This window comes from Mesoplodon bidens, assembly GCF_964165515.1.
Source record: "Mesoplodon bidens genome assembly, chromosome: 8".
NCBI lineage: Eukaryota > Metazoa > Chordata > Mammalia > Artiodactyla > Ziphiidae > Mesoplodon > Mesoplodon bidens.
Genome location: NC_138165.1, coordinates 78,142,547 through 78,397,597, shown reverse-complemented (window position 1 = coordinate 78,397,597; position 255,051 = coordinate 78,142,547). Strand labels below are relative to the sequence as shown.

The following is a 255,051-nucleotide window of genomic DNA, read 5'->3' as shown; positions in this document are numbered from 1 at the left end:
ACACACACATTTTAGCCACGTAATCTAATTTCACAGAATGCCACAGCAGCACTGATCAAAGGAAAAGCCAGAGGGAGGAAGTAGATGTCAAATTGTGGATTTGTTTAATATTTAAAGTTTTTGAACAGGAAGGTATTATGGTGTTAGGATGACATGTCTGACTTCTACTAGAGAGTGACTGCCACCTCTGTACTTGCAATGCCTGGTACACAGCAGGCCTCCGGTAAATTGCTGACAGGGCAACGCCCCCTCCCCCAATTATTTTATAAACTGTATCTGGTATGGTCTTTGGGGGCGCAGAAACTGATTTCCGACCTTGGAAAATTTATCCTGTCAGAACAAAGGAGATGCTGGCGGAAATCCCTTAATTTGGTGATGGTTGCTAATGACCACAATTACCATTAGTAATGACAGTAACAGTTATATAACTTGTCAAGTTGTTTAAAGTAATTCAGAGACACATGGCTCATGAGACCCCAGAGAGGTCAGACAGATACTGCCTGACTTCTGAGAAAGGAAAAAAGCAGTCTGGCCCCTCTCCTCCTGCTTTACTGCCCCTGCTAGACTTGCTGATGCAATTTCTTTTTCATTCACAGATGGAATCCTATTGCTTCCTTAGCGAGTGCTAACATTGAAAAAGTTGTTGATTCACTTCCCAATCTATGGTTAAATACAGTGTAATTATTATCAACTATACTTTGATTTCTAAAGAAGGAATTAATGTACAAGCGTATTTGGCTTTTCCTGAGAAATTGTTCATAGAAGAATTTTTATTTAAATAGCATTTTGAATGTGCACAAAAACTTGTGGTAGTAAATTGTTCAGTAAAGGGAAAACTGCTAACATATGAGTATGAGGTGCCTTATAAAGGATTGCCTTATTTATACCTGCAATCCCTTTGAACAGCTTTAATCTATGTTTGGTAGGATGTTGGTTAGAAACTAAGTAGAAAATATGCACTTAATAAAATGAAGGGAAAGAGCTTTTACTATAGCAAATGAAAAATATTTTTAAATGATTTACATATGTGTATTCCTAAGTTAACCAGGAACTTTTTAATTATGGAAAATACTGTCATTTTCGCATATGCTGAAACTCTCCCTTGGAAACTGTCAACAAGTTGCTGAATTCCTCAGCCAGTGAGGAGTGGATGAGTGATTCTTTGTCGAGGGCTGCAGTTTTCACTCAGATGAAATCAAATGCAGGATTTCAAGCATGTAGTACAGCCAGAAAAGGAAACATCATGAATAACTAACAGAAAAGAAAGATTGGTTTCCAGCTGTTTTCAGAATTTCATATCCACGGAATTTGGTTGGTGGAGCAGCCAAAGAACCGTTTTCACTTATAGTCCTGTCAGCCTCATGAGCTACACATGGTTTATATTGTTACAGAAAAGCTAATTTTTCTTTGTTCACATATGTTGCCTCAGACAGCCCATACACATTTCATATTTGCTGGCTAGACACTTCCTGATGTAAGCTGTGGCTAAGACAAACATAATTTTACAGTAACTGTCAATCAATATTCTGTCCTACTTGTTTATTTAACAACTTTTCATTTTACAATGTTGTTTCTCATACTTTCCTCTCTTTTACCCTAAAACCTTCATTACCTTAGTAAAATTGTGCTCAGCTACAGGAATGAATCTGAGGGCCTGAAGCTTAGAAGAGAAACTTGTTTTAAACAGCACTTTATGGAAAGCAAGAGATTGGAAAAAGTTGGAAAGGTTTGCTAAAGTTGGAAAAAGACAAATATTGCTTCCTTCTGCCAAGATTTCTTAAAAATTTGGACATTCTGCTTCAATAGCAGCTCTTTCAAGAACTTATGCCCTAATTTCTTGGTTTGGAAGATGTGGAAACCCAGCTTCTATGTAGATGACATGAATAGCCCAAGGACATCAGAAATTGTATATTTAGACTCCAGCTGTGGGCCAGACAGTCTGGATTTCATGACATAGGCTGAACCAACCAGGAACCCAGCGTAACTGGAGGAACAAGGCACAGTGTCGGTGCTCATCCACCGTTTCTGTTTTCTTTCTCCAAAGCCCCTGGACCCTCCAGATCAGGGTTTTTCAACTGTGACACTATTGGCATTTTGGACTGGATAATTCTTTATTGAGGACGACTGTACTGTGCACTGTAGGATATTGAGCAGCATCCCTGCCCCAGTTGTGACAATCAAAATGTCTCCAGACTTTTCCAAATGTCTCCTGGAGTTGGGGGTGGACACAAAATCGGTTACCCCCAGTTGAGAACCATTGCATTAGCTGGGTGACTTAACCTGAGCAAAATACTGGTAACTATTTCTCCTAATTGGGGGGTGTGGATGAGTAAGAGAACATTAGAGCTGTCAATCACAGGCAGGAGTGGAACCCTGGGAATTGAGGGGGAGGATGATACTAAAGGATGTCTCAGGCCTGCCAATTAAAGAATTCGATCCTGTTAGCTCTCACTTACATTTCTGGTTTTGGTATAATATTAGAAATATTTTTGTTTGCTGTTCTAACCAAGCAACTATCTAATAAAAACTAAGATGTACCCTTCTAAGCCCTTTATATGTTAACTTATTTAATACAGCAACCCTATAATGTAGGTATATTATTATTATCCCCATTTTTCAGATGGAGAAACTGAAGCACAGAGGGGTTTGGTAAGCTGCCTTGCATCTAGTATGAGGCAAGGGCAGGATTCACGTGTATGTCATCTTAATCGAGTCCAGGCCTTTAAGCACTATTTTAGGCCCCTTCTTATAGGAACTTGACATTCCTCCCAGAGGTGAGCTAGCCAGGACTTAGAAAATTTGTGTGCCTCATAGCTATTTATCAAATACTGTTTATTTGTTTTAGATTTATTTATCAAATACTGTTCTAGTGCTTTCTAAGGGTATGCCAGGTATCAACCCTTTGCCTCTTGGTTCCAAATCTACTCTTCACTGCCCTGCTGTGATCCTGGAGCTGGACCCCGCTAAGCACTTCCCTTTAGCCAGCTGGCTTTGTCACTGGAGGGACACTGCAGCAGGAGGGGGCTTTTTCCTGGTTCCATGAGTGTCCCTGTGTTCTTGCTCCTGCAACGAGTGCTTGGCTGGGATATGGGAACCCCAACGGGCCCAAGTTTCAGCAGCAGCAGCTTCCTGTCCCATGGGCCTCCTGGCTGGCTCCCCAGATAATTCAACAACACGCCTGCAGGAAGCTTCCTGGCAAGTTTTGCTGGCGCCCCAGCAGGATTCCCAGTGGGTTCCGTGGCACCCCTGCAGGTGGCCCCCTGGTGAGTCGGCCAGCTCCTCCGGGGAAAGCTCCTCGGTTCTCCAGTGCCCTGGGGGGTGGGGCTTCTCCCCTGCCAGTACTTCAGGGGGCTTCTTGGCCTCTACTGGGGCCACAGGGTCACCCTCCCTCACAAGGTCAGAGTCTCAGCCTTGGGGGCAGGGGTGGGTGGGGCAGGGAGTTCTCCCAAACTTGTCCTTTCCTTTGCCTCAAGCTCTAGTAATAGCCATCCCAGTACCTGCTATTCCTGTTTTCTTTAGTAGCTAATCCCCTTACTAATAATTACTTCATATATACATGCACTTCTCTCTCCATAAAGCTTCCCCATATAAATTTATAAAGTGTCTCCACTCACATTGCTCTGTGGTTGCTGTCTCCCTACAAAGTACCAGGCATTACTCCAAGTGCTTTGCAAAGATTAACTTATTCAGTCCTTGTAACAATCCTTCCAAGTAGGTATGGTTATTTGTCCCATTTACCCATGGAGAAACGGAGGTATTGAGATGTTTAGAAACGCATTTACACAGCCAGCAGGTGGTGAGGCCCATTGTGAATCCAGGCAGTCTGCACCAGGGTCGGAACTTTAGCTGCTGCTCTCTTCCCACCTTCTCTAGAATTGACGTACTGGATTATTTTGCACGGGCCACTTAGAGTCCAGAATTTTCTAAGGGTATTAGAGAAATACTAGGGGTCATTCTTTCATAGCTGCTCTCTCTTCCTTGTATTTACTGAGTACCTACTGTGTGTCAGGCATTAGCAGAGGGGTAATGACATTATTGGCCAGCTTGATGACAATAATTTACAAAAAGTGTGTTCTCTCAAAAGGCTAGGAATAGGTAAATCTAACTCAAACTTCAGTTAAAAAATAAAAGTTTTCTGGTTTTGATAGGAAGTGCTTTTTTGTTTTTTGAAGCTGAAAAAGAATTTATTTTTTTTATTGGCAAAACAAAAATTTTTTTATACAGCATGTTCTTATTAGTTACCTATTTTATACATATTAGTGTATATATGTCAATCCCAATCTCCCAATTCATCACACCACCACCACCCTCCCCCACCACTTTCCCCCCTTGGTGTCCATACGTTTCTTCTCTACATCTGTGTCTCAATTGCTGCCCTGCAAACCGGTTCATCTGTACCATTTTTCTAGGTTCCCCACGTATGCGTTAATATACGATATTTGTTTTTCTCTTTCTGACTTACTTCACTCTGTATGACAGTCTCTAGATCCATCCACGTCTCAACAAATGACCCAATTTGGTTCCTTGTTATAGCTGAGTAATATTGCATTGTATATATGTACCACATCTTCTTTATCCATTCATCTGTCAATGGACACTTAGGTTTCTTCCATGACCTGGCTATTGTAAATAGTGCTGCAATGAACACTGGGGTGCATGTGTCTTTTTGAATTATGGTTTTCCCAGGGTATATGCTCAGTAGTGGGATTGCTGGGTAATATGGTAATTCTATTTTTAGTTTTTTAAGGAACCTCCATATTGTTCTCCATAGTGGCTATATCAATTTACATTCCCACCAACAGTGCAAGAGGGTTCCCTTTTCTCCACACCCTCTCCAGTATTTGTTGTCTGTAGATTTTCTGTTGAAGCCCATTCTAACTGGGGTCAGGTGATACCTCATTGTAGTTTTGATTTGCATTTCTCTAATAATTAGTGATTTTGAGCAGCTAGTTTCTTGTGCTTCTTGGCCATCTGTATGTCTTCTCTGGAGAAATGTCTATTTAGGTCTTCTGCCATTTTTGGTTTGGGTTGTTTGCTTTTTTAATATTGAGTTGCATGAGCTGTTTATATATTTTGGAGATTAATTCTTTGTCCGTTGATTCGTTTGCAAATATTTTCTCCCATTCTGAGGGTTGTCTTTTCATCTTGTTTGTAGTTTCCTTTGCTGTGCAAAAGCTTTTAAGTTTCACTAGGTCCCATTTGTTTATTTTTGTTTTTATTTCCATTTCTCTAGGAGGTGGATCAGAAAAGATCTTGCTGTGATTTATGTCAAAGACTGTTCTTCCTATGTTTTCCTCTAAGAGTTTTATAGTGTCCAGTCTTACATTTACATCTCTAATCCATTCTGAGTTTATTTTTGTGTATGGTGTTACAGAGTGTTCTAATTTCATTCTTTTACATGTAGCTGTCCGGTTTTCCCAAAACCACTTATTGAAGAGACTGTCTTTTCTCCATTTTATGTCCTTGCCTCCTTTGTCATAGATGAGTTGACCATAGGTGCATGGGTTTATCTCTGGGCTTTCTATCCTGTTCCATTGATCTATATTTCTGTTTTTGTGCCAATACCATATTGTCTTGATGACTGTAGCTTTGTAGTATAGTCTGAAGTCAGAGAGTCTGATTCCTCCAGCTCCGTTTTTTTCCCTCAAGACCGCTTTGGCTATTCAGGGTCTTTTGTTTCTCCGTACAAATTTTAAGATATTTTGTTCTAGTTCTGTAAAAAATGCCATTGGTAATTTGATAGGGATTGCCTTGAATCTGTAGATTGCTTTGGGTAGTATAGTCATTTTCACAATATTGATTCTTCCAATCCAAGAACATGGTGTATCTCTCCATTTGTTGGTATCATCTTTAATTTCTTTCATCAGTGTCTTATAGTTTTCTGCATACAGGTCTTTTGTCTCCCTAGGTAGGTTTATTCCTAGGTATTTTATTCTTTTTGTTTCATTGGTAAATGGGAGTGTTTCCTTAATTTCTCTTTCAGATTTTTTGTCATTAGTGCATAGGAATGCAAGAGATTTCTGTGCATTAATTTCATATCCTGTAACTTTACCAAATTCATTGATTAGCTCTAGTAGTTTTCTGGTGGCATCTTTAGGCTCCTCTATGTATAGTATCATGTCATCTGCAAACAGTGACAGTTTTACTTCTTCTTTTCCAATTTGTATTCCTTTTATTTCTTTTTCTTCTCTGATTGCCATGGCTAGGATTTCCAAAACTATGTTGAATAATAGTGGTGAGTGTGAACATCCTTGTCTTGTTCCTGATCTTAGAGGAAATGCTTTCAGTTTTTCACCATTGAGAATGATGTTTGCTGTGGGTCTGTCATATATGGCCTTTATTATGTTGACGTAGGTTCCCTCTATGCCCACTTTCTGGATAATTTTTTATCGTAAATGGGTGTTGAATTTTGTCAAAAGCTTTTTCTGCACCTATTGAGATGATCATATGGTTTTTATTCTTCAGTTTGTTAATATGGTGTATCACATTGATTGATTTGCATATATTGAAGAATCCTTGCATCCCTGGGATCAATCCCACTTGGTCATGGTGTATGATCCTTTTAATGTGTTGTTGGATTCTGTTTGCCAGTATTTTTGTTGAGGATTTTTACATCTATATTCATCAGTGATATTGGTCTGTAATTTTCTTTTTTTTGTTGTATCTTTGTCTGGTTTTGGTATCAGGGTGATGGTGGCCTCATAGAAAGAGTTTGGGAGTGTTCCTTCCTCTGCAAATTTTTGGAAGAGTTTGAGAAGGATGGGTGTTAGCTTATCTCTAAATGTTTGATAGAATTCACCTGTGAAGCCATCTGGTCCTCGACTTTTATTTTTTGGAAGATTTTAAATCACAGTTTCAATTTCATTACTTGTGATTGGTCTGTTCATATTTTCTATTTCTTCTTGGTTCAGTCTTCGAAGAATTTCTAAGTCTTTCTAAGAATTTGTCCATTTCTTCCAGGTTGTCCATTTTATTGGCATAGAGTTGCTTGTAGTAGTCTCTTAGGATGCTCTGTATTTCTGCAGTGTCTGTTATAACTTCTCCTTTTTCATTTCTAATTTTATTGATTTGATTCCTCTCCCTCTTTTTCTTGATGAGTCTGGCAAATGGTTTATCAATTTTGTTTATCTTCTCAAAGAACCAGCTTTTAGTTTTATTGATCTTTGCTATTGTTTTCTTTGTTTCTATTTCATTTATTTCTGCTCTGATCTTTATGATTTCTTTCCTTCTACTAACTTTGGGTTTTGTTTGTTCTTCTTTCTCTAGTTCCTTTAGGTATAAGGTTAGATTGTTTATTTGAGACTTTTCTTGTTTCTTGAGTAGGCTTGTATTGCTATAAACTTCCTTCTTAGAACTGCTTTTGCTGCATCCCATAGGTTTTGGACCATCGTGTTTTCATTGTCATTTGTCTCTAGGTAGTTTTTGATTTCCTCTTTGATTTTTTCAGTGATCTCTTGGTTATTTAGTAACGTATTGTTTAGTCTCCATGTGTTTGTGTTTTTTATGTTTTTTTCCCTGTGATTGATTTCTATTCTCATAGAGTTGTGGTCAGAAAAGATGCTTGATGTGATTTCAATTTTCTTAAATTTACTGAGGCTTGATTTGTGACCCAAGATGTGATCTATCCTGGAGAATGTTCCATGAGCACTTGAGAAGAAAGCGTAATCTGCTCTTTTTGGATCGAATTTCCTATAAATGTCAATTAAACCTATCTGGTCTATTTTGTCATTTAAAGCTTGTGTTTCCTTATTAATTGTCTGTCTGGATGATCTGTCCATTGGTGTAAGTGAGGTGTTAAAATCTCCCACTATTATTGTGTTACTGTCGATTTCCTCTTTTATAGCTGTTAGCAGTTTCCTTATGTATTGAGGTGCTCCTATGTTGGGTGCATATATATTTATAATTGTTATGTCTTCTTCTTGGATTGATCCCTTGATCATTATGTAGTGTCCTTCCTTGTCTCTTGTAGCATTCTTTATTTTAAAGTCTATTTTATCTGTTATGAGTATTGCTACTCCAGCTTTCTTTTGATTTCCATTTGCATCAAATATCTTTCTCCATCCCCTCACTTTCAGTCTGTATGTGTCCCTAGGTCTGAAGTGGGTCTCCTGTAGACAGCATATATATGGGTCTTGTTTATGTATCCATTCAGCAAGCCTGTGTCTTTTGGTTGGAGCATTTAATCCATTCACATTTAAGGTAATTATCCATATGTATGTTCCTATTACCATTTTCTTAATTGTTTTGGGTTTGTTTTTGTAGGTCCTTTTCTTCTCTTGTGTTTCCCACTTAGAGAAGTTCCTTTAGCATTTGTTGTAGAGCTGGTTTGGTGGTGCTGAATTCTCTTAGCTTTTGCTTGTCTGTAAAACTTTTGATTTCTCCGTTGAATCTGAATGAGATCCTTGCTGGGTAGAGTAATCTTGGTTGTAGGTTCTTCCCTTTCATCCCTTTAATTATATCATTCCACTCCCTTCTGGCTTGTAGAGTTTCTGCTGAGAAATCAGCTGTTAACCTTATAGGAGTTCCCTTGTATGTTATTTGTCGTTTTCCCTGGCTGCTTTCAGTAATTTTTCTTTGTCTTTAATTTTTGCCAGTTTGATTACTATGTGTCTCAGCATGTTTCTCCTTGGGTTTATCCTGTATGGGACTCTCTGTGCTTCCTGGACTTGGGTGGCTACTTCCTTTCCCATGTTAGGGAAGTTTTCGACTATAGTCTCATCAAATATTTTCTTGGGTCCTTTCTCTCTCTCTTCTCCTTCTGGGACCCCTATAATGAGAATGTTGTGGTGTTTAATGTTGTCCCACAGGTCTCTTAGGCTGTCTTAATTTCTTTTCATTCTTTTTTCTTTATTCTGTTCTGCAGCAGTGAATTCCACCATTCTGTCTTCCAGGTCACTTATCCGTTCTTCTGCCTCAGTTATTCTGCTGTTGATTCCTTCTAGTGTAGTTTTTATTTCAGTTATTGTATTTTTCATCTCTGTTTGTTTGTTCTCTAATTCTTCTAGGTCTTTGTTAAACATTTCTTGCATCTTCTCGGTCTTTGCCTCCATTCTTTTTCCAAGGTCCTGGATCATCTTCACTATCATTATTCTGAATTCTTTTTCTGGAAGGTTGCCTATCTCCACTTCATTTAGTTGTTTTTCTGGGGTTTTATCTTGTTCCTTCATCTGGTACATAGCCCTCTGCCTTTTCATCTTGTCTATCTTTCTGTGAATGTGGTTTTTGTTCCACAGGCTGCAGGATTGTAGTTCTTGCTTCTGCTGTCTGCCTGGCCTGCGGTCCCCAGGGCTGTCACGGCTTCCGCTGCTGAGGCCCCTCCAGAGCCAGTAGCCTAAGTGAGGCTGTCCTCCCCCTGGGCTCCGGGGCAGTTCAGTGACGGTGGAGGGAAGAGACCCCGAGCCAGAAATTCCAGCTCTGCGGAAATGCGGGCTCCATTCTGGGCGCAGGGGGTGGGACTGCTCCAGGAAGTGCTTTTTTACACTTATTTTCTGTTAAGAGTCTTTGGTCCTGGTTGCAGTCATGGTTCTGAAATATATATATATATATATATATTTTTTTTTTTTGGCAGAATCTACATACTCTCTCAGGCAAATAAATTTGCCACTGAATTTATGTATTCTCTAAAAACTGTGTGCTGTAGTTTCTCCTGTGAAACTTGAACTTAGTGGTAACACTGAAAACTCTTCTGAGCTGTAGAGTTCACAAACAAGGGGACTTCTGAAAATCAATCACCAAAAACAATCTGTGAGAAACTTGTGTGTTTCTCAGCATGACTGGGTACAGATGGGAGTTCCTTTGCCTGAGGGGCTGTAATGAGATTAAACTCTGGTTTGGGCTGATCTGCCTCCAAGGCTTGGGGACTTGGTTCTTGGAAACAAGGAACAGACAGAAAACTTCTTTAGGAGTTATAAAGGTTTGTTGGGAAAAGGATGAAAAAAAAATCCTTTTAACAGTTTGCAATGAATAATATTAAAATTGTGCCTCAAATTCTTGAGCTAACAAGGGAAATCCTGGGGCCTAGCAACTCTTCATATTTTTTCTCACAAAATTAGATCAGTTAAGATGGCTCAGTACTTTCAGGAAAATGCGAGAGCAATGTATTAATCAGTTGAATAATTATTATTTATTATTATTATCTTTTGCTATTTTATGGTTTGTTTAGGAAATTTGGGAGTGACTCTTTCTCCTTTGCTTCATTTTTTTGGCACCTGGGAGCAATGTGGAATCCTAGCCCACCTGTGCCTGAATTTTAGGTATAGGCTCTGAAGCAAGTGTGGTTAAAAAAAAAGTGCCATTACATATTTTACGGATGCTGTCACTAGAATGTCTGCTGAGAAATGAAAATGTTACCATCTCCAGACACAAGAGGGCACTCTAAACAGCGTAGGTTACAGCATCAAAAGGGAGGGATGGAGGGAAGGAGGAAGCTTAGTCAAAGGTACTGTTGAATTCAGGCATCTCCCTAGCTGTCTCCGTTGTTCCCCCTTCTCCCCGCCCCTCACCTCACCGCACCCCCGCCTTGCCCTGGGAAAAGAACTGTCCAGGCCTTGGATTCCCTCTTTTCATGGTTAAATCGAGAGTGAGGCTTTCAGAGTCAGAATTCCCAAATCTCTTACTTCAGTAAAAATCTGCATGTCGCTTTCCTCTGCTAACTCACCTCATTAACTTCATTTGATGTTGCTTCCCTAAGAATGTTAAATTAAAATCTCGTTTTCTGATGCCAGCAGAATTGAACTGAGCTCTAAATTGGATATAGTATGGGTTTCTTATTTCTTCCCCACGGTATGCGGGCCTCTCACTGTTGTGGCCTCTCCCGTTGCAGAGCACAGGCTCCGGACGCGCAGGTTCAGCGGCCATGGCTCACGGGCCCAGCTGCTCCGCGGCATGTGGGATCTTCCCGGACCGGGGCACGAACCCATGTCCCCGGCATCGGCAGGCGGACTCTCAACCACTGCGCCACCAGGGAAACCCCCCCACAAACTCTTGTATGGCCTTTATTGAGGGTGAATTTTGCACCAACTTATGTTTAACCTTCTGAGCCTTGCTGTACTCAGCACCCCTAGAATAGGGTCAACGGCACAGAGCTGGAGTATGTAGAGATTCTCAAACGAAATGTAAATTTGGAATGTAATTGGGAACCCAACAGGGAGGTTTTGCCTTTAATGGATGGAGGCTTGGTTGTACAATGTAGGTGAGTTTTGAAGTTATTCAATCTTCACAGGTATCAAAATGGTTTAACCTCTACTAGAGAAGTGTTTAAGAGAAAAGAATCTATTCTTCTAGGTACTGTGCATTAAGTAGAGAGATTAGAGTGCCCATAGCCCATGGATTTTTTTTTGAAGAAGTTTAAAATATCTTAAAAGAATGGCAAAATTCAACCCAGATTTCTAGGATCACACCAATGATTCCACCGGAACAGATGTAGATATGTAATATAGTATTTCAATGGACTGACACTGGCACTAAAATATTGAAACGACTATTTCAAAGATGCACATTGGTGAATGCTTACATGCCCAGGGTCTACAAGAAAGGCAAAAATCTAGGGAAAAAATGTAAACAGGTCTGAATATTTCTTAGCATTCTTTTTTGTTTCTTTTCAGTGACCCGGAGCATTTGCTACGTGCTTAGGAATGTGGCTGAGCTTTCTTAACCCCAAGAACAGCATAATGGGTGCGTCAAGGTTGAGGGTGGAGGGTCCACCCTGACAAAGGCAGATGTGCTCCTGACCTGGCAAACCCATCATTTTCCTGTTGCAATAATCATTTGACTCATCTTTAAAGCTGTTACATTTGAACTGACATTTTTCTGTGGTGAGCCAAATCTTGGTACACAAAATTTGTGCAAAGTCCTCCTGTCTTATAAAATATAAATCCAGGGCCTCAGATGGAATAAACGGAGATTGCAGTCCTGAACATTTACCTTTCTTATTTGAACGAACAAACCTTCCGTCCTTCCTGGAATGTGACTTCACATTTAAAATTCCTCTAGAAAAATGGTACAGATGAACCGGTGTGCAGGGCAGAAATAGAGACACAGAAGTAGAGAACAAATGTATGGACACCAAGGGGGGAAAGCGGCGGTGGGGGGTGGTGTGATGAATTGGGAGATTGGGATTGACAGATATACACTGATGTGTGTAAAATAGATAACTAATAAGAACCTGCTGTATAAAAAAATAAAATAAATTCAAAAATAAAATAAAATAAAATTCCTATTAAATCTCTGGGTACACCCAGAGACCTCAGAAGTTTCTCTCCAGAGAGAGCAAACATCCTCCCTGCACCTGGCGAAAGAAGAAACGGATGCTTGCGTGGTGTGCAGGCTCAGGTGCTCGGGGCTGCTCTGTGGAAGAGAACCACTGAACCTGGGCTGCCAGAAAAAATGTTAACTTTGAGTTGAAAATAAGCATTTGAACTTGAAAGAGGCCAACACATCTGTAGGACACATGGAATTTCGATGGAAGCAGTGGCCAAACTGAGCTGCCTTGCCCTCCAAGACAGGGGACTTGGGGCTCCTTGGGGTGTGGGCCCCCGGTATCCCCTCTCCCTTCCTTAGATAACAGGAGCCCTGCTGCACACAGCCCCTGTGCTCCTGGGCAGCCGGCCACAACCCAGCTTGGGGGTGGGCTCTGATTAGTCTATGCTAATTAGCACATGTCATTTGCTGATTGGTTGAGGGACAAGCCTACCAGCAGTCTGGGCCAATGATATGCAAGACCCTCGCTGGGACTTTTGAGAAAGACACTTGCTCCATGTGGACGCTACCTGGAGAGCTTCTCTTTTCTTCTGGACAGTGTAGGGGTGGACATGACTCTTAGGAGTGAGGCAGCTATTTGCCACCATTCTGAATACAACGTCAGCCTAAGGAGAAAGGGAGAGCTGAGATAACCAGGAGAAAGGAGCTAGAGTCCTGATCCATTTGGACCCAAGCATACTTTGATACTGGGCTTTGCAGCCACTAAACCAATACCTTTTGTTTATTGTTTAAATGAGGCTAAGGTTTATATTACTTGCAACCAAGGTTTCGTCTAAGACGATCGGGGTGCACATCGATCTATATGTGTGTAACGAACTGGCAGGGCCATTGTCAGGCATTGTTTTTTTCCAAAAGGTTACCTGTCCCGAGAGAAACAGTATTGTTCAGAGCTCTGTGCCACAACTTCTAGTCTCTAAAGTTTTCTTGAAAGTGCTACCTAGTACACTGGATGATAAAGTGAGCATAAATTAAAAAGGAAAAAAAAAACAAGCCAGGTGTCAAATGCAGCATATTTTAATTTGTTTCAAATAAAGCAATATATGTATATATATTTTTTTCAGAAAAACACCAGATGTTAAACTCTAGAAAAGCGCACGTGTCTTCAGCAGATCAAGTTTGTCTGATCAATAAGAATTTTGTTTTCAACATTAACTCTCTAAAGACGATCAATGGACTGACATCACTGCTACAACATAGGTTGCTACTGAGCCTCTGATCTTTAGCCACATCTTGATTTTCCTAACAAATGAGTAAATACTGCCTGGCTAAAATGCTGCAAAGTCTTGATGAGAAAAAGCGCCAACAGATCAAGCAAAGCCATGAAAGTTATGAAGCAAGCTAGAGCTGATTATTAGAATTAGAAAAAATGATTAAGAGAGGATGACACAGCCGTACAGGATTTGGATATTCGGATTGACTCTCTTTTGGCAGCGAATTGGGTCAGCACCTCGGGCAGGGAACAGAAACTGAATGAAAACGGCTTTTTTTTTCCTCTCCTAGCTCAGGCCACCAACGTCACAGCTGGGACGGAGAGAACCGCGGCATCTGTGGAAACTTCTATTCTCGTGGGGCAGAGATTGCACTGTGAAACCCTGGAGACGTTTCCCCGGAAAGGCCTGGCCTCCGAGTTGTCTGCAGCGTGCTGCCTTCGTCGGGGCTTTTCCGGATGGGCTGCGGCCTCGGGGGTCTTGGTTCCCAAAGAGGCCTCCTGGTTTTTGGTGCCGCCTTTGTTTTTGGGACGGAAGCCGTTGTGTGGCTGTCTTCTGTGTTCATGGCGGTTGTTGCCTTTCCCCATCGGATCAGCTTCGTTACCACTGCCCTGGGGCTTCGCAGACCCATTTAGCCTGTTGTTGTGATACTGCGGATTAAATCTTCGTCTTTGGCTAGAAGACCCATTCTACCAAAAAAAAAAAAAAAAAAAAAAGAGATAAGTATTAGATGCCAACAAACCTCAGATGACATCAGTAGACATCAGGGAAACCAAATCTCTAAGTCACAGGTAAGCTTTTTTACACCCCAGAAGAATGTGACAACATGCAAATGAGGTCAAGCTGATAGAATCCTCGAGCTTAAAAGAACAGCGGACTGTCTTGTAAATGGAACTCCAAGAAAATAAAATCACTGATGTTGAAAGAGAGGTTACAGAAGTGTAAGAGAGACAATTCCAGAACCAGGCCAAATAAACCCCATAAAGAATGACTGAAATAAAACAGAATGAAATGTAACACAGAGGCAGGGAAACAATGATTCTCTACCATAAACATTTCCAGGACATTCTCTATAGACTATGTATATGAATTCTCATGACATATATGAAGAAAAACATAAAATTCTATTTGTCATTTTTCATCTCTGAAGCAGCTTTTCTATTTTATTTCAAAACAAATACCATAGTTCAGAAATCTTATCTTGGGTAAATACAGGGATGAGGTGTCTCTGGTAGATCTTGGTGAGATGTAGAGGTGATGTGTATTTTCAAAGAGATAATTAGTTCTTTTTCTAAACTTTTTGCAGTTCTCAGCTAATGAATTTTGAAGCATCAGACTGAAAAACTGGCAATGCTCAACAAATCAGCAACCAAGAACATAGATGGATAAGTAAAAAGGAAGCAGTGGATTAGCCAGCCTGTGTGTCTTCATACAAGGGAAAGATGTCTGAACTCCTTGAGGTCAATAACAGCCAACAGGTATGTAGTGCTTAAGTGTGCCAGGCACCAAGCGAGGCACTTGACCTTGCGCCACCTCATTTGTCATTGCCATCACCTTTTAAGAGAGCTTCTGTAGTGCACTTCATTTTATCGATGAAGATAAGGAGTTTAAGGGACTTGCCCAAGGTCTACAGTTAGAAAGTGGTGGAGCCATTCTCACTTCACATATTCCCTCCAGACAAGATTCATAAGCAGGTTGTTACATGAACACAGACCTTTTTTTGAAAATCAAACCTCTATTACTAAAATGTGTAATTTTTTGAGTTACAAATATATCAAGTTCTTAATTTGTGCATTGTGACTGGATGGTATTGGTTTAGGGCAGACGCGCCCCTAGTAACTCAGGGCCCAGGGCAAGAGTACATAGGCAGAGGCCCACATACCACGTGTCTGAATATTTTCTCTTCCTACCTTTGGCTCCATCCCACATTGTGAGGGGCCGTGCCCACAGGAATGTGGACGCTCCAGCCTGCTCACCTAAGCGTCGTCTCCACCTCCACAAATAATCACCCTTTGGACCTACGGGTGTGCAAACTGGTAGTGTGGTCAGCTCGGCCCTCAAGGTGATGCATCCAGGGAAGTAGTCCAAACAGACCCTGAGAGTAGGCTTGGGGCTATCCGGGAATAGAATTCCAGGAACTCGAGTATTTGAAGCACTTTCCAGAAGGGAGAGTGCAGATTCTGGGTAGTCACATCTTGGTCTCGCTCCGTAGGGAGGGCCATGGGCCATGGCTGGGGGAGGGCCATGAGGGTTTACGCTAAAGCACAGGGCCCAGCACAAGGGCCCTTCTGAGGCTCAGATATATGTTTAAGGTTAAACAGGCCATCGCCTGAAATGCTTTGCTGAAAATGATGAAACAGTGAACTGAAAAAGTATCTACATGGACAGCATTTAATCTGGCCCCCTTTACTTTAAAAAAAATTGTGACAGAGAAATTCAGACTAAATTTTGGACTTAATTTTAGCAGGGGGTTTAATGATAAGCAAAGAAAAAAAGCTATGAAGCTGTATTTAGACAAGTGAAACAGATTTGATTATGATCTTGAATCTATGACTGTATGAAATACTCCTTGTCCAAGTGCTATTTTAAAGTTCATGAAGACATCTGGGGCCAGAGAAATGCCTGTCAGAGTCACTAATGAGAATTCTAAAAGACCAAGACCACAAAATCCAACAGGGCACTTGTTAGAAAACCAGCATTTTGGAATGCTTAAAAAAAAAAAGTCTCTTTATTCAAGCTCTCTTTCTGAGAGCTCAGGAAAAATGTCTTTATAGCATTCCCAGCTTCTGAATCATCAAATCCCATTTCTTGGTCATTCTCTAATGATAAGGAGGAAATCACTTCTCAAGGATATAGTGGAGAAGCAGAAGGAGAGAAGCCTGTCCTCTGGATACTTCTATTTTTAAGGGTCATAGTAGATAAGAATTAATAATGTCATTTTGAAATGTATTCTCTTTACTGAAAGCCCAAGAGAAGAAAGAGCAGTTTGAACTAACTTTGGCCTCTTACAGAAAAACTAGACATAAATGGGAGTTAAAGGATCATAAAAAACATGCCAGATTTCTTCTCACTAATGGTGTCAGTGGCCAGGTTCTGAATCTTGTTCCCATGTCTGTGTGAGTCCCTTCCACATGTGGACCAGTTACGAGGACCTGGGTGGCACTCAGGGCATGAGAAGCACCGTCTCATTTAGGTGGACTCTTTGCTGATGCTGTCAAGTGTGTGAAGACCACTTCCTCCACAGGGGACAGCGCCTATGAAATGGGGACCGGATGGACCAGGGGAGCTCTGGGAGGCCGGACAGGCAGATGGAGGCTCTGGAGGTCGGGCTGCTGCTGGGGGTGGGCGGAGCCTGGGTGTGACCAGTGGTGGCTGTTTTCTTCCTCTGCAAACGAGTGGTTTCTCGCCCAGGCAATGCATTAGGGTCTGCGGGACTCCTGGAAGCAGGGCAAGGTGGCCTCCCTGGAGCAGTTTACCTGCTTATTAGCCGGCACAGCCTGGTGAGAGCTGTCAGCGGTGCTGGGAAGGTTGCTCGCCATTTTGGGGTTTGCTGCTTTACCCTCAGAGGGCTTGTTGTGATTGGATGATTTTCTGGTAAAGTTACTCTGTTTCCCAGAGGTGGTCGCGTGAGCGTTGAGCAGTGGCAGCAGGGAGCTGCAGGGAGTTCTTGAGGAATAGTTGTTCTTTGGATGTGTAACTGCAACAAGAAAGCACTTGGTGTTAGGGGCTGTGCCTCAGTAACCCATTAGGAGATGGAGAAATTGGCAGAAGTTTCATAAAAACATTAAGTTTTTTTTTTTTTTTTTTTAGAAAGATATCGTTTGAAAAAGCACCGAGGTGCCTGGAGACCAACAAATGTCTTCTGTGAGAATCACTGAATAGACTGAACAGCATCATCATTCAGGTTGGGAGACATTTGTAGGAAACAAGACAGATCTGAGCACCTTTAATATTATGCTTTAGGTCAAGAACCACCGAGGGAAGAGGGCTAATGAAACCCCGAAGTGCCCTCTCAGCCCTGTCCACAAAGGTACGCTGCCTCTTGGGCTCCCCATTACCAACCTGTTCTTGCCGATCTTGTCATATCCCTAGACCAGTTGGTGTTGCAGAGATGCAGAAAAACCTAGAGGTACACGGACACTTGGATGGTCAGAGCCACAATATTTTGAGAGCTTCAGAATGGGGTGATGCCAGGTGTCAGGAATTTTGTGACCCCGGGGTGGTATATATCCCCTGACCTTACGGCCAGGCCTTCCAGCCCAAAAGATGCCCCAAAGAATCTTCTATATTCCATTAGAGTTACATTATCTGGCCTTTTATCAACTGCATTTTCTACAGCCCCACTGCAAATCTGCAACAATTCCAATGCTAAAGTCCACACAGGCTAATCAGACAGATCCCTCGCAGGGCTCGGACAGGTCTGTTCAATTTTTATTATCACCCTTCCCGCTGGTTTTGAAAGGGGTGGTTTTTGATGGGATGTTTCTGTGTGATTATGCTGAATCAGGGCCAGAGGGAATCAACTTAAGGATATAATCATGACTTTCCTCTCATAGTTCACCAGAATTTGACTGCCGGTCTGGACAGCAAGACCTCTGAATCTTAAAAAATTGTCACCAGTTTTTAAAAGCAATTTTCTCTGCTACCTGTGTTGGATCAGACTTAATCCTAGCATTCTTCCTGAGGATTTGGAGTGTGAGTAGGGATCCCAGAACATTAGAAGTGGAAAGGACAGGGAGGTATCTCTAGTCCCTTCATTTTACAGGTAAGGTGTGATGGCACGTCGGGGACTGTCCAAACATCATGAGGGGATTTTAGTGACTCTTTGCTAACTAGATTCACTTTCATAGGGGTCATTACTATTTCCGGTTCAGTAGCTGTGGGCTTTCCATGTGCTCTCAACAAAGCTGAGAAGAAAAGGGCCTTTCAAGGACTCTTGTCTCCAACAAGGGAGGCTGGCTTCCAATGTGGACACCTGGGATTTGGTAAGGGACGGTTCCTCCCACTAGGTGGCACTGGAGTGCTCTGGAGGACAGCAGGTGACGCTGCACCGCCCTCCCCTCCTCAGATGGTGGCAGAGTCACTTGGCATCAGGGTCTTGCCCATTATCAGGCTGGAGTGGAAACCAGGATGGGCAGTTAAATTTCCAACTGTGAATCAGATCGTCTGGTTTTTTAGAGGTGAGGCAAAATCTGGGGGTGGAGAATGGCAAGTGGGGGTAAATTCATAAGGGAGGGAGTGTATAAAAAATAATAATTTAAAAGAAGTGCAGTCAAAAATTCGGATAATTGCCAAAGATATGTGAGCAAGGATGCTCACAGCAGTGTTATTTTAATGGTGAAAAACTGGAAGCAACCTAAATGTCCACAATCAAGGGACTGATTGTGCCAATTATATTTAAATAAATTATGGGTTAAATATATTGACATGGAGAAGTATTAGCCATATATTGTGAAATGATAAAAGCACAAATTCTCTTACTATATATGTATATTGCATAGTATAGTAAATGATGTAGTATAATTAAGTATACTATATAATTTACACAGTAGATTATATGTGCATAAAAAGTGTGATGGAGCCACAAAAGTAATGTCATGTTCTATTTTATATAGTTTGTAATTTTTAGATCAAGCTTATATTTTTTATACTCAGAAAAAAACGCAATTTCCACATTGAAAAAAAAAAAGTGAAGCCAAATCTCAATTTGTCAGCTCACTACGAGGCTGTAGATATTGCATGTCCTTCACCAGTTGTTCCTTCCTCCTTGTGGCGTCCTTGAAGCCACTTTAGTGCTAATTCCCACCTCCCCTGGTGGGTGGGCTGGAGCAGGGGAAAAAGGATCAGCCAATTTTGTTGCATGTTAACTGCTCTAATTAAGGGAGAGGCTCAGTCAGGCACTGCTGAGCAGCGTGTGTGACACACACACACACACACACACGCACACACACGACAGCTGGGCCCTTCACGACAGTAGCCCATTGTTCTCAGACTCGTTAGGGAGACTCCCTCTCCCTGTAACAGGTCTCTATAGAACCAGGCTGTTTGAAATCAGAGAGGCAGTTGATCTGGCAGTGCTTAAGAAAAGTTTGCGAAAGGTATAAACTAGATGACCTGTTCTGTTCCGCTTAATAAATCCTGGGGATTTACTGATGGGCAGTGGCATTTGAAGACTCGAAGTTCGGATCTTGACATTTTTAGCGACTTGTGTCATGACCTTAGATCATTAAATCTCTTTAGACCTCACTTTAGCCCTGTGGGGGACCGCACACCTGACATTTCTGATACCAACTCCAAATAGCACCAGGCTTATATGCACACAGAATTATTTAGCAAGTATGCAAAACTCACTTTCTCCACAGAGCATGATTTGGGCCTTTAGCTGTTCAATGTCACAGGAGAACCGGGCAGCTTTCCCAAGCTCTTCATCATATTTACGCTCGCTGACAAAGTGCTGTAGGGAAGAGACAGGAGCGCCATGATTACAGAAATGACTGAGGCATGCTGCAGATCCATTCTCTGGTCTCCCGCCACCACTGATGACGTGGAAGCATCCCCAGGTGGGGAAGCATGCCAGCTCTGTCACTGGGAGGCTCTGTTAAAGCAGGCTTGGTTTTGACCTGCCTGGAGCACGATCACCTCCTTCTTCTGGGAAACACGTGTGGGTCCTGTCTATACAGGCAAAATGTGTGTCTGGACTCATCTACTTAAAAACCTTTTAGCACCCCACGCCCTCCTTCTAGCACTTCCTGTCCTATTGTAAGTTACGGGATTGCCTTCTGGCAGTCTTCCTAATCTGGCCAATGGCCTCCTAAGGTATCACCCCTCATGAGAAAGCATGTCATCCTTCCTAGACGTCCGTCTCCATTTTAATAGGGTGCCAGGAAGTCCAAAAAGCCTTCAGTATCGATAACTAGAAACCATTATCTTGAAATGTCGAATTTCAAGTGCTGTTAAAGGAAGTGGGAAAGAGATTACTTTTCAGTTCATTTAAAATTAAGATGTATGTGTAGATGACAGAGTGAGCAATACAGAAATAACTATGAGTCAGTCCCTCTGTGATCTACCAGGGAGTTTACCACATGGCAAGAGAGACAGATACCACAAAATACAATGTAACGTAGAATGTAGTAGGTGCTTTAAGAATATGAAAGAGGAAGAAATTATTTCCTACTGAGGGGAATGGGTAAAGAGTTATGTAAGAGGAAGCACTTGAGCTGGAACATTAAAAAAATATTGAACACTTACCAGACATGGGCCAAATTCTTAACAGTTAATCTCATTTTCAGCTGATCACATTATTATGAAATCAGTACTATCATTTTTTTTTTCTTTTTTTTTTTACAGTACACGGGCCTGTCACCGTTGTGGCCTCTCCCGTTGTGGAGCACAGGCTCTGGATGCGCAGGCTCAGCGGCCATGGCTCACGGGCCCAGCCGCTCCACGGCATGTGGGATCTTCCCGGACCGGGGCACGAATCCGTGTCCCCTGCATCGGCAGGTGGACTCTCAACCACTGCGCCACCAGGGAAGCCCAGTACTATCATTAACTGTAATTTACAAAGGGGGAATCGAGGCTCTAAGAAGCTAAGAGAATATATAATTTATCCAAGGTTGCAAGAGCAGGACTGTTGCACTCCAAAGCCTGTGCTATCAACCATTTTACAATGAGTGGGGTTTTGATAGGTAGAAGTGAAACTTGGAAGATGAGTGGATTTCAGTTGACCAGGAAGCTGGCAACTTCATAGTTATCAAAACAAGTGTCTGTTTGTTTGTTTTGCTTTCCAGGATGTTCTTCTGGGTATCAAGATGGGTTCTGCCAACCAGCCCCATTCTCCATTCTAATCTCCTTTGGGACCAGGGAACATCTGTGACATTAGAAGTGCATCTGTGTCCACAAGACGAAGGGTTTTGTTCTACTGAAACTAATTAGCACTGGCCATAATAAATATATACTGGAGTCCAGTGGTGGATTTTATTTTGAAGGGAAGAGGAGACCATAGTGGGGGAGACCAGACCTGCTCTAATAACTCTGGTCTCAGCGTGAATGACCAGGCTGGAGGGAGACAGTGGATGCAGAAAGACTAGTCAGGAGGCCACTGCAATTGACTGGGTTGGAGGAAACAAAGACCAGGAGAGCAGGTGAGAAGGGAAAGACCTATAGAACTTCTCAGAACCTTCAGGGGAAATCCTCATCCCCGTGGGGCGCTCTTTTACGCCTAACCAGGATGGATGGGACCAAAGTCACTTGCCACTTTCTACCATACCCAACCAGTGGTTATGCTGGGATGAGCAGACAATCCTACTTATAAAGCTGGCAACAAATATGACTTCAAAGTACACTAGTTCCCTAAAAGTCGGTCAGAAGCTGGAGTGCGTGTGCATGTGTGTATGTTTACTGTATTGGGGAAAATGAGGATAAGGGAAAATTTATAAAGTGTAACTTCCTATTTCGTTGTAGATACTTGTTTTTGCCTTTCTGGTAACAATTTCTCCTTCTGGTAACTGTACCCCAATGCAGTTTCCAAGATTCACAGCGTTGGTGGGTCTTTCAATCAAGACCTCTCTTGGCCAAATGGTGGATGTGACCCAAGTGGAGGCCAATCAGAATCTCTCTGTTTGGGATTTGAATCCAGTGGGGCGGCCCAAGGGGTGATGACAGCTGGAGGTCACTCACTCTGATGGTGCCCTGAAGAGTGTCTGGTAATTACTACTGCCAACATTTCTGCCCAGTTATAATCTGGAGTCTTCAGAGCACACTCTGCTTTGGTGAGCTACCCTCATATCCTTTCCAATTCTACTTGTTCTTGAGGTTAGCCAGGATCAGCTTCTGTTGCGTGCAACTGAAGAAGTCCACTAAATACGTATTCGTGGGTGGTATTCTTAATAAAAGGGCAAGTAAGCTAGAAAAGGATATAGGAAAGAAGTCTCCACATATTGTACATTCTTTAGAATCCTTACTGTTATACTAAGTTCATACTTAGTGTGTGTTCACATGTGTGTGTGTTTATATACATATGCATAAATTACATATGGTGAAAATAATGTTCCCCTTCCCAGCTATAAGTTATGGTTGAATACATTTTATTTGGGTCAGTTCCACTGGCTAAAAAAATAGCTTGTACCTCTCCTCTGTAATGATATAGCCCTTCAACACATAGTATACATAAATATAGTGATAAGGTGGTTCTTTAACCCTTCTGTATTCTCGATTTCAACCCTGTGAAAGACAGCTGGGTGTCTGATGTTACATCTTCAGAGAGCAGCACTCTATGGATGCAGAACAGACATAATGGGCTCAGGGTTCAGGCTGTGATATTTTAGAACTGACCTTAATTTCTGCCCTGAGTTCGGCCAGCTGCATCTCTGCCATCTGACTGGCTAGATCAGTAAGTCTCTTTAGTTCTTCTGCTTTCTTTTGACGAGCAGTCAGGATTTCCACTGCCAGATAAGAAGGAATAATACATTAAGGCCAAAGATGTAAACATATTCAACGACCTAATTTCTTGGATCGGTTCTCTCTCCGCAGACTGATCGCTTTGTTGGGCCATGGCTGTTTTCTGAGTTGGTCACTAAGCTGGGTTGGCCCTTGGTGCTCATCACCAACCACTCATTTCCTTATGTCTTTATTCACCAAGCCCCAAACCAAACACGGTCCTTTCTGATTCACTGTACACCCACAATCTTCTTCATTTTCCCCACTGGCATCTGATCTCACTTACTTAGTTTGGACTTTCAGATTTGTGCATTACTCAGAACAACTATCTCCAAGAAGAAAAAAAAAAAACATTAAAATCCTATCTGAATGATAATGCAAAGACAGTGAGTCCACTAAGCAAAAACCATTATTCTGTAGGTGCTGTACTATTAAATTCTAACAACATCAGACCCTCTGAACTTTAACACATATTCATTTAGGGCAACTAGCTGTGTTATTGAAAGTTGACCTAAAAGTTTTCCTTTATTAGCTTTTTGTGAGCTAAAAAATGCCTCTGCTTTTGCTACTCTGCAGATATGTTTCCATTTTGCAACCAGAGAGAAGTTGCAAACCAGAGTTTTTGTTATAAGTGTCCACAATGGAAAAATTTCAAGGGTGAGTCAAAGCTTGCTTAAGCTGAATTCATGTGCACTCTTTAGCATCTGCACATGCAGCGAAGTCACAAGGGAATTCTCGGCATCACATTTCACACACCTGTCAGATGAACTACTAAAGGTTCAAGTAGATGTAGGAGCCCACAGGTTAATTGTCTGTGTGTGTGTGTGTGTGTGTGTTTCCCAAAAGACCATGGAGCTCAAAGGCAATGAATACAAATACATTGGGTGAGATTTAAACAAGAAGTTTGATTTTATAATAGAGAAGATTTGTAGTTCTCTCATTCCAGTCACATATGAATTGTCTTCATTTCTTTTGGACAAAGATTTTGAGTGATAACAAAAGAAAAGTCCACCTAACTAATATGATATGCACATGGAATTCACATTCCATTCTTGGCTGAACAAGGGTCAACTGCTTTATTAGACCAGATTCACAGCACAATGCCCAGATTCACAGCACAATGCCCAAACAAGGTGCTTTCTGATTTTAAGAGTTCTTAATTTATAAATGTCAAAAATAGTTGCTTCAAAAGCCCCAAAAGAAGTTCAGAATCAATCGAAAGTTAAGATTTCCTGCAAACCATAATCCATTCCTCAGACAGGATGAGAAATATCTTTTTATGCTGATACCAATGTTGAGATGTCAATAAAATAACTAATCTATAACTCATAAAGCCTAACCATCTGCCAAACTACTCTAATCATGCTTTGATTATTTACCGGGACGCCCCCTGCCTCCCATTTACAATTCCAGGTAGCTGGGAAGAGACTGAATTGTGCCTGGTAGCATTTCAGAGTACAGAGAAGCTAGTGAAAAACTTGTCCTGATGATGGGAGTGAAAGGAATTTTCATCTGAACATAGAAAATGTATTACTGAGTGATGTCCCAGGTTACCCAGTCAGACCAGAGGTCACAAAAAGGTAGCCAGCTATCACTTTCAGTGACAGGGTACATATATTTTGTTTGGTCCACACATTACTTTTACAAATAAATCACCCACACTTGAAAGTTAAGTGATTCCATTCAAAAGCTGGATTTCTGGTTGCTCTTAAAATATTGTTACTTCTGGCTAGAGCAGGCATCTCTAGTCCTGGCAAAAACTGCACATTTAGTTCTTTGTGTCCAGGATACCTAGGGCCTGGTACACAGTGGGTGCCCAATATGTTTGCTGAATGAAGGATTCCAACGAATGGATCAGTGCATTACTTAAAATGAATATGCAAAGAATGAATCAATGCATTACTTAAAAGGAATATGCAAAGAAAGGCAGAAGTTCCTTTTCTACAGGGGCCACTTGAGAATATCTAGGACTCATACCTTTGACTGATTATTTATTTCCCATTATAATTCAACATGTGGATGGGACTAAAGCCTGGAGAATAAGAAAATGATTCTTGAGTAGGAAGATGAAATGAGGTACTTTCCTCTTGCAAAGTAAGATAAATAAGAATGCTGAGGGCCCAGCTTTGATGAGCAGCTAGTAAAGGGGTCAACAGACCCTGAGTGACTACATGGATAAACAGATCTGACTTTTCTTAACAGATCATTTGTGGGACTGGTGACAATTAGGGATAATTGTTCTTTTTGATTAAGTAGAACTTGGGCATTCATACCAAACAAAAGATTTTGTAGAAATAGATATAAATGGGCCCTAAAATAGAAATGCAGGTGCAAGATCACCAATAAATTCTGAGTTACACTCATGCAAATGTGCATGGGAATGAATACTTTGCATCAGCAAGTGTTGGGATGAGTTTTACATATAGTCTCATTAACATTTCAAAGACTTTCATTATGAAAAAGTCCTAAAACTTGAGATCCAAAGCCAATATTCTCTGGGGGGAAGCCAACATTTTCACCTCAAAAGCATCAATCACAGAAACAGAAAGCAAGACTGAAACAGATCAGTTCCTAAAATTCATTGATCTTATAATTTAAAATAGAATAATAGGTATGTTTTGAAAGCACCATCCTTTTGGAAATTTGTAGAGGGAGACAGTCCCATATGGCTTTAGATTTTCACTGCATTCAACACTCGATTAGTATTATTTATGTAGTTTTATAAACAGTATCTGGTATGCTGAAATCCATTCACTCAGTAGGATTTATAATTTCCTTCAAGTTTCTGGAACACATTAGAAGCTTGCTCTTATTACTTGAACCATGGAAAATTTTAGGGCTTCTCGAATAATGTGTCTTAGCAGAGGGTATACTTGAAATCCTGGGGGGTGGGGGGCCAGGAGCTGGGGCCCAAGTAGCTCTTCAAGCACAAAGGTTCTTTGAAATCCTTTTAATTCCTTAAAAATTCTTGTGAATTTTGCGTTTTACTTCATAATAGATCTATGTTCCTGTTAATATAAAGTAATGTTTTCTTCCCATCTCTAGTAAATTTGACACTCTGAGAACACACCTGCCTAGGCCTCCAATTCCCTGGGCAGGCAGAGTTTGAGATCATAGCACGACAGCATCCTTACTTTCTTCATCTGTAAAATGTAATAATCATATACCCCTCACAGGGTTATTGTGGAACTGAATGAAATAACCTATATGAATTGTTTAGCATAGTACCCTAAAAAGCCCTAACTACAAATACTATTTTTTTTTAATTAAAAAAAATAAATTTATATATTTATCTTATTTTTGGCTGCACTGGGTCTTCGTTGCTTCACGTGGGCCTTCTCTAGTTGCGATGAGCAGGCGCTACTCTTCCTTGCAGTGTGTGGGCTTCTCATCGTGGTGGCTTCTCTCATTGTGGAGCACGGGCTCTAGGTGCATGGGCTTCAGTAGTTGTGGCACGTGGGCTCAGTAGTTGTGGTGCACGGGCTCTAGAGCACAGGCTCAGTAGTTGTGGCGCACAGGCTCAGTAGTTGTGGCTCCCGGGCTCTGTAGCGCAGGCTCAGTAGTTGTGGCTCACAGACTTAGTTGCTCCGCGGCATGTGGGATCTTCCCAGACCAGGGCTCCAACCATGTCCCCCTGCACTGGCAGGTGGATTCTTAACCACTGCACCACCAGGGCAGCCCACAAATACTATTATTAAAGTGAGATATATTTATCTAGAATATACCTCCCTCTTGTTGCAATTATGTTCACGTTCACTAATATTGGATCCCACAGCCTGTAGATACTGAATTAATTACAATAATTTTTTTAAGAAATACAGTGAAGTACCCACAGTCTTCTCAGCTTTGTGTTAGGTGCCATGAGGGATATAGGAGCTTATATTATAATTGGGGAAATATGGTTTATATCATGTGCAGGAAATGGAAAACGTGGAAAATACTCTTGAGACCATAGATAAGGAAGCTCAAAATGGCGGTTGTAAAGACAGTTCAGCACTTTGTGGGGAGAAATTCAATGGTTCTTTCTATCGATGGAGAAGAGTTACAGTTGACATAGGTGTGTCACCTGAGAGAGGCTGCAGAACCCCTCTGACCTCTGTTTTCTCAGGGGTTGGACTAACCTCTCTACTAAGATGAGCCTTTCTCTTTTTATACACACCGTGTCGGGCACTGTGCTAATAACTATTTGATATAGACACTCTTCTTATGCCCTCTTTTCTGATTAGGAACCTGACTTTAGAAATTCACAAAATAGTTCAATGTCACACAGCCAGTAAATGGGTGGAACCTGGATTCGATTTCATTTCTGTTCACCTCCAAGGTAAGCAAATTGGTTTCCCCAGGGTGCTGGGCAGTTCTAAACCAGGACCGATTCCTGAAGTTAGGGGAACCCTGTCAACCAAACTAGCCGTTTCAGATAGCCTGAAAGCTCCATGTGTGCAGGTCCCAGATTTATCTGTTTGCTGTTTGTCCCTCTCTCTGCCAGTGCTTAGCACATAAGGAAGCACACAGTCAATGTTTACTGATTGAATGAGTTTTCAAAATGGGGATACTCTCAAGAGATGCCCAAATTCCACAGGTCTTGGGACTGAATACTACTGTCCCAAGGAAGAATGAGCCCTTGAAATCTGAGGCCCTCTGTTGAACTCTGAGAAGTGACGTGCCAGTAACTTTCTATTTGGTGCTAGAGAAACATTTGTGTTCGTGTTGGCTGTTACATGTTTATCATTAGGATATGAAACTGAAAAGGGAAAATAAGCTGTACCTGAGAAACAGGGAAGATCCCAAGTCATGGGGTAATCTGCTGCTACTGAAGAAATCAACAAATTTCAATAAAATAAAATAATTTCACAGTCAAAGAAATTGTGTAACTATCTAAATATTCCACAGCTTAACCCTGGATCACATTTAGTTTTATTTAATAAAACCTGCTGTATTTTAGATTCTAAAATGTTGTTTAAAATTATTTGGAAAAATCGTCTAACAAAAATAATGATAGCTATTTTCCATAAAATAACTACTGCATTTATGGCCAAGGGCCAGGCAAGAAAAATATTTTTAAAAGAATGAAGAATCTGGTCTGATCCTTCACTGACAAAAAGGAAAGCACTGAAGTCAAAAGTAAAGGAATTTTGCTGAAACCTGACTGGGGGTGCAGACTGCCATTTATCCAATTTATGAGATAAGATTTGGGTAAGGATGAAGAATTTAAAATGCCTAGGAGATATGGATTGTAAAACTAAATCCCAGCCGAAAAATATGGTCTTAGGGGAAAAAAAAAGAAAAAAAAATGTTCTTAGGGCTCCCATTAACATAGCAAATGAATTTAAAAATAAAAGAGGGATCAGCATGTACGCTTGCGTTGAATCTGACTGAGCAATCTTGTCTCAGTTGAAATTTCCAACCCATGAACCTCAGCCTATTTGAGATGGCAAATCCACCCTAATGGCTGTTGGGTAACCTTACAGCAGTGGAAAGGTTTAGAAATAGGTATAAAAATAGTAAAATAAATCAAACCCAGAGTACTAATATTTTGTGTTAAATTCAGAAAAAGTTTTGCAATGATCAAGATTGTCTGTGTGTGTTCATTATTTAAATATAGAGTATTCTGTATATTACGCAATCTCACTTGTGATTTCAAACACGTAACTGATTTTCTTCTGAGGTGTTAAGTTGGCAGGTGTTAGCGAATTTGGCTGAGTTTGTAAACAGAATTGGAGTGTTTTAAGAGAACTTCATTTAATACATCTCTAAGTTTGAATTATTAATCTTATAAGAGTTGCTTAAGAGCTTGGAATACTTTGCTGGTTAGGTTTGTGAGTTTGCCTTGTCAGGTATCCGAAGTGCTTGAAAAAAATAAGATATATTAAATTTACAAACGTAATTCAAAATGTTAAGGGGAATTGAAGTAACCTTCAAATAGAACACATTTTTTAGGGGAACTTAATTTGGTAAACTTGAGTCAGTTGAAAGAACAAGTGAAAAGGATTGTATAAGTAGTATAGCAAGATTTGTAAGTTGCGAAGGCATAAAAACTTATGTTTTAAAATTTAATACTATATTCAATGTCATTTTAAACCCAATTAACTATAAGTAGTCCTCTATAGGCACAAAAGTCTCCCTGGACTTTAAATAAACTCAACTGACACCTATTCTTTGCTGCATGCCTATTCTGCCCTCCGCTCAGTGGGTGCTACTACTCCATCCTGTTGGACCCCACTCAGAATCTGTATCATTGTCAATCTGACCTATGGATTACTTCTGATTGGGAGACTCCTAATCAAACAACCATGTGTCTACTTACTGGCTTCTTCTTTAACTTTATCCATTTCTGCCATTAATGAAACTTCTTTGTCAATGATGCTGGGGGAAAAAAACAAAAACAAAAGCAAAGAATGCTTAATCAAAGATAAACTTTTAATAAGCACTGGAAGTAAAAGAAAAATTATTTTCATTAAACAAAATACAAGATTACCATAAATATTTCTATGTTACATTGCCAGCAGCAGACTCTGCCTTTCCAAAAATGAGGCAACATGGAAGGGATGCTCCCAGAGTTACATAGTGACATCTGCTGATTAAATCATTGTCAGCAAAACTAAAAAAAAAGCCTTTTCAGACTTTCAGAATTGCACTGCTTTGAATTTCAATTTGGGAGTATTTTTGCCCTATGAATTTTTGAAGTTCCAAAACAATATAATAAGTATTTAAAAGGTGGCACTCAGGTTATCAAGGCCTGTAATTCTCAAATGTCTCTGTGCTTCACTCTCCCAGATTTGGGCGGGGAGGGAGAGAGGTGGGCCCAATGCTGACGCAGAGGGTCCTAGGACCCACTTTGAGAAATATGGTTCTGGGTCAATCCATCCACATGCTCTATAATGAGTCTATGCCTTCTCATTCCCCCAAATAAGCCTTGCAAGGTTAAATTAACTTTTTTCCATTATATTTAATATATTTTTGGCTAGTCCTTTGAAAAGGTATTACCTGCAAAAGTAATAATTTTCTGTCCAAAAGTTCATTTCTCTCCCATCCTGACTCTTCGCTCCCCTTGCAGTATCAACACATCATCACAAACCCCTTATGTATCCTTTCACAGATTTTTATGTGTAAATAAGCACAGATACCAGATTTTTAAAATTTTCATTTCAACCATAATATTTCAATATAGGTATCTCAAAGATAAGGACTTTTGGGGAATATAACCATAGTATTACTGTAATACCTAAAAACATGAACAATAATTTAATGTTATCAGATATCTACTCAATATTCAAAATTTCCTAATTGCCCCATACATTTTTTTTAAACAGTTTGTTTGAACCAGGATCTAAATAAGGTCTGTTCGTGACAATTTGTTGACTGTCTCTTAAATCTGTTTTAATCTATACATTCCCTCCCATCTCTCTTTCTTCTTTTTCCTCCCTTGCAATTCCTTTGTTAAAGAAACCAGGTCCTGTAGAGTTGTCCAAGGTCTGAATTTTGCTGACTCCATGGCCATGGTATTATTTAACCCATTCCTTTATATTTTCTATAAATTTGTTATGAGATACAGAAATCTGATTAAATTCATATTTGTTTTTTATTTCAGGAGAAATTATGTTATGTACTTCCATCAGCAGACACATGACAGGACACACTTATAAATACTCCTCCTGAAAAAAAATTAAACCTGAAGGTACTCAACTTTATACATCTCAAAATAAATGTACAGGAAATACAAAGAACCTCTCTATTTTTTATGATATTAGCAGCTATTGGTGATCACTGCCTAGATCAAGAGGGTTTGAGAAATGAGAATATTCAAATTCTCTCACTCCTTGGTTTAGTTACTGAAAACTTCCATAAAGAGAAATTTTCCTTTATCAACTATTTGGTTATCATGAAGTACAGTTTGCATAGGCAGGGTAAATGCTTGGTTCTCTCTTTTTATTTATCAGTTTTCAAAATGATAGTTGGCTCCTCCAAAAGTAACCAATGAGATTTTTTTTTTTGCTTGTTTGTATAGTTTAATTGTGAACTCATATTTAATGTGCTTCAATACACTGCAATTATTATCCTTAAAACATCCTTATTTATTACTACTCAGATTGTTCCAACAGGTGTACATTTTTTTCTCCATCAGATGTATTCTTAAAATTTAAAGTGTGTTGAAAATCTATTTCCCCTTAAGAGGAAATATTTTGTAGCATTTGTCAAGGTACGAAGTGGCTCCTGGGATGTATCTCTAGGAGTTTGGGTCTCCTCATCCAAATGATGTAAACTAAACACTTGGAGAGTAAGGACTGTGTGTTGAAGAGCTTGGCGCTTTCCAACCAGGAAATCCTCATGGAAAGAGCTGACGTGAACAAGGAACGGCAAATTCTCCAGAACTGGGCTCGAAGCCTAATCCATCAAGCATAGACATCACCTCTCCCCATGACGCATGTGGCTTTAGGTCACTGGCTATAACCACTTTGGTGTAACTAGCGTATCAAGAGAATTGTACCTTATTTATTGACATTAAACACATATGATGTCAGTGTGTTTTAAGCACAGGAAATACACGATACAGAAAGGTGCACAGCGAGAAGGAAGTCTTTATCCAAACTCTGTCTCAGTTTACTCAGTCCTCCTCCCTGGAGGTCTCCAACGTCACCAGCTTCTTGTGTTTCTTTCCGGACATCATCTATTCATAAACCAGCACATATTCGTTAATTGTACGAAATGCTGAGTGAAGTCAATAGGCTTGTGCTCCTGTGATTATGAGGTATACTTAGCCTTCCTGTGAAGTTCACAAATGTAGCCACAAGCGATTGGAGAGGGCAGTTCTATGTTAGTTTCGAAAAACAAGGCTAATGGATAAGCTGGTAGGGAGATAAGGTGAGAACCTAGAGATTTGGAGTCAGGAGCCCAAATTATAACAACACGGCTAAGCTATTCTACCTGAGACAATGTTCTGAATGTTTATTCCCTATAGAAAAGGAGGTGAAAAGAGAGAGAGTCAGCCAGAACGCTGGGAGCTGTGTAGGGTGAAGAGGTGGGGAGAAATCACCAGTAGTGGGGTGAGCAAAGGAGCTTCCAGAAGCAGGAGGACCACATATGCTACTGTGAGGTATCCACTGTAAGGTGTGTGATGTGAGCCTTGCTTGGGATGTCCAGACCTTCACCACGCTTGGTGTGAATGGTCTGAACGTGTGTGGGTGCGCGCGCGTGCGCGCGCACACACACACACACACACACACACAGAGGAAGTGGCTGGGTTTCACGTCTGGGTCAGTGCAGGGCTGAGAAATGGGAAGAGCAACAGCCTGAAGGCAGAGTGAGCATTGAGAATGTCGGGCCTCACCCGCATCCCTGAACTGGCACAAATCTTAGAGAGGTCTTTTGACTTCCAGCGGGCATGAAACGGGAGTCCAAGGGGCTGGGACTCCGCTGACTTATGGGCTACAGGTCAGGTGAGACTTGCTCCATTCTCTTAATCAACGAAGTGAAGCCGGCTTGCACAAGTGTGGGGTGACGGTACAGAATATGTCACAAAGAGCACTAGAAGACTCCAGTCTCTGGAGAGACTGACAAAACATTCATCCACTGGACAAACATTTGCTGAGTGCCTGCCACATGCCAGGCGAGGGTGGAGCTGGGAATACAGCTGTGGATAAAAAAAAAAAAAAAAGATTCCTGCCATCCTTGTGGAGCCTCCATTCTTTTGGGTGAGCTGAGAGGAAGAGGGTGAGAGGACCTGCCGAACTTGCTGGGGAAATAGCATAAAACAGATGGAGAGGGAAGAAAATGATGATGGCAGGAGGAAGAAATTAGAATTGCCCACCCTCCATCAACCAGAAGGCTGTAAGTAGAGTCTCCAGGATTTGAGAGCATGCAAGGTGCACAACCAAAGCAAATACCTGCACGCGATACAAGATGGGGTACCTTTAGACTTCAGGGGGCAGGAGGGGGTGGACCGCAGTGACAGTGCCAAGACAGCCTCATGTAGTCCCCACGCCCTCAGTCCCCAAACAAGGCCACGGACCCTGCAGCCTGTGTGTGTGCTGGATGAGAGCATGGTGTAGGAAGGGGCCTTTGCTCATTTCTTTACCAGCTACAAGATTATAGTGCATTTTTGTTGATTAAACTTGTTAATATAATCATGTGCCCAGAGAGTTTACAAGATGGATATTTGGGGTGCAATCCGTATCCCCAGGTCTAACACATTAAACATTGTGGATATTCACACAATGGTTAGTTTAGGCCTCCTGGGCTAGCAACAGGAGGGATGAAGGCTATACACAATAAATTGTTAATCTGCTTAATGCCCACTGGAGGATGTGAAAAGCCTCTGAAGTCGGCATCAAACCATGCTTCCATTCCTCTGGGTATTTCAGCAAAAGACTGTCCTCAAGCATCTTAGTAATTCAAGCACCGCTATGTATGATTGCTTTCAAAACTCATGCATAAAAGCAATCCAAGGGATCTCTGCTGAGTCAGGACCCTGCTCAGAACCCATGAACTGGATGCAAACCAGCATCAAGGTGCTAGCTCGAGGCCGTGCCCCAGGACCTCCCATGAGAATCTCAATAAGGTGCACCTCAGAGTTTCGCTGGATTTTTTTTTTTTTTTCCTTTCAAGGCAGCAGGCTTGTGGAAGGGAATACTAAGGGAAGAGGATGTGGAAGATGAAGAGAATGAAGTAGCGGAAGCCGGCCGGTCCTCTGGCAGGCTGTCAGACAGTGAGGAACCAGCATCACAGCAAGCTGAGAGCCAGACCAAAGGAATGTCCAAGATGAAAGGCCGCGTCTAACACCTTTTTGGGCCGCACCGTGGGGCCTGCGAGATCTTAGTTCCCCGACCAAGGATCGAACCTGTGCCCTCGGCAGTGAGAGTGCAGAGTCCTAACCACTGGACCGCCAGGGAATTAATTCCCTGTGTCTCACACCTTCTAAATGCCCGCAGTGCTGGGGGCCACACCCAGCTTCCTGAGTCACTTCCTCAGTGCCATTTACAAGTCCCACTGAATCTTCTTAGAGACCCCAAGACAGAGATACGCACTGAAGTGCTGCCTGACACAGGACAACTCTGCAGGCTGGATAAAAGAGGAGGGTGCTGGGCAAAACCCAGTAGGGAGTTAGCATATATGGAGGTCAGGAGGGAGGAATGGCACAGAGGGAGGAGATGAGTCACAGGAAAATCACAGGCAGTGTCACTGTCCCCATTCCTACTGGAGAAGCAGGAAGGTCACATGCAGGCTTTCGAGATACCACTGTGTATACAGCCTCAAAATGACAGCTGCTCGTAACTAACCCTCCTGAGTGCTTACTGTGCGAGGCCATCAGGGAGAGCACCAGTGCCTCACTGGAATGATCTCATTGAAGTTTCCCAACACCCCAGGAGGTATGAGCTCTAATTCCCCCTCACCACAGGACCTTGGCACGTGCCCTTCCCACTGCTAGAGGACAGCTCTCCTCCCCAGCTCTGCCTTTCTTCATCTCCTTCACTTTGAGGCTTCCTTCAGGTCTCTGCTTAATCATCCCTTCTTCAGAGAAGCTCTGACACAGTTTTAGAAAACTTCTGTTCAATGTTACGGGCTTCGACCATGGTGGGCTGCTCGACAAAAACTGCCTGACAGTGATGAATGGAAGGGAAGACAGCATATTTATTTTTCTATGGCATAACAATAATGAAACTCCTTAATTGGTACACTGTGGTGCTTGCATATAAATCATCTTTATGCAAAAATTTATACAACTTTTGTCACTGACAGAATCTAATCATTTGAGACATAAGCTTACGAATAAAAGTACAACGATATTCACTAAACCACACAGGGTTTGGCTCAGAATCAAGACACGTAGTTAATGATTCTGTTTGTAAATTGGGATGGTAATAAATTACTGAGATTTGTACTTTCCCCCACTAATCCTCTGCAATTCAGGTTTGGGGCATTTTTGCTTTTCAACGGTGATCCTCCGTACTTGATAGAAACACAGAACTCTTTAACCGGCTTTTCGCTGACCACTGAAAGTTCTCTAAATGGCTGGATAAAGTCCTCAGGAGGGCACCAGACTGAAGACACATCAAACGTGTTCTACATAAACTGAGCTCACATAAAACCCATGCTGACCTCACATGTTTCAGATGTGCCCTTTATCCTTCCAAAAACACATCTTCTCATTTTATCTAAACTGCCTGGATAGTAAAATTTTATTCTCTTGCTATAAAAAAGCTTTTATTATTAAAGCAATAAGGTGTAAGGAGAGGGAGATGACCATGGCAGAGCCTTTACGGTTTTTTGTTAATCACAGAGATAAAGTGTCATTTTATAAAAATGTTTCCACTGTCTTGATTCCTTTCTATAGAGGACTAATAATAACAATAATAAAAAGAAACAGAAAGGCACTTTAGCAGGAATAGATTTATCATTTTCTGCTCTGTGAAAGACTCTTCTTTAAATGTGGAAACAAGATACTGAGAGACAAAACGGCTTCATTTGGCAGCTCGAAGGAGCCACGTCGAGTCTGGTGTGCTTCATAAATAAAGATGCTGTGATGGGGAGCGGCCACAGGACTGTCAGTGGGTGAGAAGCTGGAGGGCAGAAGCTTCTAGCGGATACTGAGGAATGAAAGTAGGATTTCAATAGGAGTTGAACGAGATCAATCTGCAACAGCAGCCAGAGTCAGACGTTAAGAGAGTTAAAACTAGGCTACATTTCATCTTCCTGAGCTGGCCTCAGGGAGGCCATAGTGAGAGAAACGGCCTGCGACTATCTGATCCCAGACCATTTTGCTTCAGGACCTTCTGGTGGACGAAGGGCTTCGGTGCGGAGCTTCCTTAACTCCTCGGTTGCCAAGCAGAACAAAGCAGGTGGAGAGCCTCAGGAAGCAGACAGAGCCCCGCGCTTGCTGGCAGGATGATCACGGGGCAGAGCCTCCAGACCGCCGGCCCGTTAGAGAGAAAGAGAATGTGGAGATTGCTGGGGAGGAAGGATCCTACCGAATGCTAAGGGGATGTTTCAGCCCTCCTGGCCCGTAACACAGTTTAAAGCATGCGAAGGAGGGATAAGCTGTAAAGCCAGACTTCCTGTTTAAAGAATTTCTATTTCTTTCACTAAAGAGAGAGGGTAATGTACAAACATTTCCCCCCACTGTGGGCCCTGCTCCTTACCTGCTGCATCAGGAGTAAGAACTGTGACCACGGGAGGAATGCCTGCTGAGCGCCTGGCAGCCTAGTAGCACCCAGGGGCCGCTATGTGGATCCTGAGCTGGGAGCTGGTACTGATGGAAGAGGCCACCTGTACTGCCCAGGAGTTTAGGCATCTATGTCCCTTGCCCTGGCTGAGAGGACTGTGCCCACCAGGTGGAGGGCAGAAAAACTCCCTTTATATACTTAGGATGTACTCTACTGTTACCATGGGTACCATGTCTAGTCCAATCTCCCAAGTATTACCAGGAATTCTTGGCCCAGGGCAAAACTAGTCAGGGGTTTCGGCCCACCCATTTCTCAACTATTGTTGCTGTCACCAAAGGCGTCCCTGGCATGACAGGCACAAATACATCAAGACTGTGTATGGTTCTCTATTCTCAGGGTCAGAAGGACAGGCAGCCCTAACACGACAGGTGCCCACAAATGGTGCCCACGCTCTTGCATGGCTGTCAATTCCCTGTTCCTCCTTTCTCTGTTCTGCTCCCTGAAGGCTAGCAGAATATGCCACCCCAAATATGGCACTTTGGTATATTGATCATGATGAGCTGTGGGCACGTGAAAAACAGCAAATGCAGGGACAGGCTTTCTCCAAACTCCCCTTTTCTGCTTAAAGACAGATTGTCTAAAAGGAACTCAGTTGTCATAAATTCCTTCTCCAGAAGTTTCACCAACCAGGGAGGATGCCGACTCTCGCCCATCAAAGGAGAGAAGACTAGACCTGACACCACACTCAGCAGACTGTGTCACAAGCTATCATACCTCCACCTGTTCTTCTAAGGACCCATTCATCTTTCCTAAAAGTCATTTACTCTCCCCTCAGAGGCCTACACCCCCTCTCCCCTTTCCCTATGAAGATGGTATTTGATCCTGAATTCCAGGCCACCTTGGGGAGTTCTTCATTTTTCCCTGGGTCTCTCCCATGTGTACATGAGGCGTACATGTTAATAAACTTCTGTTTGTTTCTCTCTTGTTAACCTGTCTTTTATTACAGGGTCTCAGCCAAGAACCCAGAAGGGCAGAGGGAAAATATTCTTCCTCCCCTGCACGTCCATTCTGTCCCCACTCCTGCACCCGTCTGCTGGTTACTGATCTCACTACTCACCAGTTTCCACGACACCCCTTCCTTCACTTCCCACGTGATCAAGTCCTCCCAAGTCTACCCCAGAAATGTCTCTCCTACCCAACTCCACTTGCCAATTTATCTCAGGCTCATTATCAAGTAGCTGGCTATGCTCATGTATTTATGTTTTTTGTTGGGATTCCTGGGTCCCTTACCTTCTACTCTGTACACTTTTGCATTTTGGTTTCACAACAACCTGCGTTCTTCTTGTAATTGGAATTCTTTTTCTGAGTGCAGCAGTGATTGACAAATTGATCTAAAGATTTCTTGAATTCCACAGCGTTATGTGATAAACATATAAAACCCAACATACATGTCTACAGCCTGCCAGCTGGGGTTGGGACACAACTCTTTGAAGCTGCCTAGTAATCATGACTCTCAGGGTAACAGAGTGTCCTCTAAGCATGAATCACTGTTGACATATACAGCAGAGTTACACCCCTCTGGCTGCCAGTGAATGTGGCCAGTGCACTCAATCTGCCAATCAGGTTGAGCCCATTTTCTTTCTATTTCTTTAATCAGAGGTAATATAATTTGTTAATGTTAATATCTCTTAGTCTGCATATTTTATATTGGAATTCGACAATGATTTAAATTACTGTTAATGAATATGTCATCACACTGTCCGAGGTATGCTTCTGGAATGAGACACGAACAAATGTAGCATAAGGACTAACTCCCAATGCTTGTAAAATCCTGGAGTTCCTCACAGATGACACAGTTGATTGAAAAAACAAACAAACACAGACAGGGATTCCTTTTTCTTCTTGGAATTTAAAAAATGACATCAGAGTTATAAAATCCTGCAAATTCTACAACTCCCACAACATCACATGTTCACCTGAAAAATCTGTATTCCTTGTATACCTCTATTTAGAATTTTACATATATTTGGCTTAATAATGTAATTTCTTATCTTTGCTGATTACTTTTTAGTTTTGTTTCTTTCCATGGAGATCACTATTGAGGGAAAGTAACTAACCTGTATGTCAGTTTCTATAGCTATAAAAGTGATATGACTTACCACCATCTCTTTTTAAAAAAATAAAAAACAACCAAACTACATATAAAGAAAAGAAAGCACACTTCTATCTGTGGGTGTTGTTATAGCACAAGGGTACCAATGAAGGAAGTAACATTCTTCTCCATTTACTTCATTTTACATGCTCATTAAAAAAAACTGGGAAATGTAGAAAGCAGGATAAAATAAAACAAATTTCAAAATAAAACAAGGCAAAATCTCTCTTTGTTTCATACCCAAAATAGAGCCAACCACTCTGAACACTGTTGCCTTTCCCTCGAATTTTGGGTGATGGGGGGCATCTATGCGGAAGCCATCATGGTGACTGAACCTGAATAACTCAGGAACAGAAACTAGAGGAGACTGATGTGGCACAAAAATTCATAGAAATGCCGGCCCACTTCCAACCCAAGGCAGCCAGGCTTAGCCTCCACTGCTCTGGCCTCCTGGGGTCTCCTGAATTCCTTACCTCTCCTGTGAAGAGGGGAGGGGAGAGAATGTGGACTTCTTGGTTTGGGCCAAAAGGCTCTCGTCAGCCAGCATCTCCAGGCTCACTTGCTACCCCTCCTCTTTAGGACCTGACCTAGCCAGTGGCTTCCCAAATGGGGGCAACAAAGAAAACAGTAAACTGTATGTACTTTTTTTTTTTTTTTTTTTTTTTTTTTGGCTGCGCCATGCGGCATGGGGGATCTTAGTTCCCCGACCAGGGATTGAACCCATGCCCCTGCATTGGGAGCGTGGAGCCTTAATCACTGGACCACCAGGGAAGTCCCATGTACTTACTTTTTATTCTAAAAAGTAGACTTTCCTAATCTTTAGTATACAGATTAACCACAGTACACATATATGATTTATAAATAAATTTTCTGGTTTGAGAGGGATGTGCTCAAAATTCATTTATTGATGGAGTGAGACCCAGGGAACGCACTCCTCCTAGAGCACACCGTGGTCTCTCTTATTTCTGGTTCCTTGTGTTGTTTCTTCTACATGGAATCCTTTCTCCTGTCTCAGGCTGATAAATTACTAGTCTCCCTTCAAAGACCAGCTCAAATGTAACCTCTGCGGTGGACCCTTCCCTAACCAGCCAGCCAGTGTTGATTTCCCCTCCTCCACTCCCAGCTCCATTGCAGTATTTGCCATCGTGCATTACACACTTGTTTCTGTCTTCACCCACTAGCTCCTGGGCTCTGTTGGGTGGATGAATGAAGAGAGGGGAAGGGAAGGTAGAGAGAAGGCATGGCAAGACGGGAAAGGGGAAAGAGGGCTGATGTGGTGACAACTGTGGCCATTCAGAATCAGGGGTCCCTTTGCCTTACTTCTCTCTTCATCAGGCAGTCAACAGTAAAAAGCTGTGATGAAATACCATATCTTACAGCTGGCATCTACTGCATAACTAAATAAACAGAAAGGTGGAACAGATTAACTTCCTCCCAGTGTCTTGGTAGAGAGGGAAAGACATTTACTAAATGCTTATCTGGAAGAGAAGAGAACCAGCCTAGACTGAACTTTGATCATGGGCCAGGCAAGAGATTTTCTAGAATAATCTGAGAAGTGCATATCTTGTCCATGAATCTTCACAAAACCCCCAGAAAGTGACAGCCGTACACCTGTTTTGTAGCTGAGTAGAAGTTAAGAAACTCAACCATATTCAGAGCTAGAACACGTGGAGATGAGATTTAAACCCTATTCTGTCTAAGTCTACACCCCACACCTCTTAATTATGTTGTTAATAAACCTTGGAAAATGTCACTTTTGTTCGAATCAAAGGTCACTGTCACTAGAAGGATAATGTAACATACATATATGGAATTGGCTATTCTATTATACTGGCTTCAGGTACAGTTTTTGTATGATTTGTTGCTGTCCTAGCTGACAAACTGCCCAAAATTTCTCCTTGGTCTCACTCTAAGAGACTACAGAATCTCACTCTGTACTAGTCTAATAAATAGAAATAAGCTCCAAGATCCATTCTGAAATTGTGATCTAGGATATTCCACTTTTCAAACTATAATGTATTTATATTTCTACTAATGTATAGGAACAAATTTGTCTTATTTTCTCAGTGAAAATGGATTATTCTGTAAATTCAAAACACACACACAAATGATACATACTTTCCTTCTGGGATTGTGTAGTTAGAACAATGTGGTTAATTCCTTTTTATATTTCTGTTCTATGATGAAAGCTAACAATTCCTATTCAGGAGCATGTTACAAAGCTGGTTTGATGGGTAGCCTTCATTTGCTGAAAAGATTCAGAAAATCTTTTCGGATTTCAAGCTGAAATCAGAATCAACTTCTTATCCTCCAGCTCTTCTTGTGGGTTTATTACTCTGCAAGAAGGCTACAGTGAAGGAAAGCTGTCTCCCAAGGCTAAGTGTAGCACTGACATGACGTAGAGAGGTAATCACACATGGAGCTCAGAGAAGCTATTAATACAAGGTGCTATTTATGCTAGTTTCCTGGGGACTACACCCAACTGAAAAGGCTAGTTCTGTACTTTCCATATTTATCAGCCCGCTCTTCCTTCATGTTGACTGATTCACTAGGTCCTTGCAGTGGCCCTGGGGAAACATCTAATGCAGAGAAAAACCTCAGGGAGGAAAGAGAATAGGAAAAGAGAAGCTTTCACCTCCAAAGAGCGAGCTACCCCTATTTAGAATGACACATAGTCACAAACAAGGCAAGATATGAAATGCCCTGTACCATGGGGACTTGCCATAGACCCAAAGTCACAGGGACCTTGAGTTCCTCCCTGGCATAAGGTATTTACCCTTTTCATGATTTCAGAATGGCTCCTGGAGCTGATTTCTGTTTATTGGACTGGTGCAGAGTAAGAAAAAAGAGCCATTTGGGGCAGTTTGTCGGCTAGGACAGCGACAAAAACTCATTATGGCTCTCTTGAGGCATAACTATATTTATTAGCCTCTTCTATCATTGTCTCTTGATCCTTTGCAGGTGGATGTTCATCTCAATAATGTGTGTTCTTTTAATATGCTGGTATAATCTCCAATATTGGGTGTTGGGAGAAGGAATGGGTTTGTTTAATTTCTACTGTACAGTACAAGTCACTAGCAGGTGGGCACTTAGAAAAACCATCTGTTGAGAAGAAAAGAGATTAGTCAGAAAGTTTTGTTTGCGATAGGTTTTGATCAATGGGAAGTATGTATTCCTTTCCAGAGCAGAAGGACGTAGAGACCTTGTATTAAATTTCTTTTAAAAACCATAAAAAAGTGTAATGTTAGACTCTTGATTTTGCCTGTGTCTCGTGTATAGGCTAAGGAGCTGGCAAAATCTAGCAATCACTTAACACGTTGTTGATACAACGTGGGAATAGGGAACCGAAGTCCTGGTGAAGTTATCACATGACAATACTAAGTGGCTGCAAAGGTTCCTAACGTCAGCTCTCCTACTGGTGGTAACATCCCTTGTTGAACGGCACAGAGAAAAGCATCACTTTATTACTGGCCAACACACTGCTCCAGACACTCGATGCTCATGGGCATGCTCAGAATGCTTGCTGTTTCAGCCACGTGGTTTTACAAAGGAGGCCCAACTCATCACTCATGCTTACACCCACACCCTACACGTGACTGAACTCAAAAACCCCATTTGCTTGTTTTCACAGCACCTATTCTGTGACACAGATCTGATTCTAGGACCTGTTTCACCTAATGCGTATTTTCCCGGTACTTACCTATCAGAGTAGACAGACTGTCATAATTTCAATATTCTCCTAATTATGAGAGGGTAATTCAATGGTCAACAAGTATTTGCCCAACTACTACCGCACCATAAGATTGCAAAAAGACCTTCTGTTGGGAATTCCCTGGCGGTCCAGTGGTTAGGACTTCACACTTCCACTGCAGGGGGCCCGGGTTCTACCTCTGGTCGGGGAACTAAGATCTTGCAAGTGGCACAGTACAGCCAAAACAAAATCAAAAACAAAAACAAAAACAAAAACCTTCTGTTGTCATTCAACTTAAATAGCACAAGGGCAGGCGCACCTGAAGATGTCACTGGCATCAGAGTAGATGGATATATACCATGTATAGCCAGGAACACCAAGTAGTATTGCTGCTTGACTAAAGCCCGAGGAAAATAATAATCCCCCAAAGAGACACTTAATGGAACAATTCCCTACTGTATTTATCTTCACATGCCTCAGATCTTCATCCTAATCCCAGTCCCCACTGTGATATTCGGTTTTATTGCAAAATGAGAAAAAAGACTCAGGTTGAGACAGAATGGTGAATGAAAGTGATGGCCTGTCACCAGCTACAGCCTTCAGTTCTTAATTGTTCCATTTTCTCCTACGGACTGACTTGCATTCCATAATGAAAAATAGACAAAGCAGCAAAGCCCTCAATTTTCTACACTTCAGTGTAATTGTTTTTGCTTGTCTTAAGGAAACAAAAATGTAATTTGACCTTTAAAATGTGTAGCTAGAAGGTTTATGTTTCAGGAAGTATGGGGAAAATATCTCGCGACTGCACTGATGTGGAAAGAGAAGACACTATGGCTGTGTTCTGGGGTACGTGCCTGATCTGGGCATGTGAAGGAAATCTCCTCCCTCGGGTCTGCAGTGGTGGGTAGGAGGGCGGCTGGGGGGTGGGGCAGAGAGGCACTCGGGTGCGTTGCAAAGGGAGGTACAGCAGACCTCGCAGAAGGGCTGTGCAACCTTCCTCTCCCTTTCCTCTTACCCAGGCTTTCTCAGCCTTACTGATACCTTGGACCAGATCATTCTTTGCTGGGGGTGGTGGTGGAGCAGGGGATGCTGTCCCGTGCATACGAGGATAAGGAGTGGCATCCTGGCCTCTGCCTACTATATGCTGGTAGCACTACCTCTCCACAGATGTGATAACCCAAAATATGTCCAGACATGCCAACTGTCTCCTGGGGGGCAAATTCATCTGGCTGCAAACACTGCTCTAGCCCCAGACATATCACCTCCTCTGCAGGATTCTCAGTCCATGGTTTTCAACCGCAGATGCACAAGAGAATCACCTGGGGTTCTTTAAAAACAAAAAAACCCTCTTTCTGGGTTCACTTATGCCCAGTGAAATCAGCATCTCTCCGGGTGGTAGCGAGGCAAAGGATGACCACAGAGCTCTGAGAGTGTGTAATTACAGTGCAGACACATACACTTTGGTATGGAGAAAAGTACATATTCATTTACAGACATCATCTTTCAGTCAATGTTCAGTTACTTATAAAGAGAACAAACAAAAAACCCAAAGAGCACAGAAAAACCAGGCTTTTAGCATCGTATGGAAAGCCAGGTATTAAAAAAAAAAAAGCAGCTAAAAGTTTAGGGAATTTTGGGGGGAGGGAGGAAACAACCAACAAAGAAAGAATCCTATGTGATAAATCTGCAAAAGTGAAGAAAAATGGTCTTATTTGGACTCAAACTGAAGTAGTTCCAAGGCTGCATGCTCCAAGAATTTGATATTATTTGGGTACCCAAGGAGCAGTAAAGTGGGAATATGGGACAGATTGCTGCTTGGCTTGTTCTGAAATGCAAGAGCCCCACTGGCAATTTCTTCTTTGGGAGGCCTTCTCGAGTTTATATTCCAGAAAAAGACACAATATTTAAAATGTCACAGCAATGATATCTGGTGGTCTGTGTGTGATTCTGCTTGGATACCAACAGGGCTTTGGTAGCAGATAAAGAGCCCTCCTCTGGAGTGGGATTTGAGGGATGCAGAAGAAGATATCTCAAAATTGCTTTTTCTGGGCTTCCCTGGTGGCGCAGTGGTTGAGAGTCCACCTGTGGACTCAGGGCACACGGGTTCGTGCCCCGGTCCGGGAAAATCCCACATGCCGCCGAGTGGCTGGACCCATGAGCCATGGCCGCTAAGGCTGCGCGTCTGGAGCCTGTGCTCCGCAACGAAAGAGGCCGCAACAGTGAGAGGCCCGCGTACCGAAAAAAAAAAAAAATTGCTTTTTCTTCAGCCTGCAATTCTCACTTTTAGAGTTATTCTTTTGGCTGCTGGAGAGTCTCAACAGACTGTCAACTTTGGTTTACATGCAAATCTGTCACTTTGGGACGGATGACACATGGTCATCAAAAGGATGAGGTTACCAGTTACACGAAAACGAGTTTCAGTCGTTAAAAGGAAGGAAAGGAAAAGGATACAGGGAGTCTGCTACAAGGTCCTATGGCGTAGTGAGTGGGGTCACGGTGGGGAGCCCCTAGCCTGTAGGGGGCAGTAGGAGGCTCACCTGCCTTTGCTGGAAGGGAGGAAACTCCAAGATGGAGGGTAAGTCGGCAGAGAAAGGGGAGGTGGGGGAGGGCTTCGGGTCGGGGGAGCTGGGTGAGGGCTTAGGGTCCGGGAGCTGGGAAACTCCTGACCCACTTCCAATTTCCTGGCACTGCTTCAAGAGAAAATAAACACCGACCGGGTCCAGGAACACTTCTGGCCCCTTTTTTCACAGAAGGCATGCTTTGACTGATGTCCCTTTCCTTTTTGAAAGCAAAGCAGCCTAAAAATATTATCCCCTCCAGCCCCCATTACCCCAGTACACACCCTAACCCTCTGGCTTGTTACCATCTTCTGTTTTCTTTAGGAGTGCTTTTAATTAGATGTTAAATTGACAATAGCACCTAGCAATTTTTACAGCTCTATTTTGGAACCCTTTCTCCCCCAGCATATGGAAAAACTATCAAATATTACTCTCCTTCCTCAATGTTTTTTGAATTTAATGTTTTATTGCTCATTTAAAGCCGTCAACATCAACTTGGCCATGCACACACACAGATTTGTGGTGAGAAGCTAGACTAGTGTGCACACAAAGCAATTAAACCTGGCAGCTATGATTCATAAGGATGAATATTTTCCAGTTGTGGTAGGGGCCAATCATATAGGAAAGAAACCAGCTGTTTCATGTTAGTTCCTGATGTGACTTTTCACATAGACGCTCATGTTGCAAAATTTATTTTCTGTGAAGACATACTGTGAGGGCATTGTGTCATCTTTGTTCCCCTCTTAAATCCCCAGTTCTTTCTGGAAAAACGAGAAGGAGTCATGTCATGGTCATTTGGCCCTGTGTAACTGTGTCCTGGTTAAGTGCCAACTCTGATATTATAATTTAGCTACTTAATGGTTTTCTTCAGTAACATACTGAGCAAAATATTCTTCACAGCCAGATGGGAAGGACAAGCATTTCCTTCATTTCACTCAGATATCCGCTCACTCAGTACTGAGCATATGCAAACAAGGGCTTTCTCCCAACCTCACACAATCACCATTCCCATGAATTCCAGTGAGATCTGGGGGGAATTTAGTCACACAGGATTCACCTCCTGAAGTTGGTGCTTTGGTAGCAAAGTGAATGTGGAGAATTCCTTTACCAAGAGTGTCTATATTTCTAAACTACACGCACCGCCTATTGAGTGCTTAGGTGAGAGAATGGGATGGCCCCGAGGAAAGGGAGCAGAACCTGCAGGGGGATGTATGCCACCTCCCTGTCGCCTGTGCACCAGATGAGTCAACATCTGCCTCAGAACCAGCACTCTTTCTGGAAATCTCCAGAGGACTCCACATCCTCCAAATCTGGATATACTTTACGATGTTACCCTGAGGTTTCCATTCTATTAAATGAATAGGGCTATATTCAAAATTCTCTCTGGTGCCTAGAGTTTGTGATTTCACCACCACTAGGAAAGCTTCATTTTTTAAGCATGTAAGCTGCCTCCTTCGATTCCGTGACCCGCTCTTTCTCAAGAGCCCCACAACCCCTAAAATCCATCCTTTGCTCCTCAGAAAATTAGAGAGAGGCTTAATTCAAGCACATCACGCCGTTGCCTGGGCTGCAGGCTTAATTGGAACAGAGGCAAAGTTTTTCCCTCTGGCATAAATGCATGTAAATGGTTGATAAAAGTGGTTTTATTTTTAAGTTGGCATTTATGTAATTATTTTGGGATCAGTTTAATGAAGGGTTAGGTCAGAAAACAAGTGGTGGTGTTTTCTCATTTTGCAGCAATAGAAAATAGTTGATCTAAAGTTTTTCTTCTTCAGTTTGGAGGAAAAGTTCCATTCTGTCAAATAGGTGACTTTTAAACAGCCGTACTGCTTGGCAGGGCTCATTCAGAAGTGATCCTTCCCATCAGTTTAAAACACAAAATGAATTACAAGCAGAGACAAGATACACAACTTCCCTGGGCGCTGACCTTCCTGGCCTCACACTTCCACCTCTTGAGGAGTGAAGCGCTCAGAGACTCTGTTCTAAATCTCAAGAGTCTCGTGAGCCATGTGATGTTCATTTTACTAAGGAAATAAAATAAAATAAAAAAGAAAAGTATTCAGAGCAGCTGGAGGAGAGAGGTAATTTGGGGTCATTGCTACACTTTGTCAATTAGTGCGTGAGTCACTCAGTTGGAAGGTATCATACAGAGGCCTCAGAGGAAGAGTTTATTTTAAAACGCCACACAAAAGGACAAGACAGAGTGGTCTTCTGTGAGCAGCTCACTAATGCCTCCAGACAGAGGCTGGCAAACTACGACCCCCATGAGCCAGAGATGACTCACTGCCTCTCTGCATGATCTCTGGCTGCTTCCACGCCACCACAGCAGGCCTGAGTAGGCGCACTCAGACCTCACCACCCGTAAAGCTCAAGATTTTTACTAGCTGGCCCTGTACAGGTGAAGTGGGCTGACTCTGGCTCTCGAGAACAGGTCTGGATGTTGAGTGTGCTTTTATATATTAGGGTAGCTTAAGGATAAACTGTAAAAGTCGTATAACTGTAAAATTTAAAAACCAATGATGATGATGATAATAATAACACCTTTTATTTGTATAGCATCTTTACCTTCTCCAAGTACTTTCAAACGTATTCTCGGAGTTTGCTTTGAACAATTAGTGAGGTTATAATCTGATCAAACAGAGAAGGGTTCCACGAAGGTTGAGACGGTGTGACGGGGTGGAGGGTAAATGATTCCTCACTGAATAACTGAAGGAGAGGCTTTCTTTCAAGTCCCTGGTGTCTATGCACTCTTGGAATCTCACATTATATGTAGCAGATGGTTTAAAGTTCAAGAATTTTTAGATTAGGTTAGCGCTCGGCGTAATCCTTAGTTTTACGCAACTCTACAATTAGCAAAAAAGCACATCAGTGTCAAGGAAATGACTTAGAATGGGAAGAATATGCGGAAGATGTGATCAAATTCTAGAATCACAGGACGCCAATATAGGGAACATGTTATGTGAGCCTGGGCATTGCGGACGTGTGTTTTCTTTGTTCTATATTTTCTTCTTTAACACCGTGTTTCCTTCCGGGAACCATGGCTCTTCAAGTCTCACTTCATGGAGTTCAGGTGGGGCTGCCCCCACCACTAACTCTGTGGTAGGCACATGACTCCGGCCTGGCTAGTGGGAAAACTCTGTCCCTCTAGCCACAGGGACAGGTTTATTGACAGATACATGACCCAACCCGGCCAATGGGAATTAGGCCTTTTGGACTTTTTGTTGGAACTACTGGAAATGAAGCCCTCTCTCAGATCACAGGGGCTAAAGATTATGTAAGCTTGGAGCTGCCAGCGTGTCATCTTGGCTGCTACATGGAGACAGTGCCTAAGAATGAAGCCAAGAATAAGCAGAACCAGGAGATTGTGGGAGACATTGAAAGAGGAAAGGAGGCAGAGACAGAAAAATTGAATCCTGATAACATATTGGGCTTAGAACCAAATTTGCCTAAAGGAATCTCCTGGAATTTTCATGTACATCAGTCAATAAATCCTCTTTTCTCATTAACTAGTGTGACTTGAGTTTCTGTCACTTGAAAGTGAAAGCGTCCTGATGGATACACTGGTAACACTTTTCTGCTGATAATAACTTAAACATTTTACTAAGAGGTATTTCATTCCAGTTGTGGACATGAGCAAAAGCATAGGGCTGAAAGAAATGTCTTCCATCAAAATCTGTTGCAGAGCAGAGCAGGGCAGGACCAAAACCACACTGGTGTACCATCTCTTAATTCCAGTCTTAAAGATACCCAAGAATGGGGTTCTATCACTAAGCTTACGTAAGATGTTTCTCAGTTTTGTTAAGGGAGTTTTTCTTATTTTATGATGATATCAGGCTGGAAAGTATTTTCTTCTGAGTAGCATTCATGATGTTAACCTTCCAAAGATCTGTCAAAAATATCATTTTTGATGTTTTGTTCTTTGTTGAGGTTGCGTTCTACATCATTCATATACTTTTGGGCCAACTTCAACCTCCAATGAATTATGTCTATCAGGTTTCTCTTTATTCCAACATTTTCTCTTCTTTTTTATTCTCAAGATATATGCATCTGTCTGCAGGGCTTAAGAAAATCTGCTGAAGTGTTGTTCTGTGATGTTTATGGATTAAATAAACAACATTTTCCATCTGATGTCTTTACCTATAGGAATAGCTGAAGTGCCATAAATTTATAGTTTCTAAGTCAAATTACTCACCAGTTGTGTAATTCAGCAAAGGCAGCTTTGATCTTCTTCACTGAACTATCCACTTCCTCCTTGATCATGACGCGATATCTAGTTAGAGACACAGTGCAGCGTTGCAAATCCTTCACCGATTTCTCAATATTTGGGCCTAAAATTAATGTCAAGAGAAAGCATGTTAAAGCGAGCACTTTATTTTTTTATTTTTGAGCTAAACAACAACAACAAAAGCAACTAACTCACCCCCTTCCAATAAAAAGAGAGAGATTTGTCTCTTGTTTTTCAATGGAAAAAAAAGTTCCTTTAAGAGGATGTTTATAACCCAGACTGGGTGGTTGTGTGGCCCTGGGACCGCTGGGATCTCACCAGTGGGCTCTCTGGATGGGCCATTTGGGGCACATGTGTCTCCTCTGCCCTCTGGAAAAAGGCTCTGATCATTAAGTTCTATTGCAAACTGTAGTTTCTTAGAATCTGTTATGTCTAAAGACCATTTGTGCTGCTGGTTCTCTCGAGAGACACCACTCTGCGTAGTTTAAAGCCAGCAGGGCTTTTGGAAGAGGAGAATGACAGAGAGGTTGGGAGAGGTACAAATGGGCTAGAGAGAGGACAGAGCATCGCTGCCAGGTACCTGGCTCTGGCCCCATCAGTCCTGAGCCAGGCCTGTAATTATAGCAGCAGCACTTAAAGCAGCTCTGTGGGTGCCAATCTTGCCTGATTTCCTGAAACTGTCACTAGGGTTTACAGACAGTGCAGAGCAAACAGGCAAATTGTACTTATCCCAACAAGGGCATGTTTCTTAGAAGAAAGAAATCTCTCTCAAGAAAAGCGAGAAGGTATAATCAAACCCAAGCCAAGGAAATCAGATGCAACCGAGGCTGAATGAGAAGAGTATTATTTAATCTTCTGGCAATCAGAAAGGAAGTGATTTAGCCCCTTTCATTTTTCATACCAGTTATGTGTAAAGTATATCAAAGCTCAAAAAGTGATAAAAATATAATGTGTCAAACATAAAACTCTCTTTCAGTGTATATTGTCTGCAAGTCCTAACACAGAACTGAATTTACGTGAGGAAGGTCATATCAGAAGAAGACACAGCAGCCTCTAAACTCATCTTCATTCAGTGCAAGTTCAGCACTTACAAACTCACATATTGGGGAAACATTCAGCCTTCACATTGCTAAAAGAGCTCCTGCATTAACATTTGCTTTATAGGATGTAAGGGGAGAAAGTATTTGTGGTGCAAATTTATCCATGCCTACAAAGAGAAGAACGGCCACAGAGGGGCAGAAAAAGGGGATATAATTCCACTTAAACATTCAAGACCTTTAATTAACAGTGAGGGAATCACATCTGGCTTTCAATCTATGTGGCTCACAGAAAGAAATGCAGTTTCATGTGTATCTCTCTTCACTAAGCAGCATCTTTTGGAAAGTTCTGTCATTCGGGTACTCCTCTGTGTGTACAAAATATGTTGAATCATTTGTGCAAAAGAAATCACTTTACCTCTTTTCTTTGCCAACTCATCTGGCTTTATTTCAAGATGAGCTGCAGGGGCATTGGACTTATCAGGAGAAGTTTTTGCCTTAGGCTTGCTTGGGTTACAAGGCTGCTCAGCTGACCAGTGTAGGCCATCTGACCCCTCTGGTGTTCCATGTATAGGTTTGGGGTTCCCATCTAAGGATAGTTTCTGTTGCAGTGGTCTGTTGCCTTCTGTAAGAAAACACCAAATAATGACTGTGAAGTGATAAACTAAAAACACTGATGATAAAGTGATGGGGGATGCCGCGATTTTTGTTTTTGTTTACATGTTGGCAATAGTGCCCTTCACTGCAAACAGTCAAGAAACTGTTTTAATAGATGCCCCAGGAGATGAAAGGGTATACTGGAAAGAACCTTGTACTTGGAGTTACAAGACCTGGGTGGGTGTTTTGGCTCCAGTAATTACTTGCAGAGTGACCCCCAGGCGAGCCACTTATCTCTGAGCCTTAGTTTCCTCACCCATAACCACCCAGGAAGGTCATTAGGAGCCTTACATGAGGTGAACAGTTTGTTTTCCCCCATTCAGTAAAGGCTTAGGCGTCTTTAAGTATGATTTCATATTGAGGCAATAAAAACATAGCCCTCCCATCTCCAAGTGCTACATCAGTGTCTTGTGGTATTTTATTCAGAATTAATGAAGGCAGAAGAGTGACTGGAGATAGGGCAAGGATGCAGTGACAACAGGTTCTATGATCATTTCATCTAATTTATGGAAGGATTAAATCAGGAAACATCATCACAGTAACTCAACTATATTTAAAATCTAGGGAGTCAGATTCTCTCTGGAGCTTTAACAGATGTGGCAATAAATTAAGCAGCGCATTGCTTTCAGCGTCTTTTAAAGGTAGGTTCCGATTTAGTTATTGCTGGAGTGAATTAAATGGCACCTTAGTGGCCTGAAAAGGAAATGTATCACCATTAACATCTTACTCACAACCAGAGAGAGCTTTGGGTGTGAGAAAAGGGCAAGCCGGCATGCTTTTGCAGGTCAGGTTCTTAGAGAAAGCTGGGGGTAGTGGAAAGAGGGCAGGTTTGGCACATTCTGATCTTCCCAATGTCTGGGTGACCCTGTAGGAATGACTGCACTTCTCTGGCCAACTGCAGCTTATACCCAAACAGAGCACAACATCATCTCTGCGACACCCAGCCCCCTTTCAGACAGTCACCCTGCCTCACTTCTCTCTACTCCGTGGTGCCTTGTAAAAACTTCGTGCATTATACTCTAACACAGGGTTTCCATGTCTGTCCCTTCCTTGCAGAGGCTATGACGCACTTGAAGGCAGGTGCTAAAATCATATTCGTTTTTGAAGCTCCAGTACTTGTGTCTAGGTCAATAGCTATCTGTAGAATTGTGACTGAATTAAAGTCCTCTTCAAATGATTTCATAGGAAAAAAACAAGAAGCAAAGAATACCTTTCCTGACACTGTCACAAACATTACAGCGACTACACTTGCAAGGTACAAAAGAATACGATCTGGTCCCCGTCAATTTGATTTTAGACATTTGCCCATTTATGACTTTAGTTGAATCCATCATTTACTACCTATATATCAGAAAGGCACAGCATACGTTTTTATGGGCTGAATACTGAGTGCCCTTTAAATTTTACTTAAAGGGAAATTATAGCATCCAATGAAATGTTCAGCCCAGGTGGTGAACAAAGTAAATAAGTACTGAAAACATCATTTCCTCCAGTAATAAAACAGATTTAAATGGTAGTATACAATTTTATCTTTAGTTATAATAAAGTTTGGAACTTCCCTGTAGAGCAGTAGTTGTCAAACTTTAGTGTGCATGAGTTTTTCCCCTAGTACTTACTGCAAATGCAAATTCCCCAACACCACCTCCAGAGATTTCGATTCAGAAGTAGATCCAGGATTCAACTTCCTAGGTATTTCTGTTGAGATGGAGATGGGTGGTACCTAGGTAGTACCACCCACCAGGAGAAACTCTATTGTGAAAGATGAAAAACTAATTTTTTTGTGGGGGGGCCATGCCCCATGGCATGTGGGATCTTAGTTCCCTGACCAGGGATTGAAGCTGCGCCCCCGCTGCAGTGGAAGCATGCAGTCTTAACCACTGGACCATCAGGGAAGTCTCGAAAAACTAATTTTTTGATGAATCTATAAATGTTTTGTTAAAAGTAATTAAGTATAGGCTGGTTCCACCTCACTCCCTCTCTAAATCATAGCTGAGATTCAGGCTTGATGAAATATTATAAATTGAGAATCTAAAATACAGCTCATTGTACATAGTATAGTAAATTACTGTTATTCTTGAAAATAAGGGGATTTCTATTATAGCCTACTGGAAATAAAGACCTTAGAACAGAGGAAAATATTATTCTGTTGAATGCAAAACATTTTAAATGAAGACAAGCATGCAAATGAGCTTGGGCTCATTAACCTAGAGCTGAAAATATTTTGTTTGTGTATCAGAGAACTGATATGTGGGCTACTGGTTCATTTCATCATTCATCCAAAAACTATTTATTGAGAAATTTGAGTAGTAGTATCTTTTCAGGTCCTGAAAAGATGTCTCATTAGTGAGGTCATTGAATGCTGGAAAGATCTGAATTCTCAAAGACTACTTGAATATATTTTCACACCTGCTGTACAGATCTGTCTCCAGATATAGTAAAACTCTAGGACTCTTTCAGATGAAAATTGGTGGAGAGTTATAGAATCATAATAGAAGTAGGTTCATCTTGACCACAAATCCAGATATTTCTAGCAACAGAATAACAAGAGTTCTTTCCTGGATACAGTGATTTTCCTCTAACATTATGGGCTAGAAGCACCATCAGTCTTCTACCTTTCTGGAATCCACTTGTAAACTTCAATAGACTATAGTTGACTTGGAGTTGTTTCATATCACTGTCCATTAAGGTAGCCCCTAGCCACATGTGGCTATTGAACACTCGAAATATGGCTTGTCTGAATCAAGTTGGCTGTAAGTGTAAATTACACACTGAAATTTGAAGACTCAGTACAAAAAAAGAAGAGTTAAAAATATTCCTTTGATAATTAAAAAAATATTGATCACATGTCAAAATGATTTTGGGTATGTTGTTAGGTAAGATATATTACTCAATTTAATTCACCAGCTTCTTTTTTTTAATGTGTCTACTAGAAAATTTTAAATTACATATATAGCTCACATTACATTTCTATTGAAAAGCACTAATATACACCAAAAGAAGCGTGAGATTGCTGGTCTCTCTAGACTAAGAGAGTATTGATTTTAATGCAAACTTAAAATATCCTCTGCAATTTCTACATGAGAAAAGTGGAGACAGTGATGTATTATCTTGTTCATCATTACATGCTTGGTGCCTTGTGAGTACATGATGAATACTGAATGGATGCCTGAATGATTGAATCAGCATTACTTTGGTACTGTGCATGCCTGGGGCCTTTCCAATTATAGGGAGCCTAGTTTGATATGAGTCTCTGGTTGTGTCTTTATCCTATAGTCATCAAATACTTGAACCAAAGTAGCTACATCTTGGAAAGAAAAGTTCTCTCTGGAAACACCCAATCTGCCCAGATTTCAATAAAAATTATATATATTTTAATTTAATCCTTGCCCATGTATCTAAAAAATTGCTCCTAGAAGCTTATGTGTTTTTGAATCTATTACCTAAGCCTTCCTTCTATTAAAAATACTTATCAAATCCCAATATTTATATAACTTCTTGAGTATGGCTCTGGTTTCTGATTCAATTTAACTCAACAGACCTGTATGGAGTGCCCACTCACTATGTGCTTGCTTTGGCTAATTCACAGGAGTTAAATGGGACATAGTCTCTCTGCCATTAACAACTAGTATATAAAATTGAAAAAGTAATATAAGACTCCAGCATGATAAATCTGAGTTGACCTTTCCCCACTGTACTGTCTTGGCACCTTTGTGGAAAATCAATTGACTGTATATATGGTATTCTATTTCTGAACTCTATTCTATTCCACTAATCTAACTGTTTCTCCTCACTCTGATACCACACTACCTTATTTACTAACTACTATATAATGAGTCTTAATATCAGGTAATGAATGTCCTCCAACTTTGCTCTTCTTTTTCAAGACTGTTTCAAGATCTTAGGCCCTTTGCATTTCAATATGTGTATTTCTTACAAAAAAATTCTGATGAGATTTTGACTGGTTTGCATTGAATCTATAAATCAATTTAGAGATAACTGGTACCTTAACAATCTTGCATCTTTTGATCACTGAACATGATATATCTTCCCATTTTTTAAGGTTTTCTTTAATTTGTCTCAGCATTGTTTTATAGTTTTTAGTGTCTTGTGCATCTTTAGTTAAATTTATTCCTAGGTATTTTAGATGACATGCAAAATGTCACTGTATATAATTTTCTTTAAATTTCATTTCCCAACTGCTGGTTGCTAGAATGCAGAAATACAAATTAACTTTTTATATATTTGAGCTTGTACCTAAAACACCTTGCTACTTTCCTTATTAGTGGTTTGTTTTGTTTTGTTTTGTAGCTTTCTTAAAATTTTCTACATGGGCAATAATGACATCTGTAAATGAAGTTTAATTTCTTCCTTTCCAATCTTTCCTTGCCTTATTGGACTGGTTAGGAACCCTAGTACAATGTAGAATAATCATTCCTGCATTGCTCTTGATCTTAGGAAAACTACATTCAATATTTTATTATTAAGTATTATATTAGCTGTATAGTATATTTTTCATATGTTTATCAGTAAATTCTCTTATATTCTGGGAGTTTTTATTTTGTCAAGTGATTTGAGATGATCATGCTGTTGTTCTCTTTGATTTTGTTAATGCAGTAAATTACATTGATTGGTTTTTAAATGCTAAATCAATGTTGCATTCCTGGAAAAAAGTACCCTGGTCATGGTGTATTACCTTGGGTTTAAATATTGCTTACTTCAGTTTGCTAATATTTTGTGGAGGATTTTGCTCTTTTACTCATGAGCAATATGGTTCTTAAATTTTTCTTGTAATGATTTTTGTCAGGTTTTGATAAGGTTATGCTGGCCTCATTAAAAGAGTTGAAAAGTGCTCCCTTCCTTCTATTTCTAAACTATTTCAGAAAATAAAAATATGTTTAAGATTGCTATTATTTCTTTCTAAAATGTTTTTAAGCGTTCACTGGTGAAGCAATCTGGGCCTGGAATTCTAATTACCAATTGCTTTGATAGGCTTTGGGCTATTCAAATTTTCTATTTCTTATGTACATTTTAGTAATTCGTATTTTTTAAGAAATTCAGCCATTTCACTTTTTGGCATAAAGTTGCTTATAATATCCTGTTTGTTGTTAGTCTTTAAATGAATGAGGGGTCAGGGTCAATTTCATTACCGATATTGGTAATTGGGTTATTGTATTTTCATTATGATGTAGTTCAAAATATTTTCTAGTATCTCTTGTGAAATTTTTTCTTTGACCAATGGATTATTTATTTATTTTTATTTATTTATTTTGGCCGCACCATGTAGCTTGCGGGATCTTAGTTCCCTGACCAGGGATTGAACCTGGGCCCTCAGCAATGAAAGCGGGAGTCCTAAGCAATGGACCGCCAGGGAATTCCTGACCAATGAATTATTTAGAAGGCTGATTAACTTCTGAATTTTTGGAAATTTTCTAGATATCTTATTCCTATTAATTGTTAATTTACTTCTATTTTTGGTCAAAGAGCATATTCTAAAGATTTCAAAACTTAAATTTTGTTTTGAAACTTATTTTATGGTCCAGTGATTGGTCTATTTTGGTGAAAATGCCATGTGCTCTTGAAGTCGTTGGGTGTAGTGTACTACAAATGTCAATTAGGTCAAGTTGGTTGATAATATTTTTCAAATTTTTTACACTCTTACTGATTTTTAATATACTCGCTCTATCATTTGCTAAGAAAATGGTGATAAAACCCATAATTATTGTGGATTTGTCTCTTTCTTTAGTTCTATCAATTGCTGCTTCATGGGTCTGGAAGCTTTGTTGTTAGGTGCATGTAAAGTTAGGGTTGTTATGTCTTCTTAAGGAATTGATCAATTTATTATTATGAAAAGATCCTAATTATCTCTGGTAATATTCCTTGTATTGAAATCTTCTTTGGTGTTAATATAGCTTCACCAACTTTATTATGCTTACCTTTTGGATAGTATATCTTTTCCTTTCTCCTTTAACTTTAGGCCCGTCTCTCTTTCTATGTAAAGTGCATCTCTTGTAATCAGCATATAGTTGGGTCTTGCTATTTTATCCAGGCTGTCAATCTCTGCTTTTTAATTCGAGTTTTTAGTCCATCTCCATTTAATGTAATTTTTGGTATTATTGGGTTATGTTTACCATTTTGAGTTGCGTCTATTCTTTATTTCTTTGATCTGTTTCCTTATTTCTTTTAGGTGAATTTGTTTTCAAGTAATAGTTAGTCTTATCTTTTTTTGTGATACCTCTTCATTCTTTGTCTTTAGAGACTGTTCCAGGGATTACAGTATGTATCATTAATTTATTACAGTGTCTTTTGAATTAATATTATACTGCGTCATGTATAACGTAACAACCATACAATAGTATAATTCCACTTACCCACTCCTGTCAATTGTATATTTATAGTCATATATTTTACCTCTACATTTGTTGTAAACCTCACAATACATTGTTATTGTTTTTGCTTTACACAGTCAGTTGTTTTTTTAAAAAATATAAGAGGAAAAAAATCTTTTCTTTTTATCCATATATTTACCTTCAGTATTTTTCATTTCTTCCAGCAGATCCAAATTTCAATCTGGTATCATTTACTTTCAGCCTAAAGAATATCTTTCAGCTTGTTTTGTAGTGCAAGTCTGCTGGTGATGAATTCTTTCAGCTTTTGTTTATCTGAAATTATCTTAGCTTTACCGTCCTTTCTGAAGGATATTTTCACTAGATATACAATTCCATATTGGCAGTTATTCCCATTACATTACAGATTTCATTCTAGAGTTTTCTGGCCCATATTGTTTCTGATGAGAAGTCAACCTTTATTCTTTTTGTTGTTTCCTGTTTGCAATGTGTCTTTTTTTCCCCTGGCTGCTTTTAAGATTTTTGTCTTCACTTTTGACTTTCAGCAGTTTGACTAGGATATGCTTTGATGTGATTTTCTATCATTTACTCTGCTTGGATTTTGCTGAGCTTTTTGGATATGTGGGTTGTTGTTTTATGCTGAGTTTGTAAAAACTGTGGCCATTGTTTCTTCATAAGCGCCCTCCCTCCATTCTCTTCTTTCTTTCTTTTGAGATTCCTATTGCATATCTGTGAGACTGCTTGATACTGTCCCTTAAGTCACCGAGGCTCTGCTTTTTGTTGATGTTTTGTTTTTTCTTTTAATCTTTTTCTCTGTTCTTCAGTTTGTTTATTTTTATTTTTATTTTTAATTAATTAATTAATTAATCTTAGTTCCCTGACCAGGGATCGAACCCATGCCCCATGCAGTGGACGCATGGAGTCTTAACCACTGGAACTCCAGGGAAGTCCCTGTTCTTCAGTTTGGATGATTTCTTCTGACCTGTCTTCAAGTTCACTGATCCTTTAGCCTTTATTGTCCAAACTGCTGCCAAAGGCATCTGATGACTTTCAAAAAAATTCAGTTATTGTACTTTTTAGTTCTAGGATTTCCATTTTATTCTTTTTATCTCTCCTAAAATTCTCCTCTCTTCACCTTTTTTTGGTAAAATTTTAAAACATATTTATAATCCTTATCTGCTGATTCCAACATCTGGGTTGTCTATGGGTCTGCTTCTAATGACTAATGTTTTCCTTCACTGTAGGTCACATTTTCTTCTTCCCATGTCTAGTAATTTTTTAAACGGGATACTGAATATTGTGGATGACACATTGAGAAACATTGGATTTTGTTATTTTCCTCTAAAGAGTTTTGTATTTTGTTCTAATAGGTCATTAAAATACCAGCATATCACTCTCTGCTCCCCCCACCCTGCCTTTTGCCTTGAAGGTAAATGTTAGGCATCTTATAAAACAAGCTGGAATGGAAGTAGGTAAGGGGATAGTAGACTGTTCCTTAAAATACCTTTATTTAATTACCCTGTTTTATATTTCTTTTCTTAAGTTTGCCCCCCATATCTGCTGACTCCAAATCCAGAGTTTCCCCATTTTCTGACAGGCAGTCAGCCTCCTCCCTCCCAAAGCTCTCTCCCTCTGAATTCTATGCTGCAGTTTCCCATACTCTGCTTCATCAGTCAATCCTCTTCCACCTACTTTCCTTCCTCTAGAAATTGAGGCCCTCTTCTCCCTTTTCTTCATTATTGTGGATTTCTATATTTAAAAATCCTTTACTATAATTCAGTGGCGTTTATGATGAAGAAGATATAAATTCATGCCTTTCTTTTTCTTAAAAAATTCTTGATATGCTTTGCCAAATTATTTTCCAGTCACTTGGACCCACTGACATTCAGCTGTAATGCATGCAATTGTTCTCACACTTAACTCTTGCCAATACTGAGAACTATCAATTTTCCAGTTACTAAATCTCAGTATCAACTTACATATTGGACTTGTCCTTGACTTGATTTATTTTACAGAGCAAAACATGAACTGTGGTGGTTATTTTTTGTTAACAGCACCAGAGAAAACAAATCTTCCTTTTGGGAGAAATACAAGAACTTAGATTCAAAGACTTTCATAATATATGTACAGCCATGTATGTGTTCAGATTTGAAAGTTTCTGAAAACTCCTTTTTCTCTTTAGCTTTTACTTTTTAGTGAAAGCCTCATGTACTTAAAAGTAGACTGAAGGAAGTATACGCAGAATTCAAATCTAAATTTAAAGGATGTCTTAAATACAGAGTAGTTCTAAAACAATTATTTTAACCCATTGAGTTAAGATGATTTCATAGTCTCCTACACAAATGTAATTTCAGTAAATCACATCACTTCATGACAATTAACTTAGTATTGTAAAGTATTTCTATCTAGAAAAAACCGATAAACAAAAAATAATTTTGTTGTTATAAAATAATGCCTAAAATTGCTAATATCTGTGTTACTTAAAGCATTACCATCCTCTTAAAAGTATCAATACTTAAGTGAATTCAATAGTGTTTTATAATAACCAATAATAAAGTAATTGGTAGTTCTTTAATCATTGATCTTAGTGTTCTTAAGTACTCACAAAAGAAGAAATGTAAATGGAAATTAAACATTTTAAAAATGTTCCATCTTTCTACTAATCAGTTTGACAAATAAAAACAATGAGATTAGTGCAATGTTTCTGGACAGCAATATATTAAGCACTTAAAAAATATCCATACTCTTTGAGCCCAATAATTCCACTTCTAAGAAAATATGCCAAGGAAATAATCATAATTGTTCATAAAGATTTATATACAAGAAATGTTTGCTACAGCATTGTTTATAATAGCAAACAAATGGAAACAATGCACATGGACAACATTATGGGAATAATTAAAATAAACATGGAAAATTGCAGTCATTAAGGTCATGTTTTTAAAGAACATACAATGATAAGGTAATGTTTATAATGTCATGTTAAGTAAAAAACGGAATACAAAAGTTCACCCGCTAGGGCTTCCCTGGTGGTGCAGTGGTTGAGAGTCTGCCTGCCGATGCAGGGGACACGGGTTAGTGCCCCGGTCTGGGAAGATCCCACATGCCACAGAGTGGCTGGGCCCATGAGCCATGGCCGCTGAGCCTGCGCGTCCGGAGCCTGTGCTCCGCAACGGGAGAGGCCACAGCAGTGAGAGGCCCGCGTACCGCAAAAAAAAAAAAAAAAAGTTCACCTGTTATATAATATTTGTAAAAACAACCCCTATATATATTTGCATTTAAATCATTCTGAAATGAAATTTAACAGTGTTTTTTTCTGAGAGGTAGGGTATTTTTCCCCTTAAACCTTACTGCATTTTTCATATCTCTCCAAGTAATATAAATGCCTTTTAAAACCAGAAATACAAAATCCATAATTATCTTTAAAAAGCAGCACAGCAACTTAAACTTTTTAATTAACCTACACTTATCCACATATTTTATCATTAATAATTCAAATACAACCATGAAAATGGCTTGTTTGAGTTCCTATCATGTCCAGTTATTGTTCTAGACGCCAAAAACACAACAGTGGTAAAAGACATTTGTGGTTCTCATCTTTATAGAACTTGCAGTCTCATAGGAAGACATATAAATCAAACCACCACACAAAAAAATGTCGAATTACAGCTGTGTTAAGTGTTATGAAAGAAAGGTACACAGTATATGAAATCCTCAATTGGAGTATTTGACTTAGGGATATCAAGAATGAATTCTCCATGGAAGTAACAACTAAGCTCACCTGAAATTACATGAAAAACTAATCAGATGAAGAGGGCAGGCAAGTACATTCCAGGCAGAGACAGTATTTGAGGCAGTTATCAAGTTATTGTCTCTCAACTCCAAATCCACTCTTCTTTGCCCTACTTTGTGATACTGGAGCTGGACCCTGTAAACAATTCTGTTTTGCCAACTGGCAGAATGTTAGCTTTGTCAGTAGAGGGCAACAAAGGAGTCCCGCAAGGCGATGAAGACAGAAATACACTTCCCGTCTAGGTTCTGGTCCTTCCTTATTATTATTATTAGTCACCACAGGAGCCAGCAGCCATGCAGAGGAGCTCCAGCTGCACTCTCATGCCATGTTCCCTGGCTCCCCTGCCCTGATAGTGGCTTTGAGCAGTTCCAGTCTATCTACACCCTATGGCAATGGTGGGCTTCTTCTACAGAACAGCTTGGGCCAGGCCCTATGCCAAGATTTCTTGCCACCGCAAGGCGGCATGCATGTTCCTCTGGGTAGCCACACACCTTGTTTGATGAGGTCAGTCTCAGTTTTAGACTGGGGGCCTCTCCCAGTCCTAGTTCCTTTATTGTCCAGTCTTCCTGGAGATAGTGACTGCTCTCTTGACACATCTAGGCCCCTGAGAGTCCTTACTTACCCCTTTTAGTAGTTAGGCACCTCCTACAGTTTTAGTTAGCAGTTCTTCCTATTACATGCCTCCCATCCAAATAACCGGTGTGGCTTCTGTCTCCTGACTTGAACCTGACTGTTATACACGGCCAGTACGTGGGAGTAAGAGGACACCAGTACGGCTGACGCAGAGAGCAAGAATGAACATGCTGTGCATTGAGGCTGGAACGAGACACAGGGGCCAGAATATGCTGGGCTTGCAGGCGAGGGTAAGACTTTTGGTCTTTATCTTAAGAGTTCAAATATGTGTTATCTGAAAAGATTACAGGATAGAGAATGATTTAGAGGGGAACAGAGTGAATGCCAGGAGATGAAAGAGTGGACCCTTAGAGCAGCAGAGGCAAGAAAGGATGGTTTTGATCGGAAGGTAGAGGTAGAGACAGTGAGAAATGGATGGATTCCAGGAATATTTGAAAAGGAGAATCAACAGAACTTGGTGATGAGGAAGATGTCATGACTGATGCCTGGATTTCTGGCTTGCAGAATGGATGGACGGTACACTAAGATCAGGAACAATAAAAGAAAGCTAAGACTGGGAAGGGAGATCAGGAGTTTGTTATGAGCATGTTGTTCAAGTGCTTTGAAATTATCAAAGTGAAAATGTCAGGTAAGAGTCTGAGTTCAGAGAGTAGCCTCAACTGGGATGATGAGTTTGTGAGCCAGGACACATAATTAAGGCTAGGGTATGGCTGAAATGATCTACAAAAAGAGCAGAGCTCTATATGAGAAAGGATTTGGCACTAACCCAGCCTTGGTGAGCCTCAACAACTAACAGCCAGTAAGAGAAGACTTAGAGGTAAACGTGGTGGGAGCAATTTCCTTGGAGTAATGGGGCTGTAAGCCATAGGAATAGGTTGGTAAGTGACAGAGAGGTAAAGGAATGGAGACCGTGAGTAAAGACAACTCTTTTAAGATGTTACAGAATAACGGTCCAGTGATGAAGCCCCAGGAAAACTCTTTTCACATTACAATTATTGTACACCTTAATTTGCAGTTTTCATCATTCTTCTATCGCTACATGACAGGCTAATTAACAGAAATTCAGAGGAACCAATAACTTTGGAACAGAGACCAAAACAGGTTTATTCAGAAGACATAATGTCAGTCATTTCTGCCTTTTCATAAGTTCTTTATCATATACAGGTAGACTTTATTATTTCATTCACGTTCTGTAAGACTTGATCAGCTCAGAGGTCATAAAAGCTGGAAACTTTCTAATTGGAAACCAGTCTTTTAGTTTAATTTACGTTGTCTTTACAAGGTCTCATACGTCATTCATACTTTTACAGGTTTATTTACATTAAAAGATAATAGATAACAAAGTCGATGGATTAATAAGCTGTCAATGACACAAGGTAGGCATATTAACTTGATTTGTTTTGCAGACTTATTTCTCTGAAAAACAGGCTTAATTCTCATAGCATTCTGATAGAACCATTTAGATCTCTGTTCAAAATTAAGAAAAAAAAAGGGAAGGCCTTTTATTCTTTGCAAGGAGTGCCTTCCATTTAATTAAGTCTATTTTTAACTGAAACTGCCGTAACAAGGTTTGAGTGGGAAGTTACGAAGGTATCAGCTATTCAGAGATGAGTAGGTTTGTGGTTTTGCTGTTAAGGATGCAGCAAAAGTAGTTTTCAAATGAGAAAGAGAAGGGAGAGGGCTCTGGATTTCGCTGTACCCAGGTAACAGAGAAGCACCCGAGGGGTTTTAATATCCTGTGTCCTCATGTCAATACATCCTATGTCTGTCTCCATCTCTTTCTGCTTTATCACACACACAGAAAGGAAGCAGAGGCCAAAGCCATTGAAAACACAATGTAAGGCCACCCCTAATACTACCTGAACAGTTCAGACACAGCGCTGCCGGAAGCAGATGTTGAGACTGAACAACACACAACTACAGACAAGAGTTAACACCAAGGATCTGATGCCAAAATAACAGAGTGAGAATAATGATAAATGTGCTCTAAAATATAAGCTTCAAAACGCCTGTTCACATGACAGAACTTAAGGTCAGCTATATATACGAATAAAGTACTATACTTTTAATTAAAAACCAAAGGTTATAACTCCACAAGGGCTTCACCTAAAATAACCCTTAATTAAAGTTTAAATAAAACATTGGCTGTTCAGACCAAGATAGCTTGATGGGACAGAATGTGAACAGGGGCATCCTCAGCCTCAACGTCTCAGCATCCGTATCTCCTCTTCATTCACTCATGTCACGTATGGCCTTATCTGAAGTTGCTACCCACACTTCCCTTCCTGCCCCAGTCTTTCTCCTACTTGCTGGCTTCACAACATTTACTATAATCTATAATCATTCAGCTGTATTCCGCTTTACTGTGCATCTCTCCATGAGGGCAAAAACTTTTTAATTTTGTTTACTTCCTCTAGAAGAATTCCTGGCACATGTTAGATGCTTAAAATATTTCCTGGATAGATAAGAAATGATTTGAGGGTTTACTTTGTGCCAGATGCTGTGCTGATCACTTTATGTATCTCATTTACTGCTCACCACAATCTTGTAAAGTAGGATATTTTTTTTGCAAGTGAAGATAAAAACACAGGGGAAAACTCTGGAGCTGCCGAAGAGGCAAGAGACTTTTTCTTCCCTCTTGGTTTCCTGGTGCGCGAGGAGAGGGGATTAAGAGCGCTGCTTAAAGGAGCTCCACAGACGGGCGCAAGTCGCGGCTGAAAGCGCGGAGCCCAGTGACGGGCGTGGGACGCTGGGGCTGCTGCTGCCGCCGCCAAGAAGCCTGTGTGCGAGTGCAGGTCACTGCCCACACCGCCCTTCCGGGAGCCTCTGCAGCCCGCCACTGCCGGGGTCCCGGGATCCAGGGGCGGCTTCCCTGGGAGAACGCACGGCGCGCCTCGGGCTGGTGCAACGTCACGCCGACCTCTGCCGCTGCAGGCTCGCCCCGCACTCCGTGCCCCTCCCTCCCGCCCGGCCTGAGTGAGCCAGAGTCCCCGAAGAGCCTGCTCCTTTAACCCTGTCCTGTCTGAGCGAAGAACAGACGCCCTCCGGCGACCTACACGCAGAGGCGGGGCCCAATCCAAAGCTGAGACCCAGGAGCTGTGAGAACAAAGAAGAGAAAGGGAAACCTCTCCCAGCAGCCTCAGAAGCAGCGGATTAAAGCTCCACAATCAACTTGATGTACCCTGCATCTGTGGAATACATGAATAGACAACAAATTCCAAATTGAGGAGCCAGGAGTCAGTGCTGTGCCTCTGAGGTGGGAGAGCCAACTTCAGGACACTGGTCCACAAGAGACCTCCCAGCTCCACATAATATCAAACGGCGAAAATCTTCCAGAGATCTCCATCTCAACACCAGCACCCAGCTTCACTCAACGACCAGCAAGCTACAGTGCTGAACACCCCATACCAAACAACTAGCAAGACAGGAACACAACGCCACCCATTAGCAGAGAGGTGGCCTAAAATCATAAAAAGTCCGCAGACACCCCAAAACACACCACCAGACGTGGACCTGCCCACCAGAAAGACAAGATCCGGCCTCACCCACCAGAACACAGGCACTAGTCCCCTCCACCAGGAAGCCTACACAACCCACTAAACCAACCTTAGCCACTGGGGACAGACACCAAAAACAACGGGAACTACGAGCCTGCAGCCTGCAAAAAGGAGACCCCAAACACAGTTAACATAAGCAAAATGAGAAGACAGAAAAACACACAGCAGGAGAAGGAGCAAGATAAAAACCCACCAGACCTAACAAATGAAGAGGTAATAGGCAGTCTACCTGAAAAAGAATTCAGAATAATGATGGTAAAGATGATCCAAGATTCTATTTCCAAGATCCAAAATCTTGGAAATAGAATAGACAAAATGCAAGAAACAGTTAACAAGGACCTAGAAGAACTAAAGATGAATCAAGCATCGATTAAAAACACAATAAATGAAATAAAAAATACTCTAGATGGGATCAATAGCAGAATAACTGAGGCAGAAGAACGGATAAGTGAGGTGGAAGATAAAATAGTGGAAATAACTGCTGCAGAGCAAAATAAAGAAAAAAGAATGAAAAGCACAGAGGACAGTCTCAGGGACCTCTGGGACAACATTAAACGCACCAACATTCGAATTATAGGGGTTCCAGAAGAAGAAGAGAAAAAGAAAGGGACTGAGAAAATATTTGAAGAGATTATAGTTGAAAACTTCCCTAATATGGGAAAGGAAATAGTTAATCAAGTCCAGGAGGCACAGAGAGTCCCATACAGAATAAATCGAAGGAGAAATACGCCAAGACACATATTAATCAAACTGTCAAAAATCAAACACAAAGAAATCATATTAAAAGCAGCAAGGCAAAAACAACAAATAACACACAAGGGAATCCCCATCAGGATAACAGCTGATCTCTCAGCAGAAACTCTACAAGCCAGAAGGGAGTGGCAGGACATAATTAAAGTGATGAAGGAGAAAAACCTGCAACCAAGATTACTCTACCCAGCAAGGATCTCATTCAGATTTGATGGAGAAATGAAAACGTTTACAGACAAGCAAAAGCTGAGAGAGTTCAGCACCACCAAACCAGCTTTACAACAAATGCTAAAGGAACTTCTCTAGGCAAGAAACACAAGAGAAGGAAAACACCTACAATAACGAACCCAAAACAATTAAGAAAATGGGAATAGGAACATACATATTGATAATTACCTTAAATGTAAATGGACTAAATGCTCCCACCAAAAGACACAGATTGGCTGAATGGATACAAAAACAAGACCCATATATATGCTGTCTACAAGAGACCCACTTCAGACCTAGAGACACATACAGACTGAAAGTAAGGGGATGGAAAAAGATATTCCATGCAAATGGAAACCAAAAGAAAGCTGGAGTAGCAATTCTCATATCAGACAAAATAGACTTTAAAATAAAGACTACTAGAAGAGACAAAGAAGGACACTACATAATGATCAAGGGATCGATCCAAGAAGAAGATATAACAATTGTAAATATTTATGCACCAAACATAGGAGCACCTCAATACATAAGGCAAATACTAACAGCCATAAAAGGAGAAATCGACAGTAACACACTCATAGTAGGGGACTTTAACATCCCACTTTCACCAATGGACAGATCATCCAAAATGAAAATAAATAAGGAAACACAAGCTTCAAATGATACATTAAACAAGATGGACTTAATTGATATTTATAGGACATTCCATCCAAAAACAACAGAATACACATTTTTCTCAAGTGCTCATGGAACATTCTCCAGGATAGATCATATCTTGGGTCACAAATCAAGCCTTGGTAAATTTAAGAAAATTGAAATTGTATCAAGTATCTTTTCCGACCACAATGCTATGAGACTAGATATCAATTACAGGAAAAGAGCTGTAAAAAATACAGACACATGGAGGCTAAACAATACACTACTTAATAACGAAGTGATCACTGAAGAAATCAAAGAGGAAATTAAAAAATACCTAGAAACAAATGACAATGGAGACACGACGACCCAAAACCTATGGGATGCAGCAAAAGCAGTTCTAAGAGGGAAGTTTATAGCAATACAATCCCACCTTAAGAAACAGGAAACATCTCGAATAAACAACCTAACCTTGTACCTAAAGCAATTAGAGAAAGAAGAACAAAAACATCCCAAAGTTAGCAGAAGGAAAGAAATCATAAAAATCAGATCAGAAATAAATGAAAAAGAAATGAAGGAAACGATAGCAAAGATCAATAAAACTAAAAGCTGGTTCTTTGAGAAGATAAACAAAACTGACAAACCATTAGCCAGACTCATCAAGAAAAAAAGGGAGAAGACTCAAATCAATAGAATTAGAAATGAAAAAGGAGAAGTAACAACTGACACTGCAGAAATACAAAAGATCATGAGAGATTACTACAAGCAACTCTATGCCAATAAAATGGACAACCTGGAAGAAATGGACAAATTCTTAGAAATGCACAACCTGCCAAGACTGAATCAGGAAGAAATAGAAAATATGAACAGACCAATCACAAGCACTGAAATTGAAACTGTGATAAAAAATCTTCCAACAAACAAAAGCCCAGGACCAGATGGCTTCACAGGCAAATTCTATCAAGCATTTAGAGAAGAGCTAACACCCATCCTTCTCAAACTCTTCCAAAATATAGCAGAGGGAGGAACACTCCCAAACTCATTTTACGAGGCCACCATCACCTTGATACCAAAACCAGGCAAGGATGTCACAAAGAAAGAAAACTACAGGCCAATATCACTGATGAACATAGATGCAAAAATCCTCAACAAAATACTAGCAAACAGAATCCAACAGCACATTAAAAGGATCATACACCATGATCAAGTGGGGTTTATTCCAGGAATGCAACGATTCTTCAATATACGCAAATCAATCAACGTGATACACCATATTAACAGATTGAAGGAGAAAAACCATATGATCATCTCAATAGATGCAGAGAAAGTTTTCGACAAAATTCAACACCCCTTTATGATAAAAAACCCTACAGAAAGTAGGCATAGAGGGAACTTTCCTCAACATAATAAAGGCCATATATGACAAACCCACAGCCAGCATCGTCCTCAATGGTGAAAAACTGAAACCATTTCCACTAAGATCAGGAACAAGACAAGGTTGCCCACTCTCACCACTCTTATTCAACATAGTTTTGGAAGTTTTAGCCACAGCAATCAGAGAAGAAAAGGAAATGAAAGGAATCCAAATGAGAAAAGAAGAAGTAAAGCTGTCACTGTTTGCAGATGACATGATACTATACGTAGAGAATCCTAAAGATGCTACCAGAAAACTACTACAGCTAATCAATGAATTTGGTAAAGTTGCAGGATACAAAATTAATGCACAGAAATCTCTGGCATTCCTATATACTAATGATGAAAAATCTGAAAGTGAAATCAAGGAAACACTCCCATTTACCATTGCAACAAAAAGAATAAAATATCTAGGAATAAACCTACCTAAGGAGACAAAAGACTTGTATGCAGAAAATTATAAGACACTGATGAAGGAAATTAAAGATAATACAAATAGAGGGAGAGATGTACCATGTTCTTGGATTGGAAGAATCAACATTGTGAAAATGACTCTACTACCCAAAGCAATCTACAGATTCAATGCAATCCCTATCAAACTACCACGGCATTTTTCACAGAACTAGAACAAAAAATTTCACAATTTGTATGGAAACACAAAAGACCCCGAATAGCCAAAGCAATCTTGAGAACGAAAAATGGAGCTGGAGGAATCAGGCTCCCTGACTTCAGACTATACTACAAAGCTACAGTAATCAAGACAGTGTGGTACTGGCACAAAAACAGAAAGATAGATCAATGGAACAGGATAGAAAGCCCAGAGTTAAACGCACGGACATATGGTCACCTTATCTTTGATAAAGGAGGCAGGAATGTACAGTGGAGAAAGGACAGTCTCTTCAATAAGTGGTGCTGGGAAAACTGGATAGGGACATGTAAAAGAATGAGATTAGATCACTCCCTAACACCATACACAAAAATAAGCTCAAAATGGATTAAAGACCTAAATGTAAGGCCAGACACTATCAAACTCTTAGAGGAAAACATAGGCAGAACACTCTATGACATAAATCACAGCAAGATCCTTTTGGACCCACCTCCTAGAGAAATGGAAATAAAGACAAAAGTAAACACATGGGACCTAATGAAACTTCAAAGCTTTTGCACAGCAAAGGAAACCATAAACAAGACCAAAAGACAACCCTCAGAATGGGAGAAAATATTTGCAAATGAAGCAACTGACAAAGGATTAATCTCCAAAATTTATAAGCAGCTCATGCAGCTCAATAACAAAAAAACAAACAACCCAATCCAAAAATGGGCAGAAGACCTAAATAGACATTTATCCACAGAAGATATACAGACTGCCAACAAACACATGAAAGGATGCTCAACATCTTTACTCATTAGAGAAATGCAAATCAAAACTACAATGAGATATCATCTCACACCAGTCAGAATGGCCATCATCAAAAAATCTAGAAACAATAAATGCTGGAGAGGGTGTGGAAAAAAGGGAACACTCTTGCACTGCTGGTGGGAATGTGAATTGGTACAGCCACTATGGAGAACAGTATGGAGGTTCCTTAAAAAACTACAAATAGAACTACCATATGACCCAGCAATCCCACTACTGGGCATATACCCTGAGAAAACCATAATTCAAAAAGAGACATGTACCAAAATGTTCATAGCAGCCCTATTTACAATAGCCCAGAGATGGAAACAACCTAAGTGTCCATCATCGGATGAATGGGTAAAGAAGATGTGGCACATATATACAATGGAATATTACTCAGCCATAAAAAGAAACGAAATTGAGCTATTTGTAACGAGGTGGATGGACCTAGAGCCTGTCATACAGAGTGAAGTAAGTCAGAAAGAGAAAGACAAATACTGTATGCTGACACATATATATGGAATTTAAGAAAAAAAAATGTCATGAAGAACATAGGGGTAAGACAGGAATAAAGACACAGACCTACTAGAGAATGGACTTGAGGATATGGGGAGAGGGAAGGGTAAGCTGTGACAAAGTGAAAGAGCGGCATGGACATATATACACTACCAAACGTAAGGTAGATAGCTAGTGGGAAGCAGCCGCATAGCACAGGGAGATCAGCTCGGTGCTTTGTGACCGCCTGGAGGGGTGGGATAGGGAGGGTGGGAGGGAGATGCAAAAGGGAGGGGATATGGGAACATATGTATATGTATAACTGATTAAATTTGTTATAAAGCAAAAATAAAAATAAAAAAATAAAATTAATAGAAAACATTTTCCAACTTAAAAAAAAATAAAAAAAGAAAAAAGAAAAAAGCATTAAATCTAATTAAAAAACACAATTTTAGTCAGCCAGTACTCTGTTTTAAAGAAAGAAAGAAAAGGAATTTGTAAAAAAAAAAAAAAAGATAAAAACACAGAGCGGTTAGCTTGTCCAGGGTCACACACCTAGTAAGTGACAAGGCCAGTATTTGAGTCCAAACATTTTTAATGCTAAAGCCCTGGTTCTTAGCTATGATATTATGCTGCTTCAATCTGAGAGCTGGTACGTCTGAAATCCTGGAATATACACGTTTGGCTTTTCTATTAAAGTTCTCGGCAAGCTGCTTTCTTCTTGTTGATCTTTTCTAATCATCTGGTCCAATATAGGGTTTAGAAAAGCAGGGGGGATAATCTTGTAGCTAGGGCCAACAACAGCATTAAAAAATCTGCTTGGAAATCCTACAGGGAACCTCACACCATACAAATATTGTAAAACAGTCTGTTGTTGTTGTTGCTTTTTAATAAGAAGCACAAATGAAGGACAAGGAGCCAACATTCTAAAATAACAGGACCCTTTCTCTCACATTTGGTTCAGTTCACCTAGAGAATGAGAAAGCAGTTCTGTGCCAGAGGCATGCCAAACACAGAATCTGCACTGCAAAGGTAAAACGATGGAGCTGCTACTGTCCTCCAATACAGGGCAGACTGCGAAGTCTGGTGTGTGGAGGTCAGTGAACACTGCATGGGGCCTTCTGTTTGAGACATGTAACAGGTAACAGAAGAGCTGGCTTCCCAGGATCCTTGACAAGATGAGAGGGTATAAAGGAAGCCTGCTGGGAAGAGAAGCTGAAGACAAGGAAAGCCCCGCCCCCAAGTTTATCTCAATGGAGCCAGTTGGTGGCGCATAATCCTGCTCCTTTCCTATTGGATGGGAATTGTGTCCAGAGGGAGAAAGACAACACAGGAATCTGAATTCCTATTCTGGCCCGAACGGTGATAAGCACCTATACATTTCAGCAATCTGAGCCTTAAGAAAAATAGAGCAGGAGCAACATTTAAGATAATTGCACCCTAAGGGTATAATGTGCTTTAGTCATTTAGATGGAGCCTTAGAAATAAAAATGATCCTTGGCATTACATTTGGTAAAACTAAATCTTGATCTACTCCTTGTCTGAGTTTGTACTTGGACACAGATGATCTTGATTGGATTATGTAAAAGATCTAATTTGAGCTGTTATTAAAAATTCTGAAATACAAAAAAAACTACTCCAAGGCTTAAAAAAGTAATTTTGTACTAAGTTTAAATCAAACTCCCCAACTTCAAAGCTATATGCTGACATGCAGTGTTGTCCCACTCGACAGTACTATATTTACAGCCTGAAATGATGATGCTTTGGGTGGTTATTTTTCATGTGGGAAGTCACACTAACACCCTGGAACCACCTGCATATATCTTAAAGCTAACTTTTCTCCTACCAGAAAATGATCCTTTTAAAACTTTTAAAAAGAGAGATCTTGAATGTCAAGGTGTTAAAAAAAGATAAAACATGCATTCCACATGTTCACAGCCTGCTGCCCAGCTGGGCATTCAGAACAGGCTTTCCTGAGGCAGTTTCATTATTGGAAAGCTTGATAAATGCTCCACCACTAGCAGACTGGAGATTTCTTTTAGGCTCATACTTCAAACTCATTCAAGTAAAGAATACCATTATCTGGTTTTGTTATGATTACTTTTTCCTAATTTTTCAATTATACATCTTTTAGGAGTAAGGGAGCCTGTGGTTTTAGCAATAACTCTCTAACATGTGCATAAAATTGCATTGACTTGAGTCAGGCTTTTGCTAACCAAAGAGAGTTACCCCCGGGTGTGGGTCTTCTCAGTTTCTCGACCCAAGGGCCTTGGTTTCCTCAGCTATAAAGTGAGGGGAGTAAGGAATCGTTCCCATCCTTTTCAGTTCCAAAGGTCTACTCAAAATGGGGTGCAGAATGCCCAAGACCCAGCACTCATCTGTGAAATATCTAGCAGAGGTCTCAGGATTTCTGATAGACTGAATAAGCATTTCAGAGTCATTTGACAGCTTTGGCATCAACTTCCTGATGAACCTTCATTATCTTTGGGAAGGAAAACTTAACTAGTTATAAACTCATTTTAAAATTTATGATCACAATAAGTGAGCTGCTAATGAATGGTCAACCAGGAGGATTCCCTTCCTTTTGCAAAAACATCTAATAACCTTCCATTATCATTTTATTCTTTAACAGAAAAATTTACATGAGTGATAGATTTGTATTATTAATTATTAACAAATAATACTGACATACCTCAATGCCTTCATGCTAAGCTTATAAAACCGAAGGGATATTGGGATGGCTCTTTGTGCAATAAAGTATTCTTCACCAAAAGTTTCATGATAGGGTTCACAAAAGCCCCCTGGTACAGAGAACTCATCTGATGGGTACTTTCAAGGCAGCTATCCACTGTGAAGTGAAGCGATTCAATACTGCATTTGCTCTAATGTCATATACTTGGTAGAGTTACTGAAATTGCTTTAGGAAGAAGGTATAAATTATAAGTAAATGAACAACTATATGTGCTGGGCTTTTAGGGTATGATTGATATCACAACAGCAACTTGAGTAATTAGCTTTTGAAATAATTGGTGTGAAGGCAAATCACAAGCAAAGTTGGGAATGTGCCACTCGATTATTTAATTTCTTTCTCCTGGCCTGACTATAAATCAAAACATTCTCAAAATTGTAGGCAGAGGAAAAGCTGAATTAAAAGATTACTGGAGGGGCCTCCCCGGTGGCGCAGTGGTTGAGAGTCCACCTGCCAATGCAGGGGACACGGGTTTGTGCCCCAGTCCGGGAAGATCCCACATGCCGCTGAGCGGCTGGTCCCGTGAGCCATGGCAGCTGAGCCTGCGCGTCCGGAGCCTGTGCTCTGCAATGGGAGAGGCCACAACAGTGAGAGGCCCGTGTACCGCAAAAAAAAAAAAAAAATTACTGGAAAATCCAGATTCTAAATAGAAGTAGGTTATTTTCGTTGTTTGTTTGTTTTTTTTCATTGTTTGTTTTTAAGAAATCATTGTGTAGTAAGGATTATCTGAATTATAGCACTATTAATAGTGTTGTTAGGTAATGTGTTTATGGAAGACAATTAGAGCTTTGTGAGCAATTAAAAAACTTCCTAGTGTGTCATATGGTGTCAGTTATGTAATGCTTCCTCATTCAATACTGGTTACCATGTGATTTTCTGTTTGCACTTGTCTTTTCTGCTAGACTAAACTCCTCAAGTAGGGCCCCTGTCTTATTCATCCTTGGTTTACCTTAGGAGGCATTTTGAAAAACAGGGCCCTTTTAAAATTTATCTAAATGATTGTATATGGGGGGGGGGGTGTTGGGGGCAGGATGCTAAATGACTCACAATCACAGGAATCCCACACAACGAAGAACTGCCCTGTGACCTGAACTTTCTCACATCCTCCTAGACACATGACATGTAAACCCAAGTATTTTTTGTACAGTTTTCCTATGGATTTCCAAGGTTTACTTGGATTTCTAGGGTTCAACTACTGTGGAAATTAAGAGAAAATTGTACTCTGGTGTTCAGCACTTTACCAAGAGTTTTTCACCATTTGGAAAATCCCATGGCCAATCCCATGGGCAGTCACATTATTTGAGTTGACAGTCAGCACTTGTCAGTCTGTATTTGTAGCAGCTGCATTCACAGTGACCCCATGTCTACATGAAAATATACTTATTCAGTCCTTCCTTCACACATCGCATCTAAAGAAACAGTGTTCACGTTATCCAGTTGACTGCTGTCTCCCTTCTTTTAAGTGCAAAGTGAGTCATTATAATTGGGTGTCAACATCTGGCTATTTTACTAGGCCTTCTATTTTAGTTGTTCTTGAATTTCTTATGTTTTTACATTATTGACATTTTGTTTCTAGGTAGATTATATTATCTATGAATTTTATTTGAGTATTTGATATAAAAATGGAGCATTGGGTCAGACAGTATTGAAGACCACTGATCTAGTAGATTCCTGTACAGCTGCCTTATTTGGCAGAAAAGAAATGGGACACTAGAGATGAAATGATGCCCCCAAGGTCATACAGTTGATTAAGTAGCCTTTTGTCGAGTAATGAATGTATAGCTATAGCACAAGTAATTAACATTCCAGATTCTAACACCCTGGGATATATATTCTACCACATAATACAAAATACCGGGAGTTAAAATAGCTTGGCCTACCCTTTAATAACATTTCCTTTGGTCACCAATTATCCCTCCCTTATCCCAGCAAAAGTGTCTACAAAGAAAATTTCTTTAAACTGGAATTTCCTTTTTCCTGATGATCCCAATACAGACTAGAACTATATTTTTTAGATTAAAAAACCCTCTGACTTAGTGCAGGGCTAGATTGCACACTTCTTCTTTAGCCTTGTCACCTTCCTCCCCGCCTCCACCATCCTGCGAGAAGACCGCTTGAATCTGTGGACACCATAAAAGAACAATCTTTCCCTTCCAACAACATCAACAGTAGCAATGACTGCCCCAGTGGGTCCCTTGGCATCCTTTTCTTCTATGTCTTTCTAAGCAACTTTACTTAAGAATAACTGACCTGTGACCCCACGGAGTGCCTTGGAAGGTTCCTCGAGTATTGAGATCTTTTTCTCACGGGGGGCAAGGGCTGGTTTTTCACTGGCAGAATCAGTGGATGAGCTGTCCTTCTCACAGCCGTTGACGTGGCCATTTTGTATCTCTGGCGGAGGTGGCTGCACAGGCCCTGCTTCGGGCCTCTCTGCCTTGTCTTTAGCATCTTTGTTGCCTTGATGCTGCTTGGACTTGCTTCTTTTTCTCTTATTGTTCTAGAATGAGAAACAAATGAGAAGCTCACACCCTTGAAATAGAAGGTGAACCCGAGAGACCAAAATAAGATATGTTACCCTTTTTTTGTTTTCTGGCTCTTCTAATAGAATGGGTGAAAACGCCTATGTCTTTATTAACCACCCAAGTCAATGTAAATATCTTCTTTCCTACAGTGAGCTGTATAAACTTTTACCTCGTAAGCATAGGAAACAAAAAGTTTTCTTTAAAAGGGAAAACGCAGCAGGAAATGGCTTCAATAGCTGACACATTTGAGCACATTGAGTTGCTACATATTTGAATGGTCATACAGTAGAGTCTTGTGATAACTGCCCTGGAAGAACCTGAATTCAGCTATTGTGCTATTGAAGAGGTCTCATTTCTTAAAGAGACGATGGGTGGGGGGGGAGTCCAGGCTGGGTCTAGGAAAAGGCACCAACCAACCAGGAGATCCCTGGATTGCTGTCACTGTCCGGGAATCATCCCCATGAATATTTAAGCTGGAGTGGACAACTGCTACAAAGGAACGCCGAACCCACGTGGGTCTACCTGGATTCGCATTGTGCACCTGTATCTGGATCTCCTCGCTGCTACCTGAATGGCATTACAAGACTTCAGTTACATTTAGTTCAAAATAACACAACCCTGCATTCTAGATCATTGAAAACTTTTAGACCCTGGTGCAGGCCTCAGCCAATGAGAACAGACATGGGGCCCATCAGGGCAGACACTGTCCTGCCTGTTGCATCAGTGTCCCACCAGCTGAACATCAGCCCGGCTTTGTTCTTCAATACATTTGGAAAAAAAATAAAGAGAAGGGCTTCCCGGGTGGCCAGTGGTTGAGAGTCCACCTGCCGATGCAGGGGACACGGGTTCGTGCCCCGGTCTGGGAAGATCCCACATGCCGCGGGGCGGCTGGGCCCGTGAGCCATGGCCGCTGAGCCTGTGCTCTGCAATGGGAGAGGCCACAACTGTTAGAGGCCCGCGTACCACAAATAAATAAATAAATAAATAAATAAATAAATAAATAAATAAATAAATAAAAATAAAAAGAAACAGTTTTCTCTTGATTCTCCTCCCTGCTCTCCTTCTCTTCCTTTGAAACCACAATCATGCCCCTGAGTAAGGGCTCCTCCAGGGGAGAGAAATGCACTGACTGGGTAAAGGAAGGCCCAGGGGCACTTATTCCCGTGCAAGCCCTGCATCTCCTGGGCTGGGGAGACAGTTTTCCCACTGAACCTCTAAGAGGGAGGCTTAGTAATGAGTTGGGTCTGCAGCTGCCGTCTGCTCTGTTTTTCACATCAGAGAAATTTCATACCCAAACCACACATCTGAAATTCTTCCAGGTAAGTATAAATACTGCCTTTCAATCACCTGCAAATTGTCTTCATCTCACATAGAAGCCTGGGAAGCTATGATTAAAGATAAGCAGAGATTGTCAAAGACGGTGGTGGCATACAGAGGTTAAAAAAATTTTCATAATTCTTCCTATTCTCCATGAAGCTAGGAGGAGAAAAAGGAGGAAAGGATCATTCCAGTAATTTCAGTAATCTCGGGATTTTATGAAAGCAATACTGGTTTTTTGTGTTTGTTTAAAACCTGTGCCACAGGCCTGCGATCTTCCCTCAGTGGGAAGGGTATATCCTGGGATTCCCAAAACACAAGGCTTCTCTGGGAATAGTGGGAATGGGTGAGGAAGTTACTTTGAAAAGAGAAGCAGACGTTTTGTGAAAGTCATGAAACAGGTTACAGGCCAAGAACAGGAAGGAAGCTGCACCTCACTGGAGCTAGTGAGCGCTCCAGTGCTCCATGGTCACTCACAAGACCAGAAAGGCATGTTCTGGAGACAGAGGCCACTGTGTGCGCTGCATACCGCACGTGCGCCCATAAGTCGAGACTGTGTGACTAGACAAGAAAGCAAAATAACTTGAGAGGGGCAGAGTAAAATCTCCCCTCTGTTCTCAAGGAGCAGTCAGTCTGTCAGGGTTCAAAAGAAGGGAAAACAGGTCCCTTACTTACTATGGCTTTAAGGCGCTTTCCTTTTTTCTTCCTTTATTAAAAATCTAGCTTATTAGAACTCAGGAAAAAAGTATCTCGGGGCAGCCCTGGACAGATTCTCTCAGCTGGAAAAACATGTGAAAATATATTTAGGGCTTTTCAAGTATCTTTAAAGCACTCCTTAATTTTTTCCTTTGTGCTACAGGATATGTTCAGGCAAGTTAATGTCTAGAATCCTTTGAATTCTCCGGTTGGGCTCGCCTTAATACTTAAAAAGAAAACTCTGGGATTTCTAAAGCACACCTGGTGGTTAAAAACACTTGAACAGAAAACAAGGGCATTAGTAGGGAGGGTGGCTGGTAATTTAAGAGAGTTGTGAATCTGGAAGCTTCCTGGGTGTACATATTAACATATTTGAAATAAGCACAAAATCGGCAGCCTTGTTAAAATGATAACAACCATGAAGGTTCTGATGGAAGATGCTACTAATTTACAATCAATATCAATCTTACCTTCTTTTTTCCTGTCATATTCCATTCTTTTAGAACTTGAATTGCACTGCCTAGACAAAGACAAAGAATCTTCAACATGCATTCACATAATAAAGCACCACACAAAATTCATCTCTGTCTTTCCATCTTGGTAGCGATTTTTTTTTCGGCTTTTTCATTTGTTTTGATATGTCCTACCTTAATAAAAATGTCAGTTTCATTTTTTATTTCCAGATTTTCATTAAATTCACTGCATGATCTTGGTTTTATCAAAGTATTAAGCCCCACTACATGAAGCTGACTTTGTTTTATCATTATGTTGTCTTAGAGAAAATGAAATATATCTTGAGAATTTTCTGATAGCTTCATTGTCATAGGTAGAATTAAAATTGTTCTGTTTGATATATGAATCAAAATACCTCTAATCTTCCGGGCTAAACATGAGATTTTGAATATTATTAGCCATGTGAATCCTAACTTTTTGTTTGGCTATTCCTGCTCATTTTCTGCCTCTCTACTCATTACGTTCACAACCTGCAGGATGATAAGAAGGCCAGATGATCTGATGTTAGCTTTGTTCTCATCACTGTGAATAGGGATGGGATGCAGTCTTTGCAAGGTTCCACTTTGAAACAAAAGGAGCTCATCAAGTAAGTTGAGTCCTAGGTTCTGTCAATGCCATTCACATGCATACGTGGCATTGCTCAGATGCACAGGAAAAGCCTAACTTGATTAAATTAGAAAACATTTTAAAAGAAATGCTTAACCACTGGTCAGCTACAATAAGTATCTTCATGTAGTCTAAGTAAGTTCTTCACTCATTCCAACTCTGCTGGGGGTAATTTCAACAATAAGTTATTGGTAATGAGTAGACCAGTTGTTCTCATTTAAATAGGTGCTTCTAAAAGAGTAGCCCTTAAATGTATCCTTTTAACAATTTTAAGCATTCTCATACAGTCTCATTATACTAATGGTTCTCTACAATGAGTGTGTTGGCTAAACAAAGATAAACTTCAGGCTGGTCTTTATAACACATTTCAAATTAGTAGGGCCCCAATTATTGAGTCTACTGTTACTGGTTGATAAGCAGAAGGCCATAGTGTTTAGACTAATGTTGAGAAAGGCTAACTATTCCTATCCATTCACAGTTTCCAATTCAATGCCCCTCTTAGGCCTTTTGCGTTACATGTACTTGAAATAATAAGACTGCACTTAAAAGTAAGCTATAATTCAGTCTTTTTGTTAACTGGGCTGGTCTTTTTCTAATTTGCCCAGAGAATGAATGTTTCACAGTATTTTCCTTTTGAAGAACTTTAGGAAGTCACTTTCACTAGGTTACTTCGTAAGTCACACCAGTGGTTAATAATCATTAGGGTAGTTCTTACTTATAGCTCAACTTCAGTTTTCCAGATAAAATTAAATTTTAAAAAATGTTAAATACTGTTCTTTTTAATCAGAGGAGGGAGGTGAGTTGCTTACTGCTTTCAACTGCAATATTCAATTATTCCTCTAATTTGCATATTTTGACATAAATTCTATTTGCAATTTGGACAACAAGCTTTTAGAGGGTAATTCTGAAGAAGAAATAACTATGTTTACAGACAATTTTGAAATTGTTGTTATTAAACTTTAATTATACTGAAACTGCTTGGAGGTCTTTAAGCCACTCAGACAGAGTGATTTTAGTGTGCCTCGTAAATGATTCTTAACAATTATTTCTGATTTTCAGTGATTTTTAAACAAGTTTTCTGACTGCTCCCCATCCAAAATGATATGAGGTTTCTCAGCAATCGAGGAGTCTTTAAAAATGAGACCTCAATACCGACAAGGTGAAAATGTCAAGAAGGACAAGCATGGTGCTCTATTTAAATATGATCGGATTTGATGACAGTCCAGCAGTTACTGAGTATCTGTGCATCTCATCAGGGGTCACTCTGCAATAAAAACTTTCATGATGGAGAATGTCGGGGCCTCAATCCAACTGAGGCTGGGGAGGCATGGGGATAATAACCTTTTTCCTTTCCTAAAGCTTTTTTCCGTGTGAGTGATGTTGGCAAGTGAAACCTGAAAAGAGTTTATCTGAGCCAGGATATGCATGTTTCCCCCAATTTTTTCTTGAGACAAATTGCACTAAATGATGCAAAGGTGGAGGAATAATCACATTCTCTGTATTTGTATCTGGTGAGTAAAGATTCTTGTACATGAAGCAGGAAAAACAGTCAGAAAAGTTATGTACCGTGGGTCTGCTTGCAGGTCTATTTTGAATGATAATCATTTTTAATTCAATTAGGACCCTAAACCCTGACTGCAGATATCAGAATATAAGTGTGTTGCCTGGTTCCAAGACCTATCTGAAATGCAATTGTACTATACGTAGAAACTTAGGAAGATTATTCTACTCCTAGGAAAGTAAGTAAATCAAACTGTCCTTAACAAATAAAGTGTAACTAGGATAAACCCGAGGAATGTGCTGATAGGTCTTCCCTGACCTTTCGGTCAGATTATGTTTAGTTAGTCCACAATGACAAAACAGAAACTAATGCTGGGACAGAAGACATATGATAACTAAGGACAGGTATGAGATCTCTGTTCATAAATGGAACTTTAATTTGAGTAGGAGAGAAGAATTTCCCATAATTTATAGGAAATCTAAAGCAGTAGGTTATCCATTTATAGAATAAATACATTCCTGAGACTTTAGATTCTATACCGTCACTGGCAATGGGCTGTCCAAAAAAACATTTTTTTTTAGACAGCAAAAAGTTCTAGAGGTAGATAAGATGAACTGATATTCTGATTAATTAGGTAATCTCAAAATCATAAACTAAGGATATTAAAGACTAAACCAGTCCTCTCAGGCTACATAAGCATCAAGTTCAAGGATTCCAGTCGTAAGGCCAAGTAGAACCATACCGGTTGAAGAGTTGAGAAGGCTTCCCAGATCAGGAGTAAAGTACATTATCTTCCATTAACAAGGGCGCCATCAAATAAAGGACATGTTTAGTAACAAATTGGACAGACTGGTTGACAATGGAATTAGTAGCATTATAATATCTATCCTTTGCAAACTATCTACAGTCTGTCTTTTTTTTTTTCCCCAATGAGGAAAAAAGAAGTTCCAAATTCTGCTCTTAATATGTAGATGTGTTTTTAAAACCTAGCACATTTTAATGAAAATTAAAGTATTAGTGAATAATTGGTATTCAATGCATTCAAGGAAAAAAATACAGAATATATGGAATATCTAGTTCTAACATCTTCAGGTTCAGGGGACATGTATACTTACCATCCACGAAGGCCTGCACTGCTTTATCTACATTAAAATCAAACTGTTGTAGCACCAGAACTATTTCATTATTGCTTTTGTTGGGAACAACTGATCGAACCGCATAGATCTGCAAAGGAGAGGAAAAGAAAAAGAAGGGTAAACATCTTGAATATTTTTCATCCATATTAGTCTCTCACTGGATAGAATAATAACTGTTAGAAAGGCCTTGAAAAGCCAACTAATCTACCTTCTTGCCATGAAGCATACTCAAGGCACTTCAGACCACTAAAAATTAATCCTGGTGATCACTTTGATAGCCTCTTTACCTGAATACACATTTCTACAGAGACGTCCTTGTTAGGACGGGAGTAGCACGTGGGAAAAGCCAACTCTGGTTTTGCAACCTACTCCCCCCACCAACCCAGCCCCAAGACTCCAAATGCACCCAAGGTGTGCTTTCAGTGAGGACACAGATAGTTTTCTGTCTCAGGCTCTCTTCTCCGTGGGCTCAGGGAAGATCTTTGGAAAATTTACAGAAATAGCTTCATGCCTCAGCTTCTCTGATCTGCACAGTGGAGACAGTCATAGTGAGGTTCACAGAAGCGTGTTGTGAAACTCCATTAATTTTTATAGAGATATAAAATGTGGGCATTGTATTTTTGAAATAACAATCTTAGCCATAATATGGAAAATGTTCCCCAACACACTTCTGAAAATCAAACATTTAAAACAGTAAAAGTAAATACATATATGAGAGCTAAGGACTTCAACAGGTTAAGCTGATATTCAATTTTTAATGACCTATAGGTATTTCTTCATCAAATTTTGCACATGTTCTTTCTTCTTGTCTAATAGAATTAATTGACCTTTATCTCACAGAACTTGCAATTACTACAGGACGCTCTATCCACTTCAGCAAAACCTGGCTCACCCAGCTTTCTATCAAGGGGATTACTTCAGCCACTACGGACAAATATGAGAGTACTGCATGGTGCCAAGGTGAGTAGCATCCATAATGATGACCACAAAAGCACTGCACAATCCTTACATGTTTTCATCAATGGTTAAACTGAGTTTTAGAGTTACAAGCAATTTATTGTAATCAGATTCATGGACTATGGATTGTATGTGTATGATAATGTGTAACGTGATTCTATTGCCCAGAACACTCAATTAAGCAGCATAGCCTATTTCCTAATTATGTTAGAAAACAGACAGTCTACTCCATATCAATGTACATGTAAGAGTATTTAGATTATAATGAGAAAACAGCACAAGATATGAGTTTATAACTTGGAGAGGTTCTGACATTATAGAAAGCTGGCTTTGAATCTTGACATTCAGAAATGCTACATATGTAGGGATTTTCAAGGACTCTAATTATACACACACACACACACACAGAGTTGTATATATGTGACAAGAGTCCTTTGATTTTTTTCTCTACTTTACGGTTCTTAGTTTTCCTAGCCTCTATTTTAAAAAAATATTAACTTCAAATCTAAGTTCTTTCTCACTTTTTCTCTTGCTCTCTTTAAAAATCCTTTCAGTGAATAATTTTTGAATGTCTATTGTGTGACAAGGCACCAAACTTCCTGTAACTTATAGACTAGAGGGGGATGCACAAATTGTTCAAATGATCACACAAATACATACTTATACATTGTGATAAATGCTATAAATCATAGGACAGGGAGACGACTTTATATAGGTATGCTGAAATCTGAAGGACAGGGGAGAAGAGAAGGGTGGGAGGTTAAGAGGAAAGGCATCTTAGGCAGAGGGAACAGCATGAATGTGGAGCAAGGCACAGGTGAGGGAGTATAGAGGGAGGCAGAGGCTGAGGCTTCCAAAGTACAAAGATGAGGCCAGAGGTGGGCAGGGACCAGATCATGCAGCCTACAAGGCTATGCAAAAGACTTAGGTCTTGTGAGCATCCCATAACCATCCTTTTGTGTTGTCCTTTCTTATTCATTCATCCTGTTAGAAAGATAGCTCTCTCTCTTTTCTCTCTCTCTCTCTAATTTATCCTTGTCATATACACATTTTATATGTAGATAAATGTATATTTATATATCATTATATTTAAGTTATGTGTAAGTTAAGGTGTACAGTATGTTGATTTGATACATTTATATACTGCAAAATGATTACCACCATAGCATTAGCTAATACCTCCATCCCATTAGATAATTACCACTTCTTTTTTGTGGTGAGAACATTTAAGATCTACTCTCAAGTATATGAATCAGTATACAATCACCATACTGTGCATGAGATCCCCAGAACTTATTAATCTTGTAACTGAAAGTTTATACCCTTTGACGCAAATCTCCCCATTTATCTCTTTTTTTTTAAGAGAAGCCAAGATGGGGACAAAAACAAGAACAAAAACACCTGCATTGACCCGGGAGAATCATTAACAGTGCATGTCCAAAACTAAATACAATTGGCCTAGCAGGCACCAGTGCGCCGGAGTTATGTATGAGCATTATGTGTTGTCCTTCTAATGTAGTTCTTTTAAATAAAATTCGAGCATTTCAAGCCACTATGATTGGTTAGTATTATATAAAATTTCTTAATAATAATTACCATCATTATTACCACATCAGTCATGCCCTTCTAAATAATAATTTGCAGTAACATGGATGAACTTAGACAATATTATGCTTAGTGAAACAAGTCAGAGAACACATATGATATCACTTATATGTGAAATCTAAAAAATAAAACAAATGAATGTATATAGCAAAACAGAAATGGACTCACAGATATAGAAAACAAAATAGTGCTTACTGGTGGAGAGAGGGAAGCAGGGAGGGGCAAGATTGGGGCATGGAATTAAGAGATACAAACTACTATGAAAAAAATAGATAAGCAACAAGGATGTATTGTACAGCACAGGGAATTATAGCCATTATCTTGTAATAACTTTTAATGGAGTATAATATGTAAAAATACTGAACACTATGCTGTATATCTGAAACTAATCTAATGTTGTAAATCAACTATACTTCAATAAAAAAAAAAGTTTTTGATCCACCTACATAGTTGTGTGACCAGTAAAGACCTAGAAGTATGGAATAAACATAAAATAATTGTTTGCCCTGTTTCCAGTCTCTCCTCTGCAAAACATAATTTATTTTATTATGTTAAGGCAAAATATAATAGAAACCCGAGCTTATAGAGATACTTCTTCTTTAGATGTTTATACTACTCTTGCCTGTCCCTCTTTAAAAGAAAAAAAAAAAAATCAACCACGGTAGGATATAGAAGACATCTATCCTTGTCACTTTATATATCCTAGCACTGAACATATCCTTAAAATATTGTCAGTAACTGAGTTCTGATATCAAATATAACTATGAATATTGCATATAACTCCTGGAGGAAGACACAGTTAAAACAGGAATGTCGAGTTTTAAAGAAAAGAGAAAAAAAAAGGAAAAAAAATAACTTCTGCCTATTCTTAGATATTCCATTGTAATGTTGAATTCTAGTGAATTTCTGGGCCAAGTTTCTGCTTTAATCACAGCACTTGGCTAATGTGAAGAGAGTAGTATTGTTTCTACACCTTCTTATTTATAAATTCACTACATTTATTTTTCTATGAAACTGTGTTTGAGAAAGATGCAGAAATCCAGGCACTCATATGCACACATAAAAATACAGGAACCTGGGCTTCCCTGGTGGCGCAGTGGTTGAGAGTCTGCCTGCCGATGCAGGGGACACTGGTTCGTGCCCTGGTCCCGGAAGATTCCACATGCTGCGGAGCGGCTGGGCCCTTGAGCCATGGCCGCTGAGCCTAAGCGTCTGGAGCCTGTGCTCCGCAACGGGAGAGGCCACAACAGTGAGAGGCCCGCGTACCACAAAAATAATAATAATAATAAAATAAAAAAAATACAGGAACCTCACAGTGTCACTATTCAAGATGCAGCAGTCATAAGGGGTCTAAGCATTTAAATCTAAAAAAAACCTCCTTATGAAGGAGGTTTAAAATATAAGGAGTGGATGACAAAGGCAGTGTTATAGTGAGGTTGTGCTGAAAAGCTGCCTTTGCATTTGGAAATGAAGCTCCTGGAGCAATGGATCAATCAATGCATGACTAATGATAGTTTGCATGCGGAGAACTCATAAAATTCACGCCCGCAGTGGCTGTTTTGCAGAGGCTGTCTTTGGCTGCGATGCTTCAGATACATGGCCTTTACTTCACTGCCACAGCCCAAGCTGGTGAGTCTGTTGCTGCAGCTTCACCCCGAAGCCCACTGTTTGCAGCTGCACGTGAGTGCATCCCTCAAAGGTTCTCATGCCATAAACATGCGTTCCAGGGGGGTCAACCAGGCAGCGGCGCAGGATGTCAGGTGACAGTATGCCCCGTTAGTTAGTGGTTCATTTAGCAACTGCTTTACCTTTCCCAAATCACATTCCCCTGTTTTGCTTTTACTAATTTAAACTTAGTTTGGCAAATTCAATTTGCTATTGAGAAATCTTCCTTTTGCACATCAAAAGTTGTTTTGATTTTAAAAGCTTTTACACAGCAAAGAAAACCATTGATAAAATGAAGACAGCCTACTGAATGGGAGAAAATATTTGCAAATGATATGACCAATAAGGGTTAATATTCAACATATATAAACAGCTTACACAACTCCAGAGAAAAACAAACAACCTGATTAAAAAATGGGCAGAAGAACTGAATAGACATTTTTCCAAAGAGGAAATGGAGATGGTCAACAGGCACATGAAGAGATGCTTAACATCCCTAATCATCAGGGAAATGCAAGTCAAAACCACAATGAGATATCAACTCACACCTGTCAGAATGGCTATCATCAAAAAGAACACAAACAGCAAATGTTGGCAAGGATGTGGAGAAAGGGGAACACTCGAACACTGTTGGTGAGAATGTAAATTAGTGTAGCCACTATGGAAAACAGTATGGAGGTTTCTCAAGAAACTAAAAACAGAACTATAATATGACCCAGTAATTCCACTCATGGGTATATATCTGAAAAAAACAAAAACACTAATTCGAAAAGATAACATGTGCCCCAATGTTCATAGCAGCATTTACAATTGCCAAGATATGGATACAACCTAAGTGTCCATCAGCAGATGAATGGATAAAGAAGATGTGAGATATATATATATATATATACACACATACACATATATATAATGGGATACTAATGAGTCATAAAAAAGAATGTGATTTTGCCATTTGTAGCAACATCCATGGACTTGGAGGGTACAATGCCAAGTGAAATAAGTCAGACAGAGAAAGACAAATACTATATGATGTCACTTATATGTGGAATCTAAAAAATACAACAAATTAGTGAATATAACAAAAAAGAAGTGGACACAGATATAGAGAACAAACTAGTGTTTACCAGTGGTAAGAGGCAAGAGGGGAAGGGCAAGATAAGAGTAGGGGATTAAGAGGTACAAACCATTACGTAAAAAATAAGCTACAAGGATATACTGTACAATGTGGGGAATATAGCCAATATTTTTCAATAACCCTAAATGCAGTATAACCTTTAAAAACCGTGACTCACTGTATTTTACACCTGTAACTTATGCTGTACATCAACTATATGTTGATAAAAAATAAACATTTAAAAAATTGTTTTGATTTAACGTCAGCATTCTAATCTCCCTTTATCTCCTCTCTCTGGGGCTTTCTATCTGGCTTGGCAAGTTTTGCCCCATTCTGCCTCAGGCCCGCCCTGCGTCATTTTGACTGCAGTAAGCAGCAAGGCAGTGTGGCTTTCATGTTTGATTTCAGCTTCCCACATTAACCTACCTCCCCTGGACCTGACTTGTCTGGTTTAAGAGCTGTTAGATTTCCTCATTCACACTGCACATTTCTTGAGCCTGTCTATGATGATACCTTAGAAATTCTTCTTGGCTTACTGATGAGTCACTTAGACTATGTCTGAGTTTCAAAAAATGGTTCTGACAGAAGTTTTCAATCCACCTACACAGCTGTGTGATCAGTAAAGACCCAGTATTATCAAATAAACAGAAAATAACAGCTCCCTCTGCTTCTGGTCTCTCCCCTGCAAATTCACCCCAAGGCTGTTGCCAGACTACTCTTCTTCAAGTATAATCATGACTATTTCCCCACCTTCCTTAAGAGTAAAGTTAAATGTCTACAACCTGGATTCAAGGCCATCAACAACTGGGCACCCACTTGCTTTTCCAAGTGCCCCTCTTGCTCTGCCCTTTATAGATAAGTGCAAGCCCAGTCAGTGTTGGCCCCCTACCTCTGTGCGAGCTTTGCCCTTGACCTGAGATGTGTTCACTTGCCCAAATCTTACACTCCAGCTGAGATGCCATGTGTTCCGTGAAGTCCGTCCCAACCATCCCTGCTGTAAGTCATCTCTGTCTCCTTTCGGTTCTCACAGACCTTATCAGTGGGTGCCTCCTAACCTTAGCATCTTCTACGTCACAGCCTAAGTGTCTGTGTAAGGTGTGTCTTCTAAACGGTAAGCAACATGTGGGCAAAACCTTCCTCTCAGTCTTTGCATTGTTGCCAAGCGCACCCCGAGTGGCTAACAATGTGCACATAGTAGGTATTTAATAACTATTTGTTGAATGAGAGAATGCTAATTTGTACCTATACAGGCTGCTCTTTTTTTTGACATGTCATGCTAATATTTTTATTACTTTTCCATTAATTCATATGTGAAATTGTGCTACAGTGGGGTTTTGCTAAATATGCTATAAAGCTCTCCTTCATTCTCTACCCTCTAAAACCATTTTTTTCCACTGGAGTATAGTTGAGCTGATAACGTTGTGTTAGTTTCAGGTGTACAGCAAAGTGAATCAGTTATACATATAGCCACTCTTTTTTACATTCTTTCCCCATATATGCCATTACAGAGTATTGAGTAGAGTTCCCTGTGCTATACGGTAGGTCCTTATTCAGGCTGCTCTTTTGAGTCAAAGGAATATTCTGCCAGTGTTTGGACCATCCCATCACTCTGTATTTACCATCCACAATAACAGGCAGGTGAGTCTCTGTAGACTGTGATATGACCTAAACATTATATGGTTACGGAGAATAGACATATGTTCTTTAACTTTCAACAACAGAGATGGGAAGAATATTTATGAGACTTCTGTATAATAAGATACTCATGGTATTTTGTGGAGTTTTAAAAATACAAAATAGCATAGTAACTGCCTATCCTTCCAAAGCTCAGCCCAGCAGACAGGTATTGGTTGAGCCTCCACAAGGTAACTGAGGGCACAAAGGGGAGCCAGCTACAGTCCCTGCCCTAAGACAGACAGTGTAGCAGTGGTTCCAGAACCATCCGTACCTGAAAGCACGTAAAGCGCTGTGCTGCCTCTATGAAAAAGGCTGTAGTATCACAGAGAAGGGAGCAGTTAAGTTGGCCCAAGGAAGGGAGAATATAGAGGAAACAGCCAAATGCCGCAGAAGCAGCTTTGGAATTAAACAGACCTATTTTCCAATCTTGGCTCTGCTATATGCTAGTTCTATGACCTTGGATGAGCTGCTTAAATTGTTGAAACTTGGTTCTGTAGCTGTAAAATGAGGATATGACCAGCTAGAGTCTCAGTAAAAATGAAAATAGATGATGCATGTAAAGTGTCTGATATAGAATTTGGCATATATTAGCTGCTCAATAAATTTTAAAAAGGAAAGGGTGGGAGCATTTACATTGGGCCATGAAGGAGAAGGGTCTCTCTAGGTATAAAGGTTGGTGTGTCTTTGAAATGGAAAGAATGTGTGTCTAGAGTGTTGGCCAAGACTTATTTGGGGGAGATTCCCCCATATACTTCCCTTCTTTAGAACCTTCCTCCTCAGCCTTGCTGAGCAGTCAGTGGACCCAAGGCTCTTCTCAATCTCTTTCTCTCCTGCAAGTTGAGTGGCACCACAAGGAAGCCCATCACTAGGGTGGTTAATAGCACGCACTCCCAGACTCCCCCCACCCCACCCCCACCTCCTGCCCAAGTCTCATTCTTTCATTTAGTTATTTACTAAATGCCTACTATGGTCAGGCCTTGCACTAGTGGCTGAAGACAGCAGTAATAAAACAGACACAGTCACTACCAAAGGCAGAGAGGAAAACAGATGTAAAATACACAGATTAAAAAAATACACAACTGGGCTTCCCTGGTGGCGCGGCGGTTGAGAGTCCACCTGCCGATGCAGGGGACACGGTTTCGTGCCCCGGTCCGGGAAGATCCCACAGGCCGCAGAGCGGCTGGACCCGTGAGCCATGGCCACTGAGCCTGCGCGTCCGGAGCCTGTGCTCCGCAGCGGGAGAGGCCACAGCAGTGAGAGGCCCGCGTACCGCAAAAAAAAAAAAAAAAAAAAAAAAAATTTATATATATACACAACTGCAACTCGTGCTAAGTGAGTGATATGAAGGAAGCAGAGTATAGTGACAATGATCGCAGCAGTCAGGTTTGAAAAGACAAAGTGGGCCAATCAGATTCTCTGCTTTGGCGTCTGGACTATTCCACACAAAGGGAGAGAAGCCAGAATGGAGATGAAGAGGGGCCGTTTGGAGCTGCCTTACTTCCTGGCTTTCCTGCTTCTTTAACTTGTCCTGAAGTCCCATGAGTCCCTACCAGTTCTTTAGAGTAACCTCTTTTTCACTTGCACGAGTCGGAGAGGTTTCATTTTCTAGAACAAGTAGCGAGTGCTTAGGGGCAACATTAGTAACTAGAGCTGAAAATAAAAGTAATAAAGCCAGATTACTAATCCAACTGGCAAAGGGGAAAAATGGGCGATTTTAAAGATAAATCCTGATAGAATGGGAATGACATTTCAGAGAAGAGAGGCCCACGAGCCTTGTTCACAGACCTCATCTAGCACTAATGTTGCCCTAATTATTTACTTATATGACTATTTGCCCCACTGGAATGTGAGCTTGTAAATGACAGGGATCATAGCTGTATATCCACAGGGCCTAGAACAATGGGTGGCATTCAGTAGATGATTCATAAATGTTCAGATAGATCAATGAACAAAAGGAAGTAGGGAGTCTAGTAAGATGATCATTGAAATATTACTTTTATTTATCCAGTTTTTTTTCCCAGTGCATCTCTGTAATTCAGCTTAACATATTATACGGTAGTAAAAAGTATTCAAGTCCAAAAATGTATGAAGTGCCTCCTAGGTCCCAGGCACTGTGGGTCCCAGCCTTGAGGACCTTGTAATCTTGGAGGTGAGCTTAATCTTATCCCCTAAAAGAAGGACAGCAGTCAAACAGCCTGCAACTTCCTTTTTGCACCAGTGAGAACCAGAGTTATTTATGGGTTGCCGTTCCTGCAGCTCTGAAAGGAATTTTATAATCAGCTTTGGTCACATTTCTCAAATGCTGAGCAGTTCAGAGATGCCTTAAAAACAGCTCATCTGTGTACGTTTCGCTTCACTTGCTGGGCCACTAATATTATCTACACTCTAATGAAGGCAGTTCGCCTATGAATCTTCTTGGGGAAGAAAATATTCTTTGCAGACCAATACCTTTGCATCATGGATAATTCTATAATTTAATTGCCTTTTCTAACATCTACTTTCTGCCAGTAAAAAATATGCAAGAAGTGTTGTCATGTTCTACTTGGCTGGCTTTTGGGGAATTAACACCAGGCATATAAATCAAAATTAACTTTTTTTTTTTTTGGCAGGAAACCAGGATTAGAAGGAATAATGAAGATTTGAAGGTGGAAAAAAGTGCAGTTTTCACAGAATTGTGGGAAGTTTAAAGTTGAGAGAATCTTACAGATAGTCAAGTAGTGGCTCCACAAACTTTAAAGTATATTCACCTGGGGATCTGATTAGAATGCAGATTCTGATTCAGAGGCTTGGGGTGGAGCTCAAGAGTGCATTTCTAATAAGTTACCAGGTGATGGAGATGCTGCTTGTCCAAGGATGTGGTGACAGAATAATAGCCCCCAAAGCCAACCACCCCCTAATCCCCAGCAACCTGTGAATATGTTAGGCTACTGGCAAATTAAGGCTGCAGATAGAATTAAGGTTGTTAATCAAATCACCTTGAGAAGGGGAGATTATCTGGATTATCTCAGTGGACCCAATATAACCATGAGGGTCCTTATAAGTAGAAGGAGGAAGAGAGTGTCCGACTGACTCACTGTGAGAAAGACCTGACCAGCCATTGCTGGGTTTGAAGATGAAAGGGGGCCATGAGCCAAGAAATGCAGGCAGCTTCTAGAAGCTGGAAAAGGCAAGAAAACGAATTCTCCCCTAGAGCCTCCAGAAAGGAATGTAGCCCTGCTGACACCTTGGTTTTAGCCCAATGAGACCCATTCAGACTTCTGATCTCCATAACTGTAAGATGGTAAATTTGTGGTATTTTAAGCCACTATGTTTGTGGCGATTTGTAATAGCAAGTCCCATTTGTTACAGCAATGGGAAAATACTACAACAGACCACACACTGAGGAACAAACTCTACTTTTTTCTTCCTCCTAATATGGAGCCATCTTTCCCTGTCTCAACAGCTATCCTCTTTTAAAAAAAAATATACCTTCCAGAGTGCTGCTCTCCCTCTCCCGCACTCCCCCTGACACAAACATTTTGAGGGAATTCTAACCATTCATTCCAAGCCAGATTTCATGAGAGAAAGTGAGATGAATCTGTGAGATGAATCTGACACAGTATTTGCCCCCAAGGAGCTGACAAAGCCATAGAAAAATAAGGCAACGTCATAAATAACAACTAACTCAAGGTCGTTCTGACAACAAAATCCTCTCTGAGTCTCACCTGTTCTCTCTTTTCTTTCACTACCTTGGACAGGTTCCCTTTGCCTTTCACCTGGACTCTGGAAAAAGCCTCCTAATTGGACTCTCTGGCTTGGTTTCTGTTCTCTCCAATCCATCTTAAAACAATCACCACACAATTCATCTCCACAGAGTGCCTGAGTGTGTTGAGTGACGGGAGAATGGAGCCGGCAGTGAGAAAGAATTTGAAGAGAGGAAAGACGGGAGATAAATTATGAAACAAAGTTCCAGAGGAAATGAAAGAAAATGGTATCAAAATCCATGTGGAAAGGCAAGCTTTGGAAGGGAAGGCAGATTCTTTCTCTTTCTCAGAATTCTGAGGAAGGAAGAAAGGAGAGAAAGGAAGAGTGAAGATAGAGAAGAAATTTGAGATCCTGAGGAGGACAACCGAAGGAAGGTATTTCCTCTGAGTGAGAGTTTTAGAGTTTGCCTTAGGGCTAAAATGTGGAGAAAGGTTTAGAGCTGCCTTATGGCAATGTGATAGGAAATGGCCTAGATGAATGAAAGAGGGCCGTGCTGGACTGAAGGGATGCTAATGCCGGATGATGGCACGGATTTGTCATGGAGCCAACTGGTGTGGCTTTCCTCAACAAGCCAGAGGTAGAAGCAGACAAAAGGAAGGATCCAAGGTTATGAACTCTAAGAAACATAGTGGTAGATCCTAGGACTCGGGGATACGGCGGCTGAGAATCATAAGGTAGATGATCAAGGCGTCTGTGGGCAATGAAGGAGGACAATGAATTGGGAGACTAGGGAGAGACTAAGGGACGAGAGATCCTGTTGAGAACACAGAGCAGCTGCTCAACAGAACGAGAGGATAAGAGAGGTCAATGATAAGAATGTGGCCAGAGAGGGGATGTTAGATGTTGCCAGTCCTTGGTCCTGGTTCTGTCTTCTGGTGTAATCTTTTCCCTAAAGACCAGCCCTTCATTTTTTTTTTTCCAAGGAACGAATGTGTTCCTCAGAATTCCATCTCCTACGGAGCACAGTTATGCTCTTCTGTTTTTCATAAGCTGTGCTTCCCAAGCTTTCACCACCCTGGTCGAGCTCCTCTGAGTGCATCCTGGTGAAATGTGGTCCTATAAATGATGGACCTTGTTCCAGAGGTGGCTGGATCAGAGCAGAGGATTGTGGGACCTGCACCTGTCTTGGTGGGGCCCTACTTACCCATTAAAGGAATCTAAGGTGGCATTAGCACTTTCAGGGTCCTCATCAATTACCGGTTCAAACAGAGCTTACTATGTTAGTAACACACCCTGGATTGTTTCTGTGACAAGCGTCCCCCATCCTATACTTGTATAGTGACTAGAACGCAATGGTAGGATATTGCATTCACCTTTATTAAATTTCAGTCTGTAAGTTCTGACCCATCACTCCAGTCAGCTGTTAGCTTTTAGAACCTTGCTTTCTGCCATCAAAAACAGGGAATGCGGGCTTCCCTGGTGGCGCAGTGGTTGAGAGTCCGCCTGCCGATGCAGGGGATACGTGTTTGTGCCCCGGTCCGGGAGGGTCCCACGTGCCACGGAGCGGCTGGGCCCGTGAGCCATGGCCGCTGAGCCTGCACATCCAGAGCCTGTGCTCCGCAATGGGAGAGGCCACAACAGTGAGAGGCTTGTGTACCGCAAAAACAACAACAACAACAACAACAACAACAAAACACAACAGGGAATGCATTAGCCATTCCTTCCAATTTTATATCATTTAAAACATTAGTTGCCATCATCTGTATCTTATCCAAATTGTTGATCTGAATTTAGATGGGCCAGAGCCAAGTACGGAGGCCAGAGTATCACGACAAGAACTTCCCTCAGAGCTGATACTGCTCTCTTAATCCACATTCACTTGTTTATTCACTCATTCAGTCACAATGAACAGACTATGCCAGACGCTGGAGTGTAGCAGTGACAGAAACACTCCCTGACCTGCTTTGGAGCTTATAGTCTAAGGAGGCAGATGTTTGATGAGTGTTACAGAAGGGGAGGTAAAGATGAGTTGGGCACCTGTAACAGGGAGACCTATCCTAACCCAGAGAATCAGGGAAGCTCCATCTGAGGACTGAAGTTTGTTTACGCTGAGAATGAAGGGTAATAAGTCCAAGCCAGGAGAGGGAAAGGGGAGAAGAGATGGGAGTATTCCAGGAAGAGTATACAGCATCTACTCACGGACAGGACTGAGTGACTGGAAGCACGTTCAAAGGAATGAAGACCCAGGATTGTTGGAGCATTAAATGTTAGAAGAAATGGGATTTCAGATGAAGCTTGATCAAAAAGGCACGAGGCAGGGCTTCCCTGGTGGCGCAGTGGTTGAGAGTCCGCCTGCCGATGCAGGGGACACGGGTTCGTGCCCCGGTCCAGGAAGATCCCACATGCCACGGAGCGGCTGGGCCCATGAGCCATGGCCGCTGAGTCTGTGCATCCGGAGCCTGTGCTCCGCAACGGGAGAGGCCACAACAGTGAGAGGCCTGCGTACCGCAAAAAAAAAAAAAAAAAAAAAAAAAAAAAAAAGCATGAGGCAAAGTGTGCAAGGCTCTGCAAGCCATCTTATGATTCTGCGCCTTATCCTAAAGGTAGCCATTGGAGGCATCTACTCAGAGGAGTGTGATATTTGCGTATTTAAGAAGGTCACTGTGGTTTCTATGTGGATGAGCTGGAGGAGAGCAAATGGATGCCAGTTAGGATTCTAATACAGTATCGAGGGGAGAGAAAGTAGACCAAGATGGAGCAGTGGAGAGAATGACTCACACATTACTTGGGGGGAAGTGACTGATTTGTGTCGCGAGGAATGAGGAAGACGGAAGATGAAGGAATCGGGATGACTCCCGGGTGTGTGGCTTGAGCATTTCTGTCGATAGTGCTGCCATTTCCTGAGAAAAGAAGTAGTGGTGAAAATGGAACCTTCTGCTTGAGGGGGTTGGGAGGCATCCATGTCCAGACATCTAGAGAACAGTCAAATCTATGAATCTGCAGCTCCAAGGAAGAACTGAGCCAGGGATACAGATTTGGGCACTGTCAGCATCTAACAGTGGTTCTCAGCCCTGGCTGCAAACTGGAAATCACCTGGTGAGTTTTAAAATGTACCTACATCCGGGTCCCACCTCAAACAATTAAATATGGGCCTGGACATTCACTATTTTTTAAAGTTTTCCTAGTGGTTCTAATGTCCACTCTGAATTGAAAACCGCGAGTAAGAGATATAAGGGAAGGCTTGGAAGCTAAGGGATAGTGTGGAAAGAAGAGAAAAGAAGGTGGCTACTAGGACAGACCTCTTTTTAGGTATAACTGCTCACCTATTAACTAATTTACCTGCATGTAAACACCCACGCCTCTGTATTATTTAGGCAACATCATCATTTAAAAAATATCAGTTCTAGTTTGAACAGTTTTAATTTTTGAGAGGGTATTCCAGTTATTTACTGCTGCATAACAAGTCAACCCAAAACTCTGTGGCTTAAAACAACAATCAATTGTAATTTTTCAACGTTTCTGTGGGTCAGGAGTTCAAGAGGAGTTTGGCTGAGTGGGTCTACCTTGGGGTCTTTCATGCAGACAGAGAGAGCAGCTGGTATAGTGGGGGAGGTGCAGCTGAGGTCTGGCTGGCCATCTCTCTCTTCCTGTGCTATTCTCAAGTCTTCTCCACGTGGTCCTTATGGGCTAAGTCTGGGCTTACTCAAAGCATGGTGGCCTGAGAACAGTCAGATTGTTTATGTGGCTGCCCAGAGTTCCAACATAAGTGTCCCAACTAGTGAGGAAGAAGCTCAATCACCCACGATGAAAGCCACAGAGAGACACTTCCTTCCACTATCCTGGTCAACCAGTTCCAAAAGCCTACCCAATGTTAAGGGGAGGGGCTCAGACCCCACCTCTTAATGGGGGAGATATCTTATAGCCATTGAAGAATACAATCTGGCTCAAAGGGTTAAAGCAACAACAACCCAGACTTCTTTCCATCCATTCAGAGTCTATACTTTCTCAAGTCACTGAGCATTTGAGGGCAGAAAAAAAAAGCAAATTAATGTAACAGTTACAATACTAAATGAAAATTGATAGCTTAAAGAAGTTATATAACTTCTCTAATTCCTAGAAATAAGCCTGATAAATTGACTTGTTGAGTATCTGATACTTAAGTGAATGCTTCTCCTATGTAAAGAAATAGTAAAATTAAAATCAGATAGAGTGTCTTAAAGGTTTTAATTTAGTCCATGACACATTTTTCATATCAGAATTCTCATCTTTAATCTGGCACACGTAGGTTTAATGTTTAATGCTGTTAGTAGCAGCTGCCCTTCTAATCTATATTGAGACAAGCAATGGACTTAATACACATTTCATTCCCTTAGCTACTAGCTTGTATTCAGTGTGTACCTGCACGTTCTCCATAACTGTGCTTTATTCTTCTTCATATCTTCCCAGAACTACCAGTTAGACCTGCACATAATTTAGGATAGGGTGAGCCTCTGAGTCCATTGGAAGTCTATTTTCAGCCAGCCTTTTATACCCACACAGTATTAGGACTCAGGTAAATGTTCTGGTGAGCTACTTTCTCTGATGAAATCCATATTTGGATTTATTAGTGAAGACAAAAAGAAAAAAGGAATTTTATTTTTTTGTTTGTTTTTGTTTTTGTTTTGCGGTACGTGGGCCTCTCACTGTTGTGGCCTCTCCCGTTGCGGAGCACAAGCTCTGGACACGCAGGCCAGAGTTGCTGAGACTGCGCGTCCGGGCCTGTGCTCCGCAACGGGAGAGGCCACAACAGTGAGAGGCCCGCGTACTGAAAAAAAAAAAAAAAAAAGGAAATGGGAAGTTGTTGTTCAATGGTATAAAGTTTCAGTTATGCAGTTTAATTAAGTTCTAGACATCTGCAGGGCAACACTGTGCTAGAGCTAACAACACCACAGTGAACACTTAAAGAGAATAATCTCCTGTTAGACACTCTTACCACAATTTAAAAAAGAAAAACGTTAACTTTAAAGTATATCATTGCTCCTCAATCATCATTTCAGTACATTTTTGTTGATAGTTATCTTCAAGAACTGAGCAGCAGAGTTCTGAAGTGTCTGTAGACAGGGAGGCATCAGAAATGACATACCAGTGAGCCATAAATGTACCTTATAAATAGTTTAATCAAAAAAAAATTTTTTTTTCTGGTATGCAGGCCTCTTACACTGTTGTGGCTTCTCCCGCTGCAGAGCACAGGCTCCGGATGCGCAGGCTCAGCAGCCATGGCTCAGGGGCCCAGCCGCTCCACGGCATGTGGGATCTTCCCGGACCGGGGCACGAACCCGTGTCCCCTGCATCAGCAGGCAGACTCTCAACCACTGCGCCACCAGAGAAGCCCTTTTTTTTTTTTTTTAAACAAGGAACTGAGTATGGACAGGTTGTGTACCACATTCAAATTGAGGCAGCGATTTGTATCAGGACTAAGGCTGCCCCCAGGTTCTCTGATCCGTGGTACAGTTCCCCTTTTCAGTCTTTTATGGGGCCTATGAGGTGGAAAAGACCATGGATTCATCCAATATTAGAGTTGGAAAGGATTCTGGAGATCCTCTACATAAAGGAGACCCCTCATTTGGCAGATAAGGAAACTGAAGCCTTGTGAGGTTCCACAATGTACCAAAGGACACACAGTTTTTCAGTAATATTAATGTGTCCCTTTGTTTCCTTAAATGTGGTTAGAGAGTATACTTCTGATAGAAAATAAGACTCCTAAATTATCCTTTGCCCTAGAAGTTGAGACGACTCCATATACTAGTGGCAGTATGGCTCATCTTGCTAAGGGAAGGGAAATTCTAGAGTTTGTATTTGAATTTACTAATTAACAGAGGTTCTTGAAATTTTTATTAAAAAATTTTAAAATCTCATGCTTTTCTCTTATGTGATTGAATTCCAAAATAGACATTTCAATTTCCTTTTTAAACATAAAATTTTGTTATACTCTCAAATATTGTGGTGGCACAGAAATCTCCCTCTGTGGGAAACAGAGTTGACTGACAGCCTAGCTACCGTCCCTCTGGGTCCACTCAAGCCTCAGTCCACCCAGGATGCACCCAGTCAATGGCTCAGGTAGGGGGTGCTAGTGAAAGCTCATTTCTGAGGGATATGGGAGTTCCCCAGCTGGGGAATGAAGACTCGCCGTCGACCTGCACAAACCTTCTTAGAACTGCACTGCCCAGGGAGACTCTTTCTTCTTACCCAATTTTTTTTCCTTCTCCTTCTTTCAGCTATGGCAGACCTGCATGTTTGGCAGTCTGTAGACTCTCCCTGCCTGCACATCCTTCCTCCCCTTTCTCTTTTACAAGCACCTGTCTCCACTGCTTCCCACCCCCAAGGCACCTCTTAATCATCTAATCCCACCTTGGCCTCCGCTCTTGGAAACTCAAAAGAACACAACTATGCTTTTTCTAATTACTCCCGTCTTTTCCCTACTGACATTCTAATGCTCATCCCAGCACAGGGAGGCACGCTCCACTTTCTTCTCCTTTCTTCCTACTGGCTGAGAATCACCATTATAGGATCTTGGCTCAGTTATTTGACTAAATATTGTTTCACAAGTATTTTGGGGGCATAAATTCTATGATATTACTATTACAGGAGCTACTGAGTACACAAATAAATTGAAAATCCATTTGTGCTTATAAGGAGTTTGTAATCAAGTTGTGGATAAATCACAGAGGAAAAAGTTGTTATAATAATAATAATAATACAAGCAGTATACTGTTAAGTGGTGACTCAATCAATCCACCTAACTACCTATCTAATCCATCTGGATAGATTTTTAGTGCTCAAGGTCAGAAGAGAAGAAACCACTGCAGCTTTATCATTTTTTTTAATTTGTAAAAATTGGATAATTTAATGGGAAGGATCATTGTGAAAAATAACTAGAATATTGGTAAAGTACACATAAATTCCAAGGGATTGCCAACAGAGGTAACTCTTTTCCTGTCACCAAAGGTTTTAATTTTGACATGCTCTTGTATTGTTTAGCATTAACCCTCTACCTTGTATGTAATTCTCAGCCAGAGTGCAAAAGGGGCTGTGATGAAAGGCTGGAAGCAGGGGGGGCGGGAGGGCAGGAGAAGCAGAACAGAAACACTGTGAATTCCGATTGTGTAGCTTGGGAAAAAAAAACAATGTGATGCTAATCCTACAATAGTAAATTTCTTCTTATCTGCAGAAACTGATGCTGACATTTCCATTTATTCATTCAGTTCCTTTAGACTCCTTGTCAAATCTCTTCTAGTTGCCAAGCAACAATAACAGCAGTTCTGTACATAAGCATTAGGCAATAACTATTGTCAGTGTTTCTCCGTTCTTTGAAAGGGAAATTTAATGACCCTTTCCTATGAGAAAATGATGACAAGAACCTATTCATGGTGAAACCTAAAAGCTGTGTGTGTGGTTTGTGTTTTTGCTGTTGGAATCCAAGGACTGGGCTAAAGTGAAGTAAACCCTCGTACAAAATGATGAAATTAAGACTCGCTCCAAAGCTTGCATGGTTTGGTCTTTAGAAACAACTGCATATCATTAAAACTTGTACCACTTCCCATAAAATGAGTTCACTATTAAAGGGAGTTAATATTTTAAAGATGCTTGATGATGGGTTTCTTTTGTACTTTCTCTGATCCTGTTAAAAATCTCTTTAATCAAACTCTTGGGTTTTTCTGACAATACTCCCCCACATAAAGACTTGAGCCATATTTCAGTACTTTATAAAACATAAATCAAGACAGTTACAGGAAAAAATAAAATAAAATGGGACATCTGTCCACCTGCTGAGGACAGACTCCAGGACACAGAGTCTATGTCAGTCACCTGCACAGATGTTGAGATGGCCCCTCCCTGTTCCCACTGTGGACAAAAGGCTCCTCTTCCCTTGTCTAGTCCTCCTCCTCCATTTTCATAAGTCTATATGATTATTGTTTACAACCCAATTTACTTCCATAACTTTAACAGCTCAAAAAGCTATTCATAATAAGTGGCACATTGCAGCGAGGATATTATAGACTAAGTGATTCCCCATTTCCATATCATCATATTTTCTAATCCCACTTATTTTTTGTGAGGCTCAGCAATAGCTATAAAAGTTTGAAAAAGTCAAGTCCAGTTTTATGTTCTTTTTCTCATGTGGGCTTTTTATTGTGTTTTCTTTCTAATCTCAGTTCTACGTGAATTTATATTTTGAGTCACTAACAAAAACATTAACTAGGGCTCCTTTTCCATTTTTTAATTGTAAAATACACAGATGAGCTCCCCCAGATCCTTTATAGTTTATAGGATTAAGAGCTCATAAAGCAGCTCTACTTTTATTACTGTATTTGATGGTTTTGTCAGGTAGGTTTTGTTTTCATGTCCAATCTACAGATTAGAAAACTGAGGCCCAGAAAAGTTAAGTGACTTCTCTAGGCTGCTCAACTAGTAATCAGGGAGCTACTTATCTCTGCTACTGTCTCCAAACTCCAAGCTCCTTCCATGACTTTACCTTGCTGGAGATCACTTCCCAAGCATACTTGATTCCCTACAGTGGCTTAAGGAGCACTTTTTGTTGGAATTAGTTATCAGACCATAACTAGACATTCAGCAAATATTATTTTGTAACTCCATTTGTAATCCCGTTTTACAAACAAGGATACCCTTGGATTTCCATCACCAAATTGTACTGCTGAATTGTATTCTATATAAACTGATTTATAATAATGCATGAAAATATCTGACTGAAAATGTTATTTCGTGCATGACAGTTCCAATAATCCTTTCTTACTCAGTTGAGAATTACATCTAAAACTTTATAAATCAATTTAGGTTGGTACCCTAGCGCTTCACATGAAAATAATGTAATAGTCACTAGTGAGCCCTATCCTTAACTCATCTATGAGGTTCTAGTGTTAAATTTCTTTTTAAAAAATACGTTACTTAGAAAAGAGCTGTAGAAATTGAATTAGCCCTAAATATGGGATCCCTGATTAGCCTGAAGGTTTTGTTCTGGTATCTTTCCTTAATAAAATGAGATATGGAGATTTTTTTCATTTTTTTTTTTGGAGAAGTACAGTGGGATGTGACTGGTTACTCACCAAAGGACCTCATCTGCTATTGGCAAAACCTACCTGAGAGCACCAGTATTTGATAACCATCTGATAAAGACGCTGCTTTTCTGCAGAACCACAGGTAGTTAACCTAAGTAACCTAAGGTTGTTTTTAGAAGCAATTTAAAACTTGCTTTATTTAATAGCAAAGAGAGTACCAAAATAAGATGAAACTTCCATTAACCTACATTTCAGTTTTCAAGAAGGCTTGAGGGGGCTTCCCTGGTGGCACAGTGGTTGAGAGTCCGCCTGCCGATGCAGGGGACACGGGTTCGTGCCCCGGTCCAGGAAGATCCCACATGCCGCGGAGCGGCTAGGCCTGTGAGCCATGGCCTCTGAGCCTACCCGTCCGGAGCCTGTGCTCCGCAACGGGAGAGGCCACAACAGTGAGAGGCCCGCGTACCGAAAAGAAAAAAAAAAAAAAAAAAGAGGAAGGCTTGAGGTTTTGCAAAATATCGTGAATGGGAAATCTGTTCCTAAAGAACGTAACAATTCAAGCAGGCGTGTTCATTCATTTGTTATCCATTCATTTATCTAAATCGAACTGGGGTCAACTATGTGTCAAACCCAAGAGTACGAAAGGCCCAGTGCCTGCCCCCAGGGAGCACACAATCTCCCTTGGGGAGACAGACCACTAACCATCATGGTATGGAGGCAGAAGGCAGAGAGCCTCACTGAAGCACAAAGGAGAACAGAGGAAGGGCCAATAATTCAGGAGGGGCAGGAGGGCAGAGAAAGGAGCCATCTGAAAGGCTTCCTAAAAGGGAGGTGGGTGAGGGTCCCTGTGGAGGATGTCCCAGAGAGAGGAAACTGCCTTTGCAAAGGCCTGGAGGCAGCAACATTCATGGTCAGGATGGCTGTGTTGAAGGGAGAGAAGAGAAATGGCTACTGATAAAGGTGGAAATGTAAACAGGGTCAGCTCACACAGAGGATGGATGTCACACTCCTAAGGAGATCAAACTTTGACTTCAAGGATATTTCCAATTTAAATCCTTTCAGTTATCGTCCAATAATATAGAGATACTTTAAAAGAGTCACAAAGAGTGTCAACTGTAAATTTCATTCTTGGATATGAGAGACCTTAAGTTAAGCCGCGTGAGGGCAGAAATGATTCTCTCACCAAAGCACCTCTCCCTTTCCAATTCATCCAATAGAGATAACTGATGAACTCATTTCACTGCAAGACTTTTTACTAAGTATTTAATTTCCCACAGTGCTTGGCTAGCTAGTGTATAAAAACACCACATGGATCTGTTCTCACATCTCTAAAAGCTTATAATTTATAACTTAAGACATAACAGTTATTATTCTTAATTTTCAGAACTAAAATGTCATTGCTGTGTGACAGATTGGGAAACAAACTAATCATAAAAAGGCCATAAAAGCTAATCACTAAAGGAAATAAAAGTACGAAAATAAATCAATGTAAAATTACAAATGATCAGAATTTTCCGTTGTTTATTATGATTTATTTTATTGAGCTGAGAAATCTATTAACCTTTTGATACGGGAAGATGGAATTTACTAACTGAGTTAGAGGAGTTTTACTTCCATTGTCATGCAGATGGATAATATTTACAACTTAAACATCACCCTCTTTCAAAACGATGCCAACATTTTGATAAGTTGCTGAAGTGCAATGGCAAAAACACCATCTCCTGTTACTCTTCGTATGTGTATGTGACACTGGTCATGACAAGTGGATGAATGTGGCGCCTGAGCCCATGCACGGAGCATTCACACTGAACCTCTGTGGTCTGTGAGATCACAGATCGGCCTCCTTCCCCATTTTGGCTCGAGGCCACCTCTGTTCTGAATAAGACACTCTATCTGCTGAGCCTACCATACTGGTCTGTCCACTGGCCATGTTTTGCAGGGAATCAATTACTATGACTGATTCTTTAAAGTGCTTTTCCTTCCCATAAACCAACTTTAGGAGCTGTTCAACCCATCCATCAACAGATACTTGGAAAGGGGCCAATATTTGGTCAGTACTGTGGTGCCGGACCCAGCTTCTCAAACTGGGAACACATAGTCTCACCCGAGTGTATGACTGTGAGTCACAGAGAATATGAAGCCACAACGTAAAAGGGCCCAGACTTCTGCCACTGTTTGCTCAATGGTCGATAAGTGAAAACAGTTCTGTATTAATATAATATATGGAATATATTACGGAATACAATGGATAAAAAGATTGCATCCATTTTTAAGATCACACAGAAGACTCCAAAGAAATTATATGTGGAAGTTGGTTTTGACCATGTCCCAAAGTAGCAAGTTTGTTCTTCTGTGCCCTGGGGTTATTTTGGTAGAAAACTCTGGGAAGCAGTAATACAGTGGGAAGAGCATGAGCTTTAGAACCAGACAGAGCTGAGTTTGAATCCTTGCTGTTTCATATTCCCTGAGACTCTGACTTTGACCAAATCACTTTATCTCAAGCCTCTGTGTCCTCATCCAACAGAAAATTATTTAATATGAAGATCTATAAAATAAGTAGTACAGCAGCTGGCAAAGCTGGGGGAGGTTTTAAAAATATACCACACTAAGTCATGTTCCTGCTTAATTCCTTTCAACGGCTACTTTCGCCCTTTGAATAAAACCTTACATGTTTCTGTCTCAGCTTCTAAACCTTTTGGGGCACAGACCCCCTTGGGCAGTCTGGTGAAGCCTCGGGGGTCCCTCTCAGAATAATGGTTAAATAAAACATGCACGATTACAGAGGAAATCACTCATATTGAAATAACATTAAAGTATTAATAAAAAATTTTATGCTACAGTGATGTACGTGCTTCTCTGTCAACATCAAATAACACAACACAGCGGCAGGTTCTGTAATTACAGTAATTTTGAAGTAGTGATGAGCAAACAGCTTTTCAGGATATCTGCAACCAATGTAATTTGATATGAAGACACCTGTGATTTCTAGTTGTGAAAGTCACAGGTACTCCTGCTACTCCTGTGGGTTGTTTTTCTCCCTTGCCTAGATTCATGATTGAAGGAAATGCTAAATATCATTTACATATGAGTAAAGATGAAAATTCATTTTTTATTTTCATCCAACTTTGTGAAACCCTGGCTTCCACCCCTGGATGCTGTGGAGGATGAGGAAACAGGTGAAGGGTCAGTATTCTACCAGTTCCGGTTCCTGGCGTACTCTCTGCCCTCATCTCCCATCACCACCCCTCTGCCTACCACACTCTGGCCACACAGGCCACTCAACCACTTGCTCTTCAAACACGATGAACTTTAGTCTTCCTCAGGCACCTGCTTTTGCTTATCTACCTGGAATGCTCTGCCCTTGGATCACTGCATGGTGTTTCTTTCCTGTTTTCTCTATCTCAGCTCAAATATCACCTCCTGTGAGAGGGCTGCCCTGACCAACCCCATCTAAAGTAGCCACCTGCCCGTGCCGCCCTGCTGTATTTTCCTCATCGTAGACGTCACTATATGAAGTAGTCGTGTTCATTTATATGTTCTTGTGTTTACTTTCTGTTTCCCTGCCTTAGAAAACAAGCTCCATGGGAGCAGGAACCTCATCTACACGTTCAGTGCCACATCATCAGTATCCAGAATAGTGTTTGGGACAAAACAGGAGTCTGATACATCCTGGCTAAAGGAAAGAAAAATTACTGAGGATTCCAGTAATGTTACTTCTCTCATCCTTCATTCAGGGTTTTAGGCACTGTGGGATACAAAGAGATGAAAGACCAACTCCAGCCCCCAAGTAGTTAGCCTAATGGAGGTGGGAGATGGACCTGTGGAAGGCTGGAGTGAGTTCCAGGTGAGGCTCTCTCACTTTGCTGTGTGACCATGGACAAACCCCTTCTAGGGCCTCAGCTCCCCTGGTGCCAGACAAATGGTTTGGACAAATTTAACTCCCTGGTCTCATGGGATCTACAGTGTATGATCATTTAAGATCTAACAGTGTGGGCTTCCCTGGTGGCGCAGTGGTTGAAAGTCCGCCTGCCGATGCAGGGGACGCGGGTTCGTGCCCTGGTCCGGGAAGATCCCACATGCCACGGAGCGGCTGGGCCCGTGAGCCATGGCCGCTGAGCCTGCACGTCCGGAGCCTGTGCTCCGCAACGGGAGAGGCCACAACAGTGAGAAACCCGCGTACCGCAAAAAAAAAAAAAAAAAAAAAAAAGCTAACAGTGCAAGGGAGCATATATGGCAAGGGAGGGGTTGTGACCCTAAGCGGAGAAAATTCACAGAGGAGGACAAGACTTGGAAGGGCTCTGAAGTACATTCAGCCTCCAACGAATAATGAGGAGGGGGGATTTTCAGAGTCATGAACCCTCAGTGTTGAAAGAAACTGTAAAGGCTACCCAGCACGACCACTAGGGAATGCTTTGGATATCTCTACGAGGCTGTTTTTGGAGATGTAGCATAATGCCCCCGCTCTTAGATGGAACCCAGCATGGTGGTTAAGAGTATGAGCTGCAGAATAGCACGGCTGGGTTCAAATCCCAGCTCTGTTGCTTCCTAGCTGTGTGACCTCAGGCAAAGTACTTACCTTCTCTGTGTCTCAATTCCACCCTCTGTAAAATGAAAATAACTACATGGCGTTATAGTCAAGACTAAATGAGAAAATGAATATAATATGCATAACACCCATTTAGTAAATGCTACTTATGATTCTGTGGAATGGCTTTCTCGTGTGTCAAGCTTACTATGTATTCTCCCAAACCATTTTTCCCTTCTTCCATTATAATTGAGTTTTTACTAGCTAGAGACTACATTATCCAGTTTGGAGTATCTGCAAGCCAATATTTAACTATATCTTACCTTTTCCTTGACATTCACATGAGTATTGAGTTCAGCCATCTTGCTTCTAGTGGAATAAGCCCTACCAAGAAGGGGGAAAAAAAATGATTAGCTTTAAAGTTTTAAAATTGATTTCTCAATGTGTTATTTTTATGATCTCTTCCAATATAGTAAACAATTTCATTCAGCCATAATCATAAATACCAATTTAGAATATAAAAATACTTTCAAGCTAAGCACTTGTCTTAGATATGCTCTAAAAGCATGTTATGATAACTCCAGATGACAATGTAAAATATTTTATTCATACTGTACCAACATGGAAAATGACAAACACAGATGGGTATGGACCTAAACTTTGTTTCTTATTATGTAAAAGAACGGTGGTCAAAAACGGTGAGAGGAAGAAAGTGTACCTATTTTAACTAAGCATTGTCATCACAACCTTTACTGTTCCAATGTTTTTATTAGTCTCTAGTCAATATAGCAAACATTGATTGAGTCTTTCCTGCATGTATGTAACTACACCAAAACACTCCAGGAAGAAACAAGAGAAAGGTTCCAGATTAAAACATAAGAAACACATAATAGTTTTTAAACTTGCGTTTTCACTTATCAATATATGCACATTCTTCCAGATCAACACATATATACCTGTATCATATTTTTAATGACCATAAATTCATGATCTGTAGTCTCAAATGTACTCTTAAAACTGCCCATAACCCTTCTGTTTTCCTAAATTCTTTAGGTTTTCGGCCTTTGGCGTCCAATCTTCTTTGAAAAGTTGCCCACTATGAGAAGATCTGTATTCTTAATATCAAGCTGTTTTTCTTCTTCTCATCCGGTCTAAATCTTTTACCATTATTATAGAAGCTACATCTTAAGTCTTTAATAGTTTCAATCTCTTTTTGAAATAGGGCATAACTGACTTACAATGGGCAAACAGATTGGTTCAGAAGTTAGCAGCTAGACAGGCCAAGATATCAGTATATTACCTATTTGCATGTTTAATGCTTTTTGTCAATCAAGAACCACTGAAACTCTTTCCTATATCCTTTTTGACTTTGGCTACAAAGAGTGTATCTAGAATTGATAACATTTCAGGGATAACTTGCAAAAATTCTCTGATTTCTCCCCATCATTTTCTTTTAAGCCTAGGTCTTAAATAAAGCATAAATTCAGATCCATTACCTTTTGTTGATTTAGGATGAAAGCTTGGCAATATGTAATCTTAACTCTATTACCACTCAAATAGGAATCCATATACTATTATCTACTATATTGTTAAATATTAGAAACAGTAAAATTTTATTTTTACAAGTTTCCAAATGACATTGCCACTGATACATGCATTTGGGCACGGTGGCAGGGGAGACCCTGCATACTCAATCTCCAGTAAGACAGCTCCTTCCCATATACTGTGCAAAGAGTGCCCATCCCACTGGATACACCTCCCATTTAAATAACTCTTCCCAATGGTAAATGCTATATCCTCTGCCTTGGCATAAGGGAGAAAGTAAATAATGCTAGCTGGCAAATAATGTCTGAATTTCATTCTCATTATTCTTGCCCCTGAGAGTTACTAGTAAAAGACATTAGGATTATTTTCTGATTATCCATAACAGTGAATAGAGATGGTATGTGAAGTATAAGGACAAATAATCAGGTGTTTTTGTTTACAAGCCATAGATGTGAAACCTTTGATCAGTCATCACAATGCCTGCAAGGTAGTCTATAAGCGTGATATCTGAGGACATTTGAATGGTTGATTTCCTTATTCAAATGGAAGTTCTGGCATTATGTAAACATACACTGCATATACATAGATTTTTCTACATGTGATAGTGTATGTATGTATGTGAGAGAATGAGGATGGGGAAGACAGAGAAAGAGACACAGGCTGTGGCTATGGAGCGAGGAAGGCTCAAAGAAGACAGCAGCACTTGCGGCAATTTGTTAGGATGGATCTGAGCCACAATTCCTCTCCTTAGACTGGATTAGCTGCATCTTCTGGACACATCAACTGCTGCCATTATAGATGTGTGAAATCTGATAGAAACAGGGTTTTGTTTTCATTTTGCTTTGATGTCTAGGATTTGGGTGTGCAGCATTTTCTAAAGCTGGAGTGTTATAATCTATAGAGAAATCAGGGAGGAATTCCACAGGGGACAGAAAATTCCTGAGATCTGAGTAAGTGGCAGTACTGAGCTAGATTCATAGGAATACATACATTTCCTCGGCAATTCCCTTTCTCATTGCTTCGGCGTCTAAGTCAAGGAAGACTCTTCTTTGGTTGTGATGCCAGCAAGATTGATTACAATATTATTTTTTTTGTGGAAGGAAAAGGCTGGCTGTGAGAGTAGAATGGGGCTATTACAGGTTCCTCAGATGGGAAGATAAGATAAAAATAATTGGTAGGGAGCTCTCCTTTGTCCATTTTACTCTTTATTTCCCCCCCTGTGTGCTATCTCTACAGGCAATTCCTTCCAGCTGGATTCCTATGGCCTTTGCACATCAAGGCTTTCCGCTGGCTGGTATATAACAGAGAGATTGGGAAATCAGCTCCAGCTCCAGTTATGGAAACTAAATGAAAGATTTCAATATAAATAGAAAATAAATCTGATTTGCTTTAAGAATTGAGAATTTAAGTGGCTAGATAGTTAAATTGGGCTCTATTGATAAGGACAAACAATGGGGACAAGATTGACCTTCAGTGTCAAAGGCCCTTCCTGAGTGTCCACACCTCAGATTGGCACTAGCCCTTCCAGAATATTCAGAAGCACACCTCGCCCTGGCATGGCATCACATGCCCATGACCTTTCCTCTGACTCCCTCGCCCCTAGGAAAATGAAACTGTGCTGTGCCCCTATTCTTCTGGGATTCTGTTCTCTGCTCTGAACTATATCGGGAAAGCCAGATCCACTTAATCTGAATCTTAACTGTTTAACTTAAATAGTTAAGGAACTTTTCCTCTAAGAAACAGTATATTGTCACCTCCTCCTAAATGACAGGCCCAGAGTTCAGCAACTTGAAACTCCATCCCTCAAAGCTGCAGACCCCCTGGGTTAACCCGAGAAGCCTTTGAGGCTGTGAGTAAGTTGACATGTTTGGGGCCAACGGACCTCCTATTTCCTTCTCATCACGCTTGGTCACCATGCTTGATGGTCTATCTCTAACACAGCTTGATCTCGAGAGCTTTTAAGTCCATAAGAAAGGTACAACGATCTCTGACTTCTTGGGGAAGAACCTGGTTTCTAATTCCTATTATCACTACAATTGTTCTTAGAACAGACCAATTACTGGGGCCTAACTATTCAAATCCACACATACATGTCCCATGCATATAAATAATTGGGGCCTAACTATTCAAATCCACACATACATGTCCCATGCATATAAATAATCAACAGAAAATGAAGATAGCCAGAAATACAAGTCCTGATATTGGTGCAACATTTTAACAGCTTAGGTATTGTTTGAAATTTTTTCCCTATAATTACACCTCAGCTTTCAGTAATAACATTACAAACATACATATACATCATCTAAGTTTTACTCATATCCTAGAGAAAAATAAAGATCAAGGAAACTGTTGACTGCAATTTTATTTATGAAATCTCAGATTGATCTCTCACCTCAGTTTAGATATATGTTCCATAGTCAAAAACTTGTTAGGAAAGATGTCAATCCCAAAGAAAAGCATTTCACCATTAATCTATCACCAATATATCATCTATACACGTCTCCAGTGTAAAATTAATAATCCACAACTATAGTTACCATCAAACTGAACTTACTTATGCAAAGATCTTAATATGCATTAATGCTAGTCAGAAAATCTGTTAGTTTGTAAAAAAGACAAATATTCTTTATGAAAAATACATCTGAATAGTGCAAATTCCGGCACATACATTTGTTTCAGTATTTCTAATTAATACAATTCAGAGAAGTTTAATATATACCACAATCTGATCAACTACCAAACTTGGAGTTTAAAAAAGATATGTATATGTTTATATTTCTCATGCAATCATATAAACTATAAAAAGTTAAAACAGTATATTGAAATGCCAATTGCTTTCTGATTTACCAATCTCCGTTTTCCCTCCTGTTTCACTATGTAGACAGTAATAAAGTTTCACTTTTGTTTCTCTGAAACCTATTACTGCTCTTGGACTGACTTTCCTGTTCTCAGGTGTCATATCACTTTTCTTGAATGGAATTTAGAGAGCCAGAGGAAATACATAAGAAAAAATTTAAAATAATGATTTTAACAATTTTTTCAAGGTCATTTATGCAAAGTTTTCCCATGATTTATAAAAAACATAAAAATAGAGAATGCCAGTTGGTATGGGGGGGAGGTGGAGGCCAGAAAAAAGAAATTTCCTCGGGTCATTTTCTTGCAAAGTCAGATTTGAATGCGGCTGGTCTGAACCAGAATGTCCTGGGAGCGTAAAATACATCCTGGATTTCAAAGGCTTGCTACAGAAAAGGAATGTAAACTGTCTCAATAGATTTTTATGTCAGTTGTGTGTTGAAATGATAATATTTGACACGTTGAGTTAAATAAAATATAACATTAAAATTAACTTCACCCATTTCTTTTTACTTTTTTAATGTTACTACTAGAAAATTTTAAAGGGCTTATGTTGCTGACATCATACTTCTACTGGAAACTGCTGTCCTAGAGCAGTGGCTCTTAAAGTGGGATTCCCAGAGAAGCAGCAACAGCAGCATCTGGGAACTTGTTAGAAATGTAAATCCCTGCCCCTCTCCAGAAGGACTGGATCGGAAGCTCTGGGAGGCGGGCACAGCAGTCAGTGCTCTAACCCGCCCTCCAGGGCATCCAGACACACGCAAACCAAACTGTGAGAACCACTGTTTATAGTCTCTGGCCTGGGAATATTAAGAATGGGCCACTTCCTTGATCCCAATCACCACACACAACAAACAGATTCTCCAGATGCCTAGATAGATAAATGGGTGGGGAGCTAGTTTCGTTAGGGAATGGTCTTTTCACCAACATATTAATAATAATAATAATATGAAGCACTTAGATTGTGCCAGGCACTCTGCTAAGTGCTTGACACGTATTTATTCATTTAACCCTCATACCCCCATAAAGTAGAAACTGTGATTATCTTCCTTTCATACACGTGAAAGCTGAGGCACAGAGATTCAGTAACCCACCCAGGGTCCCACGGTAAGTGGCAGGGCCAGGACTCAACCCCAGGCAGTCTGAAGCTCTGGAGCCCAGAGCCATTGTGCTGATAGCACCTCAAAAGCATCATAAACAAGTCATGGGGCTCATTGTATAAGAACTGCAGTAAGAACTCTGCAAGGAGAATAAAAGCGGTCCCGGGCGCTGCCTTCTCCAGCCGGTCAGGCATGTGACGTATGCTTTGTACATTCGCAGGGCACACAGACTGCAGAGCAAAGCACTAAAGTCTCACAGGAATGGGAGGGAATGTACCTATTATAAAGAGATGGCTGTTTTCCTGTGGCTTCTACCTCAGACGAGAATGTTAGAAGCTTCACTTAGTGGGCCCTTGACCAACAAGCTGCTTTCCTGGTTCTACAGCGTTGCCCAGAGGCTCCACGACATTCCAGGGTCTAATGTTTAACTACTCCACCTTTCTAAGTTAAAGTAATTAAAGTGCCTCTGTATTTGATTTTGGTACAGCCTAGACAGTGTTTTGATCACATAGCTCCTGAGACATTTTCTCACGGCTGCCTCAGAGAGGAAGAATCGGGACTGATCTTGTGGGGAGGAAGTCAATTATGCGATGTGATTGGAGAAGCAGCAAAAAGCCTCTCCGTCAAAACAGAGCGTCCCACGGTCTCCCAGAGAGCCAGCTCCTCACCTGGGGAAACTTCTTAAGAGATGTCTACATTTTTACTCAGCTTATGGGTTACCACCACCTCTGGAAGCAGGTGCAATTTCACACATTCATTTATTTCATTCTCTACTGCCATCATTTGGCCCTTAGCAGACAGTGGTGCTCTGAGAGAATGGGAAACAGGACAGGGAAATGTTGACAGAGAGCTTGGGGAAGCCTGCACATCTGTCTATGTGGGCCACCATTTGCCCTGATGGAACATCTGAGTAAAGGTTCTAGATTGTCAGAGTAGAGCATGAGGGCCTCAGGCACTCAGTTGCAGAAAAAGAGATTGGAGTTGTAGGGAAGAAAAACAAGTTTCCCTCTACCCTTTGAGTTCTTAGCTGGGACCCCTGTAATAAAAGATGAATACGTGAAAAACAAACAGATGTTTATTAACATGTATATCTCACGTACACATGGGAGATACTCAGGGAAAAATGAAGAACGCCCCGGAGGTGGCCTAGAATTCAGGATTAAATACCATCTTAACAGGACAAGCAGAGGGGAGAGTAAATGACTTTTAGGAAAGATGAATGAGCCCTTAGAAGACCAGATGGAGGTATGGTAGCTTGTGACAAGGTCTGCTGAGTGTGGTGTCCATTCTCTAGTCTCCCCTCCTGTGATGAAAGTCAACATCCTCCTGGCTGGTGAAACTCCCGGGGAGGGAATTTATGACAACTGAGCTCCTTTTGGACGATCTGTCTTTAAGAAGAAAAGGGGAGTCCAGAGAAAGCCTCTTCCTGCATTTGCTGGGGTTTTTTTTCTTTTTTTTTTTTTCCTTTGCGGTACGCGGGCCTCTCACTGCTGTGGCCTCTCCCGTTGCGGAGCACAGGCTCCGGACGCGCAGGCTCAGCGGCCATGGCTCACGGGCCCAGCCGCTCCGCGGCATGTGGGACCCTCCCGGACCGGGGCACGAACCCGTGTCCCCTGCATCGGCAGGCGGACTCTCAACCACTGCACCACCAGGGAAGCCCGCATTTGCTGTTTTTCAAGGGCCCACACCTCACAATCATCAATACGCCAAAGCGGCATATTTGGGGTACCATGTCCTGAACCACCACTGCCGTATTTTGGGGTGGCATCTTCTCTAGCCTTCAGAGCACAGGACCTCTGTGGTCCTTTTCAGCTCTCAGGTGTTCAGGTCTGTAAGGGCCCTGGGGGTGATGCAAGCACTTAGTAGCCAGGGTAGCTGAAAGCTGAAAATTCACCTTAAAAAAAAAAAAAAAAAAAAAAAAAGACGTGGGTGCTGTCTCCCATGTACTAGGCTATTTCTCTGTAAAGATCACCTTTAAACTGGTCAAGGACTAACTGTCCAGTCCCCTAAGCACAGTCAAGGGCACTTACATGCCAGCTGGAGAGGAAAACAGTGCTCCCTCTATAAAACTGGGACTTTGCCTAAATGTATCAATAACATCATATAGGTTTTCTGTTGCTTAACTCTTCCATTGCCTAATCTTCCCTCTCTTCCATTTTGTGTCCTCTTCCCTTTCACTCCTACCTTAGCTGTTCCTTATCTGGTCTTGTAATTACTGAGGTCTCTCATAATCTAAGTACTTTAGCTCTTTTTTCTGTGGTTTAATTCCCACAGTTTAATAAAGGTTCTTGTGCAGTGCCTTGCTCCTCGGAGGAAAGTTGCTTTAATTATTGGGAATGGTGTATGTGTATGACTGATTCACTTTGTTATAAAGCAGAAACTAATAAAAAAAATTATTGGGAATGAAGACACATAAACAATGAGACAGAGAATAGTGACTGAAATATGAATTTCATATGAAGACTCTTACCTAAACTTTTTTGTTTAATTTGAAGGGGGGAAAAAAAATCTCAAGGTTGCATTTTTATTCAAAGACACTTCAGTGTTCTAAACCCACTGTTAGAACAACTTCACTGAAAAGCAGTTTAAGGGCAAATGTCAGGAAAAAAAATTTCACTTTTAAAAGCCCTGTCTCTGCCCCTTTTGAAAAGCAGGGTTAGCCTTTGGTTTAGAAATGTCACTGCCTACTAAGTTCTTTGTGGGGGGAAGAAAGAAAATTGAATGTTTTCTTTAAACAGGTCATTAACAGTCAATACTTACTCGAAAAATCCTGCTTCCAGAGGCAGATAAAAGCTTCCAATCACTTAGGATATCACTTGAGCACATCTAGGGCAAGATGTGCTGATGCCAAGTTTCAGACCTTTATGAGAGAATATCTTGACTCAACAGCCCCGAGTGCTTGCGTAGGAAGCGGAGTCATCGGGACTGTGCGCCCTTGGACGTGCTGCACACACAGAGCCGCCGGGAAGAGCACAACGCACACTTTACGGCAGGCCCGGCTTTGCATTTTCCATTTTAGTACTGGCACACGCGTATGAATGAAGATTAACCATTTTTGCATAAAGTGCCAAACCACCTCCCCAAGGCAGCAGAATGCAAATGGGCGGAAAAGAGCAAAGGACAGCTAAAATAAACGTGCAGATCTCAGGCACCGCCAGCACAGGGGGAGGGCGCACAGGGGGAGGGCGCACGGCAGGCTCTATTAGCATTCATCTGCGGCCTGATTTCTCTATTTAATTTGAAATTATTTCATTGCACAGGTCTCTGACAGCTCGAGAATATAAATAAATGCCTTTTTCTAAAAGTGACCCGATGCTGGCTCCTGGAAGGCTCTGCTTCTGATTGCTGGGCTTTCAAGCAAACATGTGTTTCCATAGAGATGTGGGTGACCCGGGGCCCGGTGCAAGTACCCACTTGTATCAGCAATTCAATTATGCTCAGTTCTTTTAAGATGCGATGATGTCAGCTCAAGTCTTTAAAACAGGCCTATCCTCAGAGACGCCTCGGGAAAGGTGAAGTGGCCAGCGTTACAAGGCTCGGAGGAATAAATTTCACTCTCTCCAAGCACGCCATAATAGGCTCTCTCCCCACAGATCGCACCGCCTTGCCCACCATCCCCTACTGCCCGCCTGCAGAACAAATCCCAAACTCCAGAGGGGTTTAGACAAAAGACTAAGCACAGTTCTCCTTCACACCTCTGAGCACCAAACTCACGCCAACTCCCCAAATGTTGAAAAGGAAATACCATGCCTTCTCTTTCTTTTTTTCCTTTCCCCCAGCTCTTCAACCAGCTATGGCAATTCCTACACAAAGGGCAATGATTCTTATTAGTATGTGACAAACATTTACTAAACACCTACAATGTGCCGGGCTCTATGGGGAATGCTGGCAATGGTTACAAAATACCACTTATGCAACTCTTGCTGTATACCTGGCACCTTCCATGTATGAACTCATTTAATTCTCATGAAGACCCATATGGAGTATGTCAGCCCTCATTTTATAGAAAAAGAAATGCCAGCACAGAGAGGTGAGCTACTCAAGTCACACTGCCAGTAAGTGCCTGAGCTGAGATCTGAACTTGGACCTCCTGACTGCAGCGCTCCTGCCCCCAAAGGAGCTTAAACCCTCTGATGAAGACAGATATACAAGCAAAAACACAGAAAAGAGGAGGTGGGGAAGGAAATCAGCGTGTGAACTCAGGAAATTAGACTAGGAATTCAAGGCTCTGGGCAGAGCAATGCTGGTGCTGTGATCTGCCCAGGTGGCCAGTCTCACACCAGAGACAGGGCTTCCCAGAGGGTTAGAGGTGGGCTCGCAGTTAGAGGGGGTGGGCTGGAAGTGGAGGCTGCATACTTTTTAAAAGATTTTACAGCAAATTTTGAAGGAAAACACTGATATTCATCTCCAAAGAAAACATGAACTGTGGTTCTGCACTATAGCTCTGGCCTGGCAAAGAGAAACCCTGACAAAACCTGGCAAACAAAAGCTCTACGTTCACAGCCAACTCTGGGCAAGCGCGCTCATCTGTCATGGAATAAACACCTGGTAAAGGAAGCCAGGGTCTCTCCTGAGGATATTCTGGTTTCAAAAACCCCTGTTCTAAGGTACTCACAATATCCCTGGTTCATTAAGTCAGAACCCTCCTAGTAATTTAATGGTTTTCTCAAAGTAGCAGAGCAAGTCAGGTCCCTCCTACTTCCTTGAAACGTCCGTCACTGGCACTGGCTGAATCAAAACAGTCTGTGATGTTCTAACTTACAGGCACTGGCGTTTGCTGGGAGAGCAGTGCTAGGGAACTGAGGCAGAAGAGAACTACAGGCAGCCAGCCCCTCTCACGCCTCCTCCCCCGACCCAGCACTACTGCTCCTAAGCCGTTCCAACAAAATCCATCTCGACTCACTTGGTAAGGTGTCCTGGTGTTCCACATCAGGGCTTCCAGCGCACGGCTTGCCTGCCTTTTCTCGATAGACAGATAGACAGATGGCCTGTCCCTGAACTGGCCACCTTTATCAACTTGCTTTTACTGCGTCAAGTTATCTCAACAGCGAGGCAGGTGGAGTCAGAGACTGGGGTAGGTAGCAGGATCCTGGGGGTGGCTGAGGCCACCTGAGGCTCAGAGGGACTCACCTACTTCGAAAAGACTTGTTGCCTTTTTGTAAAACTGCCCCGTGCTTTTGCCTTCAGGCCCCTGGTAGCGAATGCCCAGTTCGTCGTTCTTCTCCTCTTGGGAATCGAAGAGCCGTCAGACTGCACTTGCGAACTTTACACGGACCGCCCCGGAGGCTAAGAGACAGTATGGGCTGGGACCGCAGTCATCGTTCCAAAGGTCAGTTCCTGAGAGTGGGAGTCAGCCAAGGGCTTCTAATCGTCCAGTGCAATGAATTAGCAAACATTCCTAGCACTGCACCCTGAGCCTTCCTCTCTCCCCTCCCCATTTTAAAACCTGTTCCTGGTTCTAGACCTAACCAGAGGCATCTGCATCTGCTGGCTAATTTTACACTAAATGAATAATGTACTACTGTGTCCAGGGGTATATACAGTTTATTAGGGGTCATGCCCTCACCCAAAGGAAGGAAGTTTTCATGGTGAATTTCACCAGGGAAAAGCTAGTGTGAGGAGCACGGGAGTGGGGATGACCATTGGGGGAGCAGAATGGAGAAGGCCTGTCAGGCCTGCGCCACCTACAGGCACCTCAGTCCTATCTATGTTTGTTTGCTGGTTTGACACTTAAAAAAAATTAACTCGTAAATTCAACATGTTCTTAGAAAGGCACTGTTTCTCTTTAGGGTCAGGCCTCTCACCCACCACCTTGCTCACCGTCCACAGGCAGTCAGCCCGGGAGCCCCTAGAGCCAGCCCTGTGGCAGAAACATCTACATTAATTACTGTGCCTCTGTCACCACCACACAGGGTCTTGGGCCCCCAAATGATCGCAAACAGGAAACACTGCCCATTTCTACTATTCAGATTCTTCCTTATCCTCTTATGATCGAAAATAAGTAATTAAAATTTGCCAAGTTTGAATCTCAACTTTGCCTCTTACTGGTTTTGGGATTTGAGCAAGTTATTCAACCTCTCTACATCTTCACTTCCTCACAGGTAAACTGAGAATGATTATAGTAACTACCTCATGGGGTAGTAATTTGGATGAAATGAGTTCATATTTGTAAAGCGATTAAAACAGTGCTTAGCACACATTATGTGCTATAAAATAAATAAAAATAAATAATCTCATTCGATTCCTCCATAGCTTATGTGGTTGCTTTCCCCTCCATCCTCATTTTGCAGGTGAGAAACTAAGGTGGAAGAAGTTATGGTCATGCATCTAGCCAGTGATGGAACTGGCCCTTGAAACACAACCTTCTGACCACAAGTTGCCCACATCTGGATACACCTTTCCCTCACCATGGACACTGCCACCTTAAGGGAAGCCTAGGGCAATTCTAGAGAGGTGTGGGTAGCAGTCCAAGGCTGAGGCCTGACTGCAGCACTGCTGAGAGAGATAGAGACTTCCAGGGCTCAGTGTCCACAGGGTCATTTGTTTATCATGTTCTTAAATTTTCAGCACAGGCAAAAGTGAATCCAAGACTATAATACCTCTTCCTTGTAGAATGGCTCAGAAACCCATGCCAGGTCACAGTTTCCTGTCTTGTGGCTACCAGATGTGGTCAGTGCTCTAGTGACCAAGTTCACAGCTAAGGTACTTGTCTTTAGAAGACAATAAGCAGTTATAACATGGAAAGAACAAAGTATAATAAAGTCTTAGAGCTAATAACAGAACAGCCTAAAAATTACAAAATCTCCTTTCATACGTGCTGATTTCAGGTAATTGTATCAAGATGGATAAAAGAGAATTAACATGATTTTAATGCCCTTGAATTTATTCTAACGCAATCACAGATAATAAAACTCATTTTGACCATTTTATGATATGGTCAAAATTCTAGAGGTCATATTCACTGCCTTAGTGAATTTTATTTCAATTTCTAACTATAATAAAAAAATAGAAATTTGTCACCTGAAATATATGCTGTTTTGGGGAAATTAATAACTGTTTTTAAAGTGCTTCAAATATATGAGATATTAATAGATTTAATGAATCACAAAAAGAATTTCTTCCTTTTAAAAAGCCTATCTCTGATCAATTCCACTTCTCCTTTCCCTTTTCCAAAGTACCTAGGAGAGTGCCTTTGACCTTTTAAATGTTCAATAAAGACATGTGGAAAAGAGGAGTGAATGTCCTCTCATTTTATTTTTCCTTTCTTGGTTTCAGTGAGTCTTCAATAATTTATTCCCCAGGTTTCAACATCTAGTGCTGGAGTATCACTTTAAATGCCACCATTAAAACCAGCATTGTCAAATGCTGCTCTAGCCACATCGCTTTACACCCCCTCCAATCCACCCCTTCTCCCTCCTCCCCCCATATCTCCAACCCAGTAGTGTTTCAGTCATTCTCAGAGTCAAGGTCGAATCATGAGAGCTGAAGCCCTCTACATCTTCCCGTGTTGGGCCCCACGTAGCCCATGTCTTTAACCAGGTAACTTCCCCAACATCTCCTACTTATTTTATTTCTTAACTCAGAGCCTCGTATTCGGGATAATCAGGTCACTAGGCTAGCCCTCTAGTTCCCCTGCACCAAAGCCTATGCTCTGTCTAAAAGAGATAGGCCGAAAATTTATCCTTTCTGTGGAATACAAGGGGAAAAAAGTGGTTTCCAACCCAATGCTAAACACCTTTAACCACTAACCTCACCAATATATACCCTGTAACTCCACATATAGATAGGGATTTTTATTGCTGTTGACACCCTTATGCACTCTATGGGTTCTTTGTAAACCTTCTCACAACCTGTCTGCTTATCCCTTTAGTTTACAGCAATCAAAGTCCTGCCTGAAAGCATACACCTTGCTCTGAGTCCCAGCCTGACCTATGGCTCAACTCACATTGGGGGAAGTTTGGAAGGTACCAAAGGCTTATGATGGTCTATAAGCCATAGCAATATGTAGTTTAATCTCTTTCAAATCATTTTTCTAAAGATTGAATGAATCGAAACTGGGTTTTGTACAGTAGTTCAAATATTGTACGGGTCTCTCAATTAAATATAATACCATATATTATTTCCCTTTGGAAGACTTTCTGTTAGTCATCCAATCTCCTTTAAAGCAATTTTGAGGTGTAAATGTATTAGGTTTTGATCACTTGTCTGATGAAAAAGATCCATCTCTCACAGCCTTGATTCCATTTATACCCATTCTTGGCAGACCGATAGAGACAAGCAATCAGGGTTGCCTGGTTTTCTACACTAATGTTAAAAATTTCATTACTTAGCTGTAGAACACATCCTTTGAGTGTGCTTTCCATAGGTGGACACTGCATATGCAGGGGTGTCCCTGTGTGTGTCCCTGTGGGAAATAAGACTCAATGCCTATTCTTGATGTGTGTATATTGTGGGGCATGGGGGATGTCAGAGCCAAGAGAAATAAGAATCTTAAATCATTCTGAAATGACTACAACCATGTTTATAAAAGGGGCTTCTCGGTGGGTGAGATGGCTTTAGTTCAGGTGGATTAATCAGAGAAGGCTTCTAGGAGGAGGTGTTATTTTGCACTGCATTGAGGCAGTATTGCCAATGATGGAAATGCCATTTCAGGTAAGAGAAAGAGCAAAACTGAAACCTCTCTGGTGGAAACAAGTAAGTCATGCATGAGATCAGAAAGAAAACCCACCTGCATAGTGCACAGAAGTCATTCAACAAATATTTACTGGGAGTCCACTATGTGCCTTGACTACGTGCAATGTGTTTAGCTAATTGCAATGCAGTGTAATTTTAAGATGGGCTCCTGAGGGAGATAAGATTAGCAGGCAGTAAGTAATTAGATGACATCAGAAGGCAGTATGTGAAAAGGTGTTCACAATTTGGTTTCAATTATACACATGTCCTGTTCATAATACAGCTAAGAGTTAACATCCTTCTTTCGTTTTCCTTTTAGCGAATGCGAGAGTTTCTGCTCATCCGAACCCCACACCAACTCCCCATCCCACCACACTGTCATTTTTGGTTACAAGGTTCTGAAACCAGACCCTATTTTCTCCGTTATTCTTGACATGCTGAATCAGACACTGGAGATTTTTTTGTTTTTTTAGCTATTTTAACATAATTCTTTGTCCTTACAGTTTTATAAAAACATAAGCTTTAATCTGACTAATATTAAAGGCCCCAAAACAAATAAAAGCTATGAAGCTGAGTTTCACTTAGCTCTAGGAGAGAAACTCATAAATTACATTAAAGACTTCATTTGGTTTTATTTTTTACCCGGAAGATGACCAACAGCTAATACTATGTAATTTACCAAACTCAGTCTTGAAAAAGAGATAACCAGACACTGAAAAGATATTCCTGTTTTATTAAATGCTTCTTTAAAAACAAGGAAGTCTTTAAGAGGAAAAATGTCTTTGAAAATTAATCTACTTTAAAAAAAAATCTATTTCTGAATGGCTACCAGCCAGACTTAACTTGGTTTCATTTTTCATTTCAAGCTTTCAAACAATATCTGACTAGGCAGAATGAGACCTCTCTAGATACCTCATGGAAGAATGGTGTAAGGACTGAAGAAACACTACAAAGACGACCTAATGGTCACAGTTTTACTTTAATTTTCAAAAATCCTGAAGCTACGCTACATGATGGGAAAAAGTAAACTTAGCTATGGCAAAGCATTCCCCTTCTTCAAACCTGTGAATAATCAGTCTCTTTACAAAGACTTCTCACATCTGAAAACACTGCCATGCCTTTAGTAAGAACTATCCTTACTGAACACATTCATTCACTCATCCATTCATTCATTCATTCAGTATTCACTTAGCAAACACCTCTGAGCACCTCCTCCGTGCCAGGCACTGGCCTACATGATGGGGCTACAACAGTGAACCAAATGAAACACCCTTGGGCACCACACTTTGATGATTTTATCTCTTTATGTCTACTTCCCTGAGTCCTCAGGATGCTCCTGCAAGGTAGGCATTATTATCGCCATTTTCTAGATGAGGGAACTAGGCGTACAGACGTTAAGGCCAAGACCCCAGAGCCAGTCAACAGCAAGGAGGGGACTCAACCTCTGGGAGTGACTCCCAAGCTTGTGCTTATTCCACTAGTCTGCTGCCATTATTTTGGTTCAATGAAAATAAAGGGAATCGTCTGAAAAGTATTTAGTGGGTTCATTCCAAATTAGAAAACTTAGTATTCCCTAAAATTAGAATAAAAAATGTAAAGCTGACTTGGTTAAAAAAGAAAGTCAAATGGGGTGGAAAATTATCAATGGGAAGAAGAACAACGTTTTTAAATTTTGCTCTAAGATTGCATTTTGTTGATAATCACACTGTACATCGGTCATAATGAGCCTGTATTAAATGAAACTCCCAAGACTTCCTCATTTGATCTATTAGTAGGTCCCATCTCCCCAATCTTTACGTTTGCAGTTGAGTTATTTGGAACTTAAGTGTATGAGTTTATATTTGACTCAAATTAATTTTATCTTTATTCATTTGGCTACTTTTTCCAGTCTATTAGAGTTTCTTTTTTCTTTTTTTGGATACCAAATCTATAACTTTACAATTTTAGCTATACACATCACTTTGGTCATCCACAATTTAATGGATATCATTGATGTAACTTATGCCACTAATTAAACAGTCTGGGCTTGAATGTCAGCTCTGCCACCTAAGAACGGTGTGACCTTGAGGAAGTTACTTCAACCCTCTGTGTTACTCATTTATAAAGTGGAGATAAACATAGCAACTGCATAGGGATTGTTGTAAGGATTAGGTCCCATTTGTTTATTTTTGTTTTTATTTCCATTACTCTAGGAGGTGGATCAAAAAAGATCTTGCTGTGATTTATGTCAGAGAGTGTTCTTCCTTGATTTATGTCAAAGAGTGTTCTTCCCATGTTTTCCTCTAAGAGTTTTATAGTGTCCGGTCTCACATTTAGGTCTTAAATCCATTTTGAGTTCATTTTTGTGTGTGGTGTTAGGGAGTGTTCTAATTTCATTCTTTTACATGTAGCTGTCCAGTTTTCCCAGCACCACTTATTGAAGAGACTGTCTTTTCTCCATTGTATATCCTTGCCTCCTTCGTCATAGATGAGTTGACGATAGGTGTCTGGGTTTATCTCTGGGCTTCCTATCCTGTTCCATTGATCTGTATTTCTGTTTTTGTGCCAGTACCATATTGTCTTGATGACTGTAGCTTTATAGTATAGTCTGAAATCAGGGAGTCTGATTCCTCGAGCTCCGTTTTTTTCCCTCAAAATTGCCTTGGCTATTCGGGGTCTTTTGTGTCTCCATACAAATTTTAAGATTTTTTTGTTCTAGTTCTGTAAAAAATGCCACTGGCAATTTGATAGACATTGATTGAATCTGTAGATTATTTTGGGTAGTACAGTCATTTTTACAATATTGATTCTTCCAATCCAAGGACGATGGATGGTGTATCTCTCCATCTGCTTGTGTCATCTTTGATTTCTTTCATCAATGTCTTATACTTTTCTGTATACAGGTCTTTTTTCTCCCTAGGTAGGTTTATTCCTAGGTATTTTATTCTTTTTGTTGCAGTGGTGAATGGGATTGTTTCCTTAATTTCTCTTTCAGATCTTTCGTTGTTAGTGTACAGGAATGCAAGAGATTTCTGTGCATTGATTTTGTATCCTGCAACTTTACCAAATTCATTGATTAGCTCTAGTAGTTTTCTGGTGGCATCCTTAGGATTCTCTATGTATAGTATCATGTCATCTGCAAACAGTGACAGTTTTACTTCTTCTTTTCCAATTTGGATTCCTTTTATTTCTTTTTCTTCTCTGATTGCCGTGGCTAGGACTTCCAAAACTATGTTGAGTAACAGTGGCGAGAGTGCACATACTTGTCTTGTTCCTGATCTTAGAGGAAATGCTTTCAGTTTTTCACCATTGAGAATGATGTTTGCTGTGGGTCTGTCATATATGGCATTTATTATGTTGAGGTAGCTTCCCTCTATGCCCACTTTCTGGAGAGTTTTTACCATAAATGAGTGTTGAATTTTGTCAAAAGCTTTTTCTGCATCTATTGAGAGGATCATATGGTTTTTCTTCTTCAATTTGTTAATATGGTGTATCACATTGATTGATTTGCATATATTGAAGAAACCTTGCATCCCTGGGATCAATCCCACTTGATCATGGTGTATGATCCTTTTAATGTGTTGTTGGATTCTGTTTGCTAGTATTTTGTTGAGGATTTTTGCATCTATATTCATCAGTGATACTGGTCTATAATTTTCTTTTTTAATAGTATCTTTGTCTGGTTTTGATATTAGGGTGATAGTGGCCTCATACAATGAGTTTGGGAGAGTTCCTTCCTCTGCAATTTTTTGGAAGAGTTTGAGAAGGATGGGTGTTAGCTCATCTCTAAATGTTTGATAGAGTTCACCTGTGAAGCCATCTGGTCCTGGACTTTTGTTTGTTGGAAGATTTTTAATCACAGTTTCAACTTCATTACTTGTGATTGGTCTGTTCATATTTTCTCTTTCTTCCTGGTTCAGTCTTGGAAGGTTATACCTTTCTAAGAAATTGTCCATTTCTTCCAGGTTGTCCATTTTATTGGCATAGAGTTGCTTGTAGTAGTCTCTTAGGATGCTTTGTATTTCTGCGGTGTCCGTTGTAACTTCTCCTTTTTCACTTGTAGTTTTATTGATTTGATTCCTCCCCCTCTCTTTCTTGATGAGTCTAGCTAAAGGTTTATCAATTTTTTTTATCTTCTCAAAGATCCAGCTTTGTTTATTGATCTTTGCTATTGTTTTCTTTGTTTCTATTTCATTTATTTCTTCTCTGATCTTTATGATTTCTTTCCTTCTACTAACTTTGGGTTTTGTTTGTTCTTCTTTCTCTAGTTCCTTAGGTGTAAGGTTAGATTGTTTATTTGATATTTTTCTTGTTTCTTGAGGTAGGCGTGTATTGCTATAAACTTTCCTCTTAGAACTGCTTTTGCTTCATCCCATAGGTTTTGGATCATCGTGTTTTTGTTGTCATTTGTCTCTAGGTATTTTTTTATTTCCTCTTTGATTTCTTCAGTGATCTCTTGGTTATTTAGTAATGTATTGTTTAGTCTCCATGTGTTTGTGTTTTTTACATTTTTTTCCCTGTAATTGATTTCTTTTTCTTTTTTTTTTTTTTTTTTGTGGTATGCAGGCCTCTCACTGTTGTGGCCTCTCCCGTTGTGGAGCACAGGCTCCAGACGCGCAGGCTCAGTGGCCATGGCTCACGGGCCTAGCCGCTCCGCGGCATGTGGGATCTTCCCGGAACGGGACACGAACCCACGTCCCCTGCATCGGCAGGCGGACTCTCAACCACTGCACCACCAGGGAAGCCCTGTAATTGATTTCTAATCTCAGAGCGTTGTGGTCGGAAAAGATGCTTGATATGATTTCAATTTTCTTAAATTTACTGAGGCTTGATTTGTGACCCAAGATGTGATCTATCATGGAGAATGTTCCATGTGCACTTGAGAAGAAAGTATAGGCTGCTGTTTTTGGATGGAATGTCCCATAAATATCAATTAAATCTATCTGGTCTAGTGTGTCATTTAAAGCTTGTGTTTCCTTATAATTTTCTGTCTGGATGATCTGTCCATTGGTGTTAGTGAGGTGTTAAAGTCCCCAAATATTATTGTGTTACTGTTGATTTCATCTTTTATAGCTGTTAGCGGTTGCCTTATGTATTGAGGTGCTCCTATGTTGGGTGCATATATATTTATAATTGTTATTACTTCTTCTTGGATTGATCCCTTGATCATTATGTAGTGTCTTTCCTTGTCTCTTGTAACATTCTTTATTTTAAAGTCCATTTTATCCGATATGAGTATTGCTACTCCAGCTTTCTTGTGACTTCCATTTGCATGGAATATCTTTTTCCATCCCCTCACTTTCAGTCTGTATGTGTCCCTAGGTCTGAAGTGGGTCTCCTGTAGACAGCATATATATGGGTCTTGTTTTTGTATCCATTCAGCAAGCCTGTGTCTTTTGGTTAGAGCATTTAATCCATTCACGTTTAACGTAATTATCGATATGTATGTTCCTATTACCATTTTCTTAATTGTTATGGGTTTGTTTTTGTAGTTCCTTTTCTTCTCTTGTGTTTCCCACTTAGAGAAGTTCCTTTAGCATTTGCTGTAGAGCTGGTTTGGTGGTGCTGAATTCTCTTAGCTTTTGCTTGTCTGTAAAGCTTTTGATTTCTCCATCAAATATGAATGAGATCCTTGCCAGGTAGAGTAATCTTGGTTGTAGGTTCTTCCCTTTCATCACTTTAAATATGTCGTGCCACTCCCTTCTGGCTTGTAGAGTTTCTGCTGAGAAATCAGCTGTTAACCTTATGGGAGTTCCCTCTGTGTTGTTTGTCATTTTTCCCTTGCTGTTTTCAATAATTTTTCTTTGTCTTTAATTTTTGCCAATTTGACTACTATGTGTCTCGGCATGTTTCTCCTTGGGTTTATCCTGCCTGGGACTCTCTGTGCTTCCTGGACTTGGGTGGCTATTTCCTTTCCCATGTTAGGGAAGTTTTCAACTATAATCTCTTCAAATATTTTCTTGGGTCCTTTCTCTCTTCTCCTCTGGGACCCCTATAATGCGAATATTGTTGTGTTTAATGTTGTCCCAGAGGTCTCTTAAGCTATCTTCATTTCTTTTCATTCTTTTTTCTTTATTCTGCTCCGTGGCAGTGAATTCCACCATTCTGTCTTCCAGGTCACTTATCCATTCTCCTGCCTCAGTTATTCTGCTATTGATTCCTTCTAGTGTATTTTTCATTTCAGTTATTGTTCATCTCTGTTTGTTTGTTCCTTAATTCTTCTAGGTGTTTGTTCTTTAATTCTTCTAGGTCTTTGTTAAACATTTCTTGCATCTTCTTGATCTTTGCCTCCATTCTTTTTCTGAGGTCCTGGATCATCTTCAGTATCATTATTCTTCATTCTTTTTCTGGAAGGTTGCCTATATCCACTTTATTTAGTTGTTCTTCTGGGGTTTTATCTTGTTCCTTCATCTGAGACAAAGTCCTCTGCCTTTTCATTTTGTCTATCTTTCTGTGAATGTGGTTTTCCTTCCACAGGCTGCAGACCTGTAGTTCTTCTTGCTGGTGGATGAGGCTATCTAAGAGGCTGTGCAGCTTCCTTGCTGTAAGGATTAAATAAACGAATACACATAGAGTAATAGAAAAGTGTTTGACACTTAAGAGTTCAAAAGATGTCACTTATTTGTATTATCTCTAACAGATTAATCATCATTCACATTACTGATAAAGAGAGATCTAGAGAAAAACAGAAGTAGATGTCTATAGATCACCCCTGCAATCACATGGGCCCATTCTTTAGCACTCCTTGGGTTTGGTTATGCTAACCTAGCTGTGAATCCACTTGACTATTCTGTCATTCAGTTCATATTTCTCCATTAAATCCTAATAGGATCATAAGATATTGTGAAAACTGCCTTGATGAAATTCATACATACTGAATCTACCACACTTTCTTCATCCTGCATTCTAGTTACTCTACTGAAGAGGAAAATCATTTAGTCCTGCTTGACTTCCTTTTGGTGCCTAATGATTACCTCTTTCTTTTCTGAGTGTTCTCAAAAAGTTTCAGAATAAATTTTAGAATTTTGCTGGGATTTTATATTTTCTCTTTTTGTCAATCTCCAGGCTTTTGGGGACTTTTCCATTTGCTGAAATGTCTCCAATGTGGCTGGCTGGAGTGGGACAGTCACAGGCATGAGTGTTCTCAGGCTTGTGGATACAGTCTGGGCCAGGAGACCCCAATCCATGCCAAACAGCTAAGGATCTAGTGTTATGCTGCTGTGTGCCTCAATTCCCTCTTGTTCACATTTTGTTCTACCCTACCAGGTGGGAAATCATGATCTTCAATTAAAAGGCAAAAATAAGAAGAGATGAATAGGCTTTTGTTTTTCTCATCAGAGGTCCTGTCACTTTCTTGTTCTTTTTTCTACAAAAGTAAAACAAAAATAATATTCTAGTCTTGACAGAAATTATAACTATGTCATTAGCAAAAATGGGTACAATACTGAACATCACAAGCATTCCAGTTTTCTATGTCTGGCTTATTTTGTCACCATCATTTTCTGTAGAATTGTTCCTTGCCAGCTTTTTAAGTCTCTTTTGTTGTTTTTAGAATTTTTTACATACTTCAGCTCACTCTGGACTTTAGGCTTCCTGACACTATTCTAATGGGATTATGTCTCTCTTTGGTATTCTCAGTTATTTGCCTCTCCTTGTGTTCTTCTTGAAATGGTCTTTTATATTTTGAGTTAATTTAAACATGCCCTTTGCAGCCACAGCCATTTCTTTTCCTCATTATTTAGAACTTTCAAACCTTTACTTCGAATCGTTCAAAAAACTGAATTGTTAGACTTGGAACGTGTGTGTGGGTGTATACATTATCTTTGATAATTTGGGAAAATATTCATGATTATATTATCAGAATTTCATCAATATTTATTGCTTAATTCATTACATATATAATGAATTGTGGGTGTGTATGTATACATAATTTATTGGGCATTTATAAGCTATGTGTCAGGGACTGTCCTATTTGCTGGGATACAAAGATAAACATGATAGATGCAGCCCCGCTGTCTTGAAGCTTAAAGCTTCAGAGTAAATAGAGATGAGCGCAGGGGAATTATGACCCAGCATGATACTGGATTTGAGAAGAGAGTTTTGAGGAGTCTTGGGAACACATAGAAAGGGGCCTAATTTGAACTTAAGGACTGGGTTTCTCATCTCCTTTGTCATCTCCTCTTTTACGGTCTCAGACTATGGAATCACATCTACTTCTTTGACTATTTGAAATTTCCCTCCTAAAGTCTGCTGTATGTAAGTAACCTGCTCCTTGGTTATCACAAAAGTTAAGAGGACATCACGGCTATAGTCTTCCAAGTGCTTGGCACATAGCAGACGTCCAGTAAATATTGGTTGAATAAATGGATACACATTCCTTCCACTTCTATTTCAGCAAGCAATCTCTTCTTGGTTAAAATTTGATCCCTAAATAGAAGTTTCCTTCATTTTCTTTACCTTTCTAAAAATGAAAATGTCAGGTAAATTGGTATCTGAGATTTGTCTTCATTTAAACATGAATAAGACTTCTAGCAATGCCCAAAGAGCTTAAGTCTCTCCTCACTCCTACTAACTACCTTTGTGTCACTTTTGTATGCTATATCAGAAGTAAATTAGATCAATGCTTCATATGGTTGGGTGGTCTAAGTTCATTTATTCACTCAAAACTACTTATTGAGTGTTTACTATTTACAAAGGACTCTTCTGGGCACTGTATTCCTTCTTTCTTCCTTTTAACTTCTCCAAGTGTGTGTCCTTTCTTGGGTCTTTAGATATGTACCCTTCTGCCTCCCCAAGAATGTCTGGATTTCTGCTCAATGAGAACAACTCATTTTCCTTCTGTTTCTTGCCTGTCAAAAATTATGCCATGGACCAACCTTTAACTGCACATTAGTTAAAATGGGTTTCTCAGTCTTTTGACAATGAAAACCTTTCTTATTTTCCTATAATGCTATTGGAAATATCAAATTAAGGATAGTAATTTAAAAAATCAGAGCTATGAGAGAAAGTACTACATTGTTTACAAAATAGACCCTTACCACCCACCATTAAGAATCACTGACCTTAATGATGGAAATAATTAACATTTTAAAAGAATATGGCCAAATTTACAATATTCAGTTGATTATCAACATAATGAGTAACTTTCAGGATTTGAACTTTAATTTACTTATCCGTATACCCCATGTTTAGCATAAAAATTGGAATTCACTTCCAATACTAGGACATGTAAATATGAGCATTACTTTCTTAATTTCTTTAACTTACTTTTTGCAAAGTAATTTAAGTAGTCTATAACAAAATGTCTATAATAAAATGCAAAAGCTGTCCCAAATAAACCACCACAATTTATCTTCCATATGAAATAAAGATATACTCTTATTTTCTTGAAAAGTATAGATTTTCATCAAGGTTTCTGTACCAAATGTTTGAGTCTTTAAATCATTTTTACCAGTTATGATTTGAGCTCAGAGTTAACTTGTCAGTAGAGAAACAACAAATCCATTTGTCTTTGGTGTTTTCTTGATGTGCTACTAACAGACCATGCTCTGTCCACACAAGGTCATGGCCACCTGACCTGGAAGCAGGCTTTGCTGAGTCAGGAGGTCAAAGATCATCATGGATTGCTAGATAAGCAACAATACATAAAAGTAATGGAGAGAGAGGAAAAGAACCCTAAAGGTAATTAGCCTATAACCTAAGCCAAATACAGTTTTGTCCAAAGATAAAAGAAATTCTGCATTGGGCAAGATAACTTTCAGTTAAAAACAGAAAATAAAATCCATTTGTAGTGAGTTTACTTAGAATACTGATGATACTGCTGTTTTAACCCATCAGGTATATCATTTCAAAAATACTGAATTGTGAAAGACTTCGTAGTAAGGTTAAGAGGTAATTTTTGAAAAAAATTCAGTTTATTTTTAAGTCTTGAATTAGTCATAATTACCAGGAAACAGAGCAAATTTTAGGAAAAATTAATTGCACCTATAGAAACTCTTAGTAAATTACTATTTCAGATTATTACATGTAATATATTAACAAAATATCTAAGCATGTTTAATTTAGTAGCAAGAAGTACTTGAGACATGGTAAGATTCTGATACGTATGATAATAAGTGTTAGGAATGTAGAAGGAAGCAACCTCCAAAATCTGTAATCTCAGATGCAATCTTGTAGTTTGGTGTGGATTCCCTCTTCAGGGATAACCTAGCAGACATCATGTGTGAGCTATTACAATGATTTATATTTCACATTCGTACTCTTACTACTGGCATGTTAGTAGTTCTCTTTTTTCCTTTTATTTTCATATCAAATATTCCACACTGTTAATATATGGTATTATGTCCATTACGAACTCACGTTCACGAATAATCAGCAAAATTTGCAGTTTTTTTCTTATTTGATACCGCTGTTCTCATATAATGGTTTATTTAATTACCTTCAATTGAAATTGTTAGTACAGCAGAAGATTTCATTAAGTCCCTCTCTAGGTAAAAACAGATGGACATAAGAACAAAAAAGTAGACATAAACAAAATTTATCATTTTCTCAGGCTTAAGACGCTCCTTTTGGATGTGCTTAAGGGCATAAATGAAGACTATCCGGCAGAAAATAAACCCTTGAGTTAAGGACGTAAATATCAACACAAGTACAGGTATGAATCTATTGACCATTAATGTATATAAGTAGATGAAGTGAAATAATCAATCCACGTTAAAGAAATGAATTCCATGGCAATGCTCCCAACTTATCATTTGCAAGATACGACTGACTGTTGATTTATGTTTTCTGGATGGCTAATGAGTTGCATTAGAATCCCAGTATGTTCATGTTTGGAAAGAACTTCATATCATCTCAATGAAATTTCTCTTTTTAAAAATGAGGCAACTGAGGCCCTAAGCATGTAAAGAACTTGTCAAAAGTCGCACACTAGAAAGTGGCAAGGCCAAGACTTCAACATAGGTCTTCCATTCTCTATTCATTCAAGAAAATTTTATTGAGCACTTCCTGTATACATAGGCTTGTGCCAAGTAGTAGGTAGCAGAGTAATAGTGAATGAAATATGGACCCTGGCCTCAGAGAACTGAGTAGATGTGGTCACGCAGATTCTGGTGAGGGTTACCAGACAAATAAACAGGACACAAGTCAACACAAGCTATTACAGAGGAAGTACAAGGTTTTATTAGATCACTTTGACTTGGGGGTACAGGGTGGGAGCAAAGACCGAGATTAGGAGGATCAAGGGAAGCTTCCAGTTGGATGTTAGAGCTAAGCTGACCCCTGAATTAGCCAGATGAATGGGGTACAGTGAAGAGGAAAAAAAGGGGAAGAACATGATCTCAGCAGAGGGACCAAAATACACCAAAGCACAGATGCAAAAAAGATTCAGGGCTGACGGGGGTGTTCAGTATCCTTAACACTGAGTGAAGGGAGGAAAGATGAATCCAAAGAGAGAGAGGCCTGTGACTTAAGTAATGGAGCCTCAACTTTATCCTGAGGGGAGCAAGGAGTCCCTGAAGGGTTACAGCAAGGGAGTGAAATGGCCGGATGCATATTTCAGAAAGAACTCGGGGGCACTGGGGGGATCAGATTGGCGTTAAGGGCAAGAGAAGTCTGTGAGCTCTTGATTTTGGAAAGAGGAAGTCCTGGTCCTTAGAAAGAACAAATGCCCTAATAATAAAGACATAATCTTTCTGGTTGATCCATCATCCATAGAAAAACTCTGTTAGCCTGAGTATATCACTATAGAGTCTGAGCATCTCTGAGCTCACAGAAAAAAAGTCCAATGTATGGACCTCCAAGGCTAAAAACTGGGCTTTGAAACAAGGCCTCAATGGAAAGGTCCTGCCTAGGCAACCAGCTTGCAGCAGCCCCACACAGCAGTCACATCGCTGTCCCAGCCAAACCAGTACAGCTGCCGCCCTCCCTGAGCCCCTGGGGCCTCAGCTGGAATTGGGGGTCATGATATCTATTTATCTATTTCATAGCGATATTGTGAGGATACTCGCCCTTCCTCAGCGGGAAGTGAGAGTAATAATATCTATTTCACAGTGATGCTATGAGGATTAAAAGACAACATATGGGGCTTCCCTGGTGGCGCAGTGGTTGAGAGTCCGCCTGCTGATTCAGGGATCGTGGGTTCGTGCCCCGGTCCGGGAAGATCCCACATGCCACGGAGCAGCTGGGCCCCTGAGCCATGGCCACTGAGCCTGCGCATCTGGAGCCTGTGCTCCGCAACAGGAGAGGCCACAACAGTGAGAGGCCCACGTACCACCAAAAAAAAAAAAAAAAAAAAAAGACAACATATGTAAACACACATAGTTTTAGCACTTTAAGTAGTAGGAATACCATTCCATTGGTTTCTTTTCCTGTGATAACGCAAAAGCTGTTCTCTGTGAAAATAACTGACTCAACAAAGAGAGAAAAACCTGTGGCCTTCACTTCATTTACACCAGGCTCAACCCAACTGACTTAACGAAGCAAGTCAGTGAATGCTACATTGTGAAGATTCTCATTTTCAGAATTTTCTGTCATTAAAAAAAACAAGAATGAACACACACACACACTGTCCTTAAGTTCAAAAAAGAAAACAATGCATCTGAGTTCATTCTTCTCAGCCCAGGCAGGCTCTAACTTGGAGTGCCTCTCAGGAATGGCAGCCCACTTGGGGCTCCCCCTCCCTCACTGGGGTGCTTGGCAGCTGGCCCCTTTCTCCTCTCTGCTATTGCTGGAAATTTCCTTCTCCATACACTCCACCAAGGTTTCAGACAGAGCAGAAGAGGGGAAGAGAATGGGGCGAGAATTTTCTTAGGGGAGGGATCTAAGAGTTGGTGGTACCTGGAAGGCACTGAAAGAAACATCCCACAGTTGAAATATAAAATAAATACATGATGGTTTTCTGAGGTCAGTCTCCCAGGGCAATAGAAATAAAAGTAAAAATAAACAAATGGGACCTAATCAAACTTGCAAGCTTCTGTACAGCAAAGGAAGTCATAAACAAAACAAAAAAATAACCTGTGGACTGGGAGAAAATATTTGAAAATTATGAGAATGACAAGGGCTTAATTTCCAAAATACACAAACAGCTCATACAACTCAATAACAAAAAAATAAACAACCCAATCGAAAAATGGGCAGAAGACCTAAATAGACATTTCTCCAAAGAAGACATACAGATGGCCAATAGGCACATGGAAGGATGCTCATCACTGCTAATTACTAGAGAAATGCAAATCAAAACTGCAACGAGATACCATTCACACCGGTCAGAATGGCCATCATTAAAAAGTCTACAAATAATAAATGTTGGAGAAGGTGTGGAGAAAAGGGCACCCTCTGATACTGTTGGTGGGAACGTAAATTGGTGCAGCCATTATGGAAAACAATATGGAGATTCCTCAAAAACCGAAAAATTGAGTTGCCATATGCTCCAGCAATCCCACTCCTGGGCATATACCCAGACAAAACTATAATTTGAAAAGATAATGCACCCCTATGTTCATAGCAGCACTATTTTCAAAAGCAAAGACTTGGGAACAACCAAAATGTCCACTGACAGATGAATGGATAAAGAAGATGTCATACATATATACAATGGAATATTACTCAGCCATAAAAAAGAATGAAATAATGCCATTTGCAGCAGCACGGATAGAACTAGAGGTTATCCTACTAAGTGAAGTAAGTCAGAAAGAGAAAGACAAATACCACATGATATCACTTATATGTGGAATCTAAAATACAACACAAGTGAACCTATCTACGAAACAGAAACAGACTCACAGACATAGAGTACAGATTTATGGTTGCTGAGGAGAAGCGGGGTGGAGGAAGGAAGGTTTGGGAGTTTGGGATTAGCAGATGCAAACTAGTGTATATAGGATGGATAAACAACAAGGTCCTACTGTATAGCACAGGGAGCTATATTCAATATGCTGTGATAAACCAAAATGGAAAGGAATATGAAAAAATATATATATATTGGGTTGGCCAAAAAGTTCGTTCGGTTTTTCCATAGGATTGTACAGAAAACCCAAACGAACTTTTTGGCCAACCAAATATATATATATATATATAAAACTGAGTTACTTTACTGTACAGCAGACATCACCACAACATTGTAAATCAACTATACTTGAATAAAAGTTAAAAACATAAAATAAAATCAATACATGAAGAATCTGAGAAATCTACAAAGTCTCCTTAAAATAACAGGGCCAGTTTGAGGCTTGACTGTTGTCACTGAAATAATCAAAGAAGTCTCTCAGCAACCTCAACATGCGAAAGTACACTGAGGGTGCAAACCTTGCCTGTCTGAGTACTGTCAAAGCCAGCATATATCACTATGTTCCCTATGCTAAGTACCACTCACAAATTATTTTATTTAGTGCTTACAACAAACCTGTGACAAAAATCATTCTATTCTTCTCAGTGAACAGGAGAGGAAACTGAGTGTATTCGTTTTCTACTGCAGCTGGAACAAATTAGCAGAAACTCAGTGGCTTCAAACAACACACATTTATTATCCTACAGTTCTGTAGCTGCAGAGGAGGATCTGTTTCCCTGCCTTTTCCAGATTCTGTAGTCTCTCCACATTCGAGAGCTCATGTCCCCTCCCTCCATCTTCAAAGCCAGCATGTAGCATCTCTCTGACTATCCCATAGTCACATCTCCCTCACACTCCGACTTCAGCCATAATATCTGATTTTTTTAAGCCCCAAGAACCAATTTTCACCCTCATGAGGGAAATACAGCCCCTGTTGAGAATGCACAATCTATACAAACAGGAATAATAATACTGAAGTAGAACCTATTGTTTATCTTCCACCCAAAGCTCCCCAGTACCCCTTCCTCTGCTGTGTAGCGGCCATGCAGTTTGGGTGGGACCGATTCAAGGCTTAAGCTTTGACCACAGAAATTGGCACAGGGAAGATACACACTAAACACTCAACAAATGAGAGTTTTTATTATTACTATATTATTATTTCTACAATGAGCGATGAAAATGTTAAGATTTGTATACCGAATACATGATCAGCTGAGAAACACATTTTAAATGCAATTTTTAACATCCCCTGTATACTTAAATTAATCCAATACTTAGGTAGAGCCATATATTTCTTTTTTGTTCCTGGTTAAAATAATGGATGTCCCTGATCTAATTCTGCCTCGGTTTTTATTACTTTTCTTAATAACAAAAGCCAGGGACAAAATCTGATTTTGCTTCTAGCAGTTTAAGTAGATAAAAATCCGTGTGACTGTCAAAATCCAGGTTGGTCTTGTCAGGTTGAGATGAAAACCAGGGTTACATTTGAAAAAGATGAATGTGGACACTAACAGGAAAAAGCGCCTGGCTGATCAAGTAATCAAATATGACATGCGAGTCCCAGATGGAATATGTATAGCACTGTAATCAGCAAAGTGTATTTTCACCATTATTTTCCTAGAACATTCTTAAAACAATGCAGATCTTACAATGGGGTGGTAGCAGTAGTACAATTTTTTAAACTTAAAATTTTCATTTACTAGGATTTTAAAAGTTTTATCTTTACCATGACAGGGCTCAAATATATGTTACTGCCCCTTTCAGAGAAGTGTAGCACTTTCTTAGACTAACGGGATGATTTGGATCGAAGGGCGATAGGGCAGCATGGCTTTGGGAGCCTGAAATCACAGTCATGAAGCAATGTGTGATCTGGGTTTTATATTGAACCTATTTAGTCTGGAAACTTCACCTAGATAATCTATTTTAATTCAATTATACAGTAGTAAAAGACATTTCTGGAACTTAGCTTCAATTTCTTTCCTAGTAGCAGGAGAGGTATGCCTTATTGTTATCCCCAGGCCTGAAATCCACGAGGTTGCAACACCAGGCTTATCCAAGAGTTTGGGCTTCTACTGCAGAGCAAGATTCTTTCCTTCTTTATATCCTTAGGTATCTTCTTTGTTGCTTACAATTTCCCTAGTTGAGATCATGGTCAAAACACATTTCTCAGGCTTCCCTGGTGGCGCAGTGGTTGAGAGTCTGCCTGCCAATGCAGGGGACATGGGTTCATGCCCCGGTCTGGGAAGGTCCCACATGCCGCGGAGCAACTGGGCCCGTGAGCCACAATTAACTGAGCCTGTGCGTCTGGAGCCTGTGCTCCACAACAAGACAGGCTGCGATAGTGAGAGGCCCGCGCACCGCGATGAAGAGTGGCCCCCGCTTGCCACAACTAGAGAAAGCCCTCGCACAGAAACGAGGACCCAACACAGCCATAAATAAATAAATAAATAAATAAAGCAAACTGTCAACAAGTAAAAATAAAAATAAACACTATTAAAAAAAAAAAAGGAGTGCAGATGGACTCAATGACCTCAACAAAGTCCCTTGGCCAGGGACCAGATATGCTTCCAATGCATCCCTCTCTCTCTCGAGAATGACACAAAATTGTTTTCTGCTTACGAACAATGAGAAGCAACAAAGCTTTTGTTTCTCTTTGCTTTGTTTCTCGTGACCACATGCCTTGACCTATGTCTTCCCTTCCACAATGTGCCAGAGACTGCAAAATTTAATAGTAGGAACAGCTTGGGTCGGGGCGGCATGCTGTGCATGGAGGGGAATGGGCGAGTGGAGCTTGGAAAGGAGTTATATGTTGTATCTAGATGAGACTGACAGCCAGACCATTCTTTTCAAAGAAACACACACACACACACACACACACAGCACTCTTTTCTGTGTAATGAACTCTGGGGCAGGGCCACATAATGGCATATCTTAGGCCTTCAAGTACACAATTCAAAATCTGGTCAACAGGTTTATGTGTTTTGCTTGTTCTTTTGGTAAAAGAGAGGAGTGCTCTTCTTTAGGCAGATACATTTGAAAGAACAGGAAACCTTACTTATTAGAAGATGATACAAGCTGAAGCAACAGTGGCCTATTTATGAGGAGAGACCTCTCTCCACCTGCTCCCTCCTTTCCTTCCCCCAAGAAGGAGTGGCCTCTCTCATAGGCATATTTGAAAGAATAAACTGAGCCTGCCCCACTCCATTCCTCCCCCTCTCCTCTGTTAGGAGCCTCTGGCCTTCTCACCTGCTCTTGGTCACGAAGTAAGCTTTAGGTGCAGCCCCTGGTTGGGGAGGAGGGAGGTAGAAAAGGAGCTATAATTGCCCACCCACTTTACCTGTGACTTGTCTGCTAACCGCAGGGGTGAAATATTAGCAAACAATCCTGGCCCTGATCTAAAGCCACATTTTCCAGTGAGCTTTTTTCAGAAATAAAGCTGACATTTTGATCTTGCCTGATCTCTCTCTCCAACTGCCTGGCACGCTGTAGGGGATGAGTAAACAATTTTTGAACGAGAGGATGAATGGACCTGGGTGGGCCAGTTTGCTGACCTCCTAAAACCCCGATGAAATTGTCCTGAATTTGAGGCTTTATATATTTTTTGACCATTCACTCTATTAGTAAAATGGACCCCAACATGTGTATATTATTTATTTGTAAATGTTACACATGTATCTTTGTACTAAATACACTTTATAAAAACACTCTAAAATAGGCATTTTTAGAGATATGAAAAAATGTAAATATAAGTTCCAAGAGATTCTTCCTGCACCATGGGGTTATTTTGAGCACTCCACTCCGTTGCCTTCTGGTCTAGACTTTAAGTACTTAGAAGTTCAGAAGAGAAGGATGTGGAGGTCTGGAGCAGTCCAGACAGACTCAAGCAGTACAGTATGACCCTGTTTCACACAGCCCTGTAGTCCTCACCATGTACTCACTGTAAGGTGATTTTCAATTTGATGGCAGGTGCTCAGTCAGTATGTGTCAAAATGAATGGGGAGGAGATAGTGAGTGGGTGTTTATCAAGCTAGAAGGAGAAAGGGAGGGGTGTCCCAAGTAAGACTTATCTTGGAATGCCTTATTCCAAGAGCAGACATCACAGAAATGGGAGAGAGGCTTGAGCACCAGTACACTGTAGAGGAGCAGGAAATAAAGTCAGTTATTAGATGAGAGAGAGAAGAGAGAAGGTAGCAGGTTATCCTGAACCATGAAATCAAGGCAGAGATCATCCGGATCTAAGTGCTGTAGAACAAAATAGGATACTATTGAATGATTTTGAACATCATCATGGTTTCAATGTTTTATGAAGATTACACTGGAATTAGGATGCTATTCGATGGAACAAAATTTGGATTTGGTCTGAGCAGCTCTGAAGAGTCTAGAATGAGAGACCGTGAGAGTCTGACTAGAGGAATGAAGGTAGTAATGGAAAAAAAGTATGAAACTAAAAGTCCATTAGAGGGCTTCCCTGGTGGCGCAGTGGTTGAGAGTCCACCTGCCGATGCAGGGGACACGCGTTCGTGCCCCAGTCCGGGAAGATCCCACATGCCGCGGAGCGGCTGGGCCCGTGAGCCATGGCCGCTGAGCCTGCACGTCCGGAGCCTGTGCTCCGCAATGGGAGGGGCCACAACGGTGAGAGGCCTGCGTACCGCAAAAAAAAAAAAAAGTCCATTAGAAGGAATAGGAATCAAGCATTGGTAACCAATGAGATGCGGAGGAAGAAAGAGAAGAAACCAGATATGCCTAGAGATGATCCCACCCTTTGGAAAATGAATGACCTTAATTGATTTCTTGAAATTTTTCTCTAACCTGAATTGTTATGGTCTAAGTAATCCCAGTGTGAGTTGATGTTTCTTTGTTCCTATTTAAAAGCTTGGGGCTCACCCTACAACCTCAAAGTAAAATTCTTAAACACAGAACATGAACTAAATCTTCATGAGTCCAAGGTACCTAGTTTGCTGGAAGATGCAACTTAGAAATGGCACTCTGCCTCAAAAAGAAAGGAAACATCATGTTTGAGTGTATGCAGTTGAGAACTGCTGGCTTTCTGCACTTGGGTGAACAATCTAGTCAAAGACAACACTAGTAATAAGTCCATGACCTTTTCAGCCACATTTTTCCTTTATGTGAACTCCACAGTATTGTAAGCTACAGAGTTTAGCTCTGGAGTACTTTAGCCTGCTGAATAGTAAAAAAGATAGGATAGAGGAGTAGGTCATAACAGTGCTGGAAGAGAAAGAAATCCAAGCATTTTCACCAAATAGCTATAATTCTGTGGACAGGTTATATGACATGCCTATGTCTGTGCAGCTCATTTTTTCGAAACCTGTGTGCTTTATCCCTCAATGACTCATTCTGAAAATGGTCTCCTAAGATGGTAAGAAATGACCAAAAATTACATAAAGCTCACTTTCCAAATAGAGTTCTGCAGAAAATACAGCTGCCATCTGGCCTTCTGGCTAACTTCACTTCTTTCCTTTCAGGCAGATATTATTTAATCCAGACCACATAGTTTGTGCGTCTAGTTGGTTCATGAACATTTCAGAACATGAATCTTTAGCAGGAATGTCTGGCAAGTGACAGAACATTAACTGCTTGACACGAGGGCAGTTTCCTTGTCTCAGTGGTTAAGCAAGTCTCTCCCAGGCTCTGTGTGCTCAGGTGCCTTCAGCTATGAAGCCAAACTGATTACCCTTGTCATTTCTCAAAGATGATGTCTGCAGTGCACTTTGAGACAGGTACTGCTCCTGTACATATATTGATGCCTTCAAATTAACTACAAAGACTTTAAAACCCAGTGCTAGTTCACGGTTAACGTGACGATGGTCTACCTGAATGTAAACGTATCTAAACCAAGTCACCATACTTGTCATTTCACGCGAAATAGGAATAAAGTTTCCCTATTCTTATTATATAAAATACAACCTGTGCTTTAAAATTTATCCAGGATGTATTAAAGTATGGAAAAAGTAATTTGGTCTGGGTTGGCTTTTCAAATCCTGTTTAAACGAAGAAAAGAGGCATTTAATAAACTAACTCACATCAGTTACATAGTTGCTTTTTCTCCTTGCCAGGTTTTTAGGCAGAAACTGCTGGTGTCTGTAACTGCCTCCCTGCCTCCAAAGAAAGGGGGTAAGGGACTCACAGCCTGAAAACTCCTGCCCTGTTCAGATAGGGCAAGTCTTTTCAACACACTCTAGGCTTGGCTTCATTTTTCAGTGGTCTCACTTAAGTAGCAGCGCTAAAGACTGCGGCAGAGCCCAAAGCATAATTCTATAGATTCTGCCAATGAAATCGCCATCAGGAATAGTAGTAATCCATCCCAGTGAGGCAGATTACCAGGGTCAACATAGGTCAAAAAAAACCCAAAAACAAAACCTGGCCATACAATAAAAGTGAATGGAAAAACTTACATCTGTTAAGAATGTTAGAAGATGATATACTATAGTTTTCAAGAAATATTCAGGTAGAACTTTACACAATTCTAATCAAGAACAAGATTCTAGCAAATAATAATTCCATGATCCTTAAGGTTTTATTAGATATTTACCAAGTTTGTTTTCAGATTTTCATTTCCTATTAAATCTAATTGGTAAGTTTATCTTTTATTTGTATAATTCCATTTCCTTCATCATTTCTTATTCAGAGCATGACATCATGGAGTCAGAGAATGGAAACTGTTTCTATACTTTGGGAGGAAAAATAGCAATGTTTGTGATAAACCAATTTTTTTTCCTCCTTCTAAGCTAAACTCTTAGAATTCTTAACACATGCTTTTTTCTTGGAACCATTTTTACTTCTGGCTTTATGTAAAATGTGAGAATTTTCTACCTCAGGAAGTGGCATTAGTTCATCTCTTATGACGCTCCCATTGTATGTTCACTGCTAGTGAGATAATTTGTTTAGAGCCACCATTATTATTACTATAAATTGACCTGTATAGTGTACTTTTATGCATGTTTATCATTTTCAGTTTCAGAATTGTGTTACTTAGGCCCTGATCAGAAAGGTTATCACATGAAAATATCTAATGAACCTGGCTTTAGGGTATGGAATTCAAATATACTTTGTAGCTACAAATAATACCCATTTACTAAGAGTGGACTGACTTACTATAAGTAATTCAAAACCACAGATGTAAATATACTATCAGTGTTGGAATTAGGCCTGTAAACAGAGATATAATTCATGAGTTTTATTATTTAATCAACCACTACATAGATATTTCTACGTCAAGTTGTAAAATCTTAACACTCAACTTTAAGTGTGTTTTATAGGTACACGCAGTACTCTCTATCTCTAACGCTTATGAAATGAAACCCTGTCATCTAATTTTCACCCTCCAGGTATAAGGATCTTATAAAATAGCAGAATATCGAGGTAAGAGATGGTTTGAGCTTCTCTGGATTGTTTGCCGATCACCTGCACATGTGTCTGCTTCACTATTTAAAAAGGCAGAGATGTGATCATGTGTGTGTACATACAAAACCCAGACATGTATAGAAATACTCACACACACAACGGGATATGGAAGGCAAGGAGAACTCAAATCTGAATTTAAATTTGCAGTTTCTAAAGTCCTGCTTGCAGCACCTCAAATATTTCAAGCTCTCTGAGTCCCAGTCTCACCATTTGCAAAGCAGCTGTGAAGAAGAGATGCGTGTGTGGAACCCTTTGTAAACAGTGAGATATAAAACACTAAGCATACATGAGAGCTGTGTGTTTGTGTGTGTGGCCACTGTAGCTTGACCCAGTTCACACAAACATACAAATGAACGAAGGTTGTTTTCTTCGTTTCTCTCACAGACATCTGGACATTTTTTTTTTTTTAAAGGATACTTGTAAGTCCAAATGAATAAAAGTAAATGGTATTTAAAAGACTCCTACCACATTAGAAAAAATATTGGGGTTCCACCTGGTCCTGCCCAGGAGTTGTCTCTGGGGTCAAGCCCAACTGTGCCCATTGTGTTCAGCTTCTTCTTCCACGTTAGAAACGACAGTTTTTCCAGAGTAGCCAAGCTTTTCCACGGGCAGTTTCCATGGCAGTGCTGAAATGGCTCTGGCATTGAGGGGACGGGAGGGAGGGAGTGGAAGGGCAAAGAGGAGAAATGAAAGGGATCCTGAGAGGGGAGAGGTGGAGGAGGGGCAGCCTTTTATGTCTGCTGGGAACTTGTTTGTCAAGTTCTTGTAAATCAGGGGTTGTACGTATATCCAACCATACTTTACTACAGTTTTTTAAAAAGCCATTCACGGCTGACATTTCCTAAATGTCATGTTTAGCTACAAAACACAACCCTGGCAAGACATCAAAGGTGCTGCCTTTGTTGCTGAAATCTGGTTTCTTCAGTCACAGCAAATAACTAACAAACTTATGGCTATTTTCTCTTAAACACAAAAGCATCTTCTTGTATATACCAAAAAGTGCATTAAAATACATGTACAGACAGTTAAAAGCTATTTGTATTTTCTACAAACTACCCCCCAAGATGGGAAGAAAGGACATTAACAAGAATCCTTGGCACTACTTACAACAGCCAGGACGTGGAAGCAACCTAAGTGTCCACTGACAGGTGAATGGATAAAGAAGATGTGGCACATATATACAATGGAATATTACTCAGCCATAAAAAGGAACGAAATTGGGTCATTTGTAGTGAGGTGGATGGACCTAGAGTCTGTCATACAGAGTGAAGTTAAGTCAGAAAGAGAAAAACAAATACCGTATGCTAACACATATATATGGAATCTAAAAAAAAAAAAAAAAAAAAAGGTTCTGAAGAACCTAGAGGCAGGACAGGAATAAAGACACAGACGTAGAGAATGGACTTGAGGGTGCGGGGAGGGGGAAGGCTAAGCTGGGACAAAGTGAGAGAGTGGCATGGACATATGTACACTACCAAATGTAAAACAGAAGCTAGTGGGAAGCAGCCGCATAGCACAGGGAGATGGGTGCTTTGTGTCCACCTAGAGGGAGGAGATATGGGGATATATGTATACGTATAGCTGATTCACTTTGTTATACAGCAACAACTAACACAACAATGTAAAGCAATTATACTCCAATAAAGATGTTAAAAAAAAAAATCCTTGGCACTAAATAGCCTCCCACTTTGGTGAGGATCTCAGAGGCATGACAGTGAAGCAGCTAAGAGATGGCCACATGCAACTCTACTGGGGCTGGTTAACTGCACCAGCCCTACAGCTCCATTGCCAGCGTCTCGAGCTAAAGCTGAAGTCATCTCATTGCATGAAGGTGAGGGGCGTCAATATCCATTTCTACTGAGAACAAAGAGCCTTCACTAAAATGCACGGTGTTGGCCAATGCATCTTTTCCTCTTTGGGATAAAAGAGGGGGTCTGAGCTAATGATTCACAGTGTTTATAAAATGACAGACGTAGGCAAACACTTATTCACGGTCAGCTAAGCTTCGGTCTGCTCCAACATGCCTTCCTGAAGCGACTCCTCTCAAAAACAAACTCACTTGGCAAATGTTTAACTTCATTAAGTCTGAATGACATCAAGAGGGTACATTTCCAATGGATTCAGATATGCAAAATGTGGATCAGGCATCTTTACCAAAGGCCCATTTTGATATTTGTGGAATGTTCTCAAATGGAGACAAAACTAGAGCGTGGCCAAGAAAAGGTAAAAGCTGTGGTTTCCTACAATAGTGTGGTACATTTCTGTTTTAGACTCTAGCACTGCTTCCATAAGAGTTGATTACGTGTTTATTTTCTCAAGAACAATGTGTCTGAGTGGCAAACACCTTCGGAATTATTTTTTTAGGGATAAGCTAAACTAAGTCAGATTTCTTTGTGAAAGAAGGGATGCAGTAAGACAAAGGGTGTTGAGATTTAAAGTTTGAAAATTTAGGGTCTGGCAGCTATTGGGGGTGGGGGATGGTGAAGGCCTCTTGGAAGAGGATAAGAAGATCCAGGGACCACAGCCATGTGCTCTGGTTTTCCTCTTTAGGGGCAGTGACTTCTTTTGAAAAATGAGAGGTTTATTTTCCTAACAGGCAGTGAGGAAAAGCTAGGCAGATGTGTGTGGGCTGGTTCTGGCCCTTGATGAGCAGACAGAAATGATGCTGCCTTTATGTCTCACCAAATATATCCATCCAAACATATATGAGGGGCCTCCACTTGAGTTGCACATTCAAGATCCTAAATTTCAATGCAGTGCTGGTGCTGTTTTAGGAAAGTTTACATGGCCAAATTTCCATTAGCAGAACCGTTCTCAGATGTGGTTAGCAAATTACACGGACATTTCCTCCCCCCCCCCCCGCCCCCGCTGCTCACTCCTCTAGGTTGAAAAGTCTGAAATCAAGGTATTTTGAAAATGTTTCTGTGATTTGATCGAGGAGGTAGTTGATAGGGGGCCAGATGTAATTCTTAGGGCAAAGTGAAGACTATGACCAAACAATCCCCTTCCTTTGAACAAGAATGCTCCCAGCCTTTTAAAGACTGTCCCTGTCATGTACAACATGTAGATGCTCTTGTCAGTGTAGCTCAGGTTTTTGACAGCTAAAAGTGGAATGCGGCTTTGAGCACTCACTAAAAAGCTCCCTGTGCAGCTATGTTTGTGTGTCAATGTGGGTGTTCCCCCCCAACCCTGCTTTTTCCGTGTTTTTTTTTTCCCTCCTAGAATAGGGGGTTTTGTGCTGTTAATCCTCTTGGAATGTAGCTCTTATCACCACCTAGATGAATTCATTACCCTTTTGCCCTCAATGGTCCCCGGGCCCAGGAGACTTGGGAACAAGAGAGCAATTGTCTCAGGAGCTTCCCCCTGAATTCAGGTGTGCTGGCACTGGGTTACCCTGCACCCGATTTTTCCTATAATCAAAAGGGAAGGGGAGAAATTAATCATGCTTCCCTCTCCAAGGGAGTGGGAGGAAAAGAGCCTTCAGGAACAGAGGCTGAGGCCCCCTGCCATTAAATCCAGCTATTCTAAAGCTAAAGGTTTTTTTTAAAAAAAGGCAGCAGGCTCACAAGAGCATTCTGTAGCTGTATCTGCACAAGGCCAGAGCAACTGATCAATACAGTGGGGGAAAATACTAGTTAAACCTGTTATCTGGGAGGATGTTTAAGAGAGAGAGAGGGAAACATTGCTTGCTTGTCTTTATTTTTCTTAAACTTCTGCTGGTTATACAATGGCATCAAAACCAAAATGTTCTGTACTTTATACAGAGCTTGCAAAACTTATTTTACATCTTTAACTGTATGTCCTTCTCTATCATCTTTAAATCATGAGTTTTGCTCACACAAGAAAACAAACTCAGAATACAGATGCAGCGTGCACCTCTTAGGGTTGTAAACCATAAGGCATTGTAATGTCATCTAGGCAAGAGGTGCAGACACAGGAGTGCATCCGTCTCTGGTTCTTCCTTCAAGCACATAAACATGAAACTGAGATGTACACTGGAACGGGCAATGACCCAAACCAAAAAGGTGGCCAAATAGACTGGAGAAGAGATATGAGCATTCTTAATCCATTAAAAGGCAAAAGAAAGCAACCATTAATTGAACAATACTGAACTAGATCCCCCCTCTTAAAGAACTCTGTCAGAGGGCAGGGATTTCTAACCAAACTCCTCAGATATTTCTAGAATCCAGTACTCCCTGAATAAAGTCCACAGGACCACTTTACACTAAGGTCTACATTCTTTTTTTTTTTTTTTTGAATTCTTACAGCCATTTATTGCGCTTTTTTTTACATCTTTATTGGAGTATAAGTGCTTTACAATGTTGTGTTAGTTTCTGCTGTACAACAAAGTGAATCAGCTATACGTATGCATATATCCCCAGATCCCCTCCCTCTTGTGTCTCCCTCCCACCCTCTCTATCCCACCCCTCTAGGTGGTCACAAAGCACAGAGCTGATCTCCCTGTGCTATGTGGCTGCTTCCCACTAGCTAGCTATTTTACATTTGGTAGTGTATATATAAGTCCATGCCACTCTCTCACTTCGTCCCAGCTTACCCTTCCCCCTCCGTCCTCAAGTCCATTCTATACATCTGCGCCTTTAACCCTGTCCTGTCCCTAGGTTCTTCAGAACCCCTTTTATTTTTTTAGATTCCATATATATGTGTTAGCATACGGTATTTGTTTTTCTCTTTCTGACTTAACTTCACTCTGTATGACAGACTCTAGGTCCATCCACCTCACTACAAATAACTCAATTTCGTTTCTTTTATGGCTGAGTAATATTCCATTGTATATATGTGCCACATCTTCTTTATCCATTCATCTGTCGATGGACACTTAGGTTGCTTCCACGTCCTGGCTATTGTAAATACTGCTGCAATGAACATTGGGGTGCATGTGCCTTTTTGAATTATGGTTTTCTCAGGGTATATGCCCAGTAGTGGGATTGCTGGGTCATATGGTAGTTCTATTTTTAGATTTTTAAGGAGCCTCCATACTGTTCTCCATAGTGGCTGTATCAATTCACATTCCCACCAACAGTGCAGGAGGGTTCCCTTTTCTCCACACCCCCTCCAGCATTGATTGTTTGTAGATTTTTTGATGATGGCCATTCTGAAGGTCTACATTCTTGTTAGCTGTGTTTTCACAAGGCTGAAATGTCTTGTATCAAAATAAAACTCAATTTATAATCCCTCACTACAGGTATGGTGCGGGAGGAGTGAATACAAAACTTTTCATGCCTCCTCCTTCAGTTTAAGGCTATGTAAATCCATCATGGATTCTGAATACAATATTAGAGAATCCCTTTGGTAACAATTATGCATGTCAGAACACCAGGAATAATGGAATACTAACTAAAATACATCAGGTTTTGGATAAAAGTTCTGACAGGCTAATATATTTATTTTTTAATGGAAAATTTTAGTCCCTGGTAAAATAAAATATGTGCCATTCATTTAATTTTCTCAGGATCTTGAAAAGCATCTTGCCTTCACTGTTTTCATTGCAAACACGTTGCTGTAGTCACAAAATCATCTACCATACATTAAGTTTATTCACTTAACAAACACTTCTTCCTCTGCATTGCAGGTATGTACACAGTCGGAGGAAAGCTTCCCATTGCTGGTTGGTGCATCTAAAAACACAAACACCAAGAGATGTTCTGCACTTCCTCCCAACAAGTGTTCAGCTACAGAAGAAATACACAAACACGCCTCTCCCTCAGCAGTTCTCATTGATTTCCAGCCATTGATTTCATAGTGGCGCATTTCATTTTCAAAACACTTTCATAAACGTGATTGGGAACCATGCTGGGAGATTAACTTTTGGTGATAACACAAAACCTGATAAGATTTGTTTTTCGGAAGGTTCTTGGCAGTGAAGGAACATATGGTGCACTCTTTGCTGAGCATAACTCCTTACACCCGAGAACTGAGATTTCCTTAACTCATTCTCTGTATTGCTGAAGGCCAAGGTCCTCAACACCCCCCCCAAAAAATTAACTGTACTCAGTCCTGGTCAGTCACTATCCACTCAGCTTCAGGTCCACATTAAAACCTTGTATTAAGAGAGAAAGAAATAGGGCTTCCCTGGTGGCGCAGTGGTTGAGAGTCTGCCTGCCGATGCAGGGGACACGGGTTCGTGCCCCAGTTTGGGAAGATCCCACATGCCGTGGAGCGGCTGGGCCCGTGAGCCATGGCCGCTGAGCCTGCGCGTTCGGAGCCTGTGCTCCGCAACGGGAGAGGCCACAGCAGTGAGAGGCCCGCGTACCGCAAAAAACAAAAAAAACAAACAAACAAAAAACAAGGTATAAGCCTCAAAGGAGACAAAATGGCTGAGACACAACAATTCTGAAAGATAGAAAGCGAACAGAGGAGCGGTACCTGACTCAGCAGAGGCGAGTGAGAAGAATACAGAGGAGAAGCCAGCTAGTTGGGCCCCAAAGAACCCCCAGGAAGGCTGGAGACCAGACATTACAGGGGACAGTGTGAGGCACCAGGCTGAAAACAAGGGGCTGAGGAGGAAGCCTGGACAGTAACCATGAGGCCTCCAGCCCTGCTCCCATTCAAAGCTGAGGATGGGGGCTACTCTTAGACCCCTGCAGCAGTTGTGGGTTCCATCAGTGGCAGATTAAGTGGCCACAATAGGAAGATCATTTGGGGAGAGAGTAAGATGGCTTCTAACAAACTGAACTGGCTGAAAGAAATGAATTCCTGTCCTTCAGTGGTTGGATGAGACTAGCAATTAGCAAAAGACCAGAAGGAGAGGTTTTGAGGATACCCAGGAAAGTCTAGGGACTACTGTCATCATCTCCTTGACCTGGACACCAGGAACCTTGGGTTTAAGATCGTGCCTGTGTCCCTGACTCTTCATGTAGCCTTTGAGTTACTTTTCCTTTCCAGGCTGCAGTTCCCTCATGGTAAAATGAAGGGTTAACAGTCCTAGGGTCCTGTTATTCTGAGATGCTCACTCTTCCCAGCAGATCCAAAATGACAGACAGAGTCTCAGGGGTCTCTGACATGATACCATGCAGCCCAAGGCTTCACTGACTTCTCGGGGTCCTTGCAGCTCCCACAGCAGGTGTTTGCCATTCCTGGATGTGATGCAATGACATCATCCTTCCAAAAAGGCTGTTTTCAACAAACTTGCATCAGAAGTACAGGACAGGGGCTTCCCTGGTGGCGCAGTGGTTGAGAATCTGCCTGCTAATGCACGGGACACGGGTTCGAGCCCCGGTCTGGGAGGATCCCACATGCCACAGAGCAACTAGGCCCGTGAGCCACAACTACTGAGCCTGCGCGTCTGGAGCCTGTGCTCCGCAACAAGAGAGGCCGTGATAGTGAGAGGCCCGCGCACCGTGACGAAGAGTGGCCCCCGCTTGCCACAACTAGAGAAAGCCCTTGCACAGAAACAAAGACAGCAAAACACAGCAAAAATAAATTTTAAAAAAATTAATAAACTCCTACCCCCAACATCTTAAAAAAAAAAAAAAAAGTACAGGACAGGACTCTAAGGCACTTACGATATGCCCGTATCCACTCTCCATTTTTCCATATAACAAAGTAAAAGCATTGTCAGGCGCAGCTAACCCAAACTCAACTGCTTTACTCTCACACTTTTCTTTTTTTCTTAATGAAACTCAGGAGAAAAGAAAAGAGTGAAAAACTCAACACTCCTCCCTCTTTTCAAGGGGCAACTCTGAAAACAGAAAAATAGTTAACATTTATTGAACACTTAGGACAGGTCTGAGGTACTGGGCTAGAAGCTTTACATGTCTTTTCTCACTAGATTCTCAAATACCCCCATTTTACAGATGAGGAAATTGAGGCTCCAAGAGCTTAAGTCATCTACTGGTACACGTGGAGGGGCCAGTGTCAAACCAAGGTCTCTGAACTACAGGGGCCACACTCTTGTTCCTACTATCTTCAGCCCAGGTAGCCAGTCCCCTGGACACTGCAAGAGAGCATACTGCAATCCAGCCTCCAGTGTTATTTCCAGTAGCTTCATAGCATTGACATGATTGGCCCTTCTGCTGAAAAGCTAGGAGGCATTCTGAAAAATCAATACTGGCTTCTGCAAGAAGCAGCCTTGCCCAAAGCTAATTGAAAGCCATCTCAACATTTTCAGAACTGTGGCCATAGTCATCTGTCTTGTGGCATACCCTGTCCCATCATGCAGTAAGTCACTTCCAAATCACATCTACATGTTCACTCATACAAAACAGCAGACCACGATATTTTTTGTCATTGCCCAGTAACTCCTCCACCTAAACTCAGAGCACTGGTATTATGGTTTACATAATAGGCAGCTTGCTGACATTACTATTTTAAAGTACCACTTTTTCAGGGATTATCACAAGTCATTTTAAATTTCATTTAGCTCTAACTTGTTATGTAACTTTATGTTTAGAGACAATGTCCTCTGCTGCATCAACAAGCTGTGCTGGAAAATACAATTATTTGGGGTCTAAACATTTTTTTGGCAAACTCTGATTCTACCCTTTTAGAAGGCCATAAATAGGATGGTAATGAAAAAGGGAAGTTATATGGCTTTTTGCAAGACGTTAATCTGGAAAACTAAAAGATATATATTTTGATATTTAATCTGGATTTATGGTATGGCCTTGAGACTTCAATTTCATTTACCATAAGTGAACCCAAAGACCAAATCATTATTCAGTGTAACTTTGCAAGCCAAATGATCATCTACCTCATTACTAGAGACTAGAACTCAGAGAAGAAACTGGCAAATTTGGTGGGGTGGATATTTGTGGTTTGGTCATCATCCAGTATCTACTCACTCCCACTTCTCCTGGCCACGAAAGCTCCATTTTGCTATCTCCCGAAAGGGTGGGGAGTGAGGTATATGACCCAGGATGAACCCATCAGCACATCATTCCATATGTCTCAGTTATGGGTTCGACAAAAACCGAAATGGGCACTCAGACCAAAGAGAAGCCAATCCAGGGCTTTGCTTAAGGCTATTAGGAAACTGGACTTTCTTTCTGCTAGGCTTGAATGGAAGAGGATGATGGAACTGAAGCTGCCTCAGCCATCTTGTGAACACGAGCTCAGAGAGGAGAGTACACAGAAGAACACAGAGGAAGCAAGAGTCAAGAATACACAGCCCAGTCAACCCCTGCCAAAGAGGTTTCCTGAAAGTCCCATCTAACGACCTCTCCACTGGCTACCCCTAACCGCAAGGGAGGCTAGGAAATGCAGACTTTTGGCTGGGCACATTATGCCCTTGAATAAAACCAGGGTGTGCTGCTAAGGAAGAAGGAAAGAAAGGGTGTCGAAGAGACAATTGGTAGTCTCCTCCGTGGCCTGTTTCGGTTGGGTTTTCTGTGCTCACTATAGAAAACAGAGATCCTATATATGTAAAGGAGTCTACAAATTAGAGATAAAGTAAAAACACACAAGTGTTTGATTTATAAAATCTTTCATTAGGGTAACCTGATTCTCCTTTTATAGTAGATTCATTTGAAATCATTACTCAATCTTAAAATATGGTATCTACAATTAAAAGTGCAGGATCAGCAAGCATGTGCAGCAGCCCAATTTTGCGTATTCAGTGTAGTTACTGAAAAAAAATGTTGCTAAAGATGTTAAATATCCTAATTTCTTCTTAAATTATAGGGATAAATCATACTACATATTTATGAGTTCACTGTCTCAAGGCAGGAATTTTTCTGTTTCAGATTATGCCTTAGAATTCTATAGGTTAGGTTAGAAATGATAACAAATATGGGAATCTTTGAATTGACATTTAGTTCTCAGGCGGTAGCTTTAAAAACTAGAGAAGCAGCTGCTATTAAGAATTTTTTTTCACTAGTCACAAAGACACATCATACATTAGAGGATATACAGCATACCAAAATGAGATGCTCTCTGAAATTATTTAGTGTGGCACAAGAAAAGCAAGATAAACAAGAAAACAGCGTTTATTGCACCAAGGGAGATAAGAGACTGAGGACTAATAAGGCTGGATTGTTAACAGACACCCTGCCTTTGGTCTAGAGTCATGCAGGCAACAATAAATGGCCTCTGTAAATCATTTTCATATAATTTCAGAACTGGAAGGAAGCTTGAAAATCACTGAATTCAACCCTCTCGCTCTACAGAGGAGAAAAACTTGGACCTAAAAAAACTCTTTCTACAAGTTCATGGAAGAGCCAGGATCAAAATACAGTTTTCTTTCCTAACTCGTGGCCCAATATCCTTTCCACCAACTTCCACTCAGAAGTTACAGAATTAACAAGCCAACCTGCCAGATGTGCCCTGTCATTTACCTCTATGTTGACTGTGAACTCATTCTGAAATTGTATTTTTACAGGTAGGAGGAACTGATGGTAATACCATGACATCTGCCAAGGGTGATTAATGAGAAAAATATATGACATCTCGCCTCACTGAGCTAAACCTGGCCCAGGGTGTATGCACATACAGAGGCCTTCCTTGATACCAAAGGAAGAAGCTGAGGGGCTGTAAGGGTTAACAGCTGGCGGGACTTTTATTTTCTAGTGGAGGTTAATTCTCTGTCACTCCTTCCTTCAACTGCTTCCCACCTACTGCTGAAGTTCCCCTGAAACACTGAGCAGTTCCCTGCAATGTGACCCTCACGGTAAGCTCTTCCCAAACATTCAAAACTAGGGTAATCAACAAGTGATGGAAAAACTAGACCATTTGAAGGTCTCTCTCCAAAGCATCAGAAGACAGAACCAAGAAAAATCTTTCAGAGTGGGTTGGTTTGAATGTATTACAAATAATAAGATGAATCCTTCTTATTAATACACTTTCATCACATGGCAGCTTGTAATTATGAGAAATGCAGGAAGTCCCCACTCAGCAGTTTTTCTGAATAAACCAAGAAGGTATAGACCTGGCATTTGGGAGTAGGAAGAAACCCCAGAGATGGTCTAATAAGTTGAGTTCCTTCGTTTTGCAGAGATCAGGAAGAAAGCTAATAATCTCTGCTAAATCAGGGAATTTTATAGGAAAGAGCAGTTACTGTTCTCAAATCACGGCATATTCAGCTGAAGTATGTTTACAAATATATTCTCCTAAAGAGCATCACATGAGGTCTCTAGAACCCATCATTTTCAGATGGCTTGACTCATATTTTCCTTTTTTCAATTAAAAATAAACTTTGTTGGTTCTTTCTTATTAGAAAAGGCAGTATAGGGAGGGCTTCCTTGGTGGCGCAGTCGTTGAGAGTCCACCTGCTGATGCAGGGGACACGGGTTCGTGCCTCAGTCCGGGAAAATCCCACGTGCCGCGGAGCGGCTGGGCCCGTGAGCCATAGCCGCTGAGCCTGCGCATCCGGAGCCTGTGCTCAGCAACGGGAGAGGCCACAACAGTGAGAGGCCCGCGTACCGCAAAAAAAAAAAAAAAAAAAAAAGCAGTATATGTTTAGAGTAGGAAATTAAAAACACACAAAAATGAAGAACATTTGAAATGCTCATGGATCTTACTACCCAGAGAACCACTTTAAAAACCCTTAAATACATTTCCAGGTCATTTTCTAAGAATATATCCATATATTACCAAAATGTGATCATTCTGTGCATACTTGTTTTTTTAATAATGGGATTTTATCACTTAACAATATATGATGAACACCTTTTTATTATCAATATTGATCTATATCATCTATAGTAGCTGAACAGTATTTCACTATTTGTAACATAATATATTTAACTAATCTGTTATTGTTGTACATGTAAGCAATTTCTTATTTACCCTATTATGGGCAATGGTGTGATTAACACCTTTGTGGCCAAAACCTTTGCACATATCTTTAATTATTTCCTTAGCATAAACTCCTAGAAATAAAACTTCTGTGACAAAACAGTGAACACATTTTAAAAGGTTTTTTAGAAATACATATTGCCTCCACAGATTGAGTCAATAGTTTAATTGACTTGAGTTACATGCATATCAAGTGCTCTGATCAGTTTAGCACTTCATGAAGAGAAACCATATAGGCTTGGGTTGGTGAAGTGTAATAGATGTGCTATTATCTATAATTCTGATGAGTGTTAACTGCAAACACTTTAATCAATTAGATAATTGTTTTTACTAGAAGCTCTCTCTTTATCTACTTCCAGTCATGGCTGACTTATACACTCCATTTTGACTCTTTCTTTGGAATTTGATGCCTTTTTTCCCCTCCTGTGTAAGTACTCTTTTTACACACTAACCAATATTCTTAAAGAGATTCTAGATGTTTAGTTCCTGGCAACATTCTTGTAGTGCACTGATTACATGCATCAGCTAGAAAATCTATCTTCCAAGTTATGCTCCCCATTAGATGGCAGAACCAGTTTGCAGTTGGACATTTTAAGGAAATGATAAAAACAACACCTGAAGTTCAGGCAAAATTGACAAGTACCTACAAGACTAAAGAGAGGAGGTAGAACGTGTTGTCAGGCTGCACATTGTACTTCAAATTTTTTATTTATTCATTTTTATTCTACCTGGTTCCAAAAAGGACTGAAAACAGCTTTTCTTTTTAAAAGTATCTTCTAAATTGGACATTTTCACATCACTGAGGCTGCCAACTTCTTTCCTAACATAAGGATATTCTTCTACCATGACTGCTTGCTATATTTGAAAACTGAATGGCAAGGATATTGTTCTTATCCAGAAAAGAGGAAAAAATAACTCATTATGATCATGACTCCTGCCTGGAAGACCCTCCAAACAGCATGCCCTAGGTATGAAATGCAAGTCTCATAAGAAACCAGGAAGAACTCCATTTCTAGGACGTATGAGAGCTCCAACAAATCACAAAAATTCAGGCCTTTGGGTATTCACTTCTTCCAAGGGACTGTAAATACACAGATCTCCAGCATCTTGACTTGTGAGACCCAAAAACACATAGGGGGGCCTGAGAGCAGGGAAAGCCAGGCCGGGCATCACGGGGAAGAGGGAAGCTTCCATCTCCCCTGGACCAGCTGCAGGAAACACCCATCTCCTGCTCGGCTTGTCCTTCTGAGTCTCCTCTTTCTGCTTCTTCCCAAGTCCTCCTCTCTTCCAGCACCACCCATCAGACCTCTCGGGGGTCTGGCTCTGGTGTCCTGTCCCACATTTTGAAACATGGGGTTTTTCAGCCCGTGGTCTTTCTATTTTTTTTTAATAAGGAAATGGAGATCCATTTTTTTAAAATAAACTTATTTAGTTTATTTATTTATTTTTGGCTATGTTGGGTCTTCATTGCTGCATGTGGGCTTTCTCTAGTTGTGGTGAGCGGGGGCTACTCTTCGTTGCGGTGCGCGGGCTTCTCATTGCGGTGGCTTCTCTTGTTGCAGAGTATGGGCTCTAGGTGCGGCTTCAGTAGTTGTGGCGTGCAGGCTCAGTAGTTGTGGCTTGCAGGCTCTAGAGCGCAGGCTCAGTAGTGGTGGCGCATGGGCTTAGTTGCTCCGTTGCATGTGGGATCTTCCCGGACCAGGGCTCAAACCTGTGTCGCCTGCATTGGCAGGCGGATTCTTAACCACTGAGCCACCAGGGAAGTCCCAGCCCATGGTCTTTCTAAATCCTCATCTTTAGACTCGATTTCCACCTCTCTTCCATTGGCCTAAATCTTGCCTGATATCTCCCATTTCAGGGCTGTGTGTTGAGAAGCATGGTCCCAGACCCCATGTTATACACTGAAGGACCCTTCATGACAAGTACTCGGTATGTAGTAAACAGAAGACTTGGAAGAAAATTAATTTTGCGTGATTTAGAAGAAAAGGGAGGGGTGTTAAGTGCTACATTAATGTTAAAGGGGTTAAAGGGAACGAATATCATTGAACTTACTTGGCATGTTAAAAGTGTTACACTGAGTTTTGCCTATGCTTTAAATACTCCCAGATGCTACCATTTAGGAATAAAAGGATCATTTTCATTGTGAAACCTGGGGTTTTCTGAAATTTCAAAAAAACCCTCAAGACAAACACGCAGTATTTCATCTGAACCAGCAGTATATCCAAGGAGCAAGGACCAGATTCAACAATAAGACCCACCTAACAGAAAATATCTTATCGACAGTTAGCCCAAAATTAACCTGGATGTTTTAGCATTTCACAATCTACAGTGGGCCCTTTCAAATAATCGTTTCATTTGATCCTCCCCACAATTTAGTAAGGTAGGTGTTACTAGTACCACCTCAGAGATGACGAATCAGGCTCCCAGGGGTTACATGATGCACTCAAGGCATTTAGGCAGCTAGTTCAGTAGTTGAGAACGTGGGCACTGAGACAGACCCCCGAGGTTCAAGTCCAGGCTCTGCCCATGCTAACTGTGTGAACTTGGGCAACTAACTTGTTTTCACTATGCCTCAGTGTCTACATCCTAAAACACAGACAAATAACAATACTACCCACCTCACAAGGCCGCTGTGAGGATTAGCTGAATTAGTACCCTGACGCGGTTACAGAACTAGTCAGTCTGTCTGTGGGTGCCTGCCACAAGTCGCCACTTAAGAAATGTTCACAAGACTCAATTCCCAGAGCTAAGTGTTTTAAGGCCAGATGAGGTATCCTTATCTTTACATTGCTTCTATGATTCATAATTTTATCAGTAGAGAAATTAGCAATTTCTCACCAAAGAAAAAGACATGCTAAAAGGAAACCTTGAACTGGATACAATGACTCAAAAAGGAAGGAAAGGGCAAAAGTGCAAGTGTGGCTTCTTAAAAGAACCCCATTTATTTTTGTTTCCGGAAACATACTGCATACCATTTAAGTATTTTCAGTCATTTTAGAGCACAATGAAAGGTCAGGCTAAGTGGAAGTAATATTTGTATAGCCCATGGTGACTGTCCAGGAGTCTGTTTCCCATGGCCTGGTCCTGGGTGCGGACAATGAAGCACTTCTAGAGCCGCGGAGAAAGGGGCTGTACCCCACCACCAGCCCTCCCCCCACCCCTGCGCCCACTCCACGCGAGCTCTTGGGCAAGAGAGGAGAACAAAGATGCAGCTGGCAACGCTGGAGTGCTGGAGAAAAGAGCAATTGCACCCAGGGAAGAGAGAGGGCAGTGGGAAACGGGCAGAGGAATACTACCAGGACACATTTTCTAGTTTCCTGCAGCCATGGGGGCAAAGAAGGAGCAGAGAAGGTGGTCTTGGGAGGACAGAGAGGAACAGAGAGACCGACCGAGACACGGTGATGGCAGAAAAAAACGCAGGTGCCTGGAATAGCTACCGAAAAAGGACCAGCCTGCAGAAGATACCAAAGCAGCAGAGTGTCATGGCAGAGAAGTTCTGGAAAAGTAGGCATGTCAGAGGCCCATAAAGGGGGGCCACATAAGGCCAGGAATGAGTGATTTCTCAGTCGTATTCCAGTGTGCAGGAGGGACTGGGAGATGACCACGGTGGGGCTCTTAGCCGTCATCTATAGATTGCAGTTGTGATGCAGGTTGAGGTTCCTTCCTAGAAATCATACCACCTTCTAAAGCATCATGTGAAGTGTGCTTCTCCTGGCACAAGCATGGTCTGGAGGGTTCAAAAGTCAAGTACAGTGTGAAGGAATCCAATTAAGGAACTCAGGGAGTCTCTGACACAAGGGTTACATGTGAAAAAGGAAATCTCCCTTGAAACAGGAACATATTCAGCATTAAAACACGAAGTTATGGACTGTCATTCAGCCCAGAAGTTCTGCATGTCACAGATGTAAAAATAATGATTACATTTGTACAGCACTTTAAAGTTTACAAAGAATTTTTATAAAAGTTTGTCCCACATGGGTGCTTTTCATGCCCCAACATGACATGTTCTTCGTATTATTATGAGTCCCTAAGAATTGGCTTTATGCTACTGCATAAAAATACTTTTTTAAATCTATAAATACTCCTCATAGAATTTTATCTAAAGTACTATACATAATAGGCAAACAGTGGGTTCTAGGTACTGAATCTATTATAAAATATCTACTACTTTCCCAGAATGACTAATTAAATAAAATTTACATTACCTGAACTAGGTGTAAATATTGCAATACTCTGCACAGACCATTAAACATATTTCATTAAGAGAAGTTTCTATATTTCCAAACCCTCAGATATTCTAAAGGGGTACTATAGGTGAAAGACCCCTCAAGGGTCTTTAAAAACAGCTCTTCATAGCATAAACAGGAAGCCTGTTATAAGGTAATGAAGAATGATTGAATAAAAATGATTGTGGCCTATTTCCACAAAGAAGCATGGAAAAAAGAAAACAAGCTAATATTACTCCCAGTCTGCTGAGTTAAAATGAACTGTTTTGTCATTAGGCAAGTGTCATATTCACTCTTTGCCCTATATACAATAATAACGTGTTGTTGAGAGTCAAGGGTTCACATTAGCATTTTTTAATTTAGGAAAAAGGGGAAATTGTAAACACTAAAGAAATTTTTCTGGTTGACACAGTTGAGCATGCCTGGAGGGTGATGTGTACTTTGTACCCAAATCTATATTAAATGTTCTATCCTTGAGGGATTTCCATGGTGGCGCAGTGGTTAAGACTCCGCCTGCCAATGCAGGGGACATGGGTTTGAGCCCTGGTCCAGGAAGATCCCGCATGCCACGAAACAACTAAGTCCATGCGCTACAACTACTGAGCCTGCGCTCTAGAGCCTGCGAGCCACAACTACTGAGCCCACGTGCCACAACTATTGAAGCCCGTGTGCCTAGAGCCTGTGCTCCGCAACAAGAGAAGCCACCACAACGAAGAGTAGCCCCCGCTCGCCGCAGCTAGAGAAAGCCCGCGCGCAGCTAAGACCCAACACTGCCAAGAAAACAAAAACGTCCTGTCCTTGAGATACAAAGATAATATTTCTGACCCACAGTTAGCAGAGCATTCATTTTGAGGTTCTTTCTCTCAGCTCTGACGATAAATTTGTGCTGATTTACCCTCTTTTGGTCATCTGGTTTCCTACGTTACTGACAGCATACATTTGGGAGACAGCTGCCTGGCGCTGCGAGAGAAGTTGCAGCTTGGAGGAAGGAACTGAAGCAGCGAGCTAACCCTTGGTCTTGGCACTGGGTGCTTGCCAACTGATGTATTAAAAGCAAAATTCTATAAAGTTGAAACTGATACTGTCAGTATGGTAAGAACTCTGCAAACCTATTTACATTAAGAAAAACTGTGATAAGCTAAAACTTTTCACTGGATATGCTAACTTCTGGAGTAAAGTAAGCCTCCTGGAAGGTTGTATCAGTTCCTTGTATATTGCTGAGTATTCAGGTTGTTCCAAGTTTTGGTTTCTCCAAGCCCTTATTCTCCATCATACTGGAAGGTCCCAGTCTACTAAATTTGGATACTGATTCCTTGATCAGAAGTAATGTGGCCCAGAGTATATCTGGCCCAATATATAAATCACCAATATACAGATCACAGAAAGACCTACCTGAATATATTCCTTCATTCAACAAATACTAATGGAACATTTCTTATGTATCAAGCAGTAGTCACAGCACTGGAAATACTAGTGAACAGAATTTACAGTCAGCCGGTGGTCTACCGTGGGGCTAGCTGAATATATCATGCACCATTTTGCTAAATCTTTGAGCAGACCATAGAGAAAGAAGAAGAAAAGAGAACATCAACTCATTAGCAGAGAGCAAGCTTAGAGGACAAAGCCACATCTCTCCTACTTGCTGATTTCCTCTCCCTAACTCTTTGTCACTCTAGGTGAGGAACCGCATGCCTCTTAACTGGCTGCCAGAGCCCCCTTCGAGCTCTCTTTTCAGAAAGCTTTGCAGAAGTCTTATAAACAATTTTGCTATTCCAGAAAATGTTAATGCTCACGGTACTCCTTTGAAAAAAAAGGAAAATTCCTATGAGATTTTTGTCTCAGTAACCAGGAATGCAATTAGGCCTATGCTTGGCACTTTGTTAGTTCCCAGAGCCAAGAGATCTCAGGGTTAGGAGAACAAAGCTACCAAGATGCTTTAGCTATTGACTATGGCTGGCCCAAAATTCAAGAGTTAAAGCCTGAGAATGTTTTACCCTTTTACTTTAATTTCCCGTTTAAGTAACTTCCAAATACCAAAGCTTAGAGGACCTAGAAGGCAAAATCTTTTCCACTACTTTATCGAAAAATTATGTATGCTGTGATTTATTGCTAATGCTGGTCTTTCAAAGCATTAGTCAGGACACCTGCAAACCTTTGGACAACAGCTGTCAATACAAGTTGAACATTTCATGGGTCAGCACTTAAAATCTGACAAATAATAAATCATCCTTATAACCTAACCAGTGTGAGGCACTGGGTTGGTAATCTATTGAGAGTTGGTTTAAAAAGTATAAACCACAGATTACATTATAACTCAGCACTTGGGAAAATGGAGACCGGGTAAAATAATGATTGTTGTTACCACTTCTCTTTCTTCGGTGGTACTCTTTCTCTAAGAAAGAACTTCTCTTTTTACATAAAGATACTTCACTATCTGTTAACAACATAAAATTTGGTTCTTACATTATGTGTATGTGCTTTAAAAACAAAGAATTTCTGCACTCTTTATAGCTAATAGTGAATGTTCCAAAGGGGACAATACTCTATTTAGGACTTGCCAGGGCAATATTTGATAGCAATTTTTTTTTTTTTTTTTTTTTTTTTTGCGGTATGCGGGCCTCTCACTGTTGTGGCCTCGCCTGTTGCGGAGCACAGGCTCCGGACGCGCAGGCCCAGCGGCCATGGCTCACGGGCCCAGCCGCTCTGTGGCACGTGGGATCCTCCCAGACCGGGGCATGAACCCGTGTCCCCTGCACCGGCAGGCGGACTCTCAACCACTGCGCCACCAGGGAAGCCCTTGATAGCAATATTTAACTTGTTTTGGAAGATATGCATCGATTTTTCAGGGATATAAACATTTTCATCATTTCCATTATTAAAATATTATAAGTAATTGCTTGAGCCCTGGTAGAACAAATGCTATGTATCAAATACCCACTGGTGTGAGGAACAGCTGGATACGTCTGTCTAGAAATGGCTGTGATATATTCAAATATACTTTAATAGGTTCACAAGAGAAAAAAATTAAGGTCCTTTAGTGGTATGATGACTTGCCTGTGGTACACAGTCTCTGTGTACCTCTCTTACCTTCTTTCCACACTGGCATAAAATTTTAGGTCAAGTCAGGCTGTCAGTGAAGAGAGCATCGGCATTAGGAATCCTAAAATTCATTTGATGCCTTCTTTCTAACCAGAGGTAGAGCAGTAGCTAAAGGTAGAAGTGGAGTCAAACCTTAGAGAAGCAGCCTGGGCAGAAGGACCCCTTGGTACCTACAGAGAATTTTCAACATCTAATGAAAGTGATTTCAACTTCAGTGTTCACCTCAAGAAAAATATGAGAAGCCCAGACTCAGTTAGGTGCATTGACATTTATTGAAGAAAATGCTCATATACACTTCCTTATTTAAATTTCTTTGATTCCTTTTATTCAAACCCCTTAAAGAGAATTGAGTCATTAGCAACTATAGAAACATTAATACCGGTGGTAGGCAGAAGCTCACAGGGATGCCTGGTTTCCTGAGATGGCCCAGACATGCAGGGCTAGAGCTCCCAGGAACCTTGTCTATCCTATGTGACCTGTTCCCACCTAAGGCTGACTGGTCAAAAGGCGGTCATCAACCTAAGTTGGATAAATTAGGTTCCCTCTTCGTGGAGCCTCAGACTTTGAACTATGAACCCCAGCAGGTAGACGTCATCAGCACTCCATCACACTGACAGCAATCCCTTAGAGAAGAGACCACAAAGCCCCGTGTCGAGTCTGCAAGGCCTTCCCTGGTGGTGGCCCCTCGTGCAGTTTGAAGGTTCTACCATCCCTTCAATGCTATAGATGCCCCAGGATCCTGCCAATAAAACAATTCAAAAATAATTCTGTTTTGGTTTAAGCTAGCCAGTCAGTTTCTGTAGCTTCCAATCAAAAGAGCCTTGTAGGTTAAGGACGTTAGTACTTTAATAAGAAGCTACGTTTTGTTAAAGGTGAAGTAGAAGGGACAGGACCATAATTCCTTCTGTTTGTAGGAAACTCCATTTCACAGATGTCCTCACATGTGATCACTGTCAGGGCCAGGGAAGGGTTGCTATTATCCCCTCAGGAGAGAGAAAAGGCAAGGACAGCTCAGCGAGGGCACTGCCTCTGTGCTGTGGCCTGATTGCTGGCAAGTGGCAGAACTAGGCTTAGAACCAGGTCTCCTGACTGCCGGTCAAGCACCCTTCCCACTACCCCTCGGTGTGTATGTATATATGTAATCATAAACGAATCTTACAGGGAATATAAGCAAAACAGAAAAACAGAGCTATTCTGAGTATATACATCGTTTCATTTTTTCCTACCCAACTCCAAACCAAGGGCTTGGGGAAAGTCTTAATAAAGTAAAAAATACAAACTATTGCCTTATGATGATATTTGTCAATAAAAACATTAAGACCAAGAATGCCTCTTTTTGACACGGATAGTAAGTTTACCTTCTCCTACACATTTTAACTATTAGCAGGGAGTAGCCTTTGAACTACAAGGAAGTGGTATCCAAGGTATTTTCATCTTACATGTTTGAACAAAAAAAGGTTTGGCTATTTGTTTACGATTCATATATATGTATTATTGTACTAACTATATATAATGGTTTGTTACGATTCATATACATGTATTATTGTATATACATTATAAAACATAAAAAAATAGAAAGGAATGACAGAATTGATGTACTATTTTGCTAACCATGATGTCTCAAATCTAATACACCCAGGACGAGATTCATGACTAATTAACCACAGTGGATATAAATCTGTACGTCTTCTAGATAATTTAGAATTTTGGTGGCCAGCTTCTTGCAAGATCGGATTAGATGAGCACTGTCATTACCTCATAACAGGGCTGACAGAGTTCATGTTAAACTTTGACATTTTCTTGTTGCTTGAAATATTAAAATTATCTTCAATTTATGGGAATTCTTTGTAGAATCTTTTTAAGACTCTGTGAGGGTTTGTTAAAACTAAAACATAGAATTTGTAAATACAGTTGACCAGGCATGATATATTCCGCAAAATAACCAAAGCAGATGAGCCAGAGGGGAAGCCACTGTGAAGAGGAGGCCTCACCTCCCTCCCTCCAGGTGATACTCGACCATTTGACACGTGGACCCAGGAATGATGCCAGTGCCAATATAGTCACCATCTGTTATCATAATGTTTCATGATAATAAAATGAATGTAAATGAAAATTCTAATCAATGTCTTTCTCAACCAAATGAATCTTCTCAAGAGCTCCCTGTGGGTACATATCCTATTTTGGAGGCCATTTTGCCAGGCAGTGAGGCAGTCGGTTACTTCTAGAGTCACTTATAATCACAGGAATCACTTGGCCTAAAACTATGCAGGGCAAGGATAAACCAACCTGGGTGGGAAAAAGTTTATTTTGCCTTTTTAAAAACTTTTAAAATTATGAACTCTAAACCACAACCAGAAAAGCACATGAAACATTAATGTTTGATGTATACACTGTGTATTACCCATGCAACTGCCAGCCCCTGTCAAAAACCAGAACATCGCCAGCACTCACGCGAGACCCGCAACTCCTCTCTCTCCCCCAGCATGCCCTTCAGAGGGAACCACTATCCTGATTCTTTCAGTAATAAATTCCTGGCCACTTATGTCTGTAACCCTTAGCAACAGAGTTTAGTTTTTTCTGTTTTCACACTTTACATAAATGAAATAACATTGCTATGTATACTTTGTATCTTCTTTCTTTTAACATTACCGTCTTAAGATGTATCCCTCTTCTTGTGTGTAGCACTAATTTATTCTTTTTTCATTGCTGTATAATATTCCACTATATAGTTATAGACATCATAATTCCTTATGATTACACTGCAGTTTATTCATCCATTCTACTATTGATGGATATTCTGTGTTTCTAATTTGAGATGAATACAAATAATGCTGCTAAGAACAATTTACACATCTTTGGATGTACACAAGTGTACATTTCTCTAGAATACACAGACAACTGCACACCTGTGCATGCATGAGAGTGGAATTGCTGGATCGGACCTTAGTTTCTAAAAAAAAACAAAACAAAAAAACCTAAGAAAGGTAATTCTAGTGAATCACTTGGAAATCAATTTTAATATAAACTAACTCTTACGTAGCCATGAGGAAAGCTCATTAAATTACTAGATTTATCTTTCCCTAGACTTTCACTCTTGCACACTGACTAAATTTGAACCAAGACATTAAATGCACTTAACTCTGTTAAAAAATAGTTTGAAAATTTCCAATGAATTTACTGAAGCCAATACCCCCAAATCTCCTCTCCCCGCCACATATATGTTTTTTACATACTGTAATTGCATTTTTCCTTTTAATGAGGGCCAATATTGTGTCTGCTGAGAGAAAAAAAATGTTCATTGAAATTTTAAAGCAATTTTGCACCAAAAGGTTTCAAGTTAGCACTCATATTGATCAAGCATGGAAAGCCAAAAATGTTAATCCTGAGCTAAACTGAGGAGTACAAAATACAAACAATAGAGATTAATTCCAACCTCAGTCTCCAATGTTTCATTACCATCATGAATGATCTCCAAATGGACTACAGAAATGGGACATACTTGGATGACAATATCGTGGCACCAGCAAATCTGCTCCTCCGTCTCCCACTGTATTATTGACAAAAAACATAATAACTAGCATCTATGATAATGCCAGGCACTGTCTGCATATTAGTTCTTACATGCAATGCCTTTTTTATTCTTTTTTTTTTTTTTTTTTGTGGTACGCGGGCCTCTCACTGTTGTGGCCTCTTCCATTGCGGAGCACAGGCTCTGGACGCGCAGGCTCAGCGGCCATGGCTCAGAGGCCCAGCCGCTCCGCGGCATGTGGGATCTTCCCGGACCGGGGCACGAACCCGTGTCCCCTGCATCGGCAGGCGGACTCTCAACCAGTGCGCCACCAGGGAAGCCCGCAATGCCTTTTTAATCCTTAAAACAACCCTATGAGATAGGTACTATTATCCTTCCCATTTTACAAAAGGAAACTGAAGCCCAGAGAGGGAAAGTAACTTGACCCAGGTCCCATGGCTGTAAGTAGTTGAGTTGGGAATCAAACCGGTTCCTGGTGCGTCAGTTCACACTCTACTGCCTGGCAACATGTTAGTTTTGTTGTTATCATTGTTGTTATAATTTTGATAACAAGAAGAATAGTTCTTTAAGACCAGGGCAAATGTGTGAACCAAAGGGGAAAAAAAATCTATGTACGTTTGCTTTTATTGGAAAATATTGTAGAAATGACTGTAACCAAGCAACTCTAATTCTGGGAGAACTAATTAAGAAATGAATTAAGGGATTCGATGGATACCCAAATTAGTCATTAGAGCTTGAAGATCTGGAGTTCTGGTCTAAATCCAGCTTTGGCACTTGCATCCAAAATAAACATGACCAGATAAGTACCATAGCTCACAATTAAAATGGATTTATATGGCTTATGCGTCCACATGGGAGAGGTCGCTTCCTAATTGAATTCGGACACCTCTTCAGTTACTGTGGGTTTCATTTGCCATCTCCCTGTTCTTTTGTGACTGCCGGCAATAGGATTATGCTGAGGGAGAAATCATTTCAATCAGTGATGTCTGCAGAATGAGCGTAAAAAGATAAAAGTAAAGACTTTGAACTATAATTAGAAAATTCCTTAAGTGTGCTCATGTGACATGGGTTTGGACTATGACTAACTGGCAAGATGAGTTACAGAATGGACGTCCGATGTCACTGTTCTGGGATAAGCAGCCAGTAAAACTGGTGCTCCAGCATGAGACAGCCGTAATCTTTCGCAGGCCAAAACATTCCTGCTTTCTACCTCTAATATAATTAGTGACAGACAGCTGGAGGTATCTCATTCTCCTGACAAAAATATGATCAGAATTGTTTTCAGTTGGTACATCTTTCCATCAAGCTGTTTGTTGCCTTCCAGCAGAATAATCAGAGTTTCTGATTATCTGGTACGTTCCAAGAAAACAGGAATTGATTGTGCCCTTGCTTGTCTGATGGGGAGAAGGCTGCCAGAATTTACATAGTAACTCTTCAGTTGCCTAATGGAAAGCAAAACTAAGCTGTGTGTGTGTGTGTGAAAGAAAAACTAAGGGGTGTGTGTGTGAGAGAGAGAGAGAGAGACAGAGAGAGGAAGAATCAACCAGTAGTTTCCATAATAATTCTCTTTGAACAACAATAAAGAAAATGTTTTCGTGGTGATTCAGATTTCAGATATGAGGAAGTAAAGTATTCTATTCCATTCACAGAAAACAACCAACGTTAATGGCTCTTTTCAAAAAGTTACAGTCATCTTACTACTGAAGTTTCAGGGTTATGTAAAAAGAATCAAGTTTAAACATTCATGGAAACATCCAGGTGCAGTAAGACCTCATTATTTTGGACTACTTCTATTTGGAATGTACAATCATTTGACAGGATCTAGACCAGAGGTGATCTTTTCACAGTGAAAAATGGCTTGCTAAGCAAATTACTTTAAACAAGCAAGACTGCTGGGGGGAAAAAATAAGAATAAAAATATTTTTGTAAAGTATGAGGAACGAAAAATAACAACATGCTTCCCCTCCAACAAATACTTGTGATGAACCCAGTCAAATACCAATAACTGATAACAATAATAATTACCATTTAACTGAATGTCAATCTTATATAGTCCACTTTACATACATGAGCTAGAAATATCCCAACAACTCTGCAAGATGGGTATAATCATCCCCATATTAAAGAGAAGGAAACTGAGGCTCAGAGAGGCAGGTGACATGCAGAGACCGTACAATTACTAGGCAGCAGAAGCAAGATGCAAAGCCAGGCTGTCTGGCTCAAAAGTCTGTGTCCTTCCACTCCCCACTCAACGTTGAGTGAGCACTGACGACTGCAAGCCAGACTTCCAGATTCACTGGACCAAGTTCTTCGACAACAGCAAAAATGGTTATCCCTTCAAGGAGGGAAAGCCAAGTAGTCTGGCCCCAGAGCCCACCACTCTTAACCATAATTCCTTTCTACAACACAATGACCTCTATAAATAAAGACTTTTTTCCCCTGGTACTTTGAGGTATTTCACATGCATGCAACTACAGGAATCCATAGAAACGTCGATGTAGGTGATGTAGGTGGAGAAGGCACAGGTGGGTGGGGGAGGATTGCTTCCAGTCCTCCTCTCCTTGCCTCCATCCCCCATCCCCCATCCCCCACCCCATCATGAGCGACTTGTCTCTTCGGTCTGTACACCTATACAGGAGCACTCTGGTGCTAAAATCCTGAAAGGCTGACAGACTGTGACAAGACCTGTGGGAGTCAGCTGCAGGTGCAGGGGCAGCCAGCCATGTGGGCAGCAGGAGGATACAGAGAAGGGAGGGATCAGCCTTTACTTACCTGGGAATCCACGGAGATATTCCTGACAGTGGTCAGAGTCTGGAGTGCTCTAGGAAAAAAAAGAAATTTGGGAAGTCAGATCTCACATTTCAAAGCCACACCACTCATCTCCCTCACACCCACACCCAAGCACGGGCTCTGGAGTCAGGCAGACAAGGAATTGGGTCTTACCTGTGACTTAAAGCCTCAGCTTACTCAACTGTAAAATGCGGGACAATATCAATAATAGTAGCTTCCTCACAGAGATGTTGGGAAGACTGGGTAGTATATAATTTGTACAATGAATTTGGCACACACAGTAGTGATATTTTAATAACAACAGCTAACATTTATTACTTTCTTACAAGGTGCTTGGCATTGTTCTAGGGCTTCAGTGGGTTAACTCTTCGATACTCTGAGGTAGGCACTATTACCACTGGCATTTTGCAGATACAGAAAATGAGGCACCAAAAGGTGAAAGCACCTCTCATAAAAATATACAAGGGGCTTCCCTGGTGGCACAGTGGTTGAGAATCTGCCTGCTAATGCAGGGTACACGGGTTCGAGCCCTGGTCTGGGAGGATCCCACATGCCGCGGAGCAACTAGGCCCGTGAGCCACAACTACTGAGCCTGCGCGTCTGGAGCCTGTGCTCCGCAACAAGAGAGGCCGTGATAGTGAGAGGCCCGTGCACCGTGATGAAGAGTGGCCCCCGCTTGCCACAGCTAGAGAAAGCCCTCGCACAGAAACGAGGACCCAACACAGCAAAAATAAATAAATTAATTAATAAACTCCTACCCCCAGTATCTAAAATATATATATATATACAAGACAAGTGATGGAGCTGGGATTCTGTGACCATCTGACCACAGGGCCTAGACTTTAAACCACAGGGATATCCTGCCTAATTGATCACAAATAAATGTTAGTGACTGTTATTGTTATTATTATTTCTATAATGATCTCCTTTCCAAAACATAGCCTGTAATATCCACACAAGCCCAGGGAACTCACCATTCAGCTAGTAACCACTTAGGCACAGAGACAGGTGCTGGGCTCCTAAGTCAACCAGGCAATCACTCACTAAGTCAACAATCTCTTCAAGTGTTCCCTGAGAATCCCTCTGCATCCGTTGCTCTGTTAAGCACCACGTGGGGCTTCAAATGCTCTGGTCACTGATCCTGCAAAGTCAGCTCAACATCCATGAAACAACCGGGGAACGAGGACAGGAGGGAGCACTGGGAAGGACGGGACAAGACCTCAGGACGCTGGATGCTGTGCCTGGCTTGGCGCCATCTCTCTAGGTGACCTTTTCCAAGTCAGCTGACCTCTCCGGTTCTCATCTTTAAGTGAGAGGATGGACCTAGAGGCCCTTAAGTCTTGAGATGCGAAGTCACCATTCTATTCGGACTCTCTTGTAATCAGACTACCTTTCCTCCGAACAGTCCATTTCTGCGAGAATATATTGTAACCCTTCATTTCTCTAACACACTGACTGAACACAATGCCAGGCACTGTGAATAGTGCCCAGGATTAAAACACAAGACAAAGCCTACACTTTGTAATGAGCTCTGAGAGCACGATGAAGTCTTACCACGGGAAATCTCGGCAATCGGAAGACCAGGGAAGAGGGCAGCCCTTAGGACACCTGCGCATGCCCAGTGGGCCCCCATCGGAGCTCTGGGTGTGGCCCCGAAGGACTCTGCACCAATCTTAGGACCCAGGGTCCCGGTGTCCCAGGTGCCCAGCAATCTGGGAAGGGGGTGCCATGCTAACCTTATGGGGCAGATAAGAATGTCTGAAAAATAAGGCAGAAGCCAGACAACCAGGGAGATGCTTGAGCTGAGGGTTAGGTTTGTTTTCTGAAAGTAATAGTGTTGTGTGCAATAAACCAAAGAGATGAGAACTCAGCTGGCACTTAATTACTTGACTTTCTTCACTTTGATAAAGTATACCCGTGGCCATTTTGATAGCGATCTTTTATGTATGTGTGTGTGAGTGCGCATGCGTGCCTGCTTCTTTGCGAAACACTCTGACAAAAGATGCTACCAACTTTATTTAAAGATCAGTTCATCACACTTAAGATATATTTGCTTTTACAGAAACTCCTTGGAGGGAAATAATTCAGTGAGTATAATACTTCCATTAAAAAGAAATTGATTTTAAAATGTGCTTTTCAAACTTTGACAAAAACAATTCTTTGATTTTCTTTATGTACCACAAAAGGCAAACATTGTTGTGTGGACAATGTAACACATAACATGAGTTGTCAAGTGAGACATTAAACATTTATTGATTTAATTTTTAATAAAGACTTTTAAACATAACCCCAAATGTCCATCAATCTTTGACATGGGAGGAAGTAGCATTTTGGTAAATTCCATCTCCTACCACAATTGAAGTCGCAGAAGATGTTTATGGTTCTTAGAGAGGGCAATGACGGTATTCTTTACAGGATGGTCAAATATTTGCAGCATATAACTTCAGAAGGCACAAAAAGGTAGAACATAAAAATGTATTATTTTGACAGGTATTTAGGTAACGGATACACCCTCTTTGCTATGTCTCTACCAAAGTACCCAGTGCATGGGAGTCTACAGAGAATTTAGTTCCTAAATTGGCTCCAAAAATGTTTTAAGCAATGGCAACATTGTTAGAGAACATGAATAAACTTCAAGGATGACAATTCTGAGGAACAATACCCTCTTGGATATATAAATTATAGCTTTCTTAGGCCTAGAAAGAAAAATAAAATAAAATTTTAGTAGTGATCATCCCTGGGGTGAAGAATCATGAGTGATTTTTTCTTCTTTATAATTTTGTCTGCTTTCCAAACTTCCTATAATGAGCACGTGTAACTTTAACAATTTGAAAAAGAAATCTTTTTACACTCTCAAGATTCCTGATGTAAAAAGTGAAGAGGCTTTGGAACCAGACAAACTTGGGTTCAAATCCCTGCTTATACCCTTTCTAGCTTGGTGCCCTCAGATAAGTTACTCAGCAGCCGAAGTTGAACATGAAATGGAAATAATAATACATGCTTAAAGCATCATTTTGACTGTTAGAGGTGAGATATTGTAAATGCTTAGCACAGAGTAGGAGCCCAATAAATGACAGTCACTCTTCCATTTATAGTACACAGGCAGGAGAAGTTAGGCTCTTCTAATAACAGTAAATAAATTTGTTGGTGTTTATAAATTGATGCTTCAGGCCATTTGTTTATGGAAACACTGAGTTTTTACTACATAATTTTCAGAAATTTTCTAACAATTAAAAGTTCAGAAAAAGAGTAAGTAAGAGGCTTCCACCTCACTCTCCCTTTCATCACATTGATTAGATTCCTACAGTCTGAGACTCTTGAGTTTACTGGTATTTGCCACTTTGCGGCTGTGTTAAGAAATCCTCTGGTTGGGATGGGAGTTGGGAGAATGGGTTACAGCGAACCCTTTAGAGAAAAGAGAAAGAAACCACAGCTACCACAATCAAGATCTTTTCCATATTGTCATTCCTTATGATGAAAGTGAGCAAAATAAACTATGAGATTGCTTAAATGAAGGGCGAGGGACTAGATCAGAGATTCTCCAGCTTTTCTTTTTTTTTAATGGTAGTTACGTTGATATTTTCACCCTATTCATGTGAAAGTAGTTCAGTCAAGTAGGTTTATGATAAAATACATGTACTTAACAAAATATGGCTGGTGAGGGTATGTTGCCCTTGGTTATATGTTGCTGTACTTGACTACAGCAAGAAATATAGATTTAACTGGCTTTAATATCAAGTCAAGTATTTGTTGACACATGGAAACGAAAAATATCAAGGAAAAGCTTGATATATAGGTCAAATCCCATTTCAACTCACTCCAAGGGACTGTCCAAAGTCTTCTGCTGCCCTAAAATTGTGTTCTAAATGATGCTTGTCCCAAGTCATAGATAACAGGACTTCTCATTACAATGGGATTTGCTACATAAATGAATACTGGTATAGATTTTCAGGCAGTACAATTTATTGTAGAAAGTACAGCTCAAAAAAAAGAAAAATCATTACATACTTAACCTCTCCCTCTCTCTCAACCCTGGAGGCTTATCTTGCTTTCTGCCTGAGGTGTGAACTGCTCTCTCCTTTTCAATGTTTGATGGCTTTTTGTTCCTCTCACTTTGCCTAGTACACAGCAGACGCTCAAAAAATAGCTGATGAAGAAATGAGCTGAATGAAATGAGGTACCAAAGCAAATAAGTGAAATTCAGAATAGTTTCCTTCATAGAAGGAGAAACAAAATTTAGAAATTGATTCAAGATGAGTATAGCAAGCAGGGTTAGCATTCCCAGCTAGCGGGCTCAAGGAGTCCGGGCCTCCGTGGGCCCTCTGTTGGCTTCCCTACTGCTAAGTGTTCATGGGGGTTTGTATAAAACATCCAGCACTTGGTTGACCCACACCCCGCCAATCTCCGAGGAATGCCACGGAGACATTTCAGTCATTAAGTACCTGAAGCACCTTCATAAGGGTCCTGCAGTGAGCCCAGGCTGGGGTGGCCAATGAACAAATCCTGTCCTTTTAAAGGACAGAGAGAAAGGGCCACCACGACCACCTGGGAGGCAAGAAAGGGAAGGCGGGTTAGCCGGCAGCAGCCCCAGGGGAAAGGGAGTGAGCGCAGTCCCTGGGGTGGGATTGACTCTCTGGCAGCCAGACTCAAAAGCAGTTGCTGAGCCCTTGCCTACATTACCAGGGCTGGGGGGAAACCACAGGAGACTTCAGAAAAGTATGCGTGATGTCCAGTGTCAAAATTCCTAACTTCTTCTCTTTCATTCTCCCCTTTGGCAAAATGATTGCTTTAATAATCAGAGTTTCCTATAATTGTTTATAATGCAACCCTGTTGGAATATGCTTTTCTATCTGATAGTCTTTTATTGTGAGCCCTTTTTTAGTTGAAAGCTAAAATAATGCATCAAATATACAAGTTTTGCTTCTGTCTTGGAACAACTTAATAGACCTAAATGGCTATTTTTATAAAGGTCTGTACTGTATTCAAAGGAACCACGTACTGATGCCAAGGGCTTCCTTCCCTCATCGAGGGATGTGCCACGGGAGTGAGTAGTTAAGCTCTGAGAGATGCCAAGCTCGCTGGGCACTGGGGGCTTCCTGGGCAGAGAAAGGGCCTGTCCCTTTATTATTGGATAGAGTATAAGCAAAGAGTTAGGGGGGTCTGGTGAGGTTAGCCCCAGGAGTGGTGTATTTTTACATATATTTTACAAATATTCCCATTATTCATTTGAAAATATTTTCAATGGTAAATCGGCTTCTCCTTGGGAGGCATGACCTGTGGCCATTAATTAATAACTTGGGAGCTAACCATGAAAGCACTTTTGAGTTCACCCACTGGTTTGCTCAATGCGTTTAATCCTCCCTATGACCTTTGTGCAGGAGTCATTATCTCTGTGAGAGCAGAGGGAGCCGAGGCTCAGAGACAGTAAAGCACTTTGCCTAGAGGTAGACAGCTACGGAGCAAGCGCTGGATGGAGCCGCATCTCGGATCCCATCCACAGATTCACACCCATCGTCTTGTGCACAGTTCTACCTACTCACTAGCTGTGCAGCAAGCCCAAACTGAACTCGCTGGGCCCTTCCCACCTGCAAACCACGACGGGGCACAGACTCTCCACAGACTAAGCTGGTGGGCGTGCTGTGTCGATACAAACCTTCTTTTTTTTTTTTTTTAATTAGTTTCTGCTTTATAACAAAGTGAATTAGTTATACATATACATCTGTTCCCATATCCCTTCCCTGTTGCGTCTCCCTCCCTCCCACCCTCCCTATCCCACCCCTCCAGGCGGTCACAAAGCACCGATCTCCCTGTGCTCTGCGGCTGCTTCCCACTATCTATCTACCTTACGTTTGGTAGTGTATATATGCCCATGCCTCTCTCTCGCTTTGTCACAGCTTACCCTTCCCCCTCCCCATATCCTCAAGTCCATTCTCAAGTAGGTCTGTGTCTTTAAACCTTCTTAGTCATTGGGCTACGACGGACACTGTTTCTCCCTTGTAAGAACTAAAATGACTGCAGGAACACGGGGACACTGCTAAGGCAAATGTGTAAGTTCAAGGGCTATGAAAATTCAAGAACTCAAAAACCAAAGATAACTTTCTTGACTAGACAAGAGTTGGGCATAAGCTCTGCAACAAAGTAGCTCTTGGATATGAAATATTACAACTAGGGTTTTTTTTTCTTTCATTTTTACTAAGAACTGAAACCTACAGAATGACAAACCAGGATTACCCTATTAAAAGACAACTTCAATTGCTCCTTTGTTCTAAGAAACTGTGTGTTGGGTACTGACTGGCAACACCTTATACCTTGATTTTCATATTAATTATGCGTTTTTCCTTCAAAAATTGACTGCCACACTACACGCTGTGAGTCAGATTTGAGAGCTGCCAAGATAAATGTTCCGAATGGCTGACTTTTTAAAGACAACCTGTCAGTTCACCAAATAATTCTTTGGGGGTTTGTCCCAGTAAACGTTATGTCTCCCCTATACCTATACTTATACCTACAGCAATTGTTACAGCTCTTTCCTGGTGTAGCAGCTTACAACTAAGGCTAAAGATTTTCCCTTTCAACCCCTAATATACCAGTAATGAAACTTATAACCCCTTTTGACAGCATCAATTTACTTTGGCTGTTATTGTTTAATTCCTATACTGATTTGTGTGAAATACTCTGATTCCTAGGGAGATAAGTAATTCTGGCCTAGTCCATCCAACTAAAACAAAGATGACTTTTGTGTTTTTGACTAAATAAATGTTTTCTTCCCTGACGTTTGCTTTCATCAAATAATCACACCAATGTTTGATTTCCTTTAGTTAGCACCTTATTTTAATGAGGCTTGATTCCAAAACATATAAGAACATACGCACACAAGAGGTACTATATTGAGTAAGCCAAGAGTTCCAGCCAAGTGTCCTATCTTTTATGTGGCACCAAGTGACATTTTGTGAAAAGCACAATGGTAACTATTCATTCCGCCAGCCTTAAAAAGATAGGCATGAACTGCCTGCCAGAATGGAAAAGCTTAAGCTTTGAAATCAGACAGCTGGCTTCAAATACCATCTCTACCACCACTATCTCTGTGACCTTGGGCAAACTACTTGTCTCCCCTCAGAGCTTTTTCATCCAAAAATAGGGGTAACAGACGTACCTCAACGGGGTTGTGGAAGAGTTAAATGAGAATTTTGACATTAAAAAACCAAGCATATAACCTGGCATATTAAGGAGATACTAAAGAATTGATCATTTTTCTCTGCCTCTCTGTAAAATGCCATTAGAAATTCATTTTGTTGTCTACGCACAAAAAAAATGTAAAGGATATTAACGGTGGTGCTCTTTATGACAGCAAAGAACTGGAAATGGTCTAAGCATAGCGAAATGATTACATTAAGGTACATTCATATATTGAAATGTATGTAGTCATTCCAAATATTTCTCAAATAATGTTTTTTGACAAGAGAAATTGCTACCCTAGAATTTAAGTGAGGAAAACAGACAAGAAAACCTGTATAGTAACAATAATAGCTCACATTTACTGAGCATTTACTATGAGGCATACACCATGCTATGTACTTTACATTCATTATTTTATTAATTCTTACAATAAACCTACTAGATACATGTTATTATTATCCCTATTTTATAGAAGTAGAAATTGAAGTTTTGATCGTTTAAGCAATTTACAGTCACTACATGAGTAGCATAGCCAGGACTGAAATCTCCAAGTGTCTGATTCCAAAGCACTTTTAACTACTATGTCACACTGATTGCTCAGTACAAACTGCCTAGGTCTACCATGAAGCTAGTTTAAACACACACACACACACACACACACATGCACATACTCACAACTACACATACATCCATGTCTGGAAGGAAAACACACCAGATACTAACAATGACAATCTCTGGGTGGTGAAATTTTAGCTGACTTTTAATTCTCTTTTATCCATTTCAGTATTTTTTCCAAATTCAAAGAGTATGCAATTATTTTTACAGTCAGCAAAAACTTTTTTCAAAAAAAAACTTGTGAGAGTATTTTGTAAAATCTAAAGCACCACCAAAGAGAAGTATTTTTATGAAGCAAGAGTTTATTCCTTGACTTATTACAGATTTGAGTTCCTCGTGCTACTACTCTTTCAAATTATTTTTTCTTTCCATCCAGTCCAAGGTAAAAAGCGTGGAAAAGACCATTTTGTACACAAGTAAAACAAAACATAGTACACAAACACCATATTATAAGTGACAGACATTTGATATTAATATAAAAGTCAAAGAGTTTGTGTGAGAAGGAAAAAAACCCTCTGAATAATACAGGATTTTCCAGTTAGAGAAAACACATCCATTAGTGACATGATGCCATCAGTGCATTCTCTGTCATGGTCACAGTTAGTGAAACTGTCATGGAGCCATTTACATAGACTCCAGCATGCTATTTGGACATGATTCAGCCTGATTACTGTCTGTCCCAGGAGATGTGAGTATAATGATGTGCTGGAGGGACACCTAAGGAGTGATTTCCTGTCCCACCACCAATTAGTTTCCAAAGCAATGATTCCATACAGAGAACCGAATGATATACAAAAAAGCAATGTCTTTGAACCAAACAAGTTCACGTGAATTGAAATTATGGGTGAAGAATGAATTTATTTTACAAAATTATTTTTTAATAAATTAAAACTATTTACACATGTTTTTTAGTAAACTTTTCAAAAGAAAAATGAATGCAATCTAAAAGTTACTCCAATTCATCTCGCTTCATTTCGTAATATAGTTCTATGATTGGCAATAAGTGGGTCAATCACGATAGTGTCACTAAGGCATCTAAGTCCTTCCTAACTGTATCCTCTTAGAGAGCTTGGGGGCAAGAAAGTAAACACGACTGCGAGATGATCAAACTAGTTCCAACAAAGAAACAAAAAACAGCTAGCAAAATTCATGTATGGATGTCAAGAGGTCTCTTGTAGAAAGTCACAGGGCTCTCTCTTTGGCCTGTCTTGGTCCACATTTTATCAATGACAGAGGAAGTACCTTTCTCAAAAAGTGTAATTGACAAATAAGTGGAAAATGTACCACTGAGAGATTGAACTTTTAGAAATTATAATTCAAAAATGTCTTGATGGAGAGGAAAAATGATTTGCCAAAATGGGACAAAATGTAACGAGAATAAAGGTAAAGTCCTCTACGTGTGTTCCCAAGGTTAACTGCACAGATACAGAATACGGGAGAGCTGGCTTTGTAGGGGTTGTCCAGAAAGAGACTGGGAAGTTTTATTTGACTTTGGATATAAACTAACAACGTGCTGCCCCTCATTTAAAATGGAGGCCAACACAGGATCTGACTAGATCAGCAAAAGAAGGTGCCCTGGATGGGGAGTTAGCTGCAGCCGTGTGTCCTCCGCCACTCAGAGAACTCAGGAGCAGGGTGTTGAGTTCAAGATGCCTCGCTTTTAAAATGGCACAGGCGGAGTGGCGGGCGACCAGAGTGTTAACAGGATGGCGAATCTCAGCCAAAAGAACTGGAACCACGTAAGCCTGAAAAGAGAAGACTTCGAACAGGAGATACAATAGCAATGGTCAAATATTTGAAGACCTACCACACTCAGGTGCATGACTATTCTGTGCCACTCCAAAGGGTGATAGGAGATGAACAGGGGAGCTACAGGGAGGCAGATTTCAGTATCTGATGTGCGTGATAATGAGTATTGGTCCAACCACAAGGAGACAAGGTCCAAATCTAAAGGGGCTCAAGATCTAGGAGCACTGCAGGCTACCGTGGGCAGCAGTCCTCAGTGTCACAAAACTGTGACCACCTCATTCCTGGCAGGGTTCGAACGGCAGCTGGCTGACTGGGATACTGTGGAAGGGATTCCTTCTTCTGGGGGGACCGTTAGGCCACAGCATCCACTACCTCTTTCCAGTGCCCACCTTCTATGCTTCTAATTTCACGTCAGTAAATTTCATGAAGATATTCAGTGCATTTATGCAAGCAATAGCTAAATATGCCTCGCCTTAATAAATGAGAAATAACTATAAATTTAAAGACAATCCAGGAGATTCAGAAGGTAAAATCCTACCAAAGTTTGGAAATGATAAATTAATGTTGTCATGACAACCTTAGTTGATATCACCCATTGCAACTGCAACAGTTCTTGCTCTGGGACTACCAGAACAATAAATGAGTTTATATATTCAGTGCCACAAACCAGCACTAAATACTATTTTTAATGCTTTTATTTTTAATTTTAGAGGTAGTAGGTTTATACTCTCTCCTTGAGTATTCTCAGGTTGAATATGACACTATACTGAGGCTGTGGTATTGCAGTGGGGCGATCGAGATTACATCAAGAGCCCAGGAAGTCACTGGCAGCCCCCTGCGTGTACTGAATCCAGTCCACCATTCAGACTTCACAGGAGAAGTGAATGAGAAAGGACAAAGATCTTCTAGATCAGGACGTTAGCAGTCACAGTAGCCAGCATAACATCTTCCACTTTCCCCTTTAAAAATGATAGGACTGCCCATGTTCCTGTAATAAACACAGGTCGATCATAAGTGGCAGTATGTCAGATCAGACTATCTTACTGCCGTTTATGGGTTTTCTCGGTTTTGTATTAGCAAGCACTACAATACAGGAAAGTGAGCCCTCACTGAGAACAACACTGCCTCCAATCAAAACCATTCTCTCCTGAGTATACTAAAGCTTTTCCCCCCTTCTTGGAAGCAACAAAGGCTACAATAAAAGAACTTCCCAAACACCCACAGTTAAGGAAAGAATGGCTCCTACAAAGTAAGTGTGAAATCTGTCCCTGGTATCTCATTTGTATATGAATCTTCCTTTTCAGGGTATTTTAGTGGCTTCCTTCAGCTATAATTTATCAGCAAAGAATAGAAATAAAAATTTATTTTGATGGCAGTGCACCTAACTATTCAGAGACTCAAAAACTTGCTTTGTTTATTCTTATATTACCCTGGCAGAGGATGTAAACATTCCTTTTTTTCCATGGCTTCATGTTGTATTCATAATCCCAGACGAATATATTCACAAATGCAAACCATTAGGCAGGATGGGCCTTAAGCAGAATGTGAAGGCAACTTCCTTCTGGTCCTTTTTCACCCAGGGATGGCTGAATTCTGGCCCTCCTGGCCCAGGTTTCTTATCTCCTTCTTATCAGTCTCAGGGAAGGGTATATAAAATCATTCAGTCTACGGAGCACATGTCTGACCAGTTTAAGTTACCACTTTCATAGCATTGCATTTTAGGCCCTGATGCTGGGCACTTTATACCTTGTTTTATTTAGTCATAGAAAATCATAACAAAGCAAGTAGGTATTATTAATTTCACTCCATAAATGAGAAAACTGAGGTTCAGGAAGATTAAATAATTGGCTCAAGTTCATTACAGCCAGCCAATTACATGCGTCAAAACCAGGCTTTTCAACCATCAAATCAAATCTGTTTTCCTTCTCGTCTAAACCATACTGGTCTTAGGAAAGAGAATAGAGTTTTTATCATGTAGGCTTTTGCATATTAGAGAGCAGGAAAGAGAAAGTGTTGATATTTGAAAAGCCCTTTTGAGTAGAATGAATTCTGAAATCACACCATAAAGGCAGCCACCTTTCTTGCCCACACTTCAGACCAGCCTTCTCCCAGGGAACAGAGAAGCAGATGTACCATAATTTAGGAAAATCAGCCCTATACTTGCCTTCCCCTTCCCCTCCCAAGTTGCACATGTGGTACAAATGGGACCCAGAGACCAGTGGGGCAGCCAAAGAGTGTTTGGTGTCAGGGGTCTGGAATCAGGGAACAGCCAGTATCCAGGCAAGCTCTTCAATTCCACAAATACCTATTAAACTAGCTGAGTTTCCTGCCCATTGCTGGCAGGTGTTAGTAGAAGCTTGAAAGTGGGCAGCAGGCACTCACTCTAGGGCTTGTATCTCAGATTCAAGACTACTGGCTTAAGAAGGCTTGGAGATATGTGATGGGATCCTTACCCAAGGCAATTTGAGATTCCTACACAAGACCTCAAATCAGGGACTTGGAAATGTGAGAGAGAACCTGGGGCACAAAGTGAAAATGTGGTACGCAAGAATGAGACAGTTCTGGCTTCCCAGGTAAGGCCAGACAGACTGCATGGTCAACCCAATGGAGAGTCACTCGGGTACAGGTGGAAAGGAGTTGTAGCTCCTGCCAAGCGCCCAAACTGGTCCCAGATCCTGCAACTGGGGGAGCAATCACCACACCACGGTGGTCACCACTTTCTCAGGCCAGTCTCTGTACAGGTATGACTTTCAAACTTTTATTTTTAGCCTAAGAACCTTTCCCCCTACCAGAATCTTATACTAATGCCTAATATGTAAAAGCAAATCAAAGCAACTGCCCAGGGGCATTCTTCTCAGAACCAAAGGGCTCAACAGAACACAGCACACAAACCACCAGGAGAGAGGCGCTGAGCCCCACTGCCTATCAGACTCACTGGCACCTGATTCCATTGAATTTTTCCCGTGATAGTCATGGTTTCTTCCCCTCACCTCCAGGTTTCTCCCTCCTGCTCCATCCTGGTAAGCTCTGGTTTCCCATCACTGGTTTGGCTTTTCCACTTGAAAACAAAGCTCTGCATATCTCTTAGGACATATTATCTTCTGGGTCGTTGTGACAAGGTCCTTGGGACCTTGAGAAAGGTCCCTATACCTTCCTCAAGCCTTCTGGGCCAAATGATCCACAGACTGCTGCCCTCAGTATCCTAAGGCATAACTGAGGAGGACTAGTTGTTGGGCACGTCATTTTGTTTGATGCACAATGGCTTTATCATGTACATATTATTGAGGCTCAAGACAGTGGAGGACCTGGGACTTCTCCCACTGGGAAAGGGTCCATGGCAGCATGGGGGAATCTCAGAGACCTAGGCGTGGCTCTTGGTGTTTTGTCTGTACCTCACAAGCAGGAGGCTTCCCGGGACTCCACTTGCCCTGTCCTTGCTCCTCCTGTCTACCTCAGATCCTCCCTCTAGCACACAGTATCCCTGTTTCCCTCTCCTGATGGTGCCTGGGTGGGCCTGGCGAGACAGATGTGCCAGACTCGTGATTTTAGCCCCGTGCACACTGTAGGAAGGACTCCTGGCTGTAGTCTTCACAAACTGTCTCTCTGATTCTGAATCGTATCTAAAGCACTTTAATATCTGTGGATTTAAGAAACTGAGCAACTGCTGCTTCTCTATACCTGTAGGGCTGACTTAATCACTCAAAAATCTCCTGGGCTTGGCTCGTACAGGATGCATCTCCCAGGAACAAGGAGATGTTCTATAACGATGTGGTCCAATACGACTATTATGCCAGCCACACAGGTAGTTTAAAATTTCCTAGTAGCCATGTTAAAAAAAAATAAGATAAAGAGAAACGTGAAATTAATTGTAATAATATATTTTATTTAACCCATTATATCCAAAATGTTACTGTTTCAACATGTAACCAATAAAATTTGTTCATGAGCTATTTTACATTCCTTTTTGCATACCAAGTCTGAACCCGTGGCGTATTTCACTCATAACACATCTCAGTTTGGACTAGGTGCATTTCAAGTGCTCGGCAGCCACAGGCAGCTAGTGGCCATGGTACTGGACAGCAAAGTTCTTCAATCTCTTCCCTGTTCCCATCCCTCCTCCCGTTTCTCGCCTGTAACAACTCATTTCCTTTAGTAGGGATGCTGCGGGGAGGGGTAGTCAGTGGGGACCAGGATCATTAGAGAAGACTTTGGTACACACCCGAAGGGAGAGCCCAGATCACAAAGGAGCTTTTGTGCCAGGCTAGGGATCTTAGATTTTATCCTGGAGAAACAGTGACTCCGCTGAAGGAGTTTAAGCAGCAGAGAGTCCATGATCAAATTTGCCTTTTAGAAAGGCGGCAGTGTGGGGAAGGGATTGGAAGCAGGCCAGGCAGAAGGCAGGGAGACCAGTTACAAGGCTACTGCAGTAACCCTCAAGAGAGTGATGAGGGCCTGAACCTAGGCAGTCGTGGTGGTAATGGCCTAGAGAGGTGAGCGCGGACTCAAGGGTTTGAGAAGACAGTTTTTACACAGCTTAGTCATCAATGAAAAGTACGGGTTGAGGAAGAGTGAGTATCCTAGAACAGCTCCCGGATTTTAAACTTGGTCAAATGGGTTTCATTAACTGAGGTAGAGAACACAGAAGGAATATGCTGGCTGCAGAAGTAGAGTTCTGGGGCTTCCCTGGTGGCGCAGTGGTTGAGAATCTGCCTGCTAATGCAGGGGACACGGGTTCGAGCCCCGGTCTGGGAAGATCCCACATGCCGCGGAGCAACTAGGCCCGTGAGCCACAACTACTGAGCCTGCGCGTCTGGAGCCTGTGCTCCGCAACAAGAGAGGCCGCGATAGCGAGAGGCCCGCGCACCGCGATGAAGAGTGGGCCCCGCTTGCCACAACTAGAGAAAGCCCTCGCACAGAAACGAAGACCCAACACAGCCAAAAATAAATAAATAAATTAATTAATTAAAAGAAGGCTCAACATTAAAAAAAAAAAAAGAAAAAGAAGTAGAGTTCTGAACCCCCTGAGTTTAAGACACCTGGAGCAGATGTCAGAAGAGTTCAGGGTTGCAGATTCAGGAATCGATGGCGTATAGGTGGTAGCAGAAGGAAAGAGTAGGTGAGCAGCGGGTTGAAGGGGGAACCCTAGAGGGTACCGAGGTCCGGGAGGAGGAGAGGAACCAGCAGAGAAGCCTAATACAGAGCGGTTGGGCAACAGGAAAGACATCAGGAAAGGAATGACTCAGAAAACAGGTGGGCAAGGTTTCAAGGAGTAGTGATCAGTAACACCAGAGACTCCTGGACAATGAAGCTGGCGGTCTGCAGGACAGAGGTGGCCATTACGAGAGGACAGGGCTGTAGAGGGTTGGGGAGGTGTGGGTGTTGTGTGAGGACCTGTTCTTCAAGGAGCTGCCTGCTGAGCCCAGGAGGGAGAGCCCACGTGACCAGACCAACAGGGAAGGGGCCGCAGGGATTTTGTTTGGTTTGACTTCTCTTGTTATTAAAGAACGAAAAGGCTTATGAATGCTTATGCGACGAGAGGGAAGGCTGGTTGAGACCCTGAAGGAAAGTGAGATAATGGAGCAAGATCCCTGAGGAAGCAAGAGGGGATGGTGTCCAGACAGATGAGCCTCTGCCTGGAGGAAAGTAAAAGGTAGAAAAGGAATGAGGAGGGCTTCCCTGGTGGCGCAGTGGTTGGGGGTCTGCCTGCCGATGCAGGGGGCGCGGGTTCGTGCCCCGGCCCGGGAGGGTCCCACATGCCGCGGAGCGGCTGGGCCCGTGAGCCATGGCCGCTGAGCCTGCGCGTCCGGAGCCTGTGCTCTGCAACGGGAGAGGCCACAACAGTGAGAGGCCCGCGTACCACAAAAAAAAAAGAAAAAAAAAAGAAAAGGAGTGAGGAAGAAGGCCCTGCCATTTATAAGGAAGATACAACGTGACCATTGCAAAGCTACTTTTCTTTATTTAGAAACATATGTGAAATATAATTACAGGTGAAGGCTTGTTTTCTTTAATAGTACTACACATCATGTATAAAATCGGATAAAAGTCACTAGTTTTCTGGAGCTCCAGATGTGTGGTCTTGGTGTATTACCAAATCTTTCACATCCCTTTGGACTTGGCCTCAACATCACCTCAGGGGACGTTCATCACTGGGAAGGGCCACAGCGTGGTAGATAGCTGGTGGCCTCTCTGATTGGTCGGTGTGTGTGTCGAACTGATAGGTAAATATTTCCCGTATCACCACGAATTACCTTAAAGGGCGGTGTAAGAAAAAAGCCACTCGCTGAGGCTGCGCGTCCGGAGCCTGTGCTCCGCAACGGGAGAGGCCACAGCAGTGAGAGGCCTGCGTACCGCAAAAAAAAAAAAAAAAAAAAAAAAAGCCACTGATCAACTCTGCGGATTGATCAAGCTACGTAACTTCCTAGAGTCCCCTCCTTAAAAGGATACATAATCCCTACCTTGCAAGATAGCTGTTAGGTTTAAATGAGATGGTCACTAAGTGGTGGCCATCAGGATGATGACAATGATTGTAATTCACTTTGTTCTGAATTTCTAGGAATTGGGTGCTGCTGTTAATGAATTAGTGCTTAGCAACAATTAGCATCTTGATCCCCCAAGGAGAATTAAAGACTCAATCCTAGCGTTAGGAAGGGCCCCTAAAAATCCTAATGGCCATCTGACGTTTGCATCCTTTCTTCATCCAGTACCTATTCAGTCGCTGCCCTCAAACTGCCTAGGCTGACACCTGCTCTACAATGTGCTCACTACTCACCCTTCCTAGGCTTCAGTATTGCCTGTCGGTAAAATGGGGGGGCAGTAACACTGCTTTGAGGAAAAACAGAGATGATGCATGTATTGAGACATTGCCTGGTGTATGGTATAGCTCATGCTTAAATACATTTAACCATGGGGTCTTACCACCTCATGAACTAGCACAATCCATAACAGGACCACCTTCCTTATACTGACCCCAAATCTGTCTCCCTGAAACTCACACCCATCGGTCCTAGTTTTACAATCCATGGAGTAGTTATACAGAATCAGAATCTGGGAACTATAACAAACAGTATGTTTACTCATTTACTGAGCTCTGCTAGGATCACTGGGCAGTGTCCCACAGATGGCTGGCTACTTGGGACCACATTCAGTGCTGACCTCTTCCTATTTACATTACTATGAAAGTTTCCATCTTCAGTGGTTTTTCCATACTGCAGGAGACCTCTTCAAGCATTCTAAGCCAGTTGGATGCTACCCAGAAACGCACCAGTTATACTGCTTACAAGACTTATTTTGCGCTTTATGTCATGGTCAGTTCAGCACCTGGCACCAAAGTACCTATTTCAGGTCTCCATATCTCCTTTAAGTTTCATTACGGAACATTGCGGACCACCAGTACCCAGGAGAGTCCTAGTGGCATTTCAGCTTCTGAAGCAGTGGTAGTATATCAGAGGATTCATGTTAGAGTCAAAACACCCTGGAATGCCTGGCCTGTGTTCCTCCCAACCCTGCTGTCCTTCCCTCATCTCTATATTCCCAATAATAGCTATTGAAATCTGACCCAAAGCCTTTCAATAATCAGCTCAAATAACTGTCACTCTAGGAAGGTCCCCACCGCCCTCCAATCTGAAGGAAATTTTCCCTTCTGAGCTCTCTTAGACCTTTGTTTCTGAGATACATGTGTTATTTCTCCTGCTGGACTATAAACTCCTTCCCGGCAGAAACAGTGCCTTGTACAAAGTGAGTCTTATTAAAGTTAAAAGAACTGAATTTTGTCCTGAATACAATATGATGGGTGTGGCAATTTTTCCCTACCTCACTTTTCATCCCTAGATGGATACCCAGATGATTTATTTTTTTAATGTACGAGAAGCTTTTAAATGAAAAAGTTGGGTAGCTCTGCAATACAGTCTTGAAGTTTGGAGCCGATTAACTGAATATTTATAAAACTGATAACTCTAATTGTTTTATGTATAAAATACTGGCATAAGGCCTCAATCCTTTTATTTTTGCCAACTAATGGGACCCATCACTCCACCTTAAAATAATGACAGCCTCTTTAATTCTAACTCACAACTGCCAGCCTCCATCAGTACCTCAACTCTGGAAAATGCCAAGGCCTCAGAATCCTCACAGCTGATGAATGGAGAGGCTGATTAGAACCACTGAAGAAAAATGGGGAAAAAACTCCTTGACAGACGCCTCCTTCAAACGCTTGTCCCTTTTATCCAATGTCAACATTAATTTCACTGTTAACAAATATTTATTGAGGTCATGACTAGGTGTCAAGCTGCAAGCTAGGCTCTGAGGACATGATGATGAGCAGTACACAGGCAATATCAAAGCCCATCTTTAAAAAAAAATTCACCTTTCTAGTTTATTGATTCTATAGGTCTACTTATCAAGGGCTTGCTATGCCCAAAGCTTGTAGATGGTTCAAAGATAGCATACAGGTACATCAGTGCCCTCCAGGGTCTTGCAATCTTGTTGGAAAAGCAAGAATTGTGAACACGATAGTATAAGAGAGTTTCTCTTGGTCTAAAGAATGATGTAGACAAAAGGGCAGAAGAGGAAGAATCCAATGAGAGTAACATGATTCGGGTGAGCAGACTTAACTTGGAGATTGTGCTTAGGTCAGAGGAAAAAGGAAAAGACATTCTAAAAGGGAGAGCATGAACAAAAGGGTACAAAGTCATCTTAGAAGGACAGTGAGATCCAATTAGTAGGAATAGAAGGTTCATGTTAGAAAAGTAGAAAATAAGGTTGGTAAGTAAAATTTGGGCAAGAGTGAGGTATATCCAAACCAGGTTGAGGGGCTTCCCTGGTGGCGCAGTGGTTAAGAACCCGCCTGCCAATGCAGGGGACACGGGTTCGAGCCCTGGCCCGGGAAGATCCCACATGCCGCAGAGCAACTAAGCCCATGTGCCACAACTACTGAGCCTGTGCTCTAGAGGCCGCGAGCCACAACTACTGAGCCCATGTGCCACAACTACTGAAGCCTGCGTGCCTAGAGCCTGCGCTCTGCAACAAGAGAAGCCACGACAATGAGAAGCCCGCGCACCGCAATGAAGAGTAGCCCCCGCTCATGGCAACTAGAGAAAGCCCACGCGCAGCAAAGAAGACCCAACACAACCAAAAATAAATAAATTAATTAATTAATTTTAAAAAATAATAAAACCAAGTTGAGACCTTGGACCAAAGGTGGGGGGAGGGGGAGGGGGCATAAAAAGCATTTGAACTAGTGGAAAGAGCACTAGCTTTGGAATCAGACAAATCTGAGTTCAACTCAGACTTCCTGTGAGACAATCCTTGGATAAGAATTCTAAGGAGAAGAGGCTTTAGGAAGGTTAATATGACGAAGTGCGAAGCATGGGGAGAACTCAGTTACAGAGAGACGGGATGTAGCAGATTATAATCATCCTAGAATAGGGATGGCCGAGGGCCTGGGTTATCGGGGTGTGGGGAGTGAGGAATGCCATGGAAATGTGGGAGCTGGCTAGGAAAAACTCTTACAAAGGAAGAGTTAACAGGACTTGGTGCCCGATTTTACTGATGGAATGAAAGAGAGAGAGAGAAGAGTCAGGGATGGTTCCTGGGTCTCCAGTCTGGGTGATGAAGAGAACGCTAACAGTATGAAGAAAAGAAAAGTCTTTTCAGTGCGAAAGGAAGAGGTTTAGCAGAGGATATTAAAAGTTGATAGGCATGCAGCCGTTGGCCTAACAACAGGACATCAACCATGAAAACTATTAAACAGGTGCATAAATGAGAAGAGAGTTTGTGTCAGGACTAGAGAGAAAGCTTTGTATGTATAAGGGTAAATAACACCATCCCATTTAAGAATATTTTTATTAGAAAATAAAAACTCTAGCTGTTAAGCAAAAATAATGGGAAGGATATAAATAGTAGAGAGAAATGCATCCTCACAGACTATTTTTCTTAGCTATGGTACTTAGGGGATCCTATCCATTATCACAACACTGAACGAATAAACTTCTATAGGAATTCAACATATGGCCTATTTACATAACAAGCATCACAACTCCAAATTAGCCATTTTGATGTGTCAAGGAAATAACACCTTCATAGCAGACTACTTCAAAAAAATGGAAGAAAAAAGAAAGGTTTGTTTTTCTTCTATAATTATGTGTACTGGGTTTTTAACTGTTTGTATCGTGAAAATCACATTTTAATTGTGTGATTACACTCTAAGACAGAACAGTGATGGAATGAATTGATGGGCTGAACTATGCACGATCATTCAGAGATCAATAAACAGACTCCATCACTTAAATCTGCCCATATTATGTATCTGCCCTCATGTCCTATGTCATGCTTGTGAAAGCAACTGTTCTGTGTACAAAAATTATAACGGCCATCTGATTCAATTATCACAGTCAAATAACAGTAAAGGGTCTACAGAAGATGACGGGGAAAGAAGCACAAGGGAGCAGTGAGTAAGCAGTATCTGTCTAATACAAAACCCACTCCACTCTAATCATATGGCGAGACAGGTGGTAGCAGCTTAGATCTTACCATGAGCAACCTCAACCTCTTCCATTTATCAAACTGTAACGAAAAGTCCTTGTCCTGCCTCGTGAGACATGAGACACTGATTAAAGCTGTGTAAAGGTAAACAGGATGAAGACCACCTAGGTGCCTTCGACACAAAAGCCATAAATGAATGTTCACTGATAACAACAGCACAACTCTATGATCAGAGGCTGAGAAACTGATAAAACTTAGAACCAAAAATGAAACATTTCTAAAGCTTAACTTCTGATGGAAAGTATTTCCATTTGCACAGCAAAGCAGGTCTTTGAGATGCTTCCTATTGGCAGCGCATCAAAGGCTGAAATGGTCTGGCCTAAGCATTTTCTTTTCCTGATCATTACAGAGGTTGGCCAAGCAGCCTCACAAGCCCACAGACACCTATCCCCACAAAGCCCACTTGAAAATCAGTGCAAGCACAGAAACAGTCAATTGAAGGCTTTCATTAGGGGGCTCCCTAAAACAAAATGAATACAAAAGGAGTCTTGATCATTTTGCCTAAGTACTTTAAACTAAGTTGATTCCTAGAAAATTATTTAATATTTTCAGAGGCAAGGATTAAAGAAAGAAAGAAAATTTCCAATTAATATACTCCTTCCCCAGATGTTGAGGTTTTTTTTACTATCCTCTTAAATATTCCCTGCATTCAAGTGATTGTATTTTTATGCAAATTATCCTTTGGAATTAGTCGTGTGTGTGTGTGTGTGTGTGTGTGTGTGTGTGTGTATTTTTAAAGCCACACAAAGAATCGGACATATTTTTTGTTCTGCTGCCCCATAAAATAGATTTTAACAAAGCTTGAGTTTAATCCAAAACTCTAATTAGAGACTGGAGCAGTATTTGCCTTGTCCAAATAGAAAATCATTCCCAAAGTTGATTTTTCCCCACTTAGAGCTCCAACAAATATTTTCATACACAGATTTTTTAAAAAACACTACAATTAAAAAAAAAACACTACAATTACTTGATAAAAACTGCTCCCACCCATACAACACACTGCTTTCTGGTTGATACAATTTTATAAGGCCAATCAAATACTTTATCCAGAAGGCCACTGTAGACTTCACTTTCAGAGTATCTTTCAAAGCCACTGTATTTGTTACTTGAATATTCTTTTTTTCTTTTCCAGAATGAAGCAATTTCTGACTTCCTGTCCCTTCTTTTCCCTGCCATATTGCACATCTGCTTTATCTCTAGAAAACAAAATCAATCATAATGGCAATGAATCGTTCCTTGAAGAAAAACTAAACCGGTCATAAAGGTTACACGACCTTACTCTTTTAAATACTGGCATAAAGCCTCTTCCTCTGCATAGGTTCTAAAATTTCAGAGTCGTTTGTTTTCTTACTTGCAAGACGATTGGTAAAAGTTTTCAATATAACATTTCTTTAAATGTAAATAAGTGAAAAATATTACACATAATATTTTATGTAAAGAAAGAGACTGTGTTTGAAGTTCAAGGTTTTTCACTAGCTCTCTCAACCTACAGATTCTGTAATACACTCAAAGGAAAATGCTGCACAGAAAGAATCTTTACATGTCAGGTCTCCAAAACCTTGGCATCTGCTAAAACCCGGACTGCTGGGAATTGAAGGCTCAGGAAGTTCACAAACACACAAACCAAACCCCCAAGAGGTGGAAACCTCCAGTTGAGAAGATGGGAGGTTTCAGTCGCATCCCCGTCCAGGTAAAGTCTCAGCCCTTCACCTCCTACGTCTGCAGTAAGTATTAATCGCCGAACAGAGTGGGAGAGAGCGGGGCCGATCTTCCAAGACTCGGAAAAGTCGAGCGTGTGGAGAGAGCGGGAAGACCCTATCGCATCTCCGGAGCCACCGCTGTCTTGGGCTCGGGCCGCTGTCGGCCGACTCCGGGTCCGCCCGCCCAGACGCGGCAGCGCGACCGCTTCGTCCCGCGGCCGGGTCGCTCGGCATCTACTCCTGTCACGCTGCGGGCCACTGCGGCGACTTTGCCGGCCCCGGGGGTCGCCACATCCTGCTCCCGCCTGGCGCCCAAGGGGCGCGGGTTTCCCCGGACCCGCGGCTCCCGGGCCGGGCGGCGATCGAGGGCGAGACGCTGCCGGCGGAGGCGGCTTGGAGCGGGAGGGGGTGGGTCTCCGTCCGCCGGGCGGGTGGAAGGGGACTCTCGCGCGGGGGAGGGCAGGCGAGGGACCGCGGCCGATTCAGATCCGGGGCGGGCGGGTCCACGTCGGAGCGCGGCGGCCACACGCTCGCCCCGGGCGCGCGAATGTGAGCCGCACCCGGCGCCTCCTCCCGCCAGCCGGCTATCTCGCCCGCGCCGGCCCGAGAAAGGAAGGACGGCGACCTCCGCGTCCGGTCCGCGCGGCCAGCCCGCGTCGGCGCCGAGCGGGGGGCCACACCCAGCGCCCCGAGAGGCGGCTGGGGCTGGGCGGCCCAGGCTGCGGATCGCGCGGCCCAGGCTCAGCCACCGTCCCGGCCGCGCAGGCCCCGCCGCGTCCGCCCGAGCCCCGCGTCCCGGCCCGGGCCCGGCGGGCTGGCGGGCTGGCGGGCTGCCGGGGAGGGGGTCCCGGGCGGCGGCGGCGGTCGGGGATCCCGGGCTTACCTCTGTGCCGAGCGCCGTCCGCTCCGTCCCGGGCCAGGGAACAGGGATCGGGGGCGCGGTCGCCGATGGAGGCGCGGCGGCGGTGGCGGCCCCTGCGGCGCGGAGGGCGGGCGGAGCAGGAGCCGCTGCCTGGGCCGCGCGCCGTCCGGAGCTCGCCCCGCGCAGCCGGCGCTCGCGGCGGAGGGCGCAGCCGGTTCGGCCCCCGGGCTAGATTCCTTCACTGACACAACTCCGGGTCGGCCCGCTCCACGCAGGGACACTCCCGCCCCTCGTAGGCTGCCCCCGCCCGCCGGCCGGCCGGCCAGCCCGCCCCTCGGTGTCACTCACCCAGGCGCACACACCCCGAGCCGGCGCCCCTCGCTCCCGCTCGCATACACAGCGCTGCTCACGCCTCTCTCGGGTTTTGTATCCGCTCACACGCACGTTCTGACACAGATCCCTTCCCTCCACACGCCCTCCCTAGCTCCTTTCCCACCCCACTTTCTAGAAGAATCCCCGTACAGCTTCCGCGCTTTGCTTGCCCCACACCAACCTCCTCGCCTTTCCCCGAACCCCCGCCTCACTTAAACTGCCCCTGTTATTCAAAGGTTTTGCCACACCCCGCACGTGTTGCAGGAGAGGCATCCTCCCATACCTAGGAGAATGAACTTTGCTCCCCCCCAGCACCGTCTACAAATGCAAGATGCTTCTATTTTTAGAAAGCACTGATGCTTTCTGGTGCTGAGCCAAGCTTAAAATGTAAACAAAGGTAGCCGATTCCGAAAAGACCTGAAGAACCAGACGCGGAAAAAGTACTGGGTTTGGTTGGGTCTGACCTTAGAAACGCGGCTAACCGGGAGTATCCCGGCTCCTCCCTTTCGCTGCCTTTCACGCTGGAGGACGGGTTGCTCTAAACGTGTGTGATAACCAAGTTCCAGATAGACACCGTGGGCACCAGCCCATGGATTTCTGCCTGGGAGTACAGTAGTCGGGAGAGTGAAGGCAGTTTCTCAATCATTATTCATGATGGAAGCACTTTAGATAACACACCTCTTCCAGAGGCAGTAGAGTGAAATGTAGGCAGCTCTCCAGTTTTGTTTTGTTTTGTTTTTTTCAGGGTGACTTAACCTCCCTTTTTCTCAATACCAATAACTGTTTCTCAGCGGCTCCTTGGATGTCAAAGCCCCCTGCAAATACGCAGGCCGGAGTTACTTAACGCCTCTCACGCTCCAAACTCTAAGGGGCCCCTGAGTGTATAGCAGAATGGTATATCATCTGATGTTTAGGAATTCATAATTTGAAATTAGATACAAACACCTTTCTGGTAAAGTTCAAATGTTCTAACATAGTGTACCCCTGTGGACAAAGCACAGCCCTAATAAGGGATAAAGGAGCCGAAAGCCAAGGAACCTATTTTCTTTTGTGACTTGTGGTGGCGGTTCTTGTTGCACTGGATGGGTGTATGGATCATATATATAATTTATTTTAAAATATTTGTAAGTGCTTTATAAGTATTAATTTATTTAATCCTTCAAACAGTCCAATCAGGTAGGTAGTATTTTTGAACTTTTTTTATAGATAAAGAAACTGAGGCACGGAGAGGAGAAATGTTAGAGGGAGGGTTTGAACCTACACTATCTGGCCTCCTATGCTACAGAAAGGAAAACCTGCTTCTAGAAGCCATATTACATGTAAATATAAAGGATAAACATCATATTGCTTATTGAATTTAGATGGAAAGGTAACATGTAACAATTTGACTTGGAATTTGATGTACTTTTTAGGTCCTCTGGCAAAATAATTCACTTAAGTTTTGGGGAGTTTCTCCTCATAATTAGAATTCCAAAATGAGTAATAAATTATTGTTTTCCTAGGAAGGGCTTTGGAAAGAACATTGAACTCAGTCTTCATTCCTTTCTTCTACCATTTCATTACTTCCTAGGACTCCAAATCTAATTTCTTTAGTAAAGTCTGAAAGAAGAAAGCTTTCAAGACCTGAATATGACCAGAGGGAAGAAAGGGTTTTCAGAAGCCCATACATGGCCTTTTACCTTTAAGGGCTATTTTCCAGTAAGTAGGTAGTAACCACAAGAATAACTGGTGTGTATAGTGAGAGTGAAAATATTAAAGCATTGAATTTGATGAAAAATAAATAAATGGAGAATGGGTGTATATTAGTAGCCACTGTACCACAAACTAGACTAAAACTAATTTTCTACTGGGAATGGAGTGGCGGCCTAGTCCATGAAAAGACAATTAAAAAGTAACTAAAGAAAATAATTACAACTTTCAAGGGTTATTAAGGGACCCAGCAAAAGAAATCAGACTTTTAAAAGTTTATACACAGTGAGTTTCAAATAAAACTTAAACCTTTTGCTGTTCAAATTAATTTACTCTTCGAAAAAAAAAGTGAAAACTTTCTCGGAGAGAGGGTTTATTCAATAAGCATGTAAAAATTTCTTGGACATCAAATAACTAACAAAGCAGTATTTTGATGAGTCAAGCATAAGTGATTTTTAAAATATATGAATTACATTCCTATAATTATGTGGAGATATACAAATCCAAAGAAATAAAATATGAAAAAGATATGTATTGGTGCTAGTACCAGATATTGAGAATTTATTTGAAAAATTACGTTATTTGAAATTTTGATCAGAAGGTTATCTGTAAAATGCTAACATGACTCTTTTTCAAAATGATTCTCTATGATTATAATCTGTGAATCTCATTTTACTATTTTCTAAGCTAAATGGAAAAGTGAGAGTCTTTTCTTCAGCAAACAAACAAGAATTGTAAGAGTCGACATTTTCTGAGAGAAGAACAAAGTATGTTAGTTTGTATATTATAATATTTCCATATAGGTATTTTTAATCTGTGTCTACTGCTTTCCTCCATATTGTCACTTACACCCTTTATCTGATGTGCTTAATTGTAAGCATGGGGGAACAATGCATATCCTGCAATGAGGCTGACCTTTTCCTTGAAAGATTTCAGCAAAATGCCATATTTCCTATTTTCCATCTCCTAGATTGTCCTGATTCTCTAGCCATGGCCATTCAGAGCAGGGTTCACATTCATGGAAGCAGCTCAGATCCCAGAAGCCAGTTTTAGGCCATGGTCAATTGTCTTTATCAGAATTTTGGCATCTGAATAAGTATGGAGACAGAGAGTGATTTTTAGTTGCTAGGCTCCAGACCACTGACCGCTGGGCTCCAGGCCGCTATCCAGACCTACTGGAAGGCCTTTCATCTAGAGATCCTTGACTTTGACTAGGTGCAGGGACTGGGTACAATCTAAGGGATCTCCCTTTGGGAGGAGTTGAATGTGTTCTGTGTGTGTGAGTGTGGTGTTCATCAGAGCTGTTTACAAATATTCCAGCTCTGCTTTCTTCAAAGCATTTGGTAGGATTGTGTGTCCTCAGCATACTGAAGTACAGGGTAGCTCTGCAACTTGCTTCAGCCAATGAAATCAGCTCTGGGCAGAAGTTAACAGCTAGTGTGTGTATCACCACGTTCTATTTTCCCCTGTAGCACTACAATCAGCAAGGTGCCTGGCGGTGGCTGCTCCATTGGACTGCAGTGCATGATGATAATGAGCAATGCCACCCCTGCTGACCTTCCCTTCCTGGACAGGAGTATGAGTGGGAAATAAACCTTGTTGTTTTAAACCACTGAGATGTAGAGGTTGTTTGTTTCTGCAGTATAATCTAGCCTATTCTGATTACAAGTAGGGAGGAAAAAAGAAACAAATAATTGCAGGGCATACTGTGGCAGAGAATGGCTAATAATTCCACAACTCTGTTTCTCTTTTCTCCCTGGTGCACAACTAATTCACATTTCTCAACCTCCTATGTAGTGAGGTGAGGCCATGCGACTGAACTGCGCCCAGTGTAATGTAGGTGAAAGTTTTGTGCTCCACCTCCAGTCCCGAACAGTGGAAAACCTCCTGCATGATCTCTCAGTCTCCATCTGCCATATGGAAACGAAGGGTTCTGAGACTCCAGAGCAGGAGTCAGCAAACTTTTTCTATAAAGGGCCATATGGTGAATATTTTAGGTTTTGTGGATCATGAGGTCTCTGTCATAACTATCTGCTGTTTTAAAGTAGTCATAAGCACTTTGTAAACAAATGGACATGGTTGTGTTCCAATAACGCTTTATTTACAAAAACAGGCAGTGGGTCTACGTGGTAATTTGCTGACTCCTTACCTAGAGGAGGGTAGAAACACAGGATGGAGGGAGCCTGAATCTCTGAGTCACTCTGAATCACATAGTCACTCTATGGTATTTACTTGCTGAACACACACATTGAAATGTTATCTGAGTGAAAAAAGCAGGCTTCTGATGAGTTAAGCATAACTAATATGCTATCTTATTCCAGATTCCAGAAAAAATTCCGGATGGATTAATAATCTAAACAAAGAAAACTATAAAATACTAAAAGAAAATGTAGGAAACTCTTTTACAGTATTGGTTATCTTAATAAAACTAGTTAGAAATATCATGATGAAAACCCCAGAAACTAGGGCTTCCCTGGTGGCGCAGTGGTTGAGAGTCCGCCTGCCGCTGCAGGGGACACGGGTTCGTGCCCCGGTCCGGGAAGATCCCACGTGCCGCAGAGCAGCTGGGCCCGTGAACCATGGCCGCTGAGCCTGCGCATCCGGAGCCTGTGCTCCGCGACGGGAGAGGCCACAACAGTGAGAGGCCCGCGTGCCGCAAAAAAAAAAAAAAAAAAACCCAGAAACTATAACAGGAAAGATTAAACAGATTTGACTACAAAACAAATAAACTACCCAAACATTTCTATACAGTGACGGGTACCATAAACAATATTAACTAAGGGGAGAAACTATATGCAACATATATACACAATGGGAAAGAGTTAATATGCAAAATAACAAATAGCTTCTAGAAATCAATACAAAAAAGAGAACCAGCAAAATAAGAAAACGAACACAGGATATGAAGAGGTTATTTTTCAAAAGAAGGAATATGTGCCAATAAGCCTATGGAAACATATTCAACCTCATCAATGATCAGAGTGTAAATAAGAACAAAGCAGCATTTTTTACTTATTAGATTGTCAAAGAAGTGTTTTAATATAAGGTGTTTGTGAGTGTGTATAAAAACATAACAACTTTCATACTCAACTGACTATAGTATGAATTGATAAACATTTCTGGAAAGCAATTTGAAGTATCTGTAAATATTAAAAATGCATATATATTTTGACCATGCATTTCCACTACAAGTAGTCTATCCTACAGAAATACTAAGTGTGCAGAAATATATTTACATGTATGTCTATATACATGTAAATACTATAATACAAATATTATAGTATTATTTGCAGGAGGAAAAAAAGTTAGACTCCACCTCAACATTTATGAATAGAGGAATTGTTAAAAAAATGGAGTGTATGTACACTGTGGAATAGTAAATAACTGTTAAAAACCAGGGAGCTATGCATGTGTTGACATTGAATAGTGTTCATGATATATTTTTGTGTGATAAGAGCAAGTCAGAACAATATGTACAGTATGTGCTCTAAAAAGAGGGGAAGGAGGGTGGAAATCTACGTATCTTAAAGGATATGCACACTGTTGACACTGGTAACCGCGGGGGTAGGGCTCTTCCATTTTTAACTTTGTACACTTCTCTTTTTCCCTTTGTATATCATTTTTATAATTACAATTTCTTTAAAAAGTACAGGGACAGAAGTCAAGAGAGACTGAAAGAAAAGCCCATTGTGGACCCTGGCCAACGCCGAGAGGTTGAGAGATGGCTGGGCAGAGGAACAAAGACTTGTTGAAGACTTGCTGAGGCAAATCCAAAGGCATGAGTCACTCCCGTGGAGTTCCAATGGCAGCAGATTGAGTGGTTATGATCTGGAACCAGGGTTCTGCTTGGAAATTTTCCAGGAAAGAGGAAAACTTGGGGTGAGAAGAGAAAGGATACCCTTGCCGGCCTGAGGGCAAAACATGTTGGAAACACAAAAAACAAATAATGTCCCTTGGCTGAACTTTCTTAGTCTATACAGGTGCTAAATATTAGGTTATCTTTTCACTTCTTCAGATTTTTTTTTAGGTTTAATACCTTCTCTTCTCAGAAGTTGAAATGAATATATACCTAATAGAAGGGGTTCTTTTTTTTTTTTTTTTTTTTTTTTGGTTTTAAAGGTTACATGTCACTGTGTATTCTAGGAAGATAATTTGAGGTTCATTCAACCTTAGTTGTGCCAGCAGGAAGACAAATGGCCCCAGTGTGTGTTATAGGTGTAAACGCTCTCACTAATTCAGGATGCCTTCATTCATTCGTTCTCTGATGTGTATTAGCATTTTCTGTTGACCAATAGTAGTTTTGTCACAAGTCTGATTAGTAGTGAGATGGAACACCTTGTATGTTTATTAACCACTTATTTTAACTAATGCCTTGTTGATGTGTTACTTAAAAGAAAGTTTTATTTTATCTCTTGGATATAGCTTGTACTCTAAAATTCCCCACATTATTGTATACTACTTACCTTATAAACAAAAACCCACTGGTGCAGCTTTTGGATACCACACCAAAGGAAACTTTTTGTAAACCCAAACCCACTATTTAAAGAAATCTCACGATTCCTCTGGGTCACAGCATAGGAATGAGCCAAAGGCAGATTCAGGCATTTTTCTTTTTGGTTGTACTCTGAGCACTTTTGCCCAGATCTTCACACATGTGGGACTGGCCTTGCCTGGCATGGAACCTGAGACGTGGGGGTATGCTGGTAACAAGGAAATGGTGCATTAGTTTGCTAGGACTGCCATAACAAAGTACCACAGATGAGGTGGGTGGCTTACAACAGGAATTTATTGTCTCACACTCCAGAGGCTAAAAGTCTGAAATCATGGTGTCAGCACCGTTGATTCCTCCGAGGGCTGTGAGGGAAGGATCTGTTCCAGGCCTTTCTCCTTGGCTTATAGATGGCTGACTTCTCCCTGTGTCTCTTCACATTGGCTTCCCTCTATATGCATCTGTCTTTATGTCCAAATTTCCCCTTTTTATAAGGACACCAACCATATTGGATTAGGGCTCACCCTATTGACCTCATGTTAAAGACCCTATCTCCAAATGAGGTCACATTCTGAGCTACTGGGGCTTAGGACCCCAACATATCTATTTTCTTTCTTTTTTTTTTTTTTCAGGGCAGGGCAGCAAGGACAATTCAACAACAATTGATGGCATAATAATGAAGTTAATAGTAAAAGTGGGGTCAGAGCCTGGCTCTCTGACTAGTTACCCAGGATTTTTTTATCAGACCCCGCACCTCTGCATTCCGTGCTGTCTTCCTGCCCTTTTCCCTGGGTTCCTGTTGATTCCTGTGCATTTCTCTAATGTAATAATTAGGTAATTGGGCATTTATCTCCCTGATGAGACTTCAGCACTAGCTGTGAGCAGGGACTGTGTCTTTTGTTCCTGTGTCTAGCACCGTGCCTGACCCAGGCAAGGTGATTGAATGAATAACAACATCTATCTTGTAAAAAGAGCCGGTCCACACTGCCATTCGTCTTCCTGATTGCACAACTAAATATAAGTGAATCTAGACTCAGCCCTGTGAAACAAACATGAGAACTTGAAACATTGAAAAATCCTTATTAAGTATATTGTGGCACATTGTGGATAGAAGCTTCTAGATGGGATGGTGGAATAAGGAAGTCCAAAATGGGGGAGTCCTTACATGCAGCTACTTCATGAGTGAAGCAAGTTCAGCCAAAGGGTACTGTGCCCTACTTACATTAATAATGAACTTTAGATTTAAAGTCTAAGTTAAAAATTACAGTTAGAGGGGCTTCCCTGGTGGCGCAGTGGATGGGGGTCCGCCTGCCAATGCGGGGGACGCGGGTTCGTGCCCTGGTCCGGGAGGATCCCGCGTGCCGCGGAGCGGCTGGGCCCGTAAGCTATGGCCGCTGAGCCTGCGCGTCCAGAGCCTGTGCTCCTCAGCGGGAGAGGCCACAGCAGTGAGAGGCCCGCGTAACGCAAAAAAAATAAAAATAAAAATAAAATTACAGTTAGAGATAATGGAAATACTTCTGTGGAGATTATTCTATGGTTAATAAATAGAATTCATGAGGAAGGCCTATGGGAGTTGTGTGTTTTTAAAACCAAGAGAACACAGAACCAAGTCAGAAGGGCAACTTAGTAACAGTCTTCAATTGGAAACACAGGGATGTTGATGAACTTTCCCGTCTCTGCTGAAGACAGAACCAGAAAAGTTTATGCCACAGCATGCAAGGGTTTGGTTGACTATGAAGGAAGGATTTCCCAACAGAATACTAAATATCCAGGTGGCTTGGATTCCAATACAAGCTGTGGTTTTACATCTTTCTATCATTTAAATGAAAACTCCTAAAATACATCAAGCCAAGCTCTTTCACTTACGGGCCATGAGACCTTGGAAAAGTTACATCATTTCACTGAGAGTCTGTTTCCTTACTCATAAAATGGGTTTAATTTTTACCTCAAAGGGTTATAGGAGATTGAATATGAAGCATGTAGTACAGCTCCTGGCACACTGTAAGCACTCCAGAAATAGCATAAATAATGAACACGGAGCAAATATTAATTAATTACTACATGTCAGACACCATTCTAAGCACCTTATGTGCTATTTCATTTTGGTTTCACAACGATCATGTGAGGTAGGTGCTTTTATTTCCATTTTACAGGTGAGAAACTTGAGGCACAAAGATATTAAGTAACTTGCCCCAAATCATATAGTAAGTGACAAAGCTCCAATACAAGTCCAGGCAGTCTGTCTCCAGAGCCTGTGTGTCTAGTCACTAAACTGGCAACCTCTCTGTGTTTATAGCAACTAAATATTAGCTCTTTTAAAATAAAAAATTGGCACGCTCTTTAAAATTTCATAGTCTAGTGGTCCCCAGCCTTTCAACATCCTTTTTATTATTGTTTTCCTTCCGTGTTTTGAATGGTTTTATTTACTACAATACTGCAATGATAAGTAATAATTTATTTTTCATTGCTATTAATGGAAGAAATATGTAACAGAACTCCAGATCGATATGAAGTAACAGCGTGATCTTACAAGAATCTTGTCAAAGGCAAACAACTTGATGTTTTGGTTGGCTCATGCAGTTTTATCACCGCACAGTTTGTACCAGCCTTTCTGAAATAACTGTAATAATTAACTGGTCCTCTTTCTTCCACTATGAAGTTCACAGAAGTTAATATTCTGTGATGAGTCATCCATGATACTGATATATGAATTCCCTATACTGAAACATCATAGTAGGTAGGTAATCCCCAACGAATGACCCCTTCATGTGATTAAACGCAATCTGAAGACACAGATGTACTACATTAGCATTCTCAAATAGTGTGGTCAGTAGTTTTGGATACGTCTGGTTAAGGTCCCGAAGGTATTTTCAAAATACATATTCCAGGGGCTTCCCTGGTGGCGCAGTGGTTGAGAATCCGCCTGCCGATGCAGGGCACATGGGTTTGTGCCCTGGTCCGGGAGGACAACACATGCCGCGGAGCGGCTGGACCCGTGAGCCATGGCCGCTGAGCCTGCGCGTCCGGAGCCTGTGCTCCACAACGGGAGAGGCCACAACAGTGAGAGGCCCGCGTACCGCAAAAAAAAAAAAAAAAAAAAAAAAATATATATATATATATATATATATATATATTCCGTTATTAAATGTTAAAAGTGAATGTTTTAAAGTAGGAAACCAAATGTCAAATCCCTGGATGTAGGTGGGTATGAAAGGGTTCTCTGCAGCTGGAGGCTAAGGTAGACTGAAAGTTGGCGGATCTGGAATTAGAGCTGTCCACTGCGTGCGCAATTCTGCAGGGGCAATTATGGGGAGAAACAAGCAATGGTGTGCTAGTAAACCACCTTTAAGAAGGGGAAAAGGCCCCAATGGTAGCATTTGCCAATTTCCATATTACAAATACTCCTACCATGGCCAATTTCAAGGTACCAACAGTTTGACAACATTATATATTTATATTTATGTTTATTTTATCTTAATATATATTTATATTTTACAGCTGGCTCTATCAAGCCAACATAAGCTTGCTCCATCAAATCCCTGGAGATAAACAAACTTATTTAGGAGTAGTCTCAGGATGGAGCCTGGAGATGCTACTAATGAGAATGAGTGTCTGACAGGGCAGGTGAAGGAGAAAGTCAAGAAATCAGATTTTCTGAGATGAAGTCCAAGACTGAAGACTTATAGCCAGAAATGATTTTGAGCCAAGGAGGCCACAAAGAGGAGAAATTCTGGAAGGTAGCAATCTAGTCACCAAACTGGGGATGAAAGGCTTGGATGCATGGGCATATCCCAGAGATGATGACTGATTGGACAAGGAGGAGAAGGGGGGAAGATGCTGCAGTGTAAGTAGGGTGAGGATCTGCTCACCTCAGACCAGATGTGTTTCCGTACCAATTGAAATTCTTGTCTGATACAGCCAGCTAATAAGCCAGGTACTAAGGAATAGGAAGCAGAGTGGGGATTTTGTTCCAAAAATTCTAGTACAAGGTGAGGAAGAAGGAGGAAGCACAGTTACTGAGACTAGGACATAAGATAAAGCCTAAAATAACAACCCTACTCAAAGTCAACTTCTGTGAAAGAAAGCTACTTAAATCCAAATCTGAAAGGCTTCCACCAAGGATCCCCTTTTGCCAGTAAGCCACAAGCAGGAGAACGGATGGTCTACAGACAGCGATCAAGTGCTTGCAGCTGTTAGCAGAAAAGGGCCATCTCAGGGCAAGGGAACAGGTAAGTCATTATACTAAAGAGGAAAGAGCTTTGGTTGTGAAGAGTTCAGACACTTCAGTATAGTTCTCGGCTGGAAAATCAAACCACACTTAGCTTCTCACAGCTTGGCGACCAAACTCTCTAGGCTACCCCCGATCTTACAGTACAAGCCTTTCCCTGCCCACCCCCCATCATATCAGGACCAAATTTCTGGATGTCCGAAGATGGTGACGAGCAGAGAGAGTGTGAGGAAGTGGAAACGGTGGACACGGACCACTGTTTCTAGCAGCATGAAGTGGAGAGATGGAGCTACAAAGAAGTAAGTGACCTAGGGGTTTGAGTGAAGGGGAAAAACAATAATGAAGTGACGACTGCCATGAATTCTGATCAAAATTAGGAGTATGATTGTGTTTATCTGGGGAAAAGAAAAAGCACAGAAATAAAAGCTAGAGGTCTAGACACACAGGCGTCATCTTTTCAGTGCTCCAGTGCTCCAGTGTGCTGTAACGTCCTGAGAAGGGACGATTCAAATGTCCAACTGCTTCTCTTCTGCCTCCTTTATAATAACCAAACTGCAAGGTGAGAATATTAGAGCACTGGTGTCTGGCTTCTTCTCTGCAATGACACACGAAGTGTCTCTCTCCACTAAGGTCACTAGAGACTTCCTATGTGCCAGAATCAGTTGACAGTGTCTACTCCTTATCTCCCCTGGCCTCCTCGAGCGATCTGACACTGTCCTCCTTGTGAGAACACTCCACTCCCCTGTGCTATCACTCTGAGCTCATTCAAGCTCTGGGATGGTCTCTTTCCGGTCTCACACTAGGGCATCTTCCTTCTCCTGCCTCTTAAATGTTGGTACTCCTGGTGTTCTGTCCTCAGTATTTTCACTCCTGAGTCTCTACTCTATTTCTAGATGACCTCCTCCATATAAGTAATTTCATTTGCTCTGTACAAATGATAACTCCAGTATCTTTATCTTTGGCTCACAGCTCTGTCCTTGGCTCTAGACTTCTAGATCCTAAATCTATGTAATTATGTCCCACAAACAACTCCATTCCACAAGTCCAAAATTAGAACTCTCCAACCACTTCCAAAGCCTTTAGAGTACAGGAGTTACAACTCATGCCTTTTTTCATAGCCTCAGTGCATGGAGGGTTCAGCAAATACTATCAAATGACAACATGGCTGGCTATTTTCAACAAACGTATATTTAAATTTCATTTATTTATTTAATATATTACTGAGGTACAATTGGTATACAGTAAATTGCACATATTTAAAGTGTACAATTGGATGTTTTAACATGTGTATACCTTTCACCACAGTCAAGATGCGGAACAAAGGCATAACCCCCAAAATTTTCTTCTTTGTGCCCCTCTGTGAACCCTCCTTCTGTTCTCCCTACCCCTTCCCACTGCCAGACAACCAGTGATCCAATTTCTGTCACTATACCAGTTTCCATTTTCTATAATTTTATGTAAATTATCTCATACGTTATACGCTGTTTTTTTGGCCTGGCTTATTTTGCTCAGCATAATTATTTTAATTGTTCTTATGCCTCATGTATCAATAGTTCACCCCCTTTTATTGCTAAATAGTATTCTGTTATGTTGGTATATCACCATTTGTTTATTTATTACCTGTGGATGGACCTTTGTGTTGTTTCTATTTTTAGCTATTACAAATAAAGCTGCTATGAATCATTTGTGGGAAAGTCTTCGTATGGCATATCCTTTCATTTCCTTTGGGTAAATAAATAAGAATGGAATAACTATATTATATAGTAGGTGTACGTTTGACTTTATAAGAAACTGCCAAACTTTTCCTAATGTTTTGTACTATTTTACTTTCCCACTAGCAGTCTGTGATGTTCTAATTCTTCCACATCCTCAGTAACATTTGGTATGGTCAGTGGCTTTAATTTTAGCCATTCTGATAAATGTGAAGTGGTATCTCACTGTGGTCTTAATTTGCCTTTTCCTATTGACTAATGATGTTGAGTATCTTTTCATGAGCTTATTTGCCATTCATATATCTACTTTGGTAAAGTGTTCACTTCTTTTGCCCATTTGAAAATGTTATTGTGAGTTCTTTATATATTCTGAATATAAGTTCTTTATCATATATATATGGTTTGCAAATATTTTCTCCCAGTCCATGGCTTGTCTGTTTATTCCTTTAACTGTGTCTTTTGAAGAGCAGAAATTTTTAATTTTGGTGAAGTTCATTTTGTTCTTTTATGGAGTGTGCTTTTGGTATCACATTCAAGAAATCTTTGCCTAAACAATAGTCACAAAAATATCCTATATTTTCTTCCAGAAATTTTATAATTTTAGATTTTATAATTAGGTCTATGATCCATCTTGAGTTAATTTTTGTATATGGTGGGAGCTATGAATTGAAGTTCATTGTTTTCCATGTGGATATTTAATTTGTTGAAACACATATACATTTAAACAAACTATAAGGGAGTCTGTCTTTATTGTAAATCAGTGGAAACCTATACTTTAAAAATTTTAAATCAAAAATAATGTGCCAGGGACTCCCCTTGTGTTGCAGTGGTTAGGAAATCTGCCTTCCAGTGGGGGAGATGGGAGTTCGATCCCTGGTCAGGGAACTAGATCCCACATGTAAGCCGAGACTAGGAGTTCGCATGCCACGACTAAGGAGCCCACAAGCCACAACTAAGGAGCCCACAAGCTGCAATTAAGACCCGGTGCAACCAAAATAATAATAATAATAATAATAATAATAATAATAATAATAATAATAATGTGCCAACAGCCCAAACTGTTTGCCTAGTTTTTAAAAACATACTGTTTACTTATTCTATTTTCAAGGTATCTCAACTTTTAAATTTTTAAAAATTTATTTTATTGAAGTATAGTTGATTTACAATGTGGTGCTAATTTCTACTGAACAGCAAAGTGATTCAGATATATATATATATATATATATATATATATATATATATATATATATATATACTCTTTTTCATATTCTTTTCCATTATGGTTTATCACAGGATATTGAATAGAGTCCCCTGTGCTATACACAGTAGGACCAACTTTTAAATTTTTATAGTAAAGGAATAAGTCAACATTTATGTCTTGTGTCCTATTGGCTTATCAGCTTATCAAGTTTGAGTTCTATTAGCTTGCTTTGATCCAGATTGTTCCTAGGCCTTTCAGGGTGGGAGAAGAGTAATGGGAAGCAGGGTAGGCATGAACTAAGGATAAATGTACCTTATTTATGCCTCATTAAAATGCTCATAACTCTGAACTGGCACATTAGGGGGGCTCCAGGATTATTGCATGAAGCATCTTTTCTGTATGGATTTTGACCCAGGAGAGAATGGAATACTTTTAACAGTATGTGTATGTCTGTATATTTTATTAGGAGGCAGGAAGAAGATAGCTGATTACAGATCTTGTTTATTTCAGTTTAGTAGAGAGAAAAGTCCTGGGACAAACCCATCTTCCCTCTTCGAAATGGCCCACCACAGTTTAATAAAAAATGACTCGGGCTTCCCTGGTGGCGCAGTGGTTGAGAGTCCGCCTGCCGATGCAGGGGACACAGGTTTGTGCCCCGGTCCGGGAAGATCCCACATGCCGCGGAGCGGCTGGGCCCGTGAGCCATGGCCGCTGAGCCTTCGCGTCCGGAGCCTGTGCTCCGCAACGGGAGAGGCCACAGCAGTGGGAGGCCCGCGTACCGCACAAAAAAAAAAAAAAGAAGACTCAAGTATCTAGAGTGGTCTGTGAATTCCTAAAGCCATTCTCAGACTGGAGATGACAAATGGGCATCCTTAGCCTGCTCAGTGAAGCTGCGAGGAACCTTCTTGTGGGTATTGGGAAATAATTTTGACCATTAAAAAAGTATCCACTTTTAAAAATGGGATACAATTTGTCATTAGCATCCTAAGTCCCTTCTTCACTTCTCCTTCTGGTAGTTTCTTCTCCTCTTTAGGTATTGAAGCCTCTCACGCTTTTGGGTGCTCTCTCCCTTCCACAAATCTAAACCTGCCCATGATTGATGATTATGTCTGCATGTATTATGTTAACAGGGATACTTTGACATTAGCAGAGGACCAAGCCTTAACCAAAGGACTTTCTAAGGTTGGAATGCTAGGGCTCAATAAGCCAATAGAAGAGGTATATATTTGGGTAGCCATTTAGGCTAGGTAGTGGACATATGTAGATACTGTGTTACTTCCATGCATTCATTTTCCGCTCTCCCATTCTTCATAGCCCCCAGTATCTTTGGGAAGTCGTGAAGTTCCATAAAAACTGAGCCCACCTCTAACTTCAGCTGTGGAACATTGACCAATTAGCTCTTTCAATGCTCCTGGCCCTTGAGATTGGTTCACAGATGGGAATATTACACGGGTTGGTTCAGTGAGAGTGAATCTCAAGACATGTGTGGAAACTACCAGAAGTTTCTTCTCTATTCCTCCAAGCACTGGATTGTAAAATTGTAAGGGCTGAAGTTGCTGCCACCAGGAGAGGAAAACTTCTATCTGAAACTTGGAAATGAAGCCAACACTGTAGATGGCCAAAGGGATATTCAAAACTTTTCTTTATTCAAAAGAAAAGTTCTTGGTGATGTAGTTGAGCTGCTGGACCAAACTTCACTTGATTACTTCAAGATTGTTCCACTGTGTGAGGCAATATGTTTCCTTTTTCTTTTATGGCTGTCACTTAACTGAAAGAAAGATACAATGGGGTAGCTTAAGGCTGCAAGGGACTGAGATCTGCTCAGGTTTCCTCAGGGTTATGAGGATAAAGCACAGTGCCTCAGCAGGTCTCCTGAAAAACTAAAACTTGGTTCAAGAAACAGATGAGCTTGAGCAAATCTAATTTTTAAAAATCTCCTCAGAAATTAGTATCTAACCTTATTCTGATGCTCTACTATGTTGGTGATTTAGCTGCCTTCCTGTCCAAACACTACCAGTTACCTGATTCTCTTCTACTCTATTTCACATTCATATTTGAGTCCAGTCAGTTGGTTACAATTCCAGAACCCCTCTCAAGCATCACTGGCAAAAATAGATATCTGCTTGGTCCACTCCACCCTGGTGAATAATCAGGTGGAGGGTTAAAAAGCATGGTGAGGAGGGCTAAGGAAATCTTCAGCTGTAGGCCGTGGGTGTGGAAGTCACTCCAAGCTTTCTCTCAGGAGGGAGTCTTGTTAGGCACCGTGCATGGGCTGTGCCAGACAGTGTGCTTTCTGGAATCCCTACACTTCTGATGGGTACTGTGGGAGAGCTGAAGGAGCCAGGGAGCTGAGAGTTGCCAGGGATCTGACTGTGTGTGTAGGAACTTCTGGAATGGTCTTGTTGGCAATTCCTATGTAATCATATGATAAAAATGATGAAATATGATTTTGACAAAAATCACGTGGGAATGTAGATGCCAAGGTGATGTGGGCGGGGTCCTGACAGTGTCTCATATGATTCTATCAACCAGCTTTCCTGTCCTTGTCTTCTGATTGGGTTCAGTCAAGAAGGAGCCATCGTGAAAGGTGGGAGAGAATGGAGGAGAGTAATATTAGGCTATTTATGCCCCTGGCTCCCATCCTATGGGATTGCCTTAGGCTGGCTGTGTCCTTCAACCAAAGGTCACTGCTCTGCAGTCTGAAGATCACAGCTCCTCTCAAGGCGACCTTTTCTAGATGAGTCTCTTTTTGTGGTTTCTGGTAACTGTCCCCTGCCCTCTGTTGTTACCAGCTCTGGTCTGGCACTATCTCTCCGGGTTTCTCTATATCCTTATTACACCCTTATATATAGTCCTCTGCTAAATAAATCTCAGTTTTGTCCTAGTTTGTGGCTTATCTATTCTTTTTCTTAACCGTGTCTTCTAATAAGCAGAAGTCTTTGTTTTTGGTGAAGTCTAATTTATCATTTTTCCAAAACAGTGATTGCTTTTGCATCCTAAGAAAATGTTGCCTCTCCCCAAATCATGGATCCAGTTTCCTGGATTCTCTTCTAAAGCATTATGACTTTAGCTTATATATTTACATCTCTGATCCATTGCAAATTAATAATTGTGTACAGTGTGAGCTAGGGGTCAATTTTTTCCACATATGGATAATGCAGTTATTCCAGTGTCTTTTATTGAAAAGACTCCTTTCTCCATTGAATTGCTTATGTTGATATGGTTGGATTTATGCTACCATTTTGTTATTCATTTTATGTTTGTTCTTGTGGCTGTTATTCATTTTATGTTTGTTCTTTTTCCTCCATTTCTCCTTTTATGCCTTCTTTTGGATGAATCACATATATTTTAGAATTCCATTTTAATCTATCTATTGGCTGTTTAGCTATACTTCTTTGCATTAAATGTTTTAACTAATTTCTCTAGCAATTACAATATCATTCTTAACTTTTTATGACCCTCTTAGGTTACTCTTTATTATTTTATGTAAAATGAGGAAAACTTGCAATCATAGAGGTTGCATTTACCCCCTTTTTCCTTATGCTATAATGGCCCTATTTATTGCATCTCCATATAGTATAAGTCCCACAAGACAGTGTTATAACTTTTGCTCTAAACTGTATGAATTCTTCAAGTTTGAAGGAAAAAGAGGCTTTTATAATTACCCAGCTCTGTGCTATTTCCAATGCTTTTTATTCCTTCCTGAGGATCCAAGTTTCCATCTAGTATCATTTCCTTCAGCCTGAAGAATGTCCTTTGTATTTCTTGTAGTACAGGACTTCTGATGATGAACCGTTTTAGCTTCCTTTTCTTAAATCTGAAAATGTCTTGATTTCATCTTTATTCTTAAAGGATATTTCCACTGGATATAAATTTTTTTCAGCCCCTTAAATATGTCACTCCACTGTATTCTGTCCTGCATTGTTTCAGATACAAAGTTAGCAATAACCTAGATGAAATGTGGTAATTATCTCAGGCTGCTTTCGAGACTTTTATTTTCTTCTTTTTAGCAGTTTGATTATCATGTGCTGGGTGTGGGTTTTCTCATCTTGGTATGGTTTTCAGTTTGATTATCATGTGCTGGGTGTGGGTTTTCTCATCTTGGTATGGTTTTCAGTTTGATTATCATGTGCTGGGTGTGGGTTTTCTCATCTGGGTATGGTTTTCCTTATATTTATTTTGCTTGACTTGGCTGAGCTTCTTCAATCTGTAAAGAGTTTAATCTCTGCTTTAAAACTCTTGTCTCCTAATTCTAATTTCTGAATCATTTTGGGTTTGGTCTGTATTGATTGTTGTTTCTCTTGAGACTGAGTCACAATTTCCTGGTTTTTATATGTTGGGTGTATTTGGCTGTATCCTAGACATTGTGAGTATTACGTTGTAGAGACTAGATTGTAATAAATTCTTCTGAAGAGTGTTGACTTTTTCGTTTTTTCTCATCTGTGTTTGGTTTATCAGGCAATTGACTTGGCTAGACTCAAAGTTCAAACTTTGTTCCTTAGGTGGCAGTTCAAATCTCAGTTCAGTTCTTTTATTGTTATCTAGACTTGAGGGGTCTGGCAGAGATGTGTGCAGAGTATTAACTCCATCTATCTAAACACTTTCTGGGATAATTCTCTTATTGCAGCTGTATTTCTCTACACTCTGTCTTCTGGTTCTTTAGGGCAGAATAACTTTGAGTTTCCTATCAGAGTTCTAGCTGCTCTGCCTGGTGCCAACTGCAGCCTATCCCTGGGCTAAAAGCCATAACAATGGAAAATTCACCGTATGCCAATCTCTTCTTCCAAGCATCTTCTCCCTTCCAAAATCTATCTTCTTTTATTCACTCTCTAACCTTCAGATTGTTATTTATTATATTTTTCCTGGAGTTTATAATTATCATCTATGGTCTCGTAGGAGCTTACTCACCTATTTCTAGAAGCAGAACCTCTTACTTCTTGAATTTTTGGAATGTGTTCTCTCATAAAACAGGCAGTTTCTGGATTCATGCTACGATAACTGGATCACTGTGAAATTCACCTACCTAACAATGTTTTGTATATTCTATGTTGATTTTCTCACACATTTTCTCTCCAAGTTGTCCAGGTTTTCTGTTACCACTTGGTAGAGCCATTTCATTCTCCAAGGGGTACTTCCCAGTTTGCACTTTTGTGGGCTTCCTATTTATGGCTTTAAGGGAATGCTGTTCAGTACTTCTTGCATCTGAATTCTCTCAAGGAATGCCATTCTACTTTGCTCCCTGAAATCTTGAGTCTTTCTCTTTCACATTTCTTCTGGGCCCCATCAGCCTCTCAAGGGCTAGCCATGACTAAAACATCACCCTGTTTTATACTCCCATATTTATAACAGGTTAGACTTTCCATACTTTATAGATTGTCTGGCCTCTAGTATATTATTTTTTTCTTCATATCTTTCTAGCCTGACTACTAAGATCCCATTTTTCCCAAGGAAATTTCTTTCTTCCTCCAGCTTAATCAGCCTATATTTCTTTATTTTTCTTTTACTCCCCTGCTGCTCCATTCAGAAAGTAAGTCAAAAGCATGTTTTAATATTATCTTTTATCTTCATAAAAGAGATACATGTACATGTACATGTATCAAATAGTCAAATAATATTACAGAGTTTTAAAAAACACCAGCTATTTCTTACCCACCTGTTTCCCAAGGCTTTTCCCAAAACCCCTCCCCAGAGCAATCATTTTGAATTGTTTTACTTCTTTCTTCTGGTGCTGTCCTCTATGTTTCTAAATAATATGCTTAGACTCCCATAGTCAGTTATTTATTGATTCTTTTCACCCTGTATGTACTACTGGTGTAGTTTGGGCGCACCCAGAGCAGACCTGAATCAAAGACTTGAGTAAAGTAGTTTATTTGGGAGGTAATCCTTAGAAGTACAGGTAAGACAATGGGGAAATGAGACAAGGAAGGGCAAGGAGCCTAATAAAGAGTGTACTATCAAGCATATTGCCAATGTGGACACCTAGGACTCAATCATACTGGAGAACTCTGGGAGATAGTATAGAAGATGCCTTGGAATTATTCCTGAGGAGCAAGGGGCTGAGATAGTTGTCCTTCAACTCCTATCAGTCATTGACTGAGGGGTTCAAGCAGAACCCACTATCTGTATGCACTTTCAGCGACTCAGTATGCAGGTCAAGTAGATTCTATTGGTCTGAGAAATCCATCAGACAAAGAGTTGCAATTGCTTTCAGTTAGATGCCATTGAGTAGCACGCATTGAAATGGGCAGCACCAAAATGGCAAGATAATGTGAGTGGGACTCCCCTAGCATATTTGTATCAGTCGTAATTCTCTAAAGAGACAAAACCAGTAGATGGGGGTGAGGGTGGGATTTATTATAAGGTATGGGCTCATGTAATTATGGAGCCTGAGAAATCCCACAGTCTGCTGTCTGCAAGCTGGAGAACCAGGAAAGCCAGTGGTGTCGTTTTAAGGCCTGAGAAGCTGGAGAACCAATATTGTAGATTCCAGTCTGGCTCTGAAGTCCTGAGAACCAGGAACACCAAGGGCAAGAGAAGACCAATGTTCAGCTCATGCAGAGAGCAAATTCAACATTTTGTCTTCCTGCTCTCTTCAGCCCGTCAACAGATTGGAGGATGGCCACCCACGTTGGGGAGCTCTGTGCTGGCACAATCCCTTGCACTTTTCCTACACTCTGCTCCCATCTTTGTACATTGTCCCTTTGTAAATATACCCTCTTCAAATTATCCTCATTTGAGTGCGCCATCTGTTTTTTTGTTTTGGGACCCCAATGGGAGAATGTGGTTTGAAACAGCAGCTAAACGGTTTTGAACTAGACTGCCTACTCAGCTCCCCGACACAAGTATAAGATTCTCCCCCATGGAAGGCAAGCCCCTTCTTGGCAGAAGAGGATAATTTGTTTTTCCTGTGGACTCACCATACCAAAAGCAGAAAGAACTAAGCTAAGAACAGTTCTGTTCCTTTCCCCAAATTCATCAGTTAGATACATCACTCCTCCTTCCTTGAGGTGAAATGAAGACAGACACTCTCTTCCCATTACTTTCAAAGCAGTGGACTTTATGGGCCAAGGAATGAAAGCTGGGAGGAGGAAGAGAGGATGGTTTTAACAAATCAGTGAATCTGAGTTCAGCAAAACCTGCTTATCTGATACTTTCATACTCAGAGTTGTGGGTATGTATCAGGTGTCAAAACTTGGTGGTAAATTGAAGTGGTAGTTGAATTGCCAGTTTACATTGCAGCAGAGATCAATTAGAAAAACGAATTACTCATGGTGTGTGACTAATAGTAAAATAATAAAGTTACTCCCATCACAAGAGGGAATGCTTGCGATCTGTATTCTTACGATTACTGTAATTTTTAAATTTTTTTCCTTTGAATGTCCTTGGAACTCACTAGCCTGTGAGCACGAAATAAATTGCATTTATTAATAATATTTGTCAAGCTTTTGATTCCCCACTTGCACTGCTCCCAGCTCTCAGCCCCATCCTCCAATGGAATCTCCCTGAGCTCCCCCTGCCCCTTCCTGGGAGTCCTTGGGTGGTATCTCAGTGTTGCTCAGTTCTTCTGACCCTGCCTTTGTGAGGTTGGTGAGGGAGGCATTTGTTTGCCAGCCACCTGGAGGAGGCAGGTTTTCACTGCTTCTGCTGCTGGTGTCCTTGCTGACGGCGCCTTGATACTGTCTCCCAATGCTTTCAGGGCCCCCGTGCCACCGAAGTCACCAGGTGCTCTGGGGGACAAAATGGGTTGAATGATCTTCTTTCCATCTTTTTGATGGCTTTTGTCCTCTGGACTCCAAATAGGACTACATGAACTTCAAGACTCCCCAGATTCTTTGGCCACTAAACAAAATACCATAGACTGAGTGGCTGATAAATAACAAGTTTATTTCTTATAGTTTCTGGAGGCTAGAAGTCTAAGATCAATGTGCCAGCAGATTTGACGTCTGATGAGAGCCTGCTTTCTGGTTCATAGATGGCTGCCTTTTTGCTATGTCTTCACATGGCAGAAGGGGCTAGGGAGCTCTTACAAGTCACTTCTTATAAGGGCACAAATCCCATTCATGAGAGCTCCACCCTCATGACCTAAGCATCTCCCAAAAGCTCCACCACCTAATACCGTCACACTGGGAACTAGGTTTCAACATACGAGTTTGTGGGGGGACACAAACATTTAATGTCTAGTACCTGGCTTCCAAAGCTGATCCAAGGTTTTCTCCTTAGATAAACTTTCTGACCCTGAAGCAGCCTGATTGGACAGGTTATGATAATATTCCTGGATCTGGGAGATTGCAAAAACCCAATGGTCAAAACAATACTGTTTCTTTCCTTCCTCTTCCATTCCCACTCTTCCTTCTAGAACACACACATTTAGTACTTAAGGATGAGGTTGACAGTTGTACAGATTGTAGCCTGTGTAAGTAGCACACTTTAGAGTTGTGCAGCTCACACTCACACCAACTGGCCCTGTTAGCATTAAAGCCATTATTGCTGACCTGTTGGATATCTCCTTATGGCTCTAGCAATCTATTCCTTTATTAGGCACTACATTAAATAAAACCAGTAACATATAACAGTATAACTCAAAGAGTGGACCATGGGAAAAGGGAACCCTCCTGTACTGTTGGTGGGAACATAAATTGGTACAGCCTCTATGAAAAACAGTATGGCCATTCCTTAAAAAACTAAGAATAGAGTTGCCATATGATCCAGCAATCCCATTTCTGGGCATATATCTGGAGAAAACTATAATTCAAAAAGATACATGCACCACAATGTTCATAGCAGCACTATTTACAATAGCCAAGATATGGAAGCAACCTAAATGTCCAACAGTAGATGAATGAATAAAGAAGATGTGGTATATATATACAATGGAATACTATTCAGCCATAAAAAAAGAATGAAATAATGCCATTTGCAGCAACATGGTTGGACCTAGAGATTGTCATACTAAGTGAAGTAAGTCAGAAAGAGAAAGACAAATACAATGATATCACTTACATGTGGAATCTAAAGTATGACACAAATTAATTTATTTACGAAACAGAAACAGACTCACAGACGTAGAAAACAAACTTATGGTTACCAAAGGGGAAAGGGAGTCGGTGGGGATAAATTAGGAGTTTGGGATTAGTAGATACAAACTACTATATATAAAAGAGATAAACAACAAGGTCCTACTGTATAGCACAGGGAACTATATTCAATATCCTATAATAAACCATAATGGAAAAGAATATGAAAAAGTATATATATATATATATATATATATATATATATATATATATATATATATATATATATATATATATATATATATATATATATATAAAACTGAATCACTTTGCTGTACACCAGAAACTAACACAACATTGTAAATCAACTATACTTCAAAAAAAAAAAAAATAGTGGACCATGGACTGACAGCAAGAGCGTCACCTGAGAACTTGTTAAAATGTAGGTTCTCAGGTCTCACCTAGACCTACTGAATCAGAATCTTTGGAGTTTGGGCCTGAGAGTCTGTGTTCTAGCAAGCTTTCTAGGTGATTTTTATGTGGGTTAAAGTTTGAGAAGCACTCGCCTATAATCTACACAATTTCTTGAGTTTGGTTAAGCTAACAGGAGTTGAATGTAGGTGAGATATAACAAAAGTAAATAATCGTGTCCATCTGATGCCCCCAATTAAACCTCTTGGAAAATGGGGCCAACAGGGAGCTTAAAATCAGTTACCAGCCACTCTTATCTTGGCCTGCCTCTAACATCAGTATCAACTGTAAAAAGGGAATGGTGATGATGATAGAGAACTTACTAGCCTCTTGCGAAAATCAAATGAGAAACTAATGTGATGGTTCTTTCCTCCCAAATGTCATTAACTGTTATTAATAACATAAATCTTTTGAGTCACTTGAATCCCATTTATTAAATTTCCACTTTAGTAAACTAAATGGTATGCATCAATTTCTCATAATGACAACTTTCAATCAATAAAAAAGCCACTCACATTGCTATTGTAAATTTTAATATTTGAAAATATTTATTCATCTTTTATCCATGTTTTTCTATTTATGGATAATTAAAGAATACCTTCTTATACTATACCTTCCACAGATTGCTCCTAGAAGGGGTAGGGCTTTGTTTTGTTTTTTCCTTACAAGGAAGGATTTTTAAAAGTCTTTTATCTTGGTAACTATTCATTGCCAATCAGGATAAAAGAGCTTTTACCCCACTAATAATTTCTATTTTATGGTGACATGCTTGGTCAGTTTCAGTACAATTTTAAGGTACAAATGGATCTACTTAAGTGCTATTACTTTTTTTTTTTTTACAGTAAGTGAACATTTTATTAATAAAACAAAAGTATTCTTTATGTATCTAATCATAGAAAAAAGATATTTGCCAAGAGGTTAACAAATGATTTTTGTTTTCTCCTCTTGGCTTATCTGTGTTTTTTATTATTTTTTTAGAAACATCAGTTACACAGATTATTTTATTTTATTTTATTTTTTTGGTTTCAAATTCTGATGATCATTTTTTTTATTAGAGTATAATTGCTTTACAATGTTGTGTTAGTTTCTGCTGTACAATGAAGTGAATCAGCTATATGTATACCTATATCTCCTCCCTCTTGGACTCCCCTCCTACCCTCCCAACCCCCTCATCTAGGTCATCACAGAGCACGGAGCTGAGCTCCCTGTACTATACAACAGGTTCTCACTAGCTATCTATTTTACACATGGTAGTATATTTATGTCAAACCTAATCTCCCAATTCATCCCATCCTCCCCTTCCCCCCTTGCTGTGTGCACATGTCCATTCTCTACATCTATGTCTCTATTCCTGCCCTGAAAATAGGTTCATCGTACCATTTTTCTAGATTCCATATATATGTATTAATATATGATATTTGTTTTTCTATTTCTGGCTTACTTCACTCTGTATGACAGACTCTAGGTCCATCCACGTCTCTACAAATGACCCAATTTCATTCCTTTTTATGGCTGAGTAATATTCTATTGTATATATGTACCACATCTTCTTTATCCATTTGTCTGTCATTGGACATTTAGGTTGTTTCCATGTCCTGGCTATTGTAAATAGTGCTGCAGTGAACATTGTGGTGCATGTGTCCTTTTGAATTATGGTTTTCTCAGGGTATATGCCCAGTAGTGGGATTGCTGGGTCGTATGGTAGTTCTATTTTTAGTTTTTTAAGGAACCTCCATAGTGTTCTCCATAGTGTCTGTATCAATTTACATTCCCAGCAACAGTGCAAGAGGGTTCCCTTTTCTCCACACCCTCTCCAGCATTTATTGTTTGTAGATTTTTTGATAATGGCCATTCTGACCAGTGTGAGGTGATACCTCATTGTAATTTTGATTTATATTTCTCTAATAATTAGTGATGTTGAGCATCTTTTCATGTGCCTCTTGGCCATCCATATGTCTTCTTTGGTGAAATGTCTATTTAGGTCTTCCACCCATTTTTTAATTGGGTTTTTTTTTTTGATATGGAGCTCCATGAGCTGTTCGTATATTATGGAGATTAATACTTTGTCCATTGCTTCATTTGCAAATATTTTCTCTCATTCTGAAGGTTGTCTTTTCGTCTCATTTACGGTTTCCTTTGCTGTGCAAAAGCTTTTAAGTTTAATTAGGTCCCATTTGTTTATTTTTGTTTTTATTTTCAAAGTGCTATTACTTTTTTAATTGCTATTTTTGCTACAGACTCGTTAAGAATTCAAAACTTGAATTGGAAGGAACCTAAAAATATCTTACTTTATGTCAATGGAGTCTATTAGATATCAATGAAATGAAATCCACTTTTGCAAGCCTCAAAGAACATATCACACCTAATGCAAATCTGTTCTCAGATTTCCTAGAAAATAAGCTGAACAAAGGGAGGACTAGGGCCTCCCTGGTGGCGCAGTGGTTGAGAGTCCGCCTGCCGATGCAGGGGATACGGGTTCGTGCCCCGGTCTGGGAGGATCCAATATGCCGCGGAGCGGCTGGGCCCGTGAGCCATGGCCGCTGGGCCTGCGCATCCGGAGCCTGTGCTCCGCAACGGGAGAGGCCACGGCAGTGAGAGGCCCGCGTACCGCAAAAAGAAAAAAAAAAAAAAAAAAAAAAGGGAGGACTAAATATAATGTAATTTTAATATTGAATTAACACGACAGAACAGGAGAAATAGAGTCAAAATGCTGAACACATTTTTAGTTATCCAGGGTAGCCCAGGAGGTTTTATTTTAATTATACACTAGAGGTAATGTTTTTAGGGAGTTCAAATAAATACTCTTCATTCAACTTGACCTTTAAGTAGGCATTGAAAACCTTCTGCAAAGGGAAGGAAACCATCCAACAAAATGAAAAGGTAGCCTACTGAATGGGAAAAGATATTTGCAAATTATATATTCCATACAGGGTTAATATCTAAAATAAGTAAGGAACTCATAGAACTCAATAGAATCAAAAAACCAAACAATTCCAATTAGAAAGTGGGTGGAAGACCTGAATAGACTTTTTCCAAAGAAGACATAAAGATAGCTAACAGACACTTGAGAAGATGTTCAACTTCACTAATCATCAAGGAAATGCAAATCAAAACCACAGTGAGATATTACCTCACACCTGTCAGAATTGCTATTATCAAAAAGGCAACAGGGCTTCCCTGGTGGCACAGTGGTTAAGAATCTGCCTGCCAATGCAGGGGACACGAGTTCGAGCCCTGGTCTGCGAAGATCCCACATGCCGCAGAGCAACTAAGCCCATGCGCCACAACTACTGAGCCTGTGCTCTAGAGCCTGCAAGCCACAACTACTGAGCCCATGTGCCACAACTACTGAAGTCCGTGTGCCTAGAGCCCGTGCTCCGCAACAAGAGAAGCCACGACAATGAGAAGCCCACACACCGCAACAAAGACCCAACGCAGACAAAAATAAATAAATAAATAAAATTTAAAAAAAAGACAACAAATAACAAGTGTTGGCAAGGATGTGGAGAAAAGGAACCCCTGTGCACTACTGGTGGGAATGTAAATTGGTGCAGCCACTGTGGAAAGTAGTATGGAGAGTCCTCAAAAAATTAAAAGTAGAACCACCATACCATCTAGCAATTCCACTTCTGGGTATTTACTCAGAGAAAACAAAAACACTAATTTGAAAAGATTTATGCATTCCTATGTTCATTGCAATATTGTTTATCATAGCCAAGATATGGAAGCAACGTGTCTATTGACAGATGAATGGATAAAGAAGATCTGATATATATAATATATATAGTGTGTATATATATATATATATATATATATATATATATATATATATATATAGTGTGTGTGTGTGTGTATATATATATAGTGTGTACACACACACACAATGGGATATTACTCAGTCATAAAAAGGAATGAAATCTTGTCATTTGCAACAACATGGATGGATCTAGAGTGTATTATGCTAAGTGAAAAGAATCAGAAAAAGACAAATACCATATGATTTCCCTTATATGTGGTATCTAAAAAACAAAACAAATGAACAAACAAAACAAAACAGAAACAGACTCATAGATAAAGAGAGTAATTTGGTGTTTGCCAGAGAGAACTTGAGAGGGGAGAAATAGATGAGAAAGATTAAGAGGTGCTAACTTCCAGTTACAAAATGAGTCACAGGGATGTAGTATAGAGCATGAGGAATACAGTCGATAATACTGTAATAACTTTGTATGGTGACCAATGGTTACTAGACTTATGGTGATCATTTTGTAATATATGTAAGTGTCAAATCATTATGTTATACACCTGAAACTAACACAATATTGTACAACTATACTTCAATTATAAATAAATAAGTGAATAAGCCATTAAAAAAATCTTCATGAATTCATGAAGAATCATCAGACTTCTGTTATATCCTCAAAGTTCATTACTTTTCCTTTGTTTTACTATAAGCTTTTTATCTATAATTAAAAGAAAGAAAATGTATGAAAGTACCTAGCATAAAAGTTAGCATATATACACGTAATAAATGTTTGTTTCCTTTCTTTCCCTGTTGTATAATAAACTTAAAGAAACATTAAATTTCTGGTCGCATATTTATCGGCTTTCTCTAGCCATTTTTAAAAGAGCAAGTAAATATGCTTGGAAAACGGAATTAAAACTCAAGGGAAAATTAGAGCTATATGAAGACAAAATCTTTTAAGTGCTTAAAATATTACATAATCATATGCATTAATGGTAGGCATTTTAACTTGAGCATAGTTGTGTGTATGTTGTTGATATTCACATTTTTAACTACTACTATTTTCAGGCATTGCAAATCCACGCACAGAATTCAATTCAGAGGGAAGCTAGGAGCCTCAGATGACAGATGATTAAGTCAAAAGGAATTCATATTTAAAATAAAAGTAAAAGAACTTCTTTAACTATTTTTAGATCATTGGCAGAAATTCTAACCAAAAGAATATTATTAAAATGATTAATCTTGCAGTCTTGGAATTATGAATATTTGCTTCTTCCAATTAAAAATGTTAGACTCATACAAAATGGTATAAAGATTCAATTGCATAAACCTACAAGTTTAAAAAAATCAGTTGTTACTATGCAGAACAGCTGTTACCTATAATGAAATTGGAATTTATGGGTGTTTGTGTGTGAACATGTTTATGACACAAATGGATCATAGATTGTTCAGCTTTTCTAAGTTCAGAAACGTTGGGCCAGTTTTACTCCCTTCCAAACTGAAATTAGGGCTCTCAAAGATTCCAGACTTGAATACAGGAAATGAAAGTTCCTGAAATGCCCACAGGATAGGTACCAGATGGAGATCAGGGTTACCAAGTATTTGGGGCAAGGCAGCGCAGAAAATTATATCCAAGTAAGTGACAAAATGAAAGTAACTGAACCATTCAGTAAATGCTGTAGTTCATTATGCAGTCTAACGTACCAGTACTGTCTCGTCATCTTCTCTCTTTAATCATTTAGGTTGGAGTCTTCACTAGGGCCATAAGGGATTTTAGATCAATCTAGTTTGATCCCTTTATTATACAAATGAGGCTCAGAAAGATTAAGTGACTAGTTCAAATCACAAAGGCAATAATAGGAAGAATAGGGTCTTGAACTCTGCTCTCTCTGTTCTCAGCCCAGAGCTTTCCCCATTCTTTCCCAAGACCCTTTTCCAATATTATCAGCATCACAAGTGCTGCCTGAGGGCTGAAGTCAAAGCTTGGCTCTCCCTTTGGTGTTGCAAACAGGGAGGGATTCCAGTCCTGCCCATACCCGCCTGGAGGTTGAGACTGGTACATGTGAGAAGTCTTAAGGAATCCTTGGAACGTGGAAAATAACGTCTTTGAGGGTGAGTGTGTGGTATGTGAAGATACACCTGAAAAGAAGGCTGGAACCACACTGTAGGGCCCTCAACTGCCAGGCTACTGAACTTGAAATTTATTTGACCTGCCAAGGAGTACCTCTCCTGGTGTCTAACACAGTGTAGGTATTAATGTATATTTGTTATATGAATGAATGAGTCGTTAGTAATCTGTGAGCTGATTCTGGGACATGTTTTATCAGAGATGCACTTCAGGCTGTGTTAGAGCTTCAGTGAGATTTGACTGAGTTTCAAGGAGGCTGGCAGTTGAGAGAGTAGATTCAATCACAAAGATGAGAAAGAGACTACGGCGAGTTATATGATATATATATATATATATATATATATATATATATATATATATATATATATAAAATTTTAATAGCCTTGTTGGTATATAATTAGGTTTTTTAAAAAAGGTTGCTCATGGGTGAACCAGCATATATAATGTTAAGTGAAAGAAGCCAGACACAAAAACGTGTCAGTTCGGGTCCTCTAAGAAGCAGATGCCAAAATGGAATCAAAGTCCAAGAGACACAATGTGTGAAATAAAGGGAAGAGGGGGTGGAAATATAGGCAGGGTGAGCTGTCATGGTACAATGACACCTGTGACACCTGTGAAAGGAGAGGGGAAGGAAGGAGGATTGGTAAGAAGAGACTCAGACTGTAGGACTGCCAGGCCGATAGGGCTCCCAGATCACAGCTTGCCATGAGAGGGTCCTGCTTTGAGCAGAAATAGCTTGGCTCTGGTACTTCCACCCTGCTAAGTCATTGGCTGGGTTCAGCCTAGGGGAAGCATGGTCTTGGTGTAAATTCGGCTGACTGCACTCCTCCCTGCAGGTTCTCTCCTAAAGGGAGATCTGAGTGGCACATATCCATGGCCATTATAATATTATTTGAGTCTGTTTATATACAATTTAAAAAACAGACAAGCCCAGATAGTGGTTACTTTTAGGGAGAGGTAGTGACTGGAATGGGATACAAGAGGGACTTCTTCTGGGGTGCTGATAATGTTTTTTCTTTTAATCTGGGTGCTGGCTACACACCAGATATGTTCACTTTCTGAAAATTCATTGAGGTAACACTTATGATTGGGTATTTTTCTGTATTGTGCAATATTAACATTAAAGGATGAAATAAAAAGATTGCTCGCTTAGCTGAAAAGAAAAATAATATTGAAGATTTTAATACAGTAGAAAATAACAAAGAATTTGCTGGAAAATCAAATACTTACTTCAAACATAATAAAAATAAAACAGTTGGCCTAGCTTCTTGTCAGGGCTTGAAATTGAATTAAAATGGAACAGTGTGGACTAGGACAGGGAACAAGCCGGCAGAATCTGGCAAATCTGTAAAGCTTCTCAGTTGGGGGCAGAGGCAGGGTGGGTGGGAAGAGGGACCTATAAATGGAGACCAGTGGTGGTGGGTGAGGGCAAAGGTCACCACGAAGAATGACCAGGCGAGGTGTGGGATCCCAGAGGGCAGAAAGGCATCAGCACCCAGAGAGCCAAGTTGGGCGGGAGAACAAAGATGTATTTTGTGGTCTACTCATGGCATGCAAGCGGTTAACACATACTTTGTCAACTATGGGACAGAAAAATGTCAATATGTAGACTTGAGGCGTCAGCTCAGTTGTTTGAATTATGAGATTGGATTTCAGGTCCAAGGCTGGTTATCAGGTAAATGGATGAAACTGCTGACCCATTAATTATACTAGTCCTCTGCTCATCGCTGATTATGTTATGTCTCTGGTAAAAGAAGCAAACATATAACAAACACAGCAATTGTTTCCATGCATAAGGAAAAAAATGACCGCCTTATAAAAGATATTAAGCTTGAAGTTGAAAAAGTGGTTTACTTGTGGTGTGAAAATATTAGGAGGTTCTATGTGACCCTGATCAAACAAATATATATATATGAAGCTATAAAGGCATTTCCATTTTCTCGATTTTAGGAATATGAGAATGTCTCAGGTCATCTCCCTCCGACATTGTTTTAGACAGGGATCTTGTCTTTATCATCTTTGGACGCTCAGTGTGTGGTACATGATGGATTTTCTATAAAGCCTTGTTGGAGGAATAGGTTTTTAAAAAAATGAATGAACAAAGAGGTCACTGTGTCATCAGTCTGGTCTTAGTGAGTAAAGTGTACATGAAATCAGAGGTCACATGGCAAACTTCTGTGTACCCTGGTAAAGCGAGTGGGGACCTGTTAGAGACAAGTTAGGACCACCCTCTCACTAAGAACTGGGTTAATGACACAGGGAGAACAACCTTGACATTCACCTTAAAACAGCACCACTTTTTCTGAGGCCCTTGAGGCCATACTTGGGTCAGACTTGTCTGAGCCCACTGGTGGAGACGTGATCCAAGGTTAGAAATTCATGTAAGAGCTGTTTGCAGAAGAAATTTCTGGTGCTCATCTTTAAGTAAATTGCTGATTTACTATAAATTCTTGAGTTCAAGGTGTACTGAAAAAAATCCTGTGTTTGTTCAGTGCTTTATTTATTTCAAATCTCTTTTGCACATATTATTTCTTTAGCTCATCATAGCAGCCATGATGTCTATAGAATGGATTCAATTTTTTCCATAATGTAAAATGGAAAAAAAGAGGGTTATATTAGTCAGTGTTCTCCAGAGAAACAGAACCAATAAACTTAAAAAGAGAGAGAGAGAGAGAGAGAGAGGATGAGAGAGATTAAGGACATGAGTATAGAGACTGGCAAGTCCCAGCAGACTGGAGACCCAGATATGAGCTGATGCTGTATTTCAAGTCTAAAGGCTGTCTGTCTGATGCAGAGCTCTTTTTTGCTCCAGGGAGCAAGTCTTTTTGTTCTGTTCAGGCCTTCAACTGATTGGATGAGGCCCACCTACACTACAGAGGGCAATCTGCTTTATACAAAGCCCACAAGTCCACAAGTACAAAGTCCACAAGTGCAAAAGCACTTTCACAGAAGCATCCAGAGTAACATTTGACCACCTATCTGGACATTGTGGCCCAGTCAAGTTGATACATAAAATTAACCATCACAAGAGTCCTAGACTCCAGGACTTGTTCAAGCCTATGGGTTTAATTAGTCAGGATTGTTTCTAAAATTCTGGACTTCTGACATTTAGTCCCCATGAGAGACTTACTGAACACTAGAATTAGGTGATGATTTTTCATTAATTCTGATGTGGGAAGCAAGAATGGGAAGGAACTAGCTTGTAGTCAGAAATATTAGTTACTCAGTAGCTGCTGAAAGTAAGAATCAGACCTCAGGTCATCAGAAACCATGAAAAACCTCAGTCTTCCTTGAATAATGTTATGTGTAACAGTATAAAATCACAGAATCATAAACAAGCTCAAAGCAAGAGAAAAGAAACTAAACCATCTGCTAAATTTAGAAAGACACCCATAGAGACACAAGTCTAGGTCTGGAGTGAGGATTTCATTATGATGATGTCTAGTACAGATGTGAATAACCACGGCCTAGGGCAGGGGTGGGCTGGCAAGGAACTGGGCTCAACTGGGAGGCTAGTCTATTCTGGGAAGGCTGATCTACATTGGGGGTCAAGTTTAGGCTTCCAGACTACCAGACAAGTGAAGAAAGCAGGATATCAACTAGCACACAGCTCTTTCCCTTCCACACATGACTCCCCAGCCCTCCTCATGTTGGCAGGGGTCTCTGTGTCTCACACAGCTCAGCCAGAGGAACTCCCCATCACGATGAGTGTGTGATCTGTGGCAAAAATTCATATTCAAACCCCATACATCTATGAATTGATGATTCTAGAGGTTTTCCTGTCACAACGCTGGGCAGTAAATTCTTATGCACTGCACATTCTCTCCTATGACCTGTGATAATGAAGAATACAATTCGTATGAATATTTGAAGACCTCAGATAATCCCCAAACCTAATTTTAAGTTAAAAGCTTTTTAAGTTTTCAACTTCCTATTTCAAGAAACGGCTGTTCTTTTGGTCAGTTCTTCCTTCTAGTCCTTCCTTCACAAATCCAAATGGAAGCAAAATGGCCCAGTATCACTGAAAAGTTGTATATGAACTGTGCATTTTAAATGCACCCCAAAAGAGGCAACTTTCAGTTTAAAATCATCCTGCAGTAAAGAGTCCTTTGATTTTACAGTATTCGTGTCCTAATTTAGCAGCCTATGAGGTTCTGATTTTCACAAATCGTATTTACATAAAGTAGACAGTATTAATGGAAAACTGCGGGGGGGGAATACAAATTATTAAGCACACACTAAGTGCCAGGTAATATGCTGGACATGGCACACTCAGTGAGAACAAGGTGTGTTGATGCCTCTGCTTCCAAGAAGTATTTTGCAGCCTGACACCAATGCTGAGGATGGACATGTTTCTAATGAAAGGCAAACTACAATATTTAGCACGGTTATGGAACAGTAAACGTGCGACTGCTTAAGACAGAACAATGAATCACGTTTCATTTCCCTGCCTGAACAAGAGAAGCAACTCTTTGTCCTGCCTTTCCTTCAACCTCAGCAGATGCTGGCTCCCCCCAAAGATAAAGCATTCTTTGTGTGCTGTGCCCTCAGCTTCCCTGGGTATTGGATGGCAGCTTCTGTATGCAGATGCTGAAAAATCTTTCTGGGAGTGTTGACATAGTATTTGTCTCTTGAGCACATGTTTATTTTTAGCGGTAAATTATCAGAGCTTGTGAGGCTGAAACCTCAGCTACTTTTTGCATGCGTTTTCAGTAGCTGAATTCCAGACCAGGGCACCACAGACCGCCTATCAGCCATGACGATGATTTCCAGACCTCATCCTCCCATCTTGCCAGGTAACTGAAATTGATTAATGACTTACCAATTTAACGATGGTCAGTGAGGGCCCGTAAGATGCTTATTTTCAGATTATTCATAGTTGGAAGTCTATTTATTCATCACAGAGAGGAATGAGAAAATATTTCTCTTTGTGGAGGTAGAAACCTTAGATCAGGGATCTCAATTCATTGCTCAGCATCTGCAGGGAGTCAGAGCAAAGAAAAATGGTCAAGTCCCAAGACCCGAGGGCAAACTGCTCAAATTGCTAATGGGGAGGTGAAGGCTGCCTTGATTGCTTAGGATTCCAAGATGCTGCTTTCAGTAACATCCTTGATACTGAAGGAGGGTGGCAGGGATTGCTCCACATCTTTTTGGAAGAGACCTGGGAAACACAGTGAACTTACACCCAAGAGAGGTGTTCTTCTGGGCACAGCAAATGAAGAGCAGGGCATCTGCCCCAGGCCCTCTCTTTTGCATCTCGTTACCCTCAGAGATTTAAGGCTGCAGCACCACTAACTGCAGGGCTTAGGGATATTATAGATTTTTTTCTTTTTAAAGTCAGGACTCTTGGGTCCAAGAAACAGATATTCAATCTAACTTCTTATACTTTCAACCTAACTTCTCATACTGCTTCTTAAACTTGCAGTTACATCAAACAAACAAAACCCTGAGAATATGAGTACCTACAATATGTTTGGCTTATGTTTGTGTGTGTGTGTTTCCTATAACTGAAAGTTTAAGAAATATATACAAGAGTTCAAATGATGTCATCAGGGTCCTGTTACTCTCTCCATGTCTTTGCACTGCTTGTCTTTGCCTGGTTTTATGCCACTTGTACACTCTTTCCATATGGTGGGCAATTACAGTCTGTGGTTAGAAATCACAGTGGAAAAAATAGCTTCTCCTGCTGTCCATGTATCAATCCCCAAAAATGGATTCTGATAGGCTCTACTTGGGGCACAGGCACAACTCTGGACCAATCACAATGCCTTAAGGGACATGATTGGATGATCTGAGGAGTCATGCACTTATTCCTATGGGGAATGGAGACAGGGCTGTGTTGAGATTAATAACTCCATTGGGATCTCACTGTGTAAGGAAGGGATAGATTCTTCAAGGAAGGGATGACGATAAATTTTTTAAATGTCTACTACAACAGATAAGTGATCCATAAAACTCTAGTGGTCTTAAAAATAAATAGGAGGGCTTCCCTGGTGGCGCAGTGGTTGAGAGTCCGCCTGCCGATGCAGGGGACACGGGTTCATGCCCTGGTCCGGGCAGATCCCACATGTCGCTGGGTGGCTGGGCCCGTGAGCCATGGCCGCTGGGCCTGCGTGTCCGGATCCTGTGCTCCGCAACGGGAGAGGCCACAACAGTGAGAGGCCCGCGTACCACAAATAAATAAATAAATAAATAAATAGGAGATTGCCAACTGTTCCTCCTTCTCACTCATGCTCTTCCTCTGCCATTCAAGGCAGTCCTTGATGCTATGTTAAATGTATAGACTTGGAAGAGGTCCAAACAAGTCCTATGCTAAACTGATAAACCTTAAGTTGCTGCTACTTTCATTAAACCTAATTCTTCTGTTACGATAGTATGTCATCCAGTGATGTTTGATAGACCAAGATGGAGAGAAATATGAGCTTCTTGGGAGATAGAACTTGGTTTCATTTTATCTTTGTTTCTCCTGTAACAATGAGCACTGTGTCTAGCACATAGAGGCCTCAGATCACTGTTTGTTGAATTGAATCAAGTAGGTAAACATGTTTCCTGGGGGTTTAATAGGTCCAATAGCTAAAGAACCTACATCCTCTGAGAACTTCTAGTTCCCCCAAACTCTTCCATATCAAAAATTTGATTTTTTTCAAAAAGATTCCCTTTAGCTAAAGACCTTCAAAGAGCCTAAAGAGATAACATATGAGGTCAGCATATTGCAATAGCTGAATTTTTAGAGTTAGACCTGGTTTTAAATTTTTCAATGTATTGGAGTATAGAGGTTTCTCAAAACATTAAAAATAGAACTATCAGGGCTTCCCTGGTGGCGCGGTGGTTGGGAGTCCGCCTACTGGTGCAGGGGACACGGGTTCGTGCCCTGGTCCGGGAGGATCCCACGTGCCATGGAGCAGCTGGGCCCGTGAGCCATGGACGCTGAGCCTGCGTGTCTGGAGCCTGTGCTCCGCAATGGGGTGGGCCGTGGTGGTGAGAGGCCCGCGTACCGCAAAAAAAAAAAAAAAAGAAAAGAAAAAAAATTAGAACTATCATATGACTCAGCATTACACTTCTGGATATTTATTTGAAGAAAACAAAATTTGAAATTTTGTTTGAAGAGATATATGCACCCACCCCCCATGTTCATTGAAGCATTATTTCCAATAACCAACACATGGAAACAACCTAAATGTCCATCGATGGATGAATGGATAAAGAAAATGTGGTATGTACACACAGTGGAATATATTCAGCTGTAAAAAGGATGAAATCCTGTCATTTGTGACAACATGGATGGACCTTGAGGGCATTATGCTAAGTGAAATAAGTCAGACAGAGAGAGAGACAAATACTGTATGATTGCACTTATATGTGGAATCTAAAACAAAATAAAAAATATAAAAGGCACTGAACTCATAGATATATTCTGAGAACAGGCTGGTGGTTGTTAGACGTAGGAAGTGGGGAGGTGGGCAAAATGGATAAAGGGGGTCAAAACATACAAATTTCCAGTTATAAAGTAAAATAAATCCTGAGAATGTAATGTACAGCATGGAGACTATAGTTAATAACACTGTACTGCATATTTGAAGTTGCTGAGAGAATAGATCTTTTTTTTTTTTTTTTGCAGTACGTGGGCCTCTCACTGTTGTGGCCTCTCCCATTGCAGAGCACAGGCTCCGGATGCTCAGGCTCAGCGGCCATGACTCACGGGCCCAGCCACTCCACAGCATGTGGGATCTTCCCGGACTGGGGCACGAACCCGTGTCCCGTGCATCAGCAGGTGGACTCACAACCACTGCGCCACCAGGGAAGCCCAAGAGAGAATAGATCTTAAAAGTTTTCATCACAAGAAAAAATTTTTCTAAGTATGTATGGTGATGGATGTTAATTAGATTTATTATGGTGATCATTTTGCAATATATACAAATATCAAATCAAATTATGTTATATACCTGAAACTGATATAATATGTTAATTATACCTCAATAAAATATTTCCAATTTTAATAAAATTTCCAGTAAGTTGGACTACCTTGGGCAAGTTATTTAATCTCTTGGATCCTCAGTTTCCCCTCATTATTACCCTCAGTGAAAGGGTAACAACAATACCTACCTCACAGATTGATATGTGGAAAAATGGAAATAATATTTGAGAAATCTGGTACCTAACAAATGGACAGATATTGTGGTTGCTGTTGAAGGAACAGAGACAGGTACTGATAGATGGGCCAGGAGATGGAAGAAGTACTTAGGGTGGTAAAAGGTTGGATGGAAAGTTGAAGGTCCAGAAGAAAAAATTAATTCACTTAAGACTTGCCCACAACAATGTATTTGTGTTGTGGTGACTACAAAAGCTAAAATCACTGGTGGCGAGGATGTGTCTCTTAATCAATTAATTTCCTGCCCATCTTGCATCCTTGGGGTGCAGCCCCTACCTTTGGTCACAATATTATTTTTATCACCATCTGGTGGTATCATAACAAAATTGCAGGGGTAGCTATCAAAGTGAAACACCATCACCTGAGAGTAGATGATGAAAAAACTAATCCCAGAGGTGAGAACAGCTCTGAGGAGGCAACACCATTCAGTGACATTTTTATTAAACCCAAAGACACATTTAAAACTTTACTAGAATATGAAAATTTCAGAGAAGTAGCTTAATATTAAACTTTTTTTTTTTAATGTGTTACTGGAATATAAAAAGTCTCTCCAGAGAAACCTCCCACTACCAATGACTTGTGTTGAATTAAGTAGTGTTATACTTGGGAAAGTTTTACCTTTCTCCCAATGCAAATCTATTTAAAGGTAAGCTAAGCTCAACTTAAAAAAAATAAATAAATCCCATTGTAGGCCTGCTGCTAATGCTTTATACATCCCATTTATAAAAGGACTGGTTGGCGTGAAGTTGTATATTGATAACTGGTAGGCCTGTTGTTATATGTTGATTATTTCTGTATCAGCCCAACTGGAAATTATGGGTTGTGAGGTTTTCAGTACATAATCATTTGTTTTTAGTATGACCTATGTGATAAAAACTTATAAAAATTCGGGATTTTCATAATTCTGAAAGTGTTTTGTACTATGATTTTAAAAAGAATAAAGTCTAAAATAGTATGGAAAAAGTTGAGTCCCATATTAGACCTCCATGGACCTGCACATGGTATTGGGATTGGCCTAGGGCTGCTTCTAGCTCAGGCTATCTGTATGGCTGTCTATTCTTCCTTCCTACAGGTCTAAGAGATCTGTCTCGTTTCCTCTAGGGAAATAAGAAAGGCATAACTCAGGTAATGGCAGAGAAAAAATTTTTAAAGGGTTAAAAAATCTTACATTCCTTTGGCAAATGTCCTTGCTTGATAATTCCTATTGGTTCTTCCTCTATGCCTGATAGAGTTCTCACAATCAATATGGCTAAAACTCGAGTTAATCTTTTCCTTGCCAAACCTATCAATTCATCATTGATTACCAAACTGTGCTGATGGCACTATTTCCACCCAGTCCACCTGACTAGAAGCTTGAGTCACCTTTGACTAGTCCTTGTCCTTTATCTCTATATCAAATTGATCACCAAGTACTTCCCCAGGATATATCCAAATGGTTTCTTGGTTCCATTATCACTGTCACTGTCTGATTTAGACACAACTGTTTTTCACTTTGACTTTGGTAAGAGTTCTCCATGGCTTCTCTCCTTCCTTCCCTACACTTTTCTTTCCCATTTATTATCCATGGAACAGAAAGGTTTTTTTTTTTTTTTTTTTTTTTTGCGTTATGCGGGCCTCTCACTGTTGTGGCCTCTCCCCTTGTGGAGCGCAGGCTCCGGACGCACAGGCTCAGCGGCCATGGCTCACGGGCCCAGCCGCTCCGCGGCATGTGGGATCCTCCCGGACCGGGGCACGAACCCGTGTCCCCTGCATCTGCAGGCGGACTCTCAACCACTGCGCCACCAGGGAAGCCCCAGAAAGGTTATTTTTACAAAATATAGATATAATCATTTACCCCCTTGCCTAAAAAACAAGACAGTCATCCAAGATTTTTGTTGATAACTTTGGTCCATGCAAAATCTTTTCAATATTTAAGAAAGAATTGAGAATCATTACATTAATATTGCAACAAAGTTTATAGATAGGTGAAACTTAGTGAAGCAAGATCAGCACAATTTATTAGAACTTAGCCAATGTTTATTACATTGAGAGTTATATCAGATTCCTGTTAAGATCATGACTTCTTAAAGAGATATATCAATCTCTATCTGTACCTCAAAATGGAGACTTAAAACATTAATAAGTTAAAAGCTAAGTGGTCTATATTATTAAAAGTTGAGTCATTTTTCTATTCAAATTAATTACCAAAATTACGTTAAAAAGTGACAAAGATAATGAACTACCACTATTCTTAGTTAATTCCAACAGACCATATATACTTTGAACAACAAGAGAATAACACATATACTGTTTTAAAGTGTTTGGAAGCCTAAAAGAAAATTTTTAAATACAGTAATGTTTTTTCATAATTTTCTAATTATGGTAGCGTGACATGTTATGCAATATAAACAATTAATAAACAATGTATTTTTTGCCTTCTTACCATTAAAAAATGTTGTTAGATATACCCAAAAGGTTGTATGTAAATATATGTAAATTACCAGATAATACAATAAACAACAGAAATCTGCCACCCACCCAAGAACAGGAACACTAGCTATAATTTCCATATATGTTTGTTCCTTTCCTATATAGCCCCCATTTCTCCTGCAAAGGTAACCCAATCTGAGACAGCTGTGGTACCAGGAGTGGTTGGAGAAAATGGGTGATAAGATGAGATTTTGAAGCTGGATCATAACCTACTTACTGGCAATGAGGTCCCCAAAACTGAGGTAGGAGGAGTAAATACAGTACCTGGCCCAAGGTGGTGAGCCATGGTTAACATTCTCACCAGAGGTGAATTGGGATGCTGTACTGGTGGGGTGTAGAACATTAGCTGGTGTGACATTACAGGCAGCTGAGAAGTATGTGGGAAAATGGTAACTTTAAAGGCAATGAGATTGGATGGCTATTGCTACTGTTGATGCCCTAGAAAAAAGTGATGAAACGCTGTAAGTGATGAACAAGTAATTTGAAAAGCCTGGTATGAAAACAGAGGGCTTCCCTGGTAGCTGACAAAGCACTCTCATAAAAGAAGCCAGGTGGACACAATTATTGTAATGACTGGCTAGATTGGAGGGACAGCCAAAGGAGACTACCCTACAAAGACTTACAGAGAAGGGTAATAGAACATGGCATTCTTAGACACGAAATAGATGGGCAGCTGACAAGTGTACTACTCAGTTTTACTGTCAGAAAAAAAAACAAAGATAAAGGAACAAAAGACTAAGGGTAGTAGCCCCAGTAAAAAGTCATCTTTTGCTTAATTTCTGTACGTGCACCAGTTTTCAAACTTAGAACCTAGAAAGTGAAGTGAAGACCAGGTCCCCGGGAGGAAGAACTAAGTATGCCATGGCGAATATACATGGTAATGACTAGCCCAGAGCTTCCCCACAGGGACCAATGGCCATTTACTCTGGTAACTGTATATTTGGGAAAGGGCAGTACCCAAATATTCCTAGGACTATTGGATAGGTGTCATCATGGCCTATTACCATGGAGAACAGTAAGGCCAGGTAATGAATGAAGCCCTAGCCAAAGTCGACTTACAGCAGGTCCCCTGGGTTCATGGACTCACCTGGTCCATAGTCATTTCTTTGGTCTCGGAATGTATAGTTAGAATTCCTATGCATGGCAATTACAATACTTCCCATATTGGATCTTTTGCCTGTGGGGAAGGCAAAGTGGAGGCCTCTGAAACTGCTTCTCTGGGGGTGGTAGTAGAGATTGATGTCACTTTTAAGGATCTAAAGCAGCTTGGGAAACTTTCTCTTGAAGGGCCAGATGACAAATGTTTAAGGTTTTGTGGGCTTAATGTTCTCTGTTGTAACTATTGAAAGTTGCTCTTGTAGCAAAAAGTAGCCACAGGCAATATATAAACAAATGGGCCTGGCTGTGTTTCCTCAGATACAGTTCGCTTCTGCTGGTGGCCTCCGGCTCTGTGCAGGGGACCACTTCAGCCTCCCTGGGGGTCTTGGCTAGCCCAAGGAGTCTCAAGTTCCTTTTACTCTTGCCACAGTGGGCCATGCTATTGTCCAACCAGCCTCGGTAACCCTGTCCCTTCCAGCTGCCCCAGCTCCTGCTACTTCTACTCTCAGGTGATTTGCGGGGGGAAAGATCTCTGAACATATCCCCTGTCTCTTGTGAAGCCAGTCATGTCTCAGTGTACCTTCAAGAGGATTTAGCAGCAAGAGAGTCCCTCAGAGCATCTAGTTGGCCATAGTGTTGGAAGTGATGACCTTTGTTTTAAAAATACAATAGACAAGGATTTATTAGGCCAAATGTGTGAGACCCTGTTCTTTTACTCTATGCATGTTTACACACATGTAATAGAGCATGACTCTGATAAGAGTTTTTTGAAGCTAACTGTGTGCTTTAGATAAATATTTTTTGGAAAATATCTTATCTTTTAAGTATGGAAAATTTGAAATGTCTACAAAAGGAGAGATCATGGTAGAATAAGCCTTTATGTACTTTTTCATCCAACTTCAACAATTTTCAATTCATGGCCAGGCTAATTTCATCTATCCTCTCCTCTTTCCTCTTGATTATTCTGAAGCAAATCCAAGACAGCCTATAATTTATCCATAGATATTTGAATAAGTATCTCTAAACAATAAAGACTATTTTTCAAAAACATAACCACCTAGAGATTTGACAATGATTCCTTTATGTCATCAAATGTAGTAGGGATATTAACCCTTTGTGATATCAAATTTTTTTCCAACTTTGTCATTTGTCTTCATACTTTGCTTATAGTGTATTTTTGCCATTTAAAAGTTATTTTTGTTTTATGTAGTCAAATACATCAATCTTTCCCCTACTGCTCTGGGTATTTGAGTTCTAGTTGAGAAAGTTTTCCCCATTCCCAGATTTTAAATTCACTCATGTTGTTTTCTTCTAGTTATTATACGGCTTTACTTTGTAAAAAAATTTTTACCATTTAAAAAAATTTATTTATTTTGGCTGTGTGGCACGGCTTGCAGGGATCTTAGTTCCCCGACTAGGGACTGAACCCGGCCCATGGCAGTGAAAGTGCCGAGTCCTAACCACTGGACTGTCAGGGAACTCTCTTTACTTTTTTACATTTAAGTCTCCTATCCATCTGAAATTTATCCTGGTGTTTGGTATGAGGAATGGATCCAATTTTACATTATTCCTTGTAATTCTCCAATTATTCCTAACCATTGACTAAAACATACATTTTCCCCTCACTGATTGAAGATGTCAAGTTTATCATACATTATAATCTCATATGCAATTGAGTCTATTTCTGCATTTTCTTTCCCTTTCCATGGGTCTTTCCCTCTTTTCATGTGCCAATACCACACAATTTTAATTATAGAGGCTTGGTAACATACTTTAATAACTGATTCAACTACAGCTCCCCTACAATTGATCCTTTTTAAAAGATTTTCCCCTTCTATTCTTGCTTGTTTTTTTACAAATGAACTTTAAAATCAGCTTAAAGCCCTCATACTTAATAGATATGGTTTTTACTAAAACACAAGTATTTTGCTAGTTAAGTTATATTTACTATCTTACTTGCCTATACATAAATCAATATTTCTCAATACACTGCAGTGATATTTATAAAAACCATGTATTACATAATATTGTATCCCTTATTTTGAACAATTTCTAGGATTTGTCTTTGCACTAAGCTGGAGAAGATACTAACAGAAGCTGAAGGTAGCTCACTAATGGCCTCTATGCAAAATATCTGGTTGCCCCAGGTATAAGTAACTCTCATTTCTCTAACGTTTAAATAAATCCCTCCTTGTTGGAGATCATGTCCTTTCAGAGGGATAGCACAGTGCTGGTTACTTAGTAGCTGCTTAGTAAATGTTAGTTGGCTTTTGCATGGCAAATACACATTCTCATTATATTGTTTATATTTATAAAGAACTTGCCAGAAGCAAAGTAGGGTGCTGAGCACTGTGCAAGGCATAAAGATGAGATGAGATTGAAGAGTTTACCTTCAGTAATTATCCCACAAGGCCCATAACCCAGAAGAGATGTGTAGACGAATGCTACGGAAAAAGAAAAGAAATTAGTTCCAGCTGGAGGACTGAGCAACAAGTTAGTATGCCAGAGTCTTGTTTGTTATGAGAATTAACCAACTAAGAACTCTTACCTATTGGGGAATCAGGGTAGAACTATCAGTTTGTCTAAATGGTTTGCATGAAGAGAAATTAATACACGTTTCCATGTTAAGCAGTCAATTTTTTCCTTCCATATTTACTTACTGTCCTGTAGATATGCCCCAGAGAAGTGCATATTTTTGGCTGGTGAGAAGGTAATGAGTTACTTGTAAGTCATTATTATAAAGAAGCTATTACTCCAGAATCATATTCAGGAAGGATTCCTCATCTGGATGCAAGGCACACCATTGCCTGATTAAGCCCTGGGAAGAGTTAGTGCACCCTGATGTAAGAGGGAGGGTGCGGCTCGGATATGGCTTTAGACTGCAGTGTATTTCTGACTGCAAGACAAAATGAAATGAGCTGTGAAGGACCAAGCGAAGCAGAGAAATCGGCTCTCTAGGGCTGACCCGTGAGCCCAGCCATAAGCTCCCTTTTGCTTTGTCTTTGAACAACCTCATTGTTCCCTTAACCTTGTGTCCAACAAAGGTTGTCCAGCTCTTGAACCTCTGCTGTGGAGGTGTGAGGTCTGGGACGTTTCATGCAGGAAGAAGTGGTCTCTGTGGATGTGCTCTAATGAGGCACCCAGGTAGAAGCCTCTTCGGGCAGCCTACTGAGCCCCTAGAGGCTCTTACCATGCCCCCTACCCACCCTGCTCTCAGCCTGCTGCTGATTCTGCATTTGCCATCCATTCACTTCAACTGGTGGGAAGGTGGGCCCTTCAGAAGAGATGCCGAAAGAAGGAGAAGAGCTGTGAGGGGAATCCCTCAATGTTGGGCATGCCCTTGCCCCAGAAGATGAATTCCTGGATGGTGGTCAGGCAAACAGGCAGAGACACATCTCATACTACACTCTTTTGAATAAAAATATCATTTTATTTAAAATTTTATAAACCCAGCTGTGGTTAATTTTATGTGTCATCTTGACTGGGCCATGGGGTGCCTAGAACCCTGGCTAACATACCAGCCTTGTGATAGTATTGCTCATTTTGTTGAAATGTTCAGTATGATACAAATGGTACAGACACAAATGATAATCTGATTTGTTCTCTTACTACATCCTTGGGAGTATTATAAAGAGTCAGAGAGGATGACTTCGCCAAAGCAAAAAAAATCTGTGGTTGTAACTGGAAGTAGATGATAAGACACATGACTCACATGTTTATTTCTACTAAACCATATTGCATCCTGAGAAACACTCACTTTCATGTGAAACAGAATCTTTTGCTTTCTGTATCTTTGTGGAGATCTGAAAGAGTTTCTAGTTGTCATTTCGAGAATTTTTGAGGCCCGTGAGGTAGGTCTCATTACTAAAATCTCACTAGATTTCTCATTTGAGTTTTGTCAGTGATATGTTATCATTCAGACAATATATATGCCATCAAAAGATGCTATGGGGCGTCCCTGGTGGCACAGTGGCTGAGAATCCACCTGCCAATGCAGGGGACACAGGTTCGAGCCCTGGTCCAGGAAGATCCCACATGCCGCGTAGGAACTAAGCCCCGGGCGCCACAACTACTGAAGCCCGTGTGCCTAGAGCCTGTGCTCCGCAAAAAGAGAAGCCACCACAATGATAAGCCCACGCACCGCAGTGAAGAGCGGCCCCCCCTCGCCGCAATGAGAGAAAGCCTGCACACAGCAACGAAGACCCAATGCTGGCAAAAATAAATTAAAAAAATAAAATACTATGGCTAGAGTGATTTAAGAAAAACTACAGCATCCCGTGGCCCAATGTTACTTAGTGTATTATCCAAAAAACCCCACAGCCTAGCATCCAAAGGTAATTAAAGAGCCATTCACCTCTTTGTGTTTTTCAAAGAACTTTTATTATCCAGTTATTGAATGGTTTTACTTTATGATCTAGTTCACAACCTTTAGAAACCTTCCTGAGGGTCTTTCTTCCTCTCCAGTTTTCTCAAACACCAAGAAATGAGGAGATTCTCATTCTTTTAACTTACTCTTCACCTTCTCACCAGCTCTCTTCTCTGTCTTTGTCTCAGCCCCCATGGCCCTGGTCTCCTCCCCACTTCCTTGTACATTTCTGGTCTTATTTTTCTCCTGTTCATTTACCCCATTCTGACTCTTAGAACCTGGAACCTGGGCTGGCCAATAAAGAAGACTATTTGTAAAGTAGGGGAGAAGAAGAAGTTGAGAGGACAAAAATGTAAGTCTTTTTCAAGATGAAATCTTAAAATGCTCATCCTTATTTTCTCTCATTGTCACACTTAGAGGTAGCACTTCACGTTAGCCAGGGATAAGAGCCATATTAGCTGTCGCTTCGAGATCCTGGGTATGTTTCTTTTTATCTTTTTCTTTAATTGAAGTACAGTTGACTTACAATGTTATATTAGTTTCAGGTGAACAACATAGTGATTCAATATTTTGATAGATTATACTCCATTCAAAGTTATTACAAAATAATGGCTACATTTCCCTGTTATACAATATATCCTTGTTGCTTATCTATCTTATACATAGTAGTTTGTATCTGCTAATCCCCTACCACTATCTTACCCCTCCCCCTTCCCTCTCCCCACTGGTAACCACTAGTTTGTTCTCTATATTTGTGAGTTTGTTTCTGTTTTGTTATATTCACTCATTTGTTTTACTTTTTAAATTTCACATGTAAATAATAACATAGAGTATTTGTGTTTCTCTGTCTGACTTATTTCACTAAGTACAATAACCCTCTATGGTACATGTTGCTGCAAATGGCAGAATTTCATTCTTTTTTATGGCTGAGTAATAGTCCACTGTATATGTGTGTGTGTGTGTGTGTGTGTGTGTGTGTGTGTGTGTGTGTCCCCACATCCTCTTTATCCATTCATCTTTTGATGGACACTTAGGTTGCTTCTATATCTTGGCTATTTTAAATAATCCTGCTCTGAACATTGAGGTGTGAGGTATGTTGCTTTTATCCATAGTTGCCTTCACAGTAGCCCTGGATTGCCCATCAGAAGAAAGCTGGCACATCTCTGAGACTTTGCCAAGCTCCATCCAAACTCTCTTGTGTGTTTGCTCATCCTTTTCAATGATCCAAGACACTTGGACCCCTCCTCCTATATACAGATTGTGTCAGGCATTGACAACCAGAGGCTGTGTGATAGAATGGAAAAAAAGCCTCTGTGCTGGTGCAGGGTTGGACCGCTGTTGTACATACTACTGGATCACTTTTTTTTTTTTTTTTTTTTCCAGTACGCAGGCCTCTCACTGTTGTGGCCTCTCCCGTTGCGGAGCACAGGCTCCGGACGCGCAGGCTCAGTGGCCATGGCTCACGGACCCAGCCGCTCCGCGGCATGTGGGATCTTCCCAGACCGGGGCACGAACCCGTGTCCCCTGCATCGGCAGGTGGACTCTCAACCAATGCACCACCAGGGAAGCCCGGCTCATTTTATCTCCCAGGACAACCCTGTGGGATGGACAGGGGCAAATATGAATATTACTATTCTCATTTAATAGCTCACCAGGCTTGGCATTTCTGTTAAATGTTGGTGAGTGCTTCAAAGCAGTAGGGAGAGTTGTTCAGACTAACTGTAATTTTATTAACTCACATTAAGCATCCTGGATAGTTTTTCCATTTCTATACTAAAAAAAAGTCTGTATTCAGATATGAAGTAAACATCTCTTTTTTTCCACTAGAAATCACACACTGCATCTTTTACAAAGAAAAATATTGAATTTATAAGCATACTTATACTGTAATCATTTCCTGTGATTACTTTTCATTTTTATGCTAACATAACTAGAATTTATGTAGTGCATTATTTTTCCATAGTGAGTGTATTCTGATAGATACAGAAAAAGGAAAAGCACCCAAAAACATATTCTGAGAAGAGCCATAAATATACATTTTTATCATCCTTATTAGCAATACATTCTTTATTCTCTCTTCTCTCTCTCTCACCTCATTAGAAACAATCTGTAATATTTATATACATTACATAGATTTATAAATAGATTTATTTATAGAAATAAAGTAGATATGGACCTTAGTACACTAAAGAACAAGTCATTCATAGATTTCTGTGACTCTCCTAAATTTGCAGCCTGTTCAGATACATGATCTGACGTTTCCTTGGTCTGTGAGGTTTGGGGGGACCATTATGCAGATTACGAGCTCACCTCTTGGTCAACTGATTGCTCTGATTGACACAAATTATCTTTGGGCAAGAATACGTGTATAAGGGGGGTGCCTAAAGGCATGACCCTTGACAGCCCAAGGAATAGACCTGAGATGAAAAAGGAAGAGACCTGGCCATAACAGCTCAGATGTCCATACTATGAACATTGGCCAAACAAGGTTTCTAGAGACACCCCATGTCTTATGAGATGGTGGCGGGGCGGGTGTAGGGAAGGACAAACTAAATGGCAGGCCTGCGTCACACTGAGGAGGTGGGATTTAACACCCAGTTGCTTGGCATTGTTTTCTCCACTTCAAGTTTTAATTTAATAATCAGGTCTGAGTTTCTTTTTCTGACCAGGAAAAACAAATCAAGCTTGAAATCTGTGGAAGTGTTTGCTTTCCTCATGATGGAAGCGCAGCAACCTTCCTGTTCTACGTACGTTTATGAAGAGCAGCCGCCTCAGGGAGCTGAGTTTGTCTCCACTTTTTTTTTTTTTTTTTTTTTTGCGGTACGCGGGCCTCTCACTGTTGTGGCCTCTCCCACTGCAGAGCACAGGCTCCGGATGCTCAGGCTCAGTGGCCATGGCTCACGGGCCCAGCCGCTCCGTGGCATGTGGGATCTTCCCAGACCGGGGCACGAACCCGCGTCCCCTGCATCGGCAGGCGGACTCTCAACCACTGCGCCACCAGGGAAGCCCTGTCTCCATTTTTTAAGGGACTGAATAAAGATATATATGACAGAGAAAAGCCCAAGGCTGATAACGATTTCTGAAAAGAGAACTCAGATTGTGCCGTGTTTAAGACACCAGCAGGGTCACCCCTGCCAGTGTTCCAGTCATGGGTGTTGGCCTTCCCTGGACTCTTCTGATCTCACGGGCCTGTGTCCATCCTGAAGCCCCCCAGAACAGAAGCCCATGCTGCATGGCTGCTGCCTAATTGCTTGCTTTCTTGCATTGTTCCCTAAAGCTCATGCCAGTTTCCTTTCTTGAGGGGTCCATCCCCCTGCATCTCCCAGTCTTTGCACAGTGTTGATTCACAGCAAAGTGCTTCAGCATCTGGAATGCGGATCATATTTGAAAGTATTAAGCAACGTGCACGTCATTTTTCTCCCTTGTAAACTGTGTCCTCGGACAGCCATGGTAAGCTCCAGGGAAGGGATGGGTAATGCCTTCAGAAAAGATGGATCTGACCAGAGCTGCTGACAGCACTTACAGTGCTTTTGTGAAAAGTAAAAAAAGGACCTTCTTGCTCTAGACACAGCCCGGTGCCAGGGCTTCTGCTGGGTGAGCAGAGGACAGCCTGGATTTCGAATCCTACTCGTTGTCTCATTCTTGCACAGGCCACATTCTGCGTGACAGCCCGTGGTGGCCCCTGATGGAACATAGGGCTAAACTCTGCTAAACTGGAAGAAGGAAAAAAATAGCTCATCCTTCTGGTCCTTAGGGGGTTGGGGGGAGGAGAAAGACAGAAGTACAAGAAGCAGCAACCATGAGTCCTGATCATTCCTTTGCAGAGAGAAATCCCAGAGCGTAGGCATTTTGGATAAGTTCAGGGGAAAGCCCAAAGAAGGGGATATTTACCCCCGTTCCCATCTGGGACTCTAGGAGGATACCCCCTTGCAGCACGTACCTTGTACTCACTGTAAAGTGATGGCACAGTGTGGCTGGGCAGAGAGGAAGACTGTGTTAGCATTGCTCTGCCTTTGTGCGGCGTTGCAGAGCCCTGAGTCGTCTGCATGGTCTGTCAGAGCACCGGGGGACCGAGAGTTTGGCTGGGCAACCTGCCAGAGGGAGTCACCACAGCAGGGACATGGTGACCTATACAGAGTGCCATCCAGGGTGGCCATCGATGGAAGTCACAGCCAAACTTCAGGATGTCTTAATGCCAGGGAGATACTTGGGGTGTGTAGACAGCAGAGGAGTGGGTTATCCCCTGATTGAGCCAAGGCAGCCACTGCCTACTCCTGAGTCCTAGATCAACACCCAGTGCCAGCCGGGTGCCCCGCAGCCAGTGGACAAGGGCTAAGAGACTAGGCAGCAGGCAGACAGGTCTGAGCCCTTGATGCACAGCTCTGAGGTCCTCCTTTCTCCTGACACTCGGAGGTAACACACCCTCCTTCTGTCCTACCGGACCAGGAGTAGGACATCTGAAAGAATAGCAGTTGCCTAATAAAGACTGATTTATCTAAAGAGCCTAAATATTTAAATGATTGGATGAGACAGTGTTGACTAGGTTGGAATTTCATGTCGTCCTCCTTATACAGTGGGACAGGGACTTATAAGAGAGACTGAATCAGCTCTAGGAGATTAAAAAAAAAACCATTTTTTCCTTACTTGCGTTTGTGGAATTGGTCCCAACTTCACCCTCATTCCATATCCTCCCTCTAGCCATCATGTAGCATGAGTGGAAACTGGAAAAGCTGAGGGTTGGGGGACTTGGCCGAGAGCAAACATCTGGTTGGTGGTGAAGCTTGGACTTGAACCCAGTTCCTCTCATCCAAGTCTAGTCTCTGGAGGTTCCCTCAAAGGCCATGAACATGCTGACGCTGATCTGGGAAGAAATGTTTACCCAAGTGTCAAGTTCCTCAGAAGCTACCCTGAGGGTTTACATGCAAGTGAAATATGAAGGAATGGCTCCCAGGAGAAAGCAGGAATGGAGCAGAGGAAGCAGGGTGGGATGGGAGGGAAGCCAAGCAGGGCCATGACTTCAGAGGCAAGCCCAGCCTCAGCCTGGTCATATGGAAATTACCCCTCAGATGTTGTCCACCTCTAAGGAAGGGATCTAGGCTTTCACACTCAAGCAGCAGTCAGGCATGCCCAGGCACTTCTGGTTTTCTGTACATGAACCCAAAGAAATTCCAGAAGCCCAAGGGCAGTCCTCTGAAGAAGGCTGCTGATGGATGTGGTCAGAAGCCAAGCACAGAAGGGGTGGTGTTGGTAAAGAACAAATAGGAGGCGGCTGAGGAGACCATGGGAGCCCCTGACAGTGTTCTCTCTCTCTCTCTCTCTCTCTCTCTCTCTCTCTCTCTCTCTCTCTCTCTCTTTGTTGTTTAAGGCTACCAGCCATCCTTTCTTAGGAAGAATAGTCCTTTATTCCAAGGTTACATTCTTCCTGCTTTTTTGTTATTAGTGTTGCTCCTTTTAGGAAAACCTAGTGGTTGTGGATAATAAGACACTGTATTATTGTTTTAATGTCTTACTTGGGCAATAAAAGTTGGCCACTGTCTCTTGGTTTCCCAACTTATTTTTGACATATTACTGGTCCATGAAACCCCAGAGTCTGGGAACCACTGCAACAGTCCATGTCACTTTTCTTTTTCAGTTGGTTTCCAAAGTACTTCCTAATCATCTCTGTGTGATTTAAAACAGGCAACTAAAACAATAAAGAGTTTGGAATCCAGCTCAGTAATAATTGTGTAAACACTGCTTTTCCTCCCAGGAGGGCCTCTGCAATCATCAGCAATATGCGCTTTCCCATGTAACTTGAAGGAAGCGGGGTGAGGGGAAAACTGACCCAGAAGGAGTGTCACAAAAGCTACCTTTGCCTCACCTCTCCATGAATCCTAGGCTGAACAAGTCTGGCTGAGGTCATAGGTGGGAGAGAATCCTGCAATCTCATCAAGAAATCCCTAGAAAATCCCCAGATGTGAGTGTGTGGGTGTGGGTAGCTATGCGCTGTAGGAGACCCGGAGAATGGCGAGGAAGGATAATTGTGATCAAGGTGCAGTTAAATGTGAAAATTAGGAGTCAGTCGGTCTGTGCCTGTTCCTGCTCAAAGAAATAAGTTGCATCACCTAATATTCTTCCCAGTGACAAATTCTAAGAGCTGAAAGGTTTTTTTTCTTTCCCTCTACTTTACCAAGAATCACTGAGTTTTCCATTTGGATAAAGCTTCATGCGTTTCTCATCTGCCAGCTGAAAATTGCAAACAAGAAAATTCTGTTCTTTGGAGCAGTTCCTGGAGCAGAGGAATAGTTTCAGTTGATCAAAAGAATTTATAGTGTCTGATGCTTTTTACTTTGAACTTTAAGAATCAAAGATTTATTTTTGTAAAAGAGTTTGGCTGATTTTTCAGTTCAATTATATACTACTGACTCTTGAAAAATGCGTGACATTCAATAAAGGTATTCTAATTGTCTCATTTTAATGAGTAATAATCAATATTTCTATTTTGATTCCATATGATCTTATAAAAGACTTATTTTAAAACTATGGTTTGGGATATAATTATATGTCTAAGGTTGATTTAATGAATTATTATTATATTCAACTAATATTTATTTGTACCAAGCATGTGCTGGGCACAGTTCTAGGTGCTGGGATGCAGCAGTGAACAAAACCGTTAAAGCCGTAGTGTAGTAATTGCCAAAGAGTTAAGCTGGCATTTCCTGTGAAATTGCCTTTGAAATAAAGTATTTTCATGGGGGCAATCCAATGTTATATAATGCAGGGATTGAAAGTTACCAACAAATATAGAATTGCTATTATTTTGTCCTTAGAGTAAAAAAGAAAGTTCCCCCCAAGGCAGAAAAGATCACATTTTAATACAGGTGAAATCTTCTCTCAAAATAAGTAATGCATTTAAATAGAAAATAATTTTTGAAGTTCAGAAATTCCCACGTCTTTAAGATTTAAATAGCTTAGGAGTCAGGAAAAAACCTGGATTTCATCAGCCAGATGAGGACAGGGAAATCATGTTGAGAAAAGCCCTGATTTCCTTCCCGGAGACCAAGGTGACTTGTGGATTATCTAGATAATTGTCTTAATTCTCAACCTTGAAAGATGACCTGAGAGATAAGCTAGATCACATGAAACTTATTTAGTGTCCTTTAGTTCTCTGGATTTGTTAACAATGTAAGGAGATTTACTGTTAACTGCATCAAGTCACCAAACCAGGGGTTGTGAATCTGTTGAAGTATGTCATGCTGAAATCTACAAAATCCCCAAAGAATTCCTTGTCAAGGATTCTGGGTGGACAAGTGATCAAGAGAGAACAGGCAGGCTCCTTTCAATGAATGACAATCTGGAATATGATCTATAGCTTCCTACATCACACTGATGATGCCTCTTTTTCCTCTCTAAATATCTATTAATCTGTTGTATTATTTTGCCACATGATGCCAGTAAAGGGTCTTTCCATTAAATTTTGGAGAGGGCCAAATTCAGTCTATAGAGGCCTTTCTAAATAAATATGAAGTTTTATAAGAATAATAATGCTTCTCTAACCTAAAGGGATCTGCTCATGAGTGATTAAAAAAAAACCTCTCAGTTATTTGTTAAATTCCTTCTTGGGTCCTAAAATTTAATTTAACAATAGTATTCGCTGTACATTTTCCATATACCAGACATTTCCCCAAGTACTTTACATGCATTATCTCATTTAATCTCCATAAAATCCTATAACGTAGGTACTCCTGTACTCCTATGCTACTTCATAGCACAATTAATGGAGGATTCGGAGAGGTTAAACAAATTGCCCAAAGTCACCTAGATAGTAAGGAGAAGAGTCAGGATTGGAACACGTCCACTTGATACCACACTGATGCTACCAGAAAATGATGTCAAATTCCAGGATCATAAGCCAATTCCTGGTAACTTGGAGAAAGTGATGGGAATCTCTTCTCCTAGAGTCGTTTCATTTCCCCCTTCCATCCCACCCATGTAGCATTACAATGCTATTGTACCTACAGTGTGAATTTCTCAGTTGAGTAAACACTCACCTAGCCAGCTGGATCCCACACCTAGCAGCTTCCTCGTATGATAAACATTCGCTATTTATAACATTAATTACCCTGTGCAGTACAATTCTTTGAGGAAAATGTATGATGTGTGTTCAAAAAAGCACTTTTCCCCCACACAATCTTGTTAATCAAAAGAGTTGGCAAGAGATCATAAGAACATCATAAACCTTGCATAGAATGTAAGAAAAATAAAAATACAAGTGAATTTAAAGAGATTCATTTCAGAGATTGTTTTTGCTTCTTAATGATCATTCTTCCTTCAAGATCAAGAGGCTGTGTGTCTGATGAGGATAGTCCTATTCTGTCTCCAAAGGTTACTCTTCAGTTCAACTTTCCAGGTGACCCTATAATTAGAAAATAACATTGTGAAACAAGAAAGAAGCACACATATCATTTTAAAGTTTTGCATACCTGTGTGCTCAGAAGGATTTTTTTTCTTTTAAGAGTGGAGTTTCAGAAGTAAACTTAGAATTTCTGAGGCAAGATGTTTTTAGAATTTAAATATTTTTGAGAGAAAATTGAGTTCAGTATTAAGACAGATGCATAAAAGAGAAAGCAAAATTGAATCCTTGTTTTTCAACTCACTCAAGATTCAAAATACCTAAATATTTATAAACTATAGCTGATATTTCTATAGGCAGTCATCTTCAAATTTTAAAAATATGTAGATTTAGAGAATAATATATTATTCAATAATAACTTGCAGGTAAGCACTTGTCTACTTCAAATACATTCAAATTTTCCAGCAAAGACCCTTGTATCTAAAATTTAAACCAGTAAATGTATACTGTTTTAAAAAAATAATCCCTGGGCTAATGACTAATGCTCACAAGTGTGAGCACAAAGTGGCTGCCAACTACCTATGACCTCCACTATATCACTTAATTCCTCAGAGCTTCATGTGTGTCATTTCTAAAGTGATGAGCTAGATCTAGTGGGTCACAATCCACTATTAGGCTGAGAAATCAAGTTATGAGTCAAAAGTAGTGATAAAAAAACATTAAAATCAAAGAGTAGAAAGTATCTGCATCATGCATAGGAGGAAAAAGTATTATTTTATGTAACTTTTGTTTCAGATACACACACACGTGTGGTGTACTGGGTTATGATGTAAAATTTATTTTATTCTGTATGTCACCGTCAAAAAAGTTTGAGAAATGCTGAGGGAGATAGCTTCCAGGGTGCCCTCTAGTTCTGAGATTCTTGACATTCTTTAGGCTTGTTGTGTAAGTGATAGGGTGGCAGAGATTGCAAACAGATTGTCAACCCTAATTAACGCTCCCTTCCATATCACAAAGTTGTGTCTGTGCACCCAGGGACTATAATTCCTAGCTCCTGTTCCAACCAGGTGAGACCGCAGGACTTGTTCTTGCCAGTGAAGTGTAAACAGAGTGATACATCACTTCCAGGTTGAAGGCGAAGGAGCCCGTGAGTTTTCTCACGCTTTTCTTCCCTTTCTGCTTTGGCTCAACACAAACATATCAACCTTGGGAACGCTGTGTTGAATGAAGATGGTGGAGCCAGAAGATGGAAGGAGCCTGGTGCTTCAAACACTGCTTGGAGAACAGCCCTTACCTAGGGACACCTGTTTCAGTCTTCACATGAGCAAGAAATAAAATTCTATTGATTTGAGGGCCGTTATACATGTTGAGCATCTGCTTGTCAGGAGAATGTTACTCTCACTAATCCAGAGACATCCAGCGGCTGGAAGTACTGAATTACTGGTATAACTTCCTTATGCTGCATGTCAAAGGCCTAATAGAATATGTGTTCAGTCATTTTGTGTTTTCATAACCCTTTTGACCAAAACTTTCTGGACACAGAGTAGTTTCCTCTGTCTAACTATCAGAAAGTTAGAGGGTAGACAGAATAGCCTTCTTCTGCTGAGACAGCCTCTTAATAGCAATTAGAAAAATAATTAGGAAAATAAAAGATAATATATTCCATCATCTAAAGAAAATCATAATAGGTTTAGTTGAAAACATTTCATTTGTCTTTTTTTCAAGTAATGTTTTCTGTTTCTTTGATCCTTCATAGTTTACAAAGCACTTGTATGTATAAGATACATCACTTGATTCTGTCAACGATCTTGGTGGTAGGAAAGCAAGAATGAATTGCCCCATTTTACAGATGAGAAAATAAAGACTTTGTGAAATTAAGTGATTTAAGGTTTGTACCAAGAGTAACGGAGCCAGCACCTCAATGCCACAACTTTAAAGTCCAAATCCTTTTCTCCTCTGAGGTCATAAAGGGCTGGGTCTTGTTTGTTTTCAGCGCCAGCCTGGAACGTAATAAAGATCTCATACTGCTTCCCCTGGTTTGGTCTCAAATACCTCCTGTCTTTGCGGTAGGAAGAAACCTCCTTTTTTTTTTTACATCCAACAAGGGGCATTGACAGCAGACCTGAGAGCTGAGTCAATTAAAGTCGTGTTAGAAAGCGAAAAAAAAAAGGTGGAGTGGTACACATTTTGCTGATTAAAAAGAGTAGTTTTTGGATTTAATGATATTTAAACAATTTTGCACGGTTTTCCAGGGAATTCAAAACTCCTTGGGAATTACAAAATTTATTTTAAGCCGCATAATGACAATATACACAGCATTGTTAAGCATTAACTGATCAAAAATATCCACAACTATTTTTGCATGTTTAAATATAGGATGGTGTCAAACAGAACAAAATGTGCCCGGATTTTCTGGGGAAAAAATGTTCTTATCAATGAAGCGCCAAGTCGTAAGCAGACGAATGGGCTCTGTTTTACTTGCTTTCTGTAGCCTTGTTTACACTTACTGAGGTAGCTGTTGAGGAAAAACAGAAGAGCTTTTGATTTTACCAGTTGAAAGAACTTCTCCAGAAATCACAAAAATATTAAATACTCAGCCCCACATAACTATTTCAGAAATGGTATTTTTGTAGCTATGTATAAATAAAACCATTTCCAAAGCAGAGGTCTCTGTAGGAAATTTCAGACCAGTGTTTCCATTATTAAATATGTCTATGAGCTAAAAAGTTTCCTAGATCCAAACCTGGCCTGTCTAGTTATTTTTGGACACAGTGGAGTCTCAGGCTTGCAGGGAAATGTCTGCAGTGTTCTGCTGTGTCACAGGGTGACTGTAGCACAACCCACAGACCATCTTCTGAGGAGTGGGGAGCAGTACAAGCTGGCTTCCACGTGGGGCACATCTTGTTGGGGAAGAACCAAAAAAGTCACTGGATCCATTCTTGAGAGTGTGATCCGAAGTTCATCTGAAAATTTAACAGCTAGAGTTGGAGGTAACTCAGCCCACTGCCACAGGAGAGTCTGAGGCGTCTGAAAAGAGCGGCTGGGAGCTTGGCGCTTATTGCAAATGTTTTATAACTGGGACATCTCTCAAACTGGTTCAGAGGGAAACGTGCCTTTCATTGTAGAGCAATCTAGTTTGGTGATCAGGGCAATACATGTAAAAACCAAATGTTCTGCTCTGTTTTTAGATTAGCTCAACTGATAAAGCATTCTAAAAATCAGTTATTTTGTGTGTGTGTGTCTGCGTGTATGCATGTCTGTGCACGTTAATAGTTTCTTCCAAAGATCAGGATGGGAGAGGCACATTCTTTGATTTAATGCCTTGATGTCTACAACGTTTCCATTTTGGAGCCTGAGTTCACACGTGGGCTGGGCATCCTCTAAGAGACTCCTTCTTGAATACCGAATGAAAAGAAATTACCAATCCAATAAACATATGTTAATTACCTTCACATTCAATAATTAAGGAGGTGGAAAATACCACTACTCTGAAACCATCCTATACGTGCCGATAAAGATTCAGACTCCTGGTCATAGCACATGCAAAGTACAGCTCCCAGCATGGTGCACAGTTTAATGAACACCTCGGCTGGAGCTGACTACATCAGGAAAGGCTCACATCAGACAGCAGTGTTTACCAGAGTACATTACATGATCATTGCAATGATTAGAGGAAAATGGTTTTCTAGACATGCATTTGCTACAAGAAAAAAAAAGCCAACATTAGCTTCTCCCTCGTACCAGCCTTTATATTTTCCTATTAATGTGAGCAGGAAAAAAAAGTCTTATCCGTAATTTTGAGGGGAGAAGGAAAAACATATTCTATTCAGCAAGGATTCTGAACTTAAGAGAACCATTATGGATCTGTAGTATGCAGACGGGTTGATTGTTCGTTCACTAAAGACAATTATGGAATGCGTCCCAGGCCAAAGGCAACATGAGAGGGGCTAAAGAGATCTAAGCACAAGTTTCTAAATTCCTGCCCTTCAAGAATTTACAATTTAAAAAATGAAACAGAAGAGACCACGAACATCTCTAAAATCAGGCCCAATGTGAGATGCTTTGTGTTATAGGAGCAAAAAAAGAGGGAGGAATAATTCTGGGGATGGGGGAGATTTTAAGACGGATGTAACAGCTGAGCTGGGCTTGGAAGGATGAGTGGGATTTCAGCTGGAGAATTACAGGGATGGCAGAAAGACATTCTGTCTACAGAGCAAGAAAGGAACAAAAGCACTGTAGGGGAGGAGGTGGGGTGTTCTGGGGACCGGTGGGTAACATCATGAATGGAATCTGTGCCTGGGGAGGTGCAGTGGGAGACAGGCGTGGCAGGGAACAGGAACAATGATAAAATTCCTTTAAAAGTACTTTATAGATTCAGGGTGTTGCCACTGCCTCCAGGGAAATTACATTCTGCACCTTACACACCAGCCGAATTGAGGACATAATTGGTTGTTTTAAGTCCAATTATATTTAACTCAGTTGAAGGTAAGGATTATGGATGTTGATATTACTTACGATGGGGTGTGCATAATAAGGCCTTTGATAGAGGCTAAAACAATGATGTAAGGCACGGCGTTCTGCCCCTCGGCTAGGCAACAAGAAAGAGATGACAAAAAATGAGAAATGAGCCAATTAAATTACGCAAAAACATCAGGCTTGCAAAGAAACAGAAAACATAAAATCAGTCTTTAGGGTTGTACTTCAAAGTCTAATTTTCCTTCCCCTTTAACTTCCTCTTACTTCATTAGGATTTTTTTTCCTAAACCATTTAGTAATTGGATTATGCTCAGAAAAAAAAAAGGGGGGAAAATGAATCCAATGACTAATCTTAGGAAGGAATTGGAGTGACAGATTTGATTCAGTATTTGTTATTTCTAATATCAGTTTCTTTGCTGGGGGAGGGTGACTGTTGTGTCCCTCCCTCTCAGAAGATAATTCTAAAGATTACATTCTGTTCCTGATAAAGATAAGGAACACAGATCTAAGCATATGCAGTCCAAGTGAAAGAAGAGAGGGGTAAATTATCTGATATTCTTAAGAGGTGTAAACAAATGTCTTAGAAGATTCAGTTTCAAGTGACACTTTTTTTTAAAAGGCAGGGTATTTTAACAAAGGAAGCAACCCCAGACTCATTGATTCAAACCTGTACACAAGAGTCAATCCTGTAAAAATTACTTTCTCAATTTTTCTTATGTGATATACCTCATTGAATACTATGTTGAAGGTGGTGGATACATGTTCGTTAAATAAATGAACAGATTTCACTTAAAGAAATGGCATATAATTTGGATAAGTTATCTAAAGTTTAATTGGGTTTGACTTATGACCTAAAAATTGGAGCTCTTAGAGAGATCTTAGAAGAGAAAGAAGTACCAAATGAAAAGAAATGGGTGGTGGTGGTATTTTACCCGTCTTCTTCAGTCACTCTTATTTTACAAAATAGCCTTATTATTTATTTTTCTCATTATTTAAGTATGCATGCTCAATGCAGCCCTTCAATAAAGTTCATTCCATTCTAGAAGCATTTCACTCACCCTGCATTGCAAGAGCATCTTTTTCCACTTTGCAGGAGGCTTCTTAATGACACACCACCACCCATATAACGGAAATTTCGGTCCTTCGCTGTGACTCAAAAAATTCACTGATGTTTAATTTTAGCCCGGAGAGAGCTAATTTTTCATTGAAACAAAATTTCAAATCAATATATTAAATTTCTTTCTTAAGAACCACATGGATTAAAAATTAAAGGGCAAATTAATGATCTTTTTTGACCCACCTCCTAGAGTAACAGAAATAAAAACAAAAATAAATAAATGGAACTTAATTAAACTTAAAAGCTTTTGCACAGCAAAGGAAACCATAAATGAGACAAAAAGACAACCCTGAGAATGGGAGAAAATATTTGCAAGTGAAACAACAGACAAAGGATTAATCTCCAAAATATACAAACAGTTCATGGAGCTCAATATCAAAAAAAGAAACAATCCAGTTAAAAAATGGGCAGAAGACGTAAATAGACATTTCAGTAAGGAAGACATACAGATGGCCAAGAGGCACATGAAAAGATGCTCAACATCACTAATTATTAGAGAAATGCAAATCAAAACTATAATCCCACTACTGGACGTATACCCCGAGAAAACCATAATTCAAAAGGAGACATGCACCACAATGTTCATTGCAGCACTATTTACAATAGCCAGGACATGGAACCAACCTAAATGTCCATCGACAGATGAATGGATAAAGAAGATGTGGCACATATATACAATGGAATATTACTTAGCCATAAAAAGGAACGAAATTGAGTTATTTGTAGTGAGGTGGATGGACCTAGAGTCTGTCATAGAGAGTGAAGTAAGTCAGAAAGAGAAAAACAAATACCATATGCTAACGCATATATATGGAATCTAAAAAAAAAAAAAAGGAGGTAGACGTAGAGAATGGACTTGATGACATGGGGTGGGAGGGGGAAGCTGGGGCGAAGTGAGAGTAGCACCGACATATATACACGACCGAATGTAAAACAGTTGGCTGGTGGGAAGCAGCCGCATAGCACGGGGAGATCGGCTCGGTGCTTTGTGACCACCTAGAGGGGTGGGATAGGGAGAGTGGGAGGGGATATGGGGACATGTGTATGAATATGGCTGATTCATTTTGTTGTGCAACAGAAACTAACACAGTATTGTGACGCAGTTATACTCCAATAAAGATCTATTAAAAAAAAAAAAAAGCCCACTCCTTGCTGGCATGTATCAATCCTCGAGATCCTTAAATATTGAGGCATGTGATAAAACCAGTTGAGTTTATCGCAATGGAAAATTAATAGCCGCTCAACCACAAGCATTTAAAATTTTCTGAGTGGTTTAAAATGATGTACATGTTTAAAACTTCTCATAGTAAATATGTTCAGAGACCATCACCTCATCTGGTCTCTGCCATCCCTCATGGTTGAAGGAGGCAGGTGACGGTGTCTTTGGAACTTTAGAATCGCGGACAGCATGTGAATGGCAGTGGCACAGCCCCAGCAGGCAGCGTGCTTCTGAAGGTCTCTCTGTCTGAACCATCTGTCTAAGTGGTTTCCTACAGTCCACAAAATGCATACATGCGTGGTATCTACATCAGATAATTTTGTATCTTGTGGCTTACATGAGGTCTGGAAATGGTGGGCAATCTGGAAAAGCAAGAAATCATTCAAATGCTGGAAGAAAGATGGCAACGGCAGAGCTACTGCAGAGTCTGTTGGTTTTAGAAATGAGGGTGAGTGTCTCTACAGGGTGAGGTTGTAGCAGTGTCTGTTTAAAGGCTGGAGCCTCAGGAAATCCAAGTCACAATTCTTTCTCCCGCTCTTTTTAATCCCTTCCTGACCCTTCCTAGACAAACGTCCGTGATGTGGACATTTTCCCGTGACCATTATTTCACCCACATTTTAAGTGCTCTCCACTAAGAACTAGCTTCCCTCTCTGCTAAGGAACAACGGAAGCCAATGAACTGTGGTCATATCCTTGTAAAGCCCTGACAAGATGCTGATGCCTGATGCCTGATGTGCAAAGAACTCTCATGTACAACATGTTCTTTTCTTCCTCTAGCAATCCTATGAAACAATTAGGGTAGGAATTATTTTTCCTTGGTAATTACTTTGTCAGTAAATGTTGGAGCTGAGACCCAAACCCAGGTCTTCTGATTCCAAGCTCACTGTTGTACTAACAGGGACCTCTGCTGCTCAGGCACCCCTCCACCCTAGTGCTTACTATCATGTCAGGCACATCAGTAAACTTGTTCGCTTATTTCAAGTTAGTTCTTTAAAGGAAATCATCTTGTTTCTTCTCCTGAATAATAGTAAGAGATCTTGAGGATAGGTACTATTTTATTTAGATTCCCAGAAAGAACAAGAAGGTCCACTCAAGAGGCTTAAGGATAGATTTTAACAAAATTCTCTTTACAGAGATGTGGGCCGGGTAAAACAACTCCAGCAGGGGATGGTGAGGCACCCAGGAATTAGCAGGAATCCACATCCTCCCTTAAGCCTGAAGGGGAAGGGGCGTGCTATTACTGGAACAGAGTGCAAACCGAGTCCTTGAGAAAGAACCATCTAAGAGAAGATGAGGACATAAAGGAAGGAGCCTGGAGGAACCTAGGAGAATGCAACCACTGCCTACATCCTTGGACTGGCAGAGGCTTGGGAGTGTGGGGCAGGAAATAAATACTCCAGTATCTGTCTCCTCCCGCACATTGACCTACTATCATTGCCTCTAATTGGATGAATCTACCAAGACCAGGGGCTGAGTGAAACTGTCCAAGAAGTCAGACTCCTGGGACACAGAACGGGAAAGAGATAGTAGACAGTAGGTCTGGAGAGGCAAACAAAGAGTCCTAGCACAGGAAGATAAATAAATACTTGGCGACTGGAATGTTTTCTTTATTCCCTTCACTTTTATACCATAATTTACCATAAGCCTCCTTCCTCCTTCTTTTCCTTACAATCAAGATGCCTGTTACTTACTTTTGTGTTTTTCTGTAGGAAACACAACTCTGCACAATGTATACATATACATGTACACGTGCGTGCACGCACACACAATTAAAAGGCATAAAGCATAGTTTTCTCTTTTGCTCAGTAGAGCCAATTTAATGAATGAGTGGGGTCTGTGGAATGGCCTGTGAAACAGCTTTATTTTCTTACACCACAATATTCTAAAACTGCTCTACTTGCTCTTCTTTTTCCATCACTCAAAGATACCTAAGGCAGACACCGTCATTTTTTCCAGTCACTTCCACATGTTAATAAACAGTGCTATTCTCAGGTATTAAAAAGTCCAGCTTCATCTAGATCAAAATCTCCCATGTCTCATGCAATCTAAAGCTTTGCCTCTGCTGCCAATACCTTCACCTGATCCATGGTTGAATCCCTGCCGAGGAATGGAGGACACAGGGGTCCTCTTTTCTCTTTTTGCTCTGAGTTATCTGGCTCTGTGTGGCAGAGGTCTAAGTGATGGTTTTCTGTGTTGGGGTCCTTTGGTGACCTTCGTCTCACAGAGCCTTCCACTATACCCTTCCTGGTTGCCTATGGCTTACCCTCCAGAACCACCGTATCTTACATGGAGGGGCACAGTGCAGTGACTCACAGTTTCTGCTTCTGGCAGTACACTTCTCACAGGTTCGGGGATGAGGTCATCCCAGGACAGACCATACTGGGCTACCTGTTGTGGTGGCCACTCTTCTCCATGTGAAGCACCAGGAATTTTTGCCTTGACACACTCTGGAAGTGTAGACTACTTCTACTATAGCCCTCTGTGCTCACAGTCCTCACTTCAGACTTAAATTTAAGTGAAAAGGGGTTGTGGGTCTATGCCCTTCAAACCTCATGGACCCACATCAAGCCCCCTGAGAGGTATTCTTAAATCCCCTTCTCCTTTGAAGGTGGCTGGGGAAAGCACAGCCCTCTGACAAACCTCTCCTAAAATACTTCTTTACTAACCTTCTCCTCACTCTTACCGTTGAGACTGAGGCAGAAGAGCCTAGAAGTCATACACACATGGTTTGGAACCTTCATGAGGATATGTGAGCACTTAACAGGTATTGCTCTCAGCCTCAATTTATACACTAGAAAAGCTGAATTTAGATTCCTGTTACCATCTTAGTATTGTGTGAATAGGAGAAAGTAAATTCCATAATCCCGCCCCTACAGGGACATTATCATCTTAAGTATTCTATTCCTACTCTTTTTCCTACTCCAGGCCTATTTTATGTAGTTGTAAACTCAATATTGTGACCTTTTCCCTAGGTTTTATTACCTTTTTGTTACAAGCACTTTTCATATACCTATATGGCTCATGTAATAATTTAACAATCCTTAATTGAGTACCAATCATGTAAAGACACTGTGCAGCCACCAAGAATACGGTAGGGGAGAAAACAGACATTATAGGTTGGTTACATTCTATAAGGGCAGTTAGGCATTAAAGAGATAATCACAAAAAAGTATGATAAGTTGTATGATCATTTAACATGTATAACTAATATTTTATCAAGTGGATAGGCCATATTTTACTTAATTATTTCCCTATTGTTTCATTTTCTGAGCAATGTCATAATAATGTAAATAGTATTTTCCATATTCTGAATCATGTATTAGGCTAGATTCCAACAAAGATTAGGCACAGTGTATTTTTTACTTAGCTTGAATTGAAATGCTTGTGTTTTGAGGCTCCTCAAGCAATTTGACAGCATTCATATAAAGCACTTAGAATAACGTTGGGTGTATGGTAATCACCCAATACACATTAGATACTATTACTATCATTACTATCCTTTGAGATAATTAGAATTATCTTGAGAGGCTGTGACTCTTTTTATGAAGAAAATATAACTCATGGTTCCCTTAAATATAGCATAGGATATATATGTACATATCCCATGAAAACAAAGCAAAAATTGTAGGAAATAGAAGTAAAATCAGACATTTCATTTAAATCTCTTTGGTATCCTTAGACTTCTAGGCTAGTGCTTTTCCCCCTGACTACTCTAATTTCTCTTTGCTCTAGAGCTAAGCTGATGGCATTCTAGAGTTAAAGATAAGGATCAGAAAATTAAGTTCCTCAGTTCATGATCACATCATCATCTGAATTTCTACCAGTTCCTTCTATGTTATCTACCACTTCTTTATGAAGTTTATGAGAGAATATTTGTAAAGCACAAAATATAAAAACATGCCTGCCACTGGAAACAATATCCGTATTTTTGCACATAACTCATTCATGCTTGCATCATTTATTATTGAGTGTATACTCTGCATATGGATGATCTGAAAATGTGAGCTATAAAATATATCTCTCTTATCTCAGCTTCTCCACTGAAGCCACAGTGGTCTTTTTTTTTGTGTGTGTGGTACGCGGGCCTCTCACTGTTGTGGCCTCTCCCGTTGCGAAGCACAGGCTCCAGACGCGCAGGCTCAGCAGCCATGGCTCACGGGCCCGGCCTCTCCGCAGCATGTGGGATCTTCCGGGGCAGGGGCACGAACCCGTGTCCCCTGAATCGGCAGGCAGACTCTCAACCACTGCACCACCAGGGAAGCCCCACAGTGCTCTTTTAAAAATACAAATTTGACCATTTCAGTCCCATGATTAAAACTCTTCAATGACACACTTCAGGTGAAATTCAAATGCATTCCAAGATTTAATGTGCTAAAAACCTAGGAACTGGGAATAGGAGGGCATAAGAGGGAAGTAAAAATATTCTAAAAGTCATATTCTACTGAAGCAGAAGAGAAACAGAAGGGAAAGAGAATTTATCAATGAGGAAACAGTGTATCATGTTGGTGAAAAGCGTATTTTGTTTTCAAATAATAAAAGAATTAGGTGAGTAATGATGAGAAAAGGACAAAAGAAGTAGGAATTAAATGGAGTAGAAAAATATTGTGAACTCCCCAGGGAAAAAACGTAATGAAAAACAATTTGATCAAATCAGAAAAATAGGAGAAAAAGGAAAAGAGATAATATAAAATAAATATAAGATAGAAGGAATAAAATCAATTACATTAGTGATGACAGTACATGGGCAATAAACCTAATTCTCCCATAAAATACAGAGACTATTAAATTAGGGCTAAAACAAAACTCAGTGATGTACTGATTATAAGAGAATCACTTACAATGAAGGATAAAAATAAAGGACTAGGGGAAGAAATACCAGGCAATTGCAAAAGAAAAGGAAAGAAAAGAAAAAAACCCAGAAAAGATAAAAAGGAAAGCAAGAAAGTACAAGGATAATATTAAAATCAGACAAGCTGGAATTTAAGGTTAAAAGTGCTAAATAGGACAAAGATGCAAATTATACCATGATAAAAGTCACAATCTATGAAGAATTTAAAATACTTATAAACTCATATGCACCAAACAACCTAAAAAATAGATAAAGGAAAATCCATTGGGAATTCAATGAAAACAATAAAAATTATAATAGGAGATTTTAATACATTTCTTTCAAAATTGGATGTATCTAGGACAAAGCCCTCAGATTTTGCTCATATTTCTTCTTCTATCCAGAATGTCTTTATCCTAACTCATCACCGAGGGATTGATGCTCACCTTTAAAATTTTATTTTGGAATCATATTTTCCATGAAACTTTTCAATTACTCCTCTCTCCTGATAGACTTTACCATTTTCCTTTGGATTCCAATGAATTCCTTACATACATGTACCTAATACAGTTCTCTGAGAGAACTCACTGGGGTATTGTTTTGCTTTACTAATAAAGGCGTTTCCACCCCTACCATGGACTTCACTGAATTTCTTCTTCTGAACACTGATCTTCCTCTGGCCGAGTCACCAAACATGGCCCCACCACACCCAAGGGGTGGGAAAGAGCAATTGGGAAAAATAATCCAATTTACCGCAGTGTGGTACCTATAAAGTAGAAATGTTCATCATAGTATGTGTTCACTGAGAGGCTTAAGACTGCCTCCAAAGGCATAAGAGAGCTTCTGAAAGTTCTTCTGCTCCAAGAGGATCATTCAAGTGATTGACAGGCTTGTAACACCCGGATGACGAGGACCCAACAGAGTATTCACTGAAGACATAACTTGTCTTATTAATGCCAGATGGAAGTGTGGCCATGCCTGAGAAACCAAGCAATTGATTAGTCACCTTGGCAGATGCTAGCACAGAGTAGAGGGTGGCTGCCAATCAGATCCCTCTTCCTCCTCCCACTATACCAGCTATGTTAGTTCATGAGAAATCAGAACCTCATGACCTGGAGAAGAAAAAGAGGGAAAGGGAAAATCTGGAAGTAGAGCTTGAAACAACTGATTTTATCTGGAGATGACTAAATTAAGGAACATGCCATCAGACAGACAGAAGCTGAATCCAGTTAGCCAAAAATAAATTGCATTTGTTCTCATCCAAGTTAGTGACTTGAAAATATCACACCTGCCACACAAGTTTATACCCTTGGCATGGTGCCTGGTAGGTAGTAGATGCTCAAGGAATGATTATTTATTTGAATGAAAGATCAAATTATAATTGAATAATTAAATTCTAAAGTTTCTTATTTGTTATTGGAATTTGGATTAATCATTTGTCTTTTTAGACTTTAAAGATTTGCTTTTATTTGTTTATTTTTTTGCTTTTCACTTTAAAGAGAATGGTTTGAAATAGTATATTCACCTAGATGTTTGATGTGATTGAGATATGGTTATTTTGAAACTAATGCATGTAAAAGAGAGACCAGA

General features: G+C 40.8%; 1 protein-coding gene and 1 long non-coding RNA gene across 6 annotated transcripts; one reads left to right on the top strand and one right to left on the bottom strand.

The window, feature by feature from the left end:
* Positions 1-13,256: 13,256 nt before the first annotated feature.
* On the bottom strand, positions 13,257-188,762 carry SPATS2L (spermatogenesis associated serine rich 2 like). Of its 5 annotated transcripts, none has more exons than XM_081242436.1 (13): positions 188,710-188,762; positions 165,703-165,751; positions 105,249-105,309; positions 80,625-80,733; positions 77,360-77,409; positions 74,605-74,851; positions 50,140-50,346; positions 48,652-48,787; positions 29,206-29,264; positions 22,797-22,906; positions 19,818-19,920; positions 16,943-17,163; positions 13,257-14,155 (listed from the first exon to the last, which is right to left on the bottom strand). In XM_081242436.1, exons 3-13 carry the CDS (start codon positions 105,285-105,287, stop codon positions 13,760-13,762), a joined length of 1,677 nt encoding a protein of 558 aa, XP_081098562.1. In that variant the 5' UTR covers positions 105,288-105,309; positions 165,703-165,751; positions 188,710-188,762; the 3' UTR covers positions 13,257-13,759. The 5 variants fall into 5 exon arrangements, with proteins under 5 accessions (XP_081098562.1, XP_081098561.1, XP_081098565.1 ...); XM_081242435.1 differs by lacking the exon at positions 188,710-188,762 and adding an exon at positions 188,383-188,665; XM_081242439.1 differs by lacking the exons at positions 50,140-50,346; positions 188,710-188,762 and adding an exon at positions 188,383-188,667.
* Positions 114,610-117,644, top strand: LOC308621724. The gene is made up of 3 exons (XR_014016501.1): positions 114,610-115,332; positions 115,614-115,755; positions 116,717-117,644. It is a non-coding gene; the product is annotated as an uncharacterized lncRNA (long non-coding RNA).
* Positions 188,763-255,051: the final 66,289 nt, after the last annotated feature.

What these genes read in the sequence shown, in the direction of transcription:
- SPATS2L (XM_081242436.1), bottom strand. Translation starts at nt 105,287, where the DNA reads ATGGCTGAACTCAATACTCATGTGAATGTCAAGGAAAAG. An exon ending in ATGTGAATGTCAAGGAAAAG is followed by an intron (nt 80,734 to 105,248) that starts GTAAGATATAGT and finishes TCTCCTTTGCAG; the next exon opens with ATCTATGCGGTTCGATCAGT. An exon ending in TTTGCTGAATTACACAACTG is followed by an intron (nt 29,265 to 48,651) that starts GTGAGTAATTTG and finishes TTTTTCCCCCAG; the next exon opens with CATCATTGACAAAGAAGTTT.